This window comes from Ictidomys tridecemlineatus, chromosome 2 (assembly GCF_052094955.1).
Source record: "Ictidomys tridecemlineatus isolate mIctTri1 chromosome 2, mIctTri1.hap1, whole genome shotgun sequence".
Taxonomy (NCBI): domain Eukaryota; kingdom Metazoa; phylum Chordata; class Mammalia; order Rodentia; family Sciuridae; genus Ictidomys; species Ictidomys tridecemlineatus.
The window spans coordinates 167,966,526-168,254,883 of record NC_135478.1 but is presented as its reverse complement, the minus strand read 5'-3'; the positions used below and the strand labels follow the sequence as shown (position 1 = coordinate 168,254,883).

General features: G+C 33.5%; 1 protein-coding gene across 1 annotated transcript; it reads right to left on the bottom strand.

Annotated features, from left to right (window-relative positions):
* Positions 1-46,418: 46,418 nt before the first annotated feature.
* Positions 46,419-283,295, bottom strand: Sema3e (semaphorin 3E). Its single transcript, XM_078040135.1, has 17 exons — positions 282,510-283,295; positions 157,220-157,380; positions 140,205-140,264; positions 137,609-137,728; positions 99,046-99,139; positions 88,503-88,622; positions 87,587-87,729; positions 86,126-86,240; positions 85,636-85,705; positions 82,651-82,795; positions 80,075-80,297; positions 77,134-77,225; positions 74,981-75,022; positions 73,845-74,011; positions 69,042-69,109; positions 67,081-67,220; positions 46,419-51,053 (listed from the first exon to the last, which is right to left on the bottom strand). The coding sequence occupies exons 1-17, from the start codon at positions 282,625-282,627 to the stop codon at positions 50,601-50,603; spliced, it is 2,331 nt and encodes a 776-aa protein (XP_077896261.1). The 5' UTR covers positions 282,628-283,295; the 3' UTR covers positions 46,419-50,600.
* Between the last annotated feature and the right edge of the window lie 5,063 nt (positions 283,296-288,358).

The window sequence follows — 288,358 nt, the reverse complement described above, 5'->3', positions numbered from 1 at the left end:
CACATACTTGTGAACCCAGTGATTTGAGAGACTGAGGTAGGAGAATTGCAAATTCCAAGCCAGCCTCAACAATTTACCAAGGCCCTGAACAACTTACCAAATCACTGTCTAAAACTAAAATTAAATTTAAAAATTGTAAAGGTCTGGCAATGCAGCTCAGTGTTAAAGAGCCCCTGGGTTCAATCCCCAGTACCACTATTCCCCAGAAATAAAACAGAAGAAAAAAGGAAAAGAAAAAAACTGGTTAATTGTTATTAAGTATCTATTAAAAGTTTTAAACTAAATTTTGTTTAGAATTCAAAACAAGAGAAAAACTAATTATAATGAAAATTATTTTTCCTTTCAGGAAAAGAAAAGAAAAGGAACAGGACATATTAGCAAATCTTCCCCAATATTCATAGCTGAGCACAAGCAGTGAGAATCTGTGCTCGGAAACAAGTTTAACAACTTCAAAGCCCAAGCCACTTCCATTATTGAATACTGGAACTGGAGATTCTGCGAATGCACAACCGAGTGTTCCATCCTAGAGATTAAAGTATGTTTTCCTCTGAAACAGATGAGCTTCTGCAACATTAGAGAGGAAAGAAAAGCAGCATAAATATTTCCTGTAGAGAAGCAGGTCCTTGGGGTAATGGAAGGGGGTGATCTGTGGTATGACACCAGTGACCATCTCTGATCTCAGTTATACCACTCAGTTCACTTCTCAAGTAGAGATTTATCAACCTGGCTCCAACTCCATAGGGTAGAACCACAATAAAAGAGCAAATTCACTCTATGCAGATGGCTTGCTCAAAGTTTATCACTCCTACAAAACCTTTTTTCATTTCCTGAGTCTCCAAAGCCCCTGGGTAGTTGTTTTAATATATTTTGTACAATTTATAGTTGATATTTGCAGAAGGATTGATTTGTCAGGATCTCAAGCCTTCATCCAGCTGTTTTTTAACTTTAACTTCAACTAGAGATGATTTTCCCTGTTTATAATTTTCCTGAAATATAAACCATTTATCAGAAATTGGTCTATATTTCTAACATTTAAATTTTTAATTTTCCTTAATATTTTTACTAGTTTGGTATTATTGTATTATGAATTAAAATTATGTATTATGTGAACATACATGTGTATTTTCAGTATGTAACATACATATACATATATATCTTGATTATTGAATCCATTTTATTAATTTTTATAGCTATATTACCATTGTGCATTTTATTACATAGAATGAATATAAATTTCAATAACTTTTTATTCATATTTTTATTTCTATATTTAGTAACAGATTTATTATCAGTTATGCTAGTTGAAATAATTTTATAGAACACAAATATTTCTACATAACCTAACAATTATATTCAAATCATGGCAAATTTTTATTTCTCATTCTTGGCTCATGAAATTAATTTTAATCTTCATGCTATTGTTTAATTGTGGCAAATATAGCAGCTTCTTTTTTGTGTGTTTATGACTTTAAAAAGAATATTCTAATTGATATTACCTTGGTGTTGATTTTTTGTAAATAGCTTTGGGGGCTTTTTAGACAGTTTTATGACATTGTCTTAGCCTATTTAACCATTTATATAGGAAATGAAGGTTAAGTGTGGCCAATGCAGCTGTCTTTAAAATGATACACTTTTCTCTCCTCTAATTTAGTAATGTGATAAATTATATTAATGAATTCCAATTGTTTATTGTTCAACATCGATTGGGATGTTCTCCTTACATTATTCTTAGAATCTTCTTTTTCATTAAGTATTATTCTTTTTATAACCCGTTGTATTGGTTTACAAGTATTTTACTTAGGACATGCCTGTCCCTCCACTCAGGCAGAAGGGTAGGTGAAGGGTAGAAGCAATCAACTGAGGATTTAACATGAGAAATCTGCCTATCTTTTTACTACATTTAACTCTAATGCTACTACTTTTGAGGCAAGGAGAGCTGCCCAAATTCTGCTACATGAAGTCTACCATATATTTTCTCTGACCCGGAATTACACTTTCTAGATTGTCCTGAAGGACTGGAATGGGAGAGCTCAAGTTTGATGAAGAAAATTTCCACAGGTTGAGAGAGGATCTGCTTAACTTTGTGCTCATTTTTTTTTTTCTCACAGTATTGAACAGAATCAAAGTCCACAAACTTGAGGACACTTTGCGTAAGGAAGATAGCATCCCTTTGATGCAAGCTTAGTGTTCATACTCTTTGATTAAATGAGGTATTTTCCCCCTCTTGTCACTCAAGGAAAGAATTTGTTTCCTAAATATAGGTGATTTAAAAACTTTTGATAAGGGAGAATTAGTGGTGTACATTGAGGTATAAGTGGGGTGGAGTTTATTTTTAAAATGTGCCTGCAGTTTAAAAGGTTACTTGACAGAACAGTAAATAATCCTTTTATGAAGAAAATTTCTCGCTTTGCCCATTTCCTTATGCAAGGCTGGCCTTCTAGGGGGATACCAACAGGAAAAAAAATATTGGACCAAGGGTACTTAATTTAATATCTGTTATAACATAAGTGGAATTTCAAACAGGCAGACTAAGAGATAAAGGATTTCCTGGGAACTAGTATAAAGAAGACAGGTTCTCTTCAAAGGACAGAATTCTGAATAAGAAGCTAGTGAGAGCAGGTGCCAGAAGGAAAGACCCGAGTTTCAGGGAGAATATCAGAGATGATAGGAGATACATTCCTCGTTTGGAGTACAGTAAAATGACTTTTGAGCAGTAATATCTAATGTGAACTCTATAGGTTTTGGGGGCCAGGCATTAACTAGTGCTTTATTGCCCAATGGAAAGACTAAGAATGTGCTTTAAGAAATGTACAAAGAACCGCACTCAAAAAACATAATCCTAAAGATTTTTGTTTTCTAAATCCTCAGGGACAAAAGCCTTCTGGAAAAGTACACAAGAAAAAGATACTAAGGGTTGACTCTGGAAAACAATGGGAAAATGCAGTGGGAAGGAGAATTATCCTTCATATTAAACCTTTTCTCATATTTAAACTGTATCCCTATGTTTATGTATCTATTCAAAAAACTTTAGCTGGGTGTGGAGGCACATGCCTGTAATCCCAGAGGCTCAGGAAGTTGAGGCAAGAGGATCTAGAGTTCAAAGCCAGCCTCAGCAAAGGTGAGGCACTAAGTAACTCAGTGAGACTCTGTCTCTAAATAAAACACAAAATAGGACTGGAGATGGGGCTCAGTTGGCAGAGTGCCTCTGAGTTCAATGCTCAGTACCCACCCCCCCACACAAAATTTTTTGTTGCTATTTTTTTTTCTTTTTCTTCTCTTTTCTTTTCTTTTCTATTTTTCCAGTGCTGGGGATCAAACCCAGCTGTGCAAGTGCTCTACCATTGAGGTACACACCCAGCCAAAAATAAAATAATTTTTTTAAAGAGAGAGATAGAGAGAATGAATTTTAATATTTATTTTTTAGTTTTCGGCGGACACAACATCTTTGTATGCGGTGCTGAGGACCAAACCCGGGCCGCAAGCATGCCAGGCCAGCGCTCTACTGCTTGAGCCACATCCCCAGCCCCAAAATAAAATAATTGAAAACAGAAATCTAGATAGTCATGATTATGGTGGGAATAATCATAATGATGATTGTAATAAAAAGAATATCATATGCAATGGCTACATAGAGTATAAATAAGCACCAGAAGTCTCCTTTCTAGCCCTCTTTATTAGCATGGAATGAAGTCGAGGACAGGAGGTTATTATAAAAAAATCATATAGAGCAAACCAGTACTTTGTTGAACTTCATCTACTAATTTAATTCTCCCTTTCCACTTTGAAATAGCTAGAGGGTGGGTAGCAGTATATAATTTTCACTGTTTGGGACACTGCATTAATCTTTCAGATAAAGAAGGGGTGACAGGACAGCTTTGTGTTAATGGTGCTTTGGAGATCTAAGAAAAAGGGAGGTGAACAGGTATGAGGAAAACAAAAATGTAAATCATAATCAAATGAAACAATAAATGTAAAGCTGTCTAACGCATGACATAAAATATCACAGAGAAAGGATAAGAGCCTCACTGAGCAGAACAAGGAACGGGAATTGATAATTCAGAAAGAAAGCAGGAATTAGAGTGAGTGGCAGGCAGTAAAACTTCCTCAGGAAAACTCAGAAATCTCAGGAAGTTTGATGGGTTTCATTCACTCCCTCAAATTGAAGTTTGGATTGGTTATTGTATCAAAATTGGTATCACAAGGCTGAATGATTTAAAGATCCTCAAGTTATGTTTGTTTTTCCATTACTTTAAAATTCTGCTTTATTTTTTTGAATGCACAGCATTTTGTCAAAGCTTCTTGTCACTACCAAAATTAATGATAAATTACAATAAATGTGCTCCAATTAGTATAGATCACATGTAAATTTTATAACACTTGATCTAAATATGGCATTTTAAAAATATCTGCTCTATTTTAATATCAAGCTTTATAACACACATAGTGTACTAAGCTTTTTCTATGATTTAAAATGACTTCATACTGTTAAGCTTATGTTAAATATTTGGTCTCCTACCATCACCATGACTTTTTCACCAGAATTTCTAGTAATAGGATTATTCATCCATATACTTGCATTGAGTTACATAGTGACATCATTGAGGGAGTATATATTATCTTGTCTATCATTCTGTTGAAGTCATTTTCTAGATCTTGTCACTCACTTACTTCAAAGGATTGCAAATGAAGATCAAGTGAAATAATAAATGTAAATCTGTCTAACACATGACATAAAATAAAGATTATGAAAACTTTTTTAAAAAATCATTTCTTCATTTCCTGAGGGAAAGTTTTAAGACAGATAACAGATTGATCAGATGACTTGTTTTTAGCAGCACTAATATGACTCAAGTTTCCTCTTTGAAAATTATATAGGCAGAGTAGTTTTGTCAAAACTCTTGTTACTCTACAGACCAAAACACTGGCAGAACTCAGGAGCTTGTTAAAAATGAAGAACTTCAGACTTTACCCAAGAATACATAGAGTCTTCACTTAAAAAAAAAATTCCCCAGAAAATTCAAATACATATTAAAGTTTGGAAGCTTGGGAAGCACTGCTCTAGAAATTTCACTTTGACATATTTTTGAAAATGAAGGTTTTTTAACTTCCTTTTATGTTACCTGGATATTGAAATTGCTTGACTCATTCTCCCTTAGGCACACATGTCTTTGGTTTGGGACTTCTATTGAGTCACATGATCTCTCTGCCTTGTTTACTTCCTTCAGAAACTATATTATGTATGCAGTATGTGAAAGGTCATCCTCATTTTGCTTCTTGCCTTCAGGAATGGCCTTAGATCTGTATTGTACAATTTTTATTTTGTAAATCATTATAAGGCTATTGAATTATTTGTACATGTAAGAGGTTTTAAAAAATATCTGATATATTATTTAGTATCTTGGAATAATTTAAACATTCATATCACAATCAATATTTAGTGTGGGGCTCTTTCAGTATTCAAGAAAATATTAGAAATGTGTACTCCCTGTTGTGGCATGAGTGTATCTTCTTTGTCTATTTTCCCACATTTCTGTGTGTTTTATGTTGAATACTCATCTGTATTGCCTGAAAAACATCTGTGTCTAAAAGGATACAAAACTTACATCTTGAAATTTTGTGTGAGACTACCACATAACAAGATCCTGCAATTATCCCTTACCATTGTTCATTTAGTATAGATTTAGCAGGCCCTTACATAGTGATTTTACCTGTCCTCTCTCCCATCAGCCCTGAAGGCCATTCCTAGACTCATGAGATTTTACCTTTTGCTTGCCTGCCCTCACCTCTAAGAACTTTCCTCTTCCCCAACACTACATAAGAGTGACATGGAAGTGTCCACTCCTCTCCCTTCTCCTCCAGGTCCAATAAACCTGTGTACCTGTCCTTAGTCCCTGGGAAATATCCAGGGCCCACTAATCCTCCCTAATCTCCTTAAACACAAAGTATTTCTCCTTCTACCAATAATGAAACTTGCTGATTCTCTAAAAGATGTAAATGGTTCATCTACACAGACAGACACAAGCCCTAAAAGCACCACAAATCATTTCCTAAGGAATACTTTGGCCTTAAGGACAAAAAGACCTGGCTACAATTATGGAGGAAAGAGTTGGGGAAAATATTATGTTGCAATCTGAGGAGTTTACAGTAGTAAAAAAACAGAGTTCAAGATAATTTGTTAATTATCTTTTCATTAAATTATCAATAAATCCCCCAGTACTAGCTAATTTCTAAAATTCTTTGCAAATTTGTGTGTTAAAGAAAGTTGCATTTTTTTCCTGGTAGGATTGCAAAGGCAAAAAATATAAAAGTATTAGTCTTCTTTTAAAAATAAAGTAACCAAATACCATTCTATACATTGCCTTGGTTACTACTGTGGTTTGGATAAGTCCATGTGTCAAAAGCTTGAAAACTTAGGATGGCACCATTGAGAGGTGGTGGACACTGTCAGAGGTAGGGCCAAGTGGGAAGTCTTAGGTCATTGGGGGATATGGGACCCCAACTCTTCTTCTCTCCTTTTTGCTTCCTGGTTACCAGGCAGTAAGTAGCTTGCACTAACACACATTCCCTGTCACAATGCAATACCTTGCTATAGTCCCCAAAGTAGAAGGCCCACTGATCATGGACTAAAACCTTTAAACTTTGAGCCAAGTAAACCTTTCCATCAACACTAGTAAAAATAGTAACAATATTTCTATATCCTCTTTTAATGTTTGCTTTAGAATTTCCTGTAATTTTAAAAGATAAATAATTTTACTTCATCCTGACACTTATAATAGTCTGTTAAAGAATTAGTATTTTATTATACCTTCAAGTATAGCAATGCTTTATTTCTTCTGTTATATTTAAGCTCATTGAAGATGAGTTATATATCTGATTCCAAATTGTAAATAGAGGGTATCTTAAGTGGTCTTTGTTCTATTAATTGGAGTCAGGGGAAGAAGCAGGTGGAGCACTCAATAGGGTTAACTAAAGTGGCTTATTTTGATAAGTTTTCTATGGAGATGTGGGTAGAGTGTGAGAACCAAGAATGGATGGTAAAATACCAAGGACTACTAACAGGAAAGAGCTGTAGGAGCTTCTTAATATTGAAAAACACAAAGAGTTCTAGAGTATGATGCTGCCAGAGCCCAGTGGATCTATATAGAACAGGGACCACCTGAGTGGATCAGTACCCACAGAATAACACAGCTACTATCAAAACCTTAATAAGACAATAAGGGAACTGGGACTTCTCCTATAAACTTTCTAAGGTCGCAAACTCATTCTTTCCTCTTGCTCTCATTTGTTTGGCTGGTATCTTCATTGTCTTCTAAAGATGAATTCTGCAAGTAAGTTATCAAGAATAATAGTATCTGTTTCCAAGACCCAAGTATTCTTTCTTTACATGGGGTGCTGTAAATTTGCTGCTAGTTTAACTTTATCCTGTAATTCAACAATCCAATCTCACAGGATATTATTTCATAGTTGGGCATTATTGAGACTCCAGTAGACAATTCCATTTTTCTAAGATGTTTCCAGGTAATGGACCACATGGTAACACTGGAGATTTCATAAGCCTGACTTCATTACTGCATATCTTTCAACATATCCTAAGATCCTTAATTGGAGGATAGGTTGTAGAGGATTCCATGCTGATGACAGAAGCATTCTAAAAGTTCTCAAATGATGGTGCCTGTAGAAGAATTCTAGTTAGAAAAGCCGTATTGTATCAATAATGCACATTTATTCTCATGACCTAAATTAATGCCCCCTCCTGCATGGAGGTGATACAACATAATAAATCTGGTACTGCATGATTGTTTACTATCTGGACAATGGTGACAAATCAGAGGACCAGCAATAGCTTTTTACCAAACTAAAGGTGAGCAGTTAGCAGTATAGTAGTTGCCAAATAAGCCCACCAGAAAGTGCATATCTCTGATCATATAGCCCTCAGTCAATAGCCATTACTGTCATTTATACCAGGGAGATTAATTTCATGGTGATCTTCCTTTGTTTGCAAAAGATAAATCCCGAGCTTTTCCTGGATGCTTGTGTTCCTCTAACTACAGGAAGTTCTAAATGCCTTGGTAAAGAAAGGGTTATCGGAGTCCTTCTAATGAAAACAATTAGAGTGTGGCTGAGCAAGCTGTACCTGATAGAGCCACTCCATCTGTCTTATTGACCTAAGCATTAGACTACTTTTTAAAATGTACTTGAAAAGTTCCATCATCTACATTTCATTTTAGGCACTGCTATGTCCAGGATTCAAATAAATAGCACAATAGACATTTAGGGCCACTCTCAGGTATTCTAACCAACACATTAAATCTTGAATTCGAGAAAAATATCTCTATATTAAGAAGTTGAGGCTGATTCATAGTGGGATAGGGAGTGGGAGCATGGGAGGAATAGAGGAACTCTAGATAGGGCAGAAGGGTGGGAGGGGAAGGGAGGAAGATGGGGTAATTAATGGTGGTGGAATGTGATGATCATTACTATCCAAAGTACATGTATAAAGACACAAATTGGTGTGAATATTCTATATATACAACCAGAGATATGAAAAATTGTGCTCTATGTGTGTAATAAGAATTGCAATGTATTCTGCTGTCATATATAAATTTAAAAATTACATTAAAAAAGAAGTTGAGTGAAATTCAAATTATATTTTATTTTCCCTATTCTTATATCCTTGGGTATAGTCCTATATCTGCACCCCAGAGCTCTGTAATGAGACAAAATTGATCTCATAAAGGTGGAGAGTAGAATAGTGGTTATCAGAGTCTGGGGAAAATAGACAGGAAAGAGGGATGAAGAAAGATTGGTTAACAGTGAGTTACATTTAGGAGAAATAAGTTCTGGTGTTCTATTACACAAATGGTCACTCTAGATAATAATAACCTACTGTAAATGTTTAATAAGGTAGAAGAAAGTATTCTGAATGTTTTCATCACAAAGAAATGATGATTGATAAAATAAGTATGGTCATCCTGATTTTAACATTATACAATGAATACATGTATCAAATCATGTATCTCACAAATATGTAAAATTTTAGGTGTTGATTAAAATTATTTTTTGATATAAATCAAAAAAAATACAATGATGCAGACTGGCAAGATGCTTTATCTTTCTAAAGCATCACTATCTTCCTGAAGGAAACCTCACTCTTATTTTTCTGGATTATGCCAGAATCTAAAAATCAGAATATGCCTTGAGAAAATAAAGAATATGTGATCATATATTTGAAAGGTGTCTATTACTGAAAATAGTTATTTTCCTGAGATAACTACTTTAGGTGTTTGAGTTTAATTTCAATTCTAAATCTGTTGAAATGCTTTTATCATCTGCCTCTGATAAAATGCTTTTATCATCTGGTACTGTGATTTGAACTGAGAGGCCAAGGTCCTAAATTTGTATTTTCCTTTTTTTTAATATCCCCAATGCAATAATAAGCAGTTATCCAATCCCATTATTTCTGCAATCACCACTTTCCCCATGGAAAAGAAACATCACAGCCTTTTTATCTTGTGGTACCTTGCTGTTGGAAAATAATTTTTCTCCTTGATAAAGTAAGTGGTTATGACATCTGAAGCATGGCATGAATAACCAGAGTCCTACCTTCCCTGGGAAGATGATTACTCATGTGCTTATTAATATATGACCTACTTCATGCCAGAATTCCAATCACTGGGTTTATTTTCCTGGAGCCACTCCTGGTACTGTATTAGGCAGCAAACTGGTTTGAAAAGGGAAAGACCACTCAAAATTATTTAACTGAAGAGAATTTAACTAAAGGATTACTTTTCAGAGGCATGTGAAGAGTTAAGGAAAACCTCTGTAGGGGATGAAAGAAAGATTCATCTTGAAAGATTCATTCAGCACAAGAAAGGAAGCATGTTTACCAGAGCTGGGTGAGAGCTGGAGCTGAACAGGAGCAACCATAGGACAAGACCTGTGGCTGCTGAGGGACTTCAGAAACAGCAAAGTAGGCAAAAGGAAGCATAACAGGTGACTGCTATTTCACAGCTCCTCTGACCTCCTTTTGTTGCCTATGTTTGTTTGAACCCAACTGGAAGCCAGATGAGACAGAGGAGCCTCAGTGTGTGCAGAAGATAAGTGAAGAAAGAAAGAAAAAAATAGCTTTTTTTTCAGCTTAAATCTCTTTATTTTCAGCTTAAATCTCTTTATGCATGAGAAATTTAAGGTGCAATAGGTTCAAATATTTACATGGTAAAATGGCAATTTTAATTAAAGATCCATGGTGGAGATAAAAGAGTCTTTATAACTGCAAATATAAAATAAGTAACACCCTTCAAGTATAATTTTCATTTTCCAGTAATATTCCTACATAAGGTCAAACTATCCAAATACCCCAATACTGACAATGGGGGGTTTTAAGAATTGAAACTATTTTTAGTAAAATTTAATATTTTAGTGGGAACATAACACAGATAATTAAGTCTTCCTGTGATTGTACAAATTCCTTGCTTGTGACATAAGAGAAGAAATGGTTTAATGTGATCTTCTGTTTGTTGATGGAAATGATAAGGACTTTTAGAATAAGAAACATCAAACACACTTATTAAGTCTATAGGAGATTCAACAATTGAATTTACTGGAATAATTTTGTACATTCTGTTCACTATGACTGATTGTAAAACTTACAGAGCACATGTGGTTCCTCTGTTTCATGCTGCTGTAGTCTGTAATTGCAAACTTTCTGAAAGTGAAAGGCATCACAGGTAAAAATCTACAAAAGGGATTCATGGATCATAAAATACTCAGAGACAGCTGGTTTTCCAGGGAGCAAAGAACTGTACTACCTATTAAGACACCAGATTTTCAATATCAAAGTTGCTCTCTGGGCTAGAAATAACTCTCCCAACAGGTGTCCACATCACCATTTTTGCTTTCCCTATGTGATGAGTACAGAGGAAGTAAAAAAGTCAGTTGGAAGGAGAGAACTGCATTTTATTTTCTCAGGATGAACAACTTTGTTGGCATGACACTTAAGTTTTTACTGGATAAAAACTATGCTTGTCTAGCATGTGCGAGGTCCTGGGTTCAATCCTTATCACCACATAAAAATAAAATAAAGGTATTGTGTCCAACTATAATCAAAATAAAATATTAAAAACAAGATCTGCTGATGAGTCATCACATGTTTTAAGTCCTTTAGGACAGATATTTAAATTTAATACTGTTCATATTTAATTTTAACTACTTGTCAGAACAGGTATCAGCTATAAATGAAATATGTGATCATATTTTGTGGAGGCCAAGTGTGCCGAGTCCCTGGAGAGAGTCTGCAGGGTTATCTTTACAGGTACACAATGTCATCACTTCCAACAACAAAGATACAGCATAAAAGCATTAAGTCAAGAGAATGTTATGGAGAATGTAGTCAAGGGAGATGTTGGGAAAATGCTTGGAAATCACTGTTGAAAGAGAAGGTGTTCTTAAAAATGGTTCCAAGTAATGATTTCTGACATCATAAGGGATCTAAAAAGCCCTTTGTATCTTATTTAAATAAAATGCAAAACAGATTTTTGAGCAGTCTCCTCTCTCTCTCTCTCTCTCTCTCTCTCTCTCTCTCTCTCTCTCTCTCTCTCTCTTTTTCTCTCTCCCTCCCCCCACCTCTCTCTCCCTTGTCCTCTGTCTCAATCTCTGTGTCTCACAGAGGAGCTTTCTATAGTACACCTCATTTCTATACTCATATTGACTATCTTCACTGGAAAAGCCAAAATATATCTCACTATCCTGGACATGTGCTGAGACAGTCTCACCTTTAATATGGCTATCAGAACTGGTTTCAATAGCTTCTCAGAGAATGTCCTTAAAATGCTTAGAATCTTATTCTTCTCTATCATCAGGCCTTGCATTTGCTTTGAAACCTTAAGTAGCATCCACTGTTGACGGAAGTACCCCATTGCCATCCAACTCCAGCACACCTTTTCAATCTCATTTTTACCCACTTGCATTTTATATTCTAACAACAACAAATTTCTACAGAAACTTGAATTGAATATAATCTTCCAATTCTCATTCTTTGACTTCTGTATAGCTTTCTCAAAACCCCAAATGTTTCCGATACTAATCATCAAATTATTGTTCAGATCATGAATTACAAATTGACATTAAAATGTGGTTGACTTATGTTCAGTATTTGTAACATATTTTCATAGAAAAGCTATTGTTTTATGAATTATATTCTTTTGGAAACAGGTCTCTGTATTTGTACGTTTGTTTGTCTGATCAGTTTTTCTACTTGAGTTATTTTGCCATTTGTAAATGTTAGTAATGATGAGGATAATTTCACTAAAACCTTTATAAAATATTTTAGGAAGGGAATAAACAACCAAACACATTTGAAACAGTTTGGGGGATCAGAGATTTTTATATATTCATTAGATTATATTTTTATATGCAGAAAATCTATTGTCTTTGTGTGTATAAAAACAAACAATCAAGGACTTTATTAATCAAGCATCCAAAAGATGTAAAGAAGCAAAGGAAAAATCTTAATTTATTAAGGTTATTCTCTTTATCCTTAGTCTTCTTATGACTACCATCAACTTCTGATTTATTACCTTTAAAAAGAGAAAATTAATTAATTCAAGGGCCAAATAATTTATTTTAGACATCGTCTTTATAATTAAATCATGACTAAAAAGATAATTATAGAGAATAATCATATGTACATCCACATCTGGTGGGGAAAAACAGAAATCCAAAGAAAAGAAGCACATGAGTGAGGGACAGATAGTGGCCACTGTCGTCATCAATTAGTCTTCTTGTGTTAAGATCTGCTGATAAGGGGGCTGGAGTTGTGGCTCAGCAGTAGAGTGCTTGTCTAGCATATGCGATGCGAGGCCCTGGGTTCAATCCTCAGCACCCACATAAAAATAAAATAAAGGTATTGTGTTCAATTACAATTAAAATAAAATATTTTTAAAAAGATCTTCTGATGATCATCACATGTTTGAAGTCCTTTAGAACAGATGTTTAAATTTAATACTGTTTTTAAAATCTTTAACCTGATTTCTCATCAATAAGTACTCCTGGGCTGGGGATGTGGCTCAAGCGGTAGCACGCTCACCTGGCATGTGTGCGGCCCGGGTTCGATCCTCAGCACCACATATAAACAAAGATGTTGTGTCCACCGATAACTAAAAAATAAATATTAAAATTCTCTCTCTCTCTCTCCTTCTCCCTCTCTCACTCTCTCTTTGAAAAAAAATAAGTACTCCTATAAAATATAAATTTAATGTCTATAACTTTTACCAGATATCTCCTTTAATTACCCCCTTTTAAAACACAAAAGTCTCTAATATATCTGTTCAATAACAATAAGAAAGAAATTAAAAGCATTAAGTGACAATAACAAAAAAATATCTGTGATGGTATATTCTCTGCATCTCAAAAAAATATATATATATATACATTTAATCCTTAAACTCTGTAGTTATCCATTCTCAGATAAAGAGACAGTAGAGCAATGAATCATTGTCTGTTAGGCCACTCACATTATCCAAACAGCTTGTATGTGTGTGTGAGAGAGAAACATTGGCATTGCTTAGGTCTTTTGAAAGGAGATACTGTCAAATACTTAATTTTGCTTAAATTTGAAGTATTTAACTCTGGATTTGACAATACTTAAACTGTAAGAAATCTCTTATCTACTAAACAGTTAAGAGTCTTCCAAGTTTAAATATCATAATGGGTTCAGTCCATTAAGTTTGAAAATCAGCCATGGGTAGGTTTCAATGCCCACTCCCCTTTTTTTTTTCTTCTAAAATACTCAGTGCTTCAACAGGTATGTCCTTAGGGCACCTGGATTTCTTGCAATTCCTTGACTGACCTTCAGATCAGTCATCCTCTGTATTAAGACTACTGTCTTGCAATTAAAAAGTTATAAAGAAGATTTTGCAAATGATACTCCAAATGAGAAAATTATCTTCTCAAAGACTCATCTTCAATGAGGCCTGACCACTAACTTCAATGTTAAGTATAATAAATTCAAACTACCTCTGGCAGTGTTTGAAAAGGACACAATGTATTTCTGAGGATAAAAACAAGCTGCCAGCCGCCAGGCACAGTGATGTGTGCTTGTAATCCCAGTGGCTTGGGAGGTTGAGACAGGAGGATTGTGAGTTCAAAGCCAGTCTCAACAAAAGCGAGGCTTAAGCAACTCAGTGAGACCCTGTCTCTAAATAAAAATACAAAATAGGGCTGGGGATGTGGCTCGGTGACCAAGTGCCCCTGAGAGCAATCCCTGGTGCTGCCCTCCCCCCCAAAAAAATGCTGCTAGAAAATGAAAGATTTTCTTTTTCTTTTTTTCTTTTTTTCCTTTTTCTTTCTTTTTTTGTTTGTTTTTTACATTAAAGCACCTATGGTAAACCATATGAAACTCACTTATAGCACTGGAGCTAAGTTCTTTGAAAAATATCAAGCAAAGAGAGGGGACTGAAATAATAAGTGTTACTCCCCAGGTGTAATACTATGAGACAAAAATTTTGCATCATTACATGTGTCTCCATTTCTTCTTCATATTAAAAAAAAATGGAAATTCTGTTTATATTAGGCTTTTATCCTTATCCTGGCCAAATCTGATTTTCTATTTATTTCTGGTTTAGTGTTACCAACTTACCTACTTTCCTCAATGGGGAACTTCATTTATGTTCTATTCTAGCTGTCTGTCACACTGACATTCAACCAGCCACTAAATCCTGTTGCTTCTGCATGGATCCCAATGCAACAACCTCATTTCAGGCCTAATCATCTCTGCCCTGCATTATTGAATGGACTTCCTATAACCCACCTTTTTTCACTTCAATCAAAATATTAATTCTGCTGTATCTTTATTTTTTATAAAATAAAGTAAAATCTCCTTGGTATCTCTTTTTTTTTTCTCTCTCTCTCTCTCTCTTTTTAGTACTGGACTCATTTTGCCCTCAGGACCTCCAACATGCTAAGCTTATATACTCTATTACTGAGCTGTTTAGTTTTTGTATATTACCAACTGCCTTTCTTATCTCACTTCTATTATTCTACACCAAATATGAGTTCACTATTGCTGCCATTTTCAAAAAACTCTCTTTTTCTACGTATTGGATTATTTATGTTATTTATTATTTATGCTTGTCTAGCATGTGCAAGGCCGTGGGTTCAATCCTCAGCACCACATAAAAATAAAATAAAGATATTGTGTCCAACTACAATTAAAATAAAATATTAAAAAAGATCTGCTGATGAGTCATCACATGTTTTAAGTCCTTTAGAACAGATATTCTATTTATTTCTGATTTTCTACTTATTTCTGGTTTAGTGTTTGGTATAAACTGGAGAATTCAGTGGTGGACTCTGGAATCTAGCACCCTGGCTTACTCCTAACTCTACAAGTTGCAATTATTTAACTTGAGGGGGTTATTTGGATGATCAGCACCTCATATTTTAATTGAGGAGTATATAATGTATCAGGAAATGTATGTATCAGGTCCTATTCTAAGTGGCATTGATAGACTGATGAAGAAAAGCAAATTCTATGCCCTTGGGCATTTTGTAATCTAGTAACTAACTCAAATGGTTCATTATGGGAATTAAATGATATTATACATATAAAGCATTTAAGGCAGTGCCAGGCACATACAAGTGCAAAGCAAACATTATCCATCATTATCACTACCATCAACTATTATTATTATTATCATCATCATCATCATCATCATCATCATCATCATCATCATCAAGTCTATAGCCATGATACTGCATAAGAATGGTTTGAGTCATTTGGTACCTCTACTCCAAACCTTCTATCCCTATTTCCAGGTATGTTTGTGTTCCCTTTTGTGCAGCTGACTCTGCCCACAATTCTTCCCTAAACCCAGGATTAGTAGCTTTGATAGTGAAATTATAAGAAGCTTTTGGCAGACACGGGAGTATTATTCAGAAAAAAGTTTCCCTGATGCTGAACCCATGCCTCTGCTTCATTTGCTATGCCTCAGTTGGTGCTTCTGTGAACCTCTTGGTTCCTGCTTGCAATGCTTTCTGGCTCAGTGTTTTCCCTGTCCTTAACATTATATGCCTCCTGTCTCTGCTTACCTGGTGGCATTCTCACTCCTGATCCTGGTCTCCACTATCTATGGTGTCTTGAGTTTTTGTCACTATCTTGATTTGAAAACACACTTTTCTGCAGGTTTTGTGTATTTAGGACAGTGAATCAAAATCCTCTTAGTGACCACTAACCAGTGTAAATTAAACATTATCTGGACCTCATCATGCCAATTACCTACTTTAACCATTCATTCTTTCACTCTAATAGTAACACTAATTGAGGGTTTACTAAATGCTGTACATATAACAACAAGTACAATGCTCAGAACTCTTCTTGGGCTGAAATATTAGAATTAATGGCCTCTTGCTGAAACCTACTCTTAGTGCAACTCCATGACTGAGAGAGATGATGACACTAGTATCTGGTCAATTCTCCACACATCCAGCTTTATCAAGGTATATTGGTGTATAGAGAATGATACATAATTAATATATGTAACTTGTGAGCTTAAAAATAGACACACACACATACACAATATCACATTATTCCCGAGTAATAAACAAATAATTGTGACAATAGGTATTACTTTACAATAGGTATTATTAGTATTTCCTTTTTACAATTAAAGAAACTGAGGTATAGAAATATTGAACAATTTGCCAAAATTTTACAGTTACTAAAAAACACAGAGGGTTTTGAATCCATTCAGTCTGACTCTACAGTCTATTCTAAGCCCTTATGAAATACTGTTTCTCACCCAAAATGAGGATAGCAGAACACTTTCACAGCTTAGATATTACATATAGTTCAAGTGAGTTTCATTCTGTCAAATGAGTGTTTAAAAATACTGCCAGGTATGGTAGTTCATGCCTGTAATCTCAGCAACTCAGAAGGCTAAAGCAGGACGACCACAAGTTCAAACCCAACCTGGGAAACTAAGTGAAACACTGTCTTAAAATAAAACATAAAAAAGGGTGAGGATGTTGCTCAGTGGTAGAACACCCCTGGGCTCCACCCCTTGTACTGCAAAGAAATGAAAATAAAAGTACTGTGTAGTAGACTTTTGTCATTTGGGGCCATCTGGTGTCCATTTCTGTTTCTTCAGGCATCCTGACATTTTCTTCATGAAAGGAAGTCTTCCTCAGCTTGTGCAGTCTTAGAAGGAAAATGAATAAGCATACTCTGAACTCTCCTTCAGCTGCTAAAGGCATAACAATAGTGTCTTTCTTTCATAATCTTTTAATTTATTTCATTGATAAAGCCAAGGCATGCCCAGCTGACCTCAGCTCCTCAAATCAAACTCTCTCAGGGCATTTAAATTTGAAAAAAATGTTACAAATTAAGGAGAAAACAAAACAAACAATTCTGTTCATTGATGTATTCATTCTGGCAGCAATTCTGGGGCTCTTGCTGTGGAGACTTTCCCTTCTCTAAAGGAAAGTCCCTTTCCTCTAGCGTCGTCTGGTTTTTGCTCTTGTTCGGTTCTCTGCATGTGCTCTTATCCTTCTGATGAATTCACTTACGACTCAAATTATACAGAGTTGGTTTCTTTTGCTCTCTACCTGCTATGTATTGTAGGTGGAGCATATCTAGTAAATCTAAAGCTGCTGAGTCTCAGCAAGAAGTATTTTTCATTTTTTTAATGTTTCTGTCCCTTTCTTGGATTACTGATATTGGCTGCTTCAAAGCGCCCTGTGATTGTTTTTGAGAAATTGGTACAGATAAACAAAAGATAGCAAATGAAAAGAAAAATCAATATGAAAAATACATAGAATATTTCAGACACTGACACTTAAAAAAAAAAAGAAAGGAAAAGGGAAACAACCTCCATGGTTATTTGAAAACACTACAGTCCTGTTGTAAGCAACACCAAACAGGAAATTCAGCATAATTCAATTAAAATAGCATGCCACAAACCTAGATCTATATATATTCTTAAGAGTGGTGTTAAAATGGCTTTCATTTCTAGAATGTGAACTCTAAATTCCACACTTGGGAGCAAATTAGAAATTGGCCAACTGTAATTAGAAAAGCTCTCACCACAGAATTCAGCATGATGAAGCCTTCGTGATCAGACAGACTAGTCTCCCTCTCAGCCTCCCTCAAAATGTTCACTATTCAAGTTAAACACAGAGCACCTATAATCTACAGCCTAGAAAAAAGGTTCACTGGCTGCCCATGCCAATGCACTGAGCTTGTCTCAGCTGTGGGAGCAGCACAGTCTCCACCCCATCATGTATAAGTGACAATGTTCAAAGGTTTAGTGAGTATCTCTTTTAAATGGCTTTGAAGAGGAAGCATTTACGAGCTGAGTTATCACTAATTAGAACTTCTGTGCAAACTGTATTACCCTTGTATCTTGGATTTCATAAATTTCCCCTCAAGCAAAACCAGAATTGGTTCCTAAAGAATTTTTTCCATTTAGAAATAAAACATAAAAAATGAACATGGTACAATTTAGGCACTAAAGTAAGAACATTAATATAAACAACTACACAAACATAGAAATGCACAATAAATTAGAAGCCAACTTATAATCATAGATGAAAGGACTTTCTTTTACCCAATAATTTAGAGCTTCAGTTATAAGAGGATGATTCATTATATAAGTTAAATGCATAAATGTCAGAAACATACTCAAATATACCACTTATTCAATAGGTATATTTATGTCTATTGCAAAAAAAAACTGATTTAAGGCATAAATAAATATACATGTGACAGAGGAAGGTTTATGAAACTTAAGTCAAGGAAGAACAAAATTATTGGCATTTCTATAAAACTAGTGTAGTCTGAGGCACATGATGCTACATGATATATAGATGTGGATCTTCTTGATCTTTTTTTTTTGTAAATTTCTGGAGAGGATATACAGTGTCTCATTTATGTCTACATTCTCAGTGTATTATCTGTGTTAAACATTTAAGACATGTTTGTTAAATATTTTATATTTTATATGTAATAAGGGTCATGATTTTGATATTTATGCAATCTACTAATCAAGATTAACATAAATATATAACCATCAGAACTTATATGCAAACTCTATTTTTATGAATTTACTAGAATAATATATAAATGGAGTTAGATGACAACTATCATCTTCTACTACTGTGGAACATAGAACAAGCCATAAACATAATTCTACAGAAAGAGAGAGTTTAGGTGTTTATACTCTAAATTGAGAAGCATATTCAGGGAACTATGCTCCAAAGTTCATATCACAGAAATTCAAATGTAAGATTCTAATATGTGGGTCACATTATGTTAAGTTCTTTAATATCACATATGTTAAGTTCACAACACTAAGTTACAAATACACTGATTGTGGAAGATTTAAATTGAACTATAAATATCATTGCTTTTATGGGTCATAAAATGGCCAAATTGTTTTTGTGGGCCACAAAATGGCCAAATATAAACAAAAAAATTTCATTAAAGTAAGAAGTCATGATAGGGAACAAAAAAATAACATTGAACTATGAGTGGGAAAATACTTCAGAATATTTTTTTAAAAAGAGAAGAATCATTCACCCTCATTGTTCAATAAATATATTTATATCTGTATGCAAAATACTGGCTTCTATAAATATAAAGTATTTATAAGGTATCTACAAGTATAAATATGATATCTAAAAATATAAATATGACACAGGTAAGTTTCTTACAACTTAATTCAAGAAAGAATACAATTATTAGTATCTGTATAAAGCAACTATATTATGAGATGCTTGATGGCACAGTATGGAAAGAGTCATAAAAAATGCAAAACCAAATTCCTACAGATGGGAAAGAACCACACTGGGTAGCTGCCATAAGTAAAGACAAAGGATCTTGTTATCTCATAGAAATATACAGGACCATAAATTGTGCTATGAGACTATCATAAAAATGCAGATGACAGTCAATTCTCATCTAGATCAGCTTTGGACATCCCTTCCATATAAGAAGAGGGTTTGGAAATAAAGAGTCCTCCTTCTCCACTAATAGTCAGATTTCTCATTCTGTCACTTAGGAAAGGGATGCTCATGAATTTCATAGAGCTGAGTCACATGAACATTCTGCAAAGCAACTCTTCCTCTTATCTGACAGTCTCGAGGCACTTACCCTGGAACCAGCTTCTGGTTCATGCACTTTCTATTATTATAACTGGGAAAATAAGCAGCTCATTACAAAACCTATTCACTAGAAAAATTCTCAGCCAGACCCACTGATTAAATCACAGCACAAGGAGGGCTGCTCTATTCCCTGTACTCAGCTTACTCTAGATTATATTTATATATCAAATTCAAATAATCTCAAGGGGAAAAGAGGTATGATAAATTTTGTAGAAGTCTATGAAATATCTATTTTACAACACTAATAAAGAAAACCCTTTCAAAGGAATTAAACATGATCATAAATACACAATTTTTAAAACTTACATTAATGAACATCAAACTGGTTTATTACCAGTCAATGGGAGGATAGATTCAGCTTAGGTGCTTTAGAAACTCCACATGACTTTTATCTCAGAAATGTGCATCAGATATTGACTGTATTATGCATTTTTTCTCATCATTGCCTTTCCTGGATGAAAAATAGTAACACTCTGACTGAAACTCCATTTTTTCTAGGTGGAGTGGTTCCAGGGATTGAACTCGGGGCATTCGGCCACTGAGCCACATCCCAACCCTATTTTGTATTTTATTTAGAGACAGGGTCTCACTGAGTTGCTTAGGCCTTGCTTTTGCTGAGGCTGGCTTTGAACTCACAATCCTTTTGTCTCAGCCTCCCAAACTGCTAGGATAAAAGCATTTGTTACCACTCCAGGCAAAAGTCTATTTGTGTTTGGTAGTGGGGATTGAACCAAGAGGTGCTTTACTACTGAGCCATATCCCCAAGTCCTTTTTATTTTGAGACAGGATATCACTAATATTAAAGTTCTCACCGAGTTGCTAAGGCTGGCTTCAAACTTTAGATCCTCCTGACTCAGCCTCCCAAATTGCTTGGATGCAGGCCATTGTATTAGGCTCTGAAATTGCCTTATTGCTATACAAAGTCAACTGCTTATATATGGATTCACAGCCATTAGTTTTTTAAATTATTTATTTTAATTAGGTATATGTGACAATAGAATGCATTTTGATTTGTTGTACACAATTGCAGCACAACTTTTCATTTCTCTGGTTGTATAAGATATAACGTCACACCATATGTACAGTCATATGTGTACCCAGGGTAATGATGTTCAACTCATTCCATCATCTTTCCTGCTCCCATACCCCCTCCCCACTCTTCCCTCCTTTTGCCTAATCAAAGTTCCTCCATTTTTCCTAAGCCCCCCAATTATGGATCAGCATCCACTTATCAGAGGGAACATTCTGCCTTTTTTGGGATTGGCTTACTTCATTTAGCATGATATTCTCCAACTCCATCCATTTACCTGAAAATGTCATAATTTTGTTTTCTTTTAATGCTGAGTAATATTCTATTGTGTATATATGCCACAGTTTCTTTATCCATTACTCTACTGAAGGGCATCTAGGTTGCTTCCACAGTTTAGATATTGTGAATTGAACTCATAAATATTGCTCTGGCTGCGTTATTATAGTATGATAATTTTAAGTCCTTTGAGGAGAGGGAGGAGTGGGATAGCTGATTCAAAGGGTGGTTCCATTCCAAGTTTTCTAAGGAAACTTCATACTGCTTTCCAGAGGGGTTGCACCAATTTGCAATCCCAGCAGCAGTGTATGAGTGTGCCTTTTTCCTCCCATCCTTACCAACACTTATTTTTGTTTATGATCTTGATAGCCGCCGTTCTGTCTGGAGTGAGATGAAATCCTAGAGTAGTTTTAAATTGCATTTCTCTAACTACTAGATATGTTGAACATTTTTTCATATATTTGTTGACTGAATGTACATTTTCTTCTGAGAAGTGTCTGTTTAGCTCCTTAGCCCATTTATTGATTGCATTGTTTGTATTTCTGGTGTTAAATTTTTTGAGTTCTTTATATATCCTGGAGATTAGTGCTCTCTGTCTGACATGCATATGGCAAAAATTTGCTCCCCAAATGTAGGCTCTCTTTTCACCTCATTGATTGTTTCTTTTGCTGATAAGAAGCTTTTTAGTTTGAGTCCATCCCATTTATTAAATCTTGAATTTATTTCTTGTACTTTAGAAGTCTTGTTAAGGAAGTTGGGGCCAATCCAAGCTGATGTAGATTTGGGCCTACTTTTTCCTCTATTAGGTGCAGGGTCTCTGGTCTAATTCCTAGATCCTTGACCCACTTTGAGTTGAGTTTGTGCATGGTCAGAGGTAGGTTTTTTTTTTTTTTTTTCATTTTGCTGCATATAGATTTCCAGTTCTCCCAGCACCATTTATTGAAGAGGTTATCTTTTTCTCCAATGTATGTTGCCTTTGTCTAGTATGAGATAATTATATTTATGTGTGTTTGTCTCTGTGTCTTCTATTCTGTACCATTGGTCTACATGTCTATTTTGGTGCCAAGACCATGCCATTTTTGTGACTATAGCTTTGTAGTACACTTTCAGTTCTGGTATTAATGATGCCTCGTCTTTTTGGTAAGGATTGCTTTGACTATTTGGGGTCTCTTATTTTTCCAAATGAATTTCAGGATTGCTTTTTCTATTTCTATAAGGAATGATGATGAGATTTTAATGGGGTCATTAGGTTTTATTAAAAATTTTTTATTTTTTATTTTTTAGTTTCACCTGTCAGTAGACTGTATTTTGATATATCATATATACATGGAGTATAATTTTCCGTTCTTGTGGTTGAATGAGATGTGGGGTTAAACTAATCTCATATGAACATAGGAAAGTTATGTCTGATTTATTCTATTATCTTTTCTGTTTCCATCCTTCTTCCCTTCCCCCCATCTCTGCCCTGTCCAATGTGGTGAACTTCCTCCCAACCCCTGCCCCTACTACCCTATTGTGAGTCAGCATCCACATATCAGAGAGAACACTGAATTTTTGGTTTTGGGGCATTGGCTTATTTTGCTTTGCATGATATTCTCCAGTTCCATCCATTTACCAGCAAGTGCCATAATCTCTTTCTTCTTTATGGCTGAGTAATATTTCATTGTGTATATATACCACATTTTTTTTATCCATTCATCTGTTGAAAGGCACCTAGGCTGGTTCCATAGCTTAGCTATTGTGAATTAAGCTTCTATAAACATTGATGTGGCTGCATCTCTATAGATACTAATATTAAGTCCTCTGAATATAAAATCCTTTGGGTATAAGCCCAGGACTGGAATAACTGGGTCAAATGGTAGTTTCATTCCATGGTTTCTGAAGAAACTCCATACTGCCTTCCAGAATGGTTGCACCAATTTGAGACCCTCCAACAGTGTATGAGTGTACCTTTTTTCCCACATCCACACCAACATTTCTTGTTACTTGTATTCTTTTTTATGAATTTTTTAAGAGAGAGAGAGAGAGAGAGAGAGAGAGAGAGAGAGAGAGAGAGAGAGAGAATTTTATTTATTTATTTTTTAGTTTTTTGGCGGACACAATATCTTTGTTGTGGTGCTGAGGATAGAACCCAGGCCGCACACATGCCAGGTGAGCGCACTACCACTTGAGCCACATCCCCAGCCCTGTTACTTGTATTCTTGATAATTGCCATTATGACTGGAGTGAGATGAAATCTCAGTATAGTTTTAAATTGCATATTTCTAATTGCTATAAATGTTGAACCTTTTTTCTGATATTTGATGACCCATTATATTTCTTCTTCTGTGAAGTTTCTGTTCAGTTCTTTTGCCCATTTATTGATTGTTTCTTTTTTTTTCTTTTGTTTTGTTTTTTTTTGGTGTTAAGGTTTTTGAGTTCTTTATATATCCTGGAGATTAATGCTCTATCCAGGTGAAGGTGGCAAAGATATCTCCCATGCTGTAGGCTCTCTCTTCATGTTCTTGTTTCCTTTGGTATAGCCATTAGTTTTAAGGTTGATTCCATGTCACACTGAGAGAAAGATATATTTTACTCAGCATTGCAATTTGATCCATTAAATATGAAGTCAAATCTGGGTCTATGGACTGAGTTCTACTGGATTTTAATCCTTGCTGTTCTGGACCTTGGGCATGTCCTTGAATCTTGTTAATCCTTTGTCTTCCTCTGTAAAATGGGTGATCAAAGTACTCTTAGTATTGCTGGGAACACTGAATGAGGTAGTTGTTTGTACAGGGTCTTGTTCATTGCAAGTGCTAGCCTTCAACAAAGTAATTCTGAGAGTACTTTCACATAATCCGCTTTGCTAGAGATGGGCACATGCAGGAAAATTGTTTTGTTTTACATCTGTTTTTCTGTCATTTTCTAAGTGACAACTCCTAATGAAACTATTTACCTGGGCAAATGGATACTATGTGAGATATGCAAATTTTTCTCTTTTGAGGAACATAAGTACCTTGGCAATTTTAATTAAAATGCCTAGGGGAACAACTAAGTTACTTTGGTGGGAATATGAAGAAAGTGCTTTGCGTCAGGCTGTATATCAAATAAAAAGTCTGTCTGCTTGCCTTGCTGCTGAGGCTGACAATGAGAGGCAATATTATTTTTCCAAAGCCAATTAATTTTCCAAAAGATACCATCAATCAACCTCACTGAGAAAGAAGAAGAGACATTGCTGCTGGGTACATTCATGTTCATATGATATGGACTAGAGCAAGCACTGGACCAGTGTGACCAGTCTGGAATCATTGTTTGAGGTAGAACGTATTTCACTTAGCCTCTATTTGAGTGGTGATATCATTTCTAGCAAAGCAGCCTTGAGTTTCTCACTCATGATTTCCTCAGAAGTCTTCAGAATTCTTATTTAAGTTCATAACTTAAATTGTGAACAATGGAACCTTCAAACATAGTAGCTGAAATAAGATAAAATTTTATTTCTTTCTCACATGAAAGTTCAAAACGAAGAGTCCAGACTAGTGAGGTACCCTTGCTCCTCTCAATATGAATCCCGGCCTTTGGGTCCATAGAAGCAGATCTAAAGTTTACTTCTGCTAGCAAGAAAAAGAAAGAGGAAAAACAAACAATATCCTTTCTAAGGTAAATGCTTAAGTGTTTGCACATATAATTTCGACTTCTTTTTAATTAGCTTCAGAGAAACAAACTGTCTCTAACTATCTGCAAAGGAGTTAATGCCTACATATCCAGCTACAAGTGAGAGGATTCTATTGTAGAAGACAGAAGGGGAGAGTGAAAACTGGGAATGATCTCCAGTCTCTAGGACAGGCTCCTTCTACAGTCAACAACTCTGTTTTTTATTGCATCCGTACTTGCTTTGCTCCGTCAACTCTATATGAACCAGTCTAACCATAGATGTCACAATGGGCAGCTGAACTTCTCCAACTCATTTTGCCCTTTACATTTTTGTTATAGGTGTTATCTTTCCTCAATTCACACATATCTTTCAAATTCTTGTCTACATTTTTGTCAAGATTTGTGAAGGCTTATGTCTACACGTGAAATAATCCAGGACCTGGATACAATGAAAAACAATATAGAAGTCGGAAGCAAACCAAATGGAGACCTGCTTACCATGCATGGCAAAGAACTGGAAGTCTGCCCAGTGAGGGAAGTCAGACAATCCAACACACTACATAAATATCAGGATCATTTGTTGTAAAGAGGATGTGGCTGTGTCTAATTAAAAAGTAAGGCAGAAAGTCTGCTGAAACCATGAAACTTTTCTTTATAGAATAAACTCTGTGAATATTAGGAGGAATGGGTAAAGGGCATAACATTAGGCTAAAGAGGATTTCAACACCTACACCATATGAGCAACTGGCAACAAGCAAGGCAAGGTAAATGAGCAGAAATTAGGATATGGGGTACTATAGTCTGAATGTCCCCAAATTTTATGTTCTGTGACTTAATTACCAATGTGATAGTATTAAGATGTGGGGCCTTTAGAAGATGATTGAATCAGGAAGGATTAGAAACTTTATAGAAGGACCATAGGACAAGAGCTTTGTCCCTTTTGCCACTCTACCTTCTGCCATGAGGATGCCATTGCAAGAAGGTGTTATCATGATGGAGGCCCTCACCAGACACTAAACCTGCTGGAAACTTGCTCTTGGGAAGTCCAAGAGCAAGAATGGTAAGAAAATGAATTTATGTTGTTATATATTATCTAATATCAAATAGTTTGTTATGGTAGCATAAATAGACCAATATATAAGGAGTGGATCAAAGGTCCAGGTATTTCTCCTAGACACACAAGAAATTCAAGAGCAAAGACAGAAACATCACAGATATAAGTGACCCAAAGAACTGAGAGGTTTCTACTGAATAATTCTCATACCCTTGACCTCCACATCTGTCCTTTCCACTCTCTTTTCCATGATCTCAGTCCCTAGCTCTTCCTCTCTGTCACAATGCCTTTTTTCTCCCACAAGAACAATCCTTTATTTTTTAAGAACCATTTTTCACCACTGTTCCTGACACTAGTTTATTTCAGCTGATCCTCCTCTGCTAAGCATTACAAATGTTCATATTTGTTTCTGAGAATACCCTTTTTGAGCTTTCTTACATCTGAGTTTTAAAACAAAAACTATGCCACAGTGCTCTGAACTATTCTTCTATATTGGTTATACAGACATCTAGGACTCCTATCTCAGATGATTGTGGATGTGGTTGAAAGTAAAAGGGTGATGAGGAATGATGATAAACATGGTCCACAGACTACATCTTTGGCACAGGTCTCACGCTGGGGGAAATGACTTCATTTTTAACTCTAAAAGAAAGTTGGACATGAGTACTAATAAAATTCCTACTTCTTGCCAGGAACTATTCATAAGATAGCAACTTTCACTAAACTAGGGAAATCTTGAAAATAAAATAGTTCCATGGAGATAAAAAAATGTTTTGAACACAGTAGGTTTGATTGATCATTAAACCTTTGACTGTTAGACATAGTAATTAGTTATACTGTTAGACATAGTAATTAGAAATTGAATCTGGGAAAGCTTTACGGAACAGACACATTTAAAAGGACTTTGAAGAAGGTTTGGTTTCAACACCTTCAGACAGAAGAGAATAACCATAATGGGACTCTTCTCAAATATTAAAGGATATATTTTAACTTTACCATTGTAATCTCCCATCTCATAGTATGAGCCATCAATTATACCTCGAAGGCAGACGAGGTGGGTAGGTGTGTTCTTTGATAGGCTTTAAAATGAAAAAATAGAGAAGAATTGTAACTTCATTAGCTTATGTGTCAACCAAGAGAGCACAATGTTCATAACTCTATTTTGACTGCAAATAATAGGAGTCAGGTCATGACCTCTTGCTGAAGCCTTCTCTTAGGGCAACTCTGTGACTGAGAGTGATGAGACACCGGTTTCTGGTCAGTTCTTTTTCTCCTCCACCCCAGATTTACCAAGGTTTAATTGGTGTACACAGAATGACACATAATTAATGTATGTAATTTGTGAGTTTAAACATATACATACACTCATCCCAATCAGGGTAATAAACATAATCATCACTTCTAAAAGCTACCTTGTGTTCGTCTCCCCGTCAACCCCTGTTCTTGTTGGTAGGAACGCTGAGCATAAGATATACTTTCTGAACAATATTTAAGTACATAATATTATTGTTAACTATAGGCATGTTATAAAATTATCTCTGTAGCTATTCATCTCATACAACTGTAATTTCACACGCATTGAACAGCAGCATTTCCCCAAACCCTCCTCCTCCCAACCTTTGTTAACTACCACCTAATTATCTACTTAAGTGCCTCATATAAAAAGAATCATGAAGTATTTTTCCTCTGTGTGGTTTATTTCACTTAGTCTAATGTCTTCTAGGTTCAGAAATTGGTCATATATGGTAGGGATACCATCTTTTATAAAGCTGAAAAACATTTTGTTGTATACATATGTACCACATTTTATTCACCCATTTATCTAATAATGGCATTTAGGTTGTTTCTATGTCTTGGTTACTGTGAATATTGCAATGACTCAAGAGATTGATTTTAGTTCCCCTGTATATATGAACTGAAGAAGGATTATTGAATCACACGGTAATGCTGTTTTTCTTTTACTGAGCACCCCACATACTGTTTCCATAGTGACTGCACAATTTTACTTTCCCATCAGCTGCATACAAAGGATTCTACTTCTCCACAGCCTTCCTAATATTTAATTTTCTTTTTCTTAATTGTAGATGGACATAATACCTTTATTTACTATTTTTTATGTGGTGCTGGGGATCAAACCCAGTGCCTCACGTGTGCTAGGCAAGCACTCTACCACTGAGCCATAACCATAGCCTCTTGCCAACATCTCTTGTCTTTGTAGAAATATATATATCCCTGATTGGGATGAGTGTATGTATATGTTTAAATTTATATATATATATATATTTCTAGAAGTGTGAGATGACATTTCACCATTTTCTTCTAAAAGATTTATAGTCTTAGATCTTGTTAAAATCTTTAATCCACTGAGTTAATTTTTGTGTTCTGTAGAAAATGAGAATTCAGTTCATTCCTTTTTTGTCCCAGAACCATTTATTGACAACTATCCTTTTCTCATGCGTGCTCTTGGCATCTTCATTGAAAACAGGTAACTATATGCGCAAGGGTTTATTTCTGGGATCTATATTCTATTCTACCCGTCTATATGTTTGTTTTTACACCAGTACTACACTGTTTTGACTATTATAGCTTCAAAATAAAATTTGAAATCAGAAGGTGTGATGCCTCCAGCTTTGTTGTTCTTGCTCAAAACTGCTTTGACTATGCAGGGTATTTCATAGCTCTATATGAATTTTAGGACTTTTTTCTATTTTTTTAATATCCTTAATATCCTTGGAATTTTGAGAGGACTATATCTTTGAATTGCTTTTGATAGTATGGACAGTTTTTAACAATATTAATTTTTCCAATCCACAAATAAAGGATTTCTTTCTATTTATCTGTGTCTGCATTAACTTCTTTCTCTAATGTTTTATAGTTTTAAGTGTACAAGCTATTTGCCTTCTAATTATGCGTATTCCTAAGTAGTTCATTCTTTTTTCAGATTCGTTGAGAAACAGATAACAATTAAAACTTTATATATTTAATGTATATAATTTGATGATTTGATATATATTTATACACTATAAAACGCTAGTCAGGCTAATTAAAATATCCCTTAACCCACACAATTAACATTTGTGTGTGTGTGTGTATGTGTGTGTTGATAACATTTATGTTGATCTACACTCTTAGCAAATTTCAAGTATGTAGGAAAACATTGTTAACTGTTTTCACAATGTTGTATATTAGATTTTCAGAATTTACTAATCTTTCATAACTGAAATTTTATTTTGTTCTATTTGCATTTTATTTTAGTTTTTAGTGCTATTGTAACTGGAATTATCTTAATTTTCTTTTCATATCATTTATTGTTGAATAACAGGAATGCCACTGATTTTTAAATTTTGTTTCTTACAACTTACTCAATTCCTCTATTGCTTCCAACAAGTGATTTTGTTGTTATGGTCATTGTTGTTTTGTGGATTCTCTGGGGTTTACTGCATATATGATAATGTCATCTGGAAACAGAAGTATTTTTTCTTCCTCCTTCCTAATACATGTCTTTTATTTTTTTTCTGCCTAAGCACTCTGGCTAAGACATTCAGTCCATTGTTGAGCAGAAGTGGTGAGAGTAGTCATCTTTGCTGTGTTCCAGTCTTAGAGAAAAAGCTTTCAATTTTTCACCATTGAGTCTGATGTTAGCTGTGGGATTTTCACCTACAGCCTTTAATGTGTGAAGTGAGTTCCTTCTACATCATTTTTGCTGATAATTTTTTATCATGAAAGAGTATGCTGAATCTGTCATTTGGCTGCTTGAGACTTTCTCAGAGCTCTATCACAGTCAAGAAACTCTTACAGAGGTTCCTTTCTCTCCTCCTGTCATTCTAGGATACACCTATATCAGTTCTATATCATACTTTTAAGGTATTTCCCAAGTTTCTACTAAATTTTTTAAGAGACATATATGGAGAAACATCTTGAAAATTGTTACAGAGCATAAGGAAGATACTCCAATCCATTGCAAAATCTTAGCATAAAAGACTGGTAATAATGAAGAAATATGTTCTATAGGATAAGTAAAAGTAAAGCTCATTCCATCAGGCATGGCAGATTGTGGACAGGAAAGAGATGTAGAAGACTCATAGTATAAGGAAGGCACATGAATCTTCTGTTGGAAGAAGCAATCCAGCATGGGACAAAAATGTCCCTGCATATTCTTATTAGATGTGGCAAGAATGCAAAGCCTTGGCATACCTATCTGGGCTATTGCTCAGTGTTGTACTATCAGCAAGAAACCTTGAAGGATATTACAATGTATTCTACTATACAAAGTTTAATATAAAAGCAGAAAATTCTGTCCCCCCAAACTAATATTTCTCAGCTATGAGTCCAACCCACTGAATGTTCAGTATTCATCTAGGCCATTTTGGGTAATTTCCATGGAACTTGGGGTTTGTGGGGGGCAGGGGTTACAAGAGGAATCAATATCAAAATGATACTCATGCTATTTGTCATATTATTATTCCTTTGTCTAATCTAAGCACCTTGTGTCTTCTGCCAGCATCTGTGATAATAGGCTATTTTATTAACTTGAAAGCTATGTGAAATCCTAGATCTAAAACCCTTCTTCCTTTCTGCTGCTACAAAGCCCTAAATCATGGAAACATGAATAATTAGAATAGATCTCTGTGGGTGGAAGAACCTATGTCCAAAATGGAGAGCTGGAGAAGATCATTTATAAATTATCCATGCATTTACTTGGAAAACTATTAACACACTAGGTGGTCAAATGGACAGAGGTTTGGGCATTCTTCAACTCATAAAGAATACACGAGACTACATGAGTTGAAAAAAATTATCAGAAATTCTTGTGCTCCCCATGGAAAGAAATAAAAGGAAATCAAGAATGCAAGTCAATTAACTCAAGAGGAAAGACAAAGTGTTACTATAAGTAGAAAGTCTAGGTTAAGCTGTGAGTGAGGAGTATTGCTAGATCTCAGAGTAAATAAGCACCAGGGATTATGGAAGTTGAGTCATGAAGGCCTTGTTAGAATAAAATATTTTAATGACATTGTTAACTCAAGTGAAGACTCAATTCAGAGAGCCCAAGAACTGTCTAAAGCATGGCTTGAATATGAAGACACATTCACAATAACTCATATTCAATTCACACAGGATCACATATTTCTGTCTTCCCATACACTCATGGGTACCCTCCCCCTGAGAAAACCTGGGTATATATAGCCATCTGAGTTCAAGCACTAGGGTTCAAGGGGATTAAGGCCAACCTGAAAGGAATGTTGAAGTCATTTCATCACACCAAATTCTAATTCAAAGGCTTTAAAGGTACTTTTCATGATATTTAGACATTGGGATCTTTTTTGTGAAAAAAAGATCTAGGTGTTAATAAACATAGTAAACCATGTTTACTCTTCCCATCCAAGCTGTAATATGAATGGATATGCATGCCTATTTTATCACATGCCTGAAAATGAGAATAGCAAGGTAAAAAGGTTAGACAAATTTGGTGACTTTCTCAGTTGTTATAAAGAATTACACAACGAGGGATAATGTAGGTACCTTGAGTGTCATGCTTAGAGATTTTGCCTCATTCCGTACAAAAATTGAGCCCTTGGAAGTTATTCATTAGGAGGGTAATAGGAAAATTAGTTATACAGTTTGAAGTTCCTTCAGTTAAAATGTATATTTCTATGTTATGCTACATATGTATGTATGTATCTGCAGTATCACTCCTGATAAAATAAAAATAATACAGCATCCTATCCATGATTATTAGGAACTAGTTTGTATGGGACATATTCTAGCTACTATAACAGTGTGGTTAATAAAATGATAACCAAAAAAAATATATATGGGTTGCAAATTTTAGAAGGTAATATTTCAGTAAAATATATTTATACTAAAATTATTTTGCATAATCAAGTCTTTACAGATTTAGATGATACTTTATGATGTTATGACACAGAAAACCCTTCAAACCTACATCAATGGCACAAATTGTGTTTTTCTACAAGCTAGTTAATTAAAAAATGTATTATTCCTAACAAAATAATGTTGCATACAGCTATTAGATAACTTTCAGAGCCCACAAAAGACATTTTAAGTGATATGCCCTGAAATATAGTCACCTATCATAACTATTTTGAGTTGAGACCACACAGCACAGAGAGGAGGAGGAAGGAACAGGTTTGGTTGATGGTGAGCATTAGGAGACATGAAAAGTATTATAGAAAGCACTTTCAAAATTCATTTTTCTTTTTTAAAATTTTTATTTATTTATTTTTCCAGGTCTGATTTTTAAAATTATCCCTAAATATAAGAAAACTGGGGAGAGGAGAAAATGTTAATGATAAGAGCTAGCAGTTTCTACTAGATAAGTTAGATAAGTGCCGTTTATTTTCTCCTCTACCCCTAAGAGAAAGAAAAAAAAAAAAAAAAGCATGACGCTTCCTAAAAACAAGCCTTGAACTGGAAAAGATCATTACAAGTTAAAATTCAAATAAAAGATTAGCATGTAGAATTTTCAATAATTCCTTCAAACTAACAATACAAGCAACTAACATTCCCATAAGAAAATGTGCAAACACAGAAACTGGCCAATCATAGTAGGAAAAACTCCAGAGGCCAATATACAAATGAAATAGCTCAACCTCAGAAATGAGGGAAATGCAAATTAAAATACAGTATACAGTTCCAAACCTGTTACATTTTGTTTAATTTTTTTTAGTTGTAGATGGATCTAATACCTTTATTTATTTATTTTTATATGGTGCTGAGGATCAAACTCAGTGCCTCATTTCTTTTTGTGAATAAAAAGCAAAACAAATACAGGGAAAATGATATAAAAAGATACTTTGTCCCCAACCCTACCCCTTATCCCTTGGTACACATTTCTCCTTTGTTCTTTTAAACCTCTCAACCAAAGTCTGACTTTTCCCATTCTAAAAATATCAATAGCTTTTTTCTTTATTTACTCTACTTCCCTCCTCTGCTCCCAACCCCACCAAATATATAATTTTAACTATTCGGTTGTGGTGACCCCAGATGGCTATTTGCTGGTTGATCTAATTGATATTGCTTGAGTTAATTTTAGTCAATTCAATTCTTCAAGTCATTAGCATTTTAGAGAAGGCAGCATGATAAATCAAAGACTTTTTTTTTCTTTACAAAAGTTTAGAGAACTGAGTAAAAGGCTTTTATAATCACAGAATGTTTCTTACTTTAGGACAAGAGTAAACTCTTATGTCTGGGAGTATAGCTTGGCTCAGTCAACTAAATTTTGTATAGTTCATTACTTTCATCAAAAATGTCAATGCAATTTCAATGAGAGGATCATCTTTTTAACAAATGGTACTGGGATAGCTGGATAATCATTTGCAAAGCAATAAATCTTGATAGTTCCAACATACACAAAATTAAATTCAAATGTAGTATAGATCTTCATTTAAGAGTCAAGATCATAAAACTTCTGGAAGGAAACATTGTGAAAAAATCTAAATAATTTTGCATTTGGCAAAAATGTCTTAAATTCAACAAAACATGCTTGAAATGTCAATAAACTGAATTGTAAAAGTTTGTTCTTCATAAGACACTGTTTTCAAAATCAATGAAAACACCACAAAACTGAGAAATTTTTTACAAAATCTATGTCCAACAAAGGACTTTATATACAACATGTAAGAACACTTTAAAAAGAAGAAGGCAAACAACCCAATAAAATTGTGCAAAAGATTTAAACAATCACATTTTGCAAGAAGACATTAACAGATGCTCAATACCATTAGTCATTAAGGAAATGTAAATTTTATTTTATTTTTAAATACTTTTAGTTGTAGATGGGCAATACCTTTATTTATTTATTTATTTATATGTGGTGCCGAGGATCAAACCTAGTGCCTCACCCATGCTAGGTGAATGCTCTACCACTGAGCCACCATCGCACCCCCAAAAGTATAAATTTTAAAAACCACAGTGAGATACCACTATAAACATAACATAATGGCTGAAATTAAAAAGATCTGACTTGCCAAATGTTGGTGAGAATGAAGAGGAAACAGAACTCACATACATTGCTGGTGGGGATGTGAAACTGTATAATCACTTTGGAAAACCATTTGACAGTTTAATGGAAAGCTAAATACATATCCAGTAAAAGTCTTCTCCCAAAAGAAATAAATGTATATAAGAAGCTTTATTTGTAATAGGAAAAAAACTGAAAACAATTAAAATGTCCATTTAAGTTTTTCTTTGTCCATAACTACTCAACAATAAAAATCCGCTATTGAGATCCTCAAAAACTTGGAGGAATCTGAAAATAATTATTATGAGTTACAGAAACTAGGAAAATAGAGGATGTGTTGCATATAAGCATTACATACAATTCTACAAAATGAAAATTCTTAATGGTGTCAGAAAACAAATGAGTAGTGCCTAGGCAGTGGGTGGAGAAATAGAGGGACAAATGAATTAAAAAGAGTCAGGAGGAAACTTTCAAGGATAATAAATTCATTAATTATCTTGATTGTGGAAATTTCTCAAAGTATACCCACAACAAAATTCACCAAACTATACATTTTAAATATATGCAGTTTATTTCACATCAATTGCATCAATAAGTCTGTAAAATTTATTTAAAGGAAATGAAATTTGTACTCTGCCCTTTAGAGTTTGATTTTTCTCCAGAATCTTTTAACATAGTCTTTTCATTGAAATCCCATTTTATTGGATGAAACAAAGTCATCTAGTTCAACCATCTTATTTGCATATTAAGCAGCTAAAATATGTTTTACTTGTTTTGAAGGACAGAAACCAAGTGATGTTTCTAGATACCAATCAAAATGAGAACTTGAACTCAGATCTTCTGACTCATGCCAGGACTCCTTGCACATACCCTTGAGTATTTGCTATATGGACCCTGAGACCAAATGTCCTAATATAAACAGTGACAAAGCTGCCTGGGAATAGACAGTCAAAAAGTGTTCCAAAAAGTGTTTTCTCTTTTGCCATCTGTTCTCCAAGAATTGCATGACAAGAAAGAAAAAAAATGCATTACCTATTTATATTCTGTAAAATGTAAATTCTGAGCACTCTTTGGTGTCAATATTTTCCCCCTTTTGATGCCTTTGTCTATAATGAATCTTTATTCATGATTAACATTTCCAGAAAGTTTACCCAAATATTACTAATGTTACCTTCTCATTAACTCTTGGAGCAGAATTTTGAGCATGTAGAATTATCAACAAAATTACTAAAATTTTTTACCTTGTGTGACTATAACATTTTTCCAACATTTTGATTCGTAAGCAGGTAATTAACTCACTTGTCAGTTCAAGAGATGAAAACACCTTACCCATACCAGTGTTACTAACTTAAAATTTCACTTTCAGCCTACTTTTTCTTACCTCAACAGTTGATGTTTGCAGAAGATCCTGCTGTTATTCCGCTGAACAGCTGTCTCTTCCACTCTTCTTCTTACAGGTATATTTTGTCTCCTAATATAGGACTAGAAATTACCTTTGTTAGGTTCCCCAATGAAAGTGTTGATCCAATTCTGGTGGGGACATCTTCCAGGGGCTTTTGCATGGTTGGAGTGGTGATGAGAAAGTAATCTTCCTTGGAGTACAATCTTTTGAACTTGTTTCTGTGAAATAGATACCGGATATCTGCCTCAAGACAAAGATAATGTTCAGACAGAAGAGAGGAAAAATGGAGATTACCTGGGCCTTTATAAATGTTGCTGTCAAAGAATTAACCAACACAGGAACTGTCTTCCTTTTAATTTCTACTTATATAAGGGAACAAACATCCATTTAATTGTAAGAACTTCTTGGTGGTTATTTTGTTACATTAGTCTAAATGAGGCTATCCTCTGATTTGTTCATTCATCCATTCATTTGGCTAAAGTAGCAATTTTCTATGTTCACTTTGGGCTTAGGGGCAATGAATTGAGCAATCTGCAGAGATGCTATAATGAATACAAATTTTTATTGATGGTAGTCATACTCTCATGCTTTTCCCAGACATGTAAGTTATTTTATACTACATTTTATTTTATCGGAGGTACATTGTATCCTTTATAATAAAGTGCAACATTTGATGATCTGGATTCTCTTTCTATTCTACATCTTTATTTTACCTTTAGAAAATCATTTAGCATCACTGGTTATGTGTCTTGATCCATAATTTGATGAATTATCCTAGCACAGTTGTTCTTGAACTTTGGGTCAATAAATCTTTTAATAATTAAAGCTATGGACCTTTGCTTCAGAACAACATTTGGGTACAATTTAAGGATATTCTTGAATCATTTCAGGATAATTAAGGCTTAATGGGTTTATTCATTTATGATATAATTGGTTATTAAGTTTCCATGACCAGTTACTAGTACTAGATCCAGAGTGAATCAGGTAGTTTCTGCCTGAAAGAAAATTTCATAAAGTAAAGCATCAATAACAATTTATTGTTTCAGGTCCTATGACAAAGATGACCACAGAGAGTGATAAAGCCACAGAATGGTACTGCCATACTCACTTGGGGGATTAAGAAAGAGCAAGTATTGAAAGCCACCCAGGAAATTCCAGCAGGACTAAGGCCTCAGGTCAGATAGGCAGACCGGGAAAATCAGAAATGAATAAGGTAAAGATTATGGAAGGGAATAAATATGGCCATGTCAGGAGTGGACCCCAAGTTTAAGGGTTTGGGCTTTATATGGAAGCAATTGAGTAGTTTTGCAGAGGGACAAGAAGAATCCAGTTTGTGCTTTAAAAAAATGACTTTGATTGCTGGATGATGAATAGATGAGAAGAAGACATAAGACCACTGAGAGGGCTGTCATAAAAATTCAGGAGAGAAAAAGTAGAATCCTGGAGTAAAAGCAATTACAATGGTGATGAGATATTTGCAAACCCACTAGACAAAGCAGATCCCACATAATCTTCCTAGACCCTGGAACATAATGGAAGTTGCCCCACAGGATTTTGAAAGTGCTGTGATTTGGCACCTCTATTTTTACCTATCATTTTCTCCATGTTTTAACTAGAATATCTATAAATATTACCCTATGCAGATCCCATTATAACATTGGAATAAACAAATTGTTCCTACATCTGATAGGTCAATAGATGGTTAGTAATTGGGCATCAAGGGTATATTCAAGGAATCGTATTCAGGTTTTCATCTGCACCTAATTTAGAAGATGTAGATCAGAAGATTTAGGACTTCTGAGCTGCATTTAGGATTTTTGGGCTGATTCTGCAATAGGATGAGACCTTTGGTGAACTTGAGATTGGTAAATGCAGTTTGCATTTGGGGAGGACATGAATACTTGGGGAACAAGGGATGTATCATGGAATATTAGGAAGAATAAACCTCTAGTGTGAACACTCTACAACTTGTAAATGTGTTATGTCACCTGGCAAATGGGACTTCATAATATAATTAATATCACAAACTTAAAAAGGTGAGATTAACCCCAGATTATCTGATTGGGCTTAAGCTAAACACATGAGCCATTTAAAATAGAAAAATTTCTGCAGATGGAGGTAGAGAAATACATAAGAGGATTTCAGAAATATTCTAACCATTGGAATGATTCAATCTTCCAATGTTCACAATGAAGATGAAAGGGGGAAGGCGATTTCAGTCCAGAAACACAAGAAACAGAACTCTTTCAGTATCATGAATAAAATGATAAATTGGATTCTTCCTCAGTGTTTAACCAGTTTACACATTGATAATGGTCTGAAAAATCCTAAGCAAAAACTTTACCTGACACGTTACTAGACTCTAAATTTTTATAAACTATTCGATTAGTACAACAACCTATGTTGCTTTAAGATTCTTTTAAAAACATAATTAAAATTTTAAAAACTCTTTAACCATTTTTTCAAAATAGGTTACATTTTAAATTTATATATATTTATATTTATAGTTTATAATTTTGTTTTCCCATTTCTGAGATTGTTGCTACAAGCCAACAGTTACGGTAATTTCCAGACTACTTTTCAACACTTTTCCCAGATATCACTATTTAGTTAACATTAAATATTTTAGATGTTTTGTAGTAGTTGTTTTTAGATTCATTTTGAGAGTTCTTGTTTATTCTCAATAACTGTATCTTCCTCTGTATTTCCCTTATGTGTCAGTATGGTGAGGCTGTTATAAGAAACTACCATAGACTGGGAGGCTATGACAGACCTTTATTTCTCACATAATGGTAGCTGAGAAATCCAAAATCAAAATGCAAGATGATTCTTGGGGAGAGCCCTTTTCTAGGCTTGAGAACAATTTCCTTCCTGCTTTCCTATTTTGACCTCACATGGCAAAGGAAAGTATCTTTCCTTATAACATGATTCCATTGTAAGGGCCTACCACCATGCCCTCACTAATGCTAATAATCCTACAAATTTTCCACCTTTAAATACCAAATTCAACATGAATTTGGGGAGGGTGATAGGTTATCATAATTCAGTGTAGCACCTGGCTTGGGGATGGATTATGCAAGGTTAGGAAGAATAACCCCAGCTGGATCCACACTTTAATTTTTAAAATTTGTAAATGTGTTTTGTCATATAGTAAAAGTGACTTGGCAAATATAATTAACATTAACTATTTTAAAATAGTGAGATTATCCTATTTTGTCAGGGTGGGCTTCATCTACATATGAGTTCTTAGAAACAGAAAAATTTCTCCAGATGGAAGCTTTGCTTCTACATCTTCACCCACACCCATTACCATTAAATCAAAAAGGGTCTGTGGCTATTCTAGGCTCCAACACCAAGATGATATTGGACATGGATAGAAATAAGGAGGAATGAGGGACTAGGTTAGTTATAAGAATTGGAATGAGTCTGTGCTCTGGCCTTATAGGGCTTTATATGCAGATTCTATTTCTCAAAGTCTCAACCCACAGTAAATACCAATATTTCATGTTTCTGAAGCTTGCCCAAGCTGAGACTTCGCCCACTTGGCAAATGTCAAAATTTTTTTTCCATTGTGCAGAATCTGGGGTTTCTGTTACCACTATTTTCTGATAGACACATGACAAATAGTCCAATCACTGCTCTGCATTTCTGTTACATTGAAATGATAATTTTTTGTTGTCCTTTTTGCTTCTCTCTTTCTCTCTCTCTCTCTCACACACACACACACACTATTCATCATTGCTATATCATTGCAGCTTCTTTGAATCAAACCATAGCTTTTCAATGCTTCCTGATCAGGAATCTAAAGATTCATTAGTAGAAATACTCTTGACAGAATTACCAATACTTCAAATACATTTTGTAAACAATTTTTTTTGTATTTCATGTTTAATAAATTAAAATGACAATTTGGAATTTTTCCAATAATGATGCAAACATATTCTTGGAATATATATAATTCAATTTGTTTTTATCTGCAATACTAATGAGATTATTAATATTTCTATTCTTTGCAATACCTGGTCCAGTGCCTCACATATCATTGTTCTCATTTTTATTTTATTTTTTCATTTACAGAATAAAATATAACAATGTACACATTAATAGGGTATCATGTAATGTTTAATACATATATATGCTGTGTAAGGTTAAATCAAGTTACACATATCTATCTCCTTAAACATGTAGGCACCATGGGAAGCCTTGGAACTGTCCCTGGGATCATGGGGCTATACCAGAGAGAAGCTGCCTGAATATCCAGACATAGCAATCCAGTTCCCAGATGGTACCAGTCATGAGCAGAATGCTGCTATAATAATTTCCCTGAATACCCAAGGAAACTTAAGCAGAAGGCACCTGCAAACATAGTCAGAGGGAGATCAAGTAAAGCTAAAAATTAACAGAGCCAAGTCAACAGGAATAAGCTGTTCCCAGCCTTAACTGGTTCCCAGCCTGACCTATGATCACAACTGGCAAGTGAATGGTGGCTGTTTGAAGACTGTCAGGACCTTGCATCAGAAGTATTCAACAAAGGGAATCAATGCCCTCTATTCACAACCTGGGGCAGTGAAACTAGAACCTAGGTGAACTACCTGATCTCTTCACTTCAGTATCCCAGTGAGCAGCACTGCAGGCATACTTCTGTACCACAGAACAGCCACAGAAAATCCACAACCACAATTCCTGCACTTACAGAATCTTCACCACCACAAAAGGTATCCTGTAGAGAGGAGCTGGTACATGGTGACCCACAGCAACCACAGACACTCCAGAACCTGCATCCTAAACTCCTGCACACAATAGAAACAACCAAGGCACAACACTGCACCCTCTAGTCAGTCAGCAGCAGAACCCTGAGCTGACAAACCAGAACTAGCTGGGGGGAGGTCCATGGCAAATAGGGAATTGGCTCCTGGGCCCCTGCAACTTTGGAGAGATCCACACCCAAGGAATGATGGACATCTACTAAATGTCCAAACCCAACGAAATCCAAACCAAGATTCAACAAGAATTTTTTTCACCTTGACATGGTTTACTATAAGTAAATCTAACATGAACTTTGATCACGAAAATAACTATTTAATCTGAATAATCATTGTTATACCAATAACCAATACCATTAGAATGTATTTCATCTAATGGTTTAAAGCATTGATTGGAATCAATCCTCACATCTTTGTTTTCCTAGTTCTAGTTTATATTTGCTCTTCTTACCTCCTAACCATCCTCTTGCATTACCTGCTACTACCTCAAATAACCACCACCCATTTCTCCTTTCTACTTGGTGTAAACTATTTATATATTTTCCCTCTCTCTTTCTTACTTTTTGTCTCTTTTTTCTTCTACTTTTTGCCCAATCTTTGTTCTACCCTGCTTTTAGCCCTCATTTAAGGTTACAATAATTTCACTAAATTTAAAACTAATTTTTGACCAATTGCATTAAGTTTATGTACAACGTTTTCTTTATTCATTCATCAGCTGATGGATACTTAGGTTATTTTCATTTGATGGCTGTTAAGAATACTGCTGCAATGAACATGGGAGTGCAGATGTCTCTTAGACATACTGATTTCATTTCCATTGGATATATACCCAGAAGTGGATTGCTGGATCATATGGTAGATTTTTAAAATTTTTTGAGAAACCTCCTTAACATTTTCCATGATGACTGTAGTAATCTGCATTCCTGGTACAATGTGTAAGTGTTCCCTTTAATTTGCATCCTTGTAAGCACTTGTTATCTTTATAGTCTTTTGATAATAGACATTATTCTTTTAAGGAATGTGTATTTAGATCTATTGCCTATTTTCTTATTCATGTTATCTATTTGGTGTTTTCTTTTTCATGGCTATTGAAATTCTGAAACTCCTTATTTATTTTGGATATCAACCTTTTTGTGAAATATACACATTACAAATATTTTCTCCCAGTCTTTAGGCTGTTTCTGCACTGTATGAATTATTCCCTTTGTTGTGCTGAAGCTTTTTGGTTTAACACGATCCCTCTTGATTCTGCTTTTGTGCTCTTGTCTAAAAGAATCCTTGTCTATTTCAATGTCCTTAAGCACTTCTGCTATTTTTTTTCTAGTAGTTTCATAGTTTCAGGGCTTACAATTAAGTCTTTAGCTCATTTTGAGTTAATGTTTGTAATGGAGGGTGAGGTGTCTAAGGTCTAGCTTCTTTCTTCTGCATGTGCGTATCCAATTTCCCAATACCATTTACTGAAAAGACTGACCTTTCTCCAAAGGATGTTCTTAACACTTGTGTTAAAAATCAGTTGGCTGTAGATGCATGGTCTTACTTCAAGGTTCTCTGTTCTATTCCATTGCTTTGTGTGTCTGTCTTTACACCAATAATACACTATTCTGTACTACAGCTTTGTGTAAGCGTGTTTGAAGTCAGGTAGTATAATGCCTCCTGCTCTGTTCTTTTTGCTTAAGTTAGTTTGCATACCTGGGATGTTTTGTGGTTCCATATAAATTTTAGAATTGTTATTTTTCTAGTTCTATAGAATCTTATTGGTAATTTGATAAAGATTTCACTGGATCTGTAAATTGCTTTGTGTAGTATGGATATTTTAATAACATTGTTTCTTCCAATCCCGAAGTATGGATGTCTTTTGATTTCTTTGTGTCTTCTTCAATCTCTTTCATCACTTTATAATTTTAAGTGTAGAGATCTTTTTATCTCTTGGTTAATTTTATTCATAGATATTTTATTATATTTTGTAGTTGTGGTAAAAGGGATTGCTTTCTTGATTTCTATTTTAGATAACTGGCTATTGGCCTACAGCAATACAATTGGTTTTTGTAATTTGATCTTGTATCCTGAAATTTTGCAGAATTCATTAACTAGCTCTATTTTCGTGGAATTTGGAGGGTTTCTGATATATAAAATGATGCCATCAGCAAGTAGTGAAAATTTAACTTTTTGTTTGCCAATTTGGATGTTCCTTGTTCATTTATCTTGCCTCACTGCTCTGGCTAGGACTTTCAGCACTACTTTGAGTAAAAAGTGGTAAAAATGGGCATATTCTTGGCTTTCTTTTTACTTATTAATGTCTCTTGCTTTTAGTTTAAAGAACTTCCTTTAGCATTTCTTGTAGAACAAGTCTGGTGCAGAGATATTCTTTCAGCTTCTACTTGTATGGGAAAATCTTTTATCTCTTCCTTATTTCTAAAGGATAACTTTGTTAAGTACTTTATTATTCATTGACAGGTTTTTGTTTTATTTTTTCCCCTTCAGTGTTGTAAAAGTCTCATGCCACTTTCTCCTGTTCTGTAAGGTTTCTGAAAAGAATTCTGCTGTCAGTGAACTGATTCCCCACAATATGTTTCTTTTCTCTTTCAGCCTTCAGAATCTTTTCTTTATCATTCACCTTTGAGAGCTTGATTATAAAATGTGTTGGGTAGATTTGACTCCTTATTAAACTAAATAATAAGGTTGACTTATTATTTTTTCCAGGTTTTTTTGTTTTTTAAATACACGACAGCAATGGAAAGCATTACAATTCTTATTGCACATATAGGGCACAATTTTTCATATCTCTGTATATAAAGTATGTTCACGCCAATTTATTCCTTTATACATGTACTTTGTTGTGTTTTGCATTACAATTCTTAATACACATTATATACAACAATTTTTCATGTCTCTGTTTGTATATAAAGTATGTTGAAACTCAATTCAAGTCTTCATACATGTACTTTATATAATGATGTCCATCACATTCCACCCTGATTTAAATTGTACTGGTTGCCTCTGACCTTCCTGTCCCTGGATATTTGTATCCTTCTCTAGGTTTTAAATGTTTTCTGTTATTATTTCTTTGAATAAGATTTATAACCTTTGACCTAATTCTTCTCAGTCCCCAATAACCTGGATATTTGCTCTGTTGATGCTGTCTCAGTGTTCCCATTGGCTTTCTTCATTCTTTTTTCTTCTCCAACTGTGTATGTTGAAGCTCACCATTCCTTTCTTGTTTGATCTGTCCAGTTGAAAACTTCTACTGTTTTAAATTTTTCAGAATTTTTTTTAGCTTAAGAACTTTTTGAGTGAGTTTTTAAATTGCTTTCATTGACTTGTTAAGTTTCTCTTTTATAGTATTGAAATGTTTTTCTGTGTTCTCTTCAGGCTCACTCAATTTCTTTAAAACCATTGTTTTAAATTCTGAGTTCTTCTATATTGATCACTACCTGATCATTTTCTGGCACCTTATTTTGAGCATCAGGTGAGTCATGATTTCCTAAAACCTCCTGATGCTCCTTTATGCATAATATCATCTGCATTGAAAATTTGAATATTTATTCCAATCTTCCTCATCTGGCTTTGTTGGTGCCTTTCTTTCTAGACATTCTAAGCAGACTGCTTCTTTTCTCTGAGTGTATAGTCACTTCTACTCTTTCAGCATTCAATCACATTAGGTCCAGATTTGTCAGAAGTCTGCTATTATTTGTGTTATCACTGTTTCAGTACTAGGGAAAAATACAAGCCCAGGTTTGTCCAAAATAAGCTTTTGACTTATCATTCATAAAGAAATAGGAGAGTACCTAGAAAGAGTGATCTCTTTCCACAGTCTTCCCCTAGGGTCAGAGTAGGTCCAGATACCTCACGCAGTTACTGACCTATGGTCACACATTGGAGGATTCTGCCCAACTGTTGGCAGAGTCACTGTGGATGAACCACCCCTCTGACTATCAATGCTGCCAAGCTGTGTTTTACTCTAATGTCACCTCCTGCCAAGCCCAAGGTCCAAACTACAATGAACTGTCTATTGCTGAAGTGGACGTGTGGTCCTTCACTGCTGCAACCAACCACAAGTGATGCTAACTAGAAGACCAATAGACTAAGGCCACATGCCTTCTTCTGGCACTGGAACTGTACCAAATGGTCTGTTCACAGACAGGCCAGGGGATTGGGGCTGTTAGAGTCGGCTCTGTGTTAGGTCCCATGAGCCTAACCCTAAGTTCCAGGACAAATTTTTATGCTTACAACCCTGTCCCACCTCCAGCAAATGGGATCTTGCACCATGCTTGCTGCTTGAGGTTGGGGTAGTGCTCGTGAAGGCGGATCCTTGGGGACCTAGGCTGACACTGAGTTGCCTGTGTGCCTAGGCTCACAGATGTAAGGACTTGAATCGTCTGATGAATGTACTGAGGTCACACCATAACTGGCTATGAAGCAGGCCCAATCTTAAGTCTCTTGCACTGGTTTTCAGGTCTTTGCTTGGTCCTAGAGTAGATCTAGAGTCCCATCCATTATCAGTGGACTTGCAAAAGCTGTCCTGGGGAGGTCTGGAGATGTGTGGTGGAAACAGTCCCTTGGCTTCCTAGGTTGGCACTCAAGCTGGGTTTATACCTGAATCTCAAAGCTGCAGGGGCTGAAAGTCTATGAAGGAGGGTGGGGGTGTCCTGAGCCCTTTCCCAGCCTGGAACTGATATAGCCAAAACTCTGGTCTTTCCCACCAGTGCTCAGGTCTCTGCTGCATGTCTGGGAGGCAAAGACCTACCCACCACTAGGAGAGACTAAAGATTGGGCCTGCTTCATAGCCAGTTATGGTGTGATTTCAGTACATTCCTCAGACTGAAGTCCTTACAGCTGTGAAACAAGGTGGAGCCCAGTGTCAGCCGAGGTCGCCAAGGATCTAGCACTACTCTAACCTCAAGCAGCAATGTGTGAACTCGGGCCTGTCTTTAGGGATTGGGGGTGGCTTTCAGGCCCTGCTCCCACTCCGCTCAGAAAGGTTAGAGGAGGAATGGCGGAGGCTGTTCGTCCCTGCCATCACCAGTTCCAGGGGCTCAGTACCTATCTGGTAGTTGGGGTCCTGGGTCTCTTCCCAGCACCAGGTTCAGCATGGGGGCCGGGGCGGTGTCTGGTACCTGGTTAAGGGTCTAAGACTGGACAGAATTCTCACCACACCAAGTGCGAGGCAGCTCTTTGACCCTGGGCCGCTGCCTTGTAGGAGGGGCGACTCCCTTTCCTGCCTTCTTCTTGTGACTTTTCGTTTTATTATTCCAAATGCAGGAAGTGTAGTCTCTCACCTGATTTCCTTAGTGCTTGTCAAAGTACTCTGGCCAGGATCAAATCTGGCGAGAGGGATCCCTGGGGCTCTCTCCTAGCGGCTGTCTTGCTCTGCCTCCCTCAAGGGCTGGGCCTGTAAGAGCGCATGCCCAACAGGAGCAGGGAGGCTGGGAGGAGCCCTGCATGTGATGTCCAGCGCAGCAAGAAGCAGAAAGAGGAGGTTGCACGCTTTTGTTCCCTTTGGAATGATAGGGGGAAAAAATGCATCTAAAGAGGTCTTGCAATGAGTTCATCAAATACTACACTAATTGAGTAGGACTGTAAGGATAAGCGAATGAAAGTTTGAAATATGAACACATCCAAGGGGTTCAGATACTATCAAATTCTCCTTTCAAAATATTTTAACTACTGAACAATTAAATTTGTTCCAAAAACAAAACTCTCAAAGAGCGTTTCATTTAATACTAAACCTCATTTAAATAGTCCCCCCATGGTATTAGGAAAATATCAGAGAAGAACAATTCAGAAACATTGAAACAGAACTTGAAGCTTCCAAAAACTCATCAATATTCTAATAGTTGGCATTTTTAAAGCATTCATTTTCCGGATCTCTTGAAGGTTGGAAGCTTTGATGAAGTTTTGAAAATAATTTCTGGCTGTTGGACCTGGAAACATGGTGTGTCATATAAATAAGTCCAACTGCTGTAAAGTAATGAGATTAATGAACTTTTTTTCCCCTTAGGAAAGAAAATTGACTTCTTTTCTAAATTCTTTAAAAAATTGTTTTTCAGGAATTGTATGTTTACATTTAGACTCAACATATGAAATGAGTTCAATTGGCAGAAACATGAAATACTCTTCAAACAGCATTCAAATGTTTGATACATATTTATTTCTTTTTCATCTAAGTTGAACCAAATAGAAATTGGATGTAATGGTACAAATTCTGTAGAGTGGCAGATCCATGTTATACTCAAAGAGACACGTTGCCAATGCTTTCTGCAGCTTCCACCAGGTGATTGAAAGTCTCATGGTTTATAATCAGTGAAAAGAAATAAAATGGTACATGCTGTTATGGACCCTGCCAAGAAAACAAAAAGATACCATAGAGACAAAAATATCCCAATACAGTGCTCCAGCTTACAACTAAGCCACTTAAACACAAACAGAACATGTTCAATTTATAATGAAAGCCAATATATAAAGCTATACTTTTAATGAAATAAAATAAAACAAACATACCAGTTTAAATAACACTGTTACAACCAAAAGCCTGTTTATGGGATATCTATTATTTATATTTAATTAGAATGTTGCAAAATAAGTACTTCTTTTAAAATCTAACTCATTGTGATATTTTTTGCTACAGGGAAAACAATATAAGTACTCCATATTATTAATCTAAGCGTGGCACTTTTTCCTGATATCCCAAATACAATATTAAGTACTTTTCTTAATATATTTTACAGGCTAAAGATGTCACAACACAATTCATTTTTAAGGACAATGGATGCTGTGTTTGTTTCATGCCTAACACTAATGCTCAAAATGATTTATTGTACTGTACAAATTTTACAAATATTTATACTATTAAGACACACAAAACCCTACACCTGATAGCAAATATTAAACAGTCAGCAAGAACATCCTAATCAGTTAACTAATTTTGGAAAGGAAAAAAAATTCTCTAGTGTGTGTGTGTGTCTATATGCTTATACACACATATTTGGAATTGTTTCTTACTAAATAGCCAAAAACTTTCTGTTTCCCTTTTTCTATTCTTTTTAGTCTTTATTTCTATTTTCAATACCTGGTTCTCCAAATTGATAGGCTTACACTGAAATATCCAATAATTAATACAAAAGAAAATATGGCAATATAGAATGTTAGACATGGAAGAGATCTCCTAAGTAATGACGTTAAATCCCTTTAAATTGTAATCCTGAAAAATCTGATCCCTAGCTCAGTGGGTGACATTGTGCTGAGAGAGGAGACACCTTGACATTGTGTGGAGAAGGAGAATGTGGAGACTCCTTCTCTTTGCATGTCCTCTCCTGGAATAGAAAGGGGGTGAAGAAGCAGGAAATCAACTACATGGAGGTGCCCTTTGGAACAAGGATGGATGGCTGTTGAGAACTTATCAGCTATGTGTTCCTAGAGACGAGGAGTTTTCTTCACCAAGGTTGTGTCCGAGTGGGTGAAAGTGAATCCTTAGCTCCTCCAAGTCTTGCAGTTGCCCAAGTATGTACCCTTCCTGAATTCCAGGAAGAGGAACCTGTGACTTGTTTATAATTTTCCAAGTCTGAGCATTTCTCAAAGGAGAATCTGAATTTTAACTCTAATCCCAAACAGAACAAAGACTATAAACACATTTTGTAGCAGGTTTCAGATTCTCAAGAAAGACAGAGCAACATAGATTGTTGGTTTGTATTTTATATTTATCTTAAAGTATGTGAGGTTTGAGTATGTGTAGGTGCAGGGGACAAAGAGGGAGGGAGATTAAAGAAATTAATGCTGTGGGACATGGGATGTAATCTTGGAAACTGCTTGTTCAGTCACTTCCTCTTTCCCAGTTCTCAAGCTACTGCCATCAGTGGGTATGTGGCAAGATACATGATGACTGAAAATATAAATATATATATATATATGTATATATATATACCTATGTAATACATATATATGTATATATATAATTTTATATAATTTTTATATATGTATGTATATATATATACATATATAATTTAATGCCCTACCTAAATTTAGACCTGAACCCTCAAAATTGTCTTACAAGATTTATTTCAAGTTAGTATTTTCACAAGCTATCTTTGGGTTGGATTTCTTTTCCCAGAATCACTTAAACATTTCACATAAAATGTTTATTTTCTGGTTAAGAGTCATCTCATTTTAGCAAACATCTTGCCTGTGCATTTAATGTTAGCAACTTAGTGAGATCATGTCTCAAAATTTTAAAAGACAAGTAAAAAAGGTCTGGGGATATAGCTCAGTGGTAAAGAATTCCAGGATTCAATCCTTGGTATAAAACAAAACAAAAAACCCACAAAACCTCATGTTATACAAAAAGCATTTTATCAGCTTTATTATTTCAGTTGCCAAATATTTAATTTACAGGTGACATCATCATTATCACCATGAATTGATTGTGTGTGTGTATTAAGATTAAAATAACTACTAATGTCATGTCCACCTTACTTCTTTTTTAAAGAAAAAAGAATCAGATATAGGACAAAATCCTGCTTTTCCATCTCATGTGTCAATGGGAGAAGTTTTTCAATAAACTGCTCTAATGAAAATACCATTCTTGCTTTTCTGCTCACTATGAGTATTTCAGACACAAACTTTGCCAAGGAACATGTGATCTTTGTTTCTGGTTCTGTTTCTACAAATTAGGTAAGGTTTTATTGAAATACTGCTTTTCAATAGCAGCTTTCCATACAAGATGTTTTCAGTTATGGTTAATGGGTAGCAATGTCCTCCAGTGGATTTGTAGGTAAACAGCAAGTGGATTTTTCAGATGTTAGTTTTCCATATATTTGCATTTAGTGCTTTTGGAACTTGGAGGCTTATCTGAATGAACTTTTAAAATTTCCTTGAAATATGTACCTATTAATTAATTTTAGAATAAAACCATAAGCCATTACAAGTAATCAACACTAACTTCTTAATTATATAGTCTATAACTTTGAAAATTAAAATAAGTATTATTTATTTTTTTAAATAAATGTTCATGATTGTTTTTATGTGCAATCCACTTCCTTTTACTTTTTATTTAAATAAAACATTTCATAAAATTCCTATTTTTTAAGAAGAAACTGCTAGATATTTAAAGTGAGAAAAGGAAAGACTTTAAGAAATAAATATTCTCCTAAATGCAAAACTTTGGCAATATTTATAAGACAAAGGTAAAAATGCTCTGAAGATCTAAGTAGATAAAGGAACTCATGAAATAATTTTCTTGTTTTTTATAAAATAGAAAGTTTTGATATCTAAGAGCAAAATGCTTTAATTTTTTTTTTCACAAATAAAACATCATATTTCCAGAATATCTTTTAGATCAGGGAAGATTCTTTTGAAAGCTTCAAAGTTTAAGTTTAAAAAGAACTTTAGTAATGTTGTATTTAAATTTCTTATATTACCTCTATCCTCAAGCATGACACAAATATTATTATTGTTTTATTTCAGTTAGTCATTATAATCTACTTTCATGTTTCTTTCCTAGACTGACAGGAGAAAAAGAAATGTTACGAGAATATACCACAAGAGGGCAGCAAAAATCTTTTATTTTTTCTAATCTCTTTGGTCTTTGTTACCTTTCTGAGAAGTAGTGTTACCTTCCTTCTTTTCACATTGAAGTAAAATTTAAAGGGTTGATTTTCTTTACAAAAAAAGAAATACTTTTAATATGGTCTTGTAAATTTTTTTATGAAGGACACAGCCTCAAAGTGACATTTTTCTTTCATGATTTACAGCAATGACAACACACCTGCTTCATAAAACTTATGGCTTAGACGACATTAATACAATAATTCTTAAAAACTACAGAAATTCACACGAGTGTTAAAATATATGATAGCTGGATATTCTACACCATTGTAGAGAGGAAACATTTTGAAAGATCAAAATGTTTATTTTTATATTTCCCATGCTTATGAAATTCTCTAGATTTTCTTCAAAATTCTAATAATTTTAAGTCTTCCAAGGGTAAAATAAAATCATAACTTCCATGGAAAAGTGGCTCAAACTCAAAACTACAGTTGTGATCATTTTCTGATAAATATAATGTGAAGCCATTAAGCAATGCACTTCTTTTTAAAAATTAGTTACATTTATGAGAGGTTTATCCAGTCAAATGAGTATGTAGAATAATTTATCACAACACCTTTATAGTCATTTCTGTACTACAGAAAACTTAAGTAATGGAAAGAAGGTGAATTTTCCCTCTCTCTCTCTCTCTCTCTCTCTCTCTCTCTCTGTTTCTCTCTCTCATGTTCCAAATATAAATTCTTCAAAAACCAGAAGGTGGTCCCACCCCATCAGGAGTCCAGCGTGTGCCTGGGCAGGCGATAGTGCTCGGATTTGGAACGGAGCTTCTTTTCCTGTGGGTTGGCATACTTCCATTTGGAAGGTGACATTTTATGTTTTTTCCTCTTCTTATCAGTACACCAGACCTTTTCACAGTATTCTTCTACTCTCTGGAAGTTGCTGTAACCAATCAGCTGCAAGAATTCCTTGTACCATGGTTTCATTCCCTGTGGGATACTGCTTTGGGCAGGACAGGGCATCTTGTGAGGCCCATCCTCCTCATAGTCTTTATTAAACATTTCCTCCACTCTCTCCTCTTCCACCACCTCCAGGGTGATTTTACGGACAGTATGAACAAAACTGTGCTCTACTGTCTGGCAAAAATAGATCCCGGCATCTGATTTGCGTACCCTGAGGAAAAGTAAACCCATCTCCATCTTAACCACTCTGTCATCTGTCTTCACCTGCAAGAACAAGAATGTAAATGGCAATTGAGTATTATGCTGTAGGGAGAACACCAATCTATCACCCTTTCCACTACCTATCTGGAGTTTTTCCTCTTCATTACCATACCATGAAATTTAAAAAGCCATATTATATATATGGCTTTTTAAATTTCATGGTATGGCAATATATATATAATATGTGTGTGTGTGTGTGTGTGTGTGTGTATTCATGTACACACACTCTAAATAATTAAATCACGTGGGGATGTGGAAGGATGTATCCTAAACTTATTGCATTGGACGCCACTTTATATCAGTGATCTTGAGGTCATCTCATATCAATAGATTAAAGAGCAAAGTGAGTGAGCTTTCTTCCTAATTAATTCAGTCGTTAGAAAAGCAATCCATTTCAGTATAGCACTGTAATGAGAGTGAAATACAGACACCTCACATTTATTTTTTAACATCTGTTTTTCAACAAATACTGCAAATAACACTTGAATGGACAAAGCAAATAACAGGGATTCTTATGCCATCCAGACCATAATAATAACAAATGGTTCCAAAGGCTCTCTGTTTAAAGTCCTGGGTTTCTTTCATTGAGTATCCTTAGAGAAGAGGGAGGGAGGGAGGGAGGAAGGAAGGAAGGAAGGAAGGAAGGAAGGAAGGAAGGAAGGAAGGAAGGAAGGCCAGCCCAGCCCCATCAATGAATTCAGTGAGCATTCATAACATTTCTACAAGGACGCCCATTAACAGGAATTAAAGAACAAACAAATGAAATCCAGATTCTACTGTAAAGGACCCTACAGTTTAATAAACATTGCTTTAAGAAACATTTAGGGCTCAAATATTTCTTTTTTATGTTTTTGATATAATAAATTATGAACATCATTTCTATAAATAAATAGTTATAATTCAGAATAAGAACAGCACAATAAGACCTTCAAGGAACAGCTCATATTTTGTCACCAATAATTGTACTACTGAATATATAATTTTATACGAGGCAGAGGTAGATTCAAATATTGGTACCACCACTTATTAAGTTTTTGATCCAAGGTATTTATGTATATTTTCTTCTAAGCTATTCTAGTAACTTGAAAGATTCTATGAAGATTAAGTAAACTAACACATGTGAGGATGATTTGCACACTATTATCCATGATTACCTCTACCTTTTCTATATACATTTTTTCTAGCTAAAGCAAAACTTAAATGTGCTTTGTTGCCTCAATCTTATATAATGATGGAAAATTCACAGTATACTTGGCAGTCTCCCTCTTTAAGAATACAAAAATAAAAGCAATATTCACCTTTGTCAATATAAAAGGAGTTGTAGAGGCAACAACTACAATCACTTGGCAGTAAAGACCACTAATGATGGTTTGATCTAGTGGTAGATCCTGGCAGAACTGCCAGCCTTGATCAGAACTACATAGCTGAAGGTTGCAGTGTGATTACCCAGATGTGAAAAGTGCTCATTTATAATTGTGTAAAATAGCTTTCATAGTATGGTAATAAATTGTACTGCTAGAGCCATTAACTCAAGAACTTCTCCAAGGAGGAACAGGCTAACTCACACAAAATCATTTTCCGTCTGTCCTACTGAACAGGTTGGCTGATATTACTCTCAGCACCTGCTGAGGTCAACAAACTCTTAAGTGAACCTTGTCACAATGCTCATTGTCACCACACCTCCAGACCAGGTCTTTGTGCAGCTCTCTTCCACTACGGACCATCTCTATAAATTCACCATAGGTTCTGTTGCAACCAGTGACCACAACCTGACACTGATCCTGCTCACTCATTTGATATGGATGGACTTGACCCCTTGAACGCCTTTTTTGTGTGCCTGTGTTAGATGTGCTATTACACTGTTCTGGCTCTCTATTGTATTCCTTCTTGGTTTATGCTGAAAATTTCCCATTCCTTGATGGTACAATTCTCCAGTCTTCACTGATCTCAAGTTTTATTTCTGTCCTTTAGATAATACCTCTATTTCATTGCTTTCACTATCTTCCCTAAGATGGTGAATCTTACATATAGATCAGCTCTTGTTTTTTTGTTTCTATTAATTAGAAAAAACAAACAAACAAAAGAAGACTTACATGATCCTTTACTACCTATAATTGCATGTTTTTCCATTTAGTCTGCCCCTCTCTACTTTCTAATTCCCAGAGTTCTGAAATAGGACCCCTATCCCCAACTGCTGATCATTTGTACTTCTCTCTCCCTATGTCCTCAAATCCAACTCATTACAGTTCTTATTAACATTTCTTCTCTGGTGACCCTGGAAAACACTCTTTCTTCTTCATTACTTTTGCAAAAGTGTTAGACTCTCATGACTACTTCTTGGACCTTGCTTTATAACAGACTCCCCCAAATATTCCTCCTCCCTGCTCCTACTGCACTGCTCAGCTTGCCTCTGTTTCAGATCTCTGCTCTTGCCTCTGCCTATAGGGACTTTCCTAAGACTGGTTTCTTCTCATCCTGAATGAATGAACCCTGTCTCATTTTATCAACCAGACTCTCTCACACCCCTGTAAAAGTGTCCTCTCTCCTTTACCACCATCATTTCTCCTGTTAACATTTACACACCTGAACATGCAACATTACATGCAGATATTTAACAATAGTACTTCAGTTAATTTTGTGGCATCTGTCCCTTTCTATCAATAAATGAGGCTCAACTTGAGAGCTCACTTTCTTTCCTTTGCTCCTGAACTTACTCAGTCTCTATTGCTTGTCCAAGTAGATGAGAATTACTCAGTTAACCAGACCTTGCCTTTCTATATCTAGACCCCAAACCACCTTTATGTAGTGCTTCTCAAACCAGAGTTAGTGGGATGGGCACTTTTCTGGAAATCAGTATTTATTATCATAATAATCAATATAAATTAAGAAAATATATTTGAAATCAAGGGATGATGTATTTATCATCAATTTTGCACCATTTTCAAAGCCTTCATGTTAACCAGATGCTAAGGAGAACAAAGACAGATTTAATATGTTAATGATACATTCCAGCCAAATGGAAATAAAACATAATTTCTGTGTTTTAACATATATAAAGTTATGAAGTCACCTGAATAAGGTGTTGAATACTGAGCCATAAGTACTACAGTGCTATAGCCATGAAGTTTTACACACACATACTCACACATGATAGTCTGTGTCCAAATTATGTTCATGGAGATAGTAATGTGTAGTTTGGTTTATTTTTTAAATTTGTCTTTATTCTACCTTTGAATAAAAGCCACAAACATAAGAGTGTATGTATTGTTTAATTCTTGTGAATATTTAATGGTAACAACCCCAGAAGACATTCTACTTTTAAGGATGGTTGAGAGGGCAGCCAGTGCATTACTAGAATAAAATCTTTCCTTTCATAATATCTTGTGCAATCACCCCTGGTATCAGTTCCCTACTTCCCTTATAGATCTTATTATTTCTTTCCTTTACTTAGTGAACACTTCTCTACTGTCTAGCTTTTAAAAATTCTCCTTCTAGCCTTAGTTAAATTTTTACTTCCTTTATAACTACTTTCCTTAGAGCTCAAAGAGATATTTCACTTCATTTTTTTAACTCAATTCCACACACATTTATAGTATACAAACTGTTATTCATAGTCCCTAAATTGTTTTTCTGTGAAACTTTCATCTCTTTAACCATATTAGAAATTTTTTAGGACAAAGTCTTATCTTCTTAATCCTCTGAGTTATTCCATAATGAGTAAAGTGCTCAGACATGTGAGAACACATTAATTGTTCACAGTCCATAAACACACAGGGCAATACTAAGAGCGTATCTGAAAGTCATTCATATCTTTTGGGTAAATCTAATAATAATTTGAAGAGGGAGAAAGCATTATTTCAGGAGCAGTCAGTAACTAAAGAAAGAGGGCTGTTTCACACATCTGTAGGAAAGTATGGAAGCTTGCTGTTATCTAAAAAAAAAAAAAAAAAAAAAAATCTGCAAACAAGCTCAGTGAATAAAATCCCTAGTTGCCTCTCCACTGTATCTCCTGGAGTAAGAGTGAATGATATATGAGGAACATGAAAGTCATATAGTCCAGTTACTAGCATACAGCAAGCAGTTTATAGGAAAAAAAAACTACACTAGAAGTAAACATAAATCTTTGACCATTGGAACTAAGGATGTGGTTTTTTATTTTTTATTTTTTGAAGTCTGGTATAAAAAATGTCTTTTATAATCAGAAAGTCAAGCTTGAGAAACAATGCATTATATGCATGTAAACTCTAGACTGGCCCACATTCAAAGACTTGGGAGCATGACAATCACCATGGGAATCGTCCTACATTAATTATTTTCACATTAGAAATGGTGTATTTTTCAGAATTTCAGTCTCCCTTCCTGGCTACAGTGCATTTGTGTTATAAAGTGAGAAATAAGACCTATTTTAACTTTCAGTCTGGAGGACCATATATTGTGTAGGTTAAATCACCTTGAAAGTTAAATAGCTGAAAATAAAAAATAACTTAGAAATTTGCATTTGAAGTCCTCCCACGATTTGATCTCTCCACTTTAAGTTAACTTGGGTACCTTCAACATCAACTCTTGATTACAGAATTGTTTTCATACAGCTTGCTTCTTCTATGTCTGCAGACCAGATTTCCTTGGTCAAGAAGATGGTACATAATATATCATTTCTATCAAATTTTCTTATAGGCAATCTATATAAATACAGAATTTCTTAAAGTGGTTTTAATATTCTTAACTATAAAGATTGATTCAGTATGTTCTGTAATGTCAAATAAAAAAAAAGTAATTGAACAAAGAACTCTGCACATCTGGTAGCTGGTCAGGATGAAGCAGTGATTTTCATGTGGATCTACCATATGGTTCCATGCTTTCCATAGGAAAGGGACAGACACAGGCCAGGAATTGGTTTAATTCAGACTTTTTTTTTTAAGTAATGAAATCAGTTTGGTCAAGAAATAAAATCCAGCAATTTATAAGTTTATTTCTTGTTTGCTTATCTGACCTCTCTTTAATATATACAATGGTTGACTTGCAAAAAATGTATTTAATATGATGGCATGAAAACAATATTTTATTTTACTGAAAACATTTTCTACTATGAATTTGATGTATGTTTGTTATGGTTTACCTAGTAGATTCAGGGTGAACTGCTTACTAATTTATTTGGGGAATCTATTATACTCATAGAAAATAAAAATGTAGAACTGGAAACATTTTTGATTCAAGAAGATGCTGAAAAGTCATCATGAATAATAACTTAAAACCATAATGTGACAAAAATTTTGTATTCAAAACATTAAATAGCATCCATGTGTGATTATGTCAAAATGAACCCAACTATTTTGTATAACTATAATGCTCATTAAAAAGCATATCAAAGAGGAGATATAGAACCTTTATATTAAAATTGAATTAAAGTCTAGAAAAATGTAAATAACCTGAGGTCAACATACATACATAGAAATGAATGAGAAAAATAAATAAGTAGGCAATTCAGAGAAGAGAAACCCAATTGTTTACTTCCTTCTCAAGTTCACATCAATTTTAGTAATGATATGTAAATTTTTAAAAAGACATCACTTTGTACTAGAAGACAAACATTAGAAAAGCAGATGATATAAAATATTGGCAAAGATTTGGGGAAATAAGAGCCCACAGCAACAACTTTGGAAATGCAGATGGTGAAGAAACTCTGAAACCTACTTTACAATACCTAAAGAAATGAAGGATGTTGACAGATAATCATGCAAAAAAGTGCAGTAAGATCTATGGAGGTTATTTGCATAAATGATCACTAATCATGAGATAGGAGAAGTAAGTGACACTGGGTGCTCCCTCTTAAGGGAATGAATCAATTAAGAGCAATGTGTGTGTGTTTGCTATGGGATGTTAACTAGCAGAAGTAAGGAAACAAAGACCAACAACAATAACAGCCATGAAATGTAAACCATAGTGTTGAGTTTTAAAAGAAAGAAATAGGTTCAAGTGGGTTATGAACTCCCATTTTTACCTCAATTACAGATTGCAGAATCACATTGGTTACACATCCACATTTTTACATGATGCCATATTAGTGACTGCTGTATTCTGCTACCTTCCCCACTTGAATCTAATGTATGAAATATGATATGTCAAGAGCTTTGTAATGTTTTGAACAACCAATAAAAAAAATAAAGGAAAGAAATAGAATAGGATACGTAAAAGAATAGATTTAGTTTTACAGTTCATGCACACTCACATGTTGTATACCTGTTCATTATGCAAATAGAATTGGACTCACTCTAAGCATTACAGTGGACACATCAGGAAGCAGGTAGGCAAGCAGAGAAAGGGCTCAGGAAAAATAGAGCCAAGTAAGACAGGAGGAGAATGTTGAGAACACTAAGCAGTATGATTAATTAAATCACACATCTGAGGTTAAAAGAAAAAAAAGAACCAAAGATAGAAATAAAAATTCAAAAAATTTCTAGGTTTTTTTTTTTTAAAGATTAACCTGGTTTGGTAAGAAATTTTTCTTAGATCTGTTCAAGCTCTAATATGTTATCATCATAGGATTAAGGATTTTAGAAATACTGATCAAAATAAACAGGTTTAAAGGGGAAATTTTATTTAAAATTTCTATAGAAAGAATAACAGAATAAAGGGAAATTAAGATGACAGAAGATGGAAGTACTGTACTACTATACATTCAACATGAAATTTCCTAATGATTAAAGAAATTAGGAAAGTATGATAAGTTTAAGATTCGAAATGTCTCTAAAATATACTTTTTAAATTACTCCTATGACCAGTCTATTATTTTTGGTACTAAGACCTCAGAAAAATCTGTGTTCACATAAAATAAGAGAGAAGTGACCAATGGGAACAGCACAATAAGGACATTTCCTTAAGGCAATATCTCAGGGTAGGATGAAGACCAGATACCTAAGTGCAGTGGCCTATAAGCTACTCTATGTGGTTCAAACAATCAAGTTTATATATACAGTAATGTGCTAGAATAGCTGCACACATTTTTCATTTTCTAGACCACACAAGCCAAAATTTACCCAGCAACAAGTGGAATTAACAAGTGGAAAGAATCAGTACCTTTGGTTGTTTACAGTATCTCTGTGTATTGCACTTGCTGAACTGCTCTGCTATTTCATTAAATCAAATGCTCAAAGTCAGAGCATTCTCAGTGGGAGAAAATGTAACTCTGTTTCTGTATCCATAACTCCCGGAAGATACATTTCATTTAAAAAATACTCTGTGTTCTCCCGGAAAATTAACAATTACAATTCTATATCCATTTCTTACAGTAACCATTTTCCATTATACTACAGAAGCTGTGTCTTTGCCACCACAAAGGGAAAAAATGAAATGAATGGGCTGACATACTAATCACTCCAGAATGGAAAAAAATATTTGGTATGCATGATACTATAAAAATATTGTGTCAAGGCTAAAACATGTAAATTTGGAATATTTACTTTTTGTAAAGAGCTGCTAGTTTAGAAAAGGTGAGCATTTCTTAATAGACTGAAAGCAGAAACATCAAAACTACTAAACAGATGTTTCAAATGAGGCAAGAGTTCATGCACTTTCTGTTATGAAAACAAGAAAAACAAGAAAGTAATATTCACATGGAACAAGCCCCCATGCTTTCAATGCATGTGTATACAGACAAAAATGTCAATTTATAGCTGTTACTGGTCACTCACATTCCTGGTCAAGGGTAGACTAGGTGAAGACAAAGAAAACAGAACTCATCAAAAAACAAAATGGAAGAATATGAATGAGATTTTGCTTCATAACTTTCCCAGCTTGGATGACATAACTTTAATATTAAAAGGTGTAACTTGTGTACCGTATTAGTTTTGTTTTGTTTTTTTAGATGAGAACTGTCTCTATAATGTATTGAATTATCAAAAGAAAAAAAAAACACCAGGTTTTAATTTAGTCTGTACAGACTTAGCACAGAAACAATGAATTCTAAGTTAAGTGGAAGGAGTTGTTGATTGATAATTTAACTAGGCCTATTAGATTTCTCAAAAGTATTTAATTGACTTTGATAAATTTAGTGGGTGGTCTGTAAGCAGAGGTGAGAAGTGACAATATTTGGCATAGAGTAAAAAAATGAATTTAGTAAATTGTTATTGAAAGTTTAGAGTTTTGATGTCAATTTACACTTTATCTTGGATTTTCCATAATAAACACACACATTTGTATATTCTTTGAAGTCTACATCATGCATTCAAAAGGTTATTTTAAAGTGATATACTTGAGACACAAAAATTCATGTTCTCCATTAAATAAAAAAATCATGAAGAAAATACAAGTAGTAACAAGGAGAAAACAAGTCCTCCATGCTTACCAAAGGATCAATATGATAAATCAGGACTCTGGTCTTATGGACCAGCAGCTTGCTTAGTTATCTTATTCCACCCTGGCATAGGCATAAAAATATTACAAATATTTGGTTTCCCCTATATTTCCCTAGAGGAGATTCATGTAAATTTGTTCAACTCGTTCCTCGAACTCAAACTTGTTACAGTGTCATTAGGCTATATTGTAGTTTTGTCTCTAAAAGGCTAAATGCAAAAGTTCAGAAGAATGTACTTCACGAAATTCACATTGTCTGATTTATTTGAAAATTCACTGCAAGGAAATTTTAGCTCTTAGCAAAAAAAATTATTTTAGCACTCAATTGTTTATTAATAGATTTTTTTCTCCAAAAATGGAGGTAGTTTTCAATAATACTATTTATTCATTTCACAATAGTACTCATTTAATAAGGCTACAACTTACACAAATTTTCATTGAGCCTTTAAATTAGGGGCCCAAAACTTTTCCTATAGAAAGCTACATAGTAAACACTTAGGGGTTTGCCAGTCCGATAATCTCTATTGTAACTATTTGACTTTATAATTATAACAGGAAAATAGCAATAGATACTTGGTAAGTAAATGGGCATGGCAGTTTTCAAAATAAATTTTATTTATAAAAGAGGTAGAGGGCTAGATTTGAACCCTTTAATCTACTTTCAGAGTCACAGAAAACTTACAGGTTAAAAATAACATATTGCAAACTGAGAACATTGAAACTGTGTATCATAATAAAGTGAGAAAATATTTACTGTTCTCCTGAATAGCTTGAAGAAAGCGGGTTCTTCCTTATAATTAAAAATTGTACACAATAAATTAATAAATATGTAAATATCAGAAAAACATGGACCTTAAATTTCCCCTCATTGAGTCAGTTTGGAAATGTAGTATTTTAAAGAAAGAGAATTTTGGCATTTTAAAGAAAGAAAATTGTTTCAATTATTCAACTAAATGCCTTAACAAGAATGGATTTCTTTTATTAAGGATGCTTGGGCTAAATTTTTGCATTTGTTTTGGAGGATTATAAATTTAAGCTTAAAGAGTTGTAGGAATTGAGAATTAATAATGTATGGTATAGTGCTGATTTAGTTGTACTTATAACAGTTTTTCTTCTGTGAACACGCAAAAATAGTAACTTATGTACTCTTCATGTAAAGAAGATTTGGGGTTGTATTTCAAAAAAAATTTTTGTAAAAATATATGTGGCCACCAAATTGAATTAATGATTTAGAAGACCTTTGGAAAAGCTAAACTTGGTTTTAAGGATGAAATTACCGTATTCACTTTAATAAACTATTTTCTTTTCTTCAAATTCAGAGAATGAGGGGTCTTGACTACTTTTAGAACTTTGGCCTGTGATTGTATTCTTTCTCACATATTTTTTATCTTGCTTCATGTATTAGCTGAACATTTTCTTCTCTAGGGCTAATTTGCTTCAACAAAATCAAGTCACTCTTTTCCTAAAAGTAACTGAATAAACTATCTTATTACTCTCGTCTTCTTTGCTGACCTCTCCTTCTCGTCCTAACCTTTTGGTACAGTACACAACACCAGCTGGTCTCATTCAGCACAGACCCATTATTGCTACATAGCTTCTAGCCTAACCATTCCACTAACTATTCTCACTAGAGACTAGGGATTTATTTTCTGCATTTTTTTCAAAAAATTTTTATTACTTTATCCTATCTAATTTCTTGACCCTAGATTCTTTTATCTAATAATCTCCTGCCTTCATTGTTTCTAAATACTTAAGCTATACTACAGTAAAGATACTGCCAGTTATTTAACTTCATCTTACTAATGTACTTTATAATACTAACTTTCTTAGAGAAATGTTATAATTTTTTAAAAAGTTACTAATCATGAAGTACTTATAATATCATAGACTACATAGCAAGTACTAAATGAATGTACTTGCTATGTAGCTATAATTATTACTTGTTTTCTATTTTTACATCATCTTTTAGAGTATGTCATCTAACTTTTCCTTCAACACAGGGATATCCCTTGCTTACAGCATTAATTCAGTTTGGTTCTTAATTACCTGTTCTGCAAGGTTATGCTATGCCAAAGGAGGCAACAGTGTATGGGACTATGGACCCCAAACTGAAACCAGTCTGTCTGAGTTCAACTGCAGGCTTACTTCATGATCCATGTGATTTTATGCAAATAACTCAATTTCTTTATGCTTCAGTTTCTTTATCTATAAAGGGGACAATGAAGATATCTACATTATTATAGGACTACTGCCAGAATTAAAAATATTAATATACATATAATTCTTAGGATAGTGAATGGCAAACAGTAACAACGATTTTTGCTACATTGTTCTTTCTTTTAGTATCTTCTTAAACATAATTAGTACTGCTTTGCTGATATCTATCAAATATCTCTTGTCATCTCAAATCTTTCTACTAATAATGAATATATCAGCAGTGAGCTCTATGTAAATGCTGTACAGGAGTTTCCAATTCAATGGGGTCAAAAATGAATTCATCATCTTTCTCTAAAACCTGCTGCCAACCCCAGATTCTTTGAATCATGTTACCGTACCATCAGGCACACATCCACCCAAACAAGGAATATGGGATTAGTTTTTTATTGCTTCTCCTTTACTTCAAATATTAAGTTCATTCAACATTGTCTCATAAAAATTCAAATCTGTCTTTTCCCTTCCATCCCATTATCGTTCCTCTTCTGCCTCCTCTTCCTTCTTTTTTTGGTACAGGAAAATGAACTCAGTGCTTTAATACTGAGTTACATCCCAACCCTTTTATAATTATTTTTTGAGGTAGGATTTTTTTTAACTATTAAAGCTGGCCTCAAATTTGTAATCCCCCTACCTCAGCCTCCCAAATCACTGCGATCACAGGCATGTGCCACCACACACAGCTGGTATCACCCTTTAGTTCATGTTATCAAACATCTTTCTTTGATATATCTTCACAAATGGCCTTCTTGACATCTTGCTTGTCTCCCAAATCTATAGGCCAGTTTCTAGAGTAATTTAAAAGTTCATCTAAGGGATGAACAATGGCTTATCATCTCCAGGATATGTACTGTTTACTCTGCTAAGTACCTTTTGCTTATCATTTAAGACTTGGTGTAAATGTCACCTTCAAACACACCTACTGGTTAAGATGGTTTTCTTTTCCTTTGGAATCAACAGAATTGTAATGAACACAATGTAATTACTTGTTCACATTTCTGTCTTGGGGTTTCACAAAAGTTACATTATGAATTATTAATCATCATTTACTAAAGTTAGTTTGAGTGAATATTTTTGAGTTCAAGACACCAATTACAGACATCTAAAGAGAAGGAAGAGAGCAAAAAGTTGAAAAAGTATTCCATCTGAGATGTGATATGCCTTCACAATCCTCAGTAACATTGAAAAGCATGTGTGACAAAGCATTCAACTACTTAATGTGAGAGGTAATCATTTGTACATCACTGAGTATTGAAGGTCTGTGACACAAAAGAGCCAATGTTGTGTCTTTGAACATGTAGATTCGTATTTTAATATTATGTCCTTCAATGACTGCTTGCTTCTACCTTCATCCCTACTCTCACATAGAACGTATTTAAAGCAATAATAATAATAATAATAATAATAATAATAATAACCAAACCGATTTTCTTTTTGGTACTGAGGATTAAACCTAGAGGTGTTCTCCCCCACTGAGCTACATACCCAATTATTTTCCTTTTTTATTTTGAGACAGGGTCTCTCACTAAGTTGTTGAAACTGGTCTTGCAAAGCTGTTGAGGCTGGCCCCCCTAAATTTGTGATTATCCTTCTTCAGCTTTCTAAGTTGCTGGGGATATAGGCAAGTGCCACCACGCCAAAGTCAAAGTGATCTTTGTAAAGCCAAATCATGCCACAGCTATGCTCAAATCTACCTAATGGCTTTCTATTTAATTTAGAAGTACCAACATCCCCTTACAGTGGCCTACAAGACCTGCGTGAGCTCCACATCACCTCTGTGACTCAGGGTCTTTTCACCTCCCTATTGCTCACTCTCCTTCAGTTACTCCATCCCTCCACTGTTGTTCTAGAACTATACAGCGCACTCCTACCTCAGAAGCTTTTGATATCTACTGCTTCCAATGTCCAGAAAGTTGCCTCATCTTGTCATGTGGCCTATTCTTTCTTTTCAACTTTTGCTTTCTTGGTGACCTTCTTAGTGAGATCTTTTATAACTAGCTCTTTAAAATTGTGATGTCTCTCTGCAAGTAATCCCTCTTGTATTTTTCCCTTTACACTACCTGGTGCATGCAATATTGTTATTTATTAATAGTAGTATTGTCCTCCAGAATATAACTTCTATGAAAGCAGGATAGAGAAGCATTTGATTAATGCATTTTAATTGATGAACTAAATGTTCTTGTAGTTAAAAATCCAAGAAAGTAAGCTAAAATACTCTTGAGTTTTATATCTACACAAGCTCAAATAATACAGCACATTTATTGTGACACAGATGCCTCCTTCTACCAATAGGCACAGAGTAGAAGCTTGAAAGACACTTTAAGAATAGAGATCCACTGGCATATAACACTCTTTCAAGGCATCATAGCTTAAATTGGGAGCTGCTCAATTATGCACAAGTTCTCAGACATTTAGACGTGAGGAACAGTGCCCTTGTCACCAATGTCACAGCAGCAGATTTCACTAAACTCCAGTGAAGAAACACAGATATGATGACCAAGCAGTACCAGAAGCATTTTTCAAAGTCAGATTCCAGACCTTTATTATGAACAGTTTTCCATTTGTTCCCTGCCCCAAAGCATCTGAAACTGCATTTGGAAAGCTGATCTTGGAAGGTTTTGTGGTTTAATAGAATAAAAATAGGGGCCTGGATCTGAATGTTTTTTACAAGCAGTGAGTAATCAGAAAAATTATTAAACATTGCGCATCTCAGTTGTAAACCGAAAATAATTAGAATGAAATGGTACATTCTGTAAAAAGCATATGGCACAGTTCTTGATACGTAGAAAATGAATGAATGAATGTAAATTAGCATAGCCTTGGAGTTAGGAGTATTTGAGTTCAAACCTCAGGGGTATTATACTGACTTTGTGTATAAGTTATGACATTGAATTTTAGTTCTGCATGGGTAAGATGGGAATAATTATATCTACTATTCAGTTGTGACAGAGAGGGACAGGGCAAGGTACCTACCACAGTTTCTGTTGCAACAGGGACATATTAAAGAATAGCCTCTTCTATCAAAACTATTAAGTATCTTTTCCCTCAGGATATTTATAGCCCCTAATATATTTATATTTATTTAATATATTATAGCAACTATAACATCATAATTAACCAGGTCATCCAGTCAAGGGAAGATACATAGAAATATAGCTATACATAATACATAGAAAATCAAAGTACATACAAAATCAAACTTTCAAAAATATTTACGCAAATAATAAATACATAGAGACTGTGTTCAATATTTTGTATTTAAGAAGCAGGAAGCTATAAGTGCATATTTGAGAGAATTGCTTCATTTTAGAGTTTATAAACTAGATAACTAAGTTTTTAGATGCTTTCCAACAATTTGGTTATACAGAGTTTCCAGAGATTAAGCAAAATTTTGTCCACAAGAATATGTTGTTTCTGGATAATTTCAGAGGGCCAAGTCCAATAGGCACAGAGTAGAAGCTTGAAACGGGCAGGAACCCTACAATCAAACATTCTAACCCAATAAGGGGAAGATGTGTATACTCTATGGTCTGACAATTAATGATTTATGGTTTGTAGCATCATTCTTTTCTGCCTTGATGAACATTTTCAGGGGTACTCTTGAACATACTTCCCATAGGAGGTAAGAATCGGGTTAGGTGAGCTTAGCCTTTATAAAGATCTAGATTTTATAATGTGACTACCTTATACATGTCTCATAGTAAACGAGGCATAGAAATGAAAATAAATGCAAAATGGTTTTTAAATAAAACTCGGGAATCCCTTGAAAAATCATTCTGCTTTGAAGATACGTCATATTCAGCTTATGATGAAGTCAGAAATTTGTGATTTGTATTGTTTTAGTTTGTGAATAATTCAATACATATAATACTATGTCTATAGAAACCCTGAATTATGTAATTATTATATAACTTTTATGCAGAGAGTTGATATGAAATTTCAAATACCTGTATATATTTATCAGTCAGGGAAACTTGAATGTAGTTTAAACAGTGACTAGGAATTATGGAAAAGGAGAACAGATTATATCAACAATATGAAAAAAGAAGCTGATAATTCAACATTGATGGATGCAGCATGTCAAAATGATTTGGTAAAGATTTCCAAATGAGGCAGATTATGGTGAGCCCAAAATTAGAAACAGAACATACTGAATGAAGAAACCCATTGATGAAAGAATTACTTCTCTGTCTTCTGAATCCATTCAACAGGAGAAACTATGGAATATTTCCAGATCCTATCCTGCCAAGTGAGTTATACTGGAATTTTAAAAACCATTTCACCTCAGATTTGTGAATGGAAAATACTTTAACACTAAATGAACAATTTAATTTAGCACAATATGGTATAACATTTTTTGATATATATTTATTCTTATGATGTCATGAAAACGTAGGAGAATTTTCCTTTCCTGGTTGAATTTCTATAATGTCTCCAATAGGCTTTGTTAGGGCGAGCTATCTTTTTTCTCTAATGACTATCCTAGGGATGTAGGATTTACAAATTTAGTCATCTCCAAAAATGTACTACTATGAGTGTAGGCCAAAATCATTTTGTATTTTTAGTTTAGCCAAAGGCTATAAAAAGTGATTTTTTGAAATTAGTAATTTGGGCTTCTAATGATAAGTGTTTAATCACCCATGCTAAAATGAAGTAGTAATTTCCACTGCTTCACTGTCTATCAGATGCACACTTTTTGATCTTCCCTGGGTCCTATGACATGTCACTAGAAGCCCTTTCCCTTACTCAGCTTGCAAACTTTCTCTTTAGAAGGAGCCTTTTCTCCAATATTCATCACGATATATTTCCCTCATATAGATATATGTTCTTCTACTTGCTATTTTGTAATTCTGCTTTTTTGAAAACTGAGCTCAGCTAGGTGCAGAGGCACACACCTGTAATCCCAGCAGCTCTGGGGGTTGAGACAGGAGGATTGTGAGTTCAAAGCCAGCCTCAGCAATAATGAAGCACTGAGCAACTCAGTGAGGTCCTGTCTCTAAATAAAATACAAAATAGGGCTGGGGATGTGGCTCAGTGGTCAGGTACCCTTGACTTGAATCCCTAGTATTCCACCCCCCCCAAAAAAAAAACTGAGTTTATAGCCCAAATCACCTTCCCTGAGTCTCTCCTTCCACATAGCCAGCTCCTTCCACACATTATTTTATCCAGTAACTGCCAGCACATTGATCCATACATCTGCCTTAATGCCTCCTGTCCCTCCCTCTCTAAAGCACCAGGGTATTTCTTTTCCCATCATATAGATTATGTTGGAAAACTTCCTCCATCACTAAAACTACTTAAATTGATGAAGAGCTGATGCTTTGCCTTTCTTGCTAGTAGACAAGAACGCTTCTATTAATGTCTCATACATATGATTTACAGCTTTATTATTCAACCTGTTTAATGTTGATGCTGTTATTGTTTTAAACTTTTTAATCATATTTTGACACTAAGTGTAGCTATGAATTACCTCCTCTTTTCTTGTTTCACGTCCTTTCTGTACAAACCAGATGACTTTTGCTTGTAAAGATCGTGGGGTACACTCCAACAAAGTACTGTTGTTCTCTATGCCATAAGCCAGTCGTTCTTCAGTTTTATCCAAAGCATCTCCTACAACAGGAATGTTAATACCAAACTTAAGACTTGATGTTACTGGTAAATAATTTTTAAAAAAATATTATTTAATCAAATCCTTGAAACAACATGAGTAACTAATTACCTACTGGATTTATGTAGAGAAATAAATTTTTTTAGACAGTGGCATGCCAAAATCTAGGCATTAAAAAGGCAAGCAAGCAAAAGAAGACAACTGGGAATTTGGTTTCAAAATGATGGGAGAATAAAGACAATAAGAAGGTCCATCAATGTTAAACTCATAGGAAATCAACCGCAGCATTTATTGATATGGCAGAAAAAGAATGTGAACACCATGTGTTCTAGCAAGGCATAAAACCAAATTCATGGCTACAAACAAAAGCAGAATTCAGAAATCTTGAGTGATCTGGCACTACATAATCACAAGTGTAAGGGATATCCTGGCAAGGGCTCGTACCCAGGTGTTGGACGTCTTTGCAAGAAAAGGTACAGAATTGAACTAAGGCCTTTACAAACCAGAGCTTCTTGATTATATTCTATGTCTTGGACCAGAACAATTCTCTCAAGATTTGAATTCGCACCTGCATGCAGGAAAGTGTACTTACCTGCAGTGAGAATAAAAGGAAATAAATTTTTTTGTTTGTTTGTTTTAACCAAGATGAATTCAATTCAATAGCTAGATCCCAGCATTTTCCCCTATACCTGAATCCTCTCACCTTCAAAACTGATTCCTAAATTTTCCTAAGGTAAAGCCATGTTTTCTTCTCTTGCCAGTGTTCCAAGGACTTGAGTCTCCCTCCAGCAACATGGATCTTTTTCTTTATTTATAAAATCATAAAGAGACTATCATAAAAATCCAGCTAGATGGTCTCATCTCTGTGAGTCCCACTATTTGAAGCAGGATCCAAAGGGAGGGTATCATTTTATGTCCTGGCAGAGAGGCCTCCTCTTTTTTATGCTGCCAACACTGTATCCTCAATCCTGTATTACAGGAACTGTGCCTATGATGTGTATGGCCAAGAAATCATTGTGGAAAAAAGCTTGGACATAGCTCCCTGATGACTCCTTATTCAGGGACCACCACATGGTTCCTTTAGCAGCAAGTTCATTATTCTAATTCCCTTCTGTGCTCCCTGTCTTAAGAATGCTGCACTGACTTTTAAGTCAACCTGGTTCTAGGTTTTGCTGGACCGCATCTCTGAAGGTAAATAGAGCCACTACTGAGCTCCCAATCACAGTGCCTCTTCCTCTTGCTACTTCCTGGTGAATACAGCAATAGAAAAATGCAGCCTGTTCATCATCCATCATGATGTGAAGAGCAGGAAAGTGTTTTTTCTGTCTTGTTTAACTTCCTTGCAAACTGAAATTTCCTCTCATCCTTAACCCACTAGACCTCCACCCTTCATGGACAACCAATACCAGTTCTCAAGATTATTCTACTCTAGGTAAAGTTTTCCTCTTTGTTCCAAATCTTTGTAGGTAACTTGATTCAAGTTGTATCGCATTTGATAAAATAAGTTATGAAATTAAGAGATGAATCCTGCAAATCATTGTGCCAGCAGCCACATAAATTAGACTACATTCTTTTTCTAGGATTCCCCTAGCTTTGAGGTCTACTATCAAGTATTCATTCAGATGAAATTTATTTTTTAATTATGAAAAAATCATATATCAAGTCCACAAAATTATTACTTCATGGAAGAAAACAAAAGCTTTCAACAACATTTTTCTAGTACATACAAAATCACAAAGAAAGAGACTCATTTTAAGAAATGTGCAATTATCATCAATAAACACTCCAAGTTACTCATAACAATTGATTTTTTTATGGATTACCAACAAACTGCTGTCCAAAACATTGCTGAGCTGCATTTCCATGCCGCACATCTTGTCTGCGGAACCGTCTGAAAGAAAGAAAATGCATTTTAGATGATGTTCAGATTTCAATTTTCCAGATTTTAAAATATACTCAGCTACATTAAAGATTCAAGGAGTATTCTGCTATTGAAAACCTGATCAGTCATATGAAACAAGCATAACATCCAAGTTTCATCTTTCTAATTTCTCCACTAAATAATTTTCAATAGTTGACATTCATCTAACACTATTTTTTAAATGTCTACATAGCTTAAATTCTGCTTCCCTAAATGATAATTTAACAAATTTCTCTTTAAATTTTGTTAAAATTTTAATTCAACAAGAAGCCTTTGGTTGAAAGGGGTGTCTTGGGTGGCAAGGGATATGTCTAGATAGGTCAATAGGATTTGAGTCAGAATATTTGAGTAAAAACTATCATAAAACTCTTACATTTAATAAAGTTTATGTGAAAACTGACATTTGAATTGAGATATTTTATTCTAGTGCCATAATGATGAATTGGCACAAATAGTTTCTAGCAAAATGAGATAAATTGATAATATACTTAATTTACTCATTTATTCATATACAATAGAAAGTACATGCCTCTATTCAATAGGCTTGTGTGTTATACATGTCTAACTGTATACTGTGCATCTAGCATGATTAAAAACAATTAGGGCTTTTTTTCCTTCAATATACCTATTAGAACTAGGATCACTTCTAATATATCTTCTTATTGTACAAATTGTTCAGATATATAACTAAAATGAGCACAACACTCTAAATTCATGGAAAATATTTCCAGGCTTGCCTGACTTGTTTACAGACCCTAACACAGGCTCTATATCAGGTTTAAATTTTTAAGCATCTTTCTAAGTCATTAAACAATGGAAATTATCATTGTGAGTAGTAGAATTCTAAAATCAAGAGCCATGGTATATTTGAAAGATTCAAACTAGAGATTAAAATAGAAATATTAAATAAACGTGGAAAATACCACTTGCTTCACATCATGGAGCTTTTTCAGGATTGAGGGAAAAACAGAAGGCAAAGCAGGAGCTTTCCCAGAGGGTAATGGTAAAGCTTGTAAAGCCACAATGAGATGTCTCAACAACATGCAGGGGTAAGATGCAGGCGAGTGAACCAGAGTCACATCCCAGTGCCACCACCAACACATGTGCCACCTGTATGTGTCTCTTCCCTTTCCCCACCCTTTGTGTTCTGGCTTTTAAAATGGAGTTGGCTAAAGGACACCTAAAATCCATTGCCATCTCAATTTTATTTTGCTCTGGAACATTATAAGAGCAAGGGAGAGAAAAAGTCATAGGTTTATAGATTACAGTGCATTTTGTAACACTGCTCAAATAGGTGTTTTGGTTGGTGAATTAATTATAATGGATGCTATTTCAAGAGATGAAGTGCTTTCTCACGTAAGAGTTCTGATCTTTTTAACAACTTAACACATATCAAAAGCTAGGGTGGATAAACATTTCCAATCAAACTTCAGGATTAGGAACTACAACAAGAGCATACGTTGTTTTGTTTTAAATAAAGAGACTGGTGATTAGAAAACCTTACCTAAAGGCCTGAAATTTTACAAAGACCAAAAAGTGCCATGTTGAACATTCTATTGAGCTAGATTGAACAAAATAACTTGGAAAAAAAAAAACTGAAGTAGAAAGTTTTATGCTATTATTCCTACTAGTATAATTATTATACAACTGACAGCAGATCTAGATAAAAATTAAACTACTGTTGCTAATTCCTTATTCATTGAGTATTACTTCAGTATTTGGAATCTAAATCTCACTGAACAATAATAAATAATAGAGCAGGGTAAAAAATGAAATGGGAAATAGTTTTCATTTTTATAGATGGTGTTAAGTCAATATTATTATTCTAGTGATTGAGAATAAAGAGACCAGCAATCATAATTCTCAAGCAATTTGAGTATTAAGTATGCAATAATTGTTTAAAATCATAGCAAACTTTTATGTTTTTTAAGAAAAGACATATCCTCCAACAAGGTTTAATTTCATTTTATATAATCCCAATATAATTGTTCTTTATTTCAACATTTTAAAAAATGAATGTATTTGTATCAGGAGTTCAAGAATGAGCAAAGTTGCTTTTCATTCCCAATGTTGCATATTTTTCTTATATCTCTAGCCTTACAGAAACTTTTAAAGAGAACACTGGAAACAGACAAGATGTAAAAGCAAAGGCGGTAAAGAGACAGAGCTTTATAAATTATGGTGTATTTTGGAAGACCATTTTAAACAAGTGGTTTGGATTGTGAATTAATGTTTTTCCCCTGTTGACTCATTTTCACTTTGTGAGCAAAAAGTATTTATTTTAATGACTGTTTTTCAATTTCGGCTCTATTCAGGTCTGAAGCAAAGATGATCTGCTATAAAAGCAAACTATTTTCCCATCATGTGCTGGAATTTATCCAAAAAAATTCTCCTTCAGGGGTGGGTGATGGTTCAAAAGAACCCTAACCACTGAAAGATCTCCATTACGTGTCTGAACTGAACTAACTCATTTATGAGCATGGCTGCTGACTGCAATCCATTACTTTTCTACTATTTGTCTATTTCTTTCACTTTTTCTAAGTTACTTTATCCTTTTTAAAATATTACCATCCTTGTGGCTGTACAATCTTAAGATGCACCATATACCAAAAATTGTTCATCTATGGAAACAGCTCAGTTAAAATTCACCATCACTCATACAAAACCTTGTTATTAAAAGCATTTGGTGCAAGGCTTATAAATATTTTTTATTGTTGCTAAACAATAAAGTGATTAGTTTTAGTAACTTTGTAAAATTGCTTTTTCTAGGGGGACTGCAGGAACAATAATGGACCATGAGTTTTGAAAAAAAAAAAGAAAACAATTTTTAATCTTTCCACCATGAAGAATGGCAACTGAGGCGATAGATGTGTTCTCTCTGATTTAATCATATATAATATGTATGTGTTCAAACATCATATGATAACCCATAAATATGTACAACTTATGTTTTTATGTATCAGTTAAAATAAATTTAAATAAAGATAAAAATATTCACTAGTATTAAATACTTTTTACAAATTTCTTTTTCACCCTGGAGTCCTACTTTTTCATTCCTGAATCGTGGAATTGCATGGCGTTCCCTGAGCATCTATGCAAAGGCACAGACAATTGTTCCTTATATCTCTACCTCCAAGACTGACCTTAAAGACTGGGTTATTTTGAGAACTGCATAAAATATTTTATTGCTGCACAAGGCCTGGAAGCTGACATGTTCAGTTGTGAGCTACTACATGGTTATTTTCAGTTCAATCCTTGAACTTAGATTCTGATTTATAGTAGACAAGGGCCAGTAAATGTTTCTTTGTAGCCCTTGTACATGGTACCATAATAAATCACTAAAAAACCATTTTCAAATATGGGTATATTTCTTCAAGAATTGTTTTCAAATATCAACATGCATTTTATAAAATCAATTAATTTGCTCAATCTTTTTTTTTGTACCAGGTGTTGAACCCAGTGGTGTTTTACCACTGAGCCATATCCCCAGTTTTTTCTTTCTTCTTTTTTCAATTATTTTAAATTTTGAGACATAGACTTGCTAAATTGCTAAGGCTGGCCTTAAACTTGTGATCCTCCTACCTCAGTCTCCTGAATCAGTGGGATTTAATTTGCTCAAGTTTTTAATATTATTGGCAAATTATTTAGTTCATAAATGTCCTTTGAAAACCTCATTTCACTATTGGCTTATCATGTCTTTTAATACTTATTGGACTCTTAATTTGGCTCAGGTCAAATTAACAAATTTTTTAGTTACTGGAGTTTTTAAATGAGATTCTACTATATGTAAACCTATAAGAAATAATTACACTAAACTGGGTTAAATTAAATCTGAAAAAGTTTTTTTTTTTAAGTAACCCAAAGTTAAATAGTAAGAACAAATGAAATTAATACAAACTACTTTTCAGTGGGGAAATTTTATATAGTCTTATGTTTTGTTTTACTTTGTGTTTGGTCACTTTGTCATGAGAAAAAAAACACTGTTTATTCTATAAGAAATAAAAATATTTTTCTTTATTTACCAAAAGTGAACACTATTTCATATGGCTTGAGTGAAGGAAAAAAAACACTTTATTTTCAAAGTACTTTCTGAACCTAGAGTTCTCTTGTTAAAAGAATCCTGGATTTACCTTCTCTAATAAATGCCAATGACCTCATGAATTGCAAACCTTGGAGTTTGGAGGTCTTTAAGTACCTTTCATTTGTGTTGAATTAAATCACACATTTCATTAATTATACAGGTCATGCATTTGCCTAGGAGTTAAAATATTCACTTTCAAAATGAAATAAATGAAGAACAGCTGGTAGAGAAGACTTGCAGGATGTATTTCAGAACTTATTTATTTATTTTCTTTTTAAGTCTTTGAATCCTTTAAGAGTGCTGGCCTACCATTTCCACATTTTACATTTGTCTAAACTTCTTTCATGTCTTCCAGCAAAAATTTTAGAAAAGGAAAGAGTTGATTCAAACCCAGGTGGAAAAATAAAAGTCCAAAAGCCTATTCAGCTCCAATACATATACACAATAATACATGAAAGTCATTTTCAGGAAAATTTCAAGTATTATATTATGATCAAAATATATCTATGATTTATTTAAATAAAAATATCATGATTATTTTCATGGAATGGGTACAAAAAAAGACCAAATAAGCGTTAGCATTTTTCTGACAAAAGAATCACTCCATTGAGAAACATGTCTCACCTTTTTGCATGTGTGCCTGTTGGGTAATACCGGGAACAGGATATGCCATCCCAGGCACAGTAAGGGTCTCGAGCTAGACAGCAGTCAGCACAAGCACTTCCGTACATGTCACAATGATGGAACCTGACTTGAGCCACAGCAGAAGAAGATCCAATATACAGCTGTTGCTACGGAAAGCAGAGAGAAACCACTAGCGGAAATGAACAACACTTAAACTGAACTATTATAACCAAATTTCCAAATTAAACACAGACACTTCAGTAAAAGCCCAGCAATTGCTCAGGATAGATAATGGAAAAATCACCACTTTCATTTTTCCATAATTTGAAATACTTTTACAGAATTAAATGCAGGAGTAATAAAATTGCTAGACTCAGCTTGTCAAGAGCTCAAAAAACTGTCTGTTCTTTTATTGGTTATCTAAGCAGAAAGACTCTTGCATTATCTAACACTCTAGGTCTCCTTTTAAAGATCTATAAGAGCATCCAATAAGAGATTGTATAAATAGTCTTTCAAATATTGACATAAACATTTAGAAGAGTGATTTGTCTGTGTGTGTGTGTGCATGTGTGTGTTTGTAATGATAAAAATAGTTGTAAAATACACTAAAAGAAAAGGACTACCAGTAGCACACTTAATGTAACATGTTCCTATTTGCTAAACATGAAGAATTATTGATAAATAAATTTGAGGCAATATATGCAATAACAGTTTCTAAAGAAGTTCACATCAAAAATTGATTCCAATGAAGAGAAGGAAAGAAGAATTTCACTACACAGTTGTGTGTTATTATTACCATTATTTCTGCAAAAAAAATTAGTGAAAAATAACTAGGGAATAATGTTTTATCATAAATGGGCATGAAGTTTCAGTCAAGCAAGATGTGTAAGCTCAAGAGATTTGTTGTATATCACTGTGCTTATGGTCAACAACAGTGTATTTTTAAAAGTCACTAAGAGAATCAATCTCATGTTACATGTTCTTACCACAACAAAAGAAAATAATTAAGGGAGAAAACTGCAGCTCATTCATATAGATGAAAAGTACTAATGTCCTTACATCCTTTGGCCTCAACTAATTTACAGAACCAATTTACAGAACTCATACACACACACATATGCACACATACAACTTACTCTCTTGGAAGAAATCTCCATAGAAATAATTGGAACTGGATCCTGAAAAAAAAAATCTTTTTTAAGAAAGGACATCACAGAATATCTACCTTAACATGGTTGTAAATCACCTGAAATCAAATAAGGCATATGAGTGGTTCTATTCCTAGCAAACTACAGCTTTCATTTTATAAATTAGATGTAAATTCAAATAAACTAAAATACAAGTTTTTAATTTTTTCATGGATAGGAATAGATATACAGATGAGGGAAAAAAAAGCAGTGAATAATCTAATCAGTTCACTGTCTCTGGAATGTACTTTTTTACATGTGCAGTTGAATACTATTCGTGCTTTCTAATTCTAGTATCCTTAATTAAAATAACAAAGTCAGAGTGTTCTTGAACCATTAAAAGTGAAATAGTAATATTCTAGAGTACTTGTTATTACTCCTAAACCATACGATCTTTAATTATTTTAACCCAAGCCTAAACAAAACACTTTCTGTTGGAGTGATCATGGTGAATCAGTATGAATCCTGGATTCTTAGAAAAAGATGAATAACCTCATTTTCTTAGAATTGCACCAAAGGAAGGATGACATGTAACATAGCTTTAAGAGTCAGCATGTGGTATTAGCTATCTTGATTCAGAGCATCTTTAAGGAACATGACAAATTTCAATCAGTTCTCTAAGTGGAAAAATAATAGGCAGACAGAATTAACTCAGGATAGTTACCCTTTTTAGAATTATTTTCTGAAATATTTGATACTTTATATCAGTGGAATTAAAAAAATATTTCAAGCCACAAAACGCTTTATACATGAGTGTATCATTCATTTATTCATTCAGAAAATGATGTTTCTGAAGAGTTTATATGAAAAGACATGGCAGTGCATGCTCTTGATATGAGAGCTATAGACCTATCATGAAATCAATCCTACACAGAGGCTTAAAATACAAAATAAACAAAAGCAAAGTTCCTCTGGTTAACTTAGTGTGGGGCACTGGAGAAATCTGGTCTCCAGACAGCCAAGGTAAAATGTACTGCTATTAATAAAGTGTTTTCACATATATCTATCGTCTACATATATGGATGAGTCTTATCATTTGTATATTCTCTGTGTGCAAATCCACTTACTATTAAATTAATTGTAATCCCAATATCAACAATTTGCTGTGGCTCTCATTTGAGGACATGTAGATGCACATTTTGCAGATGATGCACTTATCAGCTGAAATCAAGTTTCAGCACCCAGGATGTAAACAAGTGTCCTTCACACTAACTATTTAGTGACATTTCTTTACATGTTGTTTTTTGTTAGTACTTTGCTGTATAAAATGACCTCCAAGCCTAGAGCTGAAGTGCCTTTTATAGTTTCTAAACTCAAAAAGGCTACATTGCATCTTAATGTAGAAAATGTTTTCATATGATAACCTTCATTCAGTGAATTATAGTGCTGTTGACTGTAAACTCAGTTATTAATTAATCAACTAAGTATATAAATGGAAAGATGTGTTTTAACAGGAACACACATAAACAAGTTTATCTATTGATCACTTGAAAATATTATAAACAGAAATTTGCAGGAACCTAACTTTGTATTTCCCTCAGAAGCAATGGTGACCTTAAAGACCATAACTGCTGAGAAAAATGAGACCTTTCAAAGTGTATTTATATAATATATATTATATCCACACACATATATGTATATATATATATAATTTTTTAGTCCTGTATAATCTTCAGATTATTATTTTCTATTTTTAATAAATTATATGTGTAGTTAGTACACAATAATTAAAAGCAGTGTGCTTGTCTAGCCACAATGTCCACAATATAAAAACATATTACTTTTTGTCAGTATTGATAGTTCATTTGTACAAGATGTGACTTTGCAATTGTCAATCTAAAATTCCTGTGTAGTATGTTATTTTTTATAGTAGCAGTTTTTATATTAAAATTATTTTTATTCTACATGAAGACAGGTCTCTTCTTTTGAAATGTCTATGACAATGAAATACCAGAGGCATTAGAAATTCAAATCATTCCTCACTGTTATGAATTCATAGCACACTTATTAGGGAAAAAATGGACATAACATTTTTTCAACTTAATTCTAAATTGTAATTTTCTGCAGTACATAATCTTGGGTATATTATTTATTAAAAATACCTTGAATATCTGAAGTTCTTCTAGAATTACTTCTTCCATGGATTCTGTTTCTTGGTTGTAAATTGTGATGATTTTCAGGACAACTCCAGTATCTGTAAGAAAGCAAAAAAAGAAAAAAAAATGAAAACAGATAAACTAGAAGGTATGCCACAATTGATTTTCATACAGTTAAAACCACATGAAACTATAAATTCAAATAAGATGTGAAATCATAGATGCATTAAACATTTAATCGCTGCAAGTTAAACACCATTTGACTACCTATATGCCCATATTGTAAATTAGTAAAATTAAGAATTTTATATGCCTGGCCAAAAGAATTCAAACAAACTCTCTCTCTCTTTCTCTCTCTCTCTCTCTCTCTCCCTCCATATATATGTGTGTTTACATATCTATCTGTCTATATGTGTGTGTGTGTGTGTGTGTGTGTGTGTGTATGTGTGTGTGTATAACTATTAATCCAAATTTTCCACTAACTAAAAAGAATAAAAATGTTATTTTGAAAACACACACTCACACACATTCAATTAGTTTGTTCCAAAAAATTCAATTATAAGTTCAGAAACCAAAATGTCTTTTGGAATTAATAAATATGCAATATGCCATATTATTCTAGCTTCCTCTGTGATGTGTGATGCAAGAAAATATTTTACCTTGGCTACTTTCATGTTAAGAAACTATTGTTTTAAATTTAGGGAACATTCTAAGCAACATGATACAGAAATAACATTTACACTTTTTGTTTGTTTGCTTTTGTGGGGCTGAGAATGAAACCCAGGGCCATTTGCATGCTAGGCAAGTGCATCACTCAGCTATACCCCATGCCCTAAATACACTTTTAAATTTAAAAAAAATATGTTTACACTATTTTAGAAAGGATTATGAGTCCTCCCATACCAACCATTTAGCTTTCACAATTTTATAACACTTTATAATTCTATATTTATATTTCAAAATTCCATTTTATTTTTATTACTCATGATATTATAATCTTGTTTTTTTCCAATGAAACTTTAAAATACAACTAATTTAGCTGCACAAATAATTTCATATGGTGTTAGAAATAACAATTCAGGAGGAAAACACTTTGGAAATGTTGATTGAAGGGTTTTTATCATATTTGAGCTATTTGTTGAAAAATTATCAAATCCTGTAACTGGATTAATAAAACTGAATGGTAATTAAACAATGGAAATTACCTGATTTTCAATTAACTAAAAAATATTATCTTGAAAAGTGAGCACATATTAAATTGTTCTCAATTACTATATCTGGCAAAAAGAAAAGATGTAAGTCAGATTATTAATTTGCAACTACTGATTTTGTGATAATGACTATACATGTGTTGCATTAAAGCCTACATCTGATAAGTATTGGGAGAAATAAATACAAGTTGTGATATTTTCCAGTCTATTCATCACATATTCATCAACCATGTTCTTTTCTTCTGAAAACTCGTGTTTTCGTATGATGCTATTTTTTGAGTTAAACATGGTATGTTTGATAGCACAAATATATATCTGATACTTCTGTAATTCTCTCAAATATCTTTGGTCAATCTGCAAGAAAATATGTCTTGGACTGTTACTTTATTTTATGATCTCCAGAGCATTTTAAAATAATATGCTTGCTTAATTTTTTATCAAATACACATCTTGTTCATGGAACCCCCACCTTTTCTTTTCTTTTTTTTTTTTTAAATCTCTGTTGGAAGTCATTATGAGTAGACTCATTGCCAAATAATTTTAGGTTTCCTGAAGAAGTATGATACATTGATAATCTTGAACACAAGAAAAGCATAATATTAACTTCTTAAAATGAGTAGATAAATTATAACTTGTACCAGAGATCAATTTATGGAAATAAGATTTATATTTCCTTGCTTAAATCTTTTATTATTTTCCAAGCATGCATATTAGTAATACATCCTGATTACTGTACTGAGCATATTCCAATATCTCTTCAGAGTTATAAGTCTGTGATGGATGTTACATAGTGTAGAATGCTTACTCCTCTAACGAGCAACTGCTATAGCAATCATTATGCTGCATAAGAAGAAAGAAAGAAATGATGGTTTTAACAAGTTTTAAAATTGCTATAGCACTTTAAAGTATTTCTCAGTATTTGTTCCATTGCTCTGAATGTGAAATCTAGGTTCTCGTCCCAAAATTAAAGCAAATGTATGGCATTAATTGAAATTTTGAATTTATTTGAAATTTTCATTTTTAGCATATTCATTATACTTCATCTTCTTAACCCAGTATATTATAGCTTTGGGGTAACTGTTTATCTGCATCACAGGTAACATTTGACCTCCTGAGTACAAAAGTATTTTTCTGATGGAGGTTGGGAAGCATTTTTGTGATTACAGACTTGGGTGATGTTATTGTCATAAATTGTTTGTAGAATCATAAGCTCAGTAAGTTCAGTAAACTGAGCAGCTAAAGGCAAGAAAGGGGCTTTGGGGCTCACAGGAGAACTATGCTTCCCAAGGTACCCTTCTTCCATTATAAGAAGATCCATTGGAATCAACTTGTTCATGAACATCAATTATTCACTTCTTCAATTATTTCACGTATGTGAATGTATTAAGTATTGAAATTGTATCAGGAATTATGTGTTATAACAGCCCTAAATTCTCTCTTTGATTATGTTACCATTCCTCAGATCTGGAACAAGAGTGACCACGCAATTTGTTACCTAAATCACGATAGTTTGGACAATGAAAGTATCACTCATGGTTCGACAACAGGCATAAACTCTTGCTGTTGCAGTCACATGATTGAGACTCTCTCAAGTGTTCTTATTTCAGATGAGTAGTGAGCAGATGGGCTAATGGGATCATCTGGACACTTGTCCATAGATGCTTTCTTAAACACTATTAAAGTTATTATCTTCGGGGCCAAGTGAAATGCCTTGATATTTTCTCTTGTCTCTTTACCTGTACCAATAAATAAGACATCATATTGGCCATCCTCAGCTTCCACTCTGTCCACAGCTATTTGTTTCAGATTATATTTTCCATCTGTTTTTACCAATATTGGTTTCTTATGAGCAGGTTTTATAGACTGGTACATTAGTGGATGACTTCTCGCAAATCGAATGGCATCATCAGGGTAATCTTTGGTGGTCCCATACCTCCCTCCATTCACTTTGCTGGCACACTGAAATGCAAGCAGATTAGACAATTATTTTTGCCTTAAATCTAAACAGTAAATTTATGATCCGTTATAAGAAGAATTAGAAAAGTGGAAGCTGTCCAATTAATCAACTATGCATTTAAAAGTATTTAGTAGCCATATATTCTTCATTCCAGAAATAGACTCAATTAAAAATTGCAATGGAATGCCAAGTTATTTTAAACATGCATCCCTAAAAATATATAGAAAGTAGCAAAGTCTTGGAAAAGTAAAATCCATTTAATACCAGGACACTTTGGGGCTAGCAAAATTCTTTAACAGTATAAATGCTAAAATTAATTATCCTGATTTAATTTTTAACATTGTGAATTCAAATCTGAAGGTAAAGTATCTCTCAGAAAAACAAAGTCTCTTTGTGGTGCTAAATCTTCTCTCAAACTAAGAATCACAACTGCACAAAATAGCTTTTCCATTATTGAGACTATGAAGGTTCTGATTGACTAAGAGACTATAGGATTTTAATGCTGTAACATAGAAACCTATTCAAATTTCATCACCATTAATTATTGAAAAAAACCCTCTCCATGTTGTGCTACTATAATGTCTATGAATTTTCATTATTCTTGTATGGATTAGACACAATAAGCAAAAAACTGCAAACATTTGTTATAACATGTCTCAATTCTTGAATCACGGAATCTAAAATTGCTCACCATCACTTTAAGTTCTTCCTGGGACACCTTCAACTCTGTTGATTCATGCTTGTTAATAAGGAGTCCCTCATTTCATGCATTTTTTTTTCGAAAACCAGCAGCAAATTTAAGATTATCTTGATAAAAATTTTCCACTTTAGAGTATAAAAACATTACTTTAGTAATCAGATTCTACAAAGAGTGCATTTATAATGGTTTGTTTTTTAAATACAGGCCATATTTCTTAATTTGGCACAAAATTTTCACTTGCTTGTACTTTGATGATACATAATTAGAAACATTTTGGATTATCTTGGAAGCATTTTAGTCACTTCCTACCATCTCTATAAGGCCAAGTGGTTTAAAGAAGTCTTTCCAGCAAAGCCACAGAACTGGGTTTTCTTCATGTAAATTGTACTTTTCAATCAATGGAGTGAAATAAAATATACTTTATGTTTTACAGGAAGTAATAATTTTAAGCCAGTGAGAGAGAGTGATTATAATGGGAAAAACTTACACTTGTTAATGGAGGAAAGGTTTGTTTCCACTTTGGGTTTGACTCTGCAAAAATGGTTTCTATTTGGCTTGCAAGTAATTATAGAATCAGGGTGGTGATGAGATTTCACCAGCTGCTCATGAAAGTCTAGATGTTGACTTGCATGACAAGTTAAATGTTTGTTCCCCAAGCCTCACACAGCACCTAGAGTGATTTAACATTTATCCACCATAGTTGCATACAGGATCCATGATGTGAAATCATCACCATCATTATCATCATCCTAATTTTAGACATGTATGCAATTAAAAGCACAAAAGTCTGAATGGCTAATGAGGGGAATCTTATTAGCCATGATTCAGAGGCAAGTGGTACAATGTTCCATACTCTACCTACACTTTGTATTGTCACTTATTTTTTTTCTAATAGGCAATAAAGGTATGAAGCAAGGTGTTAAATATCCTAAGAGAGTGGATAAAAAAACGTCTTTTTGATCTACTAAATAACAAGTAACAAGAAATTTTGGCCTAGAGAACTTAGAGGGTAACCCATATTAGAACTGGGGGCCTAGCATATGCAAGGTACTGGGTTTGATTCTCAGCACCACATATAAATAAATAATATAAAGGTCCATTGGCAATGAAAAAAAATATTTAAAGAAAGAATATAAAACCTGGGAGAGCTCATGTACAATGGCATAATTTGGTGTGAACATACTTTATATACTGAGTTACAAAAAATTGTGCTGTGAATGGGTAATTATAAATGTAATGCACTCCACTTTTGTCATGTATGTAAGAAATAAATTTAAAAAAGAAAGAAAGAAAAAGAATATAAAACCTGGGCAACATTTTCTTGATTAGAAATTACATGTGATACTAATTCTCCTCAACAGGCGGGGAGGAAAATATATGATTCTCATTTTATTAGATGTTTCTGTATTCACCAGTACCCTTAAAAGTAAAACTTTAGGTGGAACTATTTAGCCAAAATATCAATAATTGCATAGACTTTATCATACTGCTACAATGTATCCATTATGTTCTTTTCATTACATAACAAGCATATAAGAATATGAAACAGTTGTTTCTTTATCCTCCAAGTATACTTTAAATACACAATTCCTTAATTGTTTCATTGCAAACTCTGGCAAAGCATGTGAAAAACTGATCAAAATAGCTGAACTTACAGAACCAGGCCTTGGGTAAGGAACTTTTCCTTCATAGAGTGACCAATGGTATTCAGGTCCTTCTTTATGTGCATATGGTCCATTAAAAGCTGCCCGGATGCTAGACATGTGATAGACACAAATAGCATGCCCTCTAAATATATTACTGAAAAATAAAAAAAAAATTAAAAAGTAATTACTCTTTGGGAACCAACAGTTCACCTGGTCAAATGTTCCAACATACATAGATTAAAAAAATCTTTTGGGTAAAAACCTTGCAATTCCTTTAAACATAGATTATTCTGAAAATATTAACTACTGCAATATTTTAAATATTGAAATTTCAAAATGTAACATTTCTTTAATTTACTATTTATGATAGCTTAAAATTACCCTTTTAGAAGGCCATTAAAGAAAATGTGTAACTTCAATTTATTATTGTTAAATCACATATTGTGTTTTTTTCATTTTTGTTAAGATCTGACCTACAGTTAGAAAGATTCATCCTCATATTTAATTACCCATTTTAAGTTATTATCTCTTTTTACATTGTTTTATCTTCAAAGCAGACAATTCTTTTAATCACCATACTATTAATATTGCTAAAAGTTCTATCCAAGGGCTGGGTTGTAGCTCAGGGGTAGAGCACTTGACTCACACATGTGAGGCCCTGGGTTCAATCCTCAGTAACACATAAAAATAAATAAATGAATACATTAAAGATATTGTATACATCTACAACTAAAAAATATTTTTTTAAAAGTTTTATCCAAATTTTATTAGATTTCTCAGTGTAATGTGATATGAAGAGAAACTTAATGTCTCCTGAAAACTTAAGACTCTGTTCCATTCTTTTATCCAGAAGTCTCATAAACATTAGCACACTTACTGAATTATTTCCTCCAGTTCACTGAAAACTGTGCTACTGTGGGAAGATGACTGACCCAAATAAATTAAACTTGAGAAAATTTACTTAAATTCTATAAAGCTCAGCTCCCGCACCTCCAGAAATGGCAGCAATTAAAATGATTTTCTTGATAAAAATTTCTATTTTCAGAGGATAAAGAAAGCAGTTGACTAACCATAGCAAATTTATTGTGGACATTTGCAATCAGATTCTGCAAAAGAATATTTCTAAAAGATTTTTTTAAAAAAAACTGGCTGTATTACTTAATTTGTCATGATCTGAATGAATTCTAACATCTTCTGAACCTCTGTAGTATGAGAATGGAAATAAATGATGTTGTGAAAGTGCTCTCTAAAATGAAAAATTCTGTGTAAATATAGTATTTCCTACACCCGAGACACCTGTAGAACAGCAGTAATGTTATTGTCTAAGGATATCAAATCACACATTTTATAACACACCTTGAAGCAATTGCAAATGCCTGGGATACTGATGAAAACTAGAGATAGTCTTTCAACTAAAGTGACAATAAGCCTTTGATCACTATTCCATGAATATCAACCTCTATGTCAGGTAACAGCTGGGAGCTTTTTTTCCTTAGATTTGTATATCAAATTTTTTTTGATAAATTTGAACAGTCAAAATGAAAATTATAGAAGAAAAGCTTGTCGTTCTTTTTTAAAAAAAAATCCAATATGCTATCCTTTAGGAAAGTAGCTTATAAATTGATCATACTAATCCATTAAAAAGCCTATGCATTATTTCATAACTTGAGTTCACTGTATAAAGCCATTGAGTGTTCAAGCAACATATAAATTATTTACTGGCATATGGAAGAAAATGAAGTAAAAGAAAATTAAGGGACTTTCTATGAACTGTGATAGCTGCCAATCTATATTAAATATTTCTTTGCTCAAGAAATAATTGATAGAATGCTATTTCCATGTTACCCTGTTGCAGAAAAAGGTCTCTTTACAACAGCACCATACTTGTTCAAGGAGCTTATATTTTTTTCAAAGTGAGCATTTGAAATCACCTGCTGAAAAACTCAAAAAAGGCTGTGTGGAAAGTCTCTAAGTAAAGTACAGTATACAGGGTTATGGACAGTTTATGGCCAATACAATGCAAATGAGAAACTGAGTAAGATCATTGCATCTCTGCTGAGAGAAGTGAGATATATTTTTTATTTCTCACTCAAATCATTTTATCCATTCTCTGCCTTATTTGGAAAGATACTGATGAAATTGTGTACACAAACTTTCAACCAAAACATATTCTAGTCATACTTTTTCATCCATGAATGAACTATTATTTCACTCATTCATGGATACAAAATATAAGAATGTAAAGGAAAAATAACACATTATCAGCACTAAATTGAATAGATATTTGAAAGAAGGAGAGCAGATCATAAAGGTGTTGACTGTGAATATACATTGGAGGAAGATGGCCAGAACAAATGGGCAGGAAGATTGCTTAGTGACTAAGGAACCAAGAGCTATTTCCTGGACATGACAATTGATATGTGTTGAGAACTGACACAAACCAATGTTGGAAGACAAAGTCATTTCAAGCAAGAGAAGTGAACAAATAAAAATACTGTGATGGTATTTGGCAATATAAGCACTAGAATCTGTCAACATATTATCTTGTCAGTGGAGGGCTCACGGCAGGGGTGGGGAATCTTTCAAAGATGGGTGGGTAATCGTTATTAAAGAACAGTAAAACTCTGGCTTAGAAAGTTCAATTTGATAAGATAAAAGAATTATCCTAGTCTCTGAAACATTAAATCAATATCTGAAAAATTACATGAGAAAAAAGTTGTCCTTTTTTGTAGATTAGAGAGAGAAGAGGTCAGGATACTAAGCACATGAGGATGCTAGGGCACTGCATACAAAAACAAGAATCTGGACGGAGTTTGTGGCTTTGAAAATGAGCTGCAATCGTGGGTGAACAAGGAGAAGTTGGTGATGTATAAAGTACAGAAAACAAGAATGATGACTGGGTCAATAGTATTTCCAAGTATATAAACCATGAAAGGAGAGTCTAGAGAGACAATTCTTGCTTACATTTTTATATTGAGTGTATAAATCTCTCACCTGGTAGTGTTAAACAGTCCAAATATCACTGGGTTCTTATGATCTCTGGTAGGCAGCAAAAAAACATCCTCTGAAAAATTAAAGACCCATCTATCAATTGGAGTTTTTAGCCCTCTTTACATGCAGAGAAAACATATTCACATGAAATAGTTTAGAACTTATTATAGATTTAAAGACATAAATTTCCAAATAGCACCCAGACAACCGTGACCAAAACATAACAGGGTGAATCCTTTCAGTGTTCTGGGTTTTTAGCTAACCCACACAGATGGAACCAGATGCACTGACTCTAAACTAATGAGATGGATCTCCTTTTTTTCCTGCAACTCCTCTGCTATCACCAGGCACCTGGTTAAAATGAAAAGAACAGAAACATGCTCTTGGTTGGTGCTCTGGTCAAATATTGCAGGAAACAAGTTTTCCATATGTACCAGACAAAATGAGAGCTACACATCAAAGATTAAAATTTAATTCTCAAAATAATACTTACCTAATTCATCAAAATATGTATCAATTCCATTCATTCCGGGTACTGAACAAACCAGTCTTGCTTTGAGGAACGTGCTCCATTTATTCACTAGTATTCTCTGCCCTCCCACATCATTCTGTGAAAAAAGAAAACAGGTAAATGGGCACATAAAGAGCTTTTACCAACAATAGATTTAGTATTAGTCAATGTGCAGATGGCCTCAAATGAATACTAACATATATTCCTGTAGTTTTTGTTTTGCTTTGTTTTTCACATTCTGACTTGTCAGTGTATTATCACTCTGAAGTATTCAGTTTCCTTTCTAGGTATTAAACAATCTTAACATAGTAGTCTCTCCTAAATGAAAGAGTGGGCTTTATGACACTGTAACCTTTATTTTGTTGATAAATAATCTATACACACACACACACAGAATGTACACATATAATACTTACATATGTATGTATGCATACATGTCCTTTAAATTTTTTCTTTGCCCTCTTTTGTAGTGCTAAGGATTGAACCCAGGTTCTCACAAATGGCAGGCAAGCATTCTACTACTGAGCCACATCCCAAACCCTCTTAAATCTACACTTAAATTGATTCTTAACTGACAGATTTACTTTACATTTGTAATATTATTAGCAGTCTCTAAGTACATGCTGCTACTTCAATTTGTTTGACTGTTCCAAACCTGACTGAATACTCAAACTACAGATTTTTTTTTCTATAAAGTCAACCAACTTGAATTGTTCAAACACAGTTGTGTATATTATTTAGATTGTGGACTAAAGAAACAAAAAGATTTTGGTTAAATACATTTAAAAAACCATCAAATTTCTTTTTAGGAAGAAATACAAACTAACTATAGACTACTTATTATAACTTAACTGTAACTCTAAAACTACCTATAGACTGTTTATAGTAATAGCTTTGAAAATGAGAAAAATCATACAAAATGCAGATTAAAAAATGCAGATAAAATCTTTATAGATGTGAAGTGTTATGGTTAGATGTGAGGTATCTCCCAAAGTTTATGTGTGAGACAATACAAGGTTTAGAGGAGAAATGATTGGGTTACAAGAGCCTTAGTCCAATCAGTGAATGAGTCCCCTGATGGGATTAATTGGCAATGGAAGGGTGTGGGTGGAGGAGGTGGGTCCTTGGGGGTGTGCCTTTAAGGTATATATTTGATGTTTGGCAAGTGGGTTTCTTTCTCTGCTTTCTGAACATAATGTGAGCCACTTCCTTCTGCCATACTCTTGGCCATGTATTTCTGCTTCACCTCGAGCCCCAAGGAACAGACAAAGGAGTGAAAACTCTGACTAAAACATGAATTATAAATCTTGTTTTATTAAATGCCAATTCTGGATGCCTATAGAATACTAAATATTTAAAGCAGAACCCTACTATAAAATTTGTAACAAATGCATGACCATAGATTGTGAGATAAGCAATTTTAATGAGAAACACAATCCTCACCACGCAAAGTCGCCCCACTCTGGTGTATATCGCGTGGGCATTGCTTTCTTCCTCCAGGGCCTTCTCAGTAAAAAAGAAATACACTTTGTTGTCATCTCGGTCTTCATTGTCAGGAATCATATATGAACCTACAAATTTTGGTTCTATAGGAGTAAAATGTGAAAGAAAAGTGAAGGAGATATAATAACAAAATGAGGTTATCCTAATAAATTACATGTCAACTGAAAGCTTAACTTTAACTGTCATCATTTTATGAAAAAATACATATTCCTTGAAAATTTTAACCAAACAAATTTTAAAAGGGATAGCTATCTCTATTTTATTTGCAAGTCAACAAACATTTTTAAATTGATAATGATAATAATATGCTACTTAGAGTGACCATATATTTTTAAGCTTAACAAAAATGCTGAAAATGAAAATGTTCACCATAAAATGAGCTCCTAGACATACCAGCATAAAAAATATAAATAATATTCCTAACAAAGAATTCTGTCAGTGAATAGGTAGTGACCTTTCTAAAGTTTTATATCTAAGGTGTCATGTGATCCTATTAAGACAAGAAAAGCAAAGAAATCAAGTCATTAGAAATTATACCAATTGATAAGAACATAAAAACCCTATTGTATGATGAATTTTTCGCTTCTCATATATTTGCTTTGTTTTATTCATTTAAATTTTGATTTCTAAGCATTGCTAGGAAGGTAAACTGATTTTATAATTAAACCAATCCATAGGAAATGATGAACACAAACCATATAGATTTTACTTCAAGGATATTGCCAACAAAAACATTCTCAAATCTGTAAAAACTCTAAGCTATATTTATATTGTAATTATCAAAGTGGCAAAATTATCCATGAATTCTAGGCTTGTATTAAATTCTAATTTCCTCTCTATTCTGTCTCAATCCTACCTTTCAACAGACGCTCATCATCATGCTCAGTACGAATATGGGCCAGTCGCCCCATACTCCGGAAGATGGCAGCATCTCTGCCCCAATAGTCACTGTAGAGTCCAGCAAACAGTTCACTACCTATGTGGACATGTCAATTACAAATAAGTAAGTATTTATTTGTCTCTCTATCTGAAGACAAAGTATCAACCACAATTACATTAAACACATCTGGTTCCCAAAACATTCTCATGATATTAATGCTTATGATATTAATGCTATTGTTGTACAGGACATGGAAGGTACACTCAGACTGCCAGAGTTTGAATCCTGACTCTGCCACTTACTACCTGTGTGAACTAAAACAGGTTTCTTAAACTCTCTGTGCCTAGTTTTCTTCTTCTGTGAATAAGAAAATGAGCAGTACTTAACAGAATTGTTAAGAGCTAAACACTTGGGACAGATACAGGAAAATACTTGGTAAATAATATGGCAAATTTTGGTAAGTAATATGGTTTTATCTTCTTTTACTGAATTTATTTTAACCTTCATATCATCAGATTATTATTTTTTTTTAGTTTAGTCAAATTCTTCTTATATCAGAAAATTGATAGCCAGATGTGGTAGCTCACTTGTGTAATTCTAGCAGCTTGGGAGGCTGAGTCAGGAGGATGTTTAAAGCCAGCCTCAGCAACTTAACAAGGACCTAAGCAAATTAGTGAGAAAAAAAAAATTTAAAAGCTGAAGATGTGGCCCAGTGGTGCTTTTAAGCATGCAATTTCAATCCCTAGTACAAAAAAAAAAAAAAAAAAAGAAAAAGAAAAGAAAAAGAAAAAAGAAAAAAGAAAAGAAATGAAAGAAAGAAAGAAATTGCTATAATTATCATGATTTTATTGTGGTAACTATAAAATCTGTCAAAGCTATATCTAATCCAATAGCTATTTAATTCATAAGTATATGTTTGAGTCCGATAGGAAGGATATAAGAAAAATCTCAGGATTTAATCAGGTCAATAAGAGAATGACTGAATGATGTTAGCTGCAACATATGGCCTAAGTCATAGCCTTAAAATAAGATTGAGGAATTACACAGATGTATTCAGGAGCTCCAGAAATGTCTTTGGAAGCAGAAATACAGGAATTAAAATTAGATTAAGAGAACAGAAAAACATTTTAAACAAATAAATAATATAAGAATGTAACCTAAATCCCAAAAAGATAACCACCTCTCAAGTATAGGAACTTGGAATCCCTTTTCTTCTGCATGACTTAAAAAGAAAATCAGTGTGCCCAGAAGTGGTACCTTCTGTCCTGATACCCAGCTAAGTTGTCCTGTCCTAGGCAAAAAGCTCTGGCCAGTAAGCAAATGATAACATTATATGATTGGAAACAACAACCTTAATTTAGGGTGGTAATATTATTTTCTTAATGAGCATCATAGAACTCTGGTCAAAGAGTTAAAAACAAATACAATATGACTATGTAATCCAATATGGATGCTTTTATGAATTCTGAAAATTTGGAATGGTACATATGCATACACATGTTATTTAAAGTGTCTGAAGTTTAAAAAAATTCAAATTAACTGTGCTTCCAATTTAATATATCAAACTATGTAATCAATTTTAGAATTAAGATTATTAACATTATAGGCATGGAATTTTGACCAAATCAATAAACCAAATTTTAGAGAACTTGAGTTTCTTACTTATAAATTTTATTTATTGAATTTTTAAAAAAATTGTCTTAAATTTTATGAAGATTCTATCCCCTGAAGTAAAGCCCTTAAGACTTTTTAAAAATTCAATATATTCAATATATTTGTATTTTTATGGTTTAGACACAAGGTATTGCCCAAAAGCTCATGTGTGAGATAAGGCAAGAAAGTTTAGAGATGAAATGATTGGCTTATGAGAAGCTTAAGCTAATCAGCAGATTAATTCATTGATAGGAATTAATTGGGTAGTAACTGTAGGTAGGTAGGGTATGGCTTATGGCTGGAGAAGGTGGATCACAGGTGTTGTGCCTTTGGGATTTGTATTTTATCATGGTGAAGAGAATTATCATCTGTTTCTCTGATTCCTGGTTCTATGTCTTCAGCTGCTTTCCCCCACCACACTTTTCCACCATGATGTTCTGCCTTACCTTGGTCCCGCAGCAATGAAATCAGTCATCTGATTTCATTAAATGAATAACAGTAAATTTCTGTTATTTACTCGGAAAATAATAGACTTCAGAAACCCTGAGCCCCAAAATAAACTTTTCTATTTGTTCCTGTTAGGTCTTTTGGTTGTAGCAGCAAAAAATTTTGACTAAAACATGTATATTTAAAGTTTGAGAAAGCAACCAAATGTGTTATATATGAGGCCAATTGTAAGGAAATTTATTTTCAACTTGAGTTAACTATTAAATTTTTAAAAAGCTATGAGGTATTACTATAATCAGCTATTTTTCACTTAGAAAAGATGAGCAGTTCTAAATAAGTCATTTTTCTGTTTATGAAATTCAGTTTGGATGTTCACAAACTACATAAGGTAAACAAAAATGAACCTTGGTTTCCCACAAAGGAAGTGAATTCCACTATGGATGTATAAAAACTATTTAGTAATCCATAAATAAAATCTAGGTTTCACACAAGAGAATTCACTTCTAAACTGTAATTCTGTATCAGCTAAAGAGGGAAAAGCAAATGTGGCAGAACATTAGCAAGGTAAGTGTCAGCAAGTGTTCATTTGATTCCTCAACTTTTCTTCGTATTTGAAATTTTCAAGAAAACAAATTGAAAAAGAAAGATCTATTTGTTGAATTCATCCCTTATATTCAACACATGCTAGTGAAAATGTATGAAATAAAATTACAAAAACTGAAAAATTTGGACATAAAATATAATTTTTGTTAGAGAAAATTTATATCAGAACACTTATTTCAGTATATCATGTTCTTGGCAATAGAATAGTACATAATTTCTATTAAAGACAATTAAGGCTACCAGAAATCGTACAGCTATAAATGGAGAAAGAGTATTTTAAAACAAAATGCATTCAGTGATTAGGAACATGAATCATGAACTGTGATTCAGTCTGTACTGCTTGAACATGGATAAGAGAGAGAATTAAAATGAATTAAAAGAACTTGAAAATCAACTTTTTTTTTAATAAACAAAACAAGTTGCTTAAGAGACTTAACTCACTATTAAAATGCCAGAGTATTTTTATTTATTATAGCTGAGTTATAACTTCCCATATAAAATACAAAGGACATAATATAAATTTATTTTAAACACTATTTATTTTTCTAGTATGGGCAGGCCTTTAATCCACAATTTATATTAAGAGCAGATTCCTTAAAAATCACAAGAGTTTCCTATTTCTTAATTTTTAATATTTGTATAATATAATTTCTTAAAATAATTCCTATTGTACTATAATCTTTATATTACTACACATCAATTTTACTGATTTATTCGTCCCAATTTATAACTTTGTTCTAAGGTTCTGATTGTTTTAATCAATACTGCAAAATTAACAAACAAGTACCCATTGCAGCCACTAGATGGCAACCCTATGACACCAAAATAACACCATGTCCAGGAAGTTCATCTGCACAAAAGATGATAGGTTTCCATTTTTGCCCAATTTCCCTTTTTGTACTCAGATAAAAGAAATCGTTTGTGAACAATTCAAATAACACAATATGAACTGTATGACTTAAAAGCTTCAAAGCAACTAGACAGGTGCTAAAAACTATATATAAACTGAATCAAATGTGTTTCTGTTGGAAAGGTTAGCTTTTCCTCAGAAGGGAAAGATTCACCTTTTGCATCTTATTATCAATGTGAAGAAAAAAAATAGATTCACATTACAATAGATAATGACTATGGTTGGCAAAATACTCTCCTAAGAAAACTAGAAAAAAAATACACAGTAGCAAAAATAATAAATTAGCATTGAGCTTTAGGTACAAATAATGACTAATTAATTGAGTAAAAATATTCAATATCATTATATAACTAATAAAATTTACAACAAATACAGAGTCTGTAATTAAAAACTTTACCTTAAAATTACAACTATTTGGTGTCAATAGGGAAAATTTGGTATTCTAAAAAATGCAAAAACAAAACATCTAGATAGATAAGTAATATTTTTCAAGAATTAAAAATGCAAAAAGTTTCATATGTTTTAGGATTTCAAGAACTAGAGCATACCTACCTGTGGATTTAGTTATCCACGACTATGGAAATAAGGTATATAATAAATGTATTATCTTAGCCAGTCGACTTGTTTTCTGATCTATATTGATATTGTAAATTGAAAAAAAATTGATTTTTATGCCATATATTGTTTCATTCTTAGCGCATTCAAATTGGCTTCTGACAGTAATGGTTTCAGGTTAATTTTATGTGGCCAATTATGATTATTATTTTTAAAAACAGCACATACATTTAGAGGGTATTTAACTTATTTTCATGCTCAATAATCATGTGTATATCCTGATAAAAGAATAGTAGAAAGAAATTTCCACTGGAAATCTAGCAAACTAAGTCTCCAGCTTGAAATCTGCCATTTGACCATGTTAAAACCATTCAGTATTTCAAGATACTCTTTATCTATAAAACTGGAGAACCTACATGCATTTTCTTAAGCCTGTCAAGCAAGCAACATATACACTACCTTTTTGTTTTGTTTTGTTTTGTTTTTGCCTAGAATTCTACACTTCCCTTCTCACCTTATTTCCATTTAAATGGCCTGTTGCTCACTGACTCCATAAAGGCCTCCTTGACCAAATTTCTGTTGGTTTATGAGTTCCTTGTTCTACCTTAGCCCCCATTCCTATTCTTAGCATACTGGTCATAGTACTGTATTTCAATTGAATCCTCATACGCTCAACATCATGCTTCACTAATATCTAGAATATAAAAGATGCTCAATGAACATTCACTGAATAAAAGAATGGCTTAGTAAATTAATAATCAAATATATAAAGTTCCTTTAAGCTGTTAAAAGACTATAAAATATAATAAGCCAACAATCAGTATAAGATTATGACTTTTCAAAATGGCTTCAAGAACTTCAGAAACATCAAAAGAAAGAATGGCTGAGTTTTTGAATTTTCATTCCTAAAGGCTTGTGTCATTTAATATTTTACATCATGAACCCAGAGAATGTTTTGTTCTATCATTTGTTCCCAACAGTTTCAGTCTAAATGGACATTATGTTATGATTAAAAGATTGTATCCACTAAATTGCTTTCATAAGAAACTAGACATTGTAAATCATTCTAAGGTAAAGTATAAAAAGCAGATCATTTTCCACATGACTCCTATTTACAATATGAACTTTAACTGAAGTTTTATTTAAATATATTATACTGTCTTAATATTTCATGAAACTTAAAGAGTTTCACTCATGGACCATATATTATCTGAGTTTTTATTCACCATGTTGGGATGGAGCAGGATTTAAATGTGTAGCATGAAATGTTCACAGTAGCTGTTTACCACCTTCTTATCTCATTTCACTCAAGCAATTCTGCTTATGTTGTAAATGCACATTCTACAATTCAAAATTATGTGAAACACATTTGCACATGGCTAAAGACTGATTTAGCTGACTAATTTTAAAACTGAACTGTGTAAACTTTGTAGAAAATTGTTTTATTCTACATGAAGTATTTTGCAGAAAGGACTTTGACATGCTAATTTCAAAGAAAAATAAAATGCACTTAAGAAGTAAATATAGAGGAGACTGATCCTCATACTACAATATCCCAGTTCAGATTGTCTGCTTGAGATACTGAAAGAAACCAAGAAGAACATGTGATTTCTTTAGGTATTTAGTTGTTGGAATTTTTGTGTCTTTGTTTTTGTTGTAGCAGATGACAAACAGTAACTGTCAGTGTTAAAAAAGTGATTCTGAGATATAAAGGGAAAAAAATGTGTTTTGAATGTGTTTATTTGCATTTGCTAGTACCGATGTCTGCACTGAGTTTTCTTGGTGGCAAACCAGTGACATTGATACTATCATGGTCAAACCAGATTCTTAAGGGAGATCAATGGAGACATGAAGAGTAGGGCTTCTCCCCAATTCCATTTTTTTTATTTTCCATTTTTGAAGAAACCATAAGCAAAGTATTCAAATAGTTCCTCAGAGAGCAGCAGTCATGGCCAGAAGCTACAGTAAACATGTGGATAGTGGGCATTTTGCCAAAGGTAAGAGAATAGTAGCCTCAGATAAAAAAAAAAAATCTCAGATATTCTAACATAAGGAAATTACTTGAAGTCTAAGTTTCTGTACGTTTGAGGTGAATTTAAAAAACAAACCAGGACATTCATTTATTGTTTATACAAGTTATAATTATAAAGATATGTATTGTCTCCTCATTGCATTTTTTTACTTAATTTCCTAATACTCTAATATTTATTAAGTCCCACTTTGTTCAAGAACTATTCATTCATAACTCTGTCCTGAATGTAAATGTAGTTAATTAAAAGAAAATGATTATTTTAAAATATTTTAATGTTATAAAAAGGTGATAATAATCACATTTTGCCCTCTATGTATTCTAACTTCTTATTCGATTAATATAAATTTTTAATTCATAGGATCAGTAATGAGATGCATATTCACAGTGCTGTTATTATTTTTAAAAAGTTCAAAAAGAAATTTTCAGTAGTTGTAAAGTTTGTAGTTTTATTTGTTGAAAAAGTATCATAAGAAAAAAAGATATGTAGGGGGGAAAACAGACTCTAAAGTATCTTTATGTTAGTTATTTATTGAAATAAAATTCAGAAACTGTTTAAATTAAAAAGAATCCTTAAAAATGTCCCACTAACAGTTAACATTTTCAAAGCAAATAATTAAAACTTACATGAAAAATCATGGTGGCTTTCGTTTAAATATTAGCACCATACATCTTATCATAACTTGGATCCTAATAACTGGAATTAAATGAAGGAATTAAATTTAAACTGAAACTGGTAATACAACTGACAGATAAAATGAAAATTTTAAAAAAAATTGTGATAGGATTGAGAGGAGAAAGTTTAATAAGGGAACCTAAAGTTATTGAAAGTATTATCAACTTAATGAGAATATTGTAATATCGCATCAAAGATACCTGATGAAAGGAGTCAGCTAAAATATTTGCTGACTGACCAAAATGTTATACGACATAAAGAAAATATTTCTGGAATTTTAATGTGGCCCAAATCTAGGAAATGATTTACTTATTATTTTACTACTAATAATTTACTTATCATTTTTCTTATCAAAATAAATACATACCTTTGGATGATTTTAGGTTCATAGATAAATAATGTAGCAGTTTATTTTAGTGAAAAATTCATTGCTCCAACAAACATTGTTAAAACTAGGCTGCAATACTTTGTATAACTTAGATAATTGCTTAAAGCTGCTTTAAATACAAAGTTAGTAAGCACAGTGGGGAAGAATTTGGCTAAAAACATAGAAATATTGCACCTAGGGTTGAATATGCATGCATGCCACCAAGATAAACTATGTTACTACAAAGTGGCATTTGACAAGCAAGCTTAATTAATATATGATTTCATAATGATTGGTTATATCATATAGAACATAGCTCAGTAAGGAGCTTGATTTGTCCTTAAATCTTCTTTCATATAGAATCATATGTTCTTAACATTGCATTTCTAAATTAGAATATAAATTTAATAAAAATATGCTTATTAACTTGTTTCTCACCCACCAAATCATCTGCAATATTTTTTCGGTTTTTTAGTAATCTTTTACTCCAGGCAATCTTAGGTCAACATAATTTAAATTAACTGAAACGAAAACTGTATCTAAAGTTAAGAAATTATATAGTCTATTCTCTGCTTTACAAGCAACTTTTTTTTTCCTTTGAGGTCCTATAGTTTGACAAATATTGTTGCTAACTTGAGTGTGCTCTCATAAAATTTGTCTTCATTAGAATATGCATTAAACATTGTGGGTTATACGTTTAACGAAGAAACACCAAGTAATGGTCTAAAGATGGCCATCATTTTGCTAGAGTCTTGTTTTAACCCATCAGCACAGAACATGTGTGGTCATAAAATACCACATTAATACATTCTTTCCCTGTCAGAGTAAGCTGCAGTGAGCTTGCCAAATTCCAACTCAGGTAGCTCCCTTTTTCCAGCCCACATTCCTACTGCTTTTTCAATTGGGTGAATTATTTTTACTTCCCCTCTTTTAAAGAGCTTCTGGCTCACATAGGTTATCAGGTTTCTATTCCAGTGGCTGCTGCATTTCCACAGTGAATGAATGATCTCTCCAAGGTACTTTGGGATGAAAGCGAGTGGATAAATGTGAAGAATTATATTTTTATTTCTTCTCTTTGGAGGGATTATTCTATAACTTTCGTGTTTAGCTTGGAGGGCTCTTTTGATTTGATTTCTCTTCTGAATAAATGAAACAGCCACCCAGATGGCAAGCACTTCACATTTCAGCAACGTGTAATTTGATTTGGAAGTTCAATGAAACTCACTTGGAAATGTCCCTCCAGTAATATTTCCCTCTTAAAAATTTCAGTTTTAAATTTCTGGCTTCATGTATAAACAAGCTCCAGAGAAACAAAATGTTGAGTGGCAAGGTCGCTATAGTCATTATTTTTCTCCATTTAAATAAAATGTTCAAAATGATTGGTCTTCTCTTTGATATTCTTAGGATTTCACTGTAGAAGCTGTAATTACTGTGTAATTTTTAGCTTCCAATATCCTTTTATTATTATGAAAAATATTTCAAATTTATTTTTTGTATTTTTTTAGGTTCCTCAGTGAACATGAAAGCCTATTCTGTATAAGAGACAATATGGTAAAGGATGGGAAAGACTTTTTATAGACAGCCAAATCTTGTGTGTATGAAGATATAAAAATCACTAAAAACTTTAGAAAAAAGATTGTATGGGTCTACCAAATGGATACATTTTAATTCATATCCTGCCAATTTCTTTAGAACTTCTAGTATTTATGAATCTGGCATTCAGCAAAAGTGTCATTCTTAAGATTTTGATTCCTACTAAGCCTACACTGACTTAGAAAACTCTGTTTCCATAGTTAAAGTCTCTTATCTTCATACTCTATTCTCTCTCTCTCTCTCTCTCTCTCTCTCTCTCTCCCACACACACACACACACACACACACACACACATGCACACACACATTCACATGCATATGAATACGCATAAACTGGTTCATAGGAGAACTCAAAATATTTTAAGATATAATAATTCTTTAAAAATACAGCATCACTTTCTTCAAAAATTAATCACTATGTGAAATTCTCTCACAACCCTTTCAAATTATGAAGACTAAGTCAAGCTTTTCCCATCAACAGAGCTAAAATGAGAGGTTTTTTTTTTTTTAATCAATGTGTTTTGAAAACTTTGATTTTTTTTTTTTTTTTTTTTTTTTTTTTGGTACCTGAGTACCCAGATTGGGATGAAGGGGTGTAAGGAGTGGAATGCAAAGCCCATCACAATCAACTCTCTGGAATATGTTCAGCATGCAAAAATGCACATTAGCATCTGTATCAATTCTAAATCAAGTTTAGCATTTTTTAAAATTAATCTTCAGTGACCAGTTTTAAGTGTTATCAGTTTATTTAGAACTGAAGTCTCTATATTATTTTACACTTTCTCATTTTCTGCAAAGATGAGCTAGTATTAGTAAAAACAAAAAAATCCTGTAAATATTGCAAATGTAACAACAGAACCTTTCACATCTGTACTATATTATATCAGAATCTCTCAATACTGAGAAAACTGAATCATTTCTATTAGCACCTATGCCAGGTGTCAGGATTTGCTTTCTCCAGTTTTGTACATGGAAACTCCCATCTGTCTCTACTATCACAGTGCTAGAGGATTTCATAAATAGTGCTGTTTTTAATCTCAAATAATATGAGAGAAAGGAAAAGTACAGTGCTTTATTGTGTTTAAGAAGTTTGGGGTACCTCATCTAATTAAATTGAATCAAATTTAAATATAAAACACACATTGTTATCTACTTCATCATCCCAGCATGTATATTTAATGATAGTTTGAATTAGTCAGTCTCTGTAATTTATATTCTAAATTAACAAGAATTTAGATAAATAACTTTGTAGTTCTTAATCAAGATGACTTCCAGATGAATTCCAAGGATACAGAAAAAGGAATCCAAAGAGGAGAATATTAAAATTCCCTAAAGTCCCAAGAGTATTGGAACAGTTTGGTTTCTCTGGCTAAATGTTTATAAAATAGTCACATAATTGCATTTTGTTGATAGTAAAATGACACCACACAAATGCCTTATATCAGGTACGCAATGACAATTTTTTCTTCAAGATGGGGCACACACTTCACAGCATCTGCACTTATTTTAGAATCAAATTATTCAAGTTAGCATGGCTTGAAATTGAATATCATTGCTTCCAGCACCAGTAAATAGATATGACAAGGCAAAGTATACAAATAAATACCAAATAAATGTACTGAAGTTGAAAAATAAGTTTTGAAATCATTCTGTTACACCACCTGATGTCTACAACAAATATAATTACCAATTAAAGTGGAGATAAAGGAAGAGCTGGGGTCAAAAGGACATCTGCCCCTTCCTCGTTCAGATCTGTGTGGTTCCAGGTGAAACAGAGGATCCTGAAGAGAAAACCAGAAAGCCATTGTGAATGTGAGAGCTTCAACAAGAATTTAATTACTCAGCTAAAACATTGAACTTTGAATATTTACAAAACAAATAGGAGATCAGTAATGTCAAGTTATTTGGTAAAAATTACATTTTATACATAACCACATGGATATTGCAGACCCATACAAATTCTCTCATGCCTCTCAAAAACTAGAAGAAAGCAAGAATGGCAGTTAACAATTTGAGAGATGTTTGTGTTCACTTTCCACAGATGACAGTCTGCAAAGACAAAAAAAAGTTTGTCCAAATGAGAATTGCAGGTTTCCCACCTAACACTTAAGCTAAAGGACACTTATGCAAATTTAAAGATCCAAGATCTGTAGCAATATGAAGGAGGATGTGACCAAGAGTTTCTTTACTGTTTAGTTAGTGCCAATTTATAAAATATTTGGAAAAAAAAGAGTAGATAGGATAAACATTTTATATGTGTTAAAATACAATAAAATGGCCGGGTCATAGAGAACTCATGAAGAGAGGAACTGAGCTGCTTTCAACTTTTAATCTCTAATCAATATGAGGTTGGTTTTACCTAAAGGATATAATCAGACAGATTAAACACTAAAGTGAGGTAGAATATTAAAGAAAAGGAAAGGGATCATGGGAAGGAGAATGGGGGGTGTGGTAGAGGGATGTATAACTATGGAGTGGATATAATCAAGATATGTTATTTGGATGTCCAAATAAGACATGGTAAAACACATTATTCTGCATATTCAAAATGCACTAATTAAAAAGTTTTCAAGAAAAAAAAACAAGTGCATTGTTTCACTGCTTACTATTTGACAATGAAGATATATAAACGCTGAATACTGAATACAGATGTACTCTTCAAGAACTCTACCTCAGGCCAAAACTCAGAAGGACTTCACTGCACCTTCCACCTCTTCACAGATTTCAAATGCCTGGTGCACATTTTTCTGATTAATGGCTTAGCCTAGATCAACAATGTTCATTTTAAAATAATAAACAAGTTAAACATTCTGTCTGCTTTTTGTCTTATTAAAACTCCATATTTTTGAATACCTTAAAGACATATCTATCATTTTAATACTAAAATAATGTGTTTTACACCTTCTTATTTTTTAGCCCTCAAATGCTTTTTTAAAAAAGAACTGTTAGAACATTCTTGTTTTAAATGTGTACCATTTTTAACCAGTCTAGGTGTCTGACAAGAGATGAATAGAAAAAGAAAATATGATATATATACACAATGAAGTTCTACTCAGCCATGAAGAAAGAATTTATGTCATTCACTGGTAAACGGATAGAACTGGAGGACATCATGCTAGGTAAAATAAACCAGACCCAGAAAGTCAAGGGTCAAATGTTTTCTTTCATATGTGGAAGCTGGTGAGAAATAAGAAATATAAAAAGGGAATCTATAAAATCTATAAAAATAAAAGGGAGAACAGTAGAATAGAAGAAGGAAGTTGAGAGTAAATAAGGAGGAGTGGGAAAGGGGAGGAACTGTAGGAGGAAATTGTCTAAAATATGTGCATGTATAAATATATTACAATGAATTCCACTTACATGTAAAATTATAATGCACCAATTAAAATAGCAATAAGAAAATAGAAGGAAGACCAGTAGAACAGAGGAAGGTGGTCAGGGGCTGTGGTGAAGGAAGAGGAAATACAACACATTGTGTTATATACATTTATGAATATGTCCAAATGAGACCCAGTATCATGTATAATTGTAACAAACTAAGACATAAACTTTAAAAAATAAAAGTTACTGAAACTGAGAAAAATATGCATCATCATTCTCATATAGAATAAATTTCTAAATACTTAGAGGGTGTATTCATTTCATTCATACATGATAGTGATACTTCAGGGAGTTATATAATGCAAAAATGGGAAACAATGTCAAATTTTCAGTTGGGATGCTTCTTAAATTTGAGGACTATTCAAATGTGTTTTAAGTACTATAAAACAGGAAAAAATAATATACCTTTTTTAATAATAGAACATGTTGTTTAATAGAACATTTTGTTTCTTTCTACAAGAGTGTAATATAAGTGATGTCAATATTCTTTTTTTGGATCATGGTAGGCCTTTAAAAATAGTAACATTAAAAATATGTTTTTATTTCTATACTATATATATCTCTGCCTTTTTATTTTGGGTTACTAAATTAAATAGTTTTAACACTAATATGTTAACTAGTTTTTTTGTCTTTGTTCTTTCTAGATATAAATGACAGTAGAATGTATTTTGACATATTATACATACATAGAATGTATAACTTGTTACATTTAGGATCTCATATTGTGCTTGTATATGATATGGACTTACATTGGTCATATATTCATATATAAGGATAGGAAAGATATGTCTGATTCATTCTACTGTTTTTTCTATTCCCATCCCAACTCCCTTCCCTTCATTGCCCTTTGTCTAATCCAATGAACTTCCAATCTTCCCTTTCCTTGTTGTGGGTTAGCATCCACGTATCAGAGAAAGCATTCTGTCTTTGGTTTTTTTTGGGGGGGGGACTGGCTTATTTCACTTAGCATGATATTCTCCAGTTCTATCCATTTAACAGCAAATGACATACATAATTTCATTCTTTATGGTTCAGTGGTATTCTTCTGCATACACACACACACACACACACCACACACACACACATTTTCTTTATCCATTAGTCTGTTGAAGGACACCTGGGTTGTTGGTTCTATCGCTTTGCTGTTGTGAATTAAGCTGCTATGGACATTGAAGTGGCTGTGTCACAGTAGTATGCTGATTTTAAGTCCTTTGGGTATAAATGGAGGAGAGAATGGGATAACTGTTTAAAATGGTGGGTTCATTCCAAGTTTTCTAAGGAATCTCCATTCTGCTTTCCAGAGTGGTTTCACCAATTTGCAGGCCCACCAGCAATGTATGATTGTACTGTTTTCCCCCACATTCTCAACAACATTTATTGTTATTTGTATTCTTGATAATTTCCATTCTGACTGGAGTGATATAGAATCTCAGTGTAGTTTTGATTTGAATTTCTCTAATTGCTAGAGATGTTAAACCTTTTTTCCATATATTTTTTTGACCATTCACACTTCTTCTGCTGCTAAGTGCCTACCTAGTCAATTTATTGATTGGGCTTGGAGTTTTTGTTGTTGTTATTGTTAAGTTTTTTGAGTCCTTTGAGGAAACAATCAAGAAAATGAATGGAGAGCCTACAGAATGAGAGAAAATATTTACTACCAGCACCTGCTGACTAGTTTTTATAGCAAGATATTATGATATTTTACTAAAGTAACACTTGATAGTAAAAGATAGTAATGGGTTGATGTTTTCCAATTGAATGATATGAGATCTGATGTATAGCTATGATCATAGGTAACTTTTTCAAAGTTATTTTGAGCTCAGCCTTATTTGTTGATACAATTAACAGCTTCATCACAGCTATCTGGTTGCATATGAAAAATGTGAGAATGGCCTCAAAATAAATTTTATTTAAGCACATTATGTGCAATCACAAGCTTAAAGCATATTTAATTGACAGTCTGGAGCAGTTACAAGAAGTCAATATAGGGGTAAGTAGGAACTAAAATTATCTTTCACTTATTAAATTAATGCTTTATGACATTGTAAGAAAATATCTGTCTGTGGTTAAGGCTGAAGAAACATAGAAAGTGTGTTTATGAATATATTGAAAAAAACGATTTTGAACCCATAAGTCTTTGTTGATAATAAATATAATATTTTCATTGACTAAATCATGACATGAACAAGTTCATAAAAGGCTCTCTATTGAAGATAATAGGAATACCAAAGCCACATTTTTGGCTCAATTGCATTGCTTCTCTCAAACTTTCCCACCATTTCCTCTATTATCCTTATCACATGACAAACAAATCCCTAATACCAGAGTCAATTTGCAACATGCTTCCAAAATATTTTCCATAATTAAATTATAACTACCATCATAAGCAGAATAATGAATGAAATCTTGAAGAATCTTGTCATAATTCCCAAAAACTGTGCACAGACATGATGCAACTTGATTTTGAATTTCACAGGAGGCTCAGAAATAAGAGTATACCTTGAGTCTCAGAGGAGACTTTGGACTTGGACTTTTGAACATTGCTAGAATTGTTAAGACTATGGAGGAACTTTGGATGGACCAAAGGAGAGGGGGTAAGGGGAGGGGGCATGAGGATAGGAAAGAGGGTGGAATAAAATAGACATCATCACCCTAGGTACATGTATGATTGTAGGAATGGTGTAACCCTACTTTGGGTACAACCAGAGAAGTGAAAAATTGTGCTCCATTTATGTACAATGAATCGAAAAGCATTCTGCTATCACGTATAACCCATTAGAACAAATAAATAAAAAAAGACTATGGGGACTCTTGGAGATGGACTGAGTGAACTTTGCATTGTGAGATGGGCATGAGCTTTTGGGGGCCAGGGGTGAAATATTATGGTTTGGACCTTTAATTTCACCAAATTAAATTCATGCTTGTGTTTTCAAAGCATGGTCCCCAATACAGCATGGTTCAGAGGTGGGGCATTTAGGCATGCTAAATCAGGGTGTTGTAACCTCATCAGTGGATTAATCCATTTGATGGATTAATAATTTGAATGGACTACTTAGTGGTAACTGTAGGAAAATGGAGTGCTGCTGGAAGAAGTAGGTCATGGGGGTGTACCCCTGAATTATATCTTGTCCCTGGCTCCTCTCTCATTCTCTCTTTGTTTCTCAGCTGCTGTGAACAAAGCAGCTTTTCGCTGCCCCATCCTTCTGCCATGATGTTCTGCCTCATCTCAGGTCCAGGGCCATGGAGTCAGCCAACCATGAACTGAGACTTCTGAAGCTGTGAACATTAAATAAACTTGTCCTCTTCTAAGTTGCTCTTGTCAGTTATTTTGGTCACACAGTGACGAAAAGCTGACTAACAGAATCTTCACAATTGCTACTGCACTGAGCTCTTGCATATCCCAAATTCACGTTTATGCCAGAAGATTTCCATGTTTATGTTCTCTTTCCATGATCTAACCTGAGGGTTCCTGTCTCCTCAGTGGCATGATCTTTAGGGCCACTATGATTCAGCCTCACTGCCAGCACCACATCAGGGGCCTTGTCATCCAGGGCAACTGCTGGAATGTTCTGTGTACTTACCACAGCCTTTCACCCTCCCAGCTTCTCTACATGATTATTCAGAACACAAAAATACTCTTTGACCTCATACAGGCTCCAGAGTTAGGGCCCTCTCATTTAAAAAAATGAACAAATGAAACATTTGCTCTCCTTCTTTGCCTCAGTCATCCCTTATCTCCTTTGTCTAGTATTCTCTCATCTATACGTCCAAATACCTAATTCTTATACCTAGCTTGATGATTAGTGCTAGAGGAATCCATTCAAGAACAGCAGTTTTTAGAGGCTCAGGAGAGTAGACGATTGATCAATGAGTACTAAGTACACTTAGATAGGAGTAGTAAATTCTGGTGTGCTATTGTCTAGTAAGGTGACTATAGATAACAACAACGTATAATATATTTCAAAAAAAGCTAGAAATAATTTTTAACGTTCATCACATGACAAATTGAATATTATATAATATATAGATGTACCAAAACATCATGATATCCCATAAATATGTATCACTTTTATATTTTTATGTATGTAAGGTTTAAGAATACCTTTAAAAAGGAAAGGAGCCAGGCGTTGCCTCAACATTCAACTAAATCAGTCAGGGTCACTGGAGGTGAATTGGGTTGCACAAAATAATCACTCTGACACAGAGAAAATACTTTTTTCTTGGGGTTCTTCAGCAATGGATCCTCTGCTCCAGCTCCCACATGGGAGACAAGGGAGGCAGACAAAAGAGGGAGGAGCATGTTCTGAATCCTTTTTTAATGAGGGGAAGACACTCAAGAAAGTTCCATCCAAATGAAGCAAGGGGTCAAGTTTCAGGGGGTTGAGTTTAGCTTCATGATGTCTTGCATTCAGCAGACTGACTGACATCTTGGAAGGCCACGCCCATCTCGTGTGCTGTGTGGGGATCATAGGCAGAATGACTGAACACTTAGTCACCAGCCCAAACAGAGTGGCAACCTCAGTCCAGTCCCTTCACATACTCGTGCTCATAGTTCATACACACATTCCATGGCTGGCCCACAACAGGGTGTGGTGGTGCATGCCTGTAATCACAGAGACTCAAGAGGCTGAGTCAGGAGAATCCCAAATTCAAGGCCAATCTCAGCAACTTAGTGAGACCCTCAGTAACTTAGCAAGACTCTGCCTCAAGTTAAAAAAAATAAATAAAAGGGACTGGGGATGTAACTTAGTAGTAGAGCACTTGCCTTGCATGCCTGAGTCCTGGAGTTTGATCCTCAGCACCACAAAAAAATTAAAAAAAAAAATAAAAATGACACTAGGGATGTAACTCAAAGGTAAAGCACCCATAGGTTCAAACTTCAATACAAAAGAAAAAAAACCTGAGTGAATGAAAAAATATACATATGTATATATACATATATGCATATATATATATATATGGATGCACACACACACATACACACACATATATGATGATCTCTGACAATCAGTGTTACTACTAGGTAAAGCTCATGTATGAGATAATACAGGCATAATCAGAGGTGAAATAATTGGGTTATGAAAGTTTTAGTCTCATCTGTGCATTAATCCACTTGAATGGATTAACTGAGTAATAACTGTAGGCAGGTAGGGTGTAGCTGGAGGAGGTAGGTCACTGATTACATGCCTTTGGGGCTTATATTTGTCCTTGTTGAGTAGAGCCCTCTTTGCTTCCTGGTGCCATGTCCCTAGTCACTTTCCTCCACCACACCATTCCTTCCTGATGTTCTACTTCTTCTTGGATGAAGAACAGTGAAGTTGGCCATCTGTGAACTGAGACCTCTGAAGCCATTAACCACAAATAAAATTTTCCTACTCTAAAATAGTTCTTGTCAGGTCTTTTGGTCACTGCATTGAAAAAGCTGACAAAAACAGTCAGTGAGTGATTTTAGCTAACTCTCAAAATGGCCAGGCAATTTATGTTTTCCTAATTATGTCTTTTTATAACTCCTTTGAGTAGCTACTTACTTAAAGCATTCTAACCTGAAACCTCTCTGATCATACTCAGCAGATAATCTTACACTTTATGTTTAATTCAGAAAATATGTCCCTACCATTTATTTACTTACTAAAATAAATAAATAAATAAATAAATAAATAAATAAATAAATAAATAATCAATGTTTTCTGTATGTTAGCACCTGAGCTGCTGGGAACAACAACAAAACCAATTCCTAAGTGCTATTACTCTGCTATTCTAATAAAATTACCCAAGTATACCCTTATCTCCTATATTCACTCATCCTTTCTGCAATATTTGACACTGTTGTCGACTCACTGACACTTATTTACTTCATTCTTTGACCATTCAACACCTTGATTTTAACACCAGCCTCCTGAGCAGTCTCCCAAGTCCCAGCGATTGATTCCCTGCTCTCCTGCCAAGTTCTTTCTGCTATGTGAATTTTCTTTTATCATTTTCCACCTGAACTCTTTCACTGGCTTCCCAAAGCCTACAGAATAGAGTCTGAAGGTTGCTGGGTTTTATATAAGGGATTTATACTAGGATACTTGTTTTTCTGCAAAATTTTGTTCTTAAAGTCTGTACCAGTCATACTAGAGTACCTGCAGGTTTCTGAATCTTTCTTTTTAGGGATCATAAATATGTTTAGGATAGTAATGTCCATGTAATCTAAAAACATTCAAACCTACCTTATTACAGCCATAAATCCTGATTTAATCCCTTTGTCTATCATAGTATCCACTACCTTTCCTTTTTGTGTCTATGTATAGCATACTGTGAATTTTTCTCATACCACTTACCTCCTATATTATATTTGTCTGTCTTCTTTCCCTAATCTTTCCTGACAGTTTTCAAATAAAATACCTGGCATAGAGTTATGTTGCTTGTATATATGCCACCTTTCCAGAAACAGATTGTCTTCTTATCTCCTTTCTCACTTGACCCTTGTTTATTATGGATCTGTGACAACTCAGAAAACAGCTCTGGATAGCTATGGTGATGTAAAACTAGACCATCTGTACCAATTATTATCTCTATTGTGAATGCTTTCTTGAGGCTGTTGATATAGAAAAATTATGTCTATTTTTTTCTCTATTTTGATAGCCGTTGGCTTTCATAAAATTGATTAGATTGCTAAAATAATGAAAGGAAGAATAGATATGTTTATAATTTCCCCAGCTTATGAATAGAGGCAACATATTTTTACAATTTATGATGGATTCTTCCAAATTAATATTATATTTCTGATAAATATAAAATAATTAATAACTCATAGAGTCTATTAAAAAATAAAAGATTGCAAAATTGTAAAGATTTTTTGACCTCAAAGACGTTGTTAGTGACTGCATGTAATTTGAAGGTAATGCAGATGTATATAACATGGTGAACAATTATTTGTTAATGAAAGGTTCTGCTTTCCACATAACTTTTTTTTTATGATGAGTTAAAGGTATTCTCTTGAAAATGTGGCATTTTTCATGAAATTTCAAGACTAGGTTCTTCAATTTTATCAAATAACTTACTGAACATTGGAGTTTAACAATTTCATTGATATTTACAGTTACAATTTTGGAGCAGAAGCTTTCTTCTTACTGTACAAGAGTCAATTTAATACTTTTTTGCAACTTTCTGTAACTGAGTTGCATAAATTCATTTAAAGAAGAAAAAAAGGAGTAAATTGCCATAGACTAGGAAGTCCTAATATCATGAAAGAAATAAATCAGTTTCCAATTTTTTTGTTACTTTGCTTTGCATAGATAAAGCAACTTCAAAATTAACTATATATTCAAGAATATAGTTCCTCACTTTATGGTCTTAAATGTGTATTTAACACAGTATAAAATCCAATAAAACACTAAAAGGCGAGTAATGTAATTTTCTTTCATGAAGTGAAATTCAGCCACCATACCAACCAGAAAACTTGAGGCACTATGACATTGTCAATGACCCCAAAGAAATCGTGTTTATGGTTCAAGCAATGTGTAATGTTGGAGTTCAACCCTATTGAGAATGTTGGTCACTACTTACATTGTATTTCCATTATCTATGTTTTAACAGCTGGAATTTCTGCCTGAGTAGGGTGGTTTAAATTTACAAGGCATTGCTAATATTTACATGTGGGCTGCACTTTTTGTTTTACTGTGATAAAGAGAAATTTTTCAATGGGTCCTCCTGTGTTTGAAAATAAGCAGAACATATAGTTTATTAATGTAGATGGATGGATACACGTGTGCAACAGAAAAACTGTCTCTAATGTATAAATGATAATATCTTTTCTTGGATTTTATACTTTTTCAGCCTTGAGGGGGCTCTTAGAACCCAGCAAGCCTATTGAAAGCTATTTTCAATAGGTCAGAGTCATTGTACATCAGGTGGTAAATGTGATGCTGATAAAATAAAATTACACTATTAATAAATTAGCTTCATGAATTAATACTATTACACTTTCTTCAGTGCAACTGGGATATTCTGAAAGTTGTCAGAAGAATACTAAAATATCATAATTCAGAAAAAAATCAATAACTATTTTATTAGCTATTTCTAGTGGTTAAATTAAAAGTAGCAAAATATAAAAGATTCATTATACACATATCTGTCACCATGACAAGCAAGCAAAGATACAGTTTTCTGTCATGAATATCTAGAATAAATAACCTACCATGCACTCTAATCTTTTACATAATGGCTAATTAGTAATGTGTATCACAAATTAATTTTGAGTGTGAGTCACTCTCCTATTTGTTTTTATTTTCTTCTGCCAAGCAGTAAAAATATTTACTAAAGAATATTTGAAGTCTTTCCCCCAAAATACATAAATAATCAGTAAAAAAAATACAAAAAAGGGAGTGAAATTGCATGTAAATATTGTGACTTTAATAGTTTTACATTTTAATTGCTTTCTTTTTATATTTTCTCTAAAAAACATTCATATAATGCCTAAAATTTAGAAAGTACATCTACATGCACTATCTTGTTTCATCCTCAAAATAAATGTGTAAAGTAAGATAGTGCATAACATTGTTCACATATACTTTTTTTTTTTTATAGGTGAGGAGTCAGAGACAGGGTGAGGCTTTGCAAATCTCATACACTGTCTGCTAACTTCAGTATTCCTTTGCCCAGTTCTACATACTCCACTTATCATTTAAAGGGACAGGGCTATATCTGATAGCTGTGCCATATGGACACGTATGTCAGTGTCTCCTTCAAACTTTAGTGTGTTTCCCTAAAATCTACATAACATCATCCTTGCCGTCTTCCTCATCGTGTTCTCAAACACAATACTGCCGATTTTTCAAAAGTATGTGGTGTTTCTTTTATCAAATGCAGGCCGACTTCTAGAATGGCAGTTCAGGCCCCTGGTGGTTTGAATTCAGGCTTTATCCCCTGTGACTACTAACACCCAATCAACACTGCAGCACGACCTCACTGACTTTCTTTAAAAATTCTCTGCATGTTAGGACCCATAGCTCTTGCATTACACTTTCCTTTTGGGGTTGGGGCAGGATTCACTATTCCTTTTTCCTGTTTATCCCTAAGAACATGTTCTCTAAAAGTGACTTCCCTGACATTTTCAGGATTTTTTCAATCCAAACTTCTACCATAAATTATACTACCCATTGCTTGTAGCATTGTTCCACTATGTTGCGATTATTTTCATGAGCAATATAACAAAACCTGAAGAAGTCTCTTCTGTTCAAAACACTCAATGTTAAATTTAAGAAGCATAATGTGCACTATTCCTTTTAAGACTTATAAAAATTCAGCAAAATAGCCTCTCTAATTGACAAATAATAGAAAAGCCAAAATGAAGAGGTGACTATTACTAGTAGGTAATATAGAAGGGTATGATTTTTTTACATAAAATCAATGTATTAATTATATTTCAATAGTTAATCATATTTTAAGAATTGGTATGTATTGGGCAAATAGTTCAATGTTAGAAGTAAAATAAGGTCTTAAAAAAGAACGTCTCTCTTCAAATTAAAAGAACTTATGTAGGAATTATAGCTTCTGGAAAAGTTAACTATTTTGATTTTGGAAGAAATGTATGCAGCATAATTTGAGTTGAAAATATTCTTTAAAGGTAAAGATTAAAAGAAAAAAATCATAGGTAATATGACTAAGGGTTATCATCTTTGTTACAGGAAAAGTTGTAACAAATCATGCAGTATTGATGGGCAATTTACAAATGATGGTTTTGGCATTTGGTATTGAGAAGTTATTTACAATAATGAATGTGTAACTGGAAAAGGTGGGAGAGTGTGTTCAGGGTCAACAACATGTGGAAAACAGTGTGCCTGATTGTATTTTCCATCAGTGCTCATGTGTAGGAAAGTGCCTATTCATTCTCCAAGTAGGAGGCATTTCTGTGGAGAATTCTTATAACCTGGCCAATATGTGGTGAGAAGCTGAAACCGCCAGGAGAGGCCATTTACAGGTTCTCTGAGCTTCCTAGGTATACAGCCCGGATTCATGACAAGACACGTGCCAGACATGTGAATTAAGTCTCCAAGTGAGTTCAATCTATAGCCAATTGGATACTCAAGCTGAGACCCTAGACATTACTGATCAGAAATAAGCCACTCCTATGGATCTTGTCTGAAACCCTGACCCACAGAATTCATGAACAGTTTTACACAAATGCATATGAGTGATTTGTTACACAGCAACAGATACATAGAGCATGAAGGTCATAGATGTAATATGGTTTAGAACTAGTCATTATTATTAACATAATTATTAATAATAAACCAAATAAGATATTGATTATTGACCAATAAAATAGAAAAAAAATAGAAATGTGTTTATAATAATGTCTGTGAGTGAAAAAATGCTGAAAAAAAGTTTTCATAAATTGTTAAAGGAAATGTGAAACGGTATCAACTTATGGAAAGCAACTAATCAATAAATGTAAAAGGTCTTAAAAGCATTGTCACCTAAATAAAAGAATGTATAACAGTTTCTCTGGTAAGAAAAATGGAAATGAAAACCATATATAAAAATATACATAGTTGCAGGAAGCCAGTTAATCATATACACTTATTCTGAGCATTAGTTAACATAATGATTTTGAACATTAATTTGTGGTATCAATTTAAAGGAGAACCTATTTGACCAATAAATTCTCCTGCCTAAAACGTTTTCTACACCAAGAAAAATGTGCAACCCTTTTGCTGTTACATTGTTTATGATAGATAAAAAGACATCCAACAAAAATGACCACCAATCAGAATAGTTAAATAAGTTATGGTAAGTAATAAAATGGAATGCATGTCTTTTATTTTATTTCTTCAAAGGTCACCCAAGATAGCAATAATATCTTTGGACAGAGTTTGGGGCTAGAATTCAGAAGAGTGGTTTGTAAAAATTTTGCTATTAATTTTGTATCTTTCAAATCACTTGGATTTTTGCATTGTACGTGTATTGAATTTTTAAACAATTAATTTTAAATGTCAATTCTTTTTACCACTTATGAAAAAGTCTGCATTAGAAAAGTAGCTGATTTATACTATTTATGATAGAACACATATAAAAAAATAAAAATAACTTGTAAACTTAAAAAAAGTGGATATTTAAGCACAACGTGGTACAAATTCTTAATTGCACAATGACATGCCTCTGTGGAAAGGCACCACACTAATCAATACTGACCTCATGAGTTTGTTGTGAGAACTGATTGAGGCGATATGTGTATAAAGTGCTTTGTTCCAAGTCAACAATTAAAAATCCAATGATTATCATTATTGGAGAATAAAGGTCCAGAGAATTAAAAGTCATCTGTATTTTGCAATGTTGCTTAAAACTCATACAGTCACAAAGGGAATTGAGTGTCTCATCTAGGTTTATATTCTCCGCATGTAGCCAGTGAACCAACTATAGGAACCACACCTGGGCCACAGCTGGTTACAGCATTGACTCTTGCCCCCATCTCAGATTTACTGACCCCAAATTTTCATCTCCACTTCTGACAAGCTCCTAAGATTTCTACAATAAAGCCAAAGTAGTAAAGCCTTAATATTGCTTCCCAATTGGTAACAAATTCTCTTTTAAATTAATAATTAGAGAAGCCTTGGTACTCTGAATGCTCATAAAAATATCTATTCTATAAAAAAATCTCTAAATTCTTTTTGAATTGTAAGTGCTTTTGTTTTCTAAATTTTTAAGGTGAAGGTTTAAATAAGACTTTTAGAGATTTTGGATGTCAAATCATTAATTATGAGAACACAAAACAAAAACAATAATTTCAAAATCTAGAAACAATGAAAAATGTAAAAGGATTCAACAGAAAACAAATATGGATTTTGAGAATATAGCTCCAAATACTTGACTTTATAAATCTGTAGTGTTTAGCAAATCTAGCTATAAAAAATGGTTAAATGTTTCACTAATAAAATATAGTAACATAATGATTGCAGTAAATATAGTATCCTATAGATGATTTAAATATAAAAGTATATATAGTCCTAGTCTAGCTTCACATTTTGGATGAAATTTAAAGTTTAGTTGAATATTCCATGAGTTTTCTATTTCTCTACTTACTATTTTTCTTTATAATAATTATCTATTAAGAAATTTATTGTAAAATGTGTTATATGTTTTTATGTAGCTATATAGAGAATTTAAATTTCTAACAATACATTTGAGAAACTTTCATTCAAACGATCTTTAAAATAACCCAGAAGCAGCAATTCTCTAGTTATGATACATAGCTAATACTTTACAAAAACTACAATTAGCTCCCCAGAAAATAATTATTTGGATCAAAACTATATCTCTTACAAGAAGAACATTTAGATACTATTGGCATATTATGTAGAATCAAGTTATTTTGTTCTGTGGGGCTATTCTAGCTATGCTGTATAAATGATTTTCAAATGCGACATTAAAATATAAAGTTTAAATGCAATAATATTTGGTATGAAATCTGAAAACAATGTTTAACTTACTAATAACATAAACACAGCAAAACTGAATAGCATTGTACCTAGTTTTATTTTGAATAATATCACAGACTTCTTATCATTAAAAATAAAAATTGGTTTTCTCTGCACAGTAAATCAAAATTACTTTTATCCTTCCTGATGCCAATTACCATTTTTGTTACACATTTTGATGGAATTGCATGCACTAAGAATAGACCACATCTACTTATTACAAAGATAATCCTAATAGTACACTCTTTCAAGAAGTTTTCTTTTTCCCCCCAAAACAAGGGCCTTTTATCACATATTGTGTCCATTTAACAAAACAAATGTCAGACCTTGAAAAACTTCTATGATCTCTCATAGCCCTCCCTGGCAACTTCAGTGCAGGCCTCTGGGATTGGACACCATTGTTCATCTCTGTGACCCTTAGCCAAAACAGTAATGATGATTTTGTATAAGAATATCTCAACTTATCTCTGGGTACATATCATCTAAAAGATCTTTGAAATCCCTGGCCACTAATTGTGCCAAACATTATAAGCTATCAGATACTCTAAATTAAAGTAACATATTCATTCATAGTTGGTTAGAAATAGTACTTATGTAATTAGACTTTTGTGGTATCAGAACCCATGGTTAATATACCATTTAATTATCTGTTCATACATATTGCTTTTAATCCTTACCTAAATTCTACCTACAATATTATGCCATACTAGTAAATGACCTATACTCATGTACATTTTAACTTGTTTGTTAACCATTCAAAATTGTTAAGTAGATGTTTTTCTTCCTCTTCCATAAGTGTATATATTACATTTTGTGTCTATTATATTTCTGTCTTCTTCCTTTGTATATGTATATATTGTATTATGTCCTTTATAAAGTAAATACATAACCTTTAAGTATAAGATATAACTTTAAAAGTAGGTTTTTGCTGATGAATTTCTTCAGATGCACTAGAATGATGTTAAATTATGTGCTGATATATTGATACTGTATGATTTATTATTACATATAGGAGTCATAACATCAAGACAAAATATCAGTATGGAACTTCTAGATTGATTCCCTGTGATACATCTTATTATTCAAAAGTTAGCCATTATGTCTTATGGTAGTTCTTGTGTGTGTTGGGGGGTGGGTATGTACATACGCATGATACACACAATACAAATGAATTATGATGGCTGGCCATGATAAGAAAATAAAAATAGTGTGTGATTCCATTTTCTCATAAACTAGTAAGAAGAGAAGGAGAATGAGGAAAAGGAAGAGGAATGAGATTGGAAACAGAAATAAGAATCAATACTTTTACAGAAAATTAACTTAAGATGTCCAAAATGATAAGAAATGTCTGGTTTGATCTTACTTACATTCCATAACATCTTTTAACCTCTGTTTCATCCTTCTTATTAAAAAAAGAAAGGGTATTTTTGTGCTGTTACCTCCTCTGACTGTTGTGAGAATCAGAAAAAGCAACCCAAGAAAAAGTCTATTGAGAAATTTCAAAAATTAGAATATTTTGATACATAATATAACCATATATACAAAAATATTGATTTATCACAAATACAAGGGTTTGTAACCAGACATTTTCTGTAAAACTCAATGGTACCTAATGATGTTCTCTCCTCAACATTGTTTTTGTTGTTGTTTTATTGATAATTTAAAAAGCTTGTTCTATAAGAGGCCAATATGGTATAAGAATGCATGATAATACAGGTAGTGTTTCAAAGCACTATAAATAAATGATGGATTATTCAATAAATGGTGTTTGGACAACTGGATTGCCATCTGGAAAAAAATAAAGTCTGATTACTCCCTCATGTTGTACAGCCCTGTGGTCAAATTCCAGGTTAATCAACAATTTAAACATAAGAAATAGAATTATAAAATAGAAAAATACTTTCATAATTTGTATAGAACATTGGGTGTGAAATATTCATTTGAAAAAAGACACAAAATCCTGAAGACATGAAAGAAATATTGATAAATCCAACGACTTAAAAATCTGAAGAAAAAATATCCTATATCCAAAAAAATACACATTTTTTTCACTCATTAAAAAATCACAAAGAAAGAAATAAAGTTTTTCTCTTTGTCTTATTTTGTAATTGATTTAAATAAATCAATAAGAATTTAACTTTTTAAATGAATAAAGTAAAAGCTCAGAGAGAAAAAACTCAAATGATTTCTAACAAAAATAATGCTCTTTCTCAAGTGAAATACATGAATTGTAAATTGAAATTAATTGAAGATACAATAAGCATCCTTATCTCCCAATTGTAGTCTCCAAATAACATTTCCTATTTAAGCAAATCAATGTTCTTAAAGAAAGGCTGATCTCAGGTCTGGAGCCATAAATGTACAAGACACGTTTAGAATATTCTTCATTCTGGAAAGCAACAAAGCTTTCAAAACTATTGGGATTATGTCCCAAAGACTTGGATGTCAACTTGAAGAGGTACCTACTGGACAAAATGGGGTAACTTGTTCATCAATAAGGATACATGCAAGAGACAGAAATAAGCCTGAACAAGCCTAAAAATATAAAAAATTGAATACTGGCAATGTTTGCTGAGGTCACATTCAAAATCTTATAATTAAATATCTGGTTCTTAGATTAAGAAATGTGATATTTCAATTATTTCAAAGATCAGCATATAATCAGCACTATATTATGATTAGACCATCAGTTCTGACTTTGATTCATTCACCATATGATCATCTGTGTTTAATTTTGGAAAAACTCTAATTTAATGGATTAGAAAATCTACCACATATGGTTAGTAAATTCCTACCCAGTCTAAATTTATAATTCATCTTGAAACAAAAATAGTATTCCATAATAAGCTATTTAGCTTACCTGGAATTCTTTTACATAAACAAATTATGCAACAGTCAAAGCAGGTCTATGTGTAAAAAAGGTAGAATAAAATAAAATTTTATTATGACTAGCATCATGGTCTAGATAGCATCATTTCATCTACTTAATAACTTGTCAAGAACTTTAGTGATGATAACTGGCCAATTTTTGAACAATTATAGATGTGCTATTACTGTACAGATAACTTAGAGCAAATTTTGTAGAAAACTATATTAGTTTTCAATATGTCCAACATAAACAGATATTTAACTTCTGATATTCTCTATGCATTATATAAATAATTGGCATAGCATATTCAATAGGCAATGGGTTCAACTACATCTGTTTCTTAGATAAAATATATGATTATTTGCACAATAATTTTATATAATATTTTAACATAATACATATGATAAAAGTATTTGTATATTTTCATATATATAATCATACAGGAGAGTGCTAGAAATAATGATGAATAAATATTCATGTATACTTTCAGAAATTTAAAATAGAGGTAATTATTTAGGCCTTTACACATGACAAGAAAAGAACCGTCTTGACTCCAAGTTAGTTTTATGGTCTGGGTTTTCTCTTTTGCACTGCTTTTCCTTTCTACCTTCTCTGGGTTTGACTGCTCTACTGTTATTCTGACCACACAGAATGGAACAAGAATCAAAATTCTTTTTAGAGGACAAAGATGCTTTTTATAAAACCATGAATATCTACTTTTCATGGGAAGGAAGTCATAGTCCCTGTTTAGTATGCAGACAGTCTTCAGAACAATTCCTCAGTTCTAAATCCCTTGTTCCCTCTTACTCGGGCACATTTGAAAACTACTCAATCCTGTGAGTGTCCCTATTGCTGACTGAGTCATACACAATCACAAAGGATCACAGTCCTGTATGAAGAAAAAAGGAATTGCTGGTAAAAAGAAAAAGAAATCCACCATCTGCACAGTAAGAACTGGACAGCTGCGTGGGAAAGGACGCTGTCTGCAACAGCCGAGTTGTCATTCAGCCCTGGCTGAAACCATACAGTTTTTTGAGTTAATAGTGTCAACAAAAGTAAATTTGGGGAAATAAGGTTAATGGGAAAAGTCTTATGATTATTGGAGGAGTTTAGGCAAAAGGATTCATTGATTTTACTCAGGGAAAGAAAAAATAGGTAGGTGAGAAAATTATCTATATTGTATTATGCTATTCTTGCATACCAGAGAATATTATCCTAAAATATCTTCAAACCCAATAACAATTAAATGATGCTCTCTGGCTTTATGATTCCAGAACACAGTTAAGTTATATACTTAAAATGGGATGCTCTATTCCATGACCTGATCTTAAATGTGAGAGTTTATTTTCCATTTTCCTTGTTGCTTCCAATTCTTCATTTTATCAAACCACAAAATTACCTTAGAGTACAGAGGTAAAGAAGGCAAAGTAATATTTTTATGTGTTTTTTTTTACTGTATGATTGTTCTGAAGGCTCATACCTCTAGATAAAATAACCAGTAGAGAAATATAGTAAACTCAGAATCAGGTAACCAGTATGTTTCAGTAGAATCACTTTATCCATGGTAAAAGTATGTAGAATAAGTAAGTACAGTACAAAGTTCACACTTCATGTGAGATCATTTTTTTTAATTCTAAGTGTACTTCATTGCTCTGTACATGGCTTGACCTGAGTTCTGCAGAGCACATTTAAAACATACTAAATGATTTTTCCTAATCACTCTCCTTTATTGCTTATTACAAATCTTTAGCATAAATATTTAAATGCCTCTTCACACCCCCGAGAATATCACAGACAGAAACTATTTTCTGGGATCCAGATAGAATAGTACAATTAGTATAATGAAAGTCTCAATCTGCAAAAGAAATCCCCATATTGAGGTATAAATTTTCAAGAGAACATCAGAAGATGGGAACCTAGTTCTATCCCTGGGATAGAGTTGTCTGGATGGAAGGAGTGGTGGATTTGAGGATGCTTTTCTGAAGAAAGAAAAATACCAGCTGGCCAAGATTTAATATGAAGAACACCTCTGTCTGAGGCCTTAGGTTAAGAGCATTACTTGTTTACTACACTGACACTCTAATGATACGGGGAATTCATCCTTGGCTAACAAAAGTTTCTGAAATTCAGAGATATTAAGAAACATATCCAAACTCATACAGCTACTAAAAGGCAGATTGTATTTCCATGTGTCTTAACCATTCACCTAGAAGGTATTCTAGAAGGAGAAAAAAAATTTATTCATGTTTAGGTGAGAGTGTGGGTAAGAAAAAGTAGCAAGGAGACCAGATAGACTGCAGCCAAATATATACAGGAAAAGATTAAGAAATAGGAAGGGAGGAGGAATGAGAAAGTATACAAGTGCCAGACTTGAGGGACACTGGCTATCTGAGATAAGGCATTTGGATTTACTTTGCTTGAATCAACAGGGAAAATCATGAAGAGTTTGAGGAGATTTATCAGTTGGCAAGTTTAATTTAACAGCAGAGATAAAGCTCAATTGTGGAGCAAGTGAAAAGGGTTAGGAAGCTAGTGAAGGCAGTCAAGGATGATAATGATTCTGGCAGAAAGAAGAAAAATTAAAATGGATTGGAAAATGGTTTATGGTTACAGCCAAACTTATTTTGCTACTGAGTCACTCTGAAGGAAACTGGACTACAACTGAGGTTTTAAGCATGGGTGAAAAGGAAAAGAGCAAGATGCACAGCAGAAATGAATTGAGTGAGTTTTTAAGGAGACCATAAGTGTCATATGTGATTTTTCCCTATTTGAGTGCTTTTTACATGATGGCAGAAAATAATAAAAATTGGATTTAAAAAGATATGTTAGGACTAGTTAGTCAGATTTATGAACCAACATGTGATGCAGTAGTTGATGTCACTATAGAAGTTAAGATATTAAAGCAGCAAAAAGAAACAACAAATGCTGCTGCTGCTGCTGTTGCTGCTGCTGCTGCTACTGCTATTGCTGCTGCTGGCAATGGCAGCTGACAACCATACAACATGTGTTATTTTCTAAGTACTGTTTTAGATGCTTTACTTACTGATTCAATCTTCACGACGACCCTACACATAAGGTAATATTATGAGCTCCATTTTACAGAGGAATCCCCTGAGGCACAAAGCAGAATGACTTACCCCAAGCTATTCATACAGCCAGTAGGAGACCACTATAAGACATTTCTATGGGGAAAATATATATATTTATATATTTATATATCATAGATATGATTTACATGTATATTATTTATTTTAATAAAAATTACCACTAAGCCACTATCATCATCAGTTTGGATTTTGTCCAAACTCTTTCTGGAAACAAAGAGAGGAAACAGTTCTGAAAGATATCCCAACTGATGATAATGGATTAGTGTGGAGAAGGGACTAAGACTGGGAAAATGTTCAACAGTATTTTCAATTTATCTTTTTTTCTGAATTCTTAAGGAAGAAGAAGGCAATGACTTGCATGAAATAATAAAATGAGAGTAGCATTATTTACAAAATCAATATATAATTATAGAGAAAAAGGTAGAATAAAAGTAGATAAAAGCTGAAAATAATGATCTTCTTCAATTGTAATATTCAACAATAGCCACTGTTGAAGCTGTGTAAAATTTCCCTCCTCTTTTTATAGTATCTCAGTTTATTTCATATAGCTTATATTACATTGTGTTTTACTTGGAAGTCAAACAAGCAATGTTACACTTTATTTCCATTTCTTTAATAAATACTTTTCGGTGTCTTTTTAGTCTTCAGTGTCATGATATTTTAGGTGTGAAACCTTTTGCTAGACCCAAGGTTCAATGATTTTATTTAAACATCACCAGAATGAAGAGATGTCTACAAGGTCTGGTTTTACACTACAAATTAGGTGAGCAAATTTCCATTTAAAATGTCATGTCTACTTGGATTTTATTTTTGCCCTTTCATGTATTAACCCTATGTAAATTAATATTATCTCGAGAGTGATTTAATCATCTAAAGGAAAGTTGGTAACAGGAGTCCTAGGGAAAGCACTGTTGCTACAAGGTAGGTTTACTGCATACTTTTTTTTCCTCTTACCTTCTTGTTGTTGGCTAACATTGCTACCTCACAAGTTTGTGGGTTTGTGTTTTGTTTTTGTAGCACTTCTGAAAACTCTTAGGTGTGGGTTAACATCCACATTGTACCAAGATGTGTTTTCATTTGGCCCTATTCCTGATGATCCTACAAAGTACTGAGATTTTCCAGAATCTTCTGTGATTCTCAGGAGACAATGCTTGGTCAAGTACTAACTAAAGGTCTGGGTTTACATCATAGCAAATAAAATGTCCTTGGACTTTCTATACATGATAGCACTTTTGTCCTTTGGAGCTTATGCAGATTTTTACCCTTTTGGTAAAATCTCTTCAGTCATTTCAGTAAAAAATCAGCATGAAGGTGATTATGAAGAGATGGAGGGAACAGGTTATTATCTTTATCAGTCTGGAATCAAACAAGGGAAAGAATAATATAGTAAGTTAAGTAAGGTTCATTTAATATAAACAATTATTAAGTGATGCTAGGAGAGTAAATGTAAGAATGAACCAAGGGCTGAGGAAGGACATACTTGGAAAGAATATTGAGGAGGTGGTGAGGATCTCATTGAAGAATGTGTGACTGCATCCGCTGGAAGGTGGAAAAGAGGGTGGTGCTTCCCAGTCAGGGTTAGTTCACAGTGGCAAGGTAAACAGAACAATGTTGAAGTCACAGAGACTATCACGTTTGCACAATAGGGCACTGCAGTGGGCACTGCAGGAACTTGGCATTGGTGAGGCTTCTCTCTACAGAATCTAAAGACTTGGGCTCACTAGATGGCCTGATTCAAAAGCCCACAGTCAGTACATGCAATGGGTGGGTGGAGAAAGGGTGTGGGGACCAGCATTGTGGACTGGTTAGGACAGAAACCTATGGTCTGTGACTACCATCTGTCCAAGTGGACTGCTGTGACAAAATGCTAGAGAAAGCTGTGTCCAGCAGGCACTTAACACTGAAGAAAACCACAGGGACAGCAGTGGAAAAGTGTACTCTAAAAAGTCTGGTGAAGAAGCCACACCAGAAGTGAGGAAAGCTTTTCCTTCAGAACATCTCAGCACCATCTACTGACAAAGCTTGTCATAATTATCAGTACTGAAATCAAATCAGTTTACTAATGACATTTCATGAAAGTTACAAATCTAAATGATGATTTATGACTTATTTGTGTGGAAGAGAAAACAGTTGATGAGCAATTTGTACAGAAAACTGGAAAGATCACATAAATACATATATATTTATATATGAATATATATTTATATATATATACTTCTATACATGTGATCTTAGATTTCCAATAAATATTGATTTAACAATTTAAACAACATTGAAGAATCATTTAAATATCTAATACCTAGTCTCATATTTAAAAAGTAAACTCAACAATGAATTCTACTCAGAATCATATTTTATGGATTCATATCAATTCAACAACAAGTTGATGATCTATCAAATAACAGGTTATACATAAAATTTTAATGAATAATTTCTATGGCTACTGCCAGCATTATATTTGGACATAAAGATACAGAGATATAAATGGCAGTCTCTTTCCGAGAAACACTCTGGCATTCATAAAGAAATAATTCATAAGGTTTGTCTTAAGTACGACTACAATCCAAAGGAAAAGTAACTAACTTCACCCAGCAAAGGTTAAGATAAGCATCATAGAGGGTTTGTGTATGATATGAATATTGAAGGAGAAGATAGGGTGCTTCATACAGAGAATAAGTGTGTCTTCCAAGTAAAAGAATCATCATGAGCAAAGACATATGAAAGTAGAACACACACATTTTTGACACCTGAGACAAAATCTTGTGATCATACCACTGGTCTCTCTTTTAGGATAAGGAGAGTCATTAAAGTGGTATCTCCTCTCGTTTTGGAGATCCTCTATCTTCTGTTAACCTGAATATTCTGGTTTTCTTATTAAAGAAACTGTTATCTTACAGTGTCTCTAGAAAATTTTTTTATGAACAGATATCCATTAGGCATAGGACATGTATATGGAGAATTCTGAATAGAAAATCAAGAATGGGATAAGATGTAGGAGTCAGAAAATTAGTAAAAGATAAAGCCTTGTGAAGAAAGAACACTGAGGAAAACATGCAATATAGGAACACACAAATAAAGGACAGAATTCCTGCAATCAACAATGCTAAATGTCTAGCAAGGCAGAATATTCAGAATTTTTAAAGTATGGGGGAAATGGTCCTAAAAATAAAAAGAGGAAAATCTCTATATAAAAATTCTATATTAAATACAGCAGAGGAGGAGCACAGAATGAGTAAAGTGGATACTAATTTGGCAACCAGAAGGCTGTGGGTAACAATGATGGCAGCCAATTTGGCAGAGTGATAGATGCATCCTGGCTTGAAGAGTAAATGGACATTGAGAAAGTACAGATGGCAAGTACAGACTATTCATTCAGGCATTTACAGAGAAAGCTGGAGACAGTGACATTAGAAAACAGCTTTTCGGCCAAGTTGAATTTAAGGAAAATTTTTCTTTGATAATTTTTATTTACAATGAAGAACATGAAATCTTTTTATATTTTGGAAGAAAGGGAAAGAGATGGAAATGATATCTGGTGGATCAAAACAATGAAGAAATTAAAAGATATGATCAAGGGCATTGGTAGAATAAATAATCTCAAAGAGAAGAGTGAAGTCATTAGAAACACAGGGACATACATAGCATCAAATATTTGAATTTAGATATACAAAAGAGGGAGAGGGGCTGGGGTGTGGCTCAGTGGCAGAGCGCTTGCCTAGCATGTGAAAGGCACTGGGTTCAATTCTCAGTACCATGTATCAATAAATAAAATAAAGGTCCATTGACAACTAAAAAAATATTATAAAAAAGAGGGGGAGACCAGGGACTTTTTACTTTATGACCTTCAATTGCTTTTTACAATACTAATGTATTTCAAATGCTGAGGATTAAGAATTTTGTAAGCTGCATTGGAGGTCTAACTTTTTTTTTTTTAAAGTTGACATCTATGTGCACTGAATACATTCCAGTTCTTAGATCTGCTGTTTCCAATAGGAGATCTCAGAAAATTCATACAACTCTGGAAAGCTAGATATTAAAATAGAGACTTCAGCATACTGATGAGGAAACTAAAGCTCAAGAGTTTTCATATTGACCCAAGGTGACACAACTATTGGGTAGCAGCATCCAGACTGGAAATTTCACTTTTCCAGTCCTAAATCTTGTGTTCCTTCCAGTACATTAATCTACCTCTTCCAGTCTCTAGAATAGCAGTGATTTGGGCAATGCCTCCTGAGGAGACTGTACTAGAATGAGACTATACCTTGTTCACTTTTCCTCAGAATGCTGTTCCAGAAATAAAACTGAATTTATGTATTAATAAGTCAATTATTATAGACTACTCAGTCTGTTGAATAGTTCAAATATGAGAATTGGGATAGACACATAAAACCATATTTAGCATTTTAATCAGTAAAAAAAAAAAAAAAAAGATGTTTCTAGTGGGTCTGGGGCTGTAGCTCAGTAGTAGAGCGGTTGCCTAGCACATGTGAGTCACCAGGTTCTATCCCTAGCACCACATTTAAAAAAATACGTAAATAAAATAAAGGTATTATGTCCATCTACAACTAAAAAAAATTATAAAAAAAGAGGTTTCTAGTAAAAAAGATACATATCAAAGTTTCTATATTTACTCTAGGTACAAAATAAAAAAGGTAGGGAGGACAATAGAGAGAGAGGAAAACTGGAGACCTCCTGTGCTCTCCAATGGCACCGATGACGCAGTGAGCGCAGGAAAAGCAGAAGTCAGTAAGGTCAGTGGCACCAAAGCCACAGTGGTAAGTGCGCTTACAAAAGCTGGTTTTCCAACAGAAGGATGGTGACGAGCCTCATTCTATTTCAGGCTCTTTCATTACTTTGTTTTTCATTCTTCTGTGAGCAAATGATGTGATGAGTAGCACATCAAGAGTCCTGTCTTCCCTATGGAACTACTCCCCTTCTCTTTTTCTATCCAGTTATTTCATCTGTGCAAATGCCCAAAATAAAGTTTCTGGGAAACTGACAACTGTAGAATTTTAAAAGTTAATACAATAACTGAATAAAATTAAAGTTTATGTACATTTAAAATATGCTTTGATTTCCGTTTGGAAAGTGAAACCTGACAAAATTCAGCTTGCCTTCCTGGGATGAGCATTTTAATTAAGCCAATATTTTAATTAGGCCACCAAATTTAACTCTCTTTACATCTGTTCTATATCATGTCTGAGTTATCAGCACAGGATGTGACTAAAGTTATAACTGATTTCACTTGACTACACTAATAAAATTTAGGTTGATGGTGAGGAAACAAATGTATAACTTAATCACCTAATAGTAACTCAAATGTACTGAAAATAAGATAGTTCCACTTGACTAAAATGTTTCCTCCTTGTAGTCATTAAATTTCATTGAGTGGCAGATCCATCTTTAGAACTGAAGAATTTTAACATCTTATGCCTTTTTTTCACATTTTTTTCCAATTACTTTCAGAAGATTCTAAAAAACAGAATCCATTCAGTTTAACACCTGAATCCATTTGACAACATTTCCAAGGTAAAGAAGGCTAACATAGCTACAACAGAACACCCTCCATTGCAATACCATTGTAAAAAGAAAATCATCTAGTTATATTATAAATGTAAAAAGTGATAAAGTATGAGTATAGGAAATTTGGGGCATGAGGTAAAAAGTCCATATGTAGAAAGTCTGATTTCTTTTTGTAAAGGACATACTATATATACTCTCCTTTATATTCTTAATGCCCCTTATATAGAAAATTACATCACAATTATATCTCAAAGCTCAAAAAGTTAACTTTAAAAAGTTAACAAAATTGCTATTTTTATTAAGCATTTAACTTACTGTTGGACTAATTATAAATGATTTTAACTTTTGACTATTTTAACATGTAGTATTCATATTTTAGATAGTTAATTTTATATCCATATGAAATTTAAATTTTCCTACTGACTCTAGGAAGACAATTTGCTGAATCCTAATAAAATGTCTGATTAAATTATACAGGCACAAAATAAAAAATCACATATTCCTGAATCTAATCCTTAGGTTGAGAACTGTATGACACGCTTTTTTTTTTTTTTTTTTCTGGACTTACCTTGTATGTCAAGAAGTTAAATGTCGTAATCAGGATCTACTAATTTTTATTATCCCTCCAAATTCCTCTTTTCTCTCCACTTCCTTACATATAATTCTATTGTTCCTTGCAATATATCCCCCACAAATTTTAGTATAATCCCCCAATTTCAGTATAACCCTTGTTTAAATTTCCTGTTTTAAAAAGCAAAAGAAAGGGATCATGATAGCAATTAAATTTCATTGAACATTTTCTCTATACTGAACACTGAACTGAATATTTTCCATTTTCTCCTTCATAAAATCCCTCAACAAACCCATTTGTCATATGTCAAAAAGCCTCAAATGGCCAACCGAACATTTTAAATCAAAAGTGACTCAAAACTCCTAAGCTTCAATAAACACATAAAAAAGGTGCTCATCTTTCTGAACCAGCAAAGGAAAAAAAAATAAAGCCACAATGTGATACCACTAACACCCATCAAATTCACCAGAGAAACGACAGATGTTACCAAGCACTGCAGTGGAAAATAGAGTAACTGGAAATATACATGAAATCAGTACAATAACCAGAAAATGGTTTGATAGTATTTACTAAAGCTGAACATATGCATCTTATATGACCCACCAATTTCACTCCAAGCATACACTATGCAAAAATACATAAAATATGATCACCAAATGACATAGACAAGAACACTCATAGATAGCAGCATAATAACAGAACAACAGTTCTAAGCAATCCAAATAACTGGGAAAAGAGTGGGTAAATAAATTGAGGTGTATATAAATACAAAGAAACACCATACAGCAATGATGACATATGAACTAGAATTACACACAGCATATATGAACCTCAATATATTATGGAGCAAAAGAAGATGAGCACACAAAAATTCATGCTGTATGAGCCCATTTACATTAATTTCTAAATGCAGTGTACATAATCTATGGTGATAGAAATCAGAATAGTGGTTATTTGAGGGGATAGCAATCAGAAATGGCAAATAGAAATGGCAGGGATTCTGGAATGCTGGTGCTCTATTTCTTGAGCAGGATGCTGGTTACATAGATGTGTACTATGATTTCAAACTAATCACGTGTACATTTCTAATCTGGGCACCTCTACCCATACATTTTGGAAATTAGCAAAAAACTGTAATTAAAGAATATTTCTGCTCTATGTTTAATTATGTTCTAAAGATCAGTAAAGTTAAAAAAAAATGGAGTGTCTACTATGCTACTGTCAAACTTTTCCAAGAGTAGGCACAATCTACATAATTGAAAGAAAACAACTGGAGAGGGGGACTTGTAATTTCTATTTTATACATATTTCTAATCTGATGATTCTTTTAAAAGAAAAAAACGAGCAAAATTTCACACACAAGAAACCTTTTATATATTGTATGAAGAAAACCAAGAATTTCTTAATTTGAACTTGTTAGTCATCTTTACATCATAAGAAGGTAACAAAGCCATTCATTCATTTTACTCATTCGTTCCTTAGTTACTGATAACTAACTACCAGATAGTAAGCACTTCAGGGCTTTGAGGCAGTTCATACTCCTTCCAGTGCTTGAGGGACAAATGCCTGTCAGGGCCAGGTGTAGAGGGCAAACTGGCAGACAGGCTGGGTGTAAGCGTGTATTGTGCAAGCAGTGGGGTCTGTTAAGCGCATGCCTCTGTGTAGGGAATGAGGCAACAACTACTTAGCTCCAACTGATCTTTTCATGTGGGTCCAATGGAAATCACAATTCACTATGTGAAACCAACCAATTTTTAAATGTACGCTGTTTAAAAGAAAACAAACAAGAAACACTGGCTGGGACAAACAAAGCACATCTGTGTGCTGAATTGGGCATATGGCTTCCAGTTTATAACATCTGATCAAACGAAAGAGATGTGAATGCATGCTGGGCCACAGCCATGAGCAGCTCATTTGCCCTTTAGGTGCCAACCACACAAAGCACCCCACTCATTCTCCTTTTTCTGTTCCTCTATAGCCTCAGGATTGCTGGTTTAAAAATAAATCACTTCATTAAGTACGTTATGGTTTATTCTTACTATGAAGTACTAGGCAGTCATTTAAGTGAATGAAGTAGAGTTCTTAAATCCATATATAGATATAAATGAATGCCCTTAAAATATTTTGAGTGAAAAATCAACAAAATTAAAATTAGAAGTGGAGGAGGTGGGCACAGAAGTCAGCACTGGAGCACTTTGGTTTATTATTTTATTGTCTCTTTCCATGTATTCATATTTTTTTAAGTGGAAAAGTTCTTATAGCAGAATTCACTGTTCCCTGGGGATTATGCTTACTAGTTCTTTAATTAGTTACAGTTCTGGTTCAGTGTAAGTCTCCCCTGGACCCTCATTCCCCAGTGGCCAACAGGAAAGCTGTTCAGCAACACAAGCAATGTCACCCCACTTCTCTGTGGGCTTTATCTTTGCTCACAGGCATGTGGTGCTGGAGAGTGAGTTTTCCTGCTAACCCCTCACACATAGAGACTGCAAAAGCGTGAGCTGTATATGACGTCTGTCAAGCAGCCTGTCTGCCTTCCCAGTATCTCGAATATAATCATTCTCAGATGAAAACTAGGATCTTGTTTTCCTTCACATTACGAAACCATTTAACCAGTTTTTACTAATAAGATTGACGGCAGAGAAAGGCCTGAAGGAACGATCCCTGTATTCTGAGACACTTTTAAAGAACCCTGGGGATTTTAAAAATCACAAAAATAATAGACTGTGAGTTTCTGAAAAAAAGTGTTAGGCTCACCTTTTGATGCCCCAGGGATTCTATCACTGCCTTTGCTATCAGCTGCACTGAAACATCTTTTGATTTCAAGTGAAAAAAGCAGAGAAACAATATTAAAAAATGACTGAAGTCCAGTGGATAAGGTGTATAATTTCTTTTAAAATATATTTAATCTTTTAATCCTAATTAGTAAACAGTAAATTTTGATAGGATGTGACATGAGATTTCAAATAGCCTTCTTTATTTAAAAAATGTTCTTCCTTTTTAAAAAGAGCTCTTGATGTATTTTCTTTATTTGATATTTTATTATGTAAATAATTTCTTTTTTTCACATTTTTTCACATATAATTTTTAATATGTACTATAATATGTAATACATTCCCATTCTCTCTACTTAAAAAAATATTATTACTAGGCAATATCCATTTTTATTGCTTTTAATTTCCATTACACTTCTAGTCAAGGACGTATACATACACATACATATACATACGTGACATACCACTTAGTCTATAGGATGTAAAAAAAACTCATAAACTGAGATAAAAAAAAACATAAACCTAACTTCACACTCATTACCTATTAATCACTTATTTGAAATGAGAATATTTAAAAATTACCATAACTTTTAAATTAATAGGACATTTCTATATATTATCTTCATATAAATGGATCAGGAAATTACAGACCAGAGTGACCATTTACAACATATAATCAGTATGGTTTATAAAAATGTCTTTCCATGAATTATAATCTGGATTATGGTTATGCAGAGGCTAGTTTAATGTATAAAAATATTCTGAAAGTAAAAATGCTGCCAAATACAAATGCACATTTTCACATATTCATTTCGTTCAAATTGTCAATATGACTAGACTTCTACAAATTAAATTTAAATTGTTACCTTTAATTTTTTAGTGATCAATTTGCTAAACAGAAATAAATAGAGGTCTAGCAGAAATTCATTAAAACAACACATTAAAAAATCTTTAGGATTGGTTAGTTTAGAAGGAAGAATTTATTTTAAACAAACTGTTAAGATACACATAATTCTATGTAAAACACAAAGAATATTAAGTACATGGTATAGTTTGTAAAACAAAATGCTAATATCAGAAACATAAATGAGTAACTTCTTAAAACTTTAGAAATTGATACAAGTTTTGACATATTTTTTACTTTGTACTACATAAACAGAAACAATCTATTAAGACACAAACATTAAATACCTGTGAGAAAAAATATCTAATTTAAACACTCATGTATTTGTAACATACTTGTTTCAGTATATTTTGTAAACTTGTATTTTCAATATTCATTAAAAACAAGAATTCCGGATTTAAGGGAGCCATGAAAAAATATGTAAATTATACAATCTAAAAGATAACAATTCTATTATGTTTATGTAGTAACCTCTTACAAATGTTTACAGAGATTATGAAAATCTAGAAAGTATATATTCAGGCTGGGGTTATGGCTCAGTGGTAGAGTGCCTGCCTGGTGTGAATGAGGCATTGGATTTGATCCTCAGCACCACAATAAATAGATAGATAGATAGATAGATAGATAGATAGATAGATAGATAGATAGATAGATAAAGCTATTGTGTCCATCTACAACTATAAATAAAATAAAATAAAATAAAAAGTATAAAATTTCTAGTCTATAAAGTGCAATTGTGTACTCCCTTAGTAAGAATACAGCTTTAGTGTGGTTGTTTAACATATTTTGTAAGAGATGTTTACTTTCCTAGAGGTATTTGTATAACCCTTATGATTTTAAGCTGATGATATCCAAATTTAAATAGCTGAGCTACTAATTTCTACACTAGAGGAAACTTATATCACAATCATGTGCTGAAAATTACGAAGTTCATTTTTAATTTTCTTTGGTGCAAAGTACATTTGCATGGTTAATTTAGTCTGCATACTTAAAAAGTGATATACATATGCTTTAAAAATTACACTACGATAATATACTCCATACTTATAAAATATGGTAGCAGCCTATATTCAAAAGTGTCCCTTAAAGACAATCTAATATTTCCATGTTTGGGCATACAAATTCTTGAGATGATCCATATATTCATCCCTTAATCTGTACTGAATTTGCAAGGAGAAATGCAGGTTTCTTTTAAGAAGGAAAGCTTTCAGCAGAGTTCAGAAAATAATTGTTTTATTTTATTTTATTTTATTTTATTTTTGAGACAGGATCTTGATAAATTGCCCAGTCTGGCTTCTAATTTGTAATCTTCCTGCCTCAGCCTCCCAATTCACTGAGATTACAGGTGTGTACTAGCTGCCATACCAGGCAAAAATGACTTCATTATTTTATCTTTCACTCTGTGGTTCTGCCCTTGTCTCCTTCAGAAATGTCTTCTAAATACACTTGTATACACTTGTATTAACAATCTTCCTTTCATATGTAAAAGATATAAAGAGTGTGTATAGAATAGGCAGAGTGCTAATAGCTGACAAGATTCCACTTCCAGGTACAGATTCCCAGTAAAACCCCTTTCCCTTTTGTGTCGGTGGGTGGGACCTGTGAAATGGTTGGAAATCTCTCCCTAGCTTATAGTACTGTATGTCATGGAAATGATGATAGTCATTGTCAGCACTAAGTCATGTGGACAGAAACATTCTCCTGCTGGCCTTGAAGAAATATGCCTCCATGTCATGAAAGGAACTTCACACAAAGAAAATGAGGTGGCTTCTAGAAGCTGAGAGCAGCCTCTGGCTGAGAGCCATCAAGAAAATGGGGGCTTCAGTCCTGCAACTGAAAGGAACAGATTTTGCCAACAACAACATAAACTTGGAATGTGACCATGAGCTCTGGAAAGATCACAGCCTCGGCAACACCTCTATTCAGCCTTGGGAGACCCTGAGCAGTGGAGTCCACTAAACAGTGCCTGAATTCCTGCCCCCAGAAACTGTGATAATTAGTGTGTGTTGTTCTAAGTGGCCACATTTTTAGTAATTTGTTATACAACCTAGAAAGGTAATACAAATAGCAAAATGCTAAAAGCACTGCACTAAGTCAATGTGTGCTCAGAGAAACAGGTTGTTAAGTAATGAAAGCCATTTTAATTTTTCAGGAATTCCAAGGTCTTTGCCAATTCTCTAAAAATTTATGTTGTATACCTAAACCTATGCTTTTTATTGTCTGAACCTTTATATTCACCATGGAATTTCCATTTTCTTTGAGACATGAGTAAAATTAGAGGTAGACATGGCACTTGTATTTTATGGAATACTTTATATATCATTTTACTATTTTAAAAGTATTTTAATATTTGTGAGACAATAGCAGCAAAGGCATATATTTTATTCTCTATAACCCCCCCTTAAAAACAGTGATTAACTGGGTTTGCAAAATCAGTCTCACCAACAACACCTATAGCAAAACTCGTTCTCAAGATATCTCCATGAGCCCCCAAATATGAGCATGTACAAATGAATTTCTGATAGCTATAAACCACATAGTATCTCACAGAAAGATACACAGGGAAGCAACCAGATTTTGTGGACCTGAGAAGACTCAAATTTCCAAATGCAGACCTATAATGAAGTGTTGGTTTAGGGTAGAAGCTGAAAGTTGTAGGTTCAATATTGAGGTAACTACAAGGAGTTTGTAGGAAGGATGACATTCAGTGAACCTTCAAAATCAACAGGCCCACATCCCTTCCAAAAATAAAATTCTGGAAGTAGAAAACAAACTAAGAAAGGTATAAAGAGAGTCAAGAAAAAAGAAACATCTAGATTAAAAAGGAGGAAGTCATAGCCAATACTTGCCAAAACTAAACAGAACTATGAGCTCTAGAACCTGAAGCTAGATATCTATTCTGACTCACACTTCCTTCCCAAAGTTAGTAAAGTCAATTTTATGTAAAAGTGTCTGATAAGAAAAAGAGCCTAGTTGAATCCAATATGATGTTACAAGAGAAAACAAATAAGGATCATATTAACAATACCAGAGGCACTGAAAGCTCATCAAAAGACATGGCAGAAAACTGAGAACTGAAGTATTTCAACAGAAGCTAAAATACATTAAGAAAATGATAATAGAATAAAAGATCAACACAGCTTAAAGTTGGGACCATTCAGAGATGACATATTAGAACTTGTAAAAACTTTGAAATAGAAAGAAAAAAAAAGTATGTTGAAAAGGAAGCCTAAACTAGAAGGAGTATAAAAGCAAAAAAAAAAAACAAAAAAAAAAAACAAAAAAAAAAACCCAAGATATAAGACCTTATGAGGAGAAAAAAAACAAAAACAAAAAAGAAATTATTTTATCCAGATGTTAGCTCCCATGGAATATTTTATTTTTAAAAATGATATAATGATCATGTTTACAGTCTGTGTACTTCTTGTATTTTTATTATTTATTAATTAAAAAGTTAAAATAATGATACAAAGAGATAAAAGTGATCCAAGAGAAAGTTGGCTGTAATCCTTTATTTTAGAACATTATGGTCTGCATTCACATTTATTGAACTCCTCTCCTAAATGCCTCCAATTCTGTCTTGGTCCAGCAGGTTTAAATTTGAAGTAAGACTTCAATCTCAGGCAATGGCCTCCTCATTCTGCACTACATTGCTCTTCTGTTTTCCTACAAACCCTCCTAGACACGCCTTACTAACCTTTGTGTTTTTTTCTCCTTTACCAGCCTCTCAAATATTGGTATTCCCAGGCTCTACATTCTATTTTCTCTTTTTACTCATATTCTCCTTTTAAGCATGATGTTATGCCTGAAGATTTTAGCTTTTACACACACATGTACATGCACATACACACAGGCTCATACAGTAAATTATCAAATATGCACTTACAGTTCAGGCCTCTGTCCTGAAAAATAGCGTTTTATATCCAACTGTCAACAAAATTTCTCCATTGAATATCCTATGGTTCTCCTCCCTGGCAAATATGCTCTCCACCCAGCCCTCCTTATCTCCAGTAAGGTAAGCAATCTTACCTTCTCATTTTATAAATAAGTTTTCTTTGTCATAGTAATACAATTTTTCACCACTCTTGAAACTTCCCCATATTTCTTTTTCTTAACTATTTTATTTCTTAATACAATAGACGATATTACTGTGGTTATTCAGTTACTTCTTCATCTCCTGTCTTATCTATCACTTTGCCTAAAACTGCCCTCTTTGTACCACTGATGATAATGCCTTAAAACTATTTTCCTTTCACAAGTGTGATTCTGAATTCATGCTAACCTGATTTTAACACATCTCCATCTGCTCATTCTCTGTTTACATTAATATCAGATATTCTACAGGCACCTAAATAATGGAATTTTCCAAGTTATTTTGAGAAAGTGAGCAGGAGAAAAAGAAAGTGAGAGGAGGAATAAGACAGAGGAGACAGATTTCCTCAGAAGAGACCATCACCCCTACCCACAGATTTCAAAAACTCAATGCATTCTAATAACAACCTCTCCTAGCTCCCGACTCAATCTTTCAAATAACTGGAAATTAAAAAGTTAAAACGGAGTAATATGGAGCATTGTTATGTTCTCATAAAAACCTACTCTGCTTACACAGCTCCCTCTTGCTGTTAAAGGTTGCATCTCTTGCCAATTAACATGAAATAAGATTTGTATTTAACTCCCTTTCATCTGCAATATGTGATAAAATGCTGTTGTATAATCTCGCCTGATAAGCAGCTTCTCCTTCAGTTCCATGCTTCCTTTTCTTTGCTATTGCAAAGACACTGTTCAGTACCCTCATATTCTCTAATAGAGACTCTTATAATAGCCTTCTTGAATTTCTGCCTTTCATCTCTCTCTGCTTGAATCAATCCAAATATTATTAATGTCATGTCAATCAAGTACTCTGTTCAAAACTTGTTCAAGTTCTCCACACTGTCTTTAGAAATAACTTCCAAATACCACTGGCTAGTATTACAATCCTCCACCAATTTGTCCCAGATTTATCTCCCACTGTTCTCTAAGCAATTAGACAAATATCTGCAGGCCCATCCATAGATGACTGCCTCTAAGCTTTTTAATAAAAATATTTTCCTTGCTATAATGATTTGTAGTGTTTCATTCCCTCATGTAAAATGACATCAAGCCTCCAAATGGTGTTTTGGGAATAAATCTTTTAACTGGTTTTATTGTATGGTCACAAATTCCTCTTATGACATAAAGGTAACATCTCTCAAAATATATTATATATGATATTTACATAATTATATGATAAGTTATCTTGATCATATTTAAATATTTGAATATTGTTGAAATAATATTCAATCATATTAAAAAATTCTAATGACTCAACTATTTCACTTACATTAAATAATTAGGTCTAAGTATATGAGACAAAATATTCATTATCATGCATGTCAGTTCTGCTAATGGTAATGCACCTTGTATGGACTAACTTTTCCATAGACAATGACAAACTATGTTTTTTAAAGAAGTTTAAAACCAACTATTTGAAGGTACTTGAGTTTAGTTAAGAACAGACTGGAGAGTAGTTCAGTTGAGGATATTCTGTCATTTATGTGGCAAGAACTCACATAGAAAGTACAGATTTATCAGCTTTTAGATTCACAGATCCAAGACATAAAGTATATGATCAGTGAAAAATAAGGGGATATATTTAGAAAGTAAAGTAGGCATCTTGAAACCTGTGTATAAAGTATCTCCCAAATCATTGATAGATGCCTGAACTACATATGGAAACAGACCATGAAAGCTGTGACTGGAAAATTGAGAAAACTGGCATCTTCCCATTGCAAGGGAAGTCCAGTAGAGTCCAGTCAAACATGAAGCTTCTAGAACAAAAATTAACCCTCTTAAAAATATAACAGAATCCTGAAAACATGTAATCTCTAATGTCAAGTATACAATGAAAATTACTATATCTGCAAAGAAACACAAAAAATCATAGTTGAGAGAAAAAGAAAAACTAAACTGACCTTAAATGATCAGAAAGTAGAATTAGCATACAAGGATTTTAAAAGTCCTATACAAAACATATTCAAGAACTTTAAGGAAAATATAATCATAATGAACAAAAATATGATGAAGTATAAAAATGAAAACTACAAAAAATGAAAGTTCTGGAACTGGAAAGTATAATGTGTGTTTTGTGTATGGAACATTAATGAGTTTAACTTTACAGCATATTGGAGATATAAGCACAGAAAAAAAAATAGAAATGAAATCATTTGTGGGACAATGCCTAGAAAACTAACAAATATGTATGTACATATTCAATATACGTACATATTCAATATGCATATTGAATATATATATATATATTTATATATATATGCTCTCCATACACACACACACATATATATGTGTGTGTATGTGTGTATGTGTGTGTATGGAGAGCAAAGAGTGAGTGAATAAAGCAGAAATTTATTTAAAGAAATAATGGATGAAAACTTATAAAACATGAACTTACGCATTCAAGAACATTGTAGCCTAAAAACTATACAGTTTCCCCTACCACCTCTACATACAAAATCACACTATAGAAAAACTGATGAAAAACAAACAAAATTTTGCAAGACAAAATAATTATAAATAGGATATCATCAATATGAATGATACATTAATTTACATTTGAAACAAGGTTAAAAGACAATAAAACATTTTTAAAAGGTTAAAAGAAAAACAATATAACTATTAAGCCAGAGTTCTATATCCAGAGAAAATATTTTTTAAAAATAAAGATCTTTTCACAAAAATGAAAACTGAAAGAATTGTTGTTAGCAGTTCTACGCCACACCATGTATACATTCTAATTTTGTACATTTGTATATATACTTGGATATAATCTGATCTTGCACTAACCTGATGTGCCTTCTGCATCTCCTTCAAAATTTCTCCTATTATATTATTTGCATTTCTTTAAAATATACTGTGATGCATTTATGTGTGCTACAGCACTTTAATCATGTAGGGCAGCAAGTTAACATTTAAAATATCTTAATTAAAAATCCTCCCTATAAGGATAGATAACAGCTGAAATACCTCAATTAGTGGTACTCTTCAAAGGCAGCTATTAAGTACTTTGATATGACTAATTATATTTGTACCTGAGCACTAACTAGCATAAGGAATTTCAGAAATAATTTTTCAGTTGTATAATGAATAGTGTTTTCTCTATATGTTTATTAAACATATTCTATAGTCACTGCTGCCTCTTCATAAATGGAGTATATGTATCAAGAGCTATTTGTCTATAGAATATCCAGAGCCCATCTTAATGTAGGGTTATGATTCTAACTAAAAAGAAAATTAACAATTCCTGAGAGTGAAATACTGTTTCGTATACTTCAGGGTAAAATGGTGATTGCAATGCTTCAAAGGGTAAAAATGAGTAAGAGCAAAGACTCCACCCAGCTTATAGAAACAGACTCCATGACTGGTCTTTGAGCCTGCTTGCGAGTAAATGTTACATGAGTGGTCAAAGTTGGTTGAAATTTACTTTCATTCCCATTTCATACCATATCACCTAGTGTTAGGGACTCAGGGAAAAACATATATATAACATATATCTTAAGTCAGCTTGAAATCCTGCCCTCTTCTCTGCTCCCCAACTCACCTGTCCAGGAAAAAGTAGTTACAGAATCAATAAGTCTTTGCATGTCTTTTGTAAAATACTAAATGTAAAATTTATTTATATATATTATATGTGTGAATGTTTGTGTGTATCTGTTATGGTTTAGATATGCCGTGTTCTCCAAAAGCTTGTGTATGATACAATGCAAGGACATTCAGAGGCAAATTATTAAATTATGAGGTATGTCACCTAGTCAGTAGATCAATCCACTGGTATGGATTAACCATGGGGTAACTATAGCAGATAGGGTGTGGCTGGAGGAAGAATAGATCACTGAGGGTATTTTGGCCTTTGTGAGCAGATATCTCTCTCTCTCTCTCTCTCTCTCTCTCTCTCTCTCTCTCTCTCTCTCTATCCCCCTCCCCGCCCCCTTTCCTGGTTGCCATGATCTAAGCTGCTTTCTTCCACCACACACACATGCATGATGGTCTACCTCACCTTGGAGTCAGTGACTGTGGACTGAATCTCTGAAACCATGAGCCAAAAAAAAAGATTTCCTCCTTTAAATTCTTCTTTTCAAGACTTGATCATGGCAATGCAGAAGCTAATTAAAAAGTACATATATCTGTATTTATCTCTATTTATATATACACACATATATTCCAGTTTCATGGATAAGTTAATAAAAATATACATAAGAACACAGTAGAGGGCTGGGGTAGTGGCTTAGTGGTAGAGCACTCGCCTAACATGTGGAAGGCACTGGGTTCAATCCTCAGCACCACATAAAAATAAATAAAATAAAGGTGTTGTGTCCAACTACAACTAAAAAATAAATATTAAAAAATGTTAAAAATTGTTCACTAAATGAATATGACAAGAATTAATCATGTCACAGGTTTATAGCTGATATAGGTTTTAAAGGTCCAGAGATCATTTCTCTGTCTGGAGCAAACCAAGTCAGTACATTTTTACTGTTTCTATCTTTCTTGGGAAGAACTACTACAATTTTTGTTTTAAAATAAAGTATTTTAAGTATCACTTTTATTGGTGGCAGTGAATGAAACTATCTTACCTCCAAATGGTATCCAACTCTGATGAAGGCACAAAGTGGGTCAAAAGCTCCAGTACCACAGGTCAGAAGGTGTGTCCTATTATAATGATGTAAAACCCGAACATAATTTGCACATTCATTCTAAAGTGGAATCAAAATGAAATAAATTGATTAGTGTAATAGAAATGTTTAGCCATTTTTTAAATTTTTATTTTCCCTAGCCCTTTATTCCACCTCCTATTTCACCATAATTTGCCTTCAGTGGAGGGTCAAAGGAAGCAGATAAGAAAAAGATAAAGGAAGAAACCAGGGTGACACATATTTTAGCAGAGAAGTGTAAATTCCATTTTACAATGAGAACAAAGCATTTTTCATGTATTCTAGATCATGAATGATATTTTTTAAAATGCACTGCTTAGATATGTATTCAGGCATAAAAATTTGCATGGCAATATGTTCCTCTATGTAATTAAGTTATTCTCAATGCTATTATTTTTAAGTATACCATAAACAATGAATCAACACAAGATTAAAGAACAAATGATTAGAGACGGCTTCATTATTCAGAGAGAAATATATACCAGACTGTAGGGCATTTCAGAATTTTGATATCTGGGAAAATATAACTTATGCCCTCAAATCCGCATATTAATATAAAGCATTTCTAAGAGAATTTATAAGTAAATAGAAATAACATCTCACTTTTAAGGTTATCTCCTAAGATTACTATTGCTGTGAGATTATAATCCAAGTTTCAACAAGTTTTTTCTATTAAGGATAAGGCTGTAAACATTTCGTTTGGTGGGCCTTCTTACCTCTGTTGTGAATAAATGCGGCTATAGCATGAAAGCAGCCACAGGCAAAACAAAAATGCACATGTGTGTCAATGCTCTTATAAAACTCAGAAACATCAACTATAGACTGTATTTTGTCCAGAAGCTTCAGTTTTGTAACACTGGTTTTAAATGTAAGCTTCTTGAGAACAGAATCCTTATTTTACATATCATTGCATTTCCCAGTAAATCAAATACAGTATCTAGTATATAATATGTGCTTGAATACACTTTAATACATTAGTTACTAGTGGAGTTTTATGACTAAGATGTTGAGTGAAAAAAAAAATGTTTAGAATTGTTTCAAAACCAACTGGCTAATTAATTCAAATACCCTGTTGGAAAATTAGGTATTACTATTTCATTAAAAATAAATTATGAGAGGCTGAGGCAGGAGGATTAAGAGTTCAAAGCCAGTCTCAGCAAAATCGAGGCTCTAAGCAACTCAGTGAGACCCTGTCTCTAAATAAAATACAAAATAGGGCTGAGGATGTGACTCAGTGGTCAAGTGACCCTGAGTTTAACCCTCAGTACCAAAAGAAATAATTAAATACATAAATTATGAAAGAAGTAGTAAACTCTTTGAATGGAAAATATTACTTTGGTAATCATTATATGCAATCATCAGTTGTGTGTGTGTGTGTGTGTGTGTGTGTGTTTCTAGGGATTGAACCCAGGGCCTTGTGCATGCAACACAAGCACTCTACCAACTGAGCTATATCTCAATCCCACTGTGATTATCATTAAATGTAATATTTTGTAAGGACAGATTGTGATTTCAACACTTTAATGTTTCATATAACAATATTAGGATGGAAAGACAAGAAGATCTGTTTTACCATAAGAGATCCATATGACATAATATCCTTTAAAAGAATAAGGAACTGAATTAATTATCCAGGGCACAGATATATTTATTTAATTTCTCACTCTTAACAAAATTTTATTCTGTGGGTAAGCCATATTGGTGATAGAATCTAGTCTTTCAGACAAGAGGAAAATATTCTATCCTGAGATTTCTGTAAGTACTTGCTTCTCTTTTGTTGACACTGTCACCTCTTAAAGAGTGAACCAATTAGGATGCATTTTGGCTCAGCTGAGCTTAGATTGACAGGGCCTAGGAGTATGTTCAATTAGTCAGCATCTTGCTGTGGGATAAGGCTGCAAGAATGTGTTGACTCAGTCCTTGGCTATGACCCAGTTGCTACAGAGAATTAGAAATTGAAGTAATATGTGTTAGTCATTTACATGGCATTTTCTTTTCCTAGTAAGGATAAATTTACTTTCAGAGAGAAATATGCAGGCCTTCCTCCCAGATGAGTATTACATTATATCAATCACCCTCTCCTAACATCTGAGGTCCTCTTGTTGCCTTGTGTCAGGAAAGGCGTTGTAAACAGCATGTCCCTTTCCACAGGGCTGGGGTAGTGCCTCAGAGGTAGAGTGCTTGCCTAGCACATGTGAGGCACTGGGTTTGATCCTCATCACTGAATAAACATAAATAAATAAAATAAAGTCACTGTGTCTGTCTTAAAATAAAAAAATCAATAAAAAAAATAAAAGTTCAGACCTGGATGGCAGCTCAGTTTCTTTTAACTCTACATTGAATTATCTTTTATATAATTGTAAGTTTACTGTATGTATATATTTATATTTTCCTTCATGAATTACATTGCATCTGTACTTTTCAAGACCAAATAAAAGTTAAATGATTCAGTCCTTCCTTTGTGCTTGACCAGGAATATAATAGATAATTTGTGTGATTTACAATGAATAATACTTACTGCATCTTTTCCTTTCATTATGCATTCTTCTATTTTTACTGCTGTAGTAGGCCAGTGTATCTGAAAGAGAAGATAATGTACTATTATGGTATCTAAATATAAAAATAAACCACACTGAAAAACCATTTCATTTTCTTCTACAATTCAATATGTTTCTATTTTCCTCTGTTTTCTCAGAAGATAAAATAAGATTTTATCATCTTCACATAATTATTTGCACAATAAGAAACTTATCTATGAGCTTTTACTTCATCCTCCCCTCCTTCCCCTCCCCACCAACACACACATACCATAATCTTTTCAAAGCCTTAGACCTTTAAGTCTGGTCACCCTTCAATCAGCCTTTCCCTGTGTTTAACCTGTCAAAACTTCTGCTTTCCAGTCTTTCTCCTGTACCCTACTGCATTTTTACTATGTAGCACAGAAACTAATGTATAATGAACTTTCAGTAATCCTTGCTGCACAAAAGGATTGAAAGTGACTCTTTAAATACTAATTTATAATGCATCACCCGCTGATATACCACACTACATCTTTGATTCTTATTTAAAACACCATTTATCAGTTTCCAATTGGATTTTAGAAAGTTTTCATTTCAAGTTTGTTGGCTTCCTTCTTAAAGAGAGAATGTATCAAATTTGTCTTTTTCTTCTCCACCAATAGCTAGCAATCTGCTAAGATCACAGGCAGAAATCCATTAGAACTTATTCGACAGATTTCTGTGATATTTATCTTTAAAGAAATTATTTTCTTTGTTATTTTCTTTTCTCAGACCCTTTTCCCCCTTTTTTGCTTAAACTATAGAATCAATCATACTATATGCCAGACATTGTGCTAATAACTTTCTTTTTGTATTTTGCTTTATAAATTTGTGTGCAGAGGTTTGTTACAGTACTCAATTCATGGCTCAATATCATCATTGGTCTTGAAAGGCCTCTTTTTTATTTTAAGTGTTTATTTCTGTCTCTTTCCACTGTCTCCATTCTACTTACATCTCTCCTCCAGGAGACAAATGTTATATCTGCCTACTGCGTATATTTTTGTTTGTTTGCATACATTTTTATAAGTATATACTATTGCTTTTGTGCATAAGTATCTAATTTATGTAAATGGCATTGAATTTTATATCTTATCTTTACTCATCTTTTTCACTAAGAACTAGGTTTCAAAGACCACTTGATAGGTTTCTGTACCCATCTGGTCTGTTGTTTCTGATTGTTTTGTAATGACCAGGGTATGCATATCACACATTTTCTTATCTACTCTCCCAGGGATGAATGCCCAGATGGCCTCCAAATCTCTACCACATCAACATTGTTATCTATTTGCACATGCTTCCTTGGGATCTGTTTAAGAATATCATTAGTATATATAACCAGGAGAGAAATTACTGAGTTCTCGGGTAAACATGCATTGATCTGAGAATGTAGTGTCAGACTGCTCTCCAGAATGGCAGTATGTCTATACCAGCAATCAAATATCCCCCCATCCTCACTTGGCATTATCTGTCTAATATTTTGTGCTAAGCATTTTAAATACAATATCTAATATAATCATTATCAAATGTATCAAAGAGATGGTATTATCCAGGAAGCTTCATTTAAAAAAAAAAAAGCCTATTATTCCATGCAATCCAATGAAACCATGGGTGTATAGGTGGAAACCAAGGATTCTGATCCATGTGAGTAACTATAGCAACTGGTAGGTTCACAGACATCTCTCCTACCTTGAGAACTTAAGGGTTTTGTTTGTTTTTTTAGCCATGCCCCATGAAACATCAGATAAGGCATTATCCAGACATGGAAGAGGTTCATCACTTACCAACAAATACAAGTGCTGCCACATGAGTACCAAAGGGAATATGTAGTGGCAATTTATTATAATAATTGTTATATGATTAGATTTTTATCATAGTAATAAGCATTCTGTGGTTTGAATCATAGGTATAAAGTGTTCTTAGGTATTCTGATGTTCTTGTTAGTGCACTGAGTCCCAAAGAGCTTTCTGCTAATGATGTTCAGCATCAGTTGTTCTTTAGCTTTCACAGAACAGCATGTAACTTTTAAGTGAAAGCATATGCATTTTTGTATGTTGCCACACAAGAAAATTACAAAGGATAAAAACAGGGATATAAAATAAACACTATTTTAAAAAAAACTAAAAATAAAACTCCTAAAGTATATGTTCTTGATTTTATCAGTGAATCCCTCAATGGATCATATATGATTTAGGAAAAATATCATATTAATATATCAATGTCAGTTTAGGTCACAGCTTTGCCTAAACCTGAGGAGGGTAGTATGGATAGTAGAAATGAAAGCTGCAGATACTTTAGACTTTACCTGACCTACTATTTTGGGGGGAAAAATGATTGCTCTGGGGGATAGATTTTTCTCAGAGATTTCTAAGATCCATTCAACCTTGAGATTCAACTTGGTTTGGGAATTATGATTTTATTACAGATGCATAAATTATTTCAAATGGGTATTTAAGAATATGTACATGTATATATAGACTTTACATATAAAACAAAATATAAATTCATCTTAGGATCATCTGCCACTGGAAAGATTTTCATGATTAATTTACTATCAACATGAATAAATTAGAGAATACCTCATCCATAATTAAGAATAATGCATTATTTTCTTAATATACTTTGTCAACAGGGATCTTGTTTTTAAAATATTAGCATACCTTCTTATTCATTTTTTCATTATTTAAAATGATGACTTCTTTAAACTCTATTTCTAGGCCATGATATCCTATATACTTTAAAAAAAATATATTTATGTTGAGTTGTAGTTGGACACAATACCTTTATTTTTTTTATTGTTATGTGGTCCTGAGGATCAAGCCCAGGGCCTCTTACATGCTAGAAGAGCGCTCAACTGCTGAGTCAAAACCCCAGCCCAATATCCTATATAGTCTTTTTTTTTTTTTTTTTAAGATGTGGATGGACCTTTATTTTATTCATTTATTTATATGTGGTACTGAGAATTAAACCCAGTGCCTCACACATGCTAGCCAAGCGCTCTACCACTGAGTCCCAGCCCCAGCCCCATCCTATACATTCTTAAATCACAGTTTCACAAAGATTATTGCCAGGTAAACTACAGCATTTCTATACATCTTTTGACAGCTTTTAGTCCAGACTATTTGAAAAGTAGCTCAGTGAATTTTTCTGACATGTGAAAGGCCCTGGGTTCTATCCCCAGGACCACAAAAATGAAAGAACAAATGAATGAATGAGTAAATAAATTAATAATCAAACAAAATGGAAATGAGACTCTCTTTTCAGGGGAAATGGAAGATTTATTTCTTGACCAAGATAATAGATAATGTCTCTCTCTGGTGTCATAGGATGGACACATTTGCTAATAGCTCCCTTGTAAGACTCAGGTTTTTCTAAGCTTTAGGTTCCTCAAATATAACACTCATCCACCGTGTGTGCAGTATTCTGAGGCTGCTATGCATCACCCCCTGTGGGACTTAGGGGCAAGGAAACTGATGGAAACATGAAGCTCTTGCAGCCTGCTGTGCCTGGGTAATAGAGTCCTTTGTCTCTGATCCAGGAGTCTAATGTTTTCTGACAGAATCTAGGAAACTGTGACAGGCTAACTTGTCTTGAATATGAGGTAAAATTTCAGACCCTTCACAGTTTTGACACAAACAAAAGATAATATACTATGTGATGATGAAGAAAAGGCTTTTCTAAAATTGTCAGAATACGCATTGTTCGTAGCAGCAAACCTGATAATGGCAATTGCTCTAAGAATGACAAAATTATTCTTTCAGGCACATTTACGAAGTGTTCCACAGCAAAAACCTTTCCTGATATCTTTTCAACAGATATTTCTCCCTCCTTTGTTCCCCCATAGTGTTCTTATTTTCTCTAAGACTAGAATGATTTGTGTATTAATTTTAGCTCTCTTATTACACTATAAATTACAGACAGTGAGGCAGTTACTTATTTCCATATGCCTACCAAGGCCTATCTGAACAATGCTTTAAACCTAGTCTCTGCTTAGTGTCTGCTAATTGACATGTATCAATCGACACACTTGTATCACAATAAACTTTGAGAGAGAAGATTCATTGACATGAAAATGTTGTTAACAAGTGGAAAGGAAATGCTATAGGATGATGGAAATAATCTAAGCTTTCAAAGATTGGTAGGATCACTGGAGGTAGATAAAAGAATACTGACCTGATCATTATGGGTAAATGGAAGGGAGAGAGGGAAATGAGTACATGATGAACACTCGCCACAGCAAAATCCAATACATGGTAAACTTTTACTAAAATTTTATTGTTGTCTGGTTGGGGGTTTTTGGTTCTTGTTTTTTACCAGACTTTCAACAATTAGGACTACAGCCAAATGTTAACTCGAGTGACAAAATATGACAAAGAAAGACTTCGGGGGAAATGGAGAGTTATCTTTTTAAAGCCATGGTGTATACATGTTCTTCCAAGCTAGTAAGGAAAATTATTTTCTTCATTTGTTTTGGCAGTCAGGATGTCTTTTGGTTCTGCTCCAGAGTTTAGCATCTACAAAAACCCATAAAATTAAGCTATTTGTTCTGCACAAAACATTTTTAAAGGCAGTTAAACAACAGGGTGTAATGTTATTTCCAAATTATCTGTACCAAAAAAAGTACAAAAAGCAAAAGGTTAAGTACACACCATTTCATCACAATGCCCTACAATATAATTTAGTCATTCCACTGCACATTAACAGGCCATTTACTATTCTTGCATATTTCAAAGGAGAAAAATAAGATAAAATATAAATTAAATTACAAAGTAATTTTCTGACTCCCTGTTGAGTTTAATAATTATATAAGGATTACGGATTTAACAGCTTATTGTTACAGGATATTATAACAGAGATTAGGGTAACAAAAACAAATTAACAAAAAAGGAATAATTTAAATGTCAAAAATATTCCCTTCTATTTTAAGAAAATTAAATAAAGCAATCCAGTTAATGTAATCTATCTTCATAGAATATATTTAAGTGACTAAAACCCCATTATAATTTCATCTAATGTTGTCTTCCTACTTCCATTATTTTAATGAAAAATTCTTATTTATATTTTGACATTTCTTTCTACTTTTTACATCTATGTATAATACCAGCATTTATTCAATGTACATTGTAATTATACATCCTATAAATACCATTAAAAGCAAAAAAAAATTGAATATGGCACATTAAAGTAATCCTAATGGCTCATAACTGGTAGTCTTTAACCTCACATACATTATCAGTATTAGTTTATGCTTTTATACTTAATTATAATTATTGTCATTATTCAAGTAGTTTATATGTCAGAATTATAATCTTTTGGACTACAAACTAAATTTGTTACATGAAAAGCCTATTCTCTAAAGCATCTGAGCTAGTATAACATTGTAACTATACAAACATTAGTGACCTGATGCAAGCCCCTTTTTATGGCTCAAATTTTCTCAATTGCTGTCACCAATGTGAAGTGTCATTTGACATTCAGGCAAATTATATTAATGCTTATCTACCACTCAACAACATTTAACTCTAGAGTCCAAAATTTTTCAACTTTTATTCAATAAATTTCAGAGAATGAGAAATGTACACATATTTTTATAAATGGAATCATCTAACAATGAACACTACTATATCTACAAATATGCAAATTAGTAGTGTAAATAGTTTCAGAAAAACAAATCAAAATTTAGAAACAGAGAAAAATTGGTGATCAAATTTCTTAAATTGAAAGTTTAGTACTAAATATAGAAAATTCTGAGTTTCCATAAATGTATCTTAAATAAATAAACATATCCATTTTTATAGCCTCATGAAATGGAAAAAAGCAAATAAGATTTTTTAACTTTGAAATAATATTGTATCTTTCAGAGAATAATTTTGTTTGTCAGCAAGTCATATTAATTCTCATATGTGTACAGATTTCAAGAGGTGAAGACAAAACTAGACAAGTTAACCTATTAGTTGGGATGGAATATTGGAGCCTCCTGGGGTTTTAACCCTTGCCATAAGTAACCAAAGGCATATGTTTTCTTGTAGGAATGGTTAGTGGTTCTCCACTACTTTCGCCAGCAACTAACTGTTCTGCTAGCTCTTAAGCATTGGTGGAGTCTACTGCAATTATACAAAGGGAATAGAAACACAGGGAAAGAAACCCTGATTACAGAAGGCTTGGATAGCAAAACTAATGGCACACTAAGACCAATTGGGAGTCATAAATTTCACCCCAAAGCAGTAACCAGGTCCTCAATGCTGTGACACAGTGGAAAGAGCACAGGCTTCTAAGAATCTGGTTTTAATTCTAACTACTGCTTTAGGGTTTCATGGCTCTAGTCTCTTCACTGCATATATCCAACGTGCTGCTGCTAAAGTAATCACACTAGACTACAATTCTAATTATATAATGCTCACATTCAGAATCCTTCCGTGACTCCTGCATTGCCTAAAAGATTAAGTGTCAACAGCATAGCATTCAATTTTCATCAGGAGCTAGTCTCATACTTTCACCCTTACCTCTCATTGTGGATCCTGTTCCCATTCTCATGTAGCCACCCACCTATCTACTTCAGCCAAGGACATTAGCCATAGTTTCACACTGCTCTAAAACATCTGTCCTTTCTCTTTCTACTGTATTCTTAATTCCAATTTTTGCCAATTTAAATTTTATCTTCAAAGTTCAATTTTAAGACATATCACCTCCAGTAAATACTCCCCATCCCGAGCATATTAACAGTTTCCTAGTATTTTATTTGAACACATTATAATCCATTCAAATTATGTTATATCACATGTGTATCTATGGATCTTCTCTCTCATAAATATGTTAGAATAAAGACTGATTTAGTCTTTAATTTAAATATTTATTTCTCCATATGTTTCTTAAATTTAATTAAATATTCCCTAAAAGTTTATAATACTTCTATACCTTTTGTGGGAATAACAGTATATTAGATTCATCTAGTTTAAATAATAATCATTGTAAGTATTTAGACAATGCTTAGGATACACTAGGCACTAAATAATTCATTTAAACCTCTCAAAAAATAAGAAAAAGCTACTTTCTTTATCACTATTTATGGCTGAGAAATAGAAATGTGGGATAACTTGTCTTATGGCCTCATCTTCTAAGTGGTAGACTGAAGTTGGGAGTGGAAGCAATCTAGCTATATAATCTGTGTTCTTTGTTATGTTACAATTGGCTCCTTTTCAAAAGGTCTTAATAATATATATGAACTAAAATACATTGAAATTTAAAAATTAAATTAACATGTTGACTTTTTATGACAAGTTTTGAAAAACAAATGTTGATTGTTGTTCACTTGTACCTTAGTCTAGAAATAAAATTTTGATCAGAAAGAGGACGTTAAACCTTCAGAGAGTAAAGAAACAAATGTACCAATCTATACTTCTGTGTGGTAAATGCAAATCTGACAACAATATTCTTAGTTGCTATGTGGGGAGCCTTTACCATGTCTAATATCCAAGGAGTCTTTTTTTTTTTTTTGATGGGGGTGGGGTACTAGGGATTGAACTCAGGGGGCCTTAACCACTGAGCCACATCACATTCCCAGAGCTATTTTATATTTTATTTAGACATAGAGTCTCACTGAGTGACTTAGTGCCTTGCTTTTGCTGAGGCTGGTTTTGAACTCACAATCCTCCTGCCTCAGCCTCCTAAAATGCTGTGCTGGGATTTACAAGAGTGCGCTACCGCAAGGAGTCTGTTCTTAATAATAATAATCCTAGTTTTAATTTGTTAATGGAATTTCACTATTTTAAAATATTACTTTATATTATTATAATTTCCTTGTAAAACCACAAGGAAATTATTTTGATATCTTCTCTGTTTGAATTACCAAATTGAACTATTTGAATTACTAAAAATTGTAAAAATATTGGGTTGTTGCCAATACTTTGCAGTTATTTCTCTTTATTTGGCTTTCCTCAAGCATAATGCTAATGTATTTAACATAGTATGAGTTTTTAATGAATTATTTATTAACTCTCAAAAAACTTAACAACTAATTTTGAACTATATCTCAATGTAAAAAGAGAATTTAATTCTACTATGTAAATCTGCTAATCAGGAAATCAGTAATGATTTAATAAGCTGTCACTGTCTCTTTTGGTTAAATCTTGACATTATAAGAAAGCTAAATAAATTGGGGGTGGATGGTATGAGAAGAAATAAACACATTTCTTTTCTAATTATGAGACTGGAAGTTCTCTCTCAATACAGAACTGTAATCTAAAAATTGTTTAGTAAGTGAAAGGAAATTTAATGAGAACTCTTTTAACAAAAGAAAGGAAAAGGCAAGTCAAGCATGAACAAACCTGAATTCTTGTGGCTAGATCCCCATTCCAATTTAGAGACTTTAGGCTTCATCACAGTTATCTTATAGAGCTAGATCAGAAGCAGGATGACCAACAAGCAATCAAGCAAAAGCATCCACTGGGATGTTTTGTCTTTTCCTTTCCAAACCTCTACCCTTATTAATGTCCTGATGTTGCACATTATGATCAGAATGTCTTGAGATGCTTTAATGTTTTTACCCAGTTAAACGCCTCCTCTAGTTAAAAGCCAAAGCTCCCTTTCCACTAAAAGGCTTTAAGCAAAGGCAAGAAAAAAAAATCCCTTTTATAAAGTTTTTAGAATGCTACTGATGAGACTAGAGTTCTAAACTATTAAGTCTGACATTATGTGAGAATTTGAAAGACTTTTAGAGAATGATATACAAAACTACCCTATTTTGGAATTTGGGGGGTTCTCACAATAGAAAAAGCAAATAGAATTATAAAGTTAAAAGTTTTAGAGTGAGGGGTATGATTCAACACCAGGATTGGCTCTTCTATTTGTTAGTGAAGGTTAAGGGTCTTTATGAATGTGGCATGGATACAACAGTGCAGAATTTCATTGTGAAAGAGTAGCATTCTGTGGTCTGGGAAACACACTAAATTAAATAATTTATAAAACAACCACTTCCTAAAAATATAATATAGTATGTCCATTAAATGATATGTTCTCGCTTATTTTAAAATTGCATGAGAAAATTCAATCTTATCTGTTTGCATATCTGTAAGTTCTATTTCATATACATATATGACAACTATTCATTTTGTACCATATAATAGGATCAGAATTTCCCAGGGTATATAGGGATACATAATACTCCAGCATTTCACAATCTTGGATGCTTATTATACACACCTGGGTGGGATTTAGAAAGTATCACTATGTATTCCTCACTCCATTCTAGGGGAGGGGCTAAGGCACAAATATTATTTACAAGATCGTTAGGTGTCTACAAATGTGCAGTCAAGGTTGAAATTAGCAACACACTTACATTATTTCAATGCCTACATTCTTTTCATGCCTGCATCTTCAAAGATGAACACATTACCTACTCAAAAGGGGCCATCTTACAAAGTATCCAGAGAGGTAAATAGTCAATTATTTTAACTTTTTTTTTAGTTGTAAATGGACACACTATCTTTATTTTGTTTATATTTTTACGTGGTGCTGAGGATCAAACTCAGTGCCTCACATGTGCTAGGCAAGCACTCTACTACTGAGCTACACCCCAAACCCACAAATAGCCAATTTTAATACAAATATGAGACTAGAACTTAAACTGAAGGATAAGAAAGGGCCATGAGAATCTGAAAATCTTGTTAGAAGAGGAAGGAAACAGCTAGGAGGAAAAAAAAATTAAAAAAAAAAACACTCCAAAAAAACAAAAAAACCCCACAAATGTTTGGATTTTATTTCAGGGGTATTCTAGGGAAGAGGGTATGTAAGAATGAGTTTGCATGAGACATCAAATGAAAGTGGTCTTATTGGCAATGTGTTAGTGTGAACAAATGGGAAACAGACTAAAAAGGAATATATCATGAAGACCTATCTTTCCTAAAGTGAGAAATGTATATTACTTCTACTCAGAGATTTTACTCAAAGATTTTAGAATGCTTTATAAAATGGAAATTATCAAGAAGAAGTTATTAACTGGGGGCTAAAAAAGGAACTCAAGAATGTACTATCACAGGAAAACTACAGCATTATTTACACTGGCTTCTACTAAAATTTAGAATTTCTACCATATAAATGTTGAAAGCAAACTACAATAGAATTAGTGGTATCTGCAGTTTCATTATCAAGAGAAATAAAAGATATTTTGATGTGACTTTAAAGTTGTTGCAGTTATATCAAAAAATTATTAGTAATCATCATTAATTTGAAATTATGAAACTTATGAGATCTGTTGCAAGATCTTATTATTTAATAGATCAATAAAGAAGCCACATGTTATATCACAAGTTATTTCTCATTTTATGACAGCTATATTTCAATATATTCATTTTTAGCAAACTTTAAAGTGGTGATTTTTAATGTTTTTTATTTTTAACAATGCAATTTTTAATTGCTACATTACAATAATATATAATAGTGAGATTTGTTGTTACATAGTAATATCTTGGTATTTGCATTTCAACCTCTATGTTTATACATTTAAGGGTCCATAGGCTTTGTCATGACTGCCAAACGGATATTTGACACACAGAAATGTTATGAACTCCTATGCAAAATCACATTTTCGTTGAGTTTATAGAAAGAGAGGAATTATAATTAAAAAAGATAGAAAACAAACAATTCTTTAAAAAGGTCAACAGATTCAGAGCATGTGCAGAATGACTGCCTTTCATAAAAGGAGACAGAGTATCTCCAATGTAGCAAAAGAGGAGAAATAAAGACTCACAGAAACAGTAGATCCTTGATGAAAAAGTGAGAACCTACGTGCCTGATGCATTCATTTTATAAACGAAGTTAAAATTTAAGGTTATTCATCTTCCCTGAAGAGATCAACAGGGCTAATCCATCATGACATATCCCTGTTGACTACAGCACCCTAGGAATCACTGACCCTCACCCCAGGCCAACAATCAAAACTTAGACTCCCAACTCATATGGCTCTAGTCAGCCCCCAATCTGACCCCACTCTTTTGAATGGTTCAAAACTTTTGTTACAGCCCCTAGAACATCATTAGCAAAATCCCTTGTAACGTCAAGTTTTTCCCCTGTGTTCCTTTACCTTCTTCGTGTAATTAATACCAGATTGTCCACTGAGACAACTGTATCTCCACCAGGCATCTCTAAAGGTGGTGGCTTTTTTTATTCAGAATGCACAGTAAGGAAGATATTTTAACTGATTCTTATTGCCTCTTCCAAACTAATTTTCCTTCTCTTCAAACTCATTATTTAAAAAATAATAACAAAAATGAAAACCCAGCTACTTGAAGTGTATGTCATCACAGCCACACCATTATGTCACTTTCTATAGTCATCTACCATCATACTTCATCTTTCTCTCTCTATTATTTAATTGATGATTAAAAAAACAACTTAGATCCTCTTCACAACAATTATTCATCAACCATCACTTGGGCAATCAGTCTTACCCTTTGCTGGTTCAATGATCTGGTTCTTACATTAACTTTTACTTTGATACTATGATGTAAATTCTCTACCTCTGCAGCCCAATGTGGTAACATGAGCCACACAACTAGTTACCTAATCTTGAAATATGGTTAGTGGGCATTTTATCTGAGCATCACTTCCTTAAAATATCTTTTTCTCACCACCCTACTCTCCCTGTCAACCTCTTTCCTCTTTTATCTATTTAAGCTGCTTTATTTCTGTTCATAACACTTATCACATTTGGTATTATAGAATGTGATTATTTTTTCCACTGTATTTTCTAATTTTCATACTCTGTGTTCTGTAATAATAATAGTTATTAAACTTATAATACAATAAAAATAACTAAAAATGAAATTACAACTTGTTAAAATAATAAATTATTGGTGCAGAGACAAGAAAATCAAGGGAAGGGTATTGAGAAATAATGTAGATTGGGGAGACCACTGGGTGAAACGTGGGTGTATGTGGATCACTGACAATTTACACATTGCTGAAGGGAGTCACACTTCATGTAAACACAATGGAAAGCTATTTGGCATCATTTTGCACAAGTGACATTCACAAGTACTATCACTAGCAATTCTACTGTATACATACCCTGAGAGCTTTCATGTATCTGTGCCTCTAGAGATGTTTACCAGAATAATCATCAAAACACTGACAAAGCCAAATACTATAAACCAACCAACTGTCCTCAGATACTGAATGGATAGATAAATTGTGATATGTTCATATGAAGGAAAATGTTACACAGAGGTCAAAGTGAACAATAAGAACATATACATGGTGCTCACTGGGTGCCAAACACTGTACTTGGTCCTTGTCAAAAAATAACTTTTTTTAATCCTTAGAGAAGACTAATATTTTCCCTCTTACAAAATGCAGAAACAGAGGCACAGAGATTAAGGAATTTTCCATGTATTGTATATGCAAAGCCAGGATTTGAATTTCAAAGTTGGAGTTATGCTCCTAATTTACTATTCTCCCTCTATCAGTAAATAAGCTAGAAGCAGAAGTAGCATGATGGAACTGAAAAAAAAAATGAAACTAAATGAAAGAACAGAAAAATCAGAAGTAACCCCAGGAGACTGCAACATACTATTGGATATCAGTTTCACATGTCTGGGGAAAGTGGGATGCTGGGGATGTACATGCCTTTGGAGATTGTATCCTGTCCTCCTGGCTCCAACCTTCTCTCTCTTCTTCCTAGCCACTATGAGCTAAGGAGCTTTCTTCTGTCTCCACCCTTCCACCATGGTGTTCTGCCTCACCTAGGATGCAGAGATGGTGTAGCCCACCATGGGCTTAATCTCTGAAGCCATGAGCCCCAAATAAACTTTATCTCCTCTAAGTCATTATTGCCAGATATTTTGGTCACAGCATGAAAAGCTAAATAACATTCACGGAAAAGATGAACATAAACCCCAAAGCAACAACTGCTTCCATGCATCAAAGGAATATAGGGAGAAATATGCAGAAGACAAAGGTAGCCATCCCTGTAGTGGGATTGATGATATTCTCATTTCTGAGTTGACTGGTGGTTTTGTAGATGTTTGTTTTATTATTATAAATTTTCATGTATTTATGCTATTTATATCTTTTATGGATAAAATTTAAATACATTTTAAAAGATACAAAAACTAATAAATAAATAGAAAGTCAGATAGTGATGAAAATTGACTTTGGTCATATTTTCAAGAAGACTGATTTAAAGAGGAGGGATTTGTATCACTAGGTAGAGTTTCTGTGTGTGTTTGTGTGTGTGTGTGTGTGTGTGTGTGTGTGTGTGTGTCTTTATGAAAGGGTCTGCATCCAGATTATGGGAAAGTGGACTAGATGTAATAGTTTGAGTCATGATGATATTGCCTCCCAGGGGATATCTGGCAATGTCTGAATACACTTTGTATGTGTGGAGGGGAGAGGGCTATGGGGAGGACTGTCACACAACTGGCACAAGTGACAATCATTGAGTAAAGATCAAGGATGCAGCTAAAGGTCCCAAAGTGCATAAGACACTACCCTCTCCAACTAGGAATTATTCAAAGTGTCAATATATATTATCCCAAAGCAGAAACAGAGGCACAGAGATTAAGAAACCAGTGATAGAAAAAGCAAAGCAGGATGGATTAAAAGTATAATAGACAATCGAACGAGAGTCAAGTCCAGACAAGACAGGAGAGCTTTGCCCAAAGGAAACACATAACATCTCCAGAGCCTGTAGACCACCTAGGGACCAACCCTTTCTTAAGCCCACTCCTTTAAACAGTGTCTATGGAGTAGACCTCATTTTGACTTTGGTGTAAGTGAAAAGAAATACAAATGGTCTATTCAGTTTATTGTTAATCATTCTGGAGAAACAGACACAATAAGAAAAAAGTGCACAATAAGAAATATGGGTGAGGTAAAGCTACATCTATGTTAACAAAGTATAAGCCACAGGGCCCCTCCTAGGGACTTGCCCTTACTGTGAACCTGAGAGGGGCCTTAGTAATGATGATTTTGTAACTTTGAATTAACTGTATTACTTGAAAAGCCCCACATCAAAATGTATGAATTTTGGGCCCCATGGAACAAGGATTTACCCCAAATGCAAGAAAGTTATTCAATTTAATAGTTTTTATAGCTACTCTCCATAACACTCTTGCTAGATGCACCCTGAAGCTGAATGGTCACATATTACTCTATTTAGTTCCCTAAGAGGCAGTTCATAAATCCACATCACTCTCCCGGTCTCCCCCTCTTACATAGTTTTTACAGGTCATTTCCTCCATAACAACCTATCTTCTGGCATTAAAGGCCTGAGGGTACAATTAGGCCAAGACAATAAATGAGAATAAGTAGGTGATTCAATTCCCCCTACTCTGAAGGGGAATAACTTTAGAGTGGAAAGCTGCTATCTTTTGGTCTCAAGGTGCACATAGGAAACAATAGCCCAGAAAAATTGTTATAAGTTTTGTGTACATGAAGTCACCTAAGATACTCATTATAAATGTGGATTCTAAGGATTCTCTTCCTAAGTATCCCATGATTCTGGTCCAAATATGATAAAGAGCCATTTGCTCGACACAAGTATTCTTAATGTTCTAGGATGCCATATCCCTTGGGAGAGCTTTTAATAGTTATATTTTAACAATTTTAATAAAGGGATCAATCTATGGCTGACTTACTTATGATTCCCAGTTTTAGAGATTCCTTTGCATAAAATCAGCATATGTAGATGATATCACTGAGAGCGGAAAAAAAAATAGTAAAGATTGAAGTGGGAAAAAGACCATCCAAGGAGTGAGAGAATAACCTATTGAAATTAGAATGAGGTCATGTGTGCACGCGCCCACACATGTGCGCGCACATGAATGTGCAGAGAGCAAGAGAAAAAGCAATATACACATGTTTGAAATCAAAAGAGAACCATAGAAGAAATAAAATTGAAGTGTTAGAAAGAAGGACTTAGGGTAAAATACAATAATTGTTTCTACTCTATTCTGCAACTACTAAAATGAGAGTAAAAGAATTAAAATGGCATAATCCAAAAGGACAAATAAGACTGCAATACACACGCCAAAGAAATATCAGCAACATTTTAGAAATGCTAAAACATATGGACAAGTGCTGACTGGCTTCACACACTAGCAAAAACAGAAATCTAAATGCCTGCAAGGTGAGGGGTGCCAATAAGCATGATGATTCCTGAAAAAGAACTTTTCAGAAATCAGAGGTCTACAGAGTGAAAAGGGGATTGGTGTTGATATCAGTGAAAACATTTCAAAGTATGAATACTGAGCAGTAAGCCCAAACCATGGGGGGAGTCTAACTTCACGGAGTAGCAGAAAGAGTCCAGAGCAGATTGGGAGAAAAAAAAATGTCAGAGAAATAATGGGCATTTTCCAGAACTGAGGCCATGGGGTCTCTCCTAGATAGGTTCATTGGGTTCCAGCACAATGGATGAGAAAAGACTACTGGTAGAAGAAATATGGGACAGCTTAAAAGACTGATGATAGAAAAATATGGGAGAGCTTTAAAATCGATATTAAAAGGGGGATTCTAAATGCCTGGGCTCAGGAGTAGGGTGGCAGGAAACAGCTTATCTACAAAACTTTGAAATCAGAATTGCATCATAATTCTCAGCAGTTATTTTTAAGCTTGAAAACAATGGAGCAATAATTCTCAAAATTCTGTAGGACAAACTCTAGTAAAATAACAGGGTAAGACTCATTTTTTAATAAAGTGTAAAAATTTCAGTAGAGAAGCTGTTGAAAAAATAGTAAAACTCATAAATATTTAAGCCGATTTTAAAAAGTAATAATGTTTAATTTTAGGAGAAACAGACTGCAGAAAGAAGAAAGGGCTGGAGGCTAAGAAAGGAAAGATGTGAATTTTATTTCTCTATTTTATAGTAGTGTAAAGATAAGATTTAACCAAAACTTGAGTTATAGTATATTGGGAAGATGGAGGGCAGGTAACTGGGGAATTGCTGGTGAAATATGGTACAGATATTTGAACTGTGCTATTGCAACCGAAAACTAAACTCCTCATCCTCCCTAAGGTTAACATATATTGTCTAAAACCAACAATGTAAATCAGGAAGAGTATACAGATGTTGGCTTCTAAGGTGGTGGTGTGGTACTGGGATTGAACCCTGAGCCTCAACATGCTAAGCACACTCTCCATGACCAAGTTATGTCCCAACTCCTAATGCATGAATGGTATATAGAAATATAGATGTAACAACCAGAAAAAAAATGGATTAAAAACTGGCAAGGATTAAGGGATGATGCTTTTTGTCATATTTTATTTCTAAAGAAGACTTTAGAAAACATGAACATGGCCCATTTCCATGAATATAAAAATAAATTATAAAGAAAGTAGATTATATCATATATACATTTATGCCAAAAAAATATATTTCTTCGTGTTTCATGTAAAATTGATATGAGGCCAAAAACTTTAACCCAATTCAACCCTGTGTAATTAATTGTACAGTTTAGTTAACAGTTTTTCTTCTTTTTACAGTTAACCTTGTGCAAAATGTTGGGCCCTTACTTATTTTAGTGTTATACCTTATTCCACCAGGTTTAAGGAGCAACCATCTGAATTAGTGGTGTTACCAATGGACAGTATCAATATAACATCATATACTGATGTCATATATCCATATTTATTCAAGCTTAAATATTAGAGCAATAAAGGCCAGAGGAACTGCTAGTAATTCAGCATGCTCTGACTCAGTTCTCAGGACAGTGGGTGTGGTGACAAGAGCCATCATGCATGAGGAATGTCACATCACCAAGCAAAAGTCTCTAAATCTGCATTATCAGTGGTGTGCTAGAATAGTTCAGACATGATTTATAAACGTTTCACAAAATGATTTCATTTCTTCTAAATTTTATTTCAATAAAGTAATCATTAAAAAATTTAAAGTGATCAAAATGATGGAAAAAAAAAACAAGTCAAGTGATATCCTTGCAATTCCCCCCTTTTATTTTCCTTCTAAAATAGTTTGATGTTTCAATACCTCTCTATAGCCATCACTGATTCGTTCCAAGCTGAGGGAATACACAAGGTCCCTGCCTCCCACAAAGAGTCGTTCTTGATATTCATCCAGCAGCATTGTATGGAGATCAAGAAATCCAAAAGGGCTATGAAATATTGATGTTCTGTTCAGATCCAAGAGCTCTGAAATGCAAAGAGATATATATACTAAACACATGAGAAAATGCAAATACCTCTTTAATAAACATTTTTCTCCTGACTGTATTTAAAATCCTATTAGAACTAACTAGTTAACAATCATGTTCTCATAGCTATAGAGAACTTTGAACTTCAGTATTCAAAAAAGTTTAGAAATATATACTCAACCTTCAGTAGCAATGTAGGATTAGTTTCAGCCCCACTCTGCTCTGACACTAAAACCTAAGGATGATTAGTTTGCTTATATAAAATGGCATAGTTTCTGCATATAACCTTTGTGCATTCTTCTCTATATTTTAAATCATCTTGAGATTACATATAGCACCCTAATACAATACAAATGCTATATAAATAGTTGTTATGCTTTATTGTTAAGGGATTAATGACAAGAAAAAAAGTCTTCGCATGTTCAGTACAGACAGAATATTTTTTAAAAAAATATTTTAAATCCATGAATCTGTGGGGTGTGGAAACCACAGATACAGAGGGTCAACTATACAGTCAAACTGACAATAAATTAAATGTGTGAAAATTAAAATCTTTTACCAATTTATGAATCTAAAAACTTAAATCTAATGTAATAGGTAAGGTAAATATTCTATGTTTTTTTAAACATTTATTTTTAAATTGTAGGTGGACACAATACCTTAATTTTGTTTTTATGTGGTGCTGAGGATTAAATCTAGCATGCTAGGCAAGCACTCTTCCTCTGAGCCTCAACCCCAGCCCCAGTATTTAAAAAAAAAAAAAAAATCCTTGACAATCTTTAATCTCCAGTGCTATGTGGAAAAGTCATTTTATAGCTTCTCTATGTATAACAAAATGCCAAATCTATATTAAACACTCTCAAAGTGTGTCCATTTAATTTTAGATGAACACCAACTCAGAAAAATGTTTCTACTTTAAGTCAGTATTGAAAGCCACACTCAAAATCAATAGTACAATTCTAAAAACTAATCAAGGTTACAGCTACACTGAGTTATTAACAGTGGGGGTTTGTTTTCCACAATTGTGATTTTGCTAATGTTCATGCATTTATGCCTATGTCAGAAATTTCAAACTATGTGCTTTAGATATATATACTTAATTTTAAGGAATAAGAATCTGGAAAGCCTCTCTTATGTGTACATTTGTTTGTTGAAGCTATTTAATTGCCTATGGCAGTTCAATATTAAAGTTGGTAAAATTATATACGAGTGCCTTTGATAATGAGAAAGAGTATTATCCTCAAATTAGACCATGAATGGTGAAGAGTTTCTGAGGAGGCCCCTTGGAAATGTTAGTTAGAAGGTAACTTCCTTTTCGAAAGGTCAATGTCAAACGTCTTTGACAGAGAAGGTAGAACATTATTGACCAGAACACTAAAATATGGATGATAAAAAAAATACAACAAATTGAGAGCATTTTATTCACTCTTCTGTATCTTCTGTTTCTGAAAAATATGTTTTCTTCTCCTCCTTTTAAAAATGTATTCCTTGTTTGAGTCTTTATTCTGCTACTGTTGATGCCCAAGTTTTTCTGGAGTAGGATTAACTTTAAACTTAGAGTTTACAACTTAGGTATCTTTTATAAAGGTAAAATTTGAGATGTGTTATTTATTACCTAAATAAAGAATTTGAGAACAAGTTGTTAGGGTGGGATGAAGAGAAAGTAGGTACTTTATTTGGAGAAGAAAAAATAGGAATTTGACAGATTAGAATATCTTGAATCCTGGAACACAACTTTTTTTCCATTTACTAATTTTGTCAAGGTAAAAATCATGCTGTTGTCCTTATTAAGGTATTTACACATAAAAGCACAGCTGGGATCCAATACCAAAACAAACATACAGATGTAAGCTATCAGCTGCTACCATATTTTGACTTTATAAACATGTATGATTTCATATCAGTACCACTAAGTGAACTCTTTCCTATAAAAGTTTCCCCAGTTATACTGATAGTTAACTAAAATTTTCCAGTTTTTGTACTCCATGAAAATCATTACCTGGATGGGTGCAACTGATCAAAGAAAGGTCACATATTCACTACAATTAGCAGGATTCTAGACCACAGACTTGCCAATACACAAAGGGGCAAAATTTAGGAGATTAAATTTGTTGAAAAATAAAAGTAAAGTATGAAAGAATTCAAATATGAGGGCCCTACTCTAAAATATTACCAGAATGGAGTGATATATTTTTGAAGGTTTTCACTGGAATGAGAGGCAGACGAATCAGCAAAGGGGTTACTCCATGAGTGAATTCAATCTAGGGATAACTTTGCCTACTTCTGATGAGGTCATTAGTATCTTTGTTACCATCTACATGTGGAAAAGTACACACTAACTTCTTCTTGTTTTTATGAATTGCCAGTTTCTGCTAAGCTTACTATAATTGCAATAGTCTAAAAGTGGTAGCTTTTATTTCTTCATCAGTAATAATATAAATTATTTATTAAATCATCAATCTTATTTTATTCTGATGTATTAACTTCTCTTCTGACCAGTCCAGCTTCTCTATGGCCAAATCTATACAAAGAGTTTACAAAGATGCACACATGTTCCTTTAGCTGCACTAAAGAATGCAAATGTAAAGACTAAAGAATGCAAATGTAAAAAACTGAAGTGTGCATTAGAGTAATGTAAATTTTGTAAATATCCACTTTTAGTGACTTTTACATTTTTTTCCCAAACAGTAAGCTACCACAGTGTAACCGTTTAAATAACCACTCATTTATTTCACTGATGGAAAAACTCAGGTGCCCAGAAATTTAATGAATATCTTACAGGAATATACTAGTATAATGAAAAGAAAAAAAAAACTTTCAAATTACCCATAAAAACATGAGAATGAAAGCACAATGAATGTATATATCATCACCAAAATTCTTATAGACTGATAATCTTGAGAGCCAAATGCTGGTCCTGGCTTTGGCCCTTATTACCTATGGAAACCTGAAGAATCTCTTAACCTCTTTAAATTGGATTCCTTAAGTGTTAATATGTGTTCCACCTTTAAAATTCTTAATTCTTTGAATTGTGTTTTTAATATGAAGTTTATAAAGCAATATAAAAATAAACAAACCCAACATGTATATGGTTTTACAGAGCCCTTCTAAGTACAGTGCTGACCTTATAATTTTGGAAACTTAAAAATGGGATGGAATGGTCAATGAACAAGTCTATAACATTTTCTATAAGCTTGCCTAAAAGGAAGTATTAAACACTCATTCAAAACTTGTCATATTTAAATGATTATAAAGTCAGATAATTGTTTTTTGTTGTTGTTACATGGAATTTTGAAGATTGTGTAGCTTGATTCATCCATATGGTCTCAGAAGAAATTTCTGCCAAAATATGTTAGGGTACATTAAAACTGAATATTATCACATGCTTTTACCAATAATTCAAGAAATTTCATTTCCTTTGTGAAGATATTTCCTAGAATAATTCCAAACTTTTTTAAAAAAACTAAAAAACCAAAGGCCAAATCTTTTCCCTGATATGTGGATGCTAACTCACAATAAGGCAGGGGGGTGCAAAATAGAAGTACTTTGGATTAGACAAAGGGGTATGAAGGGAAGGAAGCGGGAATGAGAATAGGAAAAATAAAATGAATCATACATTACTATCCTATGTGCATATATGATGACATGATCAATGTCAGAAAATTAACTGCAACAAATAGAGATCAAATTAGGAAAATTCAAACCCAAAGATAGAAAGTCAGGTCCATGGTAATGAGCAAACTAACAGAAGCCAAAGGAAATGATCTCTGAGGAGATGCTCCATCTTTGCTTCTTGCTTGTCTTGATGCCACTGTTCACTGTACTTATTCCAAAATGCTTCTTCATTAATTTGCTCATAGCCAAGTATGTCTATTGGCACCCAATTATATACAATCTTCCAGCTTCCACCTCAACACTGTATGGTAATAATTCCTATATTTCTTAATTCAAAATCCTAAGGGAAAGGGCATATAATTATTTCAGCAGTGTCTATAATTCATAGATTTCTGGCTTCCTCTAGATTGGCTGCTTTGTGATCAATTATTCATCTATAGTTAAATGTGGTCCTTATAATTACATGAAGCCAGAACAGTCATTATGAAGCATGTGTTTCAATTCCATAGGCAAACCTATACAATCTATCTTTACTCATAAGTAAATTTACAGTAACACATTTGTTATAATCTGTATTTCTAGTAGATTGAATAATTTGACCTGCTGATTACAGATTCTTAACACAATCTTTTTACACATTGGAGAGTATCCGCCACAAATAAAATCTGGGTTTTTTTATTAGTTGATCTGAGCCATTTTCCCTAATAATAACTAGATTGTCAGAGTCACTCGCACTATTAGAGAGAAGAGAATATTTTAAATTTCAGTCTTATCTACTTCATTCAAATGCAAGTCTAGGAATTGAAATATACTTTATTTTTAAAAAGATGATTCCAAACATAAAATTAATTAGTTGAAAAGAGTAAAGGTTGGCAAATCATGCAATTCAAAGTTTTTTAAAAAGCAGAAACAAAATTATTACAGAAAATCTAAAGATATATAAAATATTATATATTATTCCATATTAACTAGACTCCACAATGTAACATGTGGGTGTTCTCATACACACAAGTAAGAAAAGTGTGGTTTATTAAGGGATTATATATCAGAAACTGAATGCATTTTTCAGAGCCTGAAATAAATAATGAGGTAGAATGAAAAGTTTGCCAAATGTATGATAATTTGGATTAAAATAATTCAAAATAATTTCATAATAACACCATCAACAGGAACATTTGGGATATTATGAATTTCAATTTTATTTACTATGAGTTTGTAATTTATAAAACAGTCTCAAAAAAACTACAGAATTTTTCATGTTGCTTTTACTTACCAATTTGTGGGGGTTTTTGTTTGTTTGTTTGTTTTATATTTCTTAAATGGTTTTACCTGATTTGTTGCAGAGTTTCAAAATATATTGAAAGTTCTTTTGTGTGTTCAAGCATTCAAGCATACTAAAGGCAAAATAAAGGAGCAAGAAGCTTTCCTCCCTTTTTCAGATTTTTTTTTTTTTTTTTTTTTTTTTTTTTTTTTTTTTTAGGGTTAGAGCCAGTACTTTAAGTCATATTAATGATTTTAACTCCAAATCGTAGTCTGTGGACTTGGCATATTTACCAAGCAAGGGCTAATGTCTTTATCCTTTTGCACTACTGCAAGCTGTCTGGATGAAAGAAATAGAAATACAGGAAAGGGGGACAAAGAAACTCTAATCCCAGGTAATCTCCAGAAAACACAGTACAAATAATAGATAGTGCTGACTCAGTAAGAAGGAGGGAGCTCATCTCGAGTTCTTCCTACTCTAAAAATAACATGAATTACTTGGGGAGGGAAGGGACAAAGAAACAAGACGAAACTGAAATGCACCAACTTAGAGTTCATCCGGAAATTTTCTAAAGAGGGAACTAATTATTATAGCTAAGCTGCATGCTAATTATCAGCTGTCAATGAAGATATACACTCAGGATTTAGTCATTTCCTCTCATGGCCTTTCTTTGTAACCTGCAAAGGACTTAGTTTTAAAACTCTCTGACATAAATACACTACAGAGACAGAACTCTACACTTTGTCAAAATATATTTAAATTCCACATCTCTGTGTGTAACATGGGGGAGAAGCAAGTACGTATTTTCCAACTCTCAAACAAAAAATAGATTTTAAAGACAGAGGTGTTTCCTTCTTAAATGAACACTTTTTAGTCCACTGTCACCTGCTAAGTAAGGACTTCCCAAAGCCCAAGACTATAACTAAACTTGTCATTACTTTCTGAATCCATTATTTTATTCCATGTGTGTCTTAAAGTTAATTCAACTGAAAAATATTATATAATGGTATATGGAAATAGCCATTAGAAATTTTTTTAACTTCTTAATGGTAAAAAAGAAGACAATTTCTTATAACACGTTTTGATGATTTTGACAGATCTAACTTGTGATCATTAATGATTTGTAATAATGTAGAAGCTAACTGTTGAAAAGTAAAAAAAAATAATAATAATAAAGGTTAGGGATGTAGCTCATTGGCAGAATATTTGCATGTGTGAGGCCCTGGGTTCCAGCACAGTAAAGCAAAACAAAACACTACACAATTAACTTTGTAAAAAGTATAATAGGAGATGGCTCAATGATTCCTTGATTGCTCTGTTAGCAGGGGCTAGCCTTTTATCTATTCACTGAAATTTAGATTCTTTCTCACAGTCATTGGTATATGATAGGTATTGGAGTGCTCCAAGATTTTCCATCATAAACCACTTATAATAAAAGTGAAATTGTTCGAACATATGTAAGAATAGTCTAGTGTTAAACAGTCATTATTTCTTTAAAGAAACATGATGTATGCAGAATTTTAAGATTCTTTGTTCTCATCCTAGGTAGATTATAATTATCTAGTATTACACATTGGTCTCTGAACTCCTCTATGAACAAGAGGTCACCACGGGACAAGTTTGTGTACAATTATTATCTATGTATTACAGGTGTATATGTGTATGTACTCAAATTATCTAAGTGAAGAACATCAAAGAATATAAAATAATACTCCCTAAAAGCCAGTGATTTAAATATTTATTTATGATTCCCAGCTAAATGTTTAATTATGAGGATATTTTATTTCACTGGAGGCCAAAGGAGCAAGTGCCAAGTGAACAGCCTTCACAACTGAGCCTACACTCTGGAAGTACCAGAGTACTTTCTTCAGCATCTCTTAGGGCCTTGTAAACTAGAGCATGTTGTTCAAGATGTAAGGAGAAGGCAAAGCTTTTAAGAGCAATTGTAAGACGAGATTTACTTGAAAAATACCAAATGTATTTTGGTGTGCATAATGGCCAGAAGGGGGCAAGAGAGAATGATAGGGAGGTTTGAAGACTATTTTCATCAATATGGTCAAACTTGCCTCCACTGGGATTATACCAGTTTAGAATTCCACTACTAAAGGTGAGACTATAATGTACCTCCTTAGCCTTAACAACCACATAATTGAAGTTTAGGATTGTTGCTGGTTTAATTGGGGAAATACAAATTTAATGTGAATTTTTAGTAAAGTTTTAGGCATCCTTTCATATATCTTCAGATACTTTGGTTTATTTTTTGTTATTTTCTCACAATGTCCATTGTGCATTTTTACTTTGTATTCTGTACATTAAAAGAATTTTCAAGCTGTTAAATTTTATGTCATTTGAAGACATGGTTGAGAGATGAAAGAAGATGGGTTCTTAAATGTACACAATTGTGCTTCAACTATGTTAGAAAGGTATGTTTAATGTGCTCTTTTTTTAACTTCAGTAAGCAGAGCTAATTCTCTTTTTTCCTCATTAAATCTCCTCTTCCATACTGTTAATTCTTGATTACCCAGGATAATTAACTAGTTTGACAATTAACACTTTTTTTAAAAGCTGTATTTGAAATCACACACACAATATTATGAATCAGAAGTGGATAAGGAGCATTTTCAGTCCTCTAAAGTCTGAATTTGGATAAAAGATAAACTCCTAGGCACACCTATTCATCTGGACAGTTACATGGGAATAAGAAAGGTGCAGTTTTGCTCACAGTGGAAAAGATTCATTCAGTTGGAAGAAAAAATTATTCACTCCAAACCAACCTTTAAACCCCACACCTGAGAGTGCGTTGGTTTCTGGACATTAAAAAGTTTTATAATAAGAGCTCTTAAATATTCAGTCAAAGCAAAAGTTAAGGAAGCAAAGAAAATGTATAATTCTGTAATGTTTTCCATTAAAACAAACTTAGAAGAGGGGAGAAGGATAACAGGTTTCTAAAGTCCTACAAAATGCTCTCAGTATTACAACAGTTAGTATGTTATAGGTCTGACCATCATCCAAACACCTGCTTTCAAAATGTTCAAACAGAAATTGTGAATGGTCTGTTGTTACAAAGCTTTAGTTATATTTGTTTTATTTACTTACTTTTAAAGTTAGATGTGTAAAAAGAATTCATTGCACAATAATACTTTTAAAGCCAGTTTTTCTGGATTGTGCCCTTTCACAGATTAGATCCCACATAATATTTTAAGTTTAACAATAGAATACTACTGTTTTATAAATTTGCTGTATACTCTTTCTTAAAATTATGTTTGAGACAAATGGATAACTGCTTACTTCATCATTTGTTCACATTAACACATATATTCAACAATTCTTTCTTCCATCACTTTCCAGAATGCATTCTGTAAGATGCTTTTCCACTTGGGAACAAAGGTGACCAATGTGGCTGACTGAGGATGTAGCTCAGTGTTACACCACTTGCATAGCACATGCAGAGCATACAAAAGATAACTAATGTGTGCATAACTGTAACTTATTATAATTAGCTGTTATTTAAGTCATAAGTACAATTCCAGTTTTATCTTAATTCAGAAATGTTCTGTAATAAAACTAATGTGTTCTCTACAATCTATATTTTAAATTGAAGTCATGTTAAAAAGTTGAATAGGTCTATCATGTATTTCTTCATTTTACATTTGATTATTTTAGTGATAGAAGTAATATATATATGTATATATATAACTTATTAATACATAGTATAATTTCTTATGTTTTTGTTGGAATTTTGTACATTTCTCTAAAAACAATTTCATTGACCTTTGATTTACAACATGTTTTCTTCAACAAATAATCCATTACATAACATCAAAGATGCAAATAAACTAAAAATGTAGTCACATTTTTGTTTGTCCTTCTGCACTACTTGATACTTGATATCTTTTTCAAAGTACTATGACTCTCACATTTTACCTCCTATCTTGATAAACATCCAAATCCATAATAATTTAGCCAATTGCCTATTTGATATCTTCTCTTGAGTCTATCAGGCTTCTCAAGTTTAACAAATGCAAAATTAGCTCTTGATTTCCATAGACAAACCGACTCCTCTCCCATTCTTCTACTCTGTAGATGGTTCTTCAACCATTGGTAAAAATCTAGAATTTATCTCGATTTCTTTTTCTCTGAAACCACAGTATCCATCCTTAGAATCACCACAACAACCACTTATCTGGACCACTAGAAAGGCCTCCCTGTTTTCTTGTTTCTACTGACTATATCTCCTGAGACCACCTCCATTATTTTATCTCACAGTTGCCACAGTGATCCTTTCTTTAAAAACACAAATGGGGCCATGGTATTGCTCCTTCTGCTTAAAACTCTACATACTTTGCAATGCTCTTATATTAAAATCTTGGCTCAAAGTCTGGTTTGATCTGTCAGCTACTTCCCTTCCACCCTGGGTTGCTCCAATTTCTCTTCTGCTCACAGAACTACAGGGCTAGGGCTTTGGAGCATGGCCCTGATTTTCCTTCTGTCTCTACTTATCTGGCTCCTCACCCATTTTGGTTCCACCCTCCCTAAAGCCTTCCCACTCTAAGGAATCTTAAGATCTCACCCAAGCATTCTAAGTTGCACCACGGTTTTTAGATCCTACACTGTATGAATGCTATTGGATTTGTTTTTTCATTTGTTTGTTTGTTCTTTACTTACATATTTTCTCTCTTTTGACAGGAAGTTCCTTAAAAGCAATATGTATGTATGTATGTGTGTGTGTATTTATTTATATATATATATATATATATATATATATATATATATATAAATCTTGAACACTAGGATACCCCCAAGTTTAGGCCATTATTTAGTAGGCACCAGAAAAAGATATATTTAATAAACTTTTCTGGTTCTCAACTTCCCCATTGTAATATGAGGATGAGGATCATAATATCTAACTAGCAGAGATCCTGTTAAAATCATATGATCTACAGTAGCTAATGAGCAGCCAATAAATATGATTTTTTATGTCTCTCCTTTGATGTTGACCGACTACCAGATAAGGGCAATGAGTGAAAAGTTTCCCTGTAGAAATAGATATCTCTTAATTGTGTTCTGTCGGTTGGAGATGATTACTCTCACAGCTCATCATATAGGCTGAAAGTTAAATATTAAATAGTAAATGTCACATGTACACAATTACTATGATCAGAGTAAATAGCTAGTGTGTATTTTAAGTTAAAAACCTTAATTTCCTACCAGCAAAAGTCTGAGTTAATTTTCTATTCTTTTTTTTTTATCCACACCCATCACAGCCTGCAAGAGAAAAATTGTCTTTATTTTCCCAAGAAATTTGCTTCATTTCTTTATTATTTATTTATTTATAAATTCAATGTACAACAAATTATGCAATTCTATCTCCACCCTACCAATGAAATTTAGATCCTAAGTCCCAGCAAAGCAGTCAAAAATTGTTCAAACATTTTGTACTATTACTACAAAATCTTGGATTTTTAAGAGCTTCCTAGTACTTAACTTGGAAGCTGTTTTGTAAGGATAGGAATAAAATTGTCAGTTTCTACAGAGGTGTATATTTTGACATGGTGTTATACTATTAGAGCTAGATAGTCCCTTTATTCTCTTCTCTTGACCTCGATAAAGATCCTCAACCTCATCTTTATGAAAATAAAGCCTTCCCTCAACCCATATAGTTTAATTATGCTAAACATTCTTTCTCAAAAAAAAAAAAGAAAAAGAAAACTTCCCCATATACTATGGCTTTGCAATCTGACACACCAAACATTCATACCTTTAAAACTATGTAGTTTTAAGACTGACAAACTACCATAAATACTGTGTTATACTGTATAATTTGGCACTTTCTCTATCGACATCACATCACATTTCCTCATAGTTACAGAGTGATGGAATTATAACTGAATTTCAAATCCAGAAAGAGTGAAGGGCAACTTTGTAATATTTTTTATCCTGTTAACTCAAAGGAAATTGAACCTACTCCCATTAAATGAGAAAGAAAATAATACTGTTGGTAGCTAGATCTGGACATAGAAATGAGATTTTGTTTTATTTACAATTTTTTTGATTGGTTTGGAAATGCTAACACTCATTCACTTTTAAGGGACAGGCCTCAATTACCACAAGGGCTGCCATGTGAACCGGATGCCTCCAGTAGGTAATAGGCCCCCTGGTAGGTGGGTTCCCTTCAGATGTGCTAACTAAGAGAAACATGAAGAGAGAAGACAACTAATGCTATGTGTACCATTTGCTGATGACTTTCTTTCACAAAAAGCTGCCTTAGTGACTAAGCTGCTAACAAATTCTTCTGTTTTCCTTTTCTGGCAGTCTTCAATTAGCATTGATTCACTTCCTAGAAACCCCTGTTGTTTACAACCTGTCACAAGGCAAATAGCACCTAAGAAGACCACCCATATTTTCTCTGGAAACCAGGAAGGAAGAGCAACTTATATTCACAGGAAGGCTGTGAGTGGTAGGTACTGTATGAAATACCCAATCTGCATAATTTCATTTACCCTCACATCTCTCAACAATGGAGGCATTGGGGTCCCTATTTTACAGACTTGGAAACAGGCTCACAGAAAGACAGAAATTTCCTGAAGCTACAAATCATTTAAATATTGGTATTTCTGGATCTAAAGCATCATTTTGCTTATGACAAGTGAACATAACAGGAGAGATAGTATAAATTATACAGAGGTTTCTTTGTGTATTAAGACCAGTCATAGGTTTTTTTATGATAAATTTCCAAAAGTATATTACAGGTTTTTCCTGTATTTCATGCCCTTATCAAATAACACTTATCCTTAATAAATAATCACTGATACAGTTGGAGGTAGCCACTTTTTTTTTTTTTAATTTGAACCTCAGTCTTTTCTCATAACAGGTCTCATAATCCTAAAGACAATCTTATGGAAGTTACATTGTAAAACCCAATCAAAACTCACAGGGAAAAAAAAGTGGGCACAACAATTCAAAGAAAGATACGGTGAAAATAAAATGAATTTCCTTAAAAATAAAAGATAATTTAAAAATGAGTCAAGACACCTGTTTTTGTCCCAGTATTAACACTAAATATAACATTATGGGGGAACTATATTTTTAAGTATCAATTTCCCCATTTGTAGAATCAGAGGAGTGGATGCAATCATCTCTAAGGTTCCTCTGTTCATGAACATCACAAACTGTATCATCTCCAATTATGGAGAAAATAAATTGGAAGTCTCTACAGTATGCTCTCCAGAATTTTTTTAATTTGCTAATTCTTACCAAACATAAGAAATACAGAATCAATTCTACCAAAATAAAAAGAGAAGAAGCAATGATAAAGATACAATTGCATATCTGTTGAGTTCTTGTGAAGCTGTCAGGAAAGTATACCACTATGGGCACAAAAAATAATGAATTTATTCTTACTGATCTGTTTTTCTATAATTTTAACAGGTTCAAATATAAGGAGACAGCAAGACATCACATATATTCTAACTTCATACCTGCATACTTATCTAGAGAATGAGAAATTTAACTTAATTCATGCTAAAATTAGAACTGAATGATTTGACTAAACCTTTAGAAACTAAAATGCATCACATTCTTACTCAGGAAACAAGTTGGCAAATGTGAATACCTTTCCACATACTGAAGACAAGACAATGGATGACAAATAAGAAAAAGCTTTCAAAAGTTGGAAGGCATTTTTATAGAATAAAATAAAATATCTAATATAGAACTCAATGGATAAACTTCAAACTATAAAATGAGTTCTAGTTAAAAAGCAATTTATTAATGGAGCAAGTTGAAAGAATAAGATTGTAAGTTCTGTGTTGAAAATGAAGGACCAGGTCCTTACATTCTATATTTTAATGATAAGGCTGCCAATCATGTCCTTTAAGAATCAACTGAATTTCTAAAAATATCATTCCTGCCAACTGAAGAGTAAAATGCAGGAACATGTAGCTGCCTCACCCCCAGCCCCCAACTCTTGTCAGAACAGATGCTTGTACCCAGGTAACTGGCCATCTATCATCAAGTCAAATATGATCTTAAAAATTCCTAGATCTTTCTGGCAAGGTCACTGCCCCTATCTGAAAAAAAAAAAAAAATTCCATATGAAATTGGGAACAGGAGGTCAATTTTCTTTTTCTGTCATTACCAAGAAAAAGAAGCCTTTGCCACTAGAAGGGAGCAAATGCATTAACCCCCATGACTGTAGCCCCCATTCAAAAGGGCGATGCAATTCATTACAATGCTGTGGTTAATGACTGCTAGGATTTATCACCTTAGAACAGTGTGAGTGAGAGAAAGACACAGATACAGAAGAACAAAACCAGAGACATATAACAGCTGAAAGTGAACTTAGGGAGGGGGAAAAGCAAGTAGGCAGGATACAGCCTTACACTTCAAGGATATTTTTTTTTCACTTTGCAAGAGGGAAAAAAAAAGATGGCAAAAAAAAAAAAAAACTGACACAAATAGCCTCGAGAAATAACTGTTTTAGTTTCAGTTCTTATGAGAGAAATTTATAAATTAGGAGACATGATATTGAGGTATTGAAAACTATTGAGTCTCAGTCTGCTTTTGTTAAACATTGATTTCAATTCTTAGAGTCTCTTGATTTTCTGAATAAATATTTTTAAAACTTGTACCTAAATTATTAAGTTCCTTCAAACAGCTAAAATAGTTAAACTGAGAATATTTTACAAAATAAAAACATTAACTAAATGGTGACCTGGTTTACTTTGGCAAAGTAGGATTACTAACAGAAGTTGTCACTTCCATAAATCACTTGTAATAGTCACAATATTTACCTCATTTATATCTTTTATATTCTCTGATATGCATAATATGTGTGGCATCTTAGAAAGTATTTTATGATAATAATGTCTACAGTATTTAATTTTAAGAAGGCAATTAATTAGTACATTTCCTTTAATTAAGAATTTTAATGCATTAGTATTCAACTGCCATGGGTAAAATAATAATTAGTTTTCCATATAATTGACTGCTGGACTTATATAATCAAAGAAACACCACATATGAAACTTGTGTGTTTCCAAATTTTTTCCTTTACACATTGAACTCTAAAATAATAATAAGAAAAAAATTAAATATATATGTGTGTGTGAGAGAGAGAGAGAGAGAGAGTATATGTGTGTGTGTATGTATACACATATATATGGTAATAGTGAATTCTCTGAACTTATTATAAACAAAAGTTCGTGTTTGCAGGAGGGAATAATGTAATGGTCAGGGCTGCCTGTGTGGTATAATTTGAAGAGGTGTAATGTATGGGGTCCCGTGGGTCCAATTATTTAATCCTCTGCCAGTTACTCCTGTCATTAAAGTTTTATATTTCTGATTTTAAAGAGAACCTATTAAATTTTTGGAACCCCTGGGAGCGATTATAACTTAAACCCTTATCAACTACTAATTTCGCTATGTTTGAATATTTGAACTGGCTCTGAGCAAAATATAACATTAGATGAACCTAGAGGAAGGTGGTTTTCAAGTGGAACTACAGGGGTAACATTAGGTTAGGGGTGTGTATGTGTTAAGAGCAGAAGGCAGGATGCAGAAGTTGACACAAATACAAGCCTCATGATGTTGTCCTGAGGGTCAGGCTTCTAGGTCCTAGCACATACATTTGCTGTTGCCAAAATAGGTAGGCCAGAGTCAACTAAATTGTTTACTTCCATCTCAGTGTTCTGGAGGCAATCAGACACACTCAGTGACACATGCAGCTATGTGTGAATGTTGTCACAAAAATCTACATAATATGGTCAAAAGTTTAATTTGCCTCCTTCAACCTGGCAGAGGGGGGAAAAATGTTAGTTTTATGGTAAATTCAGTGTTCCATATGGGAGATCTTCTTCATGCTAATTTTGATTCTGTTTCCATTTCTTCTAGAGAAGTGGTAATGTACTTTAGTTGCACACTGAAATCCCTTGGAAGCTCTAAAAATGCTGATTGCTGGATCCCTTACCAAGAGATGGCACATTGGTCTGGCATTGGGATTTTCAAAACTATCCCCAGGTAATTTTAATAGAACCTCTGTTATAGAATAATTCTTCTAAAACTCAGCTATTAGATAAGTAACAAATGCTGAATTCACATACAGGTTTGTAAGCTTGTAGATTAGTGAGAAAGGATTGTCAAGATACCAATTTGCCAAAAAAGTCCAGCCACTATCTAATCTTGAATCAGCAATAAAAAGAAAGTACAAATAAATCTGCTTAACATTACACATATGATCAATAAGAGGTGAGAAAAAATCTTGTTTGATTATTATGTAAATATATTAATCATGGAAGCAAAAAAATATTAAGATGCACATTCCTGAGAGTTGCTGTCTGAATTTTGAATGGCCATTAAACCATCTAATAAAAATACAAGTAAGTTATTTGTGAGATATGATCCTGGCCAATCCATACCATTTTTAATTAAGAATATAATAAATGTTTATTTTAGAGAGTCTAGAAAACTATTTATAGGTCATTTCTTATTTGTGTATTTTCTTCAATTTATACAGGAATATAAATTCAACTTTGGCAAGAATATTCAATATATACCAATTTCTTTTGGTCTTTTCACTAGAAGATTCTAACAATCATACACTATAATTTCCTCACATTTCTAGAGGTTTTAAGCATTTATTTGATTTTAACACATCATTTTAGAGTAGCAAACAGAAAACGTATTATTTTATAATCCCTGGAGACAGATATTAGCATGGTGTACTGTGTGTTTCCAAATTTTTTCCTTTACACATTAAACCCTGAAGAAAGGCCATGCATTTCAAATGTAACTAATACATTCCTGTTCTCAAAGGAGAGAATTTCTATTCTTTCCACAAATACATTCTTTACAAATGATTGGACATTTTTTTTTTTCCTCTCAGTGCCAGGGATTGAACCCAGGGCTTCATGATTGCTAGGCAACTGCTCTACTGCCAAGCTAAACCTCCAGCCTGAGAAATACATTCTTGATAGGACTATTCCATTTTAACAGCAAGGGTTTCTAATCTTTAGATAGATAGATACATATACAGATAGAGATAGAGATAGAGATAGATAAAAAACTATTGAGGTGAAAAAAATATTTTGCAGCACATGCAAAACTGATACTTGGAAGCTACAAAGCAAACGTGGCCTTTTTTTTTTAAGGCATTTGTGTACATGTTCTATGAGGTGATTACTTGACGCTTACTGGAATGTCCTTCATATGGTCCATAAGACACTCTTCAATTGATGAGTCTACTTTGTACATTGCTCAAGAAAATAATTACATTTACAACATCATATATTTTATAGAATGGCTAAACTTAAATATTTCAGTTGGCAGAAATTTTATTTTTCAAACATGGTATTTCACCATTCAGATTTATGACAATTAAAGGGGGATAAACTAAACTACAAATGTTTGTGTTCATTCCATAAGTTTGATTTTAAGCAACTGTCAACTTTGCAAATTTTTTTAGTAAGCATTTTGTGTGTTTTGTAGTCTATAAAGTTTTTAAGGCCTTGATCCAAGATATCTAGACTGTCTAAAAGACTTCAGGTCATGCTAAATTATGGCCTTTTATGTAGCCATAAAAGGATAGAGGGACACCGTATGAAATGTTACCAGTTGCCATGGTTTGCATTTTAAATGTTTCCCAAAGGTCCATATGTTAAGGCCTTGGTCTCCAGCCTGCAACACTCTTAGGAGGTGGTGGAATCTTTAAGAAGTCGAGCCTAGGTGAAAGAAGTTAAGTCATTGGGGGAATGCCCTTTTTGCTTTCATATGTCATGAGGTCAGCAGCTTTACTCTACCACATTCACCCCATCATGATGTTCTGCCTGACGCAGACCCAACTGTAATGACCATGGACCAAAACCTCTGAAACCACGAACCCAGGATAAACCACTCCTCCCTTTAAATTGATTATCTCAGGTATTTTGTCACAGTGTCAGCAAACTAAAACTAAATATTAGAAGTGAATTCTTTCTTTGGATTAAGTCTTAAATGTATTTAAGTAAAGAAGATATTTTAGCACCTCAAGATACAGAGCACTATCAAATGATTCTAATGTCATATTTTCTATTGAAACCGGTGTTAAACAACATTTATGGTAATGCCCATTGATTATGTCCTCTACTCAGTAGACAAGTGTTTTTAAAAATCTGAGACAATCTAGTTCCCCCACCCCCACCAACCTGAAGATTAATGCTTTTAAGTGAGTAAAGGTTTGGATCAATCAGTTTTCTTTTCATCTAAGAGAGTGGGGTCAAGTGGACGGTGTCCATCTACTTTTTAATAGAAAACTAGATAAAATGAGACCATTGTATGTTGTAACATATGAAAAGTAATAAGATGCACACAATGTCTGTTTTGGTATAAAAGATAAAAAGCCACAATTTGCTAATTTCATTTGTTTATCACTAAGAAAGGGAAAAAAATACCTTTATCATTGACAAGAATGCTAGGAGGTATTTTAGTCCCATAAAGATGATTTGTTCAAAAATGTTTATCATTTAATTTCCTATGGTTAATTCATCTCTAATGATCATCCAGGTGGCTGATTTCACCTTCCAAAATTCATCCTTACATTAACTACTTGAAATTGCATGCTTGGAGGAACCAAGCACACTTCCCAAAGAAGGAAAAATCTTTGCAGAGGGAGAGACCAGGCTGGTAAGCCCAAAATAGCTGTGTATGCACTGTCATGGCTGAACTTTTTAATTTAATCTCCAACTAAAGAACTCAAGACTGGAGAATGTTTGAAATACAGGCTGTGGATTAATGGCTTTCATTTACTATGTGCATTGACACTGGTTAAGATAAGGCAAAGAGATAGCCAGTACATTCCAAAAAGGCATTACATTTTATTCTGATACTTTGTAGCTTCTAAAGGAAGGGGAGAAATCTGATAATACATCTTACAGATAACTGTGCTCAAGATTAATTTGAGCTTAAAAAGAAACTCTAAAATACATGTCAATTTTCTTTATAACTACTAATTATTTTGTAATTATAAACTTGTTCTTCTTTAATAGTACCTGAAATTAGTAATTTGTTATATGAGGTTTATATATACAAAAAAATGTGCTGTAAAAGAATTAGACTCATAAACAAGCAGTTATATTAAATTAGGTAAATAAGATTCTTTAACTGTCACAACATAGCAATTTCTGTACTTTGTGAAGACACGACATATATTTGTCTGCCTTTTAATTCTGGTGTAATATAGCAATAAAAATAATGTAATGCACTAATAGTATCAATATAATTTTAAAATTTTAATATGTAAGCACAAAAATATTCTGAATTTGAAGCTTTCCATCACTAATAGAAAGTATTTTCTCAGTTTCGTACATAAAGATCAAAGCTTGAATAAAAGCTAAACAAATAATGTGCAAATTCTTTGAAACAGAAGGAGTAAGGAGTTTAAGTTTTTGAAATATAAAAGGGAAAGCATCACATCAATTATATGGAAGTTTCTATCTGGGTATTGGACATTTGTTTTAATGAATTCCCATTCATATTTGGTTCTTCCAGTTCTTTGTTTTTGGAGTTAAGCCCATGTTCACTCATTTCCAATTAGGTAGATGAGTCTTCCCTGGTAATAGGTGGCTACCACATCACAGCTTTCTAGTTTTCAGTCTCAATTAAAAAAAGTGATAGTGAGTCTTGGCTCAGAATCAAGGCTGTGACCTCTGCAACCATCACATCTACTTTAATCTCCCACAGCTCTGTTCCTTGACAAATTCCCTGGACAGCATAATTACCCCTTCCCACAGCACTTCCAAATGCTTTATGTACAGTTCCCAGGGGAATCAGCCCAGAGGTGCCATAAATGTTTTAAGTTAGAAGAAAAAAAAAAAAAAGAAAAATTACACATTTTCTAAAAACAGAATATTAATGAATGCAACTATTGCCTGAGGTGGATTGCACAAATACATTTTAAAATCTTATACATTTAGTTACATGCTTTATAAGTGAAGAAGACCTTGCCACAAAATTAAAAGTCTCTGAAACTGTATTTATGTCATCTTAGTCATCTTGTATCATTAAAAGCAAAGTTGCCAGGTCTTCATTAAAAAAAGAAACACACATATATACAAACATATACACCCATACATATACATTCATATACAAGAGAAATTATTTTGCCAGGTATCTATAGTGTGCACTTTTGGATAACCAGTAATTTCATTGTGTTTTAGAATTTGTAAGATTAGTTTTTTTCAAATGTCATTAACGGATTATACATGTTTCAAAAAAAATGCCCTACTATATTGATCCAGCTGTCAAAATCTCTATAAGCCTTTTAGTATAAATGTACCACAGGTTTGAGTTCAGAATTATATCAACAAGTTTCTAATATCTCTGGGGGTTTTTTCTTATAGACTTTGTTTTCTTAAAACAAGAATTAAATAAGAAAAACTTTATATGTTGTTCAATGTTACTGCATGCCAAACTTTAAAGTATACATTTTATTGGCTGACAGAATGGTAGGGTAAATACAGAGTCTAGGTTCTGTTTCCCTCTTTATTTGGAAACCACCCAGCTGCAGAAGGAAAAAAAACACCGCTAATCTTATTCTAAGGGGGGAAAAAGATTAATGAAGTAAAGTTAGATTTACATGGCCATTATTAACCAGACATTCTGTAACAAATTGTGAGTAATTAAATGGAAATATGCTGCTTTCACCTGCATCTGTCAAGGTTTTATTTTTAAAGAAATAATGGAGCTAGGAAACAGAATGGTGAAAAATTAAATCCTATTTTGGATTACAATTTACTTACATATTTCTACTTACCAATAGGTATACATTTTACCCTGTATGCATATATACAATAAGTAAAATATGAAGAAAAACTATTTCCCCACATTTTAGTCTCTCCTTCCCCTTGAAACAACCACTGTTACCAGTAGAAGCTTGACTAATTGAAATGTGCTTTCTTCTTGCCAAGGCAAAGAGGAGACAATTAAACAAGCAGCAGCCTTGTCAGAGTGGGGAGTGGGGAAACAGCTCACACTGGGCTACCCACTCCAGCACCACCTCCTCCTTCGTTTTTCCTCCTCCTTTGCCTTCTTACTGCTCCAGGCAGGGGAGCAGAGGCCTCCCAGGAAACCTGCCTTGCAGGTGTTTTACTTAGTGGAGCACTTTTAAAACTCAACAATGGACTTTATTTATGCAAGGAAAAAATGCCCTGGATTCCAATGGAATGCTGTTCCAAATTACTTGGGAAGTTAAGCATGAGTTGTTCTCCTTTTGTTTTATGGAGTATTCAAAATGCTAGTAAAAATTATCAAGAAAATTAGCAGATTTACTTAACTTATTGCTCCTCATCCACTCTTTCTGTCCTGCTTAGAGGAGGGAAGAGTTTGAGATTTCCTCCAGGCACCATCCTCCTACCCGCAAACACTTCACAAGTCCACAGCTTGCCTGTCCTAAGACTGTCAATCCATTTGTTGACCCTCACAGTTTACTACAGGAATATTTATAATCAGAAATCTTCGGAGTGTATTGCTCACCTCAACAATGGGCAAAGCCCCTAGAATTTAAAAAAAAAAATGCATTTGATGTATTTATCCCCCCAATACTGAGTCTCTACATAAACAAGTGTTTGTCATTGATTCTCTTAGGTTATTAAGCAGATATTTTTATATAACATGTTGTAAACCAACTACAAATTCATTTCCTTTTGCTGAAACTTAGGTTGGCTCATTTATTTAATAAGTATTTCATGCACCGGGTAATTTCTAGGCACATTAATATGTAAAATAGTGCCAGCTCAGTGGCATAGGCCTGTAATCCCAGTGGCTCAGGAGGCTGAGGAAGGAGGATCACAAGTTCAAAGCCAGCCTCAGCAATAGTGAGGTACTAGGCAACCCAGTGAGACCCTTTCTCTAAATAAAATACAAAATAAGGCTGGGGATGTGGCTCAGTGGTTGAGTGCCCCTGAGTTCTATCCCCAGTACCAATAAATAAATATATATATGTGTGTGTGTGTGTGTGTGTGTGTGTGTGTGTGTGTGTGTGTGTGTATAATAGTCATAAGTTCCTGACTTCACAGTCCTCTTCTTCTAAGTGACACATTTTTATCCTTTAAAGAGAAAATATTTCTACATAAATAGTAATTTAGATGATTACATAAATTTAAATATTGTTTGAAAGAAATACAAAGAAAATGTAAAGTCAGTAACTTGTCCAATTTACAGATTATATTTGAAAAAAAATCATAATAAAACTGAATTATTCAGGGGAAATGTTCATTACAAATAAAGATAATATAACTTTGAAATCTTTCAATATAAACTTTACACAAAGAGGAGTTTCTATTATTTGATTTTGATATTGCTGAGAGATAATATTTAGTTAAATGAATAAGGTAAGTTAATAGAATGTAAACTTCTAATAACTACAAATTATGTAAGTGCTTACAAAAGGCAGAATACACTTATTATAGCCATTAAAGCCAGTGTGTTCTGATATTTTCATTGTGTAATTTTAACACATCGATAAAGACAAAATACTATTGTGTGGAAGCAGAAGCAGGAAATTAATATTTCTTTCCTTACTTTCCACATTTCTGTGTTTCAGAAGCCAGAAATGCTTAAGAGAGTTTGTATTTATCTGTAACTTCCAGTGAAACTTTAATGATAAATTTTAGTAATAAAAGTAAGAATATATAATCACAGACAAGACACATGCATATCTTGAGTGTATATAGCATATGATATGTAGTATATACTATATATAAAGAGAGCTTGTTACTATCAGGGAAATGCATCCATTCCATAGAATGTTCTACTTCCTAGGATACAATTTACCCTTGTGACTACCAAAATGAAAGAAACCCCACACATCTTTAGTATTCCTATAGCAAGTCGACCTTACTCCTTTCAGGGTCTACAAGCACATGCATTTAAATTGAACATCTGCATTGATGGGGAAAGACTTCAGCAATAGCCTTGATGCTCCAAATCATGTGTTTTTGCAGCTGCCTTATGCTAGACAGAGCATGAAAGACTTTTCTCTATGGCCTTTACACACTCTATTCTCCAAATAACAAATTGGCTCTGCAGAGGCAGAGGAAGAGCTGGCAATGAAGTAATGTCATTTCAAGAGCTTGTACTAAATTCATCAGCTACTTTGAATGCTTTATTCACCTAAAGGTTTAGGGGAGAAAATCATGTTTTTAAACATAGTTGCAATTGTACTCCAGGAAATACTGCTTTTGATACATTTCCTCTAACCTACAACAAGGATAATAGAAAAAAATTAATCGCTAAGTACAAAATTTGCAATACACCACCTACCAACTCCTTCTTGTTAACAATGTGATTTTTACCATCCATTTCTGAAGAAACAGAATATTTTACTTGCCTACCTATTTCCTTGCTTTTATCATGCAGAATGGTGAAGATTAGAGAGCAATAGAAAAAGTGTAATGCAACAAAATAACTGCAATGTGAGGTGTCCCACTAAAAGGCTCCTGTGTTAATGCAGGAATTTTCAAAGATGAAATAATTGGATTAAGAGAGCTCTAAAGTGAATCAGTCTGTCCTAGTCTGAATGAAGTAACTAGGTGGTAACTGTAGGCAGGTCAGGCACAGCTGGAAGGTGTTGGGTCACTGGGAGTTTGCTCTGGAAAGGTCCATCTTCCTGCAGCCCCATCCCCTTAATTTCTCTACTTTCTGGCTAACCAAGAAGGAACAAAGGAACAGTGCTCCTTCACCACACCCTTCCATCACGATGTTCTGCCTCACCATAGGCCCAGAGTAATGGATGAAATGACCATGGACCAAAACCTCTGAAACAGAGACAAAATAAACTTTTCCTGCTCTAAGTTGTTCTTTGTCAGGTATTTCGGTCACAGCAACCAAAAGCTAACTAACACAAGAGTCATAAATAGAGGAGAGGAAGAAGAAAAGGCAGAATGAGAAAAGTACAACCTATGTATACACAAAAATAACCTTCAGAAATCAAACTTTAGCCTTTAGCAATTTCCTCCATTCACAAGCAATGGAAATTAGATTTCTTAGCTTTCAACAAAGTAACTGTCAGAATAAGAGGTATTTTAAAAAGTAGGACATAAAAACATTTAAGGGGAGTCAGAGTAAAATGAGAAAGTGTCTATACAATGAGGCCCAGGGTGTAGTAGAATGGTTTGAGGAGAAAAAGAAAAGTGAAATTAGCAGAGTTAATTCCACTGGAGTTTGGAAATCTCAAAGCTGTTCTTTCCATCAAAGGTAGGTGTGTGTGTGTGTGTGTGTGTGTGTGTGTGTGTGTGTGTGTGTGTGTCAGAGAGAGAGAGAGACATGAGGAAGCAAAGATTATCTATAAAATGCAATAATTCAAACAAGTCATGTGATGAAAGACAGGAAGTATGACTGCTGTGAGTTTGGGATGGATTTATTTTTAGTATGGAAGAAACACAGTCTCAATTTGAGAGGTATTTGTGAGGAACAGGTCAGAGAACAGACAAGATACATGGCTGGGAAACCCTAAGGTTCCACTGAAGAAAATGAGGTAACAATGTGATTTTTACCAAATGTGTTCATTTGTCCAGAAATAAGGGACAGCAGATGAGGGAGTATTTATATATAAAGCATAAGTAAGGAAAAGAAAAGGTACAAGAAATGTATAGTGATGGGAAAACCAGTGGTTGAAATTGAAGGCTGGAGAAAGGACCTACAATTAAGAAAGAGGCTGATAGACTGGAAAAGTTGAATAGAAATGCACATTGTTTTTAGTCTGACCCAGGTTCGATCTAGCTCATCTTCTTACTAGTCATTAGATTTTAGGTCAATGAATCACTCTCATTTTGTCTCAATTTCCTTATCCCCATAATGAAATACTTGCCTGGTAGAATTCTTATAAGGATTAAGTTCAACAACAAAATAACCTGCTATTATGTTCAGTAATAAAAACAGGGGTAAAGGTGTAGCAGAAGACCTCAGAATGCTAGTGAGTGATTGTAGGCCTCCTCTTCTTGGTGATGCCCAGAGATCCTGCCATCCACACTCCAGCGCAGCCCTTCCTCTCAGGAAAGTTCTTACATCCCCTTTCTACTATCTCACAGCTAATGCAGCCATTGTTTCTGCTGGGCTCTACTTCTCTGCTTCATAGCACAATGAAACTTCAATGTAGTTCTTTTTTACTCCTAAGTTTCTATCTTGTCTTGGATTTCAACTTATGAACTCTACTACAGCTTCCTCTCTGTACCTAGAGCAATCTTTCTAGAATCTGACCTATGTAATATTCTGTAGAAAAATTGATTTTTTTTAGCATGACACACCCTTTCTTCCGACAATTTTATTTTCTAGCATAACCCCAGAGTGTTCTCTAATAGTAAATATACTAAATTATAACATTCCTAGAGAGCACCATGTCTTCTCATATCTCTGTGTCTTTTCTGCTATCCTCATCTTTTTTCCTGTCTCCTTGGTAAAATCCTCAAGACTCATACCTAATCCCCAAACAATCTGCCTCTCCTTAGAATAAAAAACCTATTCTATGAGTGCCATAACTCTGGGACACATCTTCCATTAAAGCACTGATCACAATGAGTCTTAATCATTAACTTTATTTACTTTAGACCCTACCAAACTACGTGAGCCTTGGGGGCTATAGCTTTTCTGTATGCATAAAACCTGGCATAAACAAAGATAATAACATCTCTGACATGAAGCCTCCTTCACGTGCCCGATACAGTTAATGGATAAATAACACCATGGGATATATATCATTCTTATCATTGCCAGTTTATATAACCATGACATGGAGAAGTTAAGTAACTTGCTCAAGGTCACAAGCTTTTAAGGTGCAGACTAGGACAGGAACCAGGTTACTTGACCTGGTCAATCTTCCTATAGTAGCACCAAGTTTATCACACAGTAGATGCTCAATAAATGTGTGAGTGATGAATGAATGAATAGTACATTTGAAGAAGGCTTTTAATAAAGTCAGACCTCATATTCATTTGTTATTTTCACTGATAGGATGCTATCTTTTTCAGGCTTTTTTCTCATCTTTCTATTCTCCATAAAATAAGCTCCAAAACCACTCTGCACCAGAGAGCTTGCATTCATTTAAATATTTATTGAGTGCCATTTACAACTTTTCTTTCAAGTCATGCCTAAGAGAATACAGTTTAAAAATTGTATTCATTAGGAGAATGGGGAATCTCAAGAACGGCCTGGCCAGACAGCTGCTCCCGTCTCAATTACCAAGTTCCTTCACCAATGAAAATACCTTGAAGAGAAACATTTGGCAACAGAATCACTGTTGGTTTTCTGCTTTTCTTCTTTCCTCTCTCATTATCAACCAACACAAAAGTTCATCCAATTTCCCTGGCATGTCCTGCTTGACATGCCTACCACTTCCACTCCACCAGCAGAAAACTAGATGTGTCAAGCAAAATGAAGAAGTCTGGGGAGGATCCAAGAGAAAGGTTCAAGGCTAGGTCTGTGGCAACTTAAGGAACAAGTCTGCACTAGCAGTATTGGACTGCTAACTATACTTTAAAAAATCAGGGCAAATGTAACTTTTCCAATACAGAAACTATTCACAGATATAAACACTACAGAAGTTATTACTGAGACATGGTCACTTAAGGATAATTTTAAACCAATATTAGGACTTAATTGTTGATTACAGCAAATTGACAAGTCAAGGTCTTTATATGTGGTCAGTTCCCTGACCTAGAGTATAAGCATAACTGGTCAGATACCTGCTCTGGGGTATAAGCTGGAATGTTGCCAGTGTCGCTGGCTGGCTCCCAATAGCCAATCTACCTTGCTTTGTTTTGGGCTCTACAAGTATGGGGCATTAGGTTGTGGGTTGAATGAAATGTCAGCCACATGGCTAACTCCCTCTTCTGCAGTGAGCCTGTAAATAGAATGTTTTCATTACAGTAAATGAATACTTTGGTCCCTGTTATGGGAAGCACCTGGACTTTTTAAGGTTTTTCAGATACAATATATAGGTGTACAAAATATCAGTAGAAGTTTCATAGGAACCTCTCTAGCTGTTCTTGTCAATGAACTGGGACACATCTCTGCTAGGATATGTAGAAAGCCTAGAAATAACCCTGTCACCATGATAGGCAACATTTAGGATCCACCTGGGATCCTAAATAAATTAAGGTGCAATTATATTCCATAGTTTATAAAAATGAATATAAGAAAAATTATAAAGAGAATGACCAAGAAATTGAATTATTATTCATTTTAGCTACAGAAAAGATAGTATTAGAAGATTATCATTAGAAATAGTTTCCAGTTTTAATTTTAAGTTTTTTTTTCCCTGAAGAAATATAACATGTTCAAAGATGAGTTCAGAGATATAGTACTATATTAGTCTAATGGGCTGCTATAACAAAACACAAACTAAAAACCAAAAATTTATTTCTCACAGCTGTGGAGGCTCAGAAGCCCAGGATCAAAGGTGCCAGCTGATTAGTTTCCTGTTGAGAGCTGTCCTCCTGGCTTACAAGTCCTGACTTTTTGCTGTGCTCTCACAGGGCCTGGAGAGAAACAGCAAGCACTCTCCTTCCCTTCCTATAAGGGCACTAATTCTATCACAGCTCCACTCATATGACCTAATGTAACCTTAATCCTTCCTTGCTCTAAATATATTTATATTGAGGGTTTAGGGCTTCATGAATGAATTTTACAGGGATACAATTTGGGCTACTGCGGGTGCCTTTACAAAAATTAAGCCACACATTATCTGAGCTAGTGATGGTAGGAGGGCCCTCAGGACAGAGGCAAGAATTTAATTTGTATATTCTATTAAAGAGGACATTCTCCATATCTGTTATGAAGATATTTATACATAAGTATTATGAAAAATGCTGCTGAGCAGTACCATACAAGATGTATCATACAGATGTCTCATGGTTGATTCTTGAGAAATTAGGAGTCAAGTTTCTCCAAAATTTCAATGTTATTTTAAGCAATAATTTTAGTCAAATATTCCTGTGAGTATTCCATCTACATATCCTCCAATCATTTTTTCCTTTTTTCTTCGTTTTTATGTATTCCTCTAACTTAGAGGGCTTTTAGTCCTGAAATTCTGTATTTGGGGTTATCTATATGGCTCTCAGCTACTGGAGCTATGTTGTCAACACAGTGAAGAAGCAGAAGTGCCCTAGAATTTATGCCATTGGGTAATCCCATACATGCCAGGTACAAGGATATAAATGTCCACATCACTTTCCTCAATCATGGCAACTCCCATATTTAAATTTCTCCTGGGATCAGACTGAAGCTTCTCTCTATGGCATTTTGCCTAAGATCATATCCATATTTGTCTTTTCCCACCCATTCTTAACCTCATTCCCAACTTTGCAAGTCTCTCCTGGAAGTACTTTCTTAATAAGCCACTTGAACAGTGATACTCATGCTAGGATCTGTATTAGCCCTTTTCTATTGCTATAAAAATACCTGAAGCTGAGTACTTATAAATAAAAGAGGTAAGTGTTGGTGAGGACATAAGAAAAAATGCATACTCATACATTGCTGGTGGGACTGCAAATTGGTGCAGTCAATATGGAAAGTAGTATGAAGAATCTTGTAAAATTGATAATGGAACCACCATTTTTGATCCAGCTATCCTATTCCTCAGTCTATCCCCAAAGGACTAAAAAACAGCATACTACAGGAACACAGCCACATCAATGTTTATAGCAGCACAATTCACAATAGCTAAACTGTGGAACCAACCTAGATGCCCTTCAGTAGATGAATCGATAAAGAAAATGTGGTATGTATACAGAATGGAATATTACTCAGCATTAAAAGTGAATAAAAACATTGCATTTGTAGGTTAATGGATGGAGTCTGGAGAATATTATGCTAAGTGAAGTTAGCCAATCCCCAAAATCAAATGCTGAATGTTTTGTCTGACTTAAGGCTGCTGATTCACAATATGGTGATTGTGCGGGAATGGGGGTTACATGGGAGGATTAAATGAATCTAGATAGGGCAAAGGGGAAAAGGGGAAGGAGGGAAAGAGATAGGGCATGGGGATAGGAAAGATGGTGGAATGAGGTGGACATCATTACCCTAAGTTCATGTATGAAGACACAAATGATGTGACTCTACTTTGTATACAACTAGAGATATGAAAAAATGTGTTCTATAATGTATAATACGAATTGTAATGCATTCTGCTGTTGTATATAACAAATTAAAATTTTAAAAATGAAAAAAAAGAGGTATTTTAGCTCACAATTTTGGAAGATTGGGCAACCTCACTTGTTTAGCCTCTGATGAAAGAGCTCTTTCATCCAGTCACAACATGGAGAAATGGAAAAGGAACCAGTTGTATTCAGAAGAAGCCAAATAGGTGGCTTAAAACAACCTACTTAAAACAGCTTAAAACAACCTACTCTCATGAGAACTCAGGGTCCTTAGGGAAGTGTGTTAATCTCCTTGGCATGCAATGTCCTGTGTGACCTAATCATCTTCCTCTAGGCCTACCTCTTTAATAAGAGTCTACTCCCTCTCAATACCACCACTTTGGGGAACAAGTCTAGCACATGCACCCTGTGAGACAAACTATATCAAAATCATAGCAGGGTATCCAGAATGCAACCTAAGACAGTGTTACAATTTATTTTTTTAATTTTTTTAAAATTTTTTTAATTAGTTACACATGACAGTAGAATGCATTTATGCACTTTGATACATCATACATAGATGGGATATAACTTCATTTTTTCTGAGTGTACATGTTGCAGAATCATATTACTCATGTAGTCACATTCAGTAATGATGTCTATTTCATTCTACAGTGTTACAATTTAAATCTGGAATATCTCCCCAAGTTTCTGTGTTGAAAGCATGGTCTCCATTGTGGCAAGGTTCAGAGGTGGTGCTTTTAGGCAATGAATGTTGTGAGGGCTCTGATCTCATTAGTGTGTTCGTCCACTTGATGGGTAAATCTGTTGATAGCTTGCTGGACAACTGGGAGAGGGGACCTAGTGAGAGGAAGTTAAGTCAGTGGTGGCATGCCTCTCCAGCCTCCCACCCCCTGGCTCTCCTTCTCTCTCCCACTGCTTCCAGGCTTCCATGAGCTGAGCAACTTTCTTCCCCCACACTCTTCTGACATGATGCTTCTACTTTAGAGCCTCTGACCATGAACTGAATCCTCCAAAACCATGAGCTAAAATATCTTTCCTCCTCTAAGCTGTTCTGGTAAGGTATTTTGAAAACAGAAAAAAAAGCTGAGTAATACGGGCAGTAATTGAGATAACATCTGTGACATCATTAAGAAGGTACATTTAGTATAGGCTAAATGACATCCTCCTAGTTGTCTTTCTGTTATTAATTCAGTAATTAATCCCTATTCTTTGGTTCATTGTCTCACTCAGAACATTTTTCCCCTGGCATTTTGCTTAACTCAGTTAGACTGAGACACTCTGGATTATTTGACTTCCAAGTTTTTTCTAACATTCTTTAATGAACCTCTAAGTATGGTTCTTGGGATTGATGGAAATGCTGTTAGAAAGGTAGAGAAATATAAAGCCACAACTTTTAATCTACCACTTATAGAGACATGAATAGCACAGACTAACAGCAAAACCAGCATTAAGAGGAGGCAGATTCAAGAAAATAGACATCAGGATGGCAGATGGCAGTGGCAAAAAGAGTTCGATGGAATATGCTAGAGATGAGCCTCCAAGATGCCCATTCCTGCCAACACACATTACACACTCATCATTGTGGTTCTGCCTCCTGCCCATTAGGGTCAATGGTATTAAGGGCAGAGAGATCTGCCTTGTACTTTCCTGACCTCAACTCTTGGTGAGTTGAGACTGAACGGTTTTTGCATGTGTTTGTAGAGTACAAGCTTTTAGTTAAGTCAAGTAAATAGAGAAGTATTCAAGGAAGAGGTTAGAATATGAGATGGCAGAGAGGGTTTTTTATAAAAAAATATATATAGATAGATAGATAGATAGATAGATAGATAGATAGATAGATAGATAGATAGATAGATAGAGATATAGATATATAGATATATAGATATCCAAATTTCATTACGAATAGATAACTCTTTTAATCTTACCAATCCACAAAAACTATGTACAGCAAGATAGTCCAGTAACTGTCCCATCAAATGTATTGCTAGATCTCCTACCAATATCCGTTCTCCTGTTCAGAGGTACTTGTTCCTGTTAGCCATTCTGCTGCCACTTCAACTCTGTCTATTCTTGAATTCCTGATACTTCTCTGTGTGTTCTTCTCCCTCTCTGGCTAATCAGTTTCCTTCCTGGATATTTCTTGATAAATGCTGATATTGTTAAATCCTTTCCCATTATTTTGTGTTTTCCTTGGGTATCTTCACTTTACATTTATGATTTCAAATGTACCTTATAAAATTAAAGGAGATAACATTGATAATATTAGTATCAAATATCTTAATGATATTTTATGATTAAATACTGCATTATTAAGGCAAAGATATCTTTTCTTATACTTGCACTGCTTGAGAACTAGAAGGCAACCAGAAACCAATTTTTGAATAAATAACATATGCAATCAAAAAGTAGTTTGCCCAAGTATCTTGAAAACATGCTTTAAATTCACATTTTTAAAATTTCATGAGACATTATCTTATTTTAATCTTTAATATTCACGAATTAAAAAACCATTTTCTGTGCTAATTAAAATATTACTACTATTAGATATACTGTATAAATCAGCAACATTACCTTAGTAATAAACAGAATACAACTTTGGGGAAAATTACATTTTTTACTTTTTTGTTTGTAGCTAAGTTTGCCTTACAAGAGTAGAATAATTCTCCTTCCCTGTAACAGGGAAGTCATATAAGTAGTTAATAAATACTAATGGCATTAATATTTTGTGAGCCCACCTGAGGTACATTGGAGGAAAATATATTCTGTAATCTTCCACAGCTAAGAAATAAAAGTAACATTCTTTAAAATGTGAAATAAAAAGGCACATTATAGACCCTTCCTGCCCAGATTACTCCTCCCTCTCTCCCACTGCCCCACCTGTTTTCCACCTTTTGGCCTTCCCACCTGCATCCCCCATCACAGGATAGAGGGAAATAAGCAAGATAAAGGACAGGAATGTAGGAGGACAAAAGAAGACCTTAGATATAAAAGAGATGAGACCTCCCCATCCCAAGGATTTGGGCTTTCGCCTTTCAGATCCCCTTCTTCCTGGGGTGTGTGTGGAAGTGTCTTCTCTGCTCTCCTTTAATAAAGCTTTTTATGTTCACTCTTAAAAAAAAGAAAGAAAGAAAGAAAGAGAGAGAGAGAGAGAGAGAGAGAGAGAGAGAGAAAGAAAGAGAGAAAGAAAGAAAGAAAGAAAGAAAGAGAGAAAGAGAGAAAGAAAGAAAGAGAGAAAGAAAGAAAGAAAGAAAGAAAAGAGAAAAAGGAAGCTAAACATATCTCTAGGAAGCCAGGAACTAAAATTTTGAAAGCTGAATAATTTCTGATTTCTTTTTGTGCATTCAGCCAGAGGAAAGGGAAATTCTGAACTGTTTCATTACCCAGTAAGTTAGTAATTCTAGGAATTCAGAGAACACATTTGTGCAGGAGCCACGCCACATTCCTAGAAGCAGGTGGTGGGTGTGTTTTATGAATTCAACCAGTCATTGCACAGCATATAGAGCTGTGGGGTCTTGGGCTATTAAAATAGTGTGACTTTTAAAAAGTTGATCTATGAACAGAGTTATCCATAATATAAAAATATTTTATTTCTTCCTGGTCTTCTTTTAAAATCCTGGGATTTAATATTCTGTTCCTTTTATTCTAAAAAATCTACTTAATTTTCCATGTTCATATCATGAATTCAATTTCCTTCTCTACCTGCTGTCTAAACAGCCCCTCAACTTTCAGATGTATCAGGTAGTCAGTGTCAGTCCCTCAGTTTCATCAGTCTGGTAAATCTCTCCTGCAACCTGTGCCCAGCAGCATCATGGACTGACCCCCTGTGTTGGCACAAGCTTCCTTCCATCCTGAGATCTTCCTCACTCTTTCTGGAGATTATCTTTACTCCTACCTAAACTAAATCCTTTCTTCCTGGATGTAGTCTTCATTGGTTAATTGTCCTGTTTTGGTCAGTACATCATCAAAAATTTTTGTAAGAAATAGCACATCGAGGTTAACTCTTTGACAACTTGCATTCATGAACTGTGTTATCCTCTCTTCTAGTGTAATTGATGCTTTGGCTGGAAACCATTTTCTACTGAAATTTCATGGAATTCTCCATTGTCTCCTTTACTCTAGGGTTGAAACTATTTTTTAAAAAAGCAATTTTAATCCCTGAAAAATATATATCTTATTTATTTTCTCTGGAACCTCATGAGCTTCTATTTTTTTCCCAAGACAGTATAAAATGTTATGATAACTTGCTTATGTATGTTTGCATCCATTGTACCATTATGCTCTAATTTGGGACCCCCAAAAGACCACCAGAGACCAAGATCGATGTAAGCAGCAAAGAGGTGTTTATTGGGAGCTAGCTCGGTCCTGGCACACACAGCAACTGGTGATGCTGAGAGGCCCCAAGCCCAGGGTTTGCAGCAGTTTTACGCATTCTTTGGAGAAGGCAGGGACCCCCACATACATCATAGCATCTCTTAGCAAATCATCACACACCATGGGAAAATCAAATAACTCTAAAACATGATTAGTGTATCAAATGGTGGGAAAAAATCTGGAAAGAATTATTGGTTAGTTCAAGGGGTTGACGCACTTAAAATTGATTGGTTTAAACCGTGAGGATGTCGCAAGGCGGGTATGTGCCAAGCTGCAGGGCTTCTAGTTTAGAAATTGGTCACCACACCTAGGTGGGGGCCATCTGGAATTTCAGATATTTCGATATCTTGGCCTATCTTAGGTGATCACCATCTGTGACTTTTCCTAGAACTGTTTCCACAGAGTTTTTCTGTGGTATTTTCCTGACTTTAGGACTGCAGTAGGTCTGGGGTTAAGTTTCAGAGCAAAATGAGGTCCCAAGTAGAATGAGATTGCTTAGGTCTTTCAGTACAGGACACTCTAAATATGAAAATAAACTTCTTTGGGTACTAAGGAACTTTATTCAGTGACTTTTCTTTCTTTCTTTTTTTTTTAAGAGAGAGAGAGAGAGAATTTTAATATTTATTTTTTGGTTTTCGGCCCACAACATCTTTGTTTGTATGTGGTACTGAGGATCAAACCTGGGCTGCACGCATGCCAGGCGAGCGCTCTACCGCTTGAGCCACATCCCCAGCCCTATTCAGTAACTTTTCTAATAATTTCTCTCTCATAGGCCATCTTCTTTATGCTTATTTTTTTTTTAACTTGGCAGCTGGGCACAGTGGTGTATGCCTGTAATCCCAGCAGCTGAAGAGGTTGAGGCAGGAGGATTGTGAGTTCAAAGACAGTCTCAGCAACTTAGTGAGGCACTTAGCAACTCAGTGAGACCCTGTCTCTAAATAAAAATTTTTTAAAAAGGGCTGGGGATGTGGCTGAGTGATTAAGCACCCCTGGATTCAATTCCTGGTGCCAGGAAAAGAAAAAAAGAAAAAAAAAAGAAAAGAAAAAAAGAATGAACTTGTGGTTTGTTCTCAATTTTTTTTCTCACATTTTAAAAATTATTTTCCTCTACTTCCGAGACATTTCCTCAATTTTATTTACAAAACTTCTCTTGAGTTTTTTTTTTATCACTCTTCTCATACTTTAAAATTCAAGGAGCTGTTTCATTTTCAGTTCCAGTTTAAAATAGCAGCGTGATCTTATTTCACAGATGAAATATCTTCTCTAATCTTTATAAAGTCATTCCCTCCTAGTATAGTATGTGTTTCCTCCAGGTACCTCTATTTAAATTATTTGTCTCTACATTTTGTTCTAGAAGCTCTTCTCAGCTGTCTGATGCTTGGGTTGTATGCTTATGTTTAAGAGGGGATTTAAGAATGGAAGCTCTGAGCCCACAGGTAAAGCATATTAAATGTGAGATTGAATATAGAAATGGTTAATAGTATATTTCTTTTAGTAAGTTAGGTATCATATATTGCTTTAGACTGGTAAGATTTCTCTGAGAAGACTATTCTCCTGGGGAGCTGCCAGCATTTTGAAGCCTTAAAAGAAGAAGGCCAGCAAGTTCCCAATTTGTGGTGGGTTGGACCCGGCATAAACTCAATTATAAAGACTATTTATTTCTTCCCAACTTTACATTCAGGACATCATCATGCTTGTAGTTTGAAATTGGGCATGGTGGTATTATTTTTACCATGGAAATCAGAAAATGCTGCAAATCAAAGCTCTTTCTCCCAAGAGACCTGGTAATTGAACACACATTAGTACACTTGATCTTTCACTTGACTCCCCTGTTGTCAGTACAATCCTTCAGTGAAAAGATGCTGTTCTATCTACTGCAAAGAAAAAAACTTCCATTATTTTCAGGGATAGGGAAAATTAAGCAGCACAGTTATACTGGATGAGGAAGGATATTTGAGAATTGAACTGCATATTAAACAGATTTCCAACCAAAGTGCTGAATCCAGCCTTTAGCCTAACTTCCACAAGTGCTTGAGACTTCCAATTTTAAGTGTGGGGGGAATTCTATGGAGTAAATCATATTTTTTTTTCCTGATTAATGTCTTTGTGGGCTTAAGATTTATTCCTCTTGGTTCTGGCAAATCAACTGCAATGATACTCATCCATGTATTATTACTTTCTAAAATTAAGTTGCTATTATTCTCTGTCCCATTATTTTTGATAGTCATTTAGGCTTTCAAAATTATTTTATTGTTGCCTTAGGAGGACTGGGGAAAATATGAAAATAAATGTACATATGTTGCCAACTATCTTTATGTTAAATTAACCATTTTTTAAAGGAATCATTTAAAGTATGTCAGGGTCCTAAGCTGCCTAAAGTCATTGAAGGAAGTGTTTCAGTTTTGGTTACCTCTACACATTTATAATACTCCTGTTGTTGGTTAACTGTGACACCCAAAAAGATGTGTTCAAGCTAACCCCCATGTCTATGAATGTAACATTATTTGGAAATAGTCTTTTCATCTATAATCATGATAAGATGAGTCATATTGGATTAGGCTGAGCTCTTAACCAATCAGTAGTGTCCTCATAAAAGGAGGAACATTTTGAGAAAGAGAAACAGGGAAGAGGTCAAGGAACAGTGGCAGGGAAGAACAGGGTGATGTAGTGCAAGCCAAGGAATGCAGACAATTGCCAGCAAAAGCTCTAAGCTAAGCACAGGCAAGGAAGGTTTCTTCCCCAGATCCTGCAGAGGGAGCAAGGCATTATGGACTTTATTTTACTTCTCTTGTTTAAAGTCACTCAGTTTGTGGTAAGTTGTTAAGAAACAAATACATTGGATAGTGCTTTGCTTCCAACCTCTGCTCTTTCCTTGGAGGGGTAAGCAGAGTGAGAAAGGACTATAAAGCAATCAGTACTAACACAACCCTTTCACCATTAAACTTTAATCTGATGGACAGCATGATATTTAGGTCGGTCATTGCTTCTATTTAAAACTTCCCAATTGTTTCAGCTATTCAAGAATTAGTGTCATACATTCTAGTGCAAAGACCTCAGAAACACATGTTCAAATGTATTTGTGCTTAAACACTGGAAGTTATCGAATGCACAGATAATAAGAGTAGCTTTTTTGTTTAACTATTTCATTCTTTAAACTGAACAGGTTCAATCACAGCAGCAAAGATTAAGAATTTCAATGATTTCTTGAGCTAAAATAGCTCTTTTGAAATAATTTTTTGCCTTAGTTAAATCATTAGAGTTTAATTTAGTTATAAATCACTAGTGATTTTTTTGGGGGAACAAACTATCGTTTGTGTCAATTACTATAAAAATATTACATAGTTATTATGTAAAAAGCCTAAGTTTTTTTACCTAAAAGAACTGCATGGGAAAGAAAGAAAGGAAGGAAGGAAGGAAGGAAGGAAGGAAGGAAGGAAGGAAGGAAGGAAGGAAGAAGAAGGAAGGATAAATTATAAATTCATTGTTATTAAGCAATATACATTTAAAGTAACTCATAATCCTTGCCTATGCATACAATGAAAATGACTATATTTAATTACCAAACTTACATAACATATGCTTACATGCAGTTTTGGTCAGTATTCTTTAAATAATACTTCTTTTGAAAGACAAAATTGTCATCTAAGTTAGCATAAATTAATATATTTAGTATAAACAAAAAGAGTCTGTATAATATTTTTTAGTAAAATAAGCTTTAGTAAAAACTAATCTTTAGCAACAGAGCTATTAAACATTTCTAACTTTGGACACTCAAGAATTAAAATAAATCTTGAGGAAAGAATAAAATACTTAAATATCTGAAATCATAAATTAGCATCTAGCATTTCTCATCTCTTTCTTGAAAGTTAAAATGGCAACACAGTATTATCAGGGATGGAATAGAAGCTTTGTTGGAATTGACAGAATGTCCTGAGTAAGGCTGGCTAGAATGTTTCAGAGATTGGGCTGTGAAAATGGCTGAAGTAGTAAATGGCTGACTGCAAATTTTAAGCTCTCATCAAAGCTACAAAGTTTGACATAAATAATCAATATTGATAAACTTATTTTATAAATTCAATTCACTTTTTTATTAAATATTTATTCAATTATGTATACAAGCAAGACTAGTAGGTGCAACCTCATTGTCAAGGTTTCCTCCTATTTAAATCTTTAGTTGTTTCAAACATTTTTCACTTAAGTGTTTAACTTTAGTTGCAAAATATGACTGACAAAATAAAATACATTTAGAATGATTAAGTTCACAAGTCCTTTTTAAATAAATCTTTAAAACAAATACATTTCAAAAAAAGACCATTAGAACAAAAAAGAGTAAAATGCAATAATTTATTAGTTGTCTCTATCTTCAGAGAGTCTTTTAGCTTTTTAATGTACTATACTATTAAGAGTTTAAATATGTGAAAAATATGCTCAAGTGAGCAAATACTTTTTAGATAAAGTGAAGCAAATACTTTCTAGATAATGAAAGTTTTAGGTCTTGACAAAAATCTTCGAGACAAAATTGAGATGAAAAAGAGTATTCAAGTTGCCTATTTACTCTCATTGAGGGTTATCATTGTGTAGAGTATTTGAAATCACTCACATAGTGATCACTGGAATGTAACATAAGTGTTTTAAATAGTAACTAAAGAATTTTAAAACTACCTGGAGAAGCAGCCCTTCAGATGACTAGAAAATTACATGCTTGATAAAAGGAGAGAAAGGCCATGGCTATTCTATCACACCGCACCACAATGTGGCATGCTCTTTATGCATAACATTATTTCCTAAAACTCTACTACAGTGATTGTGTGAATAGGTGTGCTTTGCTTTGTCTAGGACCTTGTTTTTCTGCTAAGGGTGACAGATTCAGGAAGTCATTACACAAGGTCTAGAAGAGTTAAGAGCTGACACAGTATACACACAGGAATTAGTGAAAAACAGAGCTGTTCCAAAACTTTAGTAAATGTATTTAATAAAACATACACAACAGCATGTGACTTTAAGGAGATTCACTTCATCATGGAGACTGGATCCCACCTTCCAAAAAAAGTCACATTTTTTGAACCTAGATACAGTATGCATTCAAAGGAATTTTAATTGTAAAGTAGGCTGTGGGTAAATAGGTGGCTATACTGAAGTTCTAGGGAATCAGACCATTTACTACTGAACATTGACCAATAGATCTAGGATATACTGTTATGTGCAAAAGGGTCAGGACAGAGCTGAGTTGAGTGGAATGAATGAACTAAAGCACTAGGCAGGAACACTAAAGCAGAAACCAAGTATTGCTATTCCTCTGTGGAGGAAATAACACTCTAATTGGAATAAGCATTTTAAAAAGGAAAATTTAAGGGTTCCTGTGTCCTCCTTCTCACTCCTTTTCTTTCTCCCCGACTTTGGTTATATTTTCCGCTCTCCATCTGTAGTCAGGCTCACTTAATGTTCTGAACAACAGCTGCCAGCAGGCCAGTGACAGTCTGCACAGTCAGTCCCCTTGCAACCCAAAGGCTAGAGAATGCTCCCCCCTCCTCCACTTCAGGGAATTAAGGGTTATAACCCTGATTATCCTGACAAGGGTTTCATGTCCACCATTTGAATCTAATTTTTCATTCAGGGACACAAATTTGTGTAACTGACCAATATGTCAACAATATTGAGTTTTATATATCTCAATCGTCAGCCTTGTTAAGCCTATGTGGATTTGTAGATTTAATCTACATGGATGTGTATCTCCCCAAATTAAAGGAGATAATCTTAGCTGAAAGGAAAGGGAAAACAACTACCATATTCTACTATGCTCAGACCCTGAAACCAGGTAAGTAAATGAGATGTGCCAAAGGAAAAGATTATTAATTTTGGATTACTGAGATGTCTAAGCCTTTCTTTGTAAAACTGGGAACTAGGACTATTACAAGAAAGATGAATACCGTACTTTTATTGATGTAAGGACCACCTACAATGCCCCACCTCTTATTAAAGGTGCCACCACTTCCTGCTACCATCATCCTGAGGGCCAAGCTCCCAGCACATAAACTTTGGGGACAAACCACTTTCAAACCATAGCAGCTGATAGTGTGAAGGTGCTGTTGGGTTATCTGTGGATTGGGTCAGGGATTGAAAACAGGTGATCCAGCTTGGGAATTCTTAAGAAAGGAAGACTTGGAGAAGTAGGATACAGTCATTATGTCCCAGCTGATTTTCTACCCCTGAGTAGAAATTTTTAATACAGGATGTGCTGCTCTGAGTTTATCACTTTCAAAATTGCTCTATATCTTAGCCCCACTATGCCAATTTATGTTAGCTAATTCCATAATTAGTCCACACTTAGTAGTTCTCTTGTACCACAGTCCAGCCCTAGATTATTAATTAATTGGTTTGCTTGAAGTGTTCATTGCCTCCCAACTTGTGAGTTCTTTAAACAGCTAGAACACTCCATCACATTTGTATTTCTCACAGTGACTTGTGGGGTGGGGAGTGGAGATCAATCAGGTGTTCATCAGATGTTTGTCAAATAAAATAAATCATCAGGTGTTCTAGTCTACATAGATGTTTTTAAGAGGTAGGGGAAGGGAGATAATTATAAATTGGTTCTCAATTAAATGTCTTAAAATGAATGAAAACAAAAATATAGCAGCTGTAATAGAAAAGAGCATATATATGGCTATTGTAGATATAATATTACATATATTTTTGAACATTTTTCATTGTTTTTTAGAACAAAAATATAGAAATAAAGATAATTAATACAAATAAGGCTTCGATGGTTTGGAAGTAGTTTGTCCACTAAAGTTCATGTGCTGCGAATTTGGTCTTCAGGGTGGTGGTATTAAGAGGTGGTGGTACCTTTAATAGGTGGGGCCTAGTAGGTGGTCCTTAGGTCAATTAAGGATATTCCATTAGGATGGAGAACCAGTCTTTCTCTTGTTGAGCAATGTAATCTCTCCCTGTCACTGTGTTCCATGTGACATCCGGGTTTATGAGGTTAGCCTAGAACAGCCTGTACCATTCTGTTTGGACTCTGAATCTCCCAAACTCTAAGCTAAGTAAACCTCTTTTTTTAAAATGAAGTTAGCCTGCCTCTTGTATTTTGTTATAATAACAGAATATGTCCAAAGACAGACAACATAATTGGAAAGAACTGCCATTTGGGGGGGGGTACAATTTTCAGCATCCTGTTTCAACATTTAAAATTTTCAAGTCTATTGTAAAAGTTAAGGTAGTTTGAATTATCTATTAATATATTTATATATGGGGTGCTGAGAATCAAACCCAGTGCCTCACACATGCAAGGCAAGTACCCTACCACTGAGTCACAACCCCAGCTATCTTGAATGTTAACCATAAGTTTTTATAAAATAAGGTCAACATATACTTCTTTATACATTAAAATTATTATATAAAATATTAAATATATGTATTTTGTAATCTGATAATACATTATCAGATTTGCACTTAGGTTTTATTCATTTAAACAATATATCCTGCCAGCTTTTCTTGGCCTGGGAATAATGCAGTAATCAAAATAAATGAGGACCCTATTTAAGTGGAATGTACATTTCAGTGGACACAGATCTCAATTTCATGGTGTTGTTTGCTTACAATAAGGCTCCTGCAACTCTTTTGAGGGCTTCGCAAGCAAGTATTAACTTGCTCATTCTTTACAGTAGCTCTGTGAGTAGGTAACATTAGTTTTTTCCATTTATTTTACAGATTAGGAAGCTGAATAGAAGGGTTAACTTGTAAACAGTCTTAAATAACCAGTAGTAGAACATAAACCAGGTGTTCTGACCTAAAATATGTCTTCTAAACATTTAATGTTTTCTCACACTACAATAAAGATCAGAAGTAATTTTTCTTAATGTTATCTTTATTGACGTAAAGAATAACTAGTCAATCTCTTGATCATAAAAATTAGTAGAATTTATTTCTTTAAAAATATGTGAGGCCCTGGGTTTGATTCCCAGTAACCAACACATACACACACACACACACACACACACACACACACACACACAATCTTTGTTACTCTATAGAGCAGATAAATACTGAATTTCAGTGCACTATGACAATGACTCACTTCTACATAGTGTTCCCAATTTATATTGCATTGTGTAAAAAACTTGGCTCCTAGGATCATCCCTTCCTTCTTTTCTTCTGCCTGATGATGGTCACTATGATATGTGATGGACACCCTCCTTTAGGAATTAAGGAATTTATCTCTGCAGTTGTTAAGAGTACTGCACAGAGTTCAGCTGTCAAAACTTTCAGCATATGTCTCAGCTGAGGAGAAGAGTCATCTTGCCCAAGGTCAAGTTCCTTCCCAGGGCGGCCCACATCTTATGCGTGGTTCATGTTGGGGTAAAAGTCCCCAAGCAGGTCAACTGTAAAGGATTGTCCCAGCCTTAGGGCTCCCATTAGGTTAAGGCCTGGGGTGAGACTGTATCTCCAACATGTCCTCACTGCCTAATCTTGGTTTCTTCCCTTTCTTTCCACATGTCCTTTGAAGATTAATCTCCACTAAACTTCCTGCATGCTAACCATTCTCAGGCTGTATTCAGTGAACTCACTGTGTAATACACACCAAGGTTCATTCCAATTTGCCAAATTTCAATCTGGTGAAAAATATTACAGACGAGCCAAAATATGCTAGATTGTGAAACCATGCCAGAAAAAAAAAAAACAAACAACATAGTTATAATCTTTATTTATGGTACTGACAAGCAGGAAAAGGATGCAATTCAATTGAGAAATAAAAAGAAGTCAAAGGTGACTTTGTGTTCATTCCTTTTCTTCTGGAAAATGCTCTTCTATTGCTGTACATTCACTGTTGTTTTATGTTGGTAAAAGATCCAAGCTATGTTATGTGCTTTAATTTTTAAGTTACTGATTTTCCATGTCTCCAAATCATTTTGGTCACTCTAAATTAGTCTCAGTTTAGTTTTAGGCATAGAAGTTGTTCTTCCAGCATTTTTTTCCTTTTTAATTCTCCCTAAGACATAAGCAAACGAAGCATACTTATTAAGCATATCAATTTTCATCATTGTAAATGAAAATGCTCATGTTGTTTTATAAAATATTTATTTTGGATAAATGTTCTTAATGCTTATTAAATTCTGTATTCAAAGAAATTATAATATCATTATAGTTGTTTGGGTTACAGCTTCAACAGAAAATATTGCTACTTTCAGCTGAAACTAAATGAGTATTATCGATACAAAGTATATTTTCAGTTTTTCAATAGGTGAATCAAAATATTTTCATATTAACTTACTTCTTTTGCATTTTTCCAAAAATTTTAAAAGAACATGAAATTAAAATGGTTATAATATAATCATGAAAGAAAGCAGCATTGTGCAAAATATTTATGCAAGAGAATTAAAGAATTCTACTTAAAATAGGCACTGGCTAAATATAAATCCTTAAATGGGAACACTACATGTCTATTCAAAAAAAGGAGTAAGAGTTATTTGTTCTACATGGAACAATTTCCAAGATGTATTCTTTTTAAAAAATTCAAGGTTCTAAGCCTGGCACGATGGCATACATCTGTAATCCCAGTGGCTCCAGAGGCTGAGACAGGAGGATTGCAAATTCAAAGTCAGCCTCGGCAACAACAAGTTGCTAAGCAGCTCAGAGAGACCCTGTCTCTAAATAAAATACAAAATAGGGCTGAGGATGTGACTCAGTGGTTGAGTGCCCCTGAGTTCAATCTCCAGTACTCTCCTCCCCCAAAAATGAAGATTCTAGTCAGTACAGCAGAAACCCAATGTTTTGTGGAAATACATACATCACGCACAAGGATATTCATCTGTATATACACTAAATTTTCACTGAAATTACATGAATTTTATTAAAGAAGAAAATGTAGTACTTACAACTGTATCAACAGTTTTATTTGGACACAACTGTTGATAAAATATATTTAAAGTATATTTTAATATATATAAAATATATTAAAAATATATTTAAAATCAGCCTGCTCCAATATTTGCTTAGTATTACAACAATTCCTATAACTGAGTACCTAAGGATGATATTTTTTTGTTCCTAGTATAAACATTTAATTTACTTTGTAAAAAAATCAAATAAGCAGCAAATAACTAGGGAAAGTTCATAAATTTTTGTTTTATTTTTAGAGAATAAGATAGTGTTTTATGTGTCTGCTTTTTCATTGGAATATTATTAGAATTTTAGAGAATAAGATAGTGTTTTATGTGTCTGCTTTTTCATTAGAATATTCTTAGAATAGACACATCAAATATCATATTTCATGTTTGAATGACATTTATTAACATCTAAAAATTGTTTTCCAATTTAATACAGATATTAAATATGAAAATGCATACATTTTAAGATGAGAGAAAAGGGAAATTGCTTGGAAATGGAAGGAGACCCTCATTGTTATACAAATTACATATAAGAGGAAGTGAGGGGAATTGGGAAAAAAAACTAGGAGAGAAATGAATTACAGTAGATGGGGTAGAGAGAGAAGATGGGAGGGGAGGGGAGGGGGTATAGTAGAGGATAGGAAAGGTAGCAGAATACAACAGTTACTAATATGGCATTATGTAAAAATGTGGATGTGTAACCGATGTGATTCTGCAATCTGTATTTGGGGTAAAAATGGGAGTTCAAAACCCACTTGAATCTAATGTATGAAATATGATATGTCAAGAGCTTTGTAATGTTTTGAACAACCAATAAAAAAAAAAAGCAAAGAAAAAGAAAAAAAAAGAAAGACAAGGTCTCTAATTTTTTTAATAAATTTTTTTAATAAAAAAAATTATAACTTTGCCATCACCCCCTTCCATAAAAGATCCTTATCCTTCAGCCATCACCTGCATAAAATAGTGGTTTCCCCCACCCCAGTCCTAAGCACCTCTAATCTACCTTTTCAACCAATCTCGGATGATTTCCTTATTCTGGAATTTCTTATGGATGGAAATCAAAACTTTCATGACTGGTTTCTTTCACTAAGCATGTTTTTAAGGTTCTTACAAGAAGAAGCATGTGTCCGTGTTCACTCCACTTTGTGGATATACCACATTTTCTTTCTCTCTCCATTCATTGATGGATGTTTGTTTCCACCTTTCACCTCTTACAAATGGTAGTATAAAATTGTCATCATTTTATGTATTTATATCCTTTATACATTTGTATACAAGGTTTTCTGTGTAGATATGTTTTCCCTTCTCCTGAGTATTATCTAGTGGAATTTCTGGGTTATAAAGACAATTCTCATTTGAGAAATTGACTGTTTTTCAAATTCAGCTGCACTAGCAGTGTACAAGAGTTCCGATTTCCACACACTCTCCAACACTGGTCATCTAACTTTGAGTCTAGTCATCCTAGATGGTATGACGTTGTTTTGATTTGTATCTCCATGATGACTAATGATGCTGAGGATCTTTTCAAGTGTTTACTGGCCATTTGCATAGGGGAAATGTCTATCCAGATTTCTATCTCTCATCCAACTCAACCACCTCCAGCAAGCACTTGCATACTTCCCATTCCCCTCTCCCAATATAGTGAAATTGTTAAATAAATATTTGATTTTAAATTATTATAAAATAATAAAAAATAAAGTATAAATACCTTTGACAACTGAACCATATTATTATTTCATAACATTTTCCTTCTCTGAAATAACTGTCCTCTAGTTGTTCTATTTGTTAAGTGTGCTATGTGATTCTCACTACTATATCCCTGAGTTCTTTTTTAATTTAGCAATCTCCTCTCAATATATTAAATTTTATCTTCCTGAAGTTACCTGACCTGCTTTAGGTCAGCTACACAAATATCATTTGGAGATCTTTTTCCACAATTTCCTAGGGATTCTCTTCCCCATGTTGAGACTTGCTCTCCTCCATGAATTCACTTTCATTTTTTTGGTTTATGCTTTTGAGATGGTAGAATCTATCCTCAGTCGCTTTCTGAGTAAACATAGGAAACTATACTATATGAAACTAAAGTATACAGAGGAAACTAAATCTGTGAGACTTTATTTCAATCTCCATCTTTTTATTTGACTAGGCACAGAATTTTGAGATGGAAATGACTTTGCCTCAGAATTTATAAGAACTTGGTTTATTCTCTTGGCTTACAGTGCTGCTACTGAGAAGTTCAATACCATTCTGACACATGGTCCTTTGTATGAAAAGGATCTTTTACTCTAAAAGCTTTGGGAATCTTGTATTGGTCCAGTGCTTTGAAATTTAATGGCAATGTGTCCTAATTTGAATCTTTCTTCATCCTTTTTACTATCAATTCTAAGGAATAATCTTTAAATATTTTATTATTTCCTCTTCTCTCTCTTATTTATCTTCTTCTTTTTGTCTTTTAACCTTATTTTTTTTACAGAGATTTGGTTAATTCTATGCCCAGTACTTTCATTTTTGTAGCTGTCATATGTTTAATGTACTCCTCTGATTTTTAAAATTATATTATTTTGTTATATTATGGCTGTCAGGAGTCCTCTTATCTCTGGGGATGCCGCTGAATTATTTTTCCTTTGTTGTTTAGTTTCATCACATTTTCATAGCTGTTGTTTTCTAAAATTCCTTTATATAATAAATTTAAATCTTTGATTTAATTTGGATTCATGATTATTAAAGTCTTTGTTCAAGTGACTGGTGACAAGGGCAGACTCATCACTGCTATGAGACTTGGAGACTTGGACTCTAAAAAGTTGATTAAAAGCTGTAAGTGGGTAGGCAAGGCTTTTCAACCAAATATAGGCTCACAGGGTAGTTCTGTTTGGAAATATTCAAAGATGCATAGGATTATAACTTTGGGCTGTTTCCATTCATCACAAAATACTCTTTTAACCTTTATATCTTGGATCAAATCTAATGCCAGATTCTGTGAACCCAGGGGGAAGGGAAATAAAATTTTGAAATGCTGTAGTAAAAGTCCTCTTATCTCTAGATTTATAGAAGAGTTATCCATCCACTCAATTATGCTGGTGTCCTCCAGTCAGAGAGACTGGACTTCATCCTCTTCAGGTAATAAACTTGACTTTCCTGATGATATAGAAAGCAACAGACATCTGGTCATAGAGAAGGGGAATAGAATATGATGTTCTAATTACTTTTTAAATAGAGTCTCAGCTAATTTTTCTGTGTTGAGTCTAGCTTTATCCCAATTTCAGAGAATCTGGTGCTGCCAGTTCCCAAATTTTGTGTCATTCCTTGGTAGATCAAACTGGATCTAAGTCTTCAGTCTAGTTTGGGATCCAGTTTTCTTGCCTTGACTAAGTCAACTGCTACTCACCTGCTTGGTTTTCAACCTTCCAAACGTTATTGCTGTTCCCTGTCCCTCGTTCTCTTTCAGAAAGTCATGGCTGCCACGTTTCCCTCCCCTTCTCTTTTCCTAATATTCTTATCCATTTCTCCTTTGGAATTTCTACATTTGAGGAGATTTGAGGGAAAGGTGAAAACTTTGTACATGTTCAAACTGTCATATTTAACAAAAAGTCTTCTTTCTATGTTTTCAGTTCATTTTTTTCTTAGAAGATATTGGAGAACAAGACAAATCAGTTGTTTTAATAACTTTTTTTTTTCACATAGAGGAATCTGTATATCATTTTAGATGACTGATAGCCCAGTAGGCATTATCTTTATCTAAACATTAATGCACCATTAAGGTTTGAATCCTGAATGTCCCCCAAAGGCCCATATGCTGAAGGCTTGGTGGTCAGCCTGTGGTGCTATGGGGAAATGGTAGAAACTTTGGGAGGTGGAGCCTAGCAGAAGAAAGTTGGGTCACTCTGCTGCTCTTGAAGAGGATATTTAGACCCCAGCTCCTTTCTCGGTCTTTTTGCTTCCTGGCTGCCATGAGGTGAGAAGCTTTGCTCCACCACTGGCTCCATGCCACAGTATTCTGCTCTCCACAACCATCCCCACATCTCAAAAGAGTCAAGTGACCATGAACCAAACCTCTGAAATCATGAGCCAAATAAGTCTTCTTTAAGTTGATTGTCTCATATATCTTGTCACAGAGATGGGAAGGTGACCAACACATCTGGAATGTCATATTAGTCTGGGTATTATGTTATTTGAAAAGTAACATAGTACTATTGGATTTTAAAATTGGAAATAAGCCAGTATATATTAACCTAAGGATATATATGGTTAAAATTTACTTAATCATATTTCTACCTTAAAACCTGCCATACTTTATATTCAAAAAATAAAGTAGAACATTCTATCCATTCAAAACAGATCATTCTAAAAACATACAATACTTTAATAGATAGATATAAACACAGATATTCTATCAGATATTCTACATCTGCAATTAAGGAACATATAGGAATGTATTATTTAAAGCAATGTTTCTCAAGGGTTGACTCACAAACTACATTTTGTAAAAATACAAATTTTTATATTTTATTTTTTATTTAAGATTTTTAAAACATTTTTGTAATTGTAGATGAATAGCATAACTTTATTTTGTTTACTTTTAGTGGTGCTGAGGATCGCACCCAGTGCCTCACATGTGCTAGGCCAGCACTCTACCACTGAGCTACAGCCCTAGCCCCTAAAACACAAAAATTTTAAATACAGATGTGGGTTCCTTAGCTCCACTCAAGATCCATTTTGTATGGATTTTTGAGGGTGGAATAAGAAGATCTACATTTTAATTCAGCTTTCTAGGTAAATATGAAGTACAATAAAATTGAGTCTCAGACTGAAAGAAAAATAATGTATTTAATGAAGTTATGAAATTAAACTTATGTCTAGGTTTTAACAAATTCATGTTTATACAGCCCATATGGCCTAAAGCAAAGAGTATTTGTTTAAAAATATCTGTTTTCTGGAAGAAAAGGCTTCGCAGAGCAGAGCTGTGTCCAGATGACTCAGACTGTGACGTGGTTATGTCATAAGAAAAGAATTAAAGAAGAGGTGAGTTGATTAGACTCTCGGTAAAGAGAAAACTCATCCTTTCTGATGCACAAATCCTTAGGGAAGAAATTAAATTATGACTCTCTTCAATTTATTTGGGGTTGCTGAAGAGGGCGGTTCTAGCATTTGCTTGATCTCATTAGTTTAGGGAGAAAAAGTACTACACCTAAGATCTCTAGTCTTTCAAATATAATACTGACTTCCTTTCTAGAAGAACTGCTCAGGACTAGCCTCTCAACTCTTCTAAAATCCTTTGAAATGAAGACTGAAATTGTCATTTGCCAGTAAATGAATGAAAACGGAGATCATCATGATAAGTGAAACAAGCCTCACTCAGAAAATTAAGGGTCAAATGCTTTCTCTCATATATGAAAGTTAGAGCAAAATAAAGGAAAAAAGGCAGCAGGGAATAGGAGTAATAGGATATTATAAAGAGATAGGGAAGATCAGTGGAGTAGAAGGAGATGAAGAGGGCAGGGGTAAGGAAGGGAAAGAGAAGAAAATACAAAACGAATTTAACAAAATCACATAATATGCAAATATATATATATATACATATATATATGTATATATATATATATATATAGTGGTGTATGTGTATATATATATATACACCACAGGGAATTTCATTTTCGTGTACATGTAGAAAGTACCAATCAAAAATAAAAGAGCACAAGGAAGATCAGTAGAATAAAAGAAGGAGAATGGAGGACAGAGAGGGAAAGAGGGGGTGTAGAAACTGAAACCAAATACCATGCATGTATGATTTTGTCAAAATGAGTGTAATTACAATGTAAATAACTATAATGTTCTAATAAAAAGAGATTTATAAAAATGCCTTTGAAGTGATATGAAAGTTATGAATAAAGTTTTATATATCACAAAAATTGGTATCATGTCTATAAAAAATTGTTCTTTTAATCTGTGCATTCATCACCGTGCCCAACACACACAGTAGAGCTTAGGAAGTATTTGTTGAATGAATGAACGAATGAACTACACCGGAACAAGAGGAGTTATAGTACAAAGAAACAGAAGATATTACATAAGGAAGACACTATCAACCAGTAAGTATTGTGAGCTTACCTCTCTCTAACAAGCTTTCTCTGCAAAAATAGAGGTCATGGTCAGCCCACCGGAGAACCATTCTCCGAAGCCAATGAAACATTAACATGATAATAATGGGAGATGGAAAGTGGGTGATTTAGGTTTAACTTTGCCTTTTCTAAGCAGATAGGTAAGTTAGTGAAATCAATCCATATTGTCAACCAATGCAGGAAAGCTCTGAGCAAATCTGAAGCCTACTCTATCTTCCACCCTTCAGAGAAAGTGGAAGAGGATAGCCTGACTCTTGGTATAAGCTCTAGGAAAGAACCCTCAAAGGATGGTGGCAAAAAACCCAAGTGATGAAGTGGGTTGGGTTTTTGTAGGTCAGAAAGAATTTATTCCCGAAGAGCAGAATTAGAAGACTGCACGAAAACACATACCCTTGAAAAGGTCCTGGAAGAACCAGATTGAAGAAAATGGAATCTATGCAGAGCATGCTGGAAGAGCCTGTCACCATGACTCAGTGACAGCTAAGAAGGAGGCCTCATTCATGAGCAGAATTATATAAAGCAACAGAAATCCTGAGGATTCTTAGGAAGTTAGTAGTTATTGAAATTGAATGTTTCCTTGACTCTTGCTTTATATTTACCAAGTCTTAAAATTTCAACTTCAGGTATTTCCACATAGAAGACAATTTCATTTTGCTTTTTGTGTAAGGACTTTACCATGTTTGAAGTTGAATCATCAAAATAAAATGCATAGAGAAAAATCTGACCCTTTCAAAAGCATAACTCAAAAGAAGATGCAGCAATTGATCCTAAAAAGGACAGAAATCTTGTATCTGTCATAGACTGCAATTACTTTTACTTAAACAGTTACTTAGTCTTATCATTAGCTTAAAAGCACCTTTCTCTCACTAGATTGTAAATTCCTAAATAGCAGGGTCTAGATGACAACTTACTTTGTTTTGTGACAAATTTCTTCTTCTGATACATTATAACTGGTGCATAGTAGATGCTCAAAAACTTTCTAACAAATTATAAAGTTATAAATTCAAAATATAATCAGAGAGCAAGTGTAGGACTCTGAATAAGGCATTTTTGTTAAAAAAAAAAGTGATGCCTTATGTATGTATAGACTGTAAAAACTTACCTATTTCTAAATCTTTGAGAGGTTATTGCCTATGTTAATATGGCCCCCAGTTTTTCTCATTCCTACTTATATGACTGGTATTAGAGATAATGTATGAATATTTTGTATGTAGTGTGTGTCCAAAAATTAGTATTTATTACTAATAGTATTTCAGTGATAAAATACCTGGATAGACTTTTGGTTTGAGAACAACTAACATAAAGTTTAAAAGATTTAAGGAGGGCTGGGGATGTGGCTCAGCGGTAGCGCGCTCGCCTAGCATGCGTGCGGCCCAGGTTTGATCCTCAGCACCACATATAAATGAAGATGCTGTGTCTGCCGAGAACTAAGAAAAAATAAATAAATGTTAAAATTCTCTCTCTCCCTCTGTCCCCCTCTCTCTCTCACTCTCTCTTAAAAAAAAAAAAAAAAAAAAACCTACCCCTTGCTTTATTGGATGGAATATTCTATCAAATGTCTTAAAAAAAAAAAAAAGATTTAAGGAAGGTTTGTAGTTACATATTGAAAGGGCATAGAGTACAACTGGAAAAATTGACCTCAAATAGCCAACACTAAGAGATATTCTTTAAAAAAATTATTGAAAGGTAGGAAAAAGAAAAAAAATCTTTCAAAAACCTAGGAAAAAATGACAAAATTGCTTAAAAGAGGTTTGACCATAACTTTCATGAAACAAATGCCAAAAGAGAACTGAGTAACAAGTTTAATATATTTATGAGAAAATTATAAGCCAAAGATTTTATGAATAGCCACACTGACTTTCATATGCAGACTCTGGAACAACCAAAATGAACATTGGAAATATTTAGAGATTATAGTTCCTATGAACCCATGCTGGAAAATATATTACAGAAGATGCTTATATAAAACACTTCCCACATCCCTGAGCACTTTTCCCTCAGTTTCTGACATGTTAGGACATAATGCTTCCCCCTCTAGAAAATGCAACATTCAAGGTGCCATCTTGGAAGCAGAGAGCAGACTTCACTAGACACTAAACTTGCCAGAACCTTGATCTTGAACTTCCTAGACCTCAAAACTGTAAGAAATAAATTTCTATTCATTTTAAAAAAAATATTCGAACAAGTTAGTCAAATAGACAAAAAAAACTTCACAAACTTCAGTTTTCATGAAAGTCTAATATGTCATTCTGAAAGGAACAATAATGTAAAATTGAATGGATTTATTTTTGTTTATCAAAGAGAAAAATGTACATTTATATTAGGGTTACAAGCAGTAAAATACATCTTCTGTGACTCCAGAGAGCCTGTGAATGTGTCCAGACTCATATTAACTCAAGTTTGTGTTTTGGTTACTCAATATGGTAAAGTTCCAGCTCTTGTCATCTTCTTAACCAGCTCTTTGTAATGGGAGGTTTGTGTTTTAATGACTATAGACATTTAAGGTGATACATGTGTACAAAAATGCTTGTAGGAAACTGACAAGCTAAGACAGTTCTATTGTAACTAAAACAGAAAAATGAATTCCTCCTGGCCAAACAAGATGACATAGATGGAAAAAGGTGAGTAAATTGGTTAAATGTGGCTCTTTTCCTAAGCAGATGAATAACTATTTTCCTTGTTCTTTGCTCCTATAAAATGAGGCACAGAACAATGGTGACTTCAGGTTGAGCACACATTTACCTAGATCTAGAAAGAGGAACCACCAGCTAAAACCTCAAATTCATGCAATGCTTATACCACTTTGGTTTAATTAGTTCTTCATCAGCTACCTTAACATTTAACCGTTAGGTCAAAATTATTCATTGTATTTTCTATTTAGCCTTTCCTCCTTAAAAAAAAAAAAATCACCTTCAAAAACTTTCTCTTTTCACTTTCATAGATTCCTTTAGAATAAAGTCATTAACAAAAAAATTTTTACACAGCACCAATTAAAGTATTTCCTGAGATTTAATGAGACAGCTTGGAAATGGCATCTGTATAATTGCCTAGTTGAAAACACTAAAACTTTATGGGACTTTAATGACAGGCTGGTTAAAATATGCTTAAGAGATGTCTGTAAAATTTTTATATTGTTTCCTTCCTTACTTCACCATTTATTTAAAACCATAATTAAAGATAATTGAGAATCATAGTGCTTGAACAAATCTAATGTATATTATATCAAATAATAATACTGCTTAGAAGTAGTGTTAATTCTTTATTGGAGCAACTGCACATATAAATAATAATCAGTTCTAAATCGCATGTTGATGACTATTTACTTGCATGATTTGTAGGAGACTAGAGTGTTCTACTTGGGAGGTAAGAAAGCTTCATTGGTGAGACAGAAGGCTCTGTGCCTTACGTGTTCTAAAGTCTCAGTTAACAATAACAAGAATCAGGTACTAATATACATGCACCTACATGAGCATTTTGTCTAAAGTACTTTTCATACACTATCTTATTAATTATCATAACAACTCAATATGGTATATACTAATTATTTTTATGGAAAAACTGAGACTTAAGGTTTAATTAGTTTCCCCAAAGACATACTGCCAGAAATACACAAATAAAACTGAGATTCCAAGACATGCATCCCTACATCTAAGCCTTGAAGCTGGCTTTCTTAACCACTGAACCAATAGGATTTTCATGCTGTAAGTTTCATAATATTTATATCTAACCTAAGTGGGACCTTTCACATTACTGCCTTATAGCTCCTAGGACTATTTATGTGGTTTTATTTTAAGTCCCAATTTAATGATTTTCTTGACTTGGACAAGATATATACTGGGAAAAAAATCAAATGCTTAATTTTTTTTCTGAATTCACAAAGATTATTAGGTTACTGGATAAAAGCATCTTATAACATTGGTGCCAGTTAATAAACATTACTAGTTGAGAAAATAAATGAACTTTCTACATATGAGGATTAATAAGAAACTTAAAATCTGTTGGCCTGCCAAATTCAGCAACTTAGTTATAACTGGTTACTCCTGAAATGAATATTTAAAATAGGATTTTATTGTTTGTCTTCCTCATTTAGTAAAAGGAACATTCAGAATTGGTAGCCATAGCTGATTAAACTACACAGGGGCCCCAGTCCACTTGCAACAATGTTCCAATGCCTTTGTCTTCAAATTCTCTGAAATCAAGGGAAAAGTCTGGAGATATGACCACACTAGTTTCCATTTCTATTCATTTTGAGTTAGTTGTTCCAGACTGCAGTAAATTTATCAGGCCTTTCATATTGACAGAAATCTCCCAATTCCCAAATGCCTGCTGGTTTCACTTGAAAGCTGTTAACCATTAATCTTTTTTCTTCTTCTTTTGCAATAGTGAGGATTGAATCCAGGGGTACTCTATTTCTAGGCTGCATCCCCACCCTTTTTTACTTTTATTTTGATACAGGCTCTCACTAAACTGTTGAGGTTCTCACTAAGTTGCTAAGACTGACCTCAAACTTGTGATCCTCCTGGGATTGCATACACCACTGACCCCAGCTTCCTCTTCCCTTTTCTGCACATAAGCTAGGAGAAAACCATTTGTTAACAGCATTTTCTACTATTATAATATTTGTATGTGCATGTGCACATGCACACATGTATATATGTACATAAATATATAATATTTCTAATAAGACTATTATAATGTATCAGCATTGGGTGAGATTAGAAGAGGCAGAATTGTATGGTTTTATTTTATAATCCTTTAATTTTAGAAAAAAAAAAGAAGAGCATGTTTAGCTGATAGAATCAACTATAACAGAATCTTTTAATGCTCCACTAAGGCACCAAGATTTAGAAGTTGTTGTACCATGAATAATTATAGTCTTATTTAAAAATTTAATAACTTAGCTAGTTGAATAGTGAGTGTTCGATGGAATATGTTATATGTACTGTAGTAAGATGTGTGTGTGTGTGCATGCGTGCATGTGCATTTTGTGAGCTGGAAAGGAAGGGAAATGTAGTGAATCTGGGGACAAGCTCTAGAGCTAGCTGAAGGATGAATTAGTGGATACCCCTTAAGGGACGGGCTAGTCTAATAGTAGCAAGGGCGAGAAAACTGGTAAAGATGTAAAAGACCAACAGAAAAAAAAATGAACATTTCCTATGTTACAGCTTTAAACAAAACAATTCTTACATGAATTTCTTTTTTGTCCAAGAGCTAATTAGGAATTTGCTTTAGGATCAACATTATATTTTTATCACCTACCTAAATAAGGATGGTAACTTAGGGTAGTTATGTTGGGCTGCTCTGCTGTAATCAGACACATTTTGCTTGAAATGTCCCCCACAGGAGGAATGTATGGTATTATATTCTTATCAAATCATATTTGAAGATTTATGTTTAACCATAGAAAATTGGCTGCTAGCCAAAACCTCTTGGTTGCTGCTAGAGATGGTGGTTAGTAGGTTTGTCTAATGCAAACACAGGCCAAGGCAAATTTTCTTCCACCCACAGTTTGGGAAGGGTATATCCTGCCTTTTAGCTGCCAGGTGAGGCAAGCTGCCAGATTCCAGTAGGCTTACTAGGGTAGACAGATGAAAAAGCCTGCCCACTCCGATGCCTGAGTAATCACCAGTCTTTCGATAGAAAGTAAAATACACAGGAATGAGGAATCAGTAGCATTTCTCAGTCTTGATGAGGCTGCCAGATTCAGAGGGTTGAACTTTGCTACCCTCAGTAGAATATCCTCTTCCATATCTGGTTCCAGTGAGTACAAGGGGGGCTCATGAACTAGAGCTTTAGTCTCCTTTATTTCCTGTCTTTGTTCCCGGATTAATCTTTCTCTACTCCAGTCTTAACACACTGTATTTGTTCCCAGGCCTTTCCTTTCTCCATTTTCACATCTATATTTAAGATCTTCTAGAAAAACAGAACTGGGATGAACTTGATCACCTTTCATACCTATATCAAAGCTGTAATTATGTCAGTAATTTAAAATCTTTAATGACTTGACATTTTGTACACCTTGGAGTTCTACGACAAATTTTTCATTACTCATAGAAACAAGTGAAAGGATAAGCATCTGAGAGTTACTATTTTCTTAAGACTTTCTTTTCTATAGAAGTTATGAATATTAAAGTACTTTTCATTATTTATCTAAATCAAAATATTTATGACTCAGATTCTACTAATCAGGAAGAGTTATACATGTATGCATTATTGAGATAATTTATCTTCCTAGAGAAATTTGAGAAGATACTTTAGGTCTTTCATATCCAGGTAGAATATTTAGTGAAAAGGTCCTTTTATCTTTGGTCCATCTAATCACATCTAAAATGTTCGTGACCTCAGAATGCACAGTGCCTTAAGAGCACTTGAGTTGTTTACTGTGGTAATTCCCCAACTTGGATACTGGATTCCTTCTGAGGCTGAGAATCCTATTGCCTACTGCCCTAATACATTCTGACTCAGTACACCATATAAACCATTTTTCTCTTGCGTGTGACTGCATCATTGGAACAAGGGAAATGAGGACAGAAAGAGTCCTCCCCAAGCTTCCAGTTACCTCACGCCATGACCTCTTCTGATCTAGGCACTCTTCTCAGTGACAGGCTTGATTCCTACCTCTCCCTCTCTGATCATAAAACCTCAATATTTAGGTTTTGGGAAACAAAATCAAGGAAGAGGGTTTATCTTTGGTGACTTCTTTCAGCCTCACATAACATACCTCCAAGACAAAGGAACCAAAAAAAACTGGCCACCCTCTGGGAATTTGCAAGTAGGAAAATAGAAATAACAAAGCAAACTAGTATCTCATTTGAAAATATTTATTTTTCCAATAAATAAAATATCTTGATATTGAAATCTATCTTCTATCATATAATAAAAACTGAATTTTCAAGTCATATGGCAACTTTCATAAGAAGATTATAATCCAAAATTTTTGATACTCCCTTTTCTTCTATGCATTCACTATCTTACCAAGTTCAGTTCAGCTGTGAATGGTAAATAATCATATTTGGGAGTTTCATATTCGTGACCCTCTTTAATTTACAACTATCTGACACTTAATCTCATTTAATTTTTCAACCAACTAATACTATGCTCCTTATCTCTAAGTTTTTAAGCACTACTATTATATACTGTAAAGGTTCTAATTACATGTAAATAGAATAGCCTGTCAGAGGGACTTGACGTAGAGTCCTCATTTTACCACCTATTCATCAACTTTTCTATTTTGAAAATTCGCCACTACCTGCTGTCCTTGACAGGCAACCACAAATTTTTAATGATTTATTTTTCTTCCTTTTATTTATTTTACTTTCATATTATTCTTATTATTACTAAAATTGAATGGAAATTCTCTTAGCTTTTTATCAATGTCTATTGAGTAGTCACTGTCTCTGTATGTATATATAATATATTATTTACCTTTCTTTAATCACATATCTGTAGGGCATTTTCATCAATATAATTATTAAAGATAAAATATTATTTTAAAATGAGTTTCTCCACTTTTTTCTATCTTCTGTGAGATTCCAAACAAATGCCCTATTGTTCTCAGTTTCCACATTAATTTCATTAACATGAATGTTGTTTTATTTTCCTAGAATATAAGCATGAGTTCAAACCCACTCTTGTGCCCTTCTGTTCATTCGTGGCCTTGTGATCTTCAGCTCAGTAGTGAATGGGAAATGATTATACTTAGGAGTTTTAATTTTCAAAATCAAGAAGCTTTTCTAGTTTAAAGCAAACTACCTCAACCATCAACATTTATTAACTTTGGCATGTCTGAACACCCTCCACCTGCTCTGCAGTGAATTTATTCTAGTCCATTATTTTTTGCAAAGTAAAGACCACAATTTTATTTATACTGTTTGAGGTTACACAAATCATTTCACAGAATATGTTAAAGAAACATCCAGAGTCAAGTAAATCAACTGTCTCCATTTATCTCACACAATATTAAATACATATGGAATTGACTATACAAGTCACCTATCGTTTAGAGAAGTGGCAACACCTACATTCACAATTGCATAATACGATTATATTCTGAATTGATCCCAAATCTCTCACTTTAATAACTGATCCAACTGTCTAATCTTACTATGGTTGTTCTATTCAATTCCAGTAGGCTAACTTCTAGATTTCTTTGCATGTGTGTGGTACCCAGCAATCAGTGGGATGCTTACATATATAGAATGGCATGACCAGACATTACTCCATTTCAGTAGTTTATACTTATCTTCTATAAGCAAGGGGAATTGTCTTCACTTTTGTTGATTTTTAACATTATGACATATTTTAAAGTTATACATAATAACATAGTTTAAGTAGAAGTAAAAATTATTATCTGACTGACATTCCATTCATTTACTGGGGAAACACATGACGTCTGGAGGGAAATTTTTGTGACTATGCTTTATATTACAAAATAGCTACAGTTTCAGAATCTCATTCTATTATTACATCTGTTATTCTATCTTCAACTCATCAAAGGATTAATTTTTATTAAAGTAGCTCTGATGAATGGATTATTACACTCTAATGATAATAACCATAATATGATGAATCCTTGTCATTGAATAATAGACTGGCAAATACACAAAAGTCCTAGTAATTAACAAGAAAAATACAAACATCTCAATAGAAAAAAAATAAGTAAAAATATGATTTCACAATTTCACAAAAAAGGATTTCACAAAAGAGGATATATTAACATCACTAAACCTATGAAAATCTACAGCCTCATTAGTTTTAAGAGAATAACATACTTAAGGCCTCAATGAAATAATGAGACCCAAAATATTGACAAAAATAGATAATTTAGGTAATACTAAATTTTGGTGAACATGTGAATCAAGGGCACACGCATATTGATGGCATTATAAATTGGGATAACTTTGAAAAAGCTGACATTATCAAAACTTTTCTTCATATGCCCTATGATGTAGCAATTCTATTCCTAAGAATATGCCCTAAAGAAGCTGCTATATACTTCACCTGGATATTTGTGATAATGTTCATAACATCAAGCTCCTAATACCAAAAAATAATAAAAATGTCCCAAACGTCCATCAAAAGAAGAATGGGTTTATGGCTTTAAGAATTTTGCTTATAATCACTATGTCACAATGAAATACGGCTATTCTCAGCAATGTGCAAGACTTTTATAACACTGAGTAATATAAAACATAGCAGAAGAACTTGTAGACTATGATATCCCTGATTATCTTCTAGGAATAATTTATATGAGATTCACATGAAATCATATTGCATTCATTTAGAACCATTTGAGAACTAAAAACCCTGGTGCTACCACTGTTACTCTCCCTCCCCCTCCCCCACACACATATTCACATACTCACACACAGTCACACAATGTCATATAGTAAATACACTAATTTCTAATTTTTCATATTTTTTTACTATATATGAAGGATGAACGAGTCTGCAAAAAAATTCGATGCCCCTGCCAGTTTTGCACCTGAAAAACATATATACCCTTCTCATCTCTTCATGAACTCAATTTTTCTGTGAAGAATGACTTCTATATCTCGGTTCAGGTTAATGCAAACTTGACTCAGAAAACAAAGTTAGTCTCATTGCTCCTATATACATCCATATCAGCCCCTGTAGTTTTCCACCATAGCAATCATCAACAGTGTTACAATTCTGTATACATATACACATGAGCACACGTAGTTTTTCCCACTGAACTTCCTCAAGATTGGCCCTCTGCCTTCTTCATATTTATATTACTGAAGCTTAGTTTATAATCTGGTCTCAGTGATCAATCAACACATGTCTGTTGAAAAGACGTAGCTGAATAACAAATGTGTCAGCATAGGAAAACTAACCTCAAATTCACTGACTAAATTGATCAGTTCTATCACTAATTCAGTATTTTTAAAAAAAATGTAAATCAAACAGATTTCGGCATTATTTGGTCAAAATTTCAAACATATTACCTTTTTATGCCTTTGTGAGTTTATTGTCATATGGAGAAAGGTGTCAATTTATAAATTCAATAGATTATCTTGAGTGACACATCATTGAAGAACTACTATGTCTCTTTTAGGTGAAAATTTATGTTTTAATTATATAAATTTTCAAACATAAATAAGAGTTTAGAGAAAAGAGCTATACATTGTTAAATCATTCAAATCTAATATTATCAAGATTTTGCCCTACTTTATGCTTTTTGAAAAAAAAATTTTCCTTCCTGGATCATTAGTTCAAAATTTTGTATATCAGAAATATTTTACCTCTATATACTTAAGTATGCCACTCTAGTTTGACCCTGTCTGAAAAATCAAAAAGGCTGTACTTGCAGCTCAGTGGTAGAGTGCTTGCCTAGAACTCTCAAGACAATGGATTTGATCCCAGTATCTCAAAAAACAATAATAATAATAATAATAATTAGATTTTTTTCCAGTTCTAGGGATGAAACCCAGGGACTGACACATGCAAGGAAATCATTCCACCACTGAGCAGCATCTTCAAATTTCCTCATAATCAGATTTTTAAGAGAAATTAAGAAATAAATATAATGAATATTTTCTGTAGTATGAATTTCAGATGAAGTCATGCCCTTGTGTGTACATGTTCACTTTTTAAGATCAAAATAAAGATTGTTGATTTTTAAAATAAGTATTAAAAAATCCATATTTTCTTTCAAGCTTGCAATGATAAATTCTAATCAAGACTACCAAATTACCAAGAAATAAAAATAAATAAATAAATAACACCACAGAGAAAAACTGAAATCAAATCGCTTCACAGGAGAACACCCATGACCCTCCTGGTCTGGGTACAATAATGCTTCCAAAATCTTTACAAACCAAAACAAATCTTTCTGACCATTTTAGAAATGTAGATACATTTTTTTTAAATCTAAAGAGGAAAAAAGGTATTGAAGCTTTTTTGTTTTGTTTTTGTTACCCAGGGTACAAAACTGTCAACAATTTCCAAATCCAATAATGTCAGGGCAATTATCTTGCCACAGGATAAAAGAAGAAAAATCCCTTTTGCATTATTCTTTTTAATTCTAGAACATTCCCTTTACAACAAGATTAAAAATACTTTAAAGACTTGGACTTTTCAGAGAAACAATTCAATTCAATAGAAAAAATTTAAATGTAAGTGCAGAAATCATTCTTTCACAGAATGGATTCGGCCTGGAATTTCATGAACAAAATACTAATTTTCTTATTGTCATTTATCATAAAGCAAGTGTTGTTTCCTGACATGAGGTACAGGAGTAAATCTAATAGTAGTTGCTTTCATGTCAAAAAATTTGTCATTTTTCTTTCTCCCATTTAAATGGTCCTAAAAAACAAAGACATGGTAGAAATCACAATATTTTCCCATCAGAGAAATTAAAAGTGTGTGTTTTATTAACCAAAATTGTCATATCCTGAGTTATATATTTTCTCCATTAATTATCTAACTACTTTCTCCCACTAGAGGCAAACATGTTTCCCATGTGAAAAATAGGACCTAAGAAAGCTGAGGTGCAGTATAATTATGATTTTCCCTTGTCTCACTGCAAATCAGTGAATGCATCTGTTCATGCAAGTTTTAGAGATATAATGGACCCTAGAGATATTCTGCCTTAATCTTTTTTAAAACCTAGATTTCTATATTGGTCATGCCTTCTCATTTTTTCCCCTTGGAATATACTAATTTCTATTATGCTTTCAGCTAATTCTATTTGCCCTCCTGTTTCAAACTCATGCTTGAAAGCATGGTTCATCTTATTATAAACTTGTCATCCATGTATGTACTGAAACTATAAACATGAAAATGCCTTCAGCATTTTCCTTGACATCTTCTTTATTAAATGGCAGGCTTTATAATTGCTGTCTTGCTCCCTATGATAGCACTCAATCCAAATTCTAATAAATAAGAAAGGAAGTTCCAGTTGCATTTTGCTGTGGTTTTATTCCAGAATGACAGAAATTATTCACATAGGTAAGATTAACTTTGTAGGAAAAAAAAAAGCAGGGGGTGGGGACATCTCTCCTCCAACCCTATTTTCCTTAAGTAAGTATTGACAATAATTTTGTATATATCTGGGATAAAATGGACTTTCTAGACTGTCAACGGACATTGCACAAATATGCTCAATCTGTATTATATATAATAATTGACTACTACTAATATTATTCATTAATTCAACTGCTATTTATTGAGGCCCTTACTAAATACCAGGCAGTTTGAAAGCAGTTAATAAAATAAACTACTCATGTTTCATACATCTTATATTTAATGAGAAAATGATTTAGAAAAAGACATTGAAGGAGCAGGGAACAAATTGTAAATTTTAATTACTATTTTAATAGACTTTATGCACCAAAAGCTTTGGAGATACAAATAGCAATCAACTTATGCTGACAGCAAATACCACCTGGGGATCTCATGAAGGTTATTGCATGATGAAAAGTTATAATTTGATTTTTGAATTAGTCTATTGCTATGATTTGAAGTTTGTGTTCCATGCCAAATCAATGTAAAAATTCAATTCCTAATGCAGCAGTATTAAATGATGTGAGGTGATTAGGTCATGAAAGTTACATTCTCATGAATGGTTCAAAGGACTTATTAAAGGACTGAAGGGAATTATCTAGACTCTTTTTGCCCCTTTTGCCCTTCCAACCCTTTGGCCAGTGTTTAAGGTTCCACCTTGGAAGCAGAGACAGAGGCAGAGGTGGAGCTCATCCTACACTAAAACTCCCAGAGCCTTGACCTTGAACTTCCAGACTGCACAACTATACGAATTAAATTTCTGTTCTTTAAAAATTACCTAGTTCTCTGTTATAAGCGTCATGAATAAGTCATTTACAGAGTTTATAAATAACCAAAATGCAAAGGATATAATATATTAAAGATCAATAAAGTCTTATGTCAATACATTTTATTTGCAAGTGAATTTGCTTTTTATTACTAAATTTATGTAGCAAACATATTTCTTCAATTAGATGATTTTTGATTAAAATGAACCTTGCTAAGTTTTATGTGCAGGTGAAAGTTGAGTAAATTATATGATTCTATAAACAAGACATGAAATGAAAACCATCACTATAATACATGTTACAATGTAAGCATTGATAGTACATATTGATTAAAAATTTAAATCAATTGACAAAACATCAAAACATATTTTACTGTAATCATGGTTGTTATTATGGGAAATAACTTTATTAATTCTAATTCATATCAAAAAACTTTCATTGCTCAGTATTATCTTCAAAATTAGGAGCCAGGTGCAGTAGTGCATGCCAGTAATTCCAGTTGCTTGGGAGGTTGAGGCAGAAGGACTGTGAGTATAAAACCAGCCTCAGCAAAAATGAGGCTCTAAGCAACTCAGTGAGACCCTGTCTCTAAATAAAATACAAAATAGGGGGCTGGGGATGTGGCTCAGTGGCTGATTGCCCCTGAGTTCAATCCTCGGTACTCAAGAACTTTTTTAAAAAGTTAAAAATAGGAAATATTATCCATTATTTTTTGTATATCAGATTCTAATGAACTCTCAAGAAATACAGTTATTGTTATCTAACAAACATTAGATATTATGTGGCAAGCTATTCAGGAAAATCCTTTCCAAAGTTCTTGTAAATTAAAAGAATGAGTTTAATTCTACATTTATGTCAGTAAAGATGCTGTGAATTGCATAAGCAAAAGAAATATATTCCTATTTCTTGTGTTTTCTTTTAGTACACATGTTTAGCTGGTAGCTGTGCCTTGCCTTCAGCATGACTGTCAGCTAATTGAACGTAAATTCCTCTATTCCTCATTTTCTCTGCCTCAGAGTTATTCTGGCAGGGAGGTATAAGGAAAACTCCAGTTTTAGTCCCAGAAATAAGGCATGAGCACTTCATTTGAAAACACAATGTTTCCAGGATAATTAGCTGCTTATTGGCACATATGTCCAAGAAGGTTGTAAAATGCAGTGACGCGACTTTTCTACTTGAACATTGTTAAGAGGAATAAACACAATTTTCTGTTTATTAAGGTTACAAAAGAAAATTGAGACCTTGATGCAATTAAGTTCTCCATTTATTTATTATCTAAAATATATTCCTAATAATAGTTTTTCATGATATTTGCAATCTAGCAAACTGAAAAAGTAGATGGAATGAGGTAAACAATTTCAGCAAATAGTGGGGGGAGCTCCTGAGATTACCAAATATATGTTTTCTGAAAGGAAAACATTAGAAGAAATCAGCAGAGGTATGTCATTTTGTTGTAATAATTCAGGCAACTATTAGTGTGGGGAAAAAAACAGCCTTGATTTTTCAAAACAACATATTTTTCATATTGCTTTAATTTATAGAAATAGTACCAAGATTTTATTGAATAATTTTGTGGTATTCTCTGCTACTGGCATTTGGCTTCAAAAGCAAAATATAGGCTTGTTCAAAGAGCATTTATTTAGTAATTTCCCTTTTAAATTTGAAATATAGCATTTGGAATTGAAAAGAAAATTGTAGAAATATACACTTATTACTTTTCAGATAGTACAGTTGTCAAATTAAGTAGCAGGAAAAAAATTATAGAGCTACTAATATTAGAAACATGCATTCCAGATGGGTTTCTTAAATTGGGGCTATATTTTAGAACTGAACCATGTATTTTAATACATTTTAATAAAAATATACTTAACCATCAATGTTACAGTGAGAGACCACAATAAAATGAGATAATAATCTTTCTATTTTAATAATTTTAAAATGGGAGATTGAAACATATATTTAGTATTATTAGGAATATCTAATAATATGTCATGTCACTACTAAAATCACATTTTCAACAAATGTAAAATATTCTCTTTAGTAAAAACAAGAAATAAAACTAATCAAATATAAGCTACCAAAAAAAATTTGCCTCTTCTTTTTGCATTTATTGTATTAACTATAGCTAAGTCTCCAGTGGAAACTGACATTTATTCTACCTCATTCATTTCATAGTATATTTTTTTCAAGTAAAGTATATTTTTTAACCAGCTCTATGATTAGTTGAAGATTAAAGTTCATTTGGGAGTTTAATCATAAATAAAGCACCAATAACTATTATCCTACTTTGGATCAATTGTGATGTTACTGAGAAAGCATTAGACTTAGAGCAAAAAGACAAGTCCAAGTCCTCACTGTAACCTTTGCTAGCTCTGGAACTTGAGGAAAATGATCTGCTTGGGCATTACAATCCTCTTCTATAAAAAGCATACCATCCCCTGACATTGGATACAGCATTATAAGGTTCTAGCATCATGCAAAGATAAAAAGCAAACATTAATGAAAGTTTAACCATAATATTTTAGTTAAAAGCATATTTATTTAAGTATTCTCAGCATTACTAATTCCAGGAAATAACAGTTTAAAAATAGAAGAAAAATAACAGTATCAGGCTTTTCACAATATAAGATATTCTTACAGGAAATAAGTGTACTGCTATGGTTTGAAAGTCACCTACAAAACTCATGTTGAAATTTAATTGTCATTTTAACAGTATTAAGAAGTAAGGCTATTAAGAAGTGACTAATTCATGAGGATTACCCTCATAAACCTACAATGTTATCAAGGGTGTGGATTAATTATAAAAGTTGTCTCTCTCTCTCCCCCCCCCTTGCATTCTTGCCATGTGGTGCTCTCCACGATGTTATGATGCCATGGCACAATAGGAAGACCCTCACCAGATTCTGATTATCTTGATGCTGGATTTCCCAGTCTCCAGAACTATGTGAAACAAATTTCTTTTCTTTAGAAATTACCCAATTCGTGGAATTCTTCAGGAAAAAAGTAAACTAAAACACCTATGAAAAGAGATGCTCAATGTCATAATTCACTAGGGAAATGCCAAGTAAAACAACATTGAGATACTATACAAACCTATTAGAATGTCCAAATCCAGAACACTTCATATATTGGTGAAGATGTGGGGCAAGAGGAGCTCTCATTCAGTGCTACAGGCAATGAAAACATGGTACAGTCACTCTGGATGACAGTTTGGCAGTTTCTTATAAAAACAAACATACTGCAACCATATGATCCAGCAATCACTCTCCCTAGTATATAACTAAAGCAACTGAAAATTTATCTCCATTTCAAAACTTGCACACTGATGTTCACAGCAGCTTATGCAGAACTGCCAAAACTTGGAGGCAAACAAGATGTCCTTTGGTAGGTGCATAGTTTTTTTTTGGGGGGGAGGGGGGAGGAAACCTGTGTTACATTGGTACATTTAGGCAATGAAATGTGTTTAGCTCTAAAAGGAAATGAGATAACAAGCCATTAAAAGCTATAGAAGAACCTTAAATGCATGTGGCTAAGTAAAAGAAACCACTCTGAAAAGGCTACATGATATGGGATTCCAACTATATAAAATTTTGAAAAAAGCGAAACAAAGTAAAAGGATCAGTGGTTGCCTAGGTTTTACAGAAGAGGTAGATAATAGAGGATTTTTAGGACAGTGAAAATACTCTGTACATTACTAAAAGGGTGAATACATATCAAAAACACATTTTTCTAAACTCATAGCAAGTACAACATCAAAAGTAAACTTTAATGTTAAGTACAAATTTCAGGTGATTATGATGTGTCAATATGACTTTATCAGTTCTAACAAATGTACCACTGCCATAGGAGACACTACAGGGGGATGCTATGCATAAATTAGGGTAGGTACATATAGGATATCTCTGTATCTTCCTCTCAGTTTTGCTGTGAACCTATGACTATTCTAAAAAAAAAAAGAAAAAGAAAGAAAAGAAAAAGTCTTTAGAAAATGGTGGTATGTTATCTTGTTCTCCTAACTGCTTCTTATGTAAAAAACTGATAACTCAAATAATTATTGCCTGCAGAAATTAATTATACACAAGTGATGGTATGCAATTGATTATTACTTTGCATCTATTATAAATTCACTTTAAAATTTCTATTCCCTGTGCCTATGTAGTTCTTTGAATTCTCCATTGAGCCTACTGTTATCTTACTACTTCTCTTTAGTTAATAAATTAAATAAATTTTTATATATGTTCATTTATTAATTTTATATGTTGAGATTTTAACTTTTTAAAAGTACCTTTTAAATAATTCATTTTTATTAGATCCTGAGTTCAAGCCCCAGTACTACACATAATCAAAAAATTTTTAAATATTTTCCATTTGTAATGAATGGCATGACTATGTACCAATTGACTTTGTACACGAGGAAAAAATTCTCAGAAGATTGTTTTGAGCATTGTTTCTTATTCCTGTCATACTGTTTTTAATTTTATTACATAGTGTCTTGATTTCTCCAAGTTGCTAGTTGATAGTATTTTTAATTCACTTTGGAAATAATGGATCAATCTAACCTATAGCTGAATGACAACAAATCAAATTTAAAACTTTATCTATTCATTTGAAGTTAAGTATTCCAACAATATGCTAGCAAAGATGATATTTTCCATGACCCTATTGCTCATGTACATAATATCACTGATGATGGAGTTAACACAGGTAAATCATGGAAATTAGACATTTTTGCTTAGATAAATGGTGAAGAATAGTAAATAAAATCTAAAAATTGAGTTTTCAAAATAGTTTCCAGAACAGAATTCCTAAAAGAATAGCACACCCAAAATCCCCAGGAAGCTCAATATTTGCCTGGAGGGGGCATATATTCAATGGCTTATATACCAGACTCCTATGAATATTTACAGCATGAAAAGTATAATGCCAAAGGATAACCCAGCATATTCATAATTCATCAGTCTGACATTCCATTTTTAGTTAGAGTTAATGAATATACATATTTGAAATGGAACCCTTTCAAAGGAAATATTCAAACAGCATATTTTTAAAAGAACAATCTGAAGGCACAGAGTTTTCTTAACCTTAATTTAAAATTGAAATCTTTGGAGGAAAATTTTTGGTTACAAAGATACATTTTCAATTTTTTGTCATTTTTTTTGATTGGAAGTTTTAAATTTCAGTGGAAACACTAATTCCCAGCACTGATTATAAAATGCATTTCTACTCATTGAGAGTGTAGATGCTACAAACAAAGATGTTGTGTCCGCTGAAAACTAAAAAATAAATATTAAAATTCTCAAAAAAAAAAAAAAAGAGAGAGTGTAGATGTAAGCATCTTTTCCTATCTAGCTTTGGCTTCTGTCTAGAGGCCTTCATAATCCCAGGTAAGCTTTTTGAACCAGAGTAGAGATTTCTAGAATCTCTTTTCCAAATTGAATGTATAAAATTGACCAGGATGGTAAAGCACTAACTTAGAAAGTCATTGTTATGGTATAGAGATGGTTTGGGTGTTCCCCAAAGACCCACATGATTGGTGGATTGTTCTCCATAGCGGCAGTATTTAGGGTGCTATGGAATCTTTAAGAGGTGGAGCCTGTGGGAAGACACTGGAAACCCTGCCCTTGGAAGGGATTCAGGAAGATTCCTGAGAGTGGTATTATAAAAGGAGCAAGGCTGGCTTCACCCAGCTCTCTGCTTCCTAATTTAGGACTTTTTTTTTTCTTTTTTGTTCCCACTCCTGTTCCTGGCCTTGCTATCTGAAATGAGGTGATGCAGTCAAAGGATAGCTGTCACCACTGAGTGTACGATTTGCAGTTTGGACTTCAAACTTCCAGATCTGTGAGCTAAATAAAACTTTTCTTCATAAGTAGCTGTGCCAGAATTTTGTTACACTGATGAAAAGCTGCCTAATATAGTCAAATTCCTGCCAAGACTTTTCCTTGGGACTGGCAAAAACTGACGGTTAAAGGAAGGTCTCTCTATCCCAGGGGATGTTCCTTTGAAGCTCCATTCTTCTGTAGCACAGAGAATCTGGTTTTGTCTGACAACACTGGCTTCTAATGCCTTTAAAAGTGGCTATTATTTGCAATTTACTCTAGAGAAAAAGTCTTTACTACATAGCATGGGTTTTTTGATAACATGAAACAGAGACATATCCCCTCTATCTCCAAAAGAGAGAAGCAATTGGAGAGTTATTTTACAGATACTGAAAAATCTTACAAGATTGCTGAGAGCCATAGCTAAGTAAGAATGACGCATGGCATGACCCAGATCATTTGCAGTGACATTGCATGAAAGGTGACCTTGCTCAAGGACCATGGCGATCCAGGTTTAGGGTGTATCCTGCTGGGAATAGGGAGTATCCCGCTCCTTGGGTTTAGGGCGGTTCCAGGTTTAAGGTGGACCCTGCTGGGAATAGGGCGTATCTTGCTGGCTGCAGGTGCCGGCTCCTTGAGTTCCCTTTGAGTTCTCGCAGTATTTTGGGATGCAGAGCCCAGTGGAAGTGTGGTATTTTCCCCAGAACGTAAGTGTAGAGTGTCGGTGACAGTTCGAGAATAAAGAGTTGCTGTTTGAATCTACAAGGTGTGTGGTGGCTCGTGATTTTGTGCCCAGCCAGACTGCGGCACAAGATCCCAAGAAGGGGAAAGAAAATAGAACTAACTACCATGGCACAGGAAAGCCCCTAACAGATCTGATGCTCTCAGGGACATCTTCTTGGGGCAATTCTCTCTACCTACTTAATTTCTTATTTACTTATAATTTCCACAGTCTAGTGATTTGGGCTGATTCCATTCACATCATAGTTCCAATACCCACTGAAGATGGGCATCCTTTGTTGGTATGTCTCAATTTAGATTCCTCAAGTATCAATTTGGTCATGGACCAGCCTGGGGAATTGAGTAACCTGTATAATCAGGAGCAGTGTTTCAGATACAGTGTTGATGAAGACAGGCCAAGTCCCTCTCCTCATTCAGCTTACAATGTCATTATTATCACTTGTGATAGGACATGGTCATTTAGAGGCAGCAGGGCTGTGGGAAAGAGACCTTTTCTATGAACGGGCTGTAGAAAAAGTATGCAACCAAGCTAATCCCTAGTACACTTTCTCAGTAGCTTTTAATTTTGCTATTGCTTTGCCTCTGCTGCTATTGTAGTACTGTTGCTTTCATTGTTTTGATGGCATTTTATATCTAGAGGCTACTGTGCTTAACCAGACATCCTCTACACCATTGGCTCTCATGTGGTCCCTGGACCAGCAGTGCCAGGAGCATCTAGGAATGTCCTAAAAATGCAAATTTTGGAGTTTGATCCCAGACCTACTTAATCAGAATCTCAGGATTTGGGGTCCGTGCTCGGGTTTTACCAATATTCTTTGTGATGCATGCCCAAGTCAACAACTACTGCTCTGTGCCTTCAAACCGTACATATGTGCTCTTTTATTCTACCTGCTTCCTGATGACTTTAATGAGCTCTCTTTTTGATTTTTCCTAAATAATTGTTGTATCCATTATATAAATACATCCCTCTTTAAAAAGACTCTCACATCCTCTTTTAGCCTTCCTTTCTCTAAGCTAAACATGTTGAAAAAGTTTCAATGTTGTTTTTATTTGGTTCTCAGTCATCTTTTTAAAACTACTCTTATATTAATTAGATGTATGCATTCACAGACTATATATTTTTAAAACTGGAATTCAGAACTTATGTATCAGTGTTTATCCATATACACAAATGTTTAAGTTTTCTTTAAAATTTGTCATACAAAAAATAATATTTTTTGCCTTCTGGGAGTGGAGGAGGAAAAATCCAGTCTGTTGTTATTGCTCTAAAATTGTTTAATCTGGTCAGTTATAAAAATAACAGGAGGATAAAGACATTTTTATTAAAGCATAAATAATTAGCACACTTTGTAATTTTATTTTTTTGCAACAAATTATAACCTTCAAAACTAGAGTTTTAAATTGCTTAATATCTTTTGTGTCCATTTCTTTACCTTACTTCTTTTTTATAAATAATTTTTTTTAGTGGTAGATGGTTACAATATCTTTATTTATTTTTATGTGGTACTGAGATTTGAACCCAGTGCCTTATGCATGCAAGACAAAGTGATCTGCCACTGAGCTACAACACCAGTTTCATCTTTACCTTACCTCTTTAAGAAACTAATTAATCATAAATAAATATATGTGTACATATATATATGTATAAGAATTCAAAATATCCTTTTAGGTTTTTTAGTGATAATAAAATTAACTACTTTATCATATATTATATATCAGATACCACACTTTTCTAAGATTCTCATTTTTATAAAAAATTTTTTTAATCCTTTAGCATTTATACAACAAAATTATTTTAAAAGCTCTAGTCAACTTATTACAAGCTGCTGGAAGCCATTCTTTCAAACGCCATCTAAAGTTTTCAGAAAGGTTTTTAAAATAGACTATAACTGTAAATTTGAGCTATATGATCTCCTTTCTCTGATTAGTGCTTAATGTTTTTACATGTAAATGCTAAGACTGCTGCTTGATCTTTAAATATTAACCTTGACTTCTCCCAGTTCTTTGCTAAATATAAATGCAAACCAAATCCTCAAGGATTTGCTTTGAAGAATCTTAATGCAGAATTTTTATCGCTCACGGCTAGTTCTATCTGAAGGACATCTCAAGTTTGTTCTCAAAACTATTTAGAATTTAAAAATAAAGCTATAGAAAGGGTAGAATTTTGTTTTTCTAATCAAAAGGATTTTCCAGATATTAGAAAATAAACAAAGTTTAATTTTTCCTCTTTAGGAAAAGTGAGAAAGAATAAAAAGCAAGGAAAATGCTTAGGACCACTAGAGAGAAATCTCTGTTTTAAAGAAGAGATTCCAAAGATATATACAGTGAGAAAGGGAGACTATACTCTGAGGAAAAGAAAAGAAGAAAATATAAAGATTAAGAGAGGGAGGGAGGGAAGGATGGAGAGAGGAAAAAAAAATGAGAGTGAGGTAAATAACATTTACCTTCCTGGTGTCTATCCTTTCAGGTAATCTTTACCCACATAAACTTAGGTTTAGCCATGTGACTTTCATTGTCTGCAAAAGGTAAGAGCAAACATTACAAGCGGAGACTTGAGAATTTTTTGCCTACTGGAACCCCCTCTCTTGATGTGTTTATAACTTAGTGATCACTAAGAGGACAAGCCTGTGGTAATATGCTGGACAATGAGGGGCCGTGTGGAAAAGAAATGAAACACCTCAGCCAGCAGTCAGCCAACAGTTCACTAGTCAGCTATGTGCCAACAGTCAGACACATGCTTCAGGCCTTGCAGGCCACTCGACAGCCAGCCAACCTGACAGCTGACAAGAGACACGTGAAATAGGCCAGCAGAGAGCAGTTAAGCCATCATCATACTTATTGCCTATTCCAACCACAGAACCATGAGTTAAAGAATTTGCAATCTTTCAGTCACTAAATTTTAGGGTGGCCCAACAGACAACAAAAACTAACTGGTGCAAAGAACAGTGACCAAAAATGGAAAACAGTAACCTCAGATGAGAATTAAAACTTCCTACTCTGTTTCAATTTCTTCACTAAGTGGTTCATTTTAGTAATTATTCTCAATATAGGTGACAATTTCTCTTCCCTTTGAAATGTGTCTTAGTTCAATAAATCAATAAAGTGTATTTTTATCCTGGAAAATATCTTTACCCCCCAAAAAAGAAATAAGAACAAACCCACACCATCCTACTACCAATTGGAGGTGAGTGGCAGGAGGATGGTAGAACATCTGAAAATTGTTCTTTGGATAAAAGTAGATGAGAGTATTGTCATCTGCATACAAGACAGAATCAAAGCAAAGATCACAGATTGCATAACTACAAGAATAAGCGCAATGTGGAGCCTTTAACGCAAAGTGAAAAGGAATCATTTGTATTATATAAATATTATGTATTAATTTTACATATGCTGGATACAAGTTTTATTAATTCCAAAGTAAATTAGACAAGTATCAAAAGTTATATGCCTGAAATTTCACTGATATTCATGTTTTCTATCCTTTTAGAGTTTTAAAGTACAAATCTCACACAAAATATTTGTTATAACTTGGAGTGAAAATTACCTGGAATAGTTGTAATGGTCTGCTCTCAGTGATAATTAAATGTTTCTTTCTGAATGCCATATATATCAAATATATATTTATTACATACATATGATTTATTATATGTTTATATATAATATAGCATATTCTATATTATATTATATATTATTTACAAATATGTAACCTCCTCTTTGATTTATCAACCCTTTGATTAATTGAAAAGTAGAGATATTTACACTTTTTTTCTTACGTTTGGCAGAGGAGAATACTAATTTATAATTCCTTATTGGAAGAAAATAGGGATACAAATCATGAGTTTCAGAGTATAATTGCATCAAACCTGATTGGTCAAATTGAGCATTATACAGAAAGTATTGTTAATGTGGCTCTTGCATGTTTATTCAATTAATTTTAAGTCTGCAAGTAATAAGTTATAAGTTTACAAAGAAAAGAAAATTTAAGTGAATGATGTCACATTACTATCAAAGAATATGTATTGGGATATATAATGACATAAATCTTTGCAAAGATTTGTAAGTAAATTCAATTGTAAGAATTATTATAAACATGATGTTCAACTAAAGGTTTGTTTCTCATAGCCTCCATCTTTGTATTATAATTAAATTTTTAATTTGCATATGTACCATACCCTTGTTCATTTACTTTTAAATTTCATTAGTACTCTTTAGGAGGTTATCTATTATCTGAGTTATCATAGTTAATATTTTTCTACCTTTTATTGTAAAATTCCAGATATATGTAAATATTGAGAAGCCAGTGTGATAGGCATAAGAGACGACTGAGAATTTATACTTTTAAGAGGTCAGCAATATCCCAGTTAAAAAATTGGGCTTTTGTTTCTACAAAGGAACAGATGCTACAGATCAGATAGTCAAGGAATGGCTAAAATTTATGAAATCATTTCTAATTAGTGTCTTTTACTTTAAATCAATTTGCCATGCAAATGTATCATTTCAATATCTCAGATGAAGGTGTCAAATGGATTATATTGAAAGAGCATTATTGATCTATATTTAATACTCATTTGATGAAATTTCATATAATATCCATGATGGTTCTAAGTTTCTTTTATATCATCATTTCATGACTCATAAATTAGATTCAACATTTTCTCACTTATGCAATGTAAATTCTGTATTTGCCTTACTTGTTATACATTACCCATAATCACTAGTTTAAATGTAGATATCTTACATTAGAATTTATATTTATAAATAAAACATGTATAATCACATAATAAGAATATGCATGGATGATATATTAGATAGACATAGGTGGCACTATACTTTTCTCAGTCTGAGGAAAACTGGGTCATACTTTTTGTAAAGTTTAAGGAAATTGAACGGTAAAGAATCCATTAATAGATGCTGGGAGAAAATAGTTTCTTACGTCCAGTTTTGAAGACAATTTAGAAAAATATGTTGTATGTTTTCCCTTTGTGGTATAGTTTGTCATTTCTATAATCATTACTATTTTAACTTGTTAGAATTTGAACAATAGCATATGAGTAACTTGCCAAACTAAGATGTAACTATAAAAGTAATAGGAAATAATGCAATGTCCAAGACATAGTCTAGTAGTTATAGAAATTACATAAGTCTAGCAAGAAGCCTTTTGGTCAGTACTGTATTTGACAAGTAGGAGAAATCACTATAATATGATAAGAGTGTGATAAGAGGTATGAAATGGTTTGGATAATTGAATTGCACCCTAATAACCATTTCATATATACAAACCAGATGAAATTGAAATAGAGAAAAATAGAAAATATTTTTTCGGTACTGAGAATTGAACCCAGAAACATTTTACCACTGAGCCACATCCCCAGACTTTTATGCCTTTATTTTAAGATAGGATCTTGCTAAGTTGCTGAGGCTGACCTGAAACTTGCAATCCTCCTACCAAAGGCTCCCCAGCTAAGCACCATGCCCCACTGTGTACTCATTTTAATTGTAGATGAAATGTGAGATAGTTTTCAAAGGCTTTAAAACAAAAATAGAGAAAAATTATCATTAGAAGAGAGATATAGTACTATTATTATAAACAGTCATGAGGAATCAATTCAAAGGATTAGAAATAATGTAATATTTTGATATTTTCTAATGTACCATAGGAATAAATATTATAACAGTTTTAATTTAACAAATTCATTCCTTAAAAACAGAGAAATGGTAAAAATATCTTCATAAAAAATTTTGTCTTAACTTTAACATTGCCCTTTTTATTTTAAAATGACATAAGTTAAAATACATTGGTTCTAGGGAACCATATGTAATCTAAATTGCTTCCAGAATTTTAAAAATATCTAAATATTAACTTGGCATAGGCACATGTAAGAAAAAAGACATTACCTCAAATTTTCTACCTTTCCAGGATTTTGCAAAAGATCACTGCATCTAGCTATGACTATGACAGCTTTATCATGAGAAAACACTACATGAAATGATAAAATTGTTTCATTTAGTTCCAAGGAGTTTTCTTAGGCTTCTGATATTTAATTTGGTTTAATGGCTACATTGTGTTAACATTGCTATGCCAATTATTTTCTTTTACTATTATGGTTATTGAAAACAGAACTATATTTTAGTCTATTAAAAGACACCACCATCCAACGCAGGAAAATGCTTTAAACATTCCTAAGAATTCCTAAAACAAATAAATGACTGGCTATTAAAATGAAAATTTAAAAAAGATTAAGTTTTTTTCTACAATATTCCAAAACAAAATCCCTTAAAAAAAGAAAACCTAGAAATCAAGAATTCACCATAATAAAAAGCAGATGCCCTCAAGAAATATCTGCATAAATTTGATTAAATGTAGATATAACAAAAGTGAACTTATTCAAATATTAGAGTTGTGGGGCTTTGTAAATCTGTGAATGATAAAGAGACTCAGAAGTTGTGGAATCAATTAGTACCATAGTTTGAATTAATCAAAACGATACCGAAAGTCAATTAATAACTATTGAATTGCAGAACTTAATAATAGAAGAGCAAAATTTGGCCATGCTTCATTAACATATACAAATTCTAAAAGATATTATGTAATTTATTTACCTTTCAATCATTTTCATTCTCTCATCAAATTCTAATGTCTGTCCATTTACTGTCATGTGCCTCGCTTTCTCTTTCACAACTTCTTTCTCCATTTAGATTATGGTTATTTAATCATTGTATCTGACAAACTGAACAATTTCCACATGTCCAGAATATACTTCCCAACTCTCCATATAGTTCACTACAACTCATTCACCAAGTACCTTAACTTTTGAATATGACAAAACTTATTTTCTGTGCTTTCTTAATCCTCTTTTTCATAGTATTTATGCCACTGAACAATACTCATCAACTTATACAACCCTTCTTTCCTTGCTGGGAGGGCTTATATTATTTCAATTTACTCATCTTCCAAGTAAATATAAATATAATGCACTAAATGTTGTGTACATTTGTTTAGTGAATATAGTTGTCAAGAAAATTTCTTTAAACATCATTTTACCTATTAATATGTTGAACTTTATGTCAGAACCAATAAGAACAAATGTCTTCATTGTTGTATATTTATTAATTTCCTATATGATGAATTTGGATTTGAAGAACAGATTTAATTTTATTTAAAATAGTTTAAAGTTTCATAAATTAAAACTGACTTATTGTGCCAGTCTTTTAAAAATAATATCAGAATACTTAAGTCATTGTATGTGGCAACTGGAATTAAGACTTAGAACTTCACAAATTTCATCATCTTTCTAGTGGAGCATATAGGTTGATGTCTGTAACTCTCCAAATGTCTTTTAATATGAAACTCAACACATATTTTCAAAATCCGTATTGTGTAATATTCTTTTGTTAAAGATTCCAAACTGATTTTTAAAATGTTTCATATAAAGTCTGTTTATTGAACTGCTGCACTGTCCACTGAAATAGTTACAGTCGAAAACCTTGGATTATTTTTCTTGTAATTTAAACTTCTGTATTGAAAGAATACAGAAGTGAATTCTATCACAATTTTCCCATTTAAAAGATCTGTTCATAATTAATAATGTTTCCACTAAACTTTTACAACAAATCTGTCATTTGGGCTTTTATGGTATATTTATTTAATTGGTATAGCATTTTAAATTCTATAAGCTTTTCAAAACTGCTAATTTTAGGGCTCCAGAGTTAATAAATTAATTTTTTTACCACGAAAAATTAATGATCCAAACATCAGTAGCGTAAATCTAAAATGGAATATGAAACAAAAGGATATTACATAACTTTAAATCTCTGTAGTTGAGAATTTGACTGATGCTATTAGGTACTCAAGTGATCATTAAACTACTACTGGAGTCAAGAGTATCAGAAAATGGGCTGGACTAAAAGTCCATGTGGACTAATCTGTTATAGCATGCAGACTGAAATATAACTGAGAATGTTCTTATTTCATTCACAAACAAAAGTTTTGTCTACATTGTCAATTACAAAAAATGGTTGGAAGACTTTTCATAGCAATAGAAAATCCTGTCACCATTTCAGAAGTGGAAAGTAACTGAATTAACTGCAAAATACTAACACCATTATTCTTCATGTGCTGTGAAAAGAAATAGAGTCACACATCTAAAGAATACTAAAGTGTTTAAGGCAGCTCTAATGAGGGGTCATAACTCTCCACTAACCCTTAACTTCCAAGTCATGGAGGAAACATTACTTTCTATTGAAGCCAGAAATATTTTTCTCATACACAAAAGGAAGAAAAATGGAATACCAAAAAATTAAAAATATACTAAGATAAATTAGACATCATCTAAATATAAAATTATGTAAATAATATACAAATAAAAATATTTTTAATTGAATAAAATTTATCTATACTTCTCATGAACACTGGAATTGAAAACTTTATAACTGAGAGTTTTCCTGAGACACAAATGACACTAATTTAGACTGTTCAAGAGAGTCAGGTCATATATTTCCCTTTTCTACCAGTTGGGCTTATGAAACCAGGAGTCACTCTCCTCTCTTGACTGTTAAACTTCAATGAAGTGTTCAAGGTGAAACAATAAAGTCCTTGGGACAAATAGCTAGGGAGAGCAAAACTTCCCATGTGCACAGATCAGGATGTGACAAAATTTATCAATAATAAATTGATTTCTTTTTGGATAAACTAATACAGGAAAATTAGGACTGTATGATAAGAATGCTAAAGAAATTATTTTTGTATTAAATTTTCTTTAATGGTGAAGCCAAAACTCCTAACTTACATACACAAATGTTAAAACAGAAGTGATGAAAAATAACAGATTTCTTTACTTTTTTTTTTTTAAGAGAGAGAGAATGGAGAGAGAGAATTTTTAATATTTATTTTTTAGTTCTCGGTGGACACAACATCTTTATTGGTATGTGGTGCTGAGGATCGAACCCGGGCCGCACGCATGCCAGGCGAGCGCGCTACCGCTTGAGCCACATCCCCAGCCCTCATTTACTTTTTGTATATATGTATATAGTTACACAATTAGAAGTGTGGGGAATTTTGTGGAGATTTCCTTACCTAGATATTTACATTGGTATGATAGTAACTTAATTTTTCTGAATTTGACACAAAAATTCTGCTAATATTAGAAATACTCACTGACGGGTATTCTTACAAGCCTCTGCCCATTTATTAGTAAACTGTTTAATCCAATAATATAGTTCTTTTGTGCTATATTTACATAGGCCTAACTTATTTATAAGACTATATACTGTTAAATTGTTGTCTTTTTTTTTCCCCTTCTGGTGGTACCCAGGGGAGCTCTAACACTAATTTACACCTCCAGTCCTTTTTTTTATTTTTGAGATAGGATCTCACAAAGTTGCTGAGGCTAGCATCAAACTTGTAATTCTCCTGCCTCAGGCTCCTGAGTAGCATGCACTACCATACTCAGCAAAGTGATGTGTTTTTTGACGGTTATCTTTGAAGTTCAATATGTGAGAGGATGCTGAGTAAGTGTATCGGTGCTGAAACTAAAACCAAAGAATGAAAAAGCTAAAGGGCTGGGGGACTTCCTTCTGTACCAAATGCTGCTTTTTGTCTGCCTAACATCTGAGTGCCCCTTGTTCGCCTAGTAACTAAGTTCCATCCCCTGCTCAGTAGCAAAAAATGTCTACTGTTCCCAGCCAGTCATGACCATCCCATTTCTTGTCAGCAACTGGTTTAGATTTTGGCATGTGACACAATCTGGACAATGAGATTAAAGAAATTCTGCTGGAAGATTCTGTGAAGTTTCCTCATTATTAAAAGGAGCCAGACAAGTGGTAATTTTTTTTTTTACCTCTTTGCATTTTTTTCATTATGACTAAATAAATGGTTGGGTGTGATGTTTGACGCTGTCACAATCACTTTGCACCTAGATAATCTGACTTCAGGAGCAAGCCCAGAATGGTGCTCTTAACAGCATCAATGGGCCTACACAGTAACCATATACAAAGAAGGACTAGACTCTGATTTTATAGTCTTCTATCTGATTATGCTGCATGATATCATGAATTTCCTGTTTAAGCCAGGGTTGATAGGGCTTTCTATTATTTGCAATATAAGAACATTTTAACTTCTATTCCAGTAAGAGAGGGAATTAACCATAGGGAATTACTACATATAAAGATTAACCTAGGTATATGTATTATTGCATAAATGAAGCAACCATAACTTGTGTGAAACCAGAAAAGTAAAAATGTATGCTCCATTTGTGTACAATGAATCAAAGAGCAATCTGGTGTCACGTATAACTGATTAGAACAAATAAATTAAAATAAAATAAAATAAAATAAATCACCAAAAAAGGAATAGCAATATCATCCAGGTAGTAATTTTTTTCATATTTCCTTTCTCAAAGATATTATAACCCACATTGTACAAATGAGTGGGCTAAATATCATGTAAGGAATTCACTTGCCAAGTTACACAGCTCAAAAATAGCAAGTACCAAACTCAGTCTTCAGAAGTCATGCACTCTCTCCATTGACTAACCTCCCTAAAAGGACCTTGTAGGTTCTTTAGAACTCATCACATTTATTTCCAAACTAAAGATTTACTGTCAGATTTGTAATATGATAAAGAATTCAGCACTAATTTCATGAAAAGGCCATTGCTTGGGGGGAAACTGTGTATTATATCCAAGTCAATTGGAATGCTGGGAACTTGAAAAGAGGGTATGGGTTCTAGCTCCAAAAACAATAGAAACCCCAGCTCAGAACTTTTCAAACAGTTCAGAAATATGATGCAAAGTTAACTACTCTTATATTTTTCCTCACTTTTCTCCTATGTATGTCACTCCCCAGAATAGTCAGTTTCTATTGTTAAATATTGTTAAATATATATAGCTGCTTTAAAAAAAAAACAACACTATAGTCTACTTTTTATATATAGCAGAGTCATGCCATCACTCAAATGAAAGTTTTAATATTGACAGGTAATTTTAAATTCTCAAAGCCCAGCAAGCAATCTTCCCCAAAATACCTCAAGTAATTTCTCTGCTTACACTTATGAAAAACTCTCACTCCTTCTGTTGTGCAAGAATCTGTATCCTCTGGTCCTTCCCATCTTATAGTCCTGACACTCCCAAATTAAGCATTGTTTTCAGTATTTTGAAGATGCTAAGTGTTCTCTTGTCTTAGAGGCTTTTCATGTGTTGCTTCCTGTCTGCAATTCTCCAGCTTGGCTCTTCTCATAGGTAGGGAGGCCCTTTCTGACCAGCACACCTAATCTAGACTCCAGTCCACTATTCTCTACCATAGCCTTCCACTGTTTTCATAGTGCTCACAAAAACTATCAATTGTTCTATATATTTGCCTTCTCTTTTCTTTGTTGTCTGTCTCTCCCACTAGCATGTCTGCTCCCTGAAGATAAGGTTAGCAACTTGTCTTCTATTTTTGGAACATTATATCTTGGGTTTGTAACATATTGTCTTGTACTCCATACATGTTGAATAAATGAATGGATTGAATACCCATTGATCCCAACAGTGTGTATTTGAATACATGACTATTAAAGAAAAGAAACAGAATGCTATGTAAAGCATTTATAGTTGGCCACATTTTATTCAGGTATTAAGACACCAAAGATTAACAAATGACTAGGCCAATCAGCTCCCTCTGGAACTATTTAACAATTTTATGCATTTCTCTTCACTGTGTGTATTTCTATTTCGCCTCTCAGCTATTTATTAGTATACTTTCTATTTTATAAATTCATAAAGTCCAAGAGGACCTTAGGACTTTTTTTTTTTTAACTTTGGGTAACTGAGCTTTCATTTTTAACTTCTGTTCAGGGAGAATACAGGGCAAGCAAGAGTACTACCACTGACTAAAGCTAACTCCAAAATTTTGGTAAAATTAAAAGAAATAGGTATTTCAAAAAACATGTTCACATTCCCAGAATAATAAGGTGACCTTAATTGGAAATGCAGATATTATTAAGGATCTTAGGATGGCATCAACTTAAGTCTAAGGGCAAATGTGCTTTTTAAAGAACCAAAAGAGACATCAATTAAAAAAAAATGTGGAAAGGAGTGGAAGGAAGGAATCAAATAGAGAATAGGAGAAAATCATACAAAAATTAAGGCCAAGATTGTATTACTTGAGCTTACTTTACATACATCATGAGAAGCAAATATATCACTGCAAAGGTACACGAGAATGGATAAATGTATTCTTGAGGTTCTTTGGACATACACTCTGATTTATCAGTTCAACTTTATTAAATCATTTTTATTATCTATGAAACAATGGCATTGGGCCAGATTGGCACTTATGAATCTGACATTACTTTACTTTGAGGGACACTTAGAAGGTCCTGAATCCTTATTAATCTAGCAAATGTTATATTTATCATCAGATCATTTTTTAAGAAAGAAAATGCATAATTTTCTTCAGATTTTAAATGAGTTTGGGACCACAAAAAATTAACAACTGCTACTCCAGAGGATTGCAAATGTCCTTTCTATTTGTTATATTGATATATTTCAGGTCCATATCACTTTAAAACTGCTAAAGAGATTTGGCATGCTATTTTAATCAAGAAGATACTTTCTTTGAAGACCAAGGCAAGCAAAAGAAGGAACTATAATAGAGGTTGTTTTAAGTAAACTTATCTTCCTCTAAACATTGTAATAAAAATCTACAGGTTTCCGTTTTCTTGTGCACACTCTGTCATTACCCACCATGCTCCCGCAAAGGAAATAATCCTGTAGTCAACAGTATAAATACAGACTTCAGGTTTCTTGAGCTCTGAAATTGCTATATTCAAGTTAAAGGGTCAGAGATGCATGAAGAAAAAGAAAGTAAAAGACAAATACATAGTTTCCTTATTTTTCTCAGCACAAGAGTCTTCAAAGTTGTGCTTACTTTAACAGCCATATTTCTGTATTTTATACACTAAAATTTATAAAATACAGGCTAGAATGCAAATATATCTGAGATGAATTAGATGCTATGATGTTCTTAGAAATTACTCTTTTATTTTTTTTCTGAAGTCTACCAAACAGAAAATGAAGGACTTTGATATCATCACCGAAATAAAATATCAATAGCACAAAAATGTAATTATTTGTATGTTAAGCATTCTTGTAAAGAAAGTATATATGCCCATAAATCCTTCCAGGTTAACAAAACTGTATGTAACTTGTGGCTTATAAGAAATATGAATTTTCCCATTGTGCCTCTTGAGAGTTAAAATAAACTTACTTTTCAGTTTATTCATGAGACAAATAAATCAAGAATGTGGGATATATTTAAGTAGATTATCAGGTTAGAACAAAGTGCTAGAGATCTGGCATAGGAGTTCATTTAATTGGGCATAAGGACAATAATTGTCCCTTATTATTTGGTAAATACAATATAAAAGTTACACTGTCATTTATAAAAGCATGTATAAAGTTGTTCTCTTAAAACTTAACAAACTACCCATAAAAATTGTGTATCTGAAGTGATTGCTGTCCCCCCCCCAAATGAACTTTGCTGGGGGTTTTTTAAATAGGTTGAATTGATTGTTGAGTGAGATAATAGTGAACAGTGATTAGGAATGTAAATTCTTGCATCAAACTTCTTGGATTAAAATAGTATCTCCACCATGTAGACAATGTTTTTTTTTTTTCAGGCTACATAGGCTCTCAAATTTTAATTAGATAATTAAAAGGAATCCATTATAATGTTTAGTAGAAATACAATTTTTAGTTGAAACTGGTTAAATTCAACTCTCTTCAAAAGAAATGCAGATTATATATCACAAAAGTTCCAGTTAGTCCAAGTAATGTGTCTATATATATGATGAATAGTGCTGACATGCTTTAGCTAGAGTTTCATGATTCACTTGTATTTCAATTATATTCACAACCTGTATTTCATAATACCTATTACATATGTACTTAAGTTTTTACCTCAATCATAAATAGTAATTGACCACAATATATATTCAGTTCAAAAGTTTTTTTCTCACATATTTAATTCAGCAAAATAATTCTGACGTCATTGACAAAAAATGAAAAGCTGCTAAGAATAGTCAGATGCCACTGTGAAACTTGCTACCTGATCTGGGATAAGTGTCTTATACTTGCTGGACATAGTTTCCTTATGTGTAAATGTACATAATGATAGAGGTCAATCTCTCAAATCTGGACACCCACATATTCTATGGTTTAATTTTTTATATATATATATATATATATATATATATATAATTCTTTCATAATTAACTTGCTTTCCACTTTATTAAAAGTTCTTTTATTTAATTTACTATGTTTTATTCATAGTATGTAAACCAGAGTAGTCTTCTAGGAGAATAAAATAGGTCTGAGATGTGCTAAAGTCCAAGAATCTCAGATATTTTGTTGAGTGAAAAATCAAGTTCCCAAACACTGTATATTATATAGTATGATTCTATTTAGGAAAAAAATAAAATAACTAAACCCACTCATATGTATATAAAAGCTGACAAATATATGGTCATGTTAATATATGTACACTTAATTATAAATTTATAGTTATAAATACATAAGATGGTATAAAAATGTTTGAAAGTGTGCATGCAAAATATTTTTAAATAATTATAATATAAAAGGAACGAAGATGTATTTCAAGTCAAGATATGAAACTGTGTTGTGTAATTTTTTTAACTCAAGCATATATTCAATAATTATTTATGTAATGAAAATATTTAAATACTTTCTTTTTGTGGGGGAGGGTACCCGGGATTGAACTCAGGGACACACAATCACTGAGCCACTCCCCAGCCCTATTTTGTATTTTATGTAGAGACAAGATCTTACTGAGTTGCTTAGTGCCTCACTGTTGCTGAGGCTGGCTTTGAACTTGCAATCCTCCTGCCTTAGCCTCCCACGCAACTGAGATTACAGGTATGTGCAACTGCACCTGGCTAAATACTTTCTTAAAGATTAATTTCTATGTTTTCATAAATTTTTATACTTCAGTTGCTATGAGTCTCATGTATATAAAATGCACTAAATATAATTATATTTGGTATAAAAACTGACAATATTTATGCTAATACAATTTTCTGATTATTCCTAATGTTAAAATTTTGTTTTTTGATTTTCATTCGTTTAAAAAATGAAAGGCTATTAATTTTTTAAAATATAAAAATTATAAAACCTTTTGTAATTGAATGTCTGGGCAGGTAATCATTAAGAAACTGGCATTTAAAAGCAGTGAGATGTTTCCCACTCTGGACAGAGAACTCAATTGATCTGAGGAGCTTGGTCAGAGAAAGGAAGGATGTGCAGTTAATGTTAAGTCTGTAGTGTAACTCAAACATTAAATCAGTGTCACATATTCAGCTTTAAAGCAGGTCACAAAAGTCGTAATTATAGATGCATTTCCTAACAGTTTAAAAGTGTTAGACCCTTTTTCTTCTTTTTAGATCATACTAGACTTACACTGTGTTCTTGAATGTACTAAATTGCAGTCTGTGTTTGCTTTAGATTACACTAGCATGAAAACTAAATGAAGGTCATATTAATAAAAAAGGACAAAATATTAAATCTTAGCCATAGTCCCAGTAGTATAATCTTTGTAAAGCTCATACCCAAATCCCCATGGCTGCTTCCTGAAGCTCCTTTGGGATCTCTCAGCTATAGTATTTTGCATCTCAAATACTCCAACAGAGGCTGACAAGCTTATGAGTCTCTATAGCGACATCCTCTAAAACTTCCTAAGAATGTGGCTCTCTGGCCTCCCTCATCTCTGTAGGCTCAAGAAATTAAGGTACTTGAATTGGAAACAGAGGTAGAAATCCTATTCACTCCTGTGCACAATTCCATCATTAGGTCAGAATCAAGTGCGGCCCCAGTTCTCAGAGTTCTTTGTTGACTCAGCCAATTATCATTTTCTTAAATTAATTGTAATTTGACTACATCTTTATGATCATGGCTAGAAATTAATCAGATTTTTAATGGGATTTCCTATTGTTCTGAACACTATTCCTTTATTCAGACTTTTAACAAACAATGATTCCTTATTTGTTTTACATTCTCCTCCTTTTATTAGAGGCAGTTTCTTTCCTACCTGTGATAATCTATCTAGATTCTAGGTAGATTATGTCTATCTAGATTATAATTACCTATGAGATTAACAATCGATCTTGTTCTGAGAGATTTAAGGATGTGAGCTTGGTAAATTTAATTTCAAATGCAGCCCATCCAGTACTGGTTTTCATGTGAGTCAGGTCACTCCATATGTGAACTGAAATCTAACCTGCCCTCCTCATGAGACATCTAGACCAGCACTATAAATAGATACAATGCAAGCCACAAATTTGACCCACATATGCACCTTTACAGCTTTTAAGAGATACATTTAAAATAAATAGAAAAGAATCCAATGAAAATAATTTTAATGATGTTTTCACTAACCCTATATATCCAGGATACTGTTTAAATGGTAACCAATATAAAAACTTATTGATATTTTGTTTTTATTAAGTCAAGCAGGTATTTTACACTTAGAGTATTTCTCTATTCATGTAACTATAATTCAAGTGTTCAATAACCACATATAGCTATTGCACATTGTAGATTTGAATGATCTAAAATGCATAGTTTGAAAGTGGCTTGGTGGCTTATGTTTGGTATAAATACCTTCTTAAATATCAAATATCTGTATACTATATTCAATAATTGGCTTTCCACATGCTGATAAACAGCTTCCTCAGATCATAGTATAATAGCAGGCTCTCTGGCATTATATGCTTTATTCTGTTTGCATGAAGGCAGAATATTTCTTTTCAGTTCAATTACTTTTATAATATACCACACAGCTAGAAAATTCTTTTCTTTTTTTTTAATTAAAAGACAGATAACACATTCACTAACAAATGCCAGACACTTAAAATTATGTGAATTTTAAAAAATAAGAGTGTTCTCTCCTAATAATACCTATTCTGTTCCCTAGAGTTACTCAAGGACTACTGTCCTTCATTTAGTACTCTTTTCTACATAAAAGAAATGTTAAGAAAAAGGTATTAAATGCCTACATTCATTTACAGCTTTCTATGTAGCTTTTCTTCCCTTAAGAGAGGACTAGTAGAATCATTAGCTACATCTAGTACATAACATGTGTGATGGTTACCAGAAACATTAGGTTATCTAACCTGAGTCATTGAATGCTCCTTCTTTCTTGATTACAGAGCTCCTATGGAGTCTCAGTGTTCACTATGGCCACTGCCATGTTCCAGAAAAACACTAAAAGGTACAATATTGATTAGTCTAAGCCAATTAAGTAACTGCAATTTCCTAACAATGACTGAATTTGCTGGAGTTATGTGATGTAGCTATGCACGAAAAGGAGTAGTTGTTTTCTCTGGAAATTTATGTCTACTTATGATACCTACAGTTATGTTAGGGCTCTAAATGGCAGTCTAAGATACCAAATTAATGTATCAAGAATTAGAGGCCAAAATAATTAATAGGACCTGGATCCTTGATATCACCACAGAAGTGGTACATTCATGGAATGTGAGATAGCCTTCTTATTTTTAACTCACCATTAGTTGTGTTTTCTGCTACTTGAAACTTAAAGTATTTTAATTGATACAAAACATCAAGGAAAATATTTTAGACTTCAGAAAGCATGAAATTTGAATTGTTTTCATTAGTGAAACAAGAACTTAAGCCACCAGTTCTTGAGGAGGACATTTTCATTTTGATAATTTATTCTTCATGTCATCCACACATTATAACTTAATCTTAGAGTTATTTTTCCCCAAAAAAATCCTCTAAGGAATATATAAATAAATGTTTAGTTTTATTGCCAGTAGAAATAAAACTGACAAAACTTAGATAAGCAAAATGTAAACACCCCATCAGAATTGTTTGTTTTTAAATTCTTTTGTGTGCATGCAAACCTTTATTGGATTATAAATTAGCATGAGACCTGCTGCCAGTAGCAAGATGCAGTTGTATGTTTTTATACTGTGTCAGTTTTGTTTCTGTTAAATTACTATAGTCTGCACATTGCTTAAGAGTTTTTCCAATGTTCCATATTCCAGTTTTGAAGAAGGTATAACATGAAATATTTATTTTGTTTATTAATCTGTCAATATACATTTTTCATGTATTATAAATATTTAACAAATATAGTTTAAGTTACAATTTGGTAAAACTGGGTTGAAACGTGTAAATAATTTTTGCACATAGCAAATAAAAAATAGTTTGGGTAAATTTAATAGGATAGGATCAAATTAATGTGATCCTATGTTAAAGTATAAATTCATATTTTAGCAGTTTATGGAGAGTTAATAAAAATCTTTGCTATAAATTTAGAAATACTATGCATAATAGCTTTTATTTTAAAAATACCACTTACATGTAAAACACTAAATTTAGGACTCAGTTATTTTGCAGCTATAAGTGGGGATTACTATTCAATATTGACTCATATTTCATGCTAAATGTGGATAAAAGCTAGATAAAATGAATAAGCATATACCTAGGGCTCTTACAATGTCTATCATGGTATAATAATTTGCTTGCTAAATTTATAAAGTATTAACTATTTGTAGGTTTTAAATTACTACTGAGTCTATCTTGTATTTTAAGTATTTTCACCACATAACTTTAAAATAATAGATCTAAATGTAACTTGTTTTTTCTATCTATCCCCTACCAACAACAGTCACTACTCAGATCAACCTAAAAGGCTTGGAACTTTTTCTCACATCACAATAATCTGTAGGAGTTTTTGAAACATGATGATTGAGTGCAGAGGAACATATTGAATGGGGAGAGGAAGTGATAGGTGTGGTTTGCTCCCCAGAAGCATGTATTTAGTAGTAGGTAGTAGATATGTAATGTGGGGCTTCAGAAATGCATCCCAGCTGAAGGTTCCAAATCTGACAGTAATTCCATAGAGGTGCTGGTTAAAAAAAAAAAAAAACAGAGGATGAAACTACTGAAGTTTCAGTAGCTTGTTGACTCAACCAATTATCATTTTCTTAAAATAATTGTAATTTGAGTTCATCTTTATGATCATGGTTAGACCAGAAGTTAATCAGATTAACTAGGTCCAGAGGGAAGAGAAACAAGAGAGAAAGGTGTCTTGGAGGATGAGAGAAGCAGATGTACTCAAAAAAGAGAACACGAAGTCAATGTGGCTGAGACTAAAAATTGTAGTAGACTCCCAAGGCATTATGTATAAATATAAATTATGGATGACCTTTGCATTAAACTTACTGGCTAGTGGTAACACATCAAATATGGATCAGAGAGTGGCAAGATCATAAAATCAAAGCTCCGTATTAGCAATTGTTTCTCAAACTGATGTTTGAGAAAGAGGAAGAGAGAGAGAGAGAGTTGAGAAAGGAAAAAGAATTTTAGAGTCTGGAGACCTCTTAGAAATTCATAATCCACTATGACAAAATTGTCATTGAGGGACTGTAAAGGGAAAAAGAGATTAAAAGAGTATTTAGATATACAGCAAGAGCACTTAGTAACTGTACATAGAGACTGGGAAGCAGTGAGGAATAATCAGAGTGAGCCTAGGGTTTACAAGTTAAAGTCATCAGCAAGAAAATGGCACTCTTAACTGAAAGTGAAGACACAGGGAGAGAAACAGGTCTAGGTTATATTAGGATGGATTCTACTTTGAATAGGATGAATTTGATCAGACTAGGCTTATTCACACAGGGAAAGCTAACACTCAGTAGGATATGTGGGTCTAGAGATAAAGGTTAGTCCAGAGCTACAGATATGCAACCAACTGGTTCTCATTGCAAGAGAAATATATCCATATATGTTTAAATGTACTACAGATATACACAGCATAACATGCACTATCTACAGGGAGGTTAGGCAAATGCTACCAATCGTAATAGTTTATTTTAAAAAATCATATTTGAGTGATAAAATGGCTAATAAAAATGTTTCATTTCACGTTTGTTAAAAATTATGTTTGTGTTTTGAGATACACAAACCAGCTGTGTTCTTTTTTACATTATACACACCACTGATTTTGGTGGCTTGAGATTGTTTCATACAGTGAACTGTGCCAAAAATATAAAGAACTTTGCCAGCTTATTCCAATTACAGATTGATTTTCTCCCAAAAGCATAGAGTATTTTTACCCTCTGTTAAAAGACACTCTTTTGTTTCTGCTTTTCATATAACATTTTGATACCATTTTATGTGTAAGAAGATGAGGTGCTTATGTGAGAACAATTTGAATTTGTTCCACCAGCAGGAGGCTTATGTAATGCTTTGTTTCCTAATGAGGGCACCTGAATCGTCAAATGAAATTACCAGTTTTTCCAGGTGCAGGTGATCAAATTAGGAATGGGAATTGAGCCAAATATATGTAAACAAAGGAACCATTTCCAAGGATGCTGACTGAAACAAGTGGAAAAGGATCAGGCTAATCAGTGATGGAATTTAAAGGATTAATAAGTTAACCTACTGAGTCTTGCTAGATTGATGAAGTAATTGCAGCACTATGCTACAGGGAGGATGAACACACAACTTCCCAGTTTTTCTGGAAAGGTATAAATTTCAGATGGCCTTTTGTTTCCATATTAAAATATTAATATATTAGTACCAGATCATTGCATAATTTTTATTCTGAAAAACATGTTATGGTAGCAGGCAGTGTACATTGTTTCCTGATGTTCATTGCCTTTGCCTAAGAACTTGATGCGCATCTCTCAATTTAAATCAGCTCCATAAGCTCAGCACTCCACGCTCAGCTCTTGGATAGACAGAGAAGTCAAAATCCTCTGACCAATGATTGCTTTTAGAATCCTGAAACCTAAAACCAATAGTCTTAATGATTCTCTTTGTATCTTTAATTTGTTTAGTAATGAGCATCTGACCCAATGTATTCAGGTTAGATATCAGGGGAGACAAAGTTTCCTGGAAAACTTATGGGAAAGACAGTCCTCTGCCTACAAAAGCAATTGGCAGGTCTCCTTGTAAACATGTTTTTGGCCTCAAAAGTCTCCAGCTATCTCATTCTGACTATAAGGACAAACTGGGTTGTAAAGAAAGCTAAACCAAAGAGAATCCAGGTGAAAAGAAGCCAGAGTTTTGACTGAATGGTGGACTGCATGAGCATCTCCTTATTATCTGGATTTCTTCCGTTAAACAAGTAATTAAGACAAATAAGTTGTTTCTCTGTTAAAAAACAAAAGCATCCGAATAGTAGTATATTTCAACAGTAGTTTTTTTACAAGTCCATGATATATAAAATGGTTTCTATTTTCCCTCATTTCTTCTACATTTTTTATTGGAACTATGCTGTAAGTATAGTTATATATTATATAGCTTATTTATTCAGTTTTTATTCATGTTAGTATGGGTTCGTAGGTATTTATATCATTCATCTCTTCAAATAGTGTGTGTGTGTGTAAACACATACATAAGAATAGTTGTGAATCTGGACTCGCCAGCCCTCTTCCTTCACCTGCTTTTGTAATCTCTGGGAAGACATTGCTCACGAGATTCCTGGTGCTGAGGTCCCCATTCCTGTTCATCATCCTTTCAATCTCTATCCAATGCCGTCCCCATACCCTCTGATCTCATCATGACATCTTGGACCTTCTTATGTTTATCTGAACCTTTGTGAATCTTTTAACAGCTCCCTAAAATTGTCCTAGGCACAGAGAAATAATATCAGTGAGATTAAATGATCTAACTGAAAACAACAACTTCTTATGGATAAGGATTCAAGGAGCGCTCTCATCAGGCAGTTTCTCTTCCAACAGTCTTGTGCTTTGCCTTGCTTAGAGCTTGTTCATTCATCACTCAACTCTGAGTATAATGTACTCAACAAATCAGGGGACTGTCGGCTAGACCAACTGGGCAGGTGACTGTATGACACTACTAGAGAAAATACCAATACTCATCTTGCAGAGTCATTGGTGCAGTGATTTATTTCATGGACATCACCCACATAATTACAATCCTGGCTCATCCTGTTTCTCTACTGATACTAACACTGTGGTTCAAAAACTCTCTTGACCACAGTATGCCAGACTAAACAAGGACCTGACTAAGACTTTGAAATCATGATCTAAAGCCCAACCAAGACCTATGGTCATGGAAGCCCATGGTCATTATAGGTCTCAGACCTTATATCAAAATATTTTGAATATTTTTTATGGTAATTATTTTTGCTAACTTAAATATGTCACAGCCAAGTAGGACCTTTTGTAATATTCATCCTTTACTCTTCCAGCATTTTGGACTCTCTATCAGGGTTGTAACACATCTGTTCAGCCTTAGCATTTGATTCATTATATCCATCCACTTTACTACCTTGACTGTGGTTTGGTCAATAATGCCTTTACTACCAGCTTCCCCCATTGATTATGACTTTCCATAAACTCTCTTTCTCAAGTCCTCATAAGCTTTCTGATTCTCTTGCCCTATTTCCAATAAGTAACTTATTAGACCTATATTCACTATTGTAAGCATATATTAAATAATGATATAATTTCCTTTCTTATTATTATGATAAAACCAACATAAATTGAAGAAAAACTCACTCTATAGGAAGTATAGAGCCCTGCTGTTTTAATCTAACATCAAACCAAATTCTGATAGCCCATGATTACTCCCATTATTCCTAAAGAACTAATATTCCATAAATAATGAGAGAATTATCCTAATGGAAAATTTATGAATACATATGAAATAAAGTGGGTTTGAAGTCATTTAGATGAAAGGGATGATAAGATGCACTTGGTGGTGTGTTTTTGGAAATTAAGAGGAAGATGAATAGTGGAAAGACGCTGCAACAAATTTTGCACTGTTATTATCAATCCTCAGATTAAGATGTCAATCATGGCTTCCAAAAATCTCTCACATAAACTAGACTTTTTTATACCCTCCATCCTGAATATGGAGGGTATAAAAGTTGGCCTCACTGAAGCTGAGAATGCTAGAGCAGAGGTAGGTTAGACCTTCCTGTAATGGCAGGCTTTAGTGTGAATAGCACAGATGGGCATCAGGACTATGTAAAATCTTACATGCAGTGAGATCCTGGAGCTAGCATTCCTCCAATATCTTTCTGTATATCTCTGTTTTTCACTATATCAAAATGTAATTGTTTTAGAGATCCTTTAAAGACTACCAAAAGGCAAGCTGATAAATGATGCCATTTTATTCTTTTGGTCAATTTTAGTAAATGAGTTAGTGAGAGAAAACATTGAAATAAAACATAGAAAGAACTGAATACTAGAGGCTTTTATAAAGTGAACTTGAGGGTTATTTATTCATTCTTTCCTTGCCCATTATAGATAACTGGGTCAGTGTTTATGTATGAAATATCAATGGTGAGATGAGGCTATTATACAGGCTAGACCACTCCCTTTGGAAGTATGCTGTGTTAATAATGCTTGCAGTTTGTTGCTCCAAGCATTTGCAAGGTTTAAACTGGGAGAAGTCCAACCTTGTATTAAAGAGACCAAATGCTCAAAGTCAATTAGATTCCTAAAGTTTCACTGCAACATAATTCACCACCAAAAAGTCCTGCTGTGACACCCCTTGGATTATGCATGTCTTTACCTCATCATCCCATCATATGCCATATGTTTAATTGTGTGTCAATTTTCTCATTAGAACAAAATCAGTGTTATGTATCTTTATATCTCTAAGACAAAGTACAGGGCACTTAATATATGCCAGTTAAATAATTAATAAGCAGTAAACACTGTAAAATTTTTCCTTTATATATGGTTACTAGAAAAAAATGTATAGGCAAAATAAATTAAATTTGCCTAAATATGTGGACTGATTTTTTTCATAATATTTCAGAAAATAAATGTAAAGCATGAAAATTTTAAGAACTTCTTTTTACCTTAAGTACAAAATAAAAATAGATAAAGTTCTATGATTTTTAAAGCCTTAGTGAAATATTAAGGACACATTTTAATTAAATACAGAATGATGTCATTGTAACTCACTAATACTCAATGTTTTCCACTTCTAGTTCTTTTCTAAAATAGTAAATCTAGAGGAAACATTAAGTTACACATAACACAATGTCCCTTTCATTAAAGAGCTACGGAACTTTTTTTTTTCCTTTCTACAGGATATTTTGTAGTTAAACAAAAGTACAAAACTTCCTATGTGGATATGAGACCCAGGAGAGAGGCAATTTAATCACTTTAATCTAATGAATGCCAAAATAGTTCATTTATATTTCGAGTTCAAATTGAAATAATCTACTTTTGCTCCAAAATTGATTTATAGCCATTAAGCTTTCATGACTGGTCCTATTGACAGTAAAATTAAGTTGATCTCTACATAAATAAGTATAGTACTATTCAAGATGAATGACATGGAAATAAGTATATACACTGCATATTTACTACTTAATAGTTTACATTTAAACAAATATGAAATTTCATAGAACCAGTTAATGCTATTAAAAAAATCATCTGAACTTTTGAATGAGATAAGCAGAATAAACAAACTGTTATTTGAAGGTGCACGTGTATACATTTCCAATCACATTTTCCAGACAGCATTGCATGAGGTCTTTCTAATGTGTTGTGGCTGTATGTGTACATGTATGTGTTTCTAAATAATAAATAATAAATATGATTATTTTTGGAATTTCTTTTTTTAAATATAAGAGATAGAATCCATGCATCTATAAAGAACAGCAATCTTACTTTAAAAAATAGGCATTTTCTGTACAATGAACATTTTAAAATAGGTTTATAGAATACTTAATTTTAGATAATGATTTTTTTTCCATCAGTCGTATTATATGAGGACACTACAGAATGGCTTAAAAGCTCCTAAATACGGTGCACAGTCTACTCTTCCTCTTTATTTTTCCATCAGATATTTTCTACTAACTGGGTAACAGACTGTTTTCTATGCTTGTTCCATGTTTATCTTGCTCTGAGCCTTTGTTCATAAATTCAAAATGAAATGGCCTCCTTTTGCTCCCATCTCAATTAAAATTAGAATATTCCTTCAAAGTCCATTTCAAATAATGGATGACTTATCATATAATTAATGATCTGGAAATTATAAAGACAAGGAAATATCAATTATTCTAAGAATGGCAGAATCTCAAGCAATATTGAGACTAAACAAAGAAAAGTAATATTTTTTTGCCAATCAAGGTCCTCTCTTTGGATGAAGAAGGATAACTAGGAATGGGTAGGGAGTGAAGTTGTAAAAAGAATATTAAAAGAGCGATTCCGAAGGCTGTACTAGGAAGGAATGGACTAGAATCTTGAGAATTGTGTTTGTGGTAGGCTAAGTAATGGCCTTGATCTAATTTTGTTTCAGGATAGGAGCAACAACATAGTTTTTGCTTCCATCCCTGCCTAACTATGTGGAAACAATAAAGTACTTTTATAACAATGTAGTAAAGTAGAAATGTGAGAAAAAAAATGTTCTCTGGAGTTTTGAAATGGCCACAAATTATAAATCATAATTCACCAGCCTATCAATTACCACTGCCTTCACAAAACCTTCCTCAATGCTATAGCTAAAAAGTTTTTTCATGTAGTGTTCTTTATACTTTCAATGAGCATGCCTATCTCTTCTGCCCTTCACCCTCCTATAAAAGACATGAGCATCTTATCCTGAGGGATCTAAACACCTGACACCTAAAATAATTCTTAAATATAAGTTTTATTTTCCTCTTATTGTTCTTCTTCCCATTGGTTGGCAATGTGTCTGTATTAATATGTTTTTCATATGTTATTCATATTTCTTTACATGGATTATTTTTCTCTTTACACTGTAATTCCTTCAACAGTTAAAAGTACACTTGACTTATTTGAGTATCAAATGTAGCAAGGATATCGTAGGTACTCAATAAATATTTGTTAAATTAAGACTAAATTTTGCACATCAAAATGTGTAGTTTTAGCTATTTTATAAGAGGTTCGTTTGATAAAAAGTAATTACATTGTATGATATTTCTTCAATAAGCTTCCAACCCAACACTGTATTTCCCTATGATATACCATTAACTTTTTGGTCAAATCCTCTACTTCTGGGAATAATAAAACACTTAGCAACATAGTATGAAAGTGTACATCTAGCTCTTGCCTTAAATTAAACCTAAGAACATCCTGAAGCTATGTGTTAATATGAATTCTGGTTTATTTTTAGCTGTTCCTGAGTATATCAGAAAGATAAAACATGAGAGAAAAAGGGAGTTAAAAGTCTGAAACCTTGTGGTAGATCCTTTGATGCTTTATATTACAAATGGAAATATCTGCAAATTACTATCAACTAGAAGGGATGAGAAAGCTCTGTGTTCTTATTATGGCATAAGAGTTAATAGTACTTAAATAACTCATAACTGCAAATATAGAAAAATGGTACATGTGTTGTGTGAGTGGTGGCATATGCCTGTATTCCAGCTGGTTGGGGGGATGAGGAAGGGGGATCAAGAGTTCAAAGCCAGCCTTGGAAATTTAGCAAGGCCCTAAGGAACTCAGTGAGACCCTATGTGCTCTATATGTGTAATAAGAATTATAATGCATTCTGCTGTCACATATAAATAAAAAAAATTAAAAAATTAAAGTTAAAAAGATACTGGGAATGTGGCTCAGTAGTTGAGCGCCCCTGGGTTCAATCCCCAGGACCCACCCCACCACCAAGAAACAGAAAAATGGTACATCTTTTAGGAAAAATTAGATTTTCTTTAAGCATTCCATTAAGAAGATGGGAAAACACTTTGTTCCTAATATGAGTTTAAGTTTAGTTGTTTACCAAACTGATTCTAATACCAGCAGTGAAATTGGTATAGTTATATAAAGTACAAAGAAAATGAGCAAAAGCTTAATGATTCTTTTACAAAAGCAAATATTTTCAAATTCTTTATGTCTCATATTTTGTCTGCTGTTTTTCTTTGCATTCTTCTAAAATATTGCTTAGAAAACCTAGTCACTTTGTCTTGGAGTCGTTTGTTGCAACACAACAGTACTTATGACAAGTATTTATATAAATATTTGTATTTTTTTTTTTTTTTGGACTTGGCTGTTTCTCTTGCACATGTGTTTTTTTTTTTAAAAAAAAAAAAACCTGTAAGAAAAGCAGATGCCAAAAAAATAAAAAAATTAAAAATAAAAATAACAATCTCTACACCAATTTCACTGAGTCACAAATTCATTCAGGTATAGAAAGTGAATAGATTAATATCCTTTGTTGTGTGGTTCTCTGAATAAACTTGACTGGAATCACATTTGTGGCAAACTAAAAATGTTCTAACAAGAGATTGGAGCACTTGTCTAAAAGTTAGATTAAGTACATTTGCAAAGCTTTTGAGAAAAGAGGAGAAAGGAATTGTAGTCCCTATCTCCCTTAAAGCGAAGCAAAATTAGTTTAACAAAGTAATCTGCATTTGAAGAGAGAAAGAGAAAAAAACCTTCATTCTTCACATATTTTATTCCATTTAATTCCTATCTGTAATTTGAATCAAGGTGTGTATTATTTGTGAAAAAGTACCTGGATATTAAGGCTTTTATACTAAATTTAACTAAAAATGACACAAGTTTTTGGATTTGGTTTTATGCCTACTTAGAAATGCATAGAAAGCTCTTTTTTTCTTAACCCTTAAATGTGTAAGGAAATGAAATTTTTAAAATTAAAAATAATTACATAAAAAATAAAAATGTTGACATACTAAACATTGTAATATTTTGAAACTGGGATTCCCAATACTCTTTGGGGAATAGCCATCATTACATGTCTCATTAGCATTCAGCATCCTGCAGGTAACCATACTTAATTAAAAAAAAAAAAAAAAAAACAGAAATGGACTGCCACCTTAGATATACTAAGGTGCAAAATCAGGCTACAAAATCTTTGAAAGTCTTGATTTACAGAAGAAAGAAAACGACTTAAGTCATCAGTGCTTCTTCCTATAAGGGCAACCAACAAAACACCACTGAAGTGATAATGGGCTATTCTTAAAACTTTAGCTGCTCATTCATTATGTAGAAAAGAGTGAGGTTTTTAGAAATCATATTACAAATTATTGCTTTAACAAAAAATGTATGTTTTATTCTAATTGCATGTTATATTTTGTCTAATAGTAGCTTATAAAGTAGGATTTGCTAAAGTGAAGCTTCCTAAAACTATTTGAAGTTGAAGCTAAAAAATAATGTAATTTCACAATCTTCGTGTTGTATTTTGAGTATTTGAAATATAATGCAGAATATGATAAGTACACATTCTTAATGTTAGGTTCACACAAATAGCACAGTGTCCTGTCATACCATCACTTCCTGATTGGTGTAACTGGAAATAGTCCAGGAAGACTGAGCTTCTAAATGAGCACTCAGAAGTTCAATTTGGGCCATTCCAATGATGCTGAGGACTCCCACTGAGCTAATTTGTCTTTCTATTTGAGATCCCAGTGAGAAATGACCTAGGGCAGTACTTACATAACTTTAAAAAAAAAAAAAAAAGTACAGATTCAATCAGTCACTATTGTGTCCATGTGACAACAAATAACACTATTCTTTTTTTTTTTCAACTTAATTCACTTCCTCCAAATATATGAAAAACAAAATTAATGGAGGTTTTGGGATCATGTTGTTAAACTAAAACTTAAGAAATAAATTACAAATGTTTTAAATATATTCTCCAATCAGTGGGCATGTTTTTCACCTTGGAATTTTATTATTGTATTATCTTGAAGAGGTCTTGCCTTACATATTTTAATCTTAAAGAGAGGAGGTTGCTTACATTTATTAAATTAGGCAGCTGCAGTGTTTCACCCATTTTAATCCATATGTATATTTTTAAAATATGGGAGTTATAGATATATGTGAATATAGATCCTATGTTTTAATAGTTTATGTTTTTAATGTTATAAAAATATGAATTCACTTTTAGGTTTATTACCTATTCATGTTTTATTTATTCACCCAAAAAGAGCTACAAAATTAAAATACAGATTGCTATTAGTGTGGTCAAGTTGGAAGACCAATAGGAATTTTCCTGAAGCAGTGAAATTTGGAGCTGAAATTAAAGAATGTGGGATAAGAAAAAAGAAGAATGACAAAGGAATCAATGTTGTAGAGTCATGTTCAGGTTTTTTCTGGGGAAGACTGGTGAACAAGAGAAAAATGCTGGGGAAATGGCATGGGCCATTAAAGACCACATTCAGGATTTTTATTACGAGAGAAAGGATTGGACACTGAGGAGTTTTAATTAGAGGTAAACTATAACCAGATCAAAATTTTTTAAATATTATTTTAGCTTCATCCAAGAGAATAAAAAGAAAGAGACCAAGAGTAGATTCTTGGTGAATAAGTAAGAGATGATTGCATTTGTCCTGGCTATAAGTAAGTTTGTTTCTAAGATACTTATATCACTGCTTTTTTAAATACATATTATCATATTTTAATAGTATTAAAATAAATTGGTAAAAAGATTGCAAAAGTTATCAAAAATCCCATAAAATCTAAAAGATAAATTTTGCTTTACTTGAATTTTTAAATTTTTTTTTAAAGAAAGAGGGAGAGAGAGAGAAAGAGAAGAAATAATTTTAATATTTATTTTTTGGTTTTCGGCGGACACAATATCTTTGTTTGTATGTGGTGCTGAAGATTGAACCCGGGCCACACGCATGCCAGGCAAGCATGTTACCGCTTGAGCCACATCCCCAGCCCCAAATTTTTAAAATTTTTATCCAAAAATTATTTTAAATTCTATAACTTTTGCCCAAAATATTATAAAATTTAATTTTATATCATTGAAATCACAAAACATATCATTCTGTTTTGATTTTTCCACTGATTTTATAATACCACCTATTTCTACCACACATTATACTCCATCAAGATGATATGTCAAAGTTGGCATCACCTAGCTTCTCTTTGGGGTCCAGAGAACTATAACTGGAAGTTCATGGATATTTATGGTTATCTTGTGGGAATTCATGAATTACTTGAATGTGGATGTCATATTTTTAGTGTTCATACAAAGTTTTTTATTTCTTTTCTGGATAATTCATAGTATTCATTAAATTTCAAATAGCATGTAATCCAAAATGGTTCTTGACACATTAATACATTCAAAGTTGGTAAAATCCCATCTCATCATTTACAAGATCTAAGTGAGAGTAAAGTAGGCTGCAGCACTACTTGCAAAATAAAATTTAATTCATTTCAAGGACTCAAGGGAAGCCTGCCAAGAAATAAAAATAAAGACATCTGACCAATATCTAAGTATTGAGAAAGTATAGTGAACCTTCAAATTACTAAGTATTAAGAAAGAAAATTCAAACATTATGCTATATGTAATTTATTCCTACACATAGTTTTACCTCTCTTTTAAAGATATTTTAAACACTGATGTATATTTTATCATATAGCATAACCATAAAATTCAGAAAATGCTGCATTATTAAGACAATTAAGTATATCCCCTAATTTACAGTGAGATTTATAAGACGGCTGCTTAAAGAGAGAAATTCTACTTACTAACAGCAAAGGTTTATATTAATTAGAAAAAAAAAGTCATGATATGGTTCAGGGTACCATGTATACCTTTTTACATATGGAGGTACTCTTTCTCAAACTTTTCCTTAGAATTACTCTTTCCAGAGACAAATGATTGAGTTGTACAGCACCTATATTATGTGAAGACTTTTAGACAATGCTCCACTTCATTTACTTTGACATTTCATTAAAATAAACTTTTCTAAATAAAAGCAAATGTTTTATCCTTTATGCAGTTAAATTGTGCTAATCTAGTAATATTTGGCTTTAAAATTGCTATACCTTGCATACTATGGTCATCAGTGATAAATTTGACAATAAATGATAGATTGGTTTAAAGAGTCGGCTCGTTCTCATAAAAAAGCCTGTATTATTTCACATTCATGAAAAACAATATCACATGAAACTTAACTGTTTATTACTTTATCATTTGAAATTAATATTCCAAGTTGACCAGAAACCAAATTTTATTTAAAATGAAGTTAAATAATATGCTGTGTATTTTTTAACTTTCTAATGTATTTTAAACATCATAATAGAATTAAATATTGTATGGTGAATGAGTTTATAGTGAACTATAACAGAATTGAAATGCTTTTTGGAAAATACTAAATTTAAAGATAAATTACAAAGAAATTATTAAAAATTAGGTATTAAATACCTGACACAAATAAAGCATAAGACTTTTATTAGAGAATGTAAAAGTGTACTAGAGATAGGCAGAAATGACTTTAGTGTGAAGGTCATAGGATGAAAGATGTAGAGACCTTGCACTTGCTAGTCCCTTCATCCCCACAACGTTCTTTTGCATACTGAATAGTTCTCTACTCAAATATCACCTTATCAGAAACACTCTTTCTGATTAATTGTGTGAAATAGAATTTCCAATAGAATTATCCTGTGTGGAACAGAATTCACAGTCTGTGCTCCTAAAGGCTTTCTTTTTATTTTTTATTTTTTTAGTTGTTGATGGACCTTTATCTTATTTATTTTTATGTGGTGCTGAGGATCGAAGCCAGTGCCTCACACATGCTAAGCAAGCATTGTACCACTGCCCCAGCACTTAACTGCTTTCTTTATTATTTGTTTTAATTCAGAGTCCTCCTCACCTCCTAGGTTATATAAGTGTGTGTGAGAGTGTGTGTGTGTGTGTGTGTGTGTGTGTGTGTGTGTGTGTGTCCATCCATAAATAGCTTCTTCTCCCACTGGATTATCAGCTTAAAAAATGGCAGAAACTTCATTGTATTTTCTGTTACATGCTCAGAGTCTATCTTAGTAATAATAGTTTCTTTCATAACTGTATGCTTTCATGCTCTCAGTAAATATAGTTTTAAGGCTGTACCTTGTCAGGCTCTGTGATATAAACTTTAAATATAATATTTAAATTAATTCAAAGAACAAGCCTATAAGGAAATGTGTACATTTTACAGATGAAGGACTCAGACTTAGGTAGCAAAATACCCAAGGTCACACAGCCAGAATTGAAGTGTTTTCAATTGATGAGAAAAATAAGCAACAAAAATACCTGCCCAGTCCTAACAGACTTTCCAATGCTAACAGCAGGTTTTGATAATTGTATGTTTGTCCAGTTTAAACCCTTCTTGCCTAACATTAACCCTGGGTTTTAAAGAATAGGGTGCTCCAGTGTCACTATGGGTAGGTAAATTACATAAATATCTATTTCTGGAATAGATGCCCTCTCACCTTGAAGAACAAGACCTTTGGAAACTATGAGGTTCATATAGTAACTTTGAAGTTCATATAGTAACTTTGCAATAAAGTCTCTCCATCCTTAAAACATCCTTAAAACAACAATTAATGTTTCATCCAAAAACCATAATGATTAATCAGATATTAGAAAAAACAATTTGATATTATAAGTGGGAATAATGTTTTGAAACCCAGTTGAATCCAGTTTTGTCATTTGTTAACTACATAGACTTACTTGGGCATGACATTTAAATAATTGATCTTCTGTTAGCTTATATGTGAAATATGAATAATAATATAAAGATGTTTAAAAAATTAGAGTTGCTGCATCTAAAGCACTGAAGCAAAAAGTAGACATTTAACAATGGTCATTTTTGTTCATATTGGGAAAACCATCCTGACATCATAAGCACTCCACAACTTGAAAGCAGTGGAGACTCTGGTGGCCTTTTTTTTCATCCCAATGAGTCAGTTCAACCCATCCTCTCTTTCTCCTCATCCTCCCATTAACAAGAAAATAACATACAGGAAAAAAATTCTAAAGCTATACAGAAATAATGCATGGGAAGAAATTATCAATTATCCTTTGTAAATCAGACTGTATGACTGCTTAACATTGTCTGACAATACTGCGCTGTTTTTAATAGAACACTGCAAAACACAAAACAATATGAAATGGCTACTGTTTTTAGAAAGTACTCTTTCTTTACTCATTTCATTTAAAATTGCACTAACAAGGAGCCCTATTTACCGTGTGCATAGAGAAACAGGCTTACTCTAATATGAGAACAAGCATTCAGGTCTAAAAATAATCCATATTAATATGATTAATGATGGTTTGAATTAAGATTATAACGGTACTATTCTGCATTTCATATTCTTTTGCAGTCTATAACATTTTAGTTGTTTCATTCATAATTTTTCAGTCTTAACATCAATAATATTATGTGAAAATCAATAATAAACAACAAAATAATACTTTTAAGGATAATAAACACAAATTTCAAAAGTCAGTGTTTAAAATAGTATGCTTTTCACATAAGTCTCCATTTTTTTTTACACACATCTTTTTCTTGGTCACCACTGAAACTACATATTTCATCTTAGTTTCCTACTCATCCCTATTTAAGAGTAAGAAATGTAATTTTCTTTATAACCATTTATCAAAAAAATGCACCAAAAATTTTTTCTAAGGTTGTGGCATCTTTTTAAAGAATTTAAAATAAAAATAATATTCATACCTAAAAACAGCAAAAAAAATCCATAAATATCTTTGAATCTTCAAGTGGAATAATGCATATGTGAGGTAGAAGAATAGAAATGATTGTTTTCTCCATCCTTCATCTTTCTTGCCATTAATAAGGAAAAATATGCCTGCCCCAGGAAGTCCCAAGTGATTAACAATTATATCTATTGCAAACTAAGCCATTGTACCCTATACTTACATATTTTTTAGTTTGGGTTTTGGGTTTGGGGTGTGTGTGTGGGGGGGTGTTTTTTGCTTTTTGTTTTTGTTTTGTTTTGTTTTTTTGTACTGTCAATCGAACCCAGAGCCTCCCACAAGCTAAGTACACACTCAGCTATGGAGCTACACCCTCAGATTCTCTTTAATGCACAAAATGAGAGATAAATAAAGATTTTAAAATACAAAAAACATAGGTAAGTTAAGCTCTTCACATTCCTTCTTGGTGCTAAAATTCAGGAGTTAAACAGGCAGCCAGATTTTACTCCCGATTCAGCACTGTGGACAGCCAGCCAGAAGCAGTTTTCCTGTTCAAATACAACAGATGCTGTGTTTCTTCCTTGTAAGGGAAGATTTTTACCACATCTTGAGTAGAACAAGCTGGCATGGCACAATCTGTTATTCGGAGTGACACCTGAACATAATTTATTTGTGTGGAGAGAAAATAGTTTGCTTAGTCATGTCTAGTAGCAAAGATGTTGTCTTCACAAATAAATGTGTTACCAATTGTTAGTCAAGAAAAAGACAGTTTATGCTTCAATAAACTGAAAACAACTCCCCAAATCTCCATGGTTTGAAACAACCAACTTTCATTTCTAGCTCCGTTGTTGATGCATCTCAGGGAAGCAGTTCTTCAACTGGGGCCCTGTGACTCTGGACTTAGAGTGACAGAGGCTCTATCTTGGTAAATGTATTTGTAGCTGCTGAGACAGGAAAAGGAAATATGACAAATCACACTGCCAGTTTCAAATCTGACAGTTTCTGCACAGAAGTGGCATTTATCAATTCTGCCTTAATTTAATTAGCCAAAGCAAAGCCATATTAACTTCAAAGTAAGCAGAAATGTGTAACAAAGAATGCCCAATGAAGACTTAAAAGACTAGTAAATAGTTTAAATGATTATTTCACCAATAATTCAAAAGTTCAAGTAATTTCCTATCCATTGTTCTTTAGTAAAAGATTGTATGGGTTAAATCAACACAAACTTAGTGATCATTCATTATACATAGAACAATGTACTATATTCCATGAGAAACATAAAAATAAATTAAGACACAGCTCCTTCTTTAATATACAGCATTACCACCATCACTAGCCATACCATCACTAGAACCTCATCATAGCTAATGAACTGTAGCTAACATAAATTGAGCATTATCTCCGAGCCTATCATGGTTCAAGAGCTTTGGTGGCACCTGTGCATCTTATTTCATTTCAGGTAACTTTCAGTTACTATCCTTGTTATACTTAACTTGAGATTTGATCCCCCTAAACAGTTCTAATATGTATATTATAAAGAGCATTCAATCCACGGAAGGTTGTTTTTTAGATTTCTTACTTAACAGACAGTATGGCATTGAGGCATCTGAAAACATAATTAACTAATGATGATGAGGAAAACTTAGGGAAAATGTAAGTTTGGACTATAGCCCAGAGGAAAAACAGGATCCAAAGGGCTCTAGCATGGGTGAATGTGAAAGCCTCTAGAAGCTGGAAGGGAAAGAAATGTTTCAATTTTCTGTAAAAGGAAATTTATGGGCTAAGACTCTATGAAACTTTTAAAGTTATAAAAGGAGTGGCATTAATGATGTCAGATTGGCAGATATCTAGCCACACTTTTCCACTTGAATGCACTTTACAGCAACTGTGATCTAACTCTCTATTGTTGTAAGTGACCCGTACAATACTGGAGAGAACAGTACTCAATGGTACTCAATAGAAGAAACATGGGGGAGTTACCCTAGATATTATAAAGAATGTGTTTTCTGTAAGCTTTGTTAAACATAAGCCAAAGCTAAATACTAAGAGCTATTGTGGAATCTCTGTCTCTCCAGAGGGCTTTATTTACTAAATGGAATTTTTTCATCAGGAGAGGTTTTGAACACTCCTGCTTAAAGTTAGTAAAATAGATTAACTTAACTAAGAAAAGAAAAAAAATCTTCTGTAAGTACTTATTGTGGGTTAAATATATGCCCTTGAAGAGATTAGACCATGAAATAGATAACCTATTGGGATGTCTTCCAAAGCTTTGTTTTTGTGATTTAAATCATCTGTTCAGTTGCACATAAATAGCTGCACTGTGATTCTCTTTTCTTAACTTTCTGGAGTATAAGAGTATAGGTGCTACAAAAACTATTTGAAACTATGACAGTCATTATGATTCACAACATAGAAATATTTGGATTACTACAATTGATCTAGCTAGGGCATTTGTCATTCATGTCCCTTTTTACAAAATAAAAATAGATCTTTTTTTTTTCATTTTCTACTTTTGTATAACCAAGTTTAAGAACATATAGAATAATGAACATCTTAAAAGCTGTGAGATGGAACATCTTACCAGAATAGAATAAGTAATATAGTCATATATTTGAATTCTTATTTTTACAAAAATCACAATTTGTTACACTTCATACCTCTTAATAAGATAATAAGATTCTGACAACAATAACAAAAGAAAAAAATACAGATGGCAAACTGGTGGAATCTACTTATTTGGTGGTATTCCCTGTTGTTTTTCAACACTGTAACTTTTCCTTAAAAATCCACCACTTCCCACCTCAGTCTGGCCTTTCTGCTTGAGCCTAAAATGCCACCCCACTGGGTTTCTCTTCATTCAATTCCTCCTTGTCCTTCAAGACTTGGATGAGATCCCACCTCTGCCAAGAAACACTCTCCCAATAGAGATTCATATAGTACTTACTTTGCTTTAATAATTAATTTAGTTAAAATTTCAAAATATATATTAAGAATTATTGTTTTAAATATAAAACTCACAGTGTAAAATATATTTTAGAATAATTAAAATATTTTTGTGACTACAAATTCCTTCATATCAATTTATTTTTACATTTTTTTGGTATTTCCTATATAATTTTCACTTATGTCAGTATATATATATATATAATCCTCCTTTGAGAATGGCTAATTCCATTTCATGAGGGCTAATACATGCCCTATGTAGGTTAAGTGCAAAGGGATAAAATTGATGCCCAAAATACTTTTCTATAACCAAATCACAGAATATAAATAGCTTCCATTTCATTTAGTGGAATTTATAATTTGCATATGTTGGTAACTGATTTTATGAAAGAGGAAATTGTAAATCACTATTTGATGGGCTTTTTAAAAAGTTACTTCACATACTAGATCTTACCCAACACAGAGGCTGATCTGGAATTCATACAAAGTAAAGTAGTGAGCTAAAAGTGTTTTTTCACAAGAATAAAGCAACATCAAACTAAAAAAAAAAAAGATTAAGTATGTGGATATATAATTGTGAATAATTTTGTAGTTATCTGTGAATAGGCTGTTTATCTCCTAGGCAAGAGAAAAGATTCTTTTGTGAAACATATGGGTCCTTTTCCACATTTCTTGTATAGAACTGAAAAGAGCAATTAGCCATTGCACAAGTTCTTTTCTCCATATTTTACTGAGTTCTTACCCTCTTCTGGATGTTGTACTCTTTTTGAAATACTGATGAATAAAATACTGTCTTTACCCCCAACAAGTTTATTCTAAGGAAATTAATAAGTAGATAGGCAATTTCAAGGCTTTTAGTGATATTTACAAAGTATGCTTGGGTTGCTACTGAGATTAAAGAAACACTAGCAAAGACATATCTTGTCTAAATCAAGCCCTAAAGATGAGCTGACATTAACAGTAAACAGAATGAGCAGGGGTTGTGGAGAAAAAATTAAGGGGTATTCTAGAAACCAGAGGAGTCTCTTCCCTGGAAGGAAGAAAAGCCTGACAGGTTCAGAATGTCTTAGATTTCAGTATTATTGGAGAGTGAATTGAAAAAGACATATAACAACAAGGGGAGATGGATGCAATAGTGCACACTTGCAGTCCTAGGGGCTTGAGAGGCTGAGGCAGGAGGATGGTGAGTTCAAAGTCATCCTCGGCAACTTAGCAAGGTCCTAAGCAATTTAGCAAGACCCTATATCTATAACAAATTATATATATATAAATAATTTTTTACATATATTTAATTTATATATGTGTATATATGGAGACACACACACACATATATATATATATATATATATATATATATTTATTATTATTATTAAAGGGTTGGGGATGTGGTTCAGTGGTTAAGTGTTCCTGTTCAATTCCCAGTACCAAATTAAAAAAAAAAAAAAATGAAGGGGAAAACTTAATATAACATGCCAGGAAGAGTGCATTTTATCTAAAAAGCAATATGTATTCTTCTATTAGAGTTGTTTTAGGGGTTGAAATGAGTAAGACTTGCATTTTTAATGATCCCTCTTATTACATTATGAAGAGTAGATGGGATTGGTTATAAAATATCAATCAGAAAACTTACAATAAAGCAGGTTGCAAAAAATTGTGGGACTAGAGAGCTATAAATGGATCTAAGAGACAATAAGATAATAGACTTCACTGGACTTGATTACCATCTGACCTAATGTAAGTAATTGGGATATTGGTGGTGGGCAGCTAGTAAGAAAAAGGATTAAAATCAATGGTCACTAAATCCATCTAGAATGGCCTGGTAGGTGAATACATGCACAAATTGCTGAGATAGAAAACACAGGAAGAAGACGTATGATCAGCTTGGGAGAGAATATATCCAGTTTGGGGTATGCTGACTTTGAGAAAGATATGGAAAGGATCATTACTACATATTTTTAGTAAAAAAAAAAAAAAATAGGTATACAAGTCCCACATTCATGAGACACCTGGTTTCCAAATTTTACCATTTGCATCTCCTTTTCCTTCTTCCCTCCTATGACCAAAATCAAATCTCACTATACAGCTGGCTTCCTTAATTTGGTAACAAGTTTGTTTACTGATTTTATTTTTTATTTTGGAGATACTACCATATTCTGGTAATAAGTTTATAGAAACTTTTATTTAATAATATCAGTCACTATTTATCCTCAGGTATACATATCATTAGAATGGACTTACAAATGGAATAGTAACATACAAAATCTGCTAACCTACACTTATTTTCACTTAAAGAGTGCTTGACTTAAATACTGGTAAGAATTGTCTCTGTGAAATTTTCTGTCTTTTGGTTAGTGAATTTTTAATTTTTTTATTTTTTTGGCAGTTAAAATAAAATAACTTGGACTGGGGATGTGGCTCAGTGGTAGAGAAAGCACTTGCCTAGCATGTGTAAGGCCCTGCATTCAATCCCCAGCATCACAAAATGAGTGAGTTAATTATTTAATTAATTAGATTTATAGACATTTAAATATATGAAACTATATGAAACATAGTTTGACTAAACATTCAAAGAAGTAAATAATAATACATATGCTGCTACCCAGAGATAAATAAAATGAAATGTAAACATTTTTAAATGTATTTTATACACATACCTGCATATATATTTTGACAAACATGGAGGTTACATAAGATACAATGCTTTATCAGATATTTTGTTTCCACTCTAAATGATACAGTAGTCACACATATACACATTTGTGTGTAGGTATATATGTGTACATATATATGTATAATACATATATATAAATATAATATATATAAATTATATATACACATATACACACATACACATATATATATACACATATATACACACATCCACATGTGTGTATGTGTGGAATTTTTTTATACCTTTATTTCATTTATTTATTTTTGTGGGTGCTGAGGATTGAACCCAGCACCTTGCACATGCTAGGCAAGCGCTCTACTGCTGAGCACCAATATCAGCCCTTATGTGTATGTTATACACATACACACACACACACACAGAAACACGGACATATATTCATATATACTTATATCCTTATCTAGTGGTCCAAAGGTAGTTTAAATGTTATGTTCCTACAGATATTAGAACATTGTCTTTTAGAAAATTGTGACTCTCTCTATTGGAATTATATATATATGCATATGTATGTAATAATATGTTTCATATATGCAATATTACATATATGCAATGCATATGATTCTTAAATATATAATACTATATAGTTATATATATAATGCTTTTATGTATATGTTAATATTCTTATGTATATATATATATTAACATAATGTGTATATACTTATGTATATACAATATTGACATAATACATGTACATAGTATGTATTGACATAATATGTGTATATAATATATATTAATATATATTTAATAAATCTTGCTAGCATAAAGTCTTTTAGTCTCTTTTGAATAATTTTCCTTATTTTGTTCTGATCTTTTATATTTTGTTCACTGACTTTGATATGTTTTTTAATTATGTGTACTAAACAGACAAATCAGAACTGACATATTCTTAATATTGACAATGTGAATAAGTCTTGCTTTAAAGAAAGTAAGCCTGTTAAAGTGCTCTAATGTCAAGATGAAGTTTGGATAAGAATATGGTGGACTGAAATGAAGCAGCAATATTACCTTAAATTTATACTAGGATATTGCTAAAACACCTTCTCATCCACCACACAATTTTATGTAAGGAATTAAACCATGGACATAAACAGATAAGTGCATAAAGAGACATATCTACTAATGTGAACATGAATATAAATTATACCATAATAAGAAAATAAAGCTAGAAATAATGTAAATGACCTGTAACAACACAATTATGCTACTTTCAAACAAAGAAATGTATATGAATTATGGAATATTCAAACAAAGGAATAGTGTTGAATAATGTAAAAAGATAAAGCATATTTCTAATCCTCAACATGGAAAGCACTTCATGGCATAGATAAAAGCAGATTAATAAGCAGCATGTACAACATGAACCCATTTTTATAAAAATTACATGAGTGATCAAATACACTGCTACATCTCTGGAAGGATGTTTATGAACCAAAATATTAATAAATTTAATGGGACTCATAAGTATGCATTAAGATTTTGGATATTTTTTGTGCTTTCTCTTAACTTTATTTTCTTATGTTCCACTATCAATAAAAGTAATAACATATCTCCACATTATAAATCTCTATTTGAAAAAAATGTAATTTAACATCTAACATGAATTAAAATTTAGAAATAATATTTTCCATGATTTTTAGAGACATTTTTTATTTGCCTCAGGTAGATTAATTAGCTCAACTATAGTTGTTTTATTTCTAAGCTTAGAGAAAAATGGACTATTATAGTCACTTTAATGAGGGAAAGTGACTTTTATTTCTAAATTTCTTTATATTGGTGAGATTGTCACATTAAAATGGAATACACAGCAAGTTTGGACCAATCTCTTTTTGTCAACACATAAAACTTACAGGAAAAATATTATAGTCAAATATGCTTGAAAGCACCTGGGGACAATTTACTAGTAGTTACTGCAAAAACACTCCAGAGATGTATGAAAGATGATATGTCATGAGTTATGTAATGTTTTGAACAACCAATAAAAAAATTTAAAAAAAACACTCCAGAGATATCTTATGAAGTAAATGTGATTAATGGTAGAACAGTGAATCTGCCACACACTGTCTTCTAAGATCACACAGGCATCTCTATCACAATGTAGAATTTTGAAACTTGTCAATTAGTTATTGCAGTAAGAATTGAAATATGGAGATATGCATACAGTAATTAGTGATACATCTTATAGTGATGATGCTTTATTACTCTTAGAATGTTTCTTCCTTTATGTTCAAAATTCCAGAAAAACCATAAGCAGCTCATAAACTATAAGAAATAATATAATAATATAAGAAAAAAGCATCTGATGAAATTAAGCCTACAACAAAAACAGAAAAAAGGCTACAAAGATGTCTGGTTAAATACAGGTATTTTTAAGTTTCAAGTAAAAGATGAATATTTTTAACATACATAACCTTCTGCAGAATTATTGTACTACCACTAACTGTGTGATTTACAAAGAGTTAATGAAAAAAATCATTCTGAAAAAAGTCATATGCCTCTTTTTTAAAACACAGGGCTTGCTACAAATACCCAGAGAGACTGGCAAATCTACAAAATGACAGCAAATTAAAGTTACAAAATTAAGCAATCACAGCTATGATGGTATTTTAATTCTGTCATTCTGTTGTGGTGACCATTCCAGATTCTTTTTAAATAAAAAATTGTTAAGACATTTTAAAAATTCTCCTGTTTATTTTAGCTATGAAGAAATATTGTTTTGTTTCCTCATATTAAAAAATTTCAAATTAATCCTTCATTAATCATAATTATATAAATAATTTTATAATTTTTTAAAGAAAACCAGCAAATGACATTCAGTTTTCTACATTTTCCGTAAAAGCCAAAACATATATTTTATATATTCTAATAAAAAATGTGTCTTAAGTTTCTTCCAAATACTGACATTTTAGATTCCGTAATTTGTATTTTAAATTTTAAGAATACTTTAAAAGCATTTAAATATTTTTCATTTCTGACTACATTTCCTAAAAACAATATATGTGGAAATGCATCTGAAGCAAATTAAACAAGGACACACAACAGCAGAACTAGTCCTTGAAACCAGGAGTGTCTCTCTCCAAAACTCATGCCTTTTCCAGGGCACCATGTGCTGTTACTATGCTTAGGGTCCACATTGTGAACTGGAAAGAGTAGAAGAGGGATTTCTTAAGTTCAACAAATAAACCACACACATGAAATAAAGGAAAGAGCTGGCTTAACAAAGTCTACGTGAAAGCCCTTAGAGGAACTGACAGCAATCTCAATGTAAATGAATGGAACCGCATATTTGCCAAATAAGCTGCTGTCAACTCAGGTGGCTTTAATAAATAAAAGTCGCCAGTTAACAGCACCACTGTTCTATGACAAGGCAGCCTCTCTGGAGTATGAAATGTGGTGCTCCATTTGAAGAGAGAAACCAACAAACAGAACATGAACAGAACACAGACGGGACAGTCAAGATAAGTATGGAATGAGGAATATTTCACCTGTTACAAAAGGGCATATAGCCACCTTGAAATATTTGGAGACCACTTATGACTCATGTCTTGATGGTATTCAGGAAAGAATTAAGATTAAATGGTGGAAGACGCAGCAAGTCAGATTTGAAATTATATAGGTAAATACTTGACCTTCACGAGAATATTAAAAAATAGGATGGACTTCCCTCTCATGTAGCAATTTACCTTTCTGTGAAAATTCACAGCTTCAAAATGATAAATGTGTGTGACCATCTGTTTGGATGCTATGGACATGATTACTCCAGAATGGACAGTAATCACTAAAATTCCTATATTCAAAGAAACTCTCCAGCTTGGGCAAAATTACATACATTTTCCTAACCCGGGGTCTTTTTCTAATTAAAGATTTTTAATTTTTAATCTTTTTTTGAATTTTAATATTTATTTTTTAGTTATCAGCGTACACAGCATCTTTGTTTTGTATGTGGTGCTGAGGATCGAACCCCGGGTGCATGCATGCCAGGCGAGTGCGCTACTGCTTGAGCCACATCCCCAGCCCTAAAGATTTTTATTTTTGTTTGAAGCACATCAATAAAATGCTGAATGCATAACACTGGACATAATGGCCTAAGTGCAATTATTAGCTTTTCTGTTCACCAATTATTCCTCTCTCTTTTCCTCTTTCCTCTTCCCATCAAACATCTACTTAGCGATTACTACATACCAGGTACTATTCTAAAAACATTTTAAATGTTTTTCATTTAATCCTATCACAACCAACAAGGCAGGTACTATTTATCATCCATACCTATTTGTCAGAGAAAGGTTAAGTAACATGTCCAATATCACCTAATAGGTGTAGTTCCACCACATTTTCCTAAAACAATGCTTAAAATTGAGGGGGAAAATAACAATCAGCAAAATGAACCAAATTCCCTGTCTTAAGCAACCAGGTTTGAGTCATAGCCCAATGAGGAAAACATTCTAGAAAACATCATATATCTGTTTTTTTAAAGTTCAGCAAAAGAAAAGATCATAAAATTAAATGAAATAATAAAGTTAGGAATGGACCCACCCCCAAATTATTTAGATGCCAAAGTAAGCCAATCCCAGCTGTTATTCTTTACTCTGGCTGCCATCCTCAGCAAGAGCAGCATGGGGGAGCGTGGGCAACCGGCTGCAGTAGCAGCTGGGCCTATTTGTTAAGGGGAAAAAAATAGTCAGTGAAGACAAAGGGAAATTTCAGTGGTTAGTAGTGTGAATGGAACACTGGAGCCTGGATAGGGGAGCCTCAAAAGCGAAGTATAGCAGTACTGTTAGAACAAATTGAGGTGTTACACAAACCATTCACAAGGAGGGTGCTACTCAGAAGTGCCTTTGCCAACCAGTTTTTCCCACCCATAGCAAAACTTAACTAATAGCAATTCTGTGTTCATTTTTTTTTCATATTAACACTATTCCAGACATTCAAAAATGAAGCAATTCCAAGGTCTGTCTAGCTATTCACTGGATATAAATTAGGCACTAAAAGGATAAATGACATTTTTAACCTAGATAAATGTAATGCAGTTTTTATTTCTATAATGACTAATATAGAAATGCAAATGTCTAATAAACAACCATGTACTGTAAAACATAACTGCATATTAAAAAAATCCTAGCATTGTATTTACTTTACATCCTCTGAGACAAAAACTATAACATGTTTATAACATCTAACATGTATCTTAGTGTTTACTGTTTTATCAGTGTGTAGACCTTCTTACTGATACCCCAATTTTGCATTTCATCTTTATTTTTTTTCCATTTTTATTGATTTTTAAGGCTTAGAGAACTCTCTCTTTTTCCTCCAGATATGAAAATTCTTCTATAATCCTAAAATATATCAGACTTCAGTTTGGGCATACACATTTTGGATCAAGTAAAAAACATTTGGCAAAAAAATCTGTCAAAAGCAGTGCCCAGTACATAACTTTTGTCTTACTTTTGAGAAATAGAATGATGAATATACAATTTCATTCTTTTAATTGGAAGCATAATTGACTTAACTATACAATTTTTCTTCTTATTTTGGTTACTTAAATATTATTTAGAATTTTGCTCTGAAAAATTATAAGGAGACCAAAGAATATTAATGTGTTTTTAAAGTTTAAACACTGAGTTCTCATGACTAACAATTTTTAATAAAATTGATAATTTGGATGGCTTATGGAGTTCATTCTGCTGATCCATAGCCTAAATTCTTCCTCTTTCTTCTTTTTAGACAAAATAAAAAAATAACTGTTTTGCTTTCCCATATTAGTGAAAATGTGCCATGTTATGGGTAACCCAGTAACCTCACAGATAAAAGTTAAGATTTGCATTTTAAAAGATTTTTTGTTTTAATTTATACTTTAAAAATGAGTGATAATGGCTATTCTAAGACTATATCATATGATTCTATTGGGAAAGTTAGTCAAGACCATAAACTGTTACTTAGTTAACTCAAGTTAGTTCAGACCCTAAACTGATGGCAAGCCCAATATTCTCGCACTCATTCTAAGCAATTACAAAGTATTTGCCAGTTACCATTATCCAAACTGAAATATGCATGTGGCACATGTATTGTTATAAAGCTTGAAGCTACTTTTTCCTTTCTTTGTTTTTTTGCTGTTGCTTGTTTTTTTAATTTTGCTTGAGATAAAGAAAAGTAGTTAATGTCACTTTCATCAGTAAAAAAGCTATTTTCAATAGAAATCCTTTTTACTTTCCATTATTTTTTCAAATATTTTCTTTTAAAAATAGATCATTTTGCTTTGTTCAAAATGATAGTTACCTTTCTATATATATAATTTATTTTGGTAGTTTCATTTTAATTTCTGAAAATAATCAATTTTTCTCATTTCCATTTTTATTTACTCCTTATAAGTACTAAGGGTTAGTGTTTCTTCTTCTAAATTGACATTGTTTTTATCATTTCTGTTTATATACATTGGTTTACATTTTTATGCAAGTGTATTTTATTTAATTAGTTTGGTGCCAACAAAAAAAAATAAGGTATCAAAATACATTGGAAATTAATTCTGATAAATTAAGTACCAGTATGACAAACAATTTCCATTTCCTACAAATATAATACAATTTTAGTAAGATAGAATTTTTAATTTAATATTTTAATTAGTTTAAAATATCTTATATAAACTAAGTTTTATTATAAAACTTATAGCTATTCTTTTTTTCTTCAAAACAAAATCTTCTTGCTTTTGGTCATTTAGGCACTCTTCAAAAATGAAGATGTTGGGTAAGTTATTACTCTTACAATTCTTTCTTTGCTTCTTGTTTATTACAGTATTTATGGTTTAATTCTTTGTTTCTTTATTTTTTCAGTAGGGGAATGAATGTGAGATTACATCAGACATTGGTAGATCATGACTAGAGCGAATGAGAGAAAAGATGAGTGACATGTAACACAATCATGTGAATGGCCCAAATGAATTCAAACCACCCTCTGCCAAAACCTCAAACTGTGTCTTTCAGTAATATGCAAATATTTTCTAAATCATTTTAAAGCAGTTCTGGATTTCTCTTCAGAACTTTTCCAATAGAAGACTTGAAGTCAAACTGGAGCCTCCTGTTTTGGAGAAGGAGCAGAAGTATTCTGTTTTACCCACCCACCTTCTGAATGTTCCCTAACCCCATTCTTTCTTTCTTTCTTTCTTTCTTTTTTTTCCATCTCTGTTAGCAACATATATGGTATTCAGGGAAAAAAATCAAAATGGCCAAAACTGATATTTTTATACACAACAATTAAATTCTAGACACTAAATACACTATATAAAGTATATTTATTGAGTATCTAACGTTTAGTAGATTCTAAGAATCCAAACAAAGTTATGGTTTGGATATAAGGTCTCCCTGGAAAGCTTATAAGTCAGACAATATAGGACTGTTAAGATGCAAAATGATTAGATTATGAGAGTGGTAACCTAATCAGTGATGGATTAATAATTTGCAAAAACTATTTGGGTGGTAACTACAGGCTGGAGGAAGTAGGTAACCGGGGGTAGCACTGGTCCTAGCAGCTTTCTATCCACCATAATGTTCTGCTCAATTGGATCCAGACCTATGGAGTCAACTGACATGAACTGAATCTCTGAAACTGTGAATCAAAATTAACTTTTTGTTCTCTAAATTGTTCTTATTCAATCTTTTGGTCAGTGATGAAAAGCAAACACTATAATAAACAATATGATACTGTTTTCAAAACAATATGACTAAAACAAACAATAACTAAAATATAACTAAAACAATATAATACTGTCTTCAAACATTTTTAAAACTCAAAATCTACTTGTGAATTTGCAGTGATCATATTACTCATACAAAGAAAATGGGAATCTCAAGTCCCATTCAATTTAGCATGAGCAAAGAACATGTGCCATACTAGTGTGTATAATGGAACTATGAACCAAATGGAATTGAGTTCTTTAGTTACCTAGGGGGAATGTGTTTCTGGAGGACACAGGACTACATCCAGTGGATGACTATGGAAGCATGGCAGGGATGGTGGAAAGTGGTGCAAAACATAAATCATTGGCTTGTGGCTTCTTGCCCAGCATTCCACTATTCCACTACTCAATACTGAGCTCAGGTTCTCCTTTTAGTCTCAACTCCATGCTTCCATAGAAAAGGGTTGGGGCAAGGCTGTGTGTGTGTATGTGTGTGTGTGTGTGTGTGTGTGTGTGTGTGTGTGTGTGTGTAACTCCTTATTTTATTTTAGAACTGTTTTAGATTCAATGAATAATTATAAAGTTAATCCAGAGAGTTCTCCTATTCAGTTTCCACTATTTCCAACAGCTTATGTGGTAAGTTTATCACAGTTAATACACCAATATTAACACATTATTATTAACTAAAATCAATACTTTACTAAGATTTCCTTAGTTTTACTTAATAACCCTTTATTATCCCAGGATCCCATTAAGGATGTCATATTACATTTACAAAACTGTGTTTTTATTCTTAAAATCCGACTCAATGAAAGCATTGAAAAAGCTCACCAAATATTCCTGGGACTAGAGAATGACTGAATGAACACATCTTTTCTAAAAAGACATAGAGGCTCCTAAATCTCTGATGGGGGAGGTCAGGATGTACAGTAAAGGCATGGAGCAGCAAGTGGCATCCTAATGTCATTAGTCGAGGAAAATTTACCACTGAGAGATAAGTTTTTGAATCTTACAAAACACTTGTCCACAATTGACCATTATTAGATGTTTTCTTATCTGAATTCAATATAGCATGATGGCACCACAGTTTATATCATCATAATCTTTAAAAACATGCAGAACTTAAATGCTAAGTTGTGGTCTATAATGACATACACATCATGTTTAATTTTTAAAAATAAGTACAGACTGGTATTACAGTTAGACACGTATAAATGTAAGTGTATTTATCAAGACCAAAGCTATCATTTGGACATGTAAACAGATGACACCCTTACCTAGGTGATGGACCTCAGGGGGAAAAAAAGGAAAAGGAAACATGCATGAGAGGTTCCTTTGTAGCATCTTCTTGCCCACTTGGCCCTGCTTCTCATACTTAAGTGTTCACTAATAATCCCTTAGAGGCTTTGTAAAATGGAAATTACTGAAGTCCAGTATTATTGATCTCAAAGAGCTTCCAGAGTATACAGGTGTCACCAGTCCACGGGCCATACTCTGTGTAGCACTGGTTTAACACCAGTTTCTATCTGCTATCTGCCATATCTTGAGAGAGGAGCAGAAGAAAATCACAGTAACATTATCTCCTCTGCAAGGACATTCAACAAAGCCTTACTTCAAATCAAGTATTTAGCAGTAGGTCTATCTCTTCAAGTCAAGCATTTAGCATTAGGTCTACCACTAATAAAAATAAAGTTAGCCTTTATAATTTCATCCTTCTAACCATAATGTGGAAACAAACTAAAAGCAATTATTTTTGTATTTAAAATACAGTAAATAACAAACACTCATCCAGTATCTACTGGTTTTAGAATTGAGTTGAATAAGAATTTTATTCTGCCCATGAAGTTCTTATTAAAAACTACTCCTTGACCACAAGGAGCCTAAAAAGTATTGAAAGACAATTACATACATGAATGAATATTATAAAATATAATAAAACAACATCATATATTTGTGTTGTGATGCATTTAAACTTTCTCTGCAATAATCATGTGGGATAGTTTTCTTTGGTCTCTCTATAGTTGTAAAGAAATAAGTCTCAGATATGATTTAGCCAGATATACAGCATCAAATAAGATACACTGTAGATCCAAACCCAGGACTTTAATATTATGAGTCTATTTCCACTACAACATGCTGTTTCCTAATAATATTTTGAAAGTACTTTGGAAAAAAACAGACATACAGGGAGGTCTGTAAGGAGAAGAAAGGAGTCTTACATTTCCAGAATTGGAAAGAACCTGAGATGTCACATGGTCCATAATAAACTTTTTGACTCAGGAAAAGAGCAATCAGAAACAGTAAATAGCTCTATGTAATGCCATGAACACATTGCTATTTGGCCTTCCACCCACAGTGTATCTTGAACTCAGAATTTAAAGCTTTCCTCCATTCCCATCACTTCCTAGGAGGAAACTGTCAAGAGTAAAAGAGTCAGTGTCCCCAGCTGACCTCTATTTCCTATCCCTTTTATTCCTATTTCTTTGCTTCTGGTCCTGGAGTTTGTCTGCTATGTGGAATTACCACTGAGACTTTGGGATGCTGTTCTCCCTCTTCTGTCCTGTAAATAAAAGCCCATTTTCATTCTGGTTTTCCTAAGATAAAGCTCAAAATAGAAAACAAATTACAATTGCATAAAAATAGACAAGTTTACATCAATAATATTCCAACTAACAAGTAACTAATGTTTAGCTACAGAGTACTTTGGCTGGTAGGTTTGGCTTTCTCCTTTTTCAGCACCCTAACCCTTCTTCTCCCCATTACCACACTCCCATTGTACCTGTGAGCAATGGCTTCCCACCAGAAAAATTGGGCTAGAGAGAAACGACATAATGTCCAGGTAGCTATTAAGCTCTCCATTTGATATTTCATTACCTCCTAAGTCACAGATTTCAACAAATTTTGAAAGCCTAATGAGTGTAACCTTTTTTTCAATTTAAGAATGTCTTCTAGTCATCAAATTAGACAACAAAAATGTAACAAATATTGAAGGCAAACTGAGGCCCAATGAATATATATATATATAAAATTTACTGCAAATGTCTACTTTCCACTTTGGGCTTAAAGTGGGGAAAAAATAAAAAACATCTCTCTATAAAAGAAGTAGGGGAGGATGAAAGAACAAGAGAAGTGGTGCCAACCACACTACATAGCAGTCAAAGAATGAATAAAGAGAAAGCAAGAAGGAGAGGTGGTGATAACCCCAAAATGACAAGTGCAAGGACAGTAGACTTCAAAGAGGAAGAAGACTGGGTACAGATGAGAGAAACGATATGTCCAGAGGACTTCTGAGGGTCTGCTATTTCACTAACTGTAGCACTGAGGGGAAAGAAGGTGAACAGCCAGGGAAAGACCCAGCCCTTCTCCTAATGCATATTTGGCTAAAGGAGTCATAAATAGTTGCTCAGGGTTCTTCATTTCCCTTGGTACTCTTCTTACCCCAGCCCCCATCAGACTGGCCTTTGAAAAGCACAGCTCTAAATCACTCTGCTTTATTCATGCACCCACCCAATGAGCATTTAGTGAATACCTACTAAGTGTCAGGAACCAGGTCCTGCCCTAGATATTTTTTTGTCCTGGGGAAGGCAAAACAGAAGACTCTCTTTCACTTTCAAAGCAAACAACACATGCTGAGCTGATAGCTCTGGTCAGTGTGGTCTGGTCTTTGTAGTGCTATTGTCCTTTACAATGCTGGGTCCACAATTACCTTTGTTAGTAATGGTTTATTTTGCAGATTTGGTCTGTTGTCTCCAAGGAGCCAGCAGATAAAGTTCCAACTTTCCTTAAATTATTAACAAAAACAATTCTTCAGTAAATAACGAATGTGAGAGATCTCAATGTCTCTATTTCTTCTAGTTATATACTCCAATCAGAGCTGGCTCTCCTGAGAGAAAATCGTTCAAGTAAAAATCTATGACAATTAAGATCACCCCTCTTTTTAAATCATAAGTTAATAATTAGTTCATGATTATTATTTTTAGAATCAAAAAGAAAACCAGCATAGACTAATTATGAATCTGAATCTCCTCTGACTCATTGAGTAATTTATGAAAAGCTTCCTAAGGGTTAAGTATTCTGACACAATAATTCCCACTATCTTTTGTAATGTTTTCAAAGTTCTGCAAATTATATGTTACATACACTGTTTTAGAGATGAGAAAAATTCATGCTTAAAAAAAAACTAAGTAACTTACTGAAGCCATACAGCCAGAATCCAGATTCAAAGTGTATATGCCTCTTCAAAGTCTAAGGTTTTTAGGTCAACCAAATGAGAATGTGAGAGTGTCTGGTAGTAACTGAGTTAAACTACTTTCTTGTTTACTGTTCAAAGTCCATGAGCCAAGTCCTTGAGCAGAAAGCAGTGATGGCTGAGAATTTAGTTATAAGGCAGAGAAGTAGAAATAATTTCTAAGTATCTGAAATTAGGCAAGTCAATAGATCTTTCTTCCCCCCCACATCTCTCTATGGAGGTAAGATTACCATGAGAAGGGGGTTCTAGTAATAAGTGGAAATATGAACCAAGCATTCGAACTCAGGCTGAAAAGTTCTTGAGTAATACCCTGCTTTGGCCACAACGGGGCCTTTTGAAGGCAAGTTATCAATTCCAGAGATATCTATTCTTAAAATGATCACATTCTTAGACAGAAAATGTTCTTACAATATCAGAGATTTTCTCTAACACTTGGTTTAAATGTGGTATTGACAGATCTTTTCCACTCCAAGTCGAGAATATCCTGGCTATAAAATATCCGGTCTTGTCACTGTCAGCCTTACAATGAGTATAGAGAATAATGCTTGCTTTAGTCCAAGGAAAAACTAATGATATCAATAGTTCCTCTTATGCTTCCAATGTTATTTAAAACTATACTGTGAAAAATTATTATAAAAATAACCAACCATCATCCTTTGTATAATTTAGAGTATTGCATAGTGTCAGATGTCATGCTAAAAACTACTAACAGCATTGTGGCCCTGTCTATTAAAACTAAGAAAATAATCTAAATATTCAGCATGCACACTTTGAAAAATAAGTATAATTTCAGTTTTGTTCCATTTTCAACTCTGAGACTGAACTTACAAGATCACTTTAACACTGCGGTTGCCATGTATTAAGGGGCATGCATGCATGCAAAGTGCCATTTCTAGATTCCTGTGGACTAAATTCCTCTGCTAAACCACAGAAGAGCTAAAGATAAAGGAGTAAATCTTTGCCTATTCTCCTACCAAGAAATCCCAGTGTTGACTCCTGTAGATACAGTTGATGAAACAAAACTGACTCAATAGATCGTTAACAATTTCTATCTATAACAACCAATTTGATGGTTTTGTGTTTCAGGATGTGATGACAGAACTGAGATCACAGAGCTTTGATGTGATCTCCCCCCAAGAAGGGAAAAAAGAAAGCCCTCTTCTACTCTCAGGCAGAATGACAAATCTGACATGGAAAGCAAAATAACATATTTTTGAAACTATGTTTCATTATAAAAGTATAACTAGTACATATTATTAATCAGATTAAGAGCAGGTAATGGTTATATTTAATATATAGAACACTACCTTCACAAATTTTTTTAAAATAGTTGTGCACATATAAATTATGCTTCAATCTAAATTTGGTACAGTTCATTTATAAATTCAATTTACTGTTTTTCCTAAACTTCATCTCCCCTCATCCTATTTTTGTACTGAAGGATAACTGTTTTCTTTCTGTAATATGACACATACAGATAAGAAATGAAAATTCATAGAACCATTCAGAGACTTTTGTATATTTAGATGCACTGATGTGATGCATGGGCAATATTTGTAGCAAATAAAAAAATATTAAGAATAACACTAACATTCTTGCATAGACCTCCTCTACAGAAAGCATCTTTTGTTTACACCAAACTCAACAAAATATGTTGCAATTATCTACAACTTATCTATTATTTTTCTTTAATATAAACTGTTTCTTAATACATCTACCACTTAATTCTCAACTGATACTCCCTGATGGAGTTTTGATTATGTAGGTTAATGTTTACTCCTGGGTCCTGTTTATATTTATGAATCATACCTTATGACCAGTTTTTATTTATTAACACCCAGGAATGTGTGACTAATATCACTATTGATAACACCTAGTTATTGGTTGAGGAACCAAAACTATGAGCTGGTTCAAGTAAAACTGGCTCGGTCACTGAATCATTTTTTATTTGCTCGGGATGGAAAATAAATACCACAGCCTCCAGGATGGTCATTCAAAACTTTTATTTATCATTGTTCTCTTTTAAGATCCTGTGTCAATTATACAATTATATTCTTATAAATGAGAGAATTCTATTATACAATTATATTCTTATAACTGAGAGAATTCTAAAAAATGTGTGATATAGAGTGGCTTTGTGTAGTAAAAGAATATATATATATACATATATATGTATATATATAAACAATTTTAGAGCATTATAGTTACATATAATTCTGACATATTCAAAAAGGCATATAACATAGTTTTCTCCATTCCAATCTACTATGCCCTTCTCTCCTTTCACTTACTCTCTTCCTCTACTCTAGGGACACATCTATACTTTAATAGCAAAACTTATGGCCTGTGATTATTGTAAAGTGCAGAGATTATGTAATGATCTTCTAAGGTGTTATAACTACAGGCTGAAGGTATGAAAGATAGAATTCAGAATGACTATAATCAGGAAAAAAACATACATTCTTAGGCTATTTAAGATCAGCTTCTTTCTCCTCTATTAGCATCAGATTATCATTTAATGAAATCTGAACTCAAAAGTGATTTCCAAGGGCAACTCTCCTTAGGATATGTTTTCTTCCAATATTGTCAATTTATATTTGTCTTCAGGAAATATTAATAATGTAAGTATATATTTAGGTTTTAAAGTACATTGATAAACATTCTTTCATTTGATCCTCTCAAAGCTCAGTGAAATATATTGGGAAAACATCATTCTACCTCTGTTTTTCAATTGAGGAAATTGAGGCACAAGCCCTTATAGTAATTATTATTACTATAAGTGGGAGAGCTAAAGCTAGAGTAGAGAACTCTGACTTCAAATCCTGAGTTCTCTGAACTACTACAAGTCTGTACTTAAATAGTTTCAGAACCCAGATACAAATACACTAATTAACATTCTATTGACCATTTTATGTATATGGATTCAATACTTAAATTTTCATTTATAATGTAATCATATTTAAGGAATGATCTTCTGTCACAATGATGCTTTTATTTAACTGTCTCTTGACCAAACATCCCAGAACATTCTCTGCTTAAGCAGTCCTTTTTTTGGTGCCTACAATTGCATCCTTCCTTATGGCAACTGAACACCTACCCCATCTGCCACACCCCCATGATTGAATTTCCTTAATTGAATCCTCCCTTGATTAGTGCTTTCCACATACCCTGGGATTTCTTCTTTGACATAAGTCTTTGCTCGTTTATTTTTTTCTTCTTTGAACTCCTTTATCAAGAAGGTTATTTTTGTCTTCCCTGAAACTTCATTAATACAGGACGGTGAAAGATAAGAAGAGAACAGATATCAATGGAGGGAAGTGTCTGAATCCAACCAGGACTTTTCTTTCAATCACTTTCCTTGATCTAGCATGAGGATCACAGCTATTTTTCAGGAAAACTTTTGGAGTAGAATACTATAACTTAGTATTAATCACAAGAGTATTATCCTCTTTAGCTTAAAGTTACCTATAATGCATAACTATTCATGAACTTTTAAAAATTTCCCTGATATAGTCAGTCTCAAATCAAAGCTTGAATACAATTCATTTCAGAGCAGGACAGCATCTTGCTATTTTAATCATAGCTATATTTTATTGGTTAACTCAATTTATTATGTTCTTATACATTAAGAAATATATGTATTACCTGAACAAGAGTAATTATCTTGCCTTTCACCCCTAAGTTAGCATATTTTCTTAATACCAAGGAGAGTTGGGATATCCAGCAAGAAGAGAGAAGAATTTAATATAATCCCATTGCAGGAGGAAGGCAGTGGGAAATAGGATAAAAGATGCTGGATATTTCATACTATCTTTTGACTTTATCTTCTTCCATTTCTGCCTTTTCACTTCTATACTCTTACTGACCCTTCTCTCAAGCTCTATTTAAGAACATGTCATTTATAGAAGCAGAGGAGAAAGAAAGAGAAAGAAAAAGGGGAATTCTCTGAACATATTTTTGAACACCTTTTATATAAATTAGCTCAAGTTTTTATATGACACTTAAACTTTCTCCTCCTGAGAAGAGACATTTTTGTTCTCAAATGCCATCTTGAAAGTGGAAGATAGAAGAAAAAGTGATTGCTTTTCTCCCATATGGCCAAACCATGGTTATGAAAAGAACTATTGGGTTAGTCCAATAGACCACCTCTAGGGAGCTTCTGGATTACCCTGCTGAGGTCAGAGAACATGGCAGAGGTGCTATGTCACATATACTCTGTGCATTTTAAATTGAAAGACTATGCACTCGTTTATAATTCCAATCATCTAAACTCACTCACTACTAGAAATTCACCATTACTGACATCATTCAAGACAGCATAAGATTAATCTGAAATTGACTATTCCTAGTTTTTTTTAATACCTCTGAAATGTCTACTAAATCCAGAATGCAGAGAGGTAAATGAACTGTTTATTGTACTAGACTGAGTACTCTTGCTCTGATACTCTGCATGTGTTTTACTTTTCTCTGAGGCACCTGTGGTTCCGCATGCATTTGCTGTTTCAGGTTGCATCTCCAGTGTGATATCATACCTGAGGGTGCTAACTAAATGGCACAAGTAAGAACATTCTATTTGTAGGTAATTCTATACAGTCTTTTATAAAAGTATAATATTGTGCATTTTCAGTGAGTTCTATTAAAGCTTAAGGTTGAGAAAAACCAAAGGGAAATCTTTTGGGAGTTTTCAGTCTACTACACACATAGATAGCAGCAGTCCTACTCCCACACTATATGATATAACTCATAAAATCAATTACATGTATTTATTTAAGAGATACATCATAAAAAATAGCTTGGTAACAATATAATGCATTATTTTTGTCACAGTTTTGATATGGTATGGTCAAATTACAAGCTCTCCTATGAAATATCAAATGAGGTACCTTGGAAAATATATTGATATTTAGGTCCCAAAACCCAAGTACCTTTGTAATGAGGTATAAAAGGTTAATATTAGCCACAACAGAATGGTTGCTGGACAAAACTGGCAGCTTATCCACATGTTTACATAAGAAAAGCAATCAATCTTTTACCCTTATTTTTTGTCATCTTCATTTGTCCATATCCCATCACCTCAAATTTTCAGGTCTTGATATATTTGATCATACTTCTTGGAAATAAATATCATGATACATCTTTCCAAATCAAAAGATTTTGTTAATGCTGGATATTACATTTTAAATACTTTTTAGTGTCACTATTTCTTAAATTTACATTATTTATAGGTTATAGGAAATTTATTTAAAATAAGAAAATATCCATAGTTTTAACCATTATAATAATGAGAAAATTCTATAGTCACCATCACCCTAACCATTGCCCAATAAAAAAGAAAAAAAGACCATTCATGTTACATAAGTTTGAGGCCTTTCTTTTTGTTCCACCTTCTGGTAAATATTTTACCTTTATTTGGAAAATACAGGGCTTCTATTCTTTCCATTGTTGGGGATAATTTAAAAGCTTACACAAGTGATAAATGGTTTTTATGCAATCCTCATTATTGTATCTGTTATCTCCTTCAATGGTTCGTAATAATACATAGGTCTTTCCTGGTAATTGATCCCAAATTTCTTTTAAGTCAGCAAAAGTCACTCTCTCAGAGCCTGGGTTTCATTTGTTGTTTGTTTGTTTACAGGAGGAATCACCAAACCTATTCTTGACTGGCTTTTACTGAGCCCCAGGCAAATCCTATCTTTTGATCATTTATTTATGAGTATGATGTTGCTTTACAAGACATAATTGCAGGATGAAATATTTAAACACTCTGTTAGAGCTTCAGTAAAGCAAGGTGTATTTGCATTAAGAAAGAATGGATGTTAGTGAATTCTAATACTTTAATTGATGCATCAGTTTACAATGATTGTAGGTAAAGTCCATTTTTTGTTTTGCACACATACACATATTTTAGTAACGAAGTCAACCAGAAAGGTAATTTATATTAGTTGTTAGTCATTTAAAATATATGGTGAGGATTCTGTTATCATGGCAGGGCGTCATTTTTCTTCTGAGGACTGCTGTCATCCTCAACAAAAAACAAATTGTACCTCTATTTCTAAAGCCTTTTCCCAGTAGTCCTGTTGTCCATTATGCATGCATTGGTATTTCAATACCTGATGCTAACTTGATGGACTCAGCCTCTTGAGGCTTTTGCAACCTGTTTTCTAGGTTCTTCTGTTCTTTCCACTAGTGAGTGTACTTAATATTTACAAGACAGAAATAACATCTGTAAGTTGACCTGCGATTTTGCACTATTTTCAGATGAGGTAAGTATACCCTGTTGATTACAGGTACTTAGACTTTTAGGTGAGTTTTGCAATAAAATGTTTTAGGTGCACTTTAAAGGTTTTGGCAGACCATGAACCTGAGTTAAATGTCTACATACTTTTACAATTTTTTTTTTTTTAACAAAAGGATCTGAAAAGGTAACCTACCTTTATGTGATAGACGTAACCGGGGGTAGGGGGTATCCGCTGCGCGACCTCCTGGCCAAAGCTCCAGGAGTAGGTGAGCCCACAGGAGCAAGGTGATAGCGCGTCCGGCGGATGCCATGCTGCGGTCTCAGGGTGCAAGTCCTCTAGAGCCTCACTTTAAGGCGGGTTTGAGTTTTACTTAGGACTTCCCTCCAGGGGCAGCGTGCGAGAGGCTTTGTCAGAAATCGAACGTGTTGTCATCAGAAAGCCCAGTTCCAAAGTGCCATTTGTCAAGCTGTATTTGGACACGTAAAACCTTCCTCTCCCCAGGACAGTTGTTTAAAAGCCTGGAGCAGGAGAGCATTCCGCGGAGGGCGTCTTCAGAGCCATGTCCTGTCTGGAACTATCTGCAGTGACTACGCCGCGGACTGAGGGAGAAGCTGTATTCTTTTCAGTCCCCGGCCAGCGTTTCATTCAGAAAACAAACCCAGCACACGCGCTACCTGCCCCCGCGGAGCTCTTCCCTCCGTCTCCCTGAAGCCTCCCAGGAGTCAGTCTCTTGCACCGACTTGCCAAACAGATAGTTTTAAGTCACGTTTCCCCTGGCTAATTAAAAACAAGAAGTGCCATTCCCTCTAGGAGGTGCGGGATCCACCCAGCAGGGATGCCGTCTGTCAGTGCACAGTGTTTACAGGAAAGTTCAGGCAGGGTTGAGCAGCTACTTGCTGTTTCTAGGAAGTATTTCTGGTCCACGTGCCCTGCTCCCATCTCCCTCCCATGTATATCTGGCCCACGTTACTCAGCGTCTGCGGACAAGTCCGCGTTTGGCGGGGCGGGGGCTGGGCGGGGCGGGGCGGGGGGTAGTGAACATGGAGTGGGGGTGGGGTGGAGGGAACCATATATAATAGTCTGATTATTTAGGAATATCTGAGGCAATCATATGGCCTCAGGAAGGGTCCTAAGTGTTCAGTCGCAAAGATTAATCCTTGAATAAATACAACTTCATTCTAAGGAAATCTATTTGTAACCATCCAGTACCTAAATCAATTTATTCACTGTTTCCACAGTCTTTTTTCACGATTAAGTTTTTTTTTATTATTATTATTGCTTTCATCTTAGAAATGTTATTTTTTAACTCTTTTGAGGAAAGTGTTTCAAGAGCCTGGGGAAGAAAATCATCTGTAATTGTTTCATAGATACATCGGAATGAAATTATTTGCTCAGGGAAATTCTTCAAATCAAAAAGCTCATTGTTTTCTCTAAAGCAAAACATAAATATTACTTAAATTTAAGAAAAAAAAATTCGAAGTAATGATCTCCTCAGTAAAGTACCTGGTAAAGTTGAGATTGTCTGCCCTTGGAAAGCAGTTATTAGAAAATTTGGGATGGGAACTACCTTAGGATTCAACTGCTGTGCACTTTCACAGTTTATTTTCAAGATACTGTGTTTGTGTAAATAAGCTTAACACAATGGGTCAACTTTACAATCTACTTTCAATCAATCTGAAAAACTAAACCAAACACTCTGAAGTGGTTGGCATGGAAATGAATGGCATTATTTCAAGATACCAATGAACTGGAATAGATATTTGATTTGATAGTTGAGAATTAAATGGTAAACAAATGGAATCAACAATGATAACTTTTCCTTTTTCTGTATTTTAATGGTAATGAGTAAGGACACATAATTTGAGAATTATGTGCTTAAAATCATGTGATTATAGTAAAAATATAACTCAGGTAAGCTCAATATTTTGCATTGTATGTAAGCAAAAAGTACAATCAGTTATTCTGTACCATTTTTCTAAGCATGATGTGTTCTTATACAAGCAGAACATATTTAGCAAAATGTAAATGTCACTGGCTATTATAAATAATTAGATTTCCAAGGTCTACAAAAGATAACAAACTCTAAACATCATTTAACCCTAAAGCAAATGAAGTATTTAGAGACTTTTAACCTGGGGTGGTCTCTGAAGGCGCTTGCTGTTTTAAAAGCCAGACTGATGAGCCACAGACCTAATTGTGATATACTGTATCTTATAAAACCTCCTTTACTTTCTTCCAGAATTGAAGAATAAATAGCAGTTTTTATATGTATTACCTAATGGTAGGATTCTGGGGTAATAAATAGGGTACCTATAAGTTTTATTATAAATAATATCCCTATACAACTGAAATTCTACTTAAGATTGCACAATACCTGTCCTATTCTATTTATGAAATTGAGTCAATATAAGACATTATAACCATTTCATTAAGACACAAAGTCACATCTTTAAATGCCAATGGGGAAATATCTGCTATGAATGTCAGGTTTGTCTTCAGTTTCGTATATCATCCTTCAGTTTAGTTTAGGGCAATTCTGAAATACATGCCAGGACATTGGATTTCTTTGGGTTCCTCAAAATGTGCTTTTGTTTATTCATCAGTCATCACCATCATTGCATATTCCCTTTAATCTTATCTATGACCTTCTACCTTTCTCTCTATCTCACACAAAACATACAAAAAAAAAAAGCCTATTTAAAAACAAAATAATCAAACAAACAAAAAACCCCTGAACATTCAGAACTATCTATAGCCTCAGGTTTCCCCATGTGACTTTAGGACCATCTATTTATAATTACATATAAATCCAGAATATTATAGCAAATCAGGACATCAAAATCACACTACTTAGGAGAGATTTCTAGACACTTTGGGAAAATTGAAAATTTTACACTTTTGAAGATGGAATTTTTTTAATTTTTTTTTTTAGAAAGAGTGAGAGAGAATGAGAGAGAGGGAGAGACAGAGAGAATTTTTAATATTTATTTTTTAGCATTTGGCGGACACAACATCTTTGTATGTGGTGCTGAGGATCGAACCCGGGCCGCACGCATGGCAGGCGAGTGTGCTACCACTTGAGCCACATCCCCAGCCCAAAGATGGAAATTTTTAAGATCACATACTGGGCCAGGGGTATAGCTCAAAGATAGAGCTTTTATCTAAGATATAGGAGGCCTTGAGTTCAATCCTCATCACCTTCTACCCCCACCCAAATAAACACCTGATTTATTCCAGCAGTGGGTGAAGAGTTTCAGTGGACTGAAGATCTTTGTGATTAGCAACAATATCTAGTGATACTGTATTGGATTTGAGAACAGCCAGGTTGAACAATATCCAGTGACATGGAAAACTGGTAAGAAAATATCAGTAATGAAGATATTGCTTGCTAGGTGGGATGCCTCATTCCAAAATATTCCATTGTTGCTTGCCTTACACCATTCTACAAAGAGAAACCTCAATCTGATAGTGAAAAAAAGGGGGCGGGGCGGGGATTGAGTACTCACCAGGAGTCCCAGGGTCCCCCATAAGGGATTTTGTCACTGATTCTATAATTTTAATAGAAGAAGGCCAATCGGTCTCTAGAACAATTCTTCCCTGTAGGTGGTCCCAGACTATCTGTTGTTCAATCATGCTGAATATTTAAAAGAGCAGATAACTATCCTCCACCCCATATTCCTAATTTGCCTGAACTTTTACACATGAAAATATTTCACAGCGGTTCCTTTAGGCCAGTGTTACCCAAATATTAGATATCCATTTGTTACACTCGCCATGGCTATTATAATAGCAAGTACAATTTAAATTTGTATAAAATAAAAACCTTATCTCATAGGCTTGATATGCTCTAATGTTTTCAAATACATGCAAAAGCAAACAAAATTGTGAACATTTCTCTCTACACCACTTAAAATTTCCTTGCATACCTTGACTGTATTCACCAATACACTCAAGAATATATATCCCTTCTTTTCTTCCTTCCTGGATATATGGAACACTGTACTTCCCAGTTCCGTGACAGTACTTGAAGCCATTTGGCTAATTCTGCTCTAAGAAAGATGAGCAATGGAAATGTGTATGATAGGTGGACTGAGAGAATGAGATAGGTACTCTAAGAAACCCTCCATTTCTCAAATCCTTTCTGTAGCAAAGGAGGGTAACTTAACATTGTAATGGTGAAGCCAAGAGATTGAAGCATCTTAAATTTGGAAATCACCACACTGAGGGCAGTTGCCCTGTAAAATTACCCAGACCACCAGTGGATTTCATAGGAGCAGGAAATAAACATGTTATATTAAGTTACCTGATTTATTAATTGCCACAGTATTGCAAATCCTCCCTAGCTAAATACACACACTTTGCCTACTTTTGAAATCATGCTCTTGGACAAACACATAGTATTGACAAGTCATGGATACTGTATACTTTTACCTGTCACTATAGCTGACATCAGCAGATGTTACCAATATGGTCATGTAAAAATGTTTACTTGGTGTTTAAATAAGAGGTTAAGTGATTTACAGTGTCACTGTTACAATTAAATAGGATTATGCCCTTAGCTTTTCCAATTGAGCATTATACACGAAAATAATGTTATAAACATCATTTATAAGTGAACAGCATGGGACTATACTTCAAAAGCTTTATGACTAAAACCATTAATAAGCCAAACCATCATAATAACAATGATAATGAACATTTTTAGAACTAAATTTTGTCTATGCTAGCCATGGAATTTCAGTTTCACTAATCCCTCTTCAACTCCTGCTATTCCAGGGATGTCCAGTCTGGAGCATCTCAAGTGTCCCATCAATATAACCTGCTGTTGCAGCTGCTGCCACCATTGTTGCTGTTGAATTTTATAGGCCAAGACTGCTGATTCCTTTACTTGTCATTCATTTTGGATGCCTTATATCACATATTTGTGTCTATTAACTATAATACCACATTTAAAGAAGGTGAGGACAAATTGATACCTAAATTGCCCTTGATTTGTATGCTACTGCAAGTCATCCTAGAGAATGGCATCCCACCAACTAGTACCACCCAGGACCCAATTCTGTCACCTGCATTAAAGAGGTTTGGATCATCCAGATGATTGATTAGTCAATACATTGACTTTATTTTTCCATTTAGACCAGCTACTCTGAGAAGAAAAGAAGAAAAAAGAGAAGGAGGAGGGAGAGGAGGAGGGGGAGGAAGAAGAAGAAAGAGGAAGGGGAGAAGAAACAAAGAGGGAGGGGAGAGGGGGGAAGACTCAAAATGTGGGCAAAAATTTCAAAATCTTTGTTTCTCACTTATACTAGGTTTCTTCTAGGTTCCTGACAACAATAAAGAAAAACAGGAGAAACTTTTGACTCAGGTATGAGATTTAATGGGCTTTAATCAAAGAGAAATGTTTCTCATGCTTTTTTTTTTTGGTATTAGAATGAAATTATATGGATAGCATTAATTCTGAAATGCATTTAATTTTTAAGGTCTTGAGACATTTTCTTATACTCTTCTTTGTGGGTTATAAGGAATTCCTTAAAAAGACAGCTTTTCAAATTTATATATATATATATATATATATAAAACAGGAACATTCATAAATTACTATAATTATTGCTTTCTATGTGTGTTGAAATACACACACACACACACACAATATATGGGGAATATATGTATATTTGTGAGTTATTGGTGGGACCCATGGTGAATTGTTTGTAATACATTACTACTACTCCTAACACCTACTAGTACACTTTAAATCAATTGCACTTTAACAGAATAAAGATAGTGATTATTATTAATTTGTTGTTTTCAATAACCTAGGCACCATGCAAGGCGTATTCACCTATAATCCAATTAAGCTCTAAAATCAACCATATGCACTAGTAACCATTTTTATTGCCCTGCATAAGGACAATGTAGGACACAGATGCTCAGTAACTTGCCTGAGGTAAAATACCAGCAAGGGGCACAACCTCCATTTAAACCCAGACTCCAGAGTCTGGTTCTAACCATTATATTTGTCTTTTTAGAGAATATTGTTTAGAAAA

Coding starts and splice junctions, on each gene's coding strand:
- Sema3e (XM_078040135.1), bottom strand. CDS start 282,627: ATGGCATCCGCCGGACGCGCTATCACCTTGCTCCTGTGGGCTCACCTA. Junction 88,623..99,045: donor CTTTATCTCCACTTTAATTG/GTAATTATATTT, acceptor ATGTCCACATAG/GTAGTGAACTGTTTGCTGGA. Junction 67,221..69,041: donor TTTTGGACAGCAGTTTGTTG/GTAATCCATAAA, acceptor TTCCTGTTGTAG/GAGATGCTTTGGATAAAACT.